The 288,358-nt window shown below is 43.6% G+C and overlaps 8 protein-coding genes across 22 annotated transcripts in view; 7 read left to right on the top strand and 1 right to left on the bottom strand.

Annotated features, from left to right (window-relative positions):
• LOC115115741 (myeloid-associated differentiation marker-like protein 2) overlaps positions 1 to 997 on the top strand; it is a 5,747-nt gene extending 4,750 nt beyond the window's left edge. The window contains exon 1 of the mRNA XM_029644224.2: positions 1 to 997. This exon is cut by the window's left edge and continues 4,750 nt beyond it. The gene's annotated coding sequence lies outside the window, so the exon portion shown is untranslated.
• A 104-nt stretch (positions 998 to 1,101) lies between these two features.
• Positions 1,102 to 13,866, top strand: pycr1a (pyrroline-5-carboxylate reductase 1a). Of its 2 annotated transcripts, none has more exons than XM_065010652.1 (8): positions 1,102 to 1,205; positions 1,431 to 1,516; positions 2,418 to 2,488; positions 2,742 to 2,921; positions 8,769 to 8,990; positions 9,582 to 9,674; positions 10,308 to 10,471; positions 11,227 to 13,866. In XM_065010652.1, the coding sequence occupies exons 2-8, from the start codon at positions 1,450 to 1,452 to the stop codon at positions 11,390 to 11,392; spliced, it is 963 nt and encodes a 320-aa protein (XP_064866724.1). In that variant the 5' UTR covers positions 1,102 to 1,205; positions 1,431 to 1,449; the 3' UTR covers positions 11,393 to 13,866. The 2 variants fall into 2 exon arrangements, with proteins under 2 accessions (XP_064866724.1, XP_064866725.1); XM_065010653.1 differs by lacking the exon at positions 1,102 to 1,205 and adding an exon at positions 1,236 to 1,317.
• A 4,237-nt stretch (positions 13,867 to 18,103) lies between these two features.
• Positions 18,104 to 53,880, top strand: LOC115117604 (transcription factor MafG-like). Of its 2 annotated transcripts, none has more exons than XM_065010651.1 (3): positions 18,104 to 18,237; positions 46,287 to 46,359; positions 46,693 to 53,880. In XM_065010651.1, the coding sequence occupies exons 2-3, from the start codon at positions 46,324 to 46,326 to the stop codon at positions 47,146 to 47,148; spliced, it is 492 nt and encodes a 163-aa protein (XP_064866723.1). In that variant the 5' UTR covers positions 18,104 to 18,237; positions 46,287 to 46,323; the 3' UTR covers positions 47,149 to 53,880. The 2 variants fall into 2 exon arrangements, with proteins under 2 accessions (XP_064866723.1, XP_064866722.1); XM_065010650.1 differs by lacking the exon at positions 18,104 to 18,237 and adding an exon at positions 18,621 to 18,885.
• Positions 53,881 to 64,792: 10,912 nt separating this feature from the next.
• Positions 64,793 to 110,941, top strand: LOC135564727 (ethanolamine-phosphate cytidylyltransferase-like). Of its 3 annotated transcripts, XM_065010647.1 has the most exons (13): positions 64,793 to 65,166; positions 79,661 to 79,749; positions 84,208 to 84,369; positions 90,213 to 90,279; positions 91,498 to 91,582; positions 92,530 to 92,571; positions 93,483 to 93,621; positions 94,969 to 95,051; positions 97,842 to 97,919; positions 98,121 to 98,186; positions 105,250 to 105,315; positions 107,496 to 107,584; positions 108,653 to 110,941. In XM_065010647.1, exons 1-13 carry the CDS (start codon positions 65,045 to 65,047, stop codon positions 108,765 to 108,767), a joined length of 1,203 nt encoding a protein of 400 aa, XP_064866719.1. In that variant the 5' UTR covers positions 64,793 to 65,044; the 3' UTR covers positions 108,768 to 110,941. The 3 variants fall into 3 exon arrangements, with proteins under 3 accessions (XP_064866719.1, XP_064866720.1, XP_064866721.1); XM_065010648.1 differs by lacking the exon at positions 79,661 to 79,749; XM_065010649.1 differs by lacking the exons at positions 64,793 to 65,166; positions 79,661 to 79,749 and adding an exon at positions 80,816 to 81,379.
• Positions 110,942 to 112,685: 1,744 nt separating this feature from the next.
• Positions 112,686 to 150,145, top strand: LOC115115147 (guanine nucleotide-binding protein G(o) subunit alpha-like). Of its 3 annotated transcripts, XM_065010644.1 has the most exons (11): positions 112,686 to 112,784; positions 112,875 to 112,943; positions 113,083 to 113,227; positions 116,704 to 116,795; positions 117,625 to 117,717; positions 120,542 to 120,702; positions 133,890 to 134,018; positions 138,638 to 138,767; positions 139,090 to 139,161; positions 143,082 to 143,169; positions 149,802 to 150,145. In XM_065010644.1, exons 2-11 carry the CDS (start codon positions 112,905 to 112,907, stop codon positions 149,990 to 149,992), a joined length of 1,140 nt encoding a protein of 379 aa, XP_064866716.1. In that variant the 5' UTR covers positions 112,686 to 112,784; positions 112,875 to 112,904; the 3' UTR covers positions 149,993 to 150,145. The 3 variants fall into 3 exon arrangements, with proteins under 3 accessions (XP_064866716.1, XP_064866718.1, XP_064866717.1); XM_065010646.1 differs by lacking the exon at positions 112,686 to 112,784 and having other exon boundaries at positions 112,792 to 112,943; XM_065010645.1 differs by lacking the exons at positions 112,686 to 112,784; positions 143,082 to 143,169 and having other exon boundaries at positions 112,810 to 112,943.
• A 259-nt stretch (positions 150,146 to 150,404) lies between these two features.
• On the bottom strand, positions 150,405 to 151,427 carry LOC115121473 (neuropeptide B-like). Its single transcript, XM_029650569.2, has 2 exons — positions 151,146 to 151,427; positions 150,405 to 150,705 (listed from the first exon to the last, which is right to left on the bottom strand). Exons 1-2 carry the CDS (start codon positions 151,407 to 151,409, stop codon positions 150,577 to 150,579), a joined length of 393 nt encoding a protein of 130 aa, XP_029506429.1. The 5' UTR covers positions 151,410 to 151,427; the 3' UTR covers positions 150,405 to 150,576.
• A 3,959-nt stretch (positions 151,428 to 155,386) lies between these two features.
• LOC115117961 (sialoadhesin-like) lies at positions 155,387 to 162,126 on the top strand. Of its 4 annotated transcripts, none has more exons than XM_065010641.1 (11): positions 155,387 to 155,698; positions 157,529 to 157,891; positions 158,094 to 158,243; positions 158,328 to 158,594; positions 158,890 to 159,001; positions 159,099 to 159,144; positions 159,991 to 160,124; positions 160,220 to 160,264; positions 160,367 to 160,408; positions 160,660 to 160,719; positions 161,045 to 162,126. In XM_065010641.1, exons 1-11 carry the CDS (start codon positions 155,635 to 155,637, stop codon positions 161,049 to 161,051), a joined length of 1,290 nt encoding a protein of 429 aa, XP_064866713.1. In that variant the 5' UTR covers positions 155,387 to 155,634; the 3' UTR covers positions 161,052 to 162,126. The 4 variants fall into 4 exon arrangements, with proteins under 4 accessions (XP_064866713.1, XP_064866712.1, XP_064866715.1 ...); XM_065010640.1 differs by having other exon boundaries at positions 155,388 to 155,698; positions 157,998 to 158,243; XM_065010642.1 differs by having other exon boundaries at positions 155,640 to 155,698; positions 157,516 to 157,891; positions 157,998 to 158,243; positions 161,045 to 161,846.
• Positions 162,127 to 168,005: 5,879 nt separating this feature from the next.
• On the top strand, positions 168,006 to 253,471 carry rnf213a (ring finger protein 213a). 6 transcript variants are annotated; one of them, XM_065010636.1, is made up of 67 exons: positions 168,006 to 168,093; positions 169,257 to 169,378; positions 172,387 to 172,547; positions 172,855 to 173,796; positions 174,982 to 175,175; positions 176,738 to 176,908; positions 177,102 to 177,304; positions 177,523 to 177,812; positions 178,241 to 178,500; positions 178,765 to 178,974; positions 180,444 to 180,636; positions 182,160 to 182,215; positions 182,473 to 182,650; positions 183,323 to 183,490; positions 183,603 to 183,701; positions 183,790 to 183,912; positions 188,953 to 189,136; positions 190,908 to 191,081; positions 191,355 to 191,507; positions 191,684 to 192,303; positions 192,790 to 192,949; positions 193,181 to 193,398; positions 193,514 to 193,651; positions 193,894 to 194,058; positions 194,230 to 195,514; positions 195,639 to 195,820; positions 195,957 to 196,112; positions 196,214 to 199,831; positions 200,088 to 200,212; positions 200,315 to 200,428; positions 200,520 to 200,644; positions 200,790 to 200,912; positions 201,032 to 201,096; positions 201,544 to 201,697; positions 202,036 to 202,177; positions 202,386 to 202,577; positions 202,876 to 203,006; positions 204,001 to 204,158; positions 204,359 to 204,571; positions 205,010 to 205,197; positions 205,499 to 205,619; positions 208,349 to 208,449; positions 208,777 to 208,959; positions 209,494 to 209,663; positions 209,749 to 209,851; positions 209,963 to 210,077; positions 217,708 to 217,915; positions 218,455 to 218,651; positions 219,212 to 219,334; positions 219,903 to 220,013; positions 221,442 to 221,684; positions 222,260 to 222,335; positions 222,444 to 222,478; positions 222,597 to 222,697; positions 222,984 to 223,140; positions 227,697 to 227,871; positions 228,123 to 228,217; positions 228,582 to 228,833; positions 229,273 to 229,405; positions 229,723 to 229,806; positions 229,972 to 230,152; positions 230,781 to 230,982; positions 232,075 to 232,152; positions 232,326 to 232,523; positions 246,964 to 247,053; positions 247,355 to 247,533; positions 251,943 to 253,471. In XM_065010636.1, the coding sequence occupies exons 2-67, from the start codon at positions 169,276 to 169,278 to the stop codon at positions 252,094 to 252,096; spliced, it is 15,999 nt and encodes a 5,332-aa protein (XP_064866708.1). In that variant the 5' UTR covers positions 168,006 to 168,093; positions 169,257 to 169,275; the 3' UTR covers positions 252,097 to 253,471. The 6 variants fall into 6 exon arrangements, 5 of the variants coding, with proteins under 5 accessions (XP_064866708.1, XP_064866707.1, XP_064866709.1 ...); XM_065010635.1 differs by lacking the exon at positions 168,006 to 168,093 and adding an exon at positions 168,718 to 168,888; XR_010461246.1 differs by lacking the exons at positions 168,006 to 168,093; positions 246,964 to 247,053; positions 247,355 to 247,533; positions 251,943 to 253,471 and adding exons at positions 246,352 to 246,468; positions 246,824 to 246,955 and having other exon boundaries at positions 168,718 to 169,378.
• The last annotated feature ends 34,887 nt before the right edge of the window (positions 253,472 to 288,358 follow it).

The following is a 288,358-nucleotide window of genomic DNA, read 5'->3' as shown; positions in this document are numbered from 1 at the left end:
ATAGTCTGTTTAATTTATTGTGTTTCAAGAAACTTTTATCTTAACTAAGATGTTTTTAAAAATAATGACAATAATATATAAAAAATGCAATGTGTAGTGTGTTGAATTGGCTTTCCATCATTGAGTACTTTTGGTGTTTATACTAACACCCAACTGCATGTTTCAACTTCAGCTCCTCTTGTTTTAGTCCATGTTCAGTCAGTGTGTAGATTCATTATGAGCTGAATGTTCAGTGTATCAACTGTCTATACGAAATTGGTAATATATAGTGTGTGTGTGTGAGTGTGTGTGTGCGTGTGTGTGTAAGGGGGGGAGGTTATGGAATTGACTGCATAGGTACAGCTACCACTATTTGATATGTGATGTCTGCACTGTAAAACATCCCTGAACACTGTATTCTAATGACAACCATGCGATGTACTCAATGATTTAAACCGATAGAAAAGTTCTGAAACTTGTGAACATTCAAAATATCATTAAAATGAACAGATTGTTTAGTCTGTGCACCTGTTCATCTCTCTCCCCTTGTCTCCACCTTCGTGAACAGTGGGCTGCAGACTAGCTGGTAATAGGCATAAACATTACTGATGCATCTAGTCAATCAGATATATTAGGTTTTGTTTCTGACACAAAATGCTGCTCTGTCAGGGGATCTGTGATCTTACATTTGTATAGCATTATAGCCTGTGATGAAAACACCATCTCAACATTATATTTCCCTAATGTATGAGTGAATTATAATAGGCCTCTCTGCCTTTTAGGATTAGTGTCCTGAAATAGAGAGGCAAATACCTTGATAGTATATCTTATCACTAACACGTCGATGTGTTAAGGCAGTAAATAAAAGGGCGGCGCTTTTATACTTAGGTAATGAATGCTCTTCCGGATTCAGCCACTAGAAGGGCATGATCTGGAACGTAACCTAGAGGTTTCTTCTCCACGCCCACTGTACTTGCAAGGCTGATGCAACTGGCTGTACACAGCTTACAGAACCCACCCATAACTGTACAAAAAATGAATGCTGCCACCGTCATTGGTTAGACGTTTAGCGACTCTCTGTCTATTGGTCACTTCGCATGTCATTATCATAGTCGGTTTTTGGTGTGGAAATCATGTTAACGCTGTTACAACTGTAACTCTGTTGAACTATATGTTTGGCCGCGACATTGGAAAAGGAAACCATTTATACATTCGTCGCAACACCCGTAAGTTTGATTCGTCTGTCAAATATGTAGGCTACTTCGTTGCAGGAAGCTGTCGCCATTGCTTCAACTGTGTCATAACGGCATGTATTGTGATTCCATTTGTTATCAGGAAGTAACTACTGTTTACTGTAAATTATACATATTCTTTGTTGTTTACACAGGGCGGGTGTAATTGCGTATACATTTATGTCTCTTGATATTACCAGTGTCCTTTTTTCTTCACAGCAACAACAGAAACTTCAGAATGAGCGTGGGGTTCATCGGAGCGGGTCAGTTGGCCCATGCCTTGGTGAAGGGATTCAGCGCTGCAGGTAACCATCTAAGCATTGTTTTTAATAGCTGGCAGATCCGACCCGATAGTTTACAGCTGCACTAGTGTCGGACAGCATTCATGTGTATATTAAGACACTGCAGAGCTGGAGCGAGATATGGCTCGGAAAACATACCTCAATCCAGAAACACGTTTTTACTCTGAATGTTCCAATTATCCCAACTCTTACACAGAGAATATTGAATGACTGCTCGTTGTTAGCAGTCATTCAATCTTCTCTTTATAACAGGACAATTTGGAGTACAGCACATTTCTCATCCCTGGATTGAGGTACTATCTCAAGCTGGCTCCACCATGTCGTAATATACACAGGAATGCTGTCTGACCCTATTGCGGCTGTAAGCAAGCAGGTCATATCTGCTGGCTATACTTTGAGGAGCATGAGCCATTTCATATTGTCAAATATGAAGGTTCTGTGTTAACCACTTCAGTGCCCTGCTGAAAAAACAGCATAGAACAGCACAAATGTTTAGCTGGTCTGATGCTGGTTAAGCTAGTCTAGCTGGTTATGCTTGTTTACCAGCATGGTCTGGAGATGGTTTTACTGGTGACCAGCCTTCGCTGTGTTTCAGACACATACCAGCTTATGCTGGTGACTAAGCTGGTCCAGCATGGTCTTGGTCAAGCTGGCCTGACCACGCCGATCCAAGCTTATTATAGTTTTTATTTTTTTTATTTCTATTAGGTACATTTTTATTTGAAGTTCAGTTTGTTCGTTTTCAGTCCTGATTTGCTAGTTTTTATTTTTGTTTTATTTGTATACAAATATTTCGTTTTTAGATTATACCAGTGTCCGAAACGCAGCCAAGGCTGGCCACCAGTGTCCGAAACACAGCAACCAGGGTTTCCCAGTTGATTTTCCCCCTCTCCCATCCCTGCAGGTATCATTGCCACACAGAGGATCACTGCCAGCTCCCCAGACACAGATCTTCCCACAGTGTCTGGACTGCGGGTGAGTAGAATGGATCAGTCATTGGGGTGCGCTGGATGTTTGTGGGAATAGGTTTCCTCAGTTACAGCATATCTATTACCATCTCGCATCGGCTGCACTCAAATGAAATCCCACACACACAAGCGAGATACAGAGAGAAAGAAAGACAGAGCGAGAAAAAGGCACATAATACATTTGTTCATTTAAATTATATTTAAGAAACGCTGTCATACTGAGGGGTAACGATCAACACTGTCTGTGCTCTTCTACACAGAAAATGGGTGTCAATCTCACGACCAGCAACAAGGAGGTGGTGAACAAGAGTGACGTTCTGTTCCTGGCTGTCAAACCACACATCATCCCCTTCGTGTTGGATGAGATCGGACCGGACATTGAGGACCGCCACCTCATTGTGTCCTGTGCAGCTGGTGTCACCATCAGCTCCATTGAGAAGGTCAGTTTGGAGTCCAGTGGAAGTTGACTTTAGCTAGAGCTTTCTCTCTCTACTGATTTACAGATCTTTAGACATGTTTTGCAACAGAAAACGGAAGAGTGACAAAAATACAAAATCAAGATAGCTTCAAACTGTGAAATCCAATTAAAGTTGACTTTAGCTAGTGCTTTGTCTCTCGCTTTCTCTCTCCTCAGTACTGAACTACGGATCTGGGTCGTGTTCATTAGAGCACAGAACAGAACGTTTTGCAACAGAACTGAAATGTATATTTCTTATTGAACTCACTGGTTTTCTTACGATTGGTGCCTATTGAACAAGCCCCTGATATGATTGGATAGGTGAAAGCATTCTGGTGGAATCCTGCTTTGAAATAACTTGTTCCATCCTGTCAGATCAATGATGCTACAGCCCTCTGTTATAGCCTAACCTGAGGCTTCCAGTAAATTGCATTTCCTTGATTCCTCGTGTTCTCTCTCATCGTCCTCAAAACCCATTGGATGAGGTCAGAAGTCCCTCTCCTCTCCCTGGGAGAATCTCAATTGAAGGAGGTGAGAGGACGCAAGAAATCAATGAAATGCCATTGAGACTACCGTGCTCTGGTCTCACATAGCCGTAGGACATAGCAACTTCCGGCTGCTACAACATGAATCGCCCTTCCATTCTGTTCCCACTGAAAATACGTCAGCCCTCTGTCCTGATACTGGGAAAGCTGCCACACACTGCAATCTGATGAACAGTCATGCGCTCTCACAAGACACTGACAAATAGAGAATCAGGATAGATTCATACTGTGATATTTGAGAGAACCAGACCATAAAACAGCAAAATCAAGCTTTTTGTAATGCCGGAAAGGTCTTGGTTCAAAACGTTGCACAATAAAACTGGGGAAGCGTTCAACTGTTTGTGGGTATCTTATCTTTCTATATTGTCTTTTACTTTTGTACGCTGCACCTGCAAGTTACTGGATGTGCCGAATACACTACTGCTAAACTCAAATCTACCTTCGATACTGTAGTTCCGTAGCTCAGTGGTGTTTGTTGTTAACTGAACCCTTGTCTTAGTGACATTTACATGACATGACGCAATCTAAGCGTGGGCCGCGCCGGAGATGCCCAACTCGGAGAGGGTGGAGAGGAGGATCTGATGGTTCACAGTATCGAAGGCAGCCGATAGGTCTAGAAGGATGAGAGCAGAGGAGAGAGAGAGTTAGCTTTAGCAGTGCGGAGCGCCTCCGTTACAGAGAAGAGCAGTCTCCAGTTGAATGACTAGTCTTGAAACCTGACTGATTTGGATCAAGAAGGTCATTCTGAGAGAGATAGCGGAGAGCTGGCCAAGAAACGTTCAAGAGTTTTGGAGAGAAAAGAAAGAAGGGATACTGGTCTGTAGTTGTTGACATCGGAGGGATCGAGTGTAGGTTTTTCAGAAGGGGTGCAACTCTCGCTGACGGAAGGGACGTAGCCAGCGGTCAGGGATGAGTTGATGAGCGAAAAGGTAAGGGAGAAGGTCTCCGGAAATGGTCTGGAGAAGAGAGGATAGGGTCAAGCGGGCAGGTTGTAGGGCGGCCGGCCGTCACAAGACAGATTTCATCTGGAGAGAGAGGAGAAAGAGGTCAGAGCACAGGGTAGGGCAGTGTGAGCAGAACCAGCGGTGTCGTTTGACTTAGCAAACTTCGGATGTCGTCGACCTTCTTTTCAAAATGGTTGACCTAATCTGCAGAGAGGGAGGAGGGGGAGGGGAGGAGGATTCAGGAGGGAGGAGAAGGTTGCAAAGAGCTTCCTAGGGTTAGAGGCAGATGCTTGGAATTTAGAGTGGTAAAGTGGCTTTAGCAGCAGAGAGAGAAGAGGAAAATGTAGAGAGGAGGGAGTGAAAGGATGTCAGGTCCGCAGGAGGCGAGTTTTCCTCCATTTCCGCTCGGCTGCCCGGAGCCCTGTTCTGTGAGCTCGCAATGAGTCGTCGAGCCACGGAGCGGGAGGGAGGACCGAGCCGGCCTGGAGGATAGGGGACATAGAGAGTCAAAGGATGCAGAAAGGGAGGAGAGGAGGGTTGAGGAGGCAGAATCAGGAGATAGGTTGGAGAAGGTTTGAGCAGAGGGAAGAGATGATAGGATGGAAGAGGAGAGAGAGTAGCGGGGGAGAGAGAGCGAAGGTTGGGACGGCGCGATACCATCCGAGTAGGGGCAGTGTGGGAAGTGTTGGATGAGAGCGAGAGGAAAAGGATACAAGGTAGTGGTCGGAGACTTGGAGGGGAGTTGCAATGAGGTTAGTGGAAGAACAGCATCTAGTAAAGATGAGGTCGAGCGTATTTCCTGCCTTGTGAGTAGGGGGGGAAGATGAGAGGTGAGGTCAAAAGAGGAGAGGAGTGGAAAGAAGGAGGCAGAGAGGAATGAGTCAAAGGTAGACGTGGGGAGGTTAAAGTCGCCCAGAACTGTGAGAGGTGAGCCGTCCTCAGGAAAGGAGCTTATCAAGGCATCAAGCTCATTGATGAACTCTCTCCGAGGAACCTGGAGGGCGATAAATGATAAGGATGTTAAGCTGAAAGGGCTGGTAACTGTGACAGCATGGAATTCAAAGGAGGCGATAGACAGATGGGTAAGGGAGAAAGAGAGAATGACCACTTGGGAGAGATGAGGATCCTTTTGCCACCACCCCGCTGACCAGAAGCTCTCGGGGTGTGCGAGAACACGTGGGCAGACGAAGAGAGAGCAGTAGGAGTAGCAGTGTTGTCTGTGGTGATCCATGTTTCCGTCAGTGCCAGAAGTCGAGGACTGGAGGGAGGCATAGGCTGAGATGAACTCTGCCTTGTTGGCCGCAGATCGGCAGTTCCAGAGGCTACCGGAGACCTGGAACTCCACGTGGGTCGTGCGCGCTGGGACCACCAGATTAGGGTGGCCGCGGCCACGCGGTGTGGAGCGTTTGTATGGTCTGTGCAGAGAGGAGAGAACAGGGATAGACAGACACATAGTTGACAGGCTACACAAGAGGCTACGCTAATGCAAAGGAGATTGGAATGACAAGTGGACTACACGTCTCGAGTGTTCAGAAAGTTAAGCTTACGTAGCAAGAATCTTATTGACTAAAATGATTAAAATGATACAGTACTGCTGAAGTAGGCTAGCTGGCAGAGGCTGCGTTGTTGACTATGTAGGCTAGCTGGCAGTGGCTGCGTTGTTGACACTACACTAATCAAGTCGTTCCGTTGAGTGTAATAGTTTCTACTGTGCTGCTATTCGGGGCTGCTGGCTAGCTAGCAGTGTTGATTACGTTATGTTGCGTTAAAAAGAACGACAATAGCTGGCTAGCTAACCTAGGAAATCGCTCTAGACTACACAATTATCTTTGATACAAAGACAGCTATGTAGCTAGCTATGTAGCTAGCTACGATCAAACAAATCAAGCCGTTGTACTGTAATGAAATGAAATGAAAAATGTGATACTACCTGTGGAGCGAAGCGAAATGCGACATTGTTGAGTGCGGAAGTTCTGTTCGGTAGATTGGCTAGCTGTTGGCTAGCTAGCAGTGTCTCCTACGTTAAGGACGACAAATAGCCTAGCTAACCTCTGTAAATTAAGATAATCACTCTAAAACTACACACTCTAAACTACACAATTATCTTGGATACGAAGACAGCAAAGACAACTATGTAGCTAGCTAACACTACACTAATCAAGTCGTTCAGTTGAGTGTAATAGTTGTGCTGCTAATCGGTAGACGGTGGACTAGCTAACGGTGGACGTTAGCTAGCTGCAGGGCAGTGTAGACTGCGTTAGGACGACGAAATACGATAATTACGCAATTATCTATGATACAAAGACGGCTATGTAGCTAGCTAAGAAATTGCTAAGATTAGACAAATCAAACCGTTGTACTATAATGAAATGTAATGAAATGTAATACTACCTGCGGACCGAGTGCAGATGCGACCGCTCGCTCCAACCCGGAAGTACTACTAAGACCCTTGTCTTAGTGACATTTACATGACATTTTAGTCAGTTAGCAGACACTCTTATCCAGAGCAGTTTCCAGTCAGTGTGTGAGTGGTATGTTAAAAACAACCGTAAGCTGTAACTCTGCAGTAGTACGTTGACATTGAAAAGGTAAAAGAGGAGACTTCTAGGATCTGGTGGAAGTAAATGTTTTAATACAGAGCTTTGTGTTACAAGTGGTCATGTGAAAAAGGCCAATAGCAAGGTGTCTGAAAAGGCATGGCTCAAAGGCAAATGATTCTTCTGAGTGTCAGCATTATCTAGTCATTCTGAATGCTGTATACATGTGCATGCATCATTACAGACTGGTTGATATGAACCTGATACAACTTTCATTTCAACATGGTAACAGTGAGACATCTGCTACTTTCGGTACATAGAGAGAGTTTCAGCAGTTTGAGACTGTTCAAGGTTGGATTGTCACGAGATGAGGCCTCTGAGAATTCTGTGTCCTGTGTAATCTGGGGCACAGAGAATGATGGAAAACACTTGCCTACTTTTAGAGCATGTTGAAGTTGTGAGTCATTAGGCAGGTTATTTCTGATATGATTGTAAGCAAAGATGAGTAAGGATATACACTACATGTCCAAATGTATGTGGACACCTGCTCGTCGAACATCTCATTCCAAAATCACCAGTATTAATATGGAGTTGATTTCCCCCACAGATTTGTCCATCGGACTGCCAGATGGTGAAGCGTGATGTATCACTCCAGAGAACGCGTCTCCACTGCTCCAGAGTCCAATGGCGGCGAGCTTTAAACCACACCAGTCGACCCTTGGCATTTGCGCATGGTGATCTTAGGCTTGTGTGCGTGCGGCTGCTCGGCCATGTAAACCCATTTCATGACGCTCCCATCGAACAGTTCTTGTGCTGACGTTTCTTCCAGAGGCAGTTTGGAACTCGTTAGTGAGTGTTGCAACCGAGGACAGAGGATTTTTACACGCTACTCGTTTCAGCACTCGGTGGTCCCGTTCTATGAGCTTGCGTGGCCTACCACTTTGAGGCTGAGCTGTTGTTGCTCCTAGACATTTCCACTTTACAATAACAGCACTTGCAGTTGACCGGGGCAACACTAGCAGGGCAGAAATGTGACGAACTGACTTGTTGGAAAGGACTGAGCTATTCGGTACGCGCCATTCTACTGCCAATGTTTCTCTGTGGTGCTTGTATGGCTGTGTGCTCGACTTTATACACCTGTCAGCAACGGGTGTGGCTGAAATGGCTGAATCCAATCATTTGAAGGGGTGTCCACATACTTGTATCTGGGTTGGCCCCCCCACAACTACATATCCAAGTCATTGCAAGTAAAAAAAAATAAAAAAAAACGTATTCAAAAAGGAAGTTTCTGGCCTCCCGTGTGGTGCAGTGGTCTAAGGCACTGCATCGTAGTGCTAGCTGTGCCACCAGAGACTCGCAGCCAGCCGCGACCGGGAGGTCCATGGGGCAACGCACAATTGGCCTAGCATCGTCCGGGTTAGGGAGGGTTTGGCCGCACTAGCGACTCCTGTGGCGGGCCGGGCGCAGTGCGCGCTGACCAGGTCGCTAGGTGTGCGGTGTTTCCTCCGACACATTGGTGCGGCTGGCTTCCGGGTTGGATGTGCGCTGTGTTAGGAAGCAGAGCGGTTGGGTGGTGTTTCGGAGGACGCATGGCTCTCGACCTTCGCCTCTCCCGAGCCCGTACGGGAGTTGTAGCGATGAGACAAGACAGTAACTACTAACAAGTGGATACCACGAAATTGGGGAGAAAAAGGGGGTTAAAAAAAAGGACGTTTCACTGCAGAGACCGTTTTCATGAAGCGTTCCCTCATGTTTCTATCAAGTAAGCTTAACTTCAGTGTTATTCTCCCCCTGCCCTTTGCAGAAGCTGCTCCAGTACCGCCCGTTCCCCAAGGTGATGCGATGCATGACCAACACCCCGGTGGTGGTTCGGGAGGGAGCCACGGTCTACGCCACGGGTACCCACGCCGAGCTAGAGGACGGGAGGCTGCTGGAGCAGCTGATGTCCAGTGTGGGCTACTGCACGGAGGTGGAGGAGGACCTGATCGATGCCGTCACCGGACTCAGTGGCAGTGGACCTGCCTATGTGAGTGGTTATGTTATTGTAGTTTCTATTTTACATTTACTATCAAAAAGCTCTGAAGGCCAAGAGGCCGACATGCTTTAATAAACTGTGATTAAAAGGGATACAGTACGAGCAGGAGTAGTGTGCAGGTTTCTCCTTTCTTTTAAGATACCACATTATACCCACGAACCTGCAACAAGATAACTCTGATGTTCTTTTTTTGAATTGTGCTTTGCATGTCTGCCACTGTAACTGAGGTGGTTCAGTAAACCCCGCTTGTGGGATGACTGACCTCTCCTGACACCAGAAGACTAGCTCCCCAAGCTAATGCCTAGGTTAGCCCAGTGGGCTACAACCATACCTTTGGGTTGTAAAGCTTTTTTAGCTCATTATTTTCATGATCGACCATGCAAGTAATTGGTTATAAGAACTGGACCTTGCCTAGCTCCTAGGAGAACGCCTACTATGCCCGCTTAAACTACTGGCTGGCTAGTCATTTCTGTTAACTCTTTTCTGTATTGTATAATCTCTAGAGCCCATTTTGAACTGTGTTTTTATACATGTGATGAGTGTGCATATGATAAGTGTGTGGTCGTCTTTGTCTCCCTATAGGCATTTACAGCTGTGGAAGCGCTTGCTGACGGGGGGGTGAAAATGGGTCTGCCCAGGAGACTGGCTATACGGCTTGGAGCACAGGCCCTGCTGGTGAGAACATCATCTACATGCATTCTCTATGAACGTCTAGTCCTGAATTAGTCTTGGTACCAGTCTCTGTAACATTACACTCCTTGTACACAGTGTCATTTGCCAAAGAGACTGGTCTTTCTTCAAATATTAACATTCTGTCATTAATGAGCTTGAGGATTTGATCCTGATTCGATAACTCCCACAGCTATCTTTGGCAAAGGACACAGAGTACAATGAGGGGAATGTAAATGCTGAACAGAGACTAGCAATCAGGCAAGCCCTGAATATAATCTCAGTCAGAAATCTCTTTTGAGGACTGCTTGTGAATGTTTTCTTTTTTTACATCAGATTTTGATCTGGAAACATCTTGAAAGAAATCTATTGCATCTGAGCAAAAATGTGGAGAGTTCTTCTCTTGAGTTTGACATCTTATAACCATGAGCCTTGCAAATGTTTGCTTGACTGTAGAGTGTACCATATTGAAGCAACCTTGGTATACCTAGCAACCTCGTCAATGGGTTTGGATCTCTTGGTGTAACAGTTCAGATGTGTTACTGTTGCTCACAGGGACCCGGGTTCCAGTTCCCCTGGTCGAGGCTATGCCCAAATTCACCACAGTATGTTCATGTCTCTATTTTGTCTTTCCCATAGGGAGCAGCCAAAATGCTGTTGGACTCGGAGCAGCACCCTGGCCAGCTGAAGGACAACGTTTGCTCCCCAGGGGGCGCCACCATTCACGCCCTGCACGTCATGGAGAGTGGGGGCTTCCGCGCCCTGCTCATCAACGCTGTGGAGGCCTCCTGCATTAGGACCAGGTAGGCTGGGCACCACTTTAGAGGGACAGTTTCCTGGAAAATCTCCATAGAAAATGCTTTTTAGTCAAGGACTAGGCTAAGTCTGTGTCCTGGAAATCAAATTGGAATGTGCAGATAGAAATCTGCGTGGTAGAGTAGACATGATCCCCTGTCGTGAAGAATAAAGAACTATGTCGAGTCTGTGTTACATTTCTATCTGCAACATTCAATATGTTGGATCTTTGTGGATAAGCCCTGGCTGGTGGTATGGTGAGGCCAGTAGGTCTCTGGACATAGCATTTAACAAAATGTGGCTTTTTGATATAACCACATAGTGCTACATTAGTCTTATGTCAGTTAGCCTATGGGTCGGGTTTCCCAAACCCAGATTCAACCAACCTACAAGCACTTATATTTTTAGATTCTCCATTGAGTGTGATTTTAGTCCAGGACTGGTCTAAATCTGGGTTCAGGAAACCAGACATATGTTTTGTGTAAAAATAATAATAATTTGAATGTTTGTGTTTAATGTCTGTATCATAGTGCTCTGTTGTATGGCTGGATGCTATTGTTTAGACAGCAGAGGGTGCTAGATGCATATGTCTGAACTTTTTTGTAACTAACAGATAGTAGACACACTCCATGAGCAAAGTCCCATCTCTTTTAAATTATGTGGCTCAAACGGGAGTGTCAGTGTGTGAATATTTGACTTGAGGTCACTCGGGATCTGTTAAGAGTAAAAGGTAGTGTACATTTATTTTGTTTCTTTCCATCAGGGAGCTCCAGTTCTTGGCTGACCAGGAGAAGATCTCTCCTGCGGCCATCAAGAAGACTACGCTGGACAAGGTTCTGCAGCAGCCAGGGGTGGGAACAGGGGTGGGCGTCCGGACAGGATCTGGGATCAGCCTGTTCAACAGCAGCAACCCCAGGCATAAGAAGTAATTGAACTGAGTGGCTCTGATCACAGAACAGGGGTGAATTCATTAGTGCATTACAGACCATATCAAAACATTTTGCAACAAAAACAAGTTTCTTAGCGGACAAGTTCAGGTAGTTCCTCCCTGTTTCGGTCTTTTTGCTTCCTAGTGATACGCCCCAGGTAGAGACCCTCAAAAGAATGAAACGCTGCTGAACATATTATTTCAACCCTAAAACATTTGTTATGGTTATAGCATGCCAGCTGAGAGGAGGGGCATAAATGACAGCTTCATAAATGTGAGGATAAACTTAAAGCAGCAATAGAGGATGTAGGGTGAAGGGACACTTCTCCTGCTCTCCTTCCATGTTCACTGACTAGAAACATCTGGACAGGTAAAAGCAAGTTCCTAATAGATATTATGGCTTTCACCTGTCCAGTGTTGTCATATCAGTGCAGATGAAGGAGAAAAGCAGTAGGAGGTGACTGGGGGAAGAAGACTAACATAGACAGTTAAGATGGACCAACATGGTGATGAACAACAGGTCACAATTCCTTTACATTTTAGCCATTTAGCAGATGCTCTTATCCAGAGCGACTTACAGGTGCAATTATGGTCAAGTGCCTTGCTCAAGGGCACGTGAACAGATTTTTCACCTAGTCGGCTCGGGACTCGAACCAGGTATCTATCGGTTACTGTTGGAACGTACTTAACCTCTAGGTTACCTGCCGCCCACTCCCTTTCAGTAGAAACACAGAGACAGATGTGGAGTTGGATGTCTTATGTGCTTAGCTATCTATAGCTTCTGTTTCATAGAATGTGTGCCTATATGTTCCGTTAGACAGATTGTTCGGTCCTACATTATGTACAGTCTTACTGGAACTATTTTGGTCTGTTGCTAAACAGCAAAGGTCCCTGTTTTCTATTGTTGTTTATCTCTTCATTTTCTGGCTATTTTCTTTGCTTGATTGAGAGATGATATTACAGATTTAGTATGTTAATCATTTTAGCCTGACTGAGGGAGTTTGTAGAAGGAGCAACACTGTTTAGACACTTGGAAACCACAACAAAATGGGAAATCTATTTAACTTTTCTTTATCCAGATTTGTCTTGTTGATGTATATCTTCTATAAAATAGACTTGTTCAGGATGGTAGGAGTCATTAATGTTACAAAAGTTACACACATATAGATATCTATCTATACTGAACAAAAATATAAACGGAACATGCAACAATTTAAAAGATTTTAGCGTTACAGTTCATATGAGGAAATCATTCAATTAAAATAGATTTATTAGGCCCTAATCTATGGACTTTAAATGACTGGGAATACAGATATGCATCTGTTTGACAAAGATGCCTTAATAAAAATGGGCCTCACAATGGGCCTCAGGATCTCATGGTATTTTTGTTTGTTCAAATTGCCATCGATAAAATGCAAATGTGTTTGTTGTTCGTAGTTTATGCCTACCCATACCATAACCAGGGTCGCCACCATGGGGCACTGTTCACAATGATGACATCAGCAAGCCACTCGCCCACATGACGCCATACACATGGTCTGCAGTTGTGAGGCAGGTTGGATGTACTGCCAAATTCTCTAAAACGACAGTAGAGAAATGAACATTAAATTCTCTGGCAACAGCTCTGGTGCAGATTCCTGCAGTCAGCATACCAATTTGCAGCTCTCTCAAACTTGAAACCTCTGGCATTGTGTTATGTGACAACTACATGGCCTTTTGTCCCCAGCACAAGGTACACCTGTATAACGATCATGCTGTTTAATCAGCTTCTTGATATGTCACACCTGTCAGGTGGAGGGATTATCTTGGCAAAGGAGAAATGCTCACTAACAGTGATGTAAACAAATTTTTGCACAACTTTTGAGAGAAATAAGCATTTTTGTGCATATGGAGCATTTCTGTGTTTTTTTTTTTCAGTTCATGGAACACTTTACATGCTGCTTTTATATTTCTGTTCAGTGTAGATGAATCTCCTTTGCAAGATATACTTGCTACACACAAACACATCTCCTTTGTGTGAGAGACTTGTTCAAGATGGTAGCAATCATTGTTACACATACACAGTAGGTAGACTACAGTATTTTACGTTCAGCCCTTTTACATATTTGACTGGCATATCACTGTTTACAAGGTGGAAGTGGTACTATTAGGCCAATACAAAGTGAAATACATGAATATGCTGAACGTGTAAGAGTTTATATATTTTGTTCACAAAATATGTAAAGTCTAGCTAGATCTGTTTTATTAAACGTTATTTCCAAAACTTTCATGATTAATTAAATTATTTAAACTATTTTTCTGTATCCTGTGTGCATATGGGTGATTTTGCAAATACTGGCCTTTTTGTGTCTCAGGGTTAGATTAAGATCAAATGTTAATTTAGAATTTTTTTTTTCACATTGAGACTATAACCTAAACTTTTTCTTTCAGCTTTCAATATTATTTTTTATTTTATAAAGCATTTCATGTCTGGAATTCATTGTTTTGCACTGTTTTTGTCCTGTCTCACACCCAGGCTTTTGACATTCTATGCATTACACTTACAAAGTCTTGATAATTAGAAAATATTTAATGCACCGGTTTAAAAAAAGAGATAAATGAATGGAAACTATATACAGTGCCTTCGGAAAGTATTCTGACCCCTTTTTCCACATTTTGTTCCACATTTTGTTACGTTACAGCCTTCTATAATGGATAAAAAAAAAAAAAAAATCTCAGCAATCTACACACAATACCCCACAATGATAAAGCGAAAAACAGTTTTTAGACATTTTTGCAAATAAATAAAATACAGAAATACCTTATTTATGTAGGTATTCAGACCCTTTGCTATGAGACTTGAAATTGAGCTCAGGTGCATCCTGTTTCCATTGATTATCCTTGAGACGGTCCTACAACACCTGTGGTCAATTCAATTGATTGGACATGATTTGGAAAGGTACACACGTGTGTCTATATCCCACAGTTGACAGTGCAAGTCAGAGCAAAAACCAAGCCGTGAGGTTGAAGGAATTGTCTGTCGAGTGCTGAGACAGATTTGTGTTGAGGCACAGATCTGGGGAAGGGTACCAAAACAATTCTGCATCATTGACGGTCTCCAATAACACAGTAGCTTCCATCATTCTTAAAAGGAAAAGGTTTGGAACCACCAAGACTCTTTCTAGAGCTGGCTGCCCGGCCAAACTGAGCAATCGGGGAAAAGGGCCTTGGTCAGGGAGGTGACCAAGAACCCGATTGGTCACTCTGACAGAGCTCTAGAGTTCCTCTGTGGAGATGGTAGAACCTTCCAGAAGGACAACCATCTCTGCAGCCACTCTTCAGTAAAAGGCACATGACAACCTGCTTGGAGTTTGCCAAAAGGCACCCAAAGACTCTCAGACCATGAGAAACAAGATTCTCTGGTCTGATGAAACCAAGATTTAACTCTTTGGCCTGAAGGCCAAGCGTCACATCTGGAGGAAACCTGGCACCACCCCTATGGCGAAGCATGGTGGTGACAGCTTCATGCTGCGGGGATTCGGGAATTTCAGCAACACCCATTGCTAAAAGGTGTATAAAATTGAACACACAGCCATGCAATCTCCATAGACAAACATTGGCAGTAGAATGGCCCGTACTGAGGAGCTCAGTGACCTTCAACTTAGCACTGTCATAGGGTGCCACATTTTCAACAAGTCAGTTTGTCAAATTTCTACCCTGCTAGAGCTGCCCCGGTCAACTGTACGTGCTGTTATTATTAAGTGGAAATGTCTAGGAGCAACAATGGCTCAGCCGCGAAGAGGTAGGCCACACACACACACAGAATGGGATCTCTGAGTGCTGAAGCATGTAGCAAGCATAAAATCACCATTTGAAATGCCAAGTGTTGACTGGAGAGGTGTACAGCTCACTGCCATTGGACTCTGGAGCAGTGTGGAGCAGTGGAAATGCGTTATCTGGAGAGATAAATCATGCTTCACTATTTGACAGTCCGATGAAAGAAATCTGCCCCAATGTAGAGTGCCAACTGTGAAGTTTGGTGGAGGAGGAATAATGGTTGGGGGCTGTTTTTCATGATTTGGGCTAGGCCCCTTAGTTTCAGTGAAGGGAAATCTTAACGCCACAGCGTACAATGACATTCTAGACAAATCTGTGCTTCCAACTTTGTGGCAACATTTTTGGTGAAGGCCCTTTCCTGTAGCAGCATGACAATGCCCCCGTTCACAAAGCGAGGTCCATACAGAAATGGTTTGTTGAGATCGGTGTGTAAGAACTTGACTGGTCTGCACAGAGCCCTGACCTCAACCCCATCGAACACCTTTGGGATGATTTGGAACGAGTGGTCTGTTCTATATCTTCAATAAAATGAAACATGTACAACTGTGACATTCAAATGTTTAATGGTATTTTAAATCAGTTTTATATGAAATGTAATTTCCACCACACTGTCATTTAAAAATATATATATTTAGCCTTTATTTATTACCACAACGCTAAGTCATTACCATCACGGTACATATTTTTGAGGTAAAGGTGTATTAAATTACAATTAATATTGTTGACTTTCCCATATGTGAACCTTATATGATTATTTGAGGAATTCTCTTAAGAACAATGTGAAGATTGATGTGGTAGATACATGTTTCTGAGTATCATCAAGACATACATGGACATTGACATAAATGATGCATACATATAATTAAGAACTTCCAAATAGTAAAAAAGAAAAGAAAATGTAATTAATGTGAAAGGTTATATATACAGTTGAAGTCTGAAGTTTACATACACTAAGGTTCATTAAAACTTGTTTTTCAACCACTCCACAAATTTCTTAAAAAACTATAGTTTTGGCAAGTTGGTTAGGACATCTACTTTGTGACACAAGTAATTTTTCCAACAATTGTTTACAGACAGATTATTTCACTTATAATTCACTGTTTCACAATTCCAATGGGTCAGAGGTTAACATACACTAAGTTGACTGTGCCTTTAAACAGCTTGGAAAATTACAGAAAACGATGTCATGGCTTTAGAAGCGACTTGACATCATTTGAGTCAATTGGAGGTGTACCTGTGGATGTATTTCAAGGCCTACCTTCAAACTCAGTGCCTCTTTACTTGACATCAAGGGAAAATCAAAAAAAGTCAGCCAAGACCTCAGAAAAAAATTGAGACCTCCACAAGTCTGGTTCATCCTTGGGAGCAATTTCCAAACACTTGAAGGTACCACATTCATTTGTACAAACAATAGTACGCAAGTATAAACACCATAGGACCACGCAGCCGTCATACCACTCAGGAAGGAGACACGTTCTGTCTCCTAGAGATGAACGTTCTTTGGTGCGAAAAGTGCAAATAAATCCCAGAACAACAGCAAAAGACCTTGTGAAGATGCTGGAGGAAACAGGTACAAAAGTATCTATATCCACAGTAAAATGAGCCCTATAACCTGAAAGGCCGCTCAGCAAGAAAGAAGCCACGGCTCCAAAACCGCCATAAAAAAGCCAGACTACGGTTTGCAACTGCACATGGGGACAAAGATTGTACTTTTTGGAGAAATGTCCTCTGGTCTGATGAAACAAAAATAGAACTGTTTGGCCATAATGGCCATCGTTATGTTTGGAGGATAAAGGGGGAGGCTTGCAAGCTGAAGAACCCCATCCCAACCGTGAAGCACGGGGATGGCAGCATCATGTTGTGGGGGTGCTTTGCTGCAGGAGGGACTGATGCACTTCACAAAATAGATGGCATCTTGACGAAGGAAAATTATGTGGATATATTGAAGCAAGACATTCAGGAAGTTAAAGCTTGGTTGCAAATATACAGTTACCCCAAGCATACTTCCAAAGTTGTGACAAAATGGCTTAAGGACAGCAAAGTCAAGGTATTGGAGTGGCCATCACAAAGCCCTGAACTCAAGCCTATAGAATATTTGTGGGCAGAACTGAAAAAGTGTGTGCGAGCAAGGAGGCCTATAAACCTGACTCAGTTACACCAGCTCTGTCAGGAGGATTGGGCCAACATTCGCCCAACTTATTATGGGAAGCTTGTGGAAGGCTACCCGAAATATTTGACCCAAGTTAAACAATTTAAAGGCAATGCCAACAAATACTAATTGAGTGAATGTAAACTTCTGACCCACTGGGAATGTGATGAAAGAAATAAAAGCTGAGATAAAGCTTTTATTCTGACATGTCACATTCTTAAAATAAAGTGGTGATTCTAACTGACCTAAGACAGGGAAATTTTACTATGATTAAATGTCAGGAATTGTGAAAAACTGAGTTTAAATGTATTTGGCTAAGGTGTATGTAAACTTCCGACTTCAACTGTATTATGGCACAATTTTGGTAATTTCCTTTACAACTAAAATAGCACATTTTATGACGTTGTAACTCAGGTATTTGGGGAAACCGATACAAATCTTTATATTCTTAAATAGTATGGTCTCAGCCACTATTAGATCTTGTTTGCGGACATAGTAAAGAAAACAATTCAGATAGATTAAAAGCAGTTTCAATAAGTTTTATTTTCAAAAACATTTAACATCCAAAAGTGTCCATATTTGCAAAATCAACCATATTGCGTTACAACAAGCTCTTTTTTATTTTTATTGTTTTACAGATGCGTTGCAACATCATGCAAGAGATTGCACACATGAAAATATGATTTTTAGTGTCCTTCTGTTGATACTTCATGAATGAACCCACGTGACCAAACATGACGTCTGGCTCCGCGATACAAGGGAATGTAGAGAAAGGAATCAACAAGGAGAGACGAGCGGGATTTAAAACGCATGCTTGTCTGGCAGTCACAATTGTAGTAGCTACGTTCAAGTTGACCTTTTTATGAAAAACATCAAGTTTGGTGAGTTGAAAAGCGAAACGTGTTGTTATGCTGAGTGTGGGTGCATGCCATTACCTCCGATATGCTGAGCTTTGCTTGCTCAATGCGTGTCTTCTATGCTGTAGCTAGCCAGCCAGCCTGTAAAGTAATTTCTCAGGTTTCCAGCAGCTGGCTGAGCTCAGCGCACTATCAAGTAATTTATTCTAGTATTACGTCTCAACTCTTGTTAGGCTCTGTGTATGAATGAAGACATGGTTTGTAATTAGATGAACATGTTACATTATAATATTTTTTTAAAATAAAAAAAAGCGTATCTTGTAATTCCTAACTAGCTGAGTATGGGGATTCCCTTGCTTGTTCAGCAGGCGGGAGTCTGTAGGCTACTACACAGATACTGGTATTTAGTCACGCGCAAGCAGTGGTGTAGTGTAGTAGTGACAGCTTGAGGGTTGTCGAGAGAAAAAAAGTGTAACCAGATATAGGTGGCTTCTGCTAAATGGATATCCTGCAATCCAACTGCTTATTTAGCTTCTTGTAGTTTGCCTAGTCATGCACATACTGTAACTAGGTCTGGAGCTGTTCAAACCTGCTGCTTCATATCTGTGCGAGCGTGGCTTGCAGAGCTGAGGGAAGCGCGAGCCGAAGCAACGGTTGTCGGAGCGCGATCAGGTTGGTGGCTTCATTTGTGACATAAATCAGCACGATAAAACAAGGGCTCGACAGTATTTTGTGATACAATGTATATATGTGCACAGCTTGGTGATTTGATAGATGCAAGTTTGCATTGCTCAACAGTCGATTGCTTGGCATTTCCAATCGTGTTCGATGGCGGTAGAGGTTAGCAAACTGGTTCACCTGCCGAAGTCATTTAGCCAGTGGTTACGTTGTCACCACCCGCGATGTCTTATCAAGCCTCCGCTGTCAATGTTCAGTGTTTACACACCAGGATAGCTAACCTTACACATTGTACGTTTCGTTTGATGTTCGTAGATAAATGCCATCTAGGAATTTTTATCACGTTGCTGAATCATCACAATTATGTATTTGGACGTCTGAGAAGGAAACCACCCGAAACATGGCCCACCAGCGGACAAAGGTCTGGGCGGATAAGGATGGATGATATTTATCAGCGAGCCGTCTGTCGTTATCCTAGAGATTATGTGTAGTGAAATGGTCAAGTGTTGATTTGCAGTCCTCTTGTTGCTCGTGGAATGATGGGGATGAGCATAAATCATTCAATTTGCCTTGTTCTCTGGCTGCAATGCATTCTGATGAGGAGAAATGGATCAGCTTTCTGTATTGCAAGGTTGTCTTTAGGATCCATCAGCAAGCAGTCAAGTGTGCTATCATACCATTCTAAAATCGAGTATTTTAAGAATACTATTTTAAAAAGTAATTTAATAGGATTTCTTTGTGCTATATCCTGTGTCTATTATATTGACCAAAATGTATTTCATACATAAAGAAACCACACTGTTTTCAACCCGTTTTGCCATTCGCCATGTCAAGTAATGTTAAACTGGGTCACATTTCGATTAAACCCGCCGTTCTGTAGTGAATGCCTTTTGTTTCAGAAAATATAATCCAGCATTGTCAATCACTGCTGTATTGGTTTTTATGTTGCTTGAATAATGTTAGCCAATATGCTTTGGACATGGGATGTACATGGGATGATTTGGTGGCATATAGGCTAATCTAATACTGATGTCCTTATTTTAGGTAATGGTGGTTAATTTGTGTTACATGTAGCTGTTTTCTGATTGGTTGCCAGCAACTCTTAATGGTGCACTTTGAATAGCTTTTACTATAAGTGCCATGGTACTATTTTAGTGGTGGGCAGTGACAATATGCTTTTGCCTTTTTTGTTGCTCAGAGGCTGAGTTACTTACTTACTTCTCAGTAGGGCTGGGCGGTTTGGCCTAAAAATCATCTCTTTTTTATTATTTTTTCAAACTTGTGGACAAATCACATCCATATCGATAAAATTCTCTAAGCTTTGTTTTACAATTTAAAGGCCAAATACACAGCATTTTAAAGCAGTCAGAAATAATCAAATAAACGTAGGGCGTGTGAAATTATACCTAGGCAAAGTATAAGCCTTCCACCACCATAAGACCCACTACTAATTGTATTATTTTATCAAAGTAGTTTAACCTGCTTTTTTGCAATAATCACTTGTCTGGATTTCAAGTCCGTCTATGAAAATGCCATTTTTGTTACATCTTTTTTTTACCAGAACTATGCATAATGCATATTCACTAATAATGACTAACTAGTAGCAGGCATTATAGAACATTAACACAGGTCTCATAAACAAGCCCAAGTGCTAGTGGAGTAGCCAGCTAATCTTTATATTTCAAGTTTAGCCAACTTGGATCTTTTTGCTAGCTAACAAGGCAGAACAGTTATGAACACCCCTTCTGTCCGTCTCCAACTGTTTGAACAGCATGCTAGCCTGGCCACTTTGTTTAGATGTTGAATCATGTGACCTACCTTGTTTCTCAGAATGAGAACGAGTTGCCAATTCCTTATATAATTGTGTTTTTAAGCTTATTGCACATTTTATAAAACAAGACTAGACAGCGAGTATAACGGTCTGGCTAAGATGCTGTGTTTTATTATAAAACAGACTTATAACGGTCTGGCTAAGATGCTGCTATTTTATAAAACAGACTAGACAGCGAGTATAACGGTCTGGCTAAGATGCTGCTAGTGGTACGTGGTATTATAAAACAGACTAGACAGCGAGTATAACGGTCTGGCTAAAATGCTGCTAGGGGTACGTGGTATTATAAAACAGACTAGACAACGAGTATAACGGTCTGGCTAAGATGCTGCAGCTAGTATAACGGTCTGGCTAAGATGCTGCTGGTATTATAAAACAGACTAGACAGCTAGTATAACGGTCTGGCTAAGATGCTGCTATAACGACTAGACAGCGAGTATAACGGTCTGGCTAAGATGCTGCTAGGGGTACGTGGTATTATAAAACAGACTAGACAGCGAGTATAACGGTCTGGCTAAGATGCTGCTAGGGGTATGTGGTATTATAAAACAGACTAGACAGCGAGTATAACGGTCTGGCTAAGATGCTGCTAGGGGTATGTGGTATTATAAAACAGACTAGACAGCTAGTATAACGGTCTGGCTAAGATGCTGCTAGGGGTACGTGGTATTATAAAACAGACTAGACAGCTAGTATAACGGTCTGGCTAAGATGCTGCTAGGGGTATGTGGTATTCTAAACAGACTAGACAGCTAGTATAACGGTCTGGCTAAGATGCTGCTAGGTATTATTATAAAACAGACTAGACAGCTAGTATAACGGTCTGGCTAAGATGCTGCTAGGGGTACGTGGTATTATAAAACAGACTAGACAGCTAGTATAACGGTCTGGCTAAGATGCTGCTAGTGGTACGTGGTATTATAAAAGAGACTAGACAGCTAGTATAACGGTCTGGCTAAGATGCTGCTAGGGGTACGTGGTATTATAAAACAGACTAGACAGCGAGTATAACGGTCTGGCTAAGATGCTGCTAGTGGTACGTGGTATTATAAAACAGACTATTATAAGATGCTGCTAGTGGTACGTGGTATTATAAACAGACTAGACAGCGAGTATAACGGTCTGGCTAAGATGCTGCTAGCGGTTCCACGTGACAAACTGACCATTAGTTTTCCAGAATCAATGTTCATTCATTCCTGTTTTACTGGTGTCTGCCTTGTGTGCAATTTGAGCAGTTGAGATGTAAAAAGGGCATCATTAGAAAGGTCAACTTCTCCTCTATTACAGTAAAATAATGTCTCAATTTGTTTCGGTAACCCTATGACACATTTTGTTGGACCAAATGGCAAGTTGAAACCTCTTGTCAGAGAGGAATAAGTGATCTCTCATATTTGTTGTTGTGAGTGTAGGGGGAGCGGTTTTGTGTGTGTGTGTGTATAAACAGAGAGGCAGAGGTGACGCAATAAGTTTCACTCGCAAAAATCTGTCAAATAAGGCCAATACGTTTCTATGGGCTTATTTTGGACCTGAGCTTGTCACCTGCTTTCGTGTCTTTGGGACAACGACTCCCATTGTTATGGACGGAGACATGAGCATCTCATCATTATATACAGATCTCTGGTGTAAATGGTTAGGTGCACAGCACAGAAGGCACGAAGGAGACGAGACCAAAAAGACAACATGCTGACATAAACGCTCATACATTTTTATTTTTTTAAATGATTAGTGCGATGCGGGCATTTGTAATATCTCACAAAAACATTCATTCAATATATCGTCCAGCTCTACTTCCCAGTCACCTTGGAAACTGTTGAGTAGCCTAAATGGGCGAGGAGGGGTACACAGATAGGATCTGCGTAGAGTCTCTGAAGTTTCTCTCTTGCTCCGATTTCCAAGTTATTTCATCATCCTCGTTGGTGCAGGCAAGCAAAGCGTGTTTGGGTCGACATACTGCGCAGATAGCTTCAGCCCCATGTCAGAGACCCAGATTTGCAATAAAGCTCAATTCCTGTCTCCCATCCCGCCACAGCAGGTAACGAGAACAGATGAGGGGGCCTTGTATAGTGCCACAGCAGGTGGCAGGCAGGATGAGATTGGGGTGGTGTGGTGAGATCAGCTCAGAGATTTATGGCCCTTCTAGAGGTGGCCAAGATAAAACAAGGCTGGACACTGTTAGAGGTGAACGTGGCTGGATGGTGCACAGCTACTGGACTGTAAAGCCCATTTCACTCTACTGAGCCGAGTGGAGCTGGCCTGGTTATGGCTACATCCATCGTAGTTGCTGGCACTGTGCTGGAAAGGACCACCTTTGATACTCCATCCGAGTCGGTACGGTTTGGGTCGGCACCATCGTCTGAGGGCTATTACTGACAGCAACACCGATTGACAATGTTTGGGACAGGCCGCCCAGCCCAGCTCACGTGATGAACCACTGGGCAAGAATCCACTGCTGCACATCGTCACAGACAATGAACCAACACCTCTGCAAATGCCTATGTATTGTATGGCTGACGCAACACAGTAGTTAGTTAGTTAGTTATACCTAATCAGGAGAAATTAATTTCCCTTCGGAAATACACAGCATGTGTTTTGGGGTTTCTTGTCTGCAGAAGTAATGCTTTCACTACATGGGGAAATGGAAGTGCTGCTTTCACTACATGGGGAAATGGAAGTGCTGCTTTCACTACATGGGGAAACGGAAGTGCTGCTGTATCTACATGGGGAAACGGAAGTGCTGCTGTATCTACATGGGGAAACGGAAGTGCTGCTGTATCTACATGGGGAAACGGAAGTGCTACTGTATCTACATGGGGAAACGGAAGTGCTGCTGTATCTACATGGGGAAACGGAAAACAGAAGTGCTGCTGTATCTACATGGGGAAACGGAAGTGCTGCTGTATCTACATGGGGAAACAGAAGTGCTGCTGTATCTACATGGGGAAACAGAAAACAAGTGCTGCTGTATCTACATGGGGAAACGGAAGTGCTGCTGTATCTACATGGGGAAATGGAAGTGCTGCTGTATCTACATGGGGAAACAGAAAACAAGTGCTGCTGTATCTACATGGGGAAACGGAGAACGGAAGTGCTGCTGTATCTACATGGGGAAACGGAGAACAGAAGTGCTGCTGTATCTACATGGGGAAACGGAAAACAGAAGTGCTGCTGTATCTACATGGGGAAACAGAAATGCTGCTGTATCTACATGGGGAAAAGGAAGTGCTGCTGTATCTACATGGGGAAACGGAAGTGCTGCTGTATCTACATGGGGAAACGGAAGTGCTGCTGTAGCTACATGGGGAAACGGAAGTGCTGCTGTAGCTACATGGGGAAACAGAAATCAGAAGTGCTGCTGTAGCTACATGGGGAAACAGAAATCAGAAGTGCTGCTGTAGCTACATGGGAAAACAGAAGTGCTGCTGTAGCTACATGGGAAAACAGAAATCAGAAGTGCTGCTGTAGCTACATGGGAAAACAGAAATCAGAAGTGCTGCTGTAGCTACATGGGGAGAGAATATAGGGTTTTCTGTTTAATGGAAGGAGGGGCTGTTGGTGATGAAACTCTTTGCAAGGCATCGTCGGAAGGGGATTATGATGATTGCTGAGTGTTGCGATATAGGCTACCTCTCTGGACTTGTGAAAAAGTAGCACTTTGTTCTTTCATCCTCCAGGCACAGCAGGCAAAGCGTTGTCATTTTTACTTTCATGTGCTTTACTTGGTTGACCTGTTTTAAGTAGGCAACATCTGTGACATCAAATGAGGTTTTGTCAATGTTACTTTTCCAATATTTTACTTGTCAATGTTACTTGTACCATATGAAAAACCTGTGCTTCATTTACATGAACATCAACCACTCTGAACCAGAGTTTGTACACTTATGAATGCTGATGTTTAGCCTTGTGTGTGTGTGTGTGTGTACAGTGGTGTAAAAATACTTTAAAGTACTACTTAAGTAGTTTTTTGGGGTGTCTGTACTTTACTATTTATATTTTTGATATACTTTTACATCACTACATTCCTAAAGAAAATAATGTACTTTTTACTCCATACATTTTCCCTGACACCAAAAAGTACTCGTTACATTTAGAATGCTCAGACAGGACAGAATTATTGTTCAATTCATGCACCAATCAAAATAATGCATTGTCATTCCCACTGCCTATGATCTGTCGGACTCAATAAACACAAAAACCGTGTTTCTAAATGATGCTGGAGTGTGCCCCAGTCTGTCTGCAAATAAAATATATATGTAAGAATTATGCTGTCTTGTTTGCAAAATAAAAGGAATTTGATGTAATGCATTTAAAAAAAAAAATGTTTACTCAAGTATGACAATTGTGTACTTTTCCCACCACTGTACTTAAGTACATTTAAAACCAGATACTTTTTTACTGAAGTAGTATTTTTCTGGGTTACTTTTACTTGAGTCATTTTCTATGAAGGTATCTTTACTTTTCCTCAAGTATAACAATTGAGTACTTTTTCCACCTGTGTATGCGCGTAGTACATAGGCTACTACCTACATGATGAGACAATTGTTTTCAATTCAGTCAGTTGTCTGATGGTCCACTAAATCACTGAAAACCCTACAAATAGAGTTGATTTTTGTAGCATAACATTACAGTGGTAGCCGAACGACATTGTCTTCTTCTTGTTTAACGAGTCTACCAAAGCAGCAGTGGATTGGACAGACAGAGTAGGTCTAGCTTTCTGTTTGCTTACTGTGACGACACTGATGAGCTGTTAACCATACAGAGACAATTAACTACAAATGACTGACCTGTTCCTGGTCCAGAGAAGCCTACTCTCATGTAGAGAAACTGGACACATTTCCCTTGTTCAATATGAACTATACAGTTGTATTCTATTGTAGTCCTAAGGTCAGTAATACATATAGGATCCAGTAATGGTAGTTCATGGATTGAAACATTTCACCAGTGAGTGTGTGTGGGCTGCCTGCAATTCTCCCTGCCTCCCTCTGCCAGCGTTAGGCTATGGCTGCTGATGTATCAAGAGCGATTCCCTTTTAATCAAGTCCTCCGGGCAGATAGAGCGTTGAAGGCCAATGAAGTCCTCGCTCTCCTCCGAGTCCCACTGCAGCTCTCGACACAATATCGATTCAATAGACCACAACGGCACTGTATTCAACTTGGAAACAAGCCTAGCCAAGTTTGGCTTATTTTAGAAAACACCAAATCACAGGTACTAAGAGTGTGCTGAAATTGCTTTCCAGTTTTCTTTCAACATATATGCTGAACAACTGACAGAACTTCCTCACACAAAAATGTTGTCTAGGCCTAATCTGTGGTGTAGCTTGGGTGTAGGCCTAAAGTACAACACTGAATGATGCACAGCAGATTGCAACCAAGTGCCTCTGACAAGAATATCGGCTGACGTTTTGTTACTTTTCCAACTGTTCTACATGTTGATTCTGCTAAAACAGCAGATCCTATGTTTTAAACAAGCTTTACAACTTAATAACATGTGGAGTATTTCTTCATCTATGGCAACAACCAGCACACAGGAAGTCTTTTTACTCTAGATAAGGTTTGTTCTGTATGTCAAGACTCAGTCCTTCCTCTTTCAGGTGGAGAAACGTTTCTTATTCCTCAATTTGAAGTGTGATGACGTGTTCTCAGTTTCTAGTAATCATGGGGTTCATCCCTAATGGAACCCCATTCCCTGCATAGGGTTCTGGTCAAAAATAGTGCACTATATAGGGAATAGAGTGCCATTTGGGACACATTAGTCTACACCACAGGCCCCAACTCTGACAGACTTTTGAGAGCTATCCAAATAAATCTTATATTAAACAGTCTTCTTGGGAATCAGATTAGATCTCGGCTATGATTCTGAAATGTCTATCCTCGCCCACTCACGTGAGCCTCATGCCTGATGGACTCCAGAGACTGTATTCATAAAGTCGCTCAGACTGATAGGCTGACTGCCCGTGTGCATCAACGAGCGTCTGCGTTGCCAAGGGCTAAAATAGAAGTAATTCCTATTTCTGATGCAGATCGCGCTGCATGTCCTGCCTCATTGGTTTATAGAAGCAGGTGCCCACGTGCCATCTCCTGATTGATTGAAAGACGAACCGTTGCCGGGTGTTCTGGTGATACTATGAAAGTTTAGATGCCAATTACCATATAAGTTAAAAGATGAAAAAGCCTGGAAGGAGGAGAGATGACTAGAAACGATTCGGTTGACTGTTTTTATGTGTGGATTAATTGTCGGAGTAGAGGACCTTGTGCATTTCAGGTAAAATAACAACCTAATGTTTATATCCCAGGACAAATTAGCTAGCAACAGCAAGCTAGCTAAATAGGGCAAATTAACTAGCAACCGCAAGCTAGATAAACAGGGCAAATTAGCTAGCAACAGCAAGCTAGCTAAATAGGACAAATTAGCTAGCAAGTGCAAGCTAAATTGCCCTAAATGTTTAATGCTTTTCGACCTGTCCCCAAATTAATGTAATTGGTTCAGAGTTTGTTTTGGTATTTTAACCTGCGTGTCGTTATCGTGTTTGGTGTAGGGGGACAAAATAAATGTATGCACGATGGCACACGCACAGCCGGTTTGGGTTCCATGTAAGAGTGCTGTTCTCGGATCAGTTTTGCCTTGTACATCATGATGAATAAGATTAGCCTACATTGGTCAAGGACTGGGATGGACCTGATCTTAGATCAGCAGAACTTACTCTGAGACGCTTTATAAACCACTACGAGCTCAGGTTCTAGAACTCATTTAGATCTTCAGAGGCAGTAGGAAGAATGTCCCCTTGAATTCTCTGCAATCAACCACTCATCTATCCCATGGGAAAGCAGGGCAGCATAGGTGACATATCATCATTATACAAGGGCCCACTACTACAGGGACAGTCCTTGTAAAAGGTGCCATCCTCATTTCGGCAAACAATTTCTGGTTATGTTAGGAAATGTCTCTTCATCACTCCAACCTCTTAATGGGAAAAGGTGTTGGCTTAATGTTTTCCCACCATTGATAGCGCCTCACACATTTTCCCTTTGAAAGCCGCTGAACGATTTACCCTCTCTCTTTTGTCACTCTTATTTCACGCTCTGAATAACAGCTCTCTCTCTCCCTCCCTCCCCCTCTTTCTCTTTATTTCCTATATGCATAAATTGAGCCAGACTCCTGGTAACTCTTCCTGAGCTACCAGCAGAGTCAGATTTTTCATTTGCAGTTAAATGGCGCTCGACACATGCAGCTTGGTTGATAATTGACTTCACTCAGCTGAAGGGAGGGATGATTAGGTCAGAATATCTTCTAATTTTCTTCAATGGAGGGAGGGGAACTGGTGGCACTCCTATCAGGCATGTAGTGTTGACTATACTTAAAGGAGAAGTCAGTGACTCTCAGTGACAGTAGTACCGGACAGACTCCTGCAGCAACTAAGAGCGTGAAGCGAGAGGCTAAACTCCTCTGCTGCTGTTGTCTGGCAGCTATCACCTTGTTGCAGCATAGTGTCAACTACCCGTTACATTGTGTGAGTGCATCTTCTTGCATCGCGCTGCAATAGTCTCTGTTCTTCCTGCTGCTTGTGGTAACCTGCAGATGCACTGTGTGAGGGCTTTAGCGGACGTACGGGAGGAACAAAACCAGTAATGTGGTGGCGCAGACCACATGGTCTAGGCCTAGTGTACACATGCTGGAGAAGCAGGGGTTTTAAACGGGTGAGATCATTTCATCTTGTCTTAATGCATGATTTTGTCCAGGTGAGATTTATTTTAAGTTTGATGTGGTGAAGCATGATTTTTAAGCTGCCAGGTGCAATATAATTTTATCTTCAGTGTGGAGCATGAATTTAAGCAGGTTAGATAATTATATCTTAAAGGTAGACTCACCGAAATGACGTTGCCACAAGCAGCACCATAGATATTGTGAGATGCAAGACTTCGCTCTCACACAGTGTGGAAGCATCTGGACCAAAAGAGGTCAAATTTAGCGTTGCGCTTCAACGTTCTTACTTGTTTCTGAAATTGACCCACTGTTTACTTTGTGCATCTACGTCATATGAGTCTACCTTTTAAAGTATCTACAAGCATGAATTCAAGCAGGGGATCTTATTACCTAGGTGTGGAGAATCATTATTTAACCTATCATTTAAGATAGCTGTTCATTTCTCAGACCTTTACTGCCTCTGTAGTTGTGGCGCTGGCTGTTTGGTCTGTTGTGGCGCTGGCTGTTGGTCTGTTGTGGCGCTGGCTGTTGGTCTGTTGTGGCGCTGGCTGTTGGTCTGTTGTGGCGCTGGCTGTTGGTCTGTTGTGGCGCTGGCTGTTGGTCTGTTGTGGCGCTGGCTGTTGGTCTGTTGTGGCGCTGGCTGTTGGTCTGTTGTGGCGCTGGCTGTTGGTCTGTTGTGGTGCTGGCTGTTGGTCTGTTGTGGCGCTGGCTGTTGGTCTTTCATCAGCATGCACCTCCACTGCCTAGTTTATCCACTTCATTAGGGAGCTGCCGATGCCTAGCGCCGCCACGCTTCCTTTCAGGAATCAGCAGTGACAGGCTAAATCATTGGGTGGGTGGGTGTGCATGTTTGTGTGCAGAGGCATTGTGTGTTTTTACTGAGTCATCTGTTTGTTTTAATACAATTTGTCTGTGTGTATGTTTCTGTAGTGAATATTTTTGTGTGTGTGTTGGTGAGTCTGTCGGCTGAGTCTCTATAGGCCTATTACGAATAACGTCTTCTCTCAGCATCTGAACAAAGCACGCGCCCCCATTACGATAGTCCCCCTCAGTGTCGCTTAGTATTCAGAGAGGGAGGTGCTGCTGTAATCTGGATTCCAAAGCGGGTTGCCGCAGGTTTTTGTTTGCTCTTACAGCCCTGATAATCTTGTTACACTGCTGTCAAGTGGAAGACGTGGCTTTCCCCCAACCTCTCAACCGTATCCCCACCTCCCTCCCTAACCCTCAACCCCACCTCCCTAACACCCCATCCCAAGCACCACCATTTTGAGCCAGCAGTCCAGATGATGGAGGTATCCTTGAAGAATGACCCTCCTGCATGTCTCTTGGTGTGTCTCTGCTCAATGGACACACAACTAGGGCTGATCACATTTAGTCTAATGTTTGGTCTATATGCTGTTGGTCGAGCAGAATTCTTTAGTCGAGCAGAAGCAAAAAAATAAATAATTTCATGGTGTACAAGACACCTGTCTGATTCACGCCTGTCAGAGTGGACTACTCCATTGTGGAGGAAGTGGAGATGGCACAGTCCATCACTAAGACATTTGCTACTGAAATTGTAAATGGTTAGATGAGAACAATGGTGCAAGACAAAAATGTAAAAGAACATAACGACATCTGCTTTGTCCCTCGTTGGATAGTGGTCACTGTCAGCGGTTCTGAAACTTCAGTGCGCTGTTGAATTGGCGCCTTTTCCTAGACCATGTTGCTATGTGTATGATAGCGAAGTTAACCAGTATATTGGTGTTGAGGAAAACAGTTAAGGCATGTGCTGTTAAGTGAGGAGCGGGGAAACACAAACAGCGTTATTCTAAAATTGATGACTTTGATTAAAAAAACAATCTACATACACTACCCATAATGACAAAGAAAAAAACAGTTTTTTTTAGACATTTTTGCAAATGTATTAAACATTTTATACTGAAATATCAAATTTTTACATAAGTATTCAGACCCTTTACCCAGAACTTTGTTGAAGCACCTTTGGCAGTGAATACAGCCTTGATTATTCTTGGGTACAAGCTTGGCACAAATTCACAACGACTACCTTATACACACAAATGTAAAGGGATGAATAAGAATATGTACATATACATTTACATTTAAGTCATTTAGCAGACGCTCTTATCCAGAGCGACTTACAAATTGGTGCATTCACCTTATGACATCCAGTGGAACAGTAGTGGGAGGGATTACTTTATCCTATCCTAGGTATTCCTTAAAGAGGTGGGGTTTCAGGTGTCTCCGGAAGGTGGTGATTGACTCCGCTGTCCTGGCGTCGTGAGGGAGTTTGTTCCACCATTGGGGGGCCAGAGCAGCGAACAGTTTTGACTGGGCTGAGCGGGAACATATAAATATATGGATGAGCGATGGCCGTGCGACATAGGCCAGATGCATTAGATGGTGTAGAATACAGTATATACAGATAAGAGTAATGTAGGATACGTAGAAATTAAAGTGGTGTTTATTTAAAGTAACTAGTGATAGCTTTATTAAATCCATTTATTTAAGTGGCCAGAGATTTGAGTCTGTATGTTGGGAGCAGCCACTCTGTTAGTGATGGCTGTTTAACAATCTGATGGCCTTGAGATAGAAGATGTTTTTCAGTCTCTCGATCCCCGCTTTGATGCACCTGTACTGACCTCGCCTTCTAGATGATAGCGGGGTGAACAGGCAGTGGCTCGGGTGGTTGTTGTCCTTGATGATCTTTTTGGCCTTCCTGTGACATCGGGTGCTGTAGGTGTCCTGGAGGGCAGGTAGTTTGTCCCCGGTGATACGTTGTACAGACTGCACTACCCTCTGGAGAGCCTTGCGGTTGAGGGCGGTGCAGTTGCCGTACCAGGCAGTGGTACAGCCCGACAGGGTGCTCTCGATTGCATCTGTAAAAGTTTGTGTTTTTAAGTGACAAGCCAAATTTCTTCAGCCTCCTGAGGTTGAAGAGGCGCTGTTGCGCCTTCTTCACCACACTATCTGTATAGATGGACCATTTCAGTTTCAGTGATGTGTACGCCGAGGAACTTAACCTTTTGTGACGGACTCCCTCTAGTCATTTGTGTCTTAATGATTTTAATCAAACAGTGCGCTTAAAGCGTCAGACAAGCTCTGTGCATATTCTGTTGTTGATCTGACTAAAACACAGAATGTGCCTATATTTGGAACAAAACACGTTTAACAATTTCTACCAATCGATTTGGTTAATAGAACAGACAACTCTCGGTCGACCAATATATATATATATATATATTTTTTTTTTTCCATGGACAGTTATACACACAACATACTGTATATACATACAGCTGACTCACTATAACACACGTGCGCACACATGTGTTGAGCGACGCGTGCGTATATATATACACACACACACACACAGGGAATGACAGTGATACATTTTCATCAAGGGCGCCATGGTGTAGGCTAGATACTGTGTAGGGTAACCAATAGCTCCTTGAACAAAGCCCCTCGCCCAGCTGATGGCGCTCCGCCTCGGCACACCCCTGGAGAGTCCCTGGAACCAGGCCCCACCTACAAAGGGATGACATCGTTAAAGGCATGGGGCTAAATGCCAGATGGACAGGGGACCAATCATGTCTCATCGACATTTATTTATGGCTGTGTCCCGATTCTCCACCCTTCTCCCAAAGTGTACACTTGTTTTAGGAAACTCACTCCTGCCAATGCTTACACCAATCATATGCTTTTAAATACATGACGGGGAGTGTGCAAGTGCACACATCTAGAAAAAGGACAGAGAATTGGGACTCTTTCTCATCAGGTTTATCAAAATGGCCGACCCCCTCACACCACTCTCTGTCCTCCGTATGTTTATCAACATGGCCGACCCCCTCACACGACTCTCTGTCCTCTGTATGTTTATCAACATGGCCGACCCCCTCACACCACTCTCTGTCCTCTGTAGGTTTATCAAAATGGCCGACCACCTCACACCACTCAATTCAATTCAAGGGCTTTATCTCTGTCCTCTGTATGTTTATCGACATGGCCGACCCCCTCACACCACTCTCTGTCCTCTGTATGTTTATCAACATGGCCGACCCCTCACACCACTCTCTGTCCTCTGTAGGTTTATCAACATGGCCGACCCCCTCACACCACTCTCTGTCCTCTGTATCTTTATCAACATGGCCGACCCCCTCACACCACTCGCTGTCCTCTGTAGGTTTATCAACATGGCCGACCCCCTCACACCACTCTCTGTCCTCTGTATGTTTATCAACATGGCCGACCCCCTCACACCACTCTCTGTCCTCTGTAGGTTTATCAACATGGCCGACCCCCTACACCACTCGGTTTATCAACATGGCCGACCCCCTTACACCACTCGCTGTCCTCTGTAGGTTTATCAACATGGCCGACCCCCTTACACCACTCGCTGTCCTCTGTAAGTTTATCAACATGGCCGACCCCCTTACACCACTCGCTGTCCTCTGTAGGTTTATCAACATGGCCGACCCCCTTACACCACTCGCTGTCCTCTGTAGGTTTATCAACATGGCCGACCCCCTTACACCACTCGCTGTCCTCTGTAGGTTTATCAACATGGCCGACCCCCTCACACCACTCTCTGTCCTCTGTAGGTTTATCAACATGGCCGACCCCCTCACACCACTCGCTGTCCTCTGTAGGTTTATCAACATGGCCGACCCCCTTACACCACTCGCTGTCCTCTGTAAGTTTATCAACATGGCCCTAATACATTATCAACATGGCCCTAATCTAATACATTTTAGAAAATATTTGTATTACTTTTTATATAAAATATATATAATATACCCATTAGCAGTAGTGTAAATTAGACGTCGACCGATTGATTTTTCAACGCCGATTATTGGAGGACCAAAAAAGCTGATACCGATTAATCGGACAATTTTTATTTAATTTATTTGTAATAATGACAATTACAACAATACTTAATGAACACTTATTTTAACTTATATAATACATCAATAAAATCAATTTAGCCTCAAATAAATAATGAAACATGTTCAATTTGGTTTAAATAATGCAAAAACAAAGTGTTGGAGAAGAAAGTAAAAGTATAATATGTGCTATGTAAGGAAGCTAACGTTTAAGTTCCTTGCTCAGAACATGAGAACATTTGAAAGCTGGTGGTTCCTTTTAACCTGAGTCTTCAATATTCCCAGGTAAGAAGTTTTAGGTTGTAGTTATTATAAGAATTATAGGACTATTTTCCTCGATACCATTTGTATTTCATTAACCTTTGACTATTGGATGTTCTTATAGGCACTTTAGTATTGCCAGTGTACTAGTATAGCTTCTGTCCCTCTCCTCGCTCCTCCCTGGGCTCGAACCAGGAACACATCGACAACAGCCACCCTCGAAGCAGCGTTACCCATGCAGAGCAAGGGATACAACCACTCCAAGTCTCAGAGTGAGTGATGTTTGAAACGCTATTAGCGCGCGCTAACTAGCCAGCCATTTCACTTTGGTCACACCAGCCTCATCTCAGGAGTTGTTGTTAGGCTTGAAGTCATAAACAGCGCAATGCTTGATGCACAATGAAGAGCTGCTGGCAAAACGCCCGAAAGTGCTGTTTGAATGAATGTTTACGCACCTGCTTCTGCCTACCACCGCTCAGTCAGATACTTAGATACTTAGATACTTGTATGCTTGTATGCTCAGTCAGATTATATGCAACGAAGGACACGCTAGATAATATCTAGTAATATCATCAACCATGTGTAGTTAACTAGTGATTATGATTGTTTTTTACGAGATAAGTTTAATGCTAGCTAGCAACTTACCTTGGCTTACTGCATTCGCTTAACAGGCAGTCTCCTTGTGGAATACAATGAGAGAGAGGCATGTCGTTATTGCGTTGGACAAGTTAAGGTTGCAAGTTTGGATCCCCCGAGCTGGCAAGGTGAAAATCTGTCATTCTGCCCCTTGAACGAGGCAGTTAACCCACCGTTCCTAGGCCGTCAATGAAAATAAGAATGTGTTCTTAACTGATTTGCTTAGTTAAATAAAAAAAAAAAAAAACGGCAAAATCAGTGTCCAAAAATACCGATTTCCGATTGTTATGAAAACTTGAAATCGGCCCTAATTAATCGGCTATTCCGATTAATCGGCCGATCTCTAGTGTAAATGGACTATTATGAACAAATGTTTTTCTACCTTAATCTGTGACTCCATCTCCTTCCTCCTTCAACATGCTCCCTTTGCTGCTGTAAAGTTAGCAGGATCTGTAGCTTAGGAAACACAGTGCTCTGGCTATACATTTTTTAAAATCTGCTTTACAGTGATGCTAAAACAATGCGAAAAGCCTGCTGTAATGAACTACCAAATGTCATTCTTGGTGAGTGTGGACATCTAAAGTGAATCCGAGACCCAGTGATGAGTCGTGACTTTGAGATCCATGCTAGGTTAGAGAATGTCAAGTATGTGAGGATGCATTGCAACTGCAGGACCACTGCTTGATAGTTGTTTACTGCGGTAGCAAGGCAAAGGAACACAACATGCTTTCATTTTTGACAAAATGTCACTTTATGCCATTAGATTCACAGATTTATGTAACAAAATATGTAGCTTACGTGATGACGAACATGCAAGGAATTAATGTTTGACTTATGGCAATCATCTCATATTAATAATTTGATCAAAAAAGTCAAGAATGGTCTTACATTAGAATCGATTGGACAATATATTGGGAAAAAATTTAAGAAGTAAATTCTAGAGCTTGTTGTGTTTTTACTCGGGGGGCGAATTGCGACACAGCAAACTAGCGACTAATATGCTTGATACCACTGAAGTCCCAGACATCAGAGCGCAAAATAGAGAAGTTGCAATCTGAACTTCAAGCTAAAAAAAATTGGTCATTTCTACATGACTAGCATATGGATAGCATGACGGACACACAGTCAGTCCTACCCAAGAGTGTGCAGTGTTTGTCCATGCTGCTCTCTGGTGTGAGAGCGGCCCAAGCTACCAAAATAGCTCCTATTGCAGCTAAAGGGACAGGTACAGGTGCTATTCCCAAACAACCCACAAAGCGTGGTTGTGATTCCTGTAGGCGCTGTTGGAACGTGTGCAGGCAGAGGAAATCCTCCTGCACATCTCAGGCAGCCTGCCCGCTCGTGGAGTAGAACCAGCTATTCAGTTAGTTATTGGAACTCCTGTCACAGAAGTGATCATACGATGCAGAGATGATGAGATTTAGGGAGGAGCAGACAGTCTTGATGGGTGTTTTGAAGGTTGGACTGGTGGTGTTCCAAATAGTACCCTATTCCCTATATAGTGCACTCCTTTTGAACTGAGCCCTATGGGACCTAGTCAAAAGTAGTGCACTACATGGGGAATAGGGTGCCATTTGGGATATATGCGATGGCTGGTCGTGCTAGTTCAACTTCTTTAACTGTCCTAATTGGCTCCTTGGTCGGTCCTTGCTGAGATCAGGGTTTTTATCTTCTTTTCAGTTCCTCCAAATGTGTTGAGAGTGCATTTTTCACAAGGCTGTTTATTCCTCAGTCTCTCTCTCGCTCCTCTGCTCAGTGTCTCTGTCTCTCCTCCCCCAATCTCTTTTTCTCCTCCTTTCACTGGGGTTGAGCGGCCACACTCAGCGCTTTTCATTTCCTGTGGGTGTGATGTCTCTCCTCTACGAGCAACAAGCAATCAGCTCTGGTTTTGTCAGCATTCTTCCAGGGCGATTCATAAAAATGCAGCGTGCGCCTACATAAGACGCTCCGTGTCCCCCATCCGTCCCTCCCCTACCCCGCCACCCCCGTGGCTCTGCCTCCGTTCTCTTGGCCTACACACCAGGTGAAATCCTTTATGGGAGGTAATACATTTGTGTGTGAGGAGGACGTTGGTGCCCGCTGCTCCGTCCTCTGCTGTGAATGTTAGAGGGTGAACCTGTCAGATGCAAGGTTGCCGCCTAGTCCCGGTCCAATCACTTGCTGTCTTTTGTGTGCACCTGCTAGTGGAATTGTGTGTGTGTGTGTGTGCGTGTGCATGCACATGCGCGCACACTTTTTGTTGTGCTACCATGTTAGGTCATTTGGACCAATGGAATTAGAATACTAGATTGGACATGAACCTTTTTATGACGGGGTATAAAGGTCAGCCATTTTGGTCAAGGAGTTGGTCAACCATGGTTTGCCAGTGCTGTGATAAGATATTGTGTCAAATTAATTTGAATAATATTTCTGCGCTGTATGCTAGCTGGCCAGTTTTAGTGGAATTATTCTATACATTTTTCAAATTCGCTGCCAACTTGCAGCTGTGTGGCTGAACGAGGTGCTGGCCTGTCACCCTGCAGCTGTGTGGCTGAACGAGGTGCTGGCCTGTCACCCTGCAGCTGTGTGGCAGGCTGTCACCCTGCAGCTGTGTGGCTGAATGAGGTGCTGGCCTGTCACCCTGCAGCTGTGTGGCTGAACGAGGTGCTGGCCTGTCACCCTGCAGCTGTGTGGCTGAACGATGTGCTGGCCTGTCACCCTGCAGCTGTGTGGCTGAACGATGTGCTGGCCTGTCACCCTGCAGCTGTGTGGCTGAACGATGTGCTGGCCTGTCACCCTGCAGCTGTGTGGCTGAACGATGTGCTGGCCTGTCACCCTGCAGCTGTGTGGCTGAATGAGGTGCTGGCCTGTCACCCTGCAGCTGTGTGGCTGAACGATGTGCTGGCCTGTCACCCTGCAGCTGTGTGGCTGAACGATGTGCTGGCCTGTCACCCTGCAGCTGTGTGGCTGAACGATGTGCTGGCCTGTCACCCTGCAGCTGTGTGGCTGAACGATGTGCTGGCCTGTCACCCTGCAGCTGTGTGGCCTGTCACCCTGAGCTGTGTGGCTGAACGATGTGCTGGCCTGTCTGTGTGGCTGACCCTGCACCCTGCTGTGTGGCTGAACTGGCCTGTCACCCTGCAGCTGTGTGGCTGAACGATGTGCTGGCCTGTCACCCTGCAGCTGTGTGGCTGAACGATGTGCTGGCCTGTCACCCTGCAGCTGTGTGGCTGAATGAGGTGCTGGCCTGTCACCCTGCAGCTGTGTGGCTGAACGATGTGCTGGCCTGTCACCCTGCAGCTGTGTGGCTGAACGATGTGCTGGCCTGTCACCCTGCAGCTGTGTGGCTGAACGATGTGCTGGCCTGTCACCCTGCAGCTGTGTGGCTGAACGAGGTGCTGGCCTGTCACCCTGCAGCTGTGTGGCTGAACGATGTGCTGGCCTGTCACCCTGCAGCTGTGTGGCTGAACGATGTGCTGGCCTGTCACCCTGCAGCTGTGTGGCTGAACGATGTGCTGGCCTGTCACCCTGCAGCTGTGTGGCTGAACGATGTGCTGGCCTGTCACCCTGCAGCTGTGTGGCTGAACGATGTGCTGGCCTGTCACCCTGCAGCTGTGTGGCTGAACGATGTGCTGGCCTGTCACCCTGCAGCTGTGTGGCTGAACCCTGAGCTGTGTGGCTGGCCTGTCACCCTGCAGCTGTGTGGCTGAATGATGTGCTGGCCTGTCACCCTGCAGCTGTGTGACTGAACGATGTGCTGGCCTGTAACCCTGCACAGCTGTGTCACGAAATTCTCCTCAACTTGGAAACCTGGCCGACTTTAGTTGTCCACTTGTGTTGCCATCAAGGCAATTCTGCTCTGTTCTCTGCTTTTGAACAATGTTACCTGTGCAAAAGGACACAGCTTGTAGATGTGGCAGCCTTTCACTTTAAGTCTCATCACTAACCCTACTAGTATAGCCAAGCTACACCAGCTGTAAAGAGAAAGTACTCTGGGCCAGTGAGACTAGGACTGTAGGCTACTTAACTGTCTCTCATAATCCATTAGTCCAGGGGTGTCAAACTCAAATACCCAGTGGGCCAAAATGTAAAACCTGAACAAAGTCATGGGCCAACATTGAACAAATTAACCTTTTAATATGGACCCAAACAAGTTTTGCTTTAACATTGAATATGGAACAAGCATCGCTTATTACCATACAATATATAATTTAATAGTGGAGACATGCAAAATCGAATTTCAAATGAAAAAACACATCAATGGCATTCATTTATTAAATAAATAAAATTTAAATAAAAATTGTATGCCTCTTTTCTATTTGCAGCCTTCTGATTTAAATACCAAAATAAACTTTTTCCACTGGCTAATAATTTTACAAATAAAATGATAATAAATCAATCAACCATTCAAGCCCATGCCTTGTAGCAAGAAAAAGTGCATAAAGAAAACGTTAATTATTGCACACTGGTCTAATCTGATGTGCCCAAGCCAGATACCTGGCATCTCTTCTTGGATGCTAGTTCATCAATGTCTGGGCTCAAGCTCTGAGCTGAAGAAATCCTCAGTATCGAGCGAAGATGTTCATCAGTCAGACGTCCCCTGTGAGTTGTTTTGGTCATCTTCATCGAGGAGAAAAGTTGCTTGCATAGATAAGTGCTGCCGAACATGGAGAGCATCTGAGCAGCTTGGGTGCGGAGCTGAGGCATTGTGTCAGGGATGAACCGTGGAAACTGTGCGGCACCCACAGCATCATACTTTGACTTCAGCGTGTCGTTGCACTGGAGTTCAATCAGCTCCATTTGGATGTTGGTTGGTGCATTTTCCACATCAACTGCGAAGGGATTACTAAGCAGTTCAAACTTGCATTTCTGGGCATCGAAGTCGGCAAATCGCCGGCTAAACTCAGCGGCGAGAACACTGAGTTTTTCAGCAAACTGTGCGCATGGGAACACGGCGGTAGAGATCTGCGCTTTTATGGATTGGCAGCAGGGAAAATGGCAAGGGTTTCCTTGCAGCATCTGATTCTCCCACAGGCACAGTTTAGTTTTGAAGGCCCTCACTGCAGCGTACATGTCTGTGATGATGCGCCCCCGCCCCTGAAGCTGCAGGTTCAGCGCATCGAGATTGCTCGAGATGTCACAGAGAAAGGCCAGCTCACACAGGAACTTTTGCTCCCGGAGCTCTGCTGTATCCTTCTCTTTGGTTTCCAGGAATTGACATATTTCCTCACGCAGCTCGAAACATCTGTTCAGTACTTTTCCTCTGCTTAGCCATCTCACCTCTGTGTGATACGGCACGTCTGCGTATTCCGAACCACACACCTCCAGAAAAGATTTAAACTGGCGGTGATTTAGACCTTTGGCTCTTATAAAGTTAACTACCTGTGTTACTGTGGTCATAACATGTTCCATCTTTAGGGCTTTGGCACACAGTGCTTCCTGATGTATGATGCAGTGGTAAACAGTTAGCTCACCTGCACAGTTCTCTTCCCGCATCTTCTCCCGAACCATGCCCACCAGTCCACTCTTTTTACCGCACATCGCTGGCGCACCATCTGTCGTTAATCCAACGAGTTTATCCCACGGCAGCTTTATTTCAGTTACACATTTGGAAACCTCCTCAAAGATTTCCTTTCCTGTGGTTGTGCCATGCATTGATTTGAATCCTAATAGCTCCTCCGTAACACACAGATTTGAGTCCACTCCACGGATGAAGACTGACAGCTGAGCAGTATCAGATGCGTCGCAGCTCTCATCCACAGCGAGGGAGAACGCAACAAAATCTTTTCCCTTTTCCATCAGCTGGTCATACAGATTGGTGGCAAGATCACATGTGCGATCAGCTACTGTGTTCCTGCTCAGGCTCACGTTTGAAAATGCTTGTTTTTTCTCTGGGCATACGAGGTCACAAACCTTCATCATGCACTTTTTCATGAACTCTCCCTCATTAAAGGGCCGGGCTGATTTTGCGATCTCTGCTGCCACTATATAACTAGCCTTTACAGCAGCCTCGCTTTGTGATGTGGCTTTTTTAAACATATTCTGTTGTGAAACCAAACTTCTTTTCATCTCCTCTACTTTCTGGCTCCTTTGAGTCATGTCCAGGTCCTTGTATTTGCCATGGTGTTTCGTTTCATAGTGTCGTCTAATGTTGTACTCCTTACTTACAGCCACGTTGACTCCACAAACAAGACAAACAGGTTTGTCTTTTACATATGTAAACAGATATTCTGCCTCCCACTTGTCCAGAAAGCTCCTGTTTTCTGCCTTTCTTTTCGCCATTTTTGGGAAGGGTTAGCTCGCTGACAGTTGTAGCGTCTATGTTGCTATGACTACTGTCACAGAGGAGAGAGCGTTTCTGGGTCCTGTCCTGATTGGCGCGCGAAAACAGCAGAGCATTATGGGATTCGTAGTATTAGTGGTGAATGCGCTGTATAATACCGGCGGGCCAGCTCTAGTAGTAATTTGGTATTGTCTCGCGGGCCAAATATAATTACCCCGCGGGCCAAATTTGGCCCACGGGCCAGAGTTTGACACCCATGCATTAGTCTATCTGTGCATCATATTTAGGGTTGCACATTTTGGGGAATATTCAGAGGTGGAAACTTTCAGTAGAATTGACTTATGTGTATCCCACAAAAAAGGTTCACCATTATAAGCTAACTTTTTTTGTTGTTGATGAATTTAAGCAAAATTCCAGGGCTTATCTTCCCATGGAAAATTTCGGGAAAGTTTCCGACCCTTTGCAACCCTAATCATATTTCTATATCCCATTATCTCTGTAGTATTTTGAAAGGCTTCCTGGTAGGGACTCAGTAGAGGAACTACTGGTGTGTGTCTTTGTTACTGTCTATTATATATAGATGGAAATACGCCTTATCTATTTCTACTGATTGTAGAATGGAATGTTAGGGGTTAGCCTACTAGCTAGTGGAGAGAGAGAACACACTGTTAGGGGGTAGCCTACTAGCTAGCGGAGAGAGAGAACACTGTTAGAGGTTACCCTACTAGCTAGCGGAGAGGGAGAACACTGTTAGGGGTTAGCCTACTAGCTAGCGGAGAGAGAGAACACTGTTAGGGGGTAGCCTACTAGCTAGCGGAGAGAGAGAACACTGTTAGGGGTTAGCCTACTAGCTAGCGGAGAGAGAGCGAACACTGTTAGGGGTTAGCCTACTAGCTAGCGGAGAGAGAGAACACTGTTAGGGGTTAGCCTACTAGCTAGCGGAGAGAGAGAACACTGTTAGGGGTTAGCCTACTAGCTAGTGGAGAGAGAACACTGTTAGGGGTTAGCCTACTAGCTAGCGGAGAGAGAGAACAATGTTGGGGGTTAGCCTACTAGCTAGCGGAGAGAGAACACTGTTAGGGGTTAGCCTACTAGCTAGCGGAGAGAGAACACTGTTGGGGGTTAGCCTACTAGCTAGCGGAGAGAGAGAACACGGTTGGGGGTTAGCCTACTAGCTAGCGGAGAGAGAACACTGTTAGGGGTTAGCCTACTAGCTAGCGGAGAGAGAACACTGTTAGGCTATTCTATGCGGGTATTTGAAAGGGAAGCATCAAGAATGCGAGCCACAATGTGACCCTGTGTTCCATTCCTCCACTGCCTGTGTGGTGGTGTCGTATCCAGGTCATTTTTAACAAGTGGCCCGTCTCATCCCGTTTGGCTCAGGTGAGCTGTCGTTTCCACCTGTAGCCCCCCACCCCGTTGTTGCCATGGCAACGTCTTGGCCGCACTTCAGAACGACTACTCATCTCTCTTTCTGGCTTTTTCTGTTTCTCCATCGTCTCTGCTGTGTGTAGTCTACACATCCTCTCACGCTTCGTCTCACATATTTACAGCTATTTGCAAAACTGAGGTGTTTAGCCATCACGATTACACGTACACACACACAGCCAAGCGCTACTCTCACACACCCTGTGTAAATGAGCTTATTGTGTGTGTGTGTGTGTGTGTGTGTGTGTGTGTGTGTGTGTCGGCATGCCGTGGTGCTGACACAGCCTTTTCTCTGTGTTGAGTAAAGCAGTTCGTCAAGGGCCACTGCTCTACTCAGTCACAAGTGTGTGTTCTGCTACCCTCTGACACTGTGACAAGGCTCACACTAACTGTGGACCAGCTCAGCTGGAAGGGGTTCCGGAATACTACAGATTAGGGTTGCACATTGTGGGGAAAATTCACAGGTGGAAACTTTCCATGGGAAATATCGGGAATGTATGGGAATTAACAGAAATATATGCAAATTAATATTAATAGCATTTAAATGATGTTTTTTGCATTGGATATATTTACCATATCATGTAGAAACAGAAACATTTGACCTTATCATAAGTAGACAATTGCAAATGATTCAAATCCGTTCAACAGAAAAAAACAAAAAAAACAATTCAGTTACGAATTGAACTTTAATTAAATGAGTTGACTTTTCACATGGGATGATTTCACTGAAAAACAAAAGAAAGGGAATATTGAATGATCCCCAATGATGCATCGCATCTCCCAGAAACGTTTTCAACAATCATCTGAAAAATGATAGTTTATAGACTAAAGCTTTGGGTTGTCTTCCTCTCAGGCTTCCATGTCTTCTCCTTGGACCTCCTCAATGTCCACCTCTTGAAAATCAGACTGAGGCCTCATCTTCACTGTCACTTTCCAACCTTGTTGAGGATGGCTCGTTGTCATGCTCAAAAAGCCCAAAATGTTCCCAGATGGCCACCAATTTCTCAACCCTTGTATTGGTCAGACTGTTGTGTGCTCTGGTGTGTGTGTTCCCAGACAAGGACCAGTTGCGCTCTGAGGTGGCTGATGTTGGTGGGATTTGGAGGATGGTGGAGGCAAGAGGGGAAAGAGCCTCAGATCCACAGTCTCTTCCACCAGGTGGCTGATGAGATATGTTGGCACGACTGCCATATTGCATCTCTGTCCCAAAGCCCTTGCTTGGAAGTATACTTCGCCAGACTGCCAAGATCCTTGCCCTCATCCAGGCCAAGGTGGCGAGACAGTGTAGTGATGACACTAGATCTCGACCGATTAATCGGAATGACCGATTAATTAGGGCCGATTTCAAGTTTTCATAACAATCGGAAATCGGTATTTTTGGACACCATTTTTTTCACCTTTATTTAACTAGGCAAGTCAGTTAAGAACACATTCTTATTTTCAATGACGGCCTAGGAACGGTGGGTTAACTGGAGCAGAACGACAGATTTTTACCATGTCAGCTCGGGGATTCAATCTTGCAACCTTACAGTTAACTAGTCCAAAGCTTTTAACCATCTGCCTCTCATTGCACTCCACGAGGAGCCTGCCTGTTACGCGAATGCAGTGAGAAGCCAAGGTATGTTGCTAGCTAGCATTAAACTTATCTTATAAAAAACAATCAATCAATCATAATCACTAGTTAACTACACATGGTTGATGATATCACTAGTTTATCTAGTGCATATAATCGATGCGGTGCGCATTCGCGAAAAAGGACTGTCGATGCTCCAACGTGTACCTAACCATAAACATCAATGCCTTTCTTAACCTCTCTAGGAAAAGCCAGGGAAAATGCAGTGCGGCAAATTCAAATAAAATTATTATAAAAATCAAACTTTCATTAAATCACACATGTAAGATACTAAATTAAAGCTACACTCGTTGTGAATCCAGCCAACATGTCAGATTTTAAAAAGGCTTTTCGGCAGAAAGCATAAGAAGCTATTATCTGATGATAGCACAACAGTAAACAAACACCACCAGTAGGCTAGCACTTTGGCAGCAATTACTGCCTTGAGTCTTCTTGGATATGACGCTTGGCACACTTGTATTTGGAGAGTTTCTCCCATTTCTTCTCTTTACCTCGATCCTGACTAGTCTCCCAGTCCCTGCCGCTGAAAAACATCCGCACGGCACGATGCTACCACCGCCATGCTTCACCGTAGGGATTGTGCCAGGTTTCTTCCAGACGTGAAGCTTGGCATTCAGGCCAAAGAGTGTAATCTTAGCTTCATCAGACCAGATAATTTTGTTTCTCATGGTCTTGAGTCCTTTAGGTGCCTTTTGGCAAACCAAGCTGGCTGTCCATATGCCTTTTACTGAGTGGTGGCTTCCGTCTGGCCACTCTACCATAAAGGCCTGATTTGGTGGAGTGCTGCAGAGATGGTTGTCCTTTTTGGAAGGCTCTCCCATCTCCACAGAGGAACTCTGGAGCTCTGTCAGTGACCATTGGGTTCTTGGTCATCTCCCTGACAAAGGCCCATTTAAGAATGGTGGCCACGTTGTTCTTAGGGACCTTCAATGCTGCAGAAATGTTTCGGTACCCTTCTCCAGATCTGTGCCTTAACACAATCCTGTCTCGGAACTCTACGGACAATTTCTTCGACCTCATTGCTTGGTTTTGGATCTGACATGCACTGTTAACATGGGACCTTATATAGACAGGTGTGTGCCTTTCCAAATCCTGTCCGATCATTTAATCATTTAAATTGACCACAGATGGACTCCAATCAAGTTGTAGAAACATCAATGATGATAAATGGATACAGGATGCACCTGGCCTCAATTTCGAGTATCATAGCAAAGGGTCTGAATACTTACGTAAATAAGGTATTTCTGTTTTTTAATTTAGAAAAAAGTTGCAAACAATTCTAAAAAAAACTGTTTTCGCTTTGGCATTATGGGGTATTTTGTGTAGATTGAGGATTTTTTAATATTTTTAATCCAGTTTAGAATAAGGCTGTAATGTAACAAAATGTTGAAAAAGTCAAGGAGCCTGAATACTTTCAGAATGCACTGTATGTGTGTGTGATGGGATGTATAGACACTGTGGATAGAATATATATTTTATTTGAAGAATACGTAGGTTAGAATAGTATATGTACAGTAATAGTTGAATAGGATGGACTTGACTAGAATACAGTTTCCCTCCCCAGTCATCTTTTATTCATCAGTCACTAAATGGGGATGGACTACCTGAACTTGTCGAATAATAAACGCTTGTCTTTTACATGTGTTTTAAACATTTTCCCCAGACTGAGTTCTTTCTAAAGTGTGTGTGTGTTAGAGCTGTTAGTCTGAGGTGTCAGGACTGGTACATACAGTAGGTTCTGTGTGTGTAAGTGTGTGTGTGTTAGAGCTGTTTGTCTGAGGTACATACAGTAAGATGGGGACTTCTCCAGTTGAGGTGTTTCCTGCCTGGTGGCTGCTCGTTGAGGAAGTTCCCCGCTGATGGTTTTGTTTTCTAATAAATCAAAGTGACAGTCGCTACTGCTGTAGTTGTGCCAAACCGTCAAATGCCAACTGTCCTTTAGTTCACAGTTGCACAAATGATTGGCCTGCCTGTTACTGATTGGCCTGCCTGTTACTTTTAGAGGAAGAGCTGAAGTCTCTGCTCCATCTCTGAAAACGAATGGCTCCGTCACAATTAGCCTTTCCTCTATTCTGCACAATCTCCTCCATTCCTTCTCAACCGTATTCGAGAATACCCAAGGTCCCTCCTCAATGACCTTTTCCTCCATTGGATTCTGAGTTTGAGGAACAGATCTTTTTGATCACCTTTCCTGTTCTTCTCTATTTGACGTGAAACCTCACTGTTCTTCTCATGTTCTTCTCTATTTGACGTGAAACCTCACTGTTCTTCTCATGTTCTTCTCTATTTGACGTGAAACCTCACTGTTCTTCTCATGTTCTTCTCTATTTGACGTGAAACCTCACTGTTCTTCTCATGTTCTTCTCTATTTGACGTGAAACCTCACTGTTCTTCTCATGTTCTTCTCTATTTGACGTGAAACCTCACTGTTCTTCTCATGTTCTTCTCTATTTGACGTGAAACCTCACTGTTCTTCTCATGTTCTTCTCTATTTGACGTGAAACCTCACTGTTCTTCTCATGTTCTTCTCTATTTGACGTGAAACCTCACTGTTCTTCTCATGTTCTTCTCTATTTGACGTGAAACCTCACTGTTCTTCTCATGTTCTTCTCTATTTGACGTGAAACCTCAGTTCTTCTCATGTTCTTCTCTATTTGATGTGAAACCTCACTGTTCTTCTCATGTTCTTCTCTATTTGACGTGAAACCTCACTGTTCTTCTCCTCTGGCTATATGGATTCTTATTGAAGTTCTTCTCTTCCACAGAGCAACAAGTGGTGTCGTTGGAAGCGGCTCTCGTGGCATGACTACTACAAACAAGGGAAACAAAGCCTTGAAGGTAAACTAACCAAAGAAGGACATAGACCCCTACCTTAACCTTTGTCTCTCTTACACTGTCAGTGTGGGGAGAAAAGGTATGTTCTTCTTACCATCTGTACTCTAGTCATACTTGTTTGTTTGTCATCACCCCTCTTCCTCCTTCTCCCTCTTTGTCCCCCCTTCCTCCTCCTCCTGACCACATCCCCTCCCTTTCCCCTGCTCTTTGGACCACATTGAAAATAACTGCTGTATAATGCTTTCATGAGTTATCCTCTGGGCTTTGTACTTTTTACTGAAAAATGTTTTACCTTCAAAATGAATCAAATCATCCCCCCCTTCACTTCCCTCTCAGGTGAAGAAGGAGCCAGGGGAGAATGGGACCAGCCTCACGGACGACGAACTGGTGACCATGTCTGTCCGGGAGCTCAACGCTCACCTCCGCGGCCTCACCAAGGACGAAATCCTGCAGCTCAAGCAGCGGCGGCGCACCCTGAAGAACCGTGGCTACGCCGCCAGCTGCCGCGTCAAGCGGGTCACCCAGAAGGAGGAGCTAGAGAAGCAGAAGACGGCGCTGCAGCTGGAGGTGGACAAGCTGGCCACAGAGAACGCCACCATGAAGGTGGAGCTGGACTCGCTGCGCTCCAAGTACGAGGCCCTGCAGAGCTTCGCCAGGACTGTGGCGCGCAGCCCGGCCGTAGCCTTAACCCCAGGGGGTCGGGGGGTCATGGGGCCCCTGGTCCCTGGGAAGGTGGCCACGGCCACCAGCGTCATCACCATCATCAAGTCCAAGACGGGAGCCAGGTCGTAGTATCGGGGCTGGGCGGCGTGGAGAGTTATCAGACTAATGAAACGAGTACTATAGTCAGTGTATCATCATGGAGCACAGGATTAGTTCCCTTGTCTGTCTTTTGGGCCAGAACACACAACACAACCCCCCCCCAGACCTTTGTACCAGCTAGTAACACTCTTTCAATTGGCCAGCAGCAGAGGCCACACCAACCCTTATCAGACAGCCTTTAGTAGTATAAACCATACTTCCATTCTGCCTTGGCACCAACCCTTATCAGACAGCCTTTAGTAGTATAAACCATACTTCCATTCTGCCTTGGCACTGTACAAGCAGAAATACATACACCAGAGGAGGCTGGTGGGAGGAGCTATAGGAGGACGGGCTCATTGTAATGGCTGGAATGGAATAAATAGAACGGTATCAAACAAATGGAAAGCACATGTTTGACTCTGTTCCATGAATTCCATTCCAGCCATTACAATGAGCCTCCGCTGGACTATACACATCCTTCCTCTATAGTGTATTTTCACATACTGATTCCAAAAGGTTAAAGGTCACGTGAGTCCAGGAAGGTCGTACGACGCAGCCCAATCCATAATTGATGTCACTCCATCTGGTGTTGGAAGTCGAGCTCTCGATGGAGTTGTGTGTTTCTGTACATGGTACTAAGTGTTTGAGTGTTTGTTTGTTTCCTACAGGCCCCTCTGAGTCTTTTCCGTCCCGACACAGGGTTGTGATGTGGAAATGCACTCTTTCATAACTACTAGCCACCAACAGTCTAGCCACACCCGGTTGGCATTATGCTTCACGTTCTTAGCCCTCTCTCCGTATCACAAGTGGAGAAAGAGTGATTGCAGTTAGCAACAAGCCTGGGCCTGTTAGAATGCACTGACTATGAGAAGAGGGAAATGCACTGTATGGTATTGATGTCTTGTGAGCAACCTTCAGTAAGGACTAGTAACTCACCCATCAGACCAGTTCATGTGATTTTAGTTGGTCAAAAAAACTAAACAGGAAATTCTGTTAAGTTGAGCATTTATTTAGGTTCAGGTCAGCCTGTCACAGAATTTTACCAACAGGAGATGCAATAATACACACATGCACTGAAAAGTAGGAAGTTACATAGTTTAATGTAAGGGGAATGAGTCAATCTGATCTGCAAAATAATACGATAGCCTACTTGGTATGGGATGATAAGTATTATAATAATAATAGGTGTGATGTTGGAGTTGACAATGCCATTCCACGATTACAAGATGGTTTCTTTCTCCAGTATCTGAGAAGCAGAATGTTTTTACAAGATCTTGTGATCATTATGCTTTGGGGGGACAATTTTTGATCCTCAAAACATTTAAAACTCAATTTGTGCTCCATCGAGTAAATAAGTTGGAACTGTTTTGTAAATAAGTCGTTTTTTTGTGCGTATGTAATAACATGTGAACTGGCTGGTCACATATTCCAAAATAATATTCACACAACAAGCTTTACTGTTTAATTGTCAACGTGTGTGTATTCTAGAAGTCGTTGACTTCGAGTTCTTGATTTGTATTGATGCATAGACGAGCATCTGGCGTTTATAGAAACACTGGAAAAGAAAACTTCAAACAAAAAAACCTGTGATATCCTTTTTGCAATTGTACCAAAAGTGGCTTACTATTGAAGGCTGGTATCTTTTTCTAGTGACTAGGCGCGTACTGTGTGGGGTAGCGCGTGACGTGATGTGTATAAGTGACAGTTGGCAGTGTTGTTCACTGTATAGATGTCATGCTGTGGTATTTTCTATAGGAATCTGTAATAGAGATAATATAGCTGGTGTAAACATCATCTATTGTCTTCATCCATATTGGCATCTGTGATATCTCTTCCACTAGCTGTGATTCACAAATGTTTTTGTCATTGCGACGTTATTACTGTCGACCGAGCAGGCATAGGGGTAAGATAAGGCCCTTGGTTCATTTTGAATCCCAGTTAAGTGGCCCTCCTCCCCTCTCTTTGGTTTCAATTCCAGGGGAACATCACCTCTGATTTAGATGCAACTGTTATTGTCTTATCCATTTACCAAAGGGGACAACTTGCAATTTGCGAAGGGATAATAGCCTCACAATTTACTTTTTCAAAGACTAAGCAAAATCAAAATCTTTGACACTGTCTTACCGTATAGCCAAGCATTGTAAAAGTTCTCCTTGAATAAATAACTTCTTCTCATTCTAACTGTGAGAAGGGAGGCTCAGCATGCAGCTTTATACAGATGACTAATAACAGGTCATCTCCTGACTGTCAGGTTGTGTTCATGGTTTTTGTGAGGGTAAAAATGCACTGATCTCCAGCTTGTTCTGCTCAGGAGAAAACAAGTTTGCCCTAAAAATAAACCATTGCAACTCTGAGACGAAGCTGTTAAGGATGGCACTTGTGTTGATAGTCGCTCATTTACAATTTTTCTAAAAGGACTTTTTGTTCAGACACCAAATGAAGATCTGGAAGATCAACCTGCTGCCAGTAATGCTGCTTACGTGCCAAGTGTCACCCCTGTCTTCTGACCCTGTAAGAGGGATTTATCAGTAAGCAGTTTTACCTTTAAAAGGTGATAGTATCTATGTAATGACATGGGATATGTTCGGTATTTTACAACTTCATGTCAGATGGTTCCTTGCCCTGAATATATCTATATGAGCCTGGAGAAACTGTATTCCATGGTTCTAATTTCTTTAAACAGCCAATATAAACTTCACCTAACTTTATCCTCTGCCAGCTAAAAATCATTGGGAGTGATGGGGGCAAATGTTCAAAAAGTGTTGCCAGAACACCTTTAAGTAATGTAAAAACCAATCATCCCAGTTTCTCCTGGCTCATAGACTTCTATCAGGGTAAGGAACCACCAGCATTAAGTTGTGAATTACTGAACGTATCCTTTTAGAACAGAGCAGCTGAGAGGAAAAGGTTAGGAAGCAGAGATCTGAATATGTCCAAATGAACCAGGACCCAGACTGTTAGCCTATAGCTAGAATAGTCCAGGAAGGCAGAAGGAACCCACGGCACTTGAAGTTGTATGGTAGGTAGACCTGAACAGGAGGAACCCACAGCACTTGAAGTTGTATGGTAGGTAGACCTGAACAGGAGGAACCCACAGCACTTGAAGTTGTATGGTAGGTAGACCTGAACAGGAGGAACCCACAGCACTTGAAGTTGTATGGTAGGTAGACCTGAACAGGAGGAACCCACGGCACTTGAAGTTGCATGGTAGGTAGACCTGAACAGGAGAGAATAGGTCTGCACTCCAGTGTGTAATATGCTATTCCCCACACCTCTGAGCTCACATCAGATCAGGGGGCATCTGAAATGGACACTTCCCTGCATTACCAAAAGCAGTGCACTAAATATTGGAATAGGGTGCCATCAGACACAGCCCTAGTATATAGTGTATGTACGCTAAAACATCCTCACTATGTCTTCTGAACACACTTAGATATTTCCATTGACTAGAAGATAATCCATGGATATATATGACTCTTGACATTCCCCAGTTTGGGTGTTGTCGTTCTTGTTGCTGTGGCAGTCTTGTGGAGTGAACCTTAATGTGTCTTCACAATGTTAAAAAGGCATCCTGGCCTATGACCTTTCTCGCATACGTACAGTGAGCACCATAATTCATTGGACAGTGACATTTTTGTTGTTGTTATTTTGGTTCTGTACTCTAGAACTTTGAGTTTGAAAGGATACGATGACAATGAGGGTGAAGTGCAGACTGTCAGCTTTAATTTGTGGGTATTTTCATACATATCGGATGAACCGTTTAGAAATTATAGAAGCTTTTGTACATGGTCCCCCCCCATTTTCAGGCATCAAAAAACATTGGACAGTTGAACATGATTTAGAATAAAGTAATCATTGTTCATATTTGTCTCCATATCCTTTGCAATGACTGCTTGAAGTCTGCCATGCATCGACATCCCCAGACGCTGGGTATCTTCCCTGGTGATGCTCTGCCAGGCCTGTACTGTAGCCATCTTCAGCTCCTGCTTGTTTCAGGGACTTATTGCCTTCAGTCTCCTCTTCTCCATGTTCAATGTGATTCAGATCCGGTGATTGACTCGGCCAGTCAAGGATTTTACACTTTTTGGCCATAAAAAAACCCTTCTTTGCTCTAGCAATATGTTTAGGGTCATTGTCTTGTTGCATGATGAAGTGACTTCCAATGAGTTTGGAGGCATTTGGTTTTATCTGAGGAGATAAAATATTTCTGCAGACTTCAGAATTCATTGTTCTAATTCTGTCTGCAGTCACATTGTCGATGAAGACAAGTGAGCCTGTTCCACTGGCAGCCATACAGGCCCAAGCCATAACACCCCCTCCACCATGTTTCACGGATGAGGTGGTATGCTTTGGATCATGGGCCTGTCTTTTTCTTCCCTTTCCACTTTCCATCACTCTGGTACATGTTCATCTTTGTCTCATCTGTCCACAATACTTTTTTCCCAGAACTCTTGGGGCTCTTTTAGGTGCTTTTTAGCAAACTGTAATCTGGCCTTTCTGTTCTTCAGGCTTATCAGTGGTTTGCATCTTGTAGTCTCTCTGTAGTCCTGCTGGTGTAGTCTTCTACGTATGGTAGACTTTGACTCACCTACACCTGCATCCAGGAGAGTGTTTTTGATCTGTTGGGCTGTTGTCTGGGGGGTTTTCTTCACCATAGAGAGTATTATCCGGTCATCCACTACAGTGGTCTTCCTCAGACAACCGGGTCTTTTGACATAATTGAGTTCACCGGTTTATTTTTTCTTGTTAATGATGAACCAAACTGCAATGTTCCTGATTGATTGATTTTAATTTCTGAGCCTTATGATGGCCAGCTTCATTTGCATGGACACTGCCGTCTTCCTCCTGTTGTCACACCCCAACAACAACCTCCAAAGGCAATAGCAAAGTCTAGAATCAATACATTCATCAACAGCTCTCATGCATTCACTAACGACACCAATGAATACACCTGCCTAACGACACATCTGTGAAGCCAATTCAACAAACACTTGTAGTACCTTGAAATGGGGGGACCATGTACAAAAGGTGCTGTCATTTCTAAACGGTTCATCCGATATGTATGAAAATACCCTCAAATTAAAGCTGACAGTCTGCACTTCACCCTCATTGTCATTGTATCCTTTCAAACTCAAAGTGCAGAGTACAGAACCAAAATAACAAAAAAATGGTCACTGTCCAATGTGGTGCTCACTGTACATGTATCTCTTCTGGAGAGGGAGTAACACACACACACACACAGACAGATGTATAGTAGGTAGCTACTGTAGGTAGTGTTGACCGTCGTGAAAAAGTGACCCTTATACATATGCAAACTCAGTGGACAGGCGTGAGAGTAAAGCTAGAAGAGTAGTCTATATTGTTGTAATAGTGACTGTGGTCTAATGATTTTTATACCAACAGCTCCTGTGTTTTGGATTGGAATTCTTGTGGCATTGTTCTTTTACCCCCCACACACACCAAACTGCAGTTGGCCCTTAGTTTATGTTGGTTAAGGAGAATGAAAACCATGGGAACTGCTAGAGGGTACAACTGTTCAGATATAAATACATTGTGTAGAACAGATATGATTACCTGTCATGATAGAATTGGGAATTGTGTCAGATCCATTCGCTTATATTTTTATCTGCAACGTTGTTGAGTGTTCCACCCTCACTGGACACGCCCCAGATGTTCACTCACTGTGATGCCCGTCTAAAGGGATTCTAGTCTAGGGGAAGTAGCCCAATGCCTGACTAACCCTTCTCTAACAGTAGACTTCCCCTGACAGAAACCCCTAAACCCGAAGACTATGGAGTGATGTTAAAACCAGCAGAAACTGAAGATGTATTCACAAATTGAATTTCTGTTGTCACATATATCACTCCATAGATTAGAAGACTGGTATTACCTGTTCTAAAGACTAAACCTACAGATATTCTACAGTCTATAGATGTGTGATTATACAATCTGTAAAACAGGGCTGAAGTTATGTCCTGAAGAAGTGACCAGGAACACAATCCTGAGTAACATAAGGGCCACTTGCAATTTCTGTTGTCATTTGTGGTTTGATTAGTTTGGTTCCTACCATGCTGCTAATTCAATCATTACTGCTCATTGTCTCCTGAAACTCTATTTGTTTTGTCTTTGTTCGTTGAATGTGTATCTGATATTGATCTTAAAAACACTGGAATTAATTTGTTCTGCAGCGGATCTCGTTTTTACTTAGTTATGTCTTTTTGTTTAAAAGCGAGTTGTATTGGAGAGGATGAATAACTTATCAGCACTTGTGTGATGATTTGCTAGCTGTAGTAGAGATATGTAGGCTTTTTTGAATCAAATTATGCTTGGTGAACATTTGACTGTGCAGGTATTTCTCACTCGAGTATAGGTCTATGTTTCAAAGGTATTAAGTCTGAAAATAAAGCTGTTGGAAGTGTCTGAATGGTATATCAAGTTATTATTAAACTGTTTTTGTTATTTTTCTGTATGGGTTGTAATAAGATATTGCAGTACTTTGTATGGAAAACAGAGAATAGTTCATTGTAACTATTTGTAAATTATTGTACTTTTTTGCAATCTGTAGATAAGTAATATGATGTATTCATATATAATGACTGTGGTTTTAACCGTGGTTCTCTGAAATGTCTAAGTTATTGATGTGTGTGTGTATATATAGTATGTTTGTTGATACAGCTTACTTTATTTTCTATATGACCAATAAAAAGGTTTTGAAAAGGACTATTAGATGTGACCCTCTCTTCCTGTGGTGGCCCATTCAGACACTGTTGAAATGAGGTTTCGTCATATTTTTCTGTGGCGTCATTGACCCACTTTGATGCTAGTAAAAATAAACTGACGGGGAAGGCTTTTTGCTGTCCAGGGTGGCTTTTCAGGAGGCGGAGATCATTTAGACGGCACAATTTACTTCTTTTTTTGTGATCCAAAAAAAGCCGTCGGGCGGGCGACCCAGTTTGACTAACCTCGGCGGACATATTTTTGGCCCAACACGACTAAAACATGAGAGTCATGAAGGATGTGCGGTGTGCCTAGCTGTCCTAGATTAGGAAGAGTAGTGAGTTAGTCATCCCCTGTCCCTCGGGGCCTCCTGGGCCCCTCAGTGTTAACACATGGTTCATCACATCAGACATCACCCATCACATGAATGTCTATACCTTGACTCACATTCAGAACATATTTTATGTGGGGAACCTGGTTAGCAAAGAACTAATGGTTCTGTCTAGAGTCTAGACTAATACCTTTTCCCCACTAGGCTACTGAGCTGAACCAAACTGAGCAGAGCTGTTGGTACTGCGCTGGCCTGGTTACACATCCATCCACTGTAGTTGTGGGAACTGTGATGTAAAGCACAGTGAAAGGTACATATCCACAACAGCACCGTGTGGTTGGGGTCAGGAAGATGGTGCCAACAGGGTGTAACTGTCATGTGTAACCCAGCATTGCTTCTTTGTACAACCATTCCCTCCTATCAGCTCATACAGGTCTCTCTGTCCTCATCAGATGCTTCACCCCCCACCCTTCCCCCTCCCCTGATGGCTGCCCCAGACGGTCTCTCTGTCCTCATCAGATGCTTCACCCCCCCCCCACCCTTCTGTCCCATCCCCCCCCACCCTTCCCCCTCCCCTGATGGCTGCTGATGGCTACCCCCCCCCTCCCCTGAGACGGTCTCTCTGTCCTCATCAGATGCTTCACCCCCCACCCTTCCCCCTCCCCTGATGGCTGCCCCAGACGGTCTCTCTGTCCTCATCAGATGCTTCACCCCCCCACCCTTCCCCCTCCCCTGATGGCTGCCCCAGACGGTCTCTCTGTCCTCATCAGATGCTTCACCCCCCCCTACCCTTCCCCCTCCCCTGATGGCTGCCCCAGACGGTCTCTCTGTCCTCATCAGATGCTTCACCCCCCACCCTTCCCCCTCCCCTGATGGCTGCCCCAGACGGTCTCTCTGTCCTCATCAGATGCTTCACCCCCACCCTTCCCCCTCCCCTGATGGCTGCCCCAGACGGTCTCTCTGTCCTCATCAGATGCTTCACCCCCCCACCCTTCCCCCTCCCCTGATGGCTCTCTCTGCCCATCAGACTTCACCCCCCCCCTACCCTTCTCTGTCCTCATCAGATGCTTCACCCCCCCCTCCCCTGACCCTTCCCCCTCCCCTGATGGCTGCCCCAAACAGGCTCTATGGCCTCTGAAGACTTGATTAATTTGACGGGTTGGGTTAAAGTGATCTGGTGGGCAATCTAGGACACTTGTGTAGCAGGTGCACTGTCCTAGATCCTAAACCCGCCTGATGCCCGCTGCCACCGACCGCACAATTAATGTTACCTCCATGCCCATGAGCCGCGGTGTTAATTTACCACCATGCCCGACTCTGCCAAAGCTTAGCATGCCGCTTCCTCCAAATGTCATCGTTTTAGAGGACAAATCTATTCAAAATAGTTATTATTAGGGTTGTCCATAAACGGCAAACTACACTGAACAAAAATATAAACGTGTTGGTCCCATGTTTCATGAGCTGAAATAAAAGATCCCAGAAATGTTCCATGCACACAAAAAAAAGCTTATTTCTCTGAAAGGTTGTGCACACATTTGTTTATATCCCTGTTAGTGAGCATTTCTCCTTTGCCAAGATAATTCATCCACTTGATAGGTGTGGCATATCAAGAAGCTGATTAAACAGCATGATCATTACACAGGTGCACCTTGTGCTGGGGACAATAAAAAATACAGATGTCTCCAGTCTTGAGGAAGCGTGCAATTGGCACCACAGCTTTTTAACCAGAGAATTTAAAGTTTTTTTGTTGTTGTTTTTTCACCTTTATTTAACCAGGTAGGTTAGTTAAGAACACCTTTATTTAACCAAGTAGGTTAGTTAAGAACACCTTTATTTAACCAGGTAGGCTAGTTGAGAACACCTTTATTTAACCAGGTAGGCTAGTTGAGAACACCTTTATTTAACCAGGTAGGTTAGTTGAGAACACCTTTATTTAACCAGGTAGGCTAGTTGAGAACACCTTTATTTAACCAGGTTGAGAACACCTTTATTTAACCAGGTAGGCTAGTTGAGAACACCTTTATTTAACCAGGTAGGCTAGTTGAGAACACCTTTATTTAACCAGGTAACACCTTTATTTAACCAGGTAGGTTAGTTGAGAACACCTTTATTTAACCAGGTAGGTTAGTTGAGAACACCTTTATTTAACCAGGTAGGTTAGTTGAGAACACCTTTATTTAACCAGGTAAGCTAGTTGAGAACACCTTTATTTAACCAGGTAGGTTAGTTGAGAACACCTTTATTTAACCAGGTAGGCTAGTTGAGAACACCTTTATTTAACCAGGTAGGCTAGTTGAGAACAAGTTCTCATTTACAACTGCGACCTGGCCAAGATAAAGCATAGCAGTGTGAACAGACAACACAGAGTTACACATGGAGTAAACAATAAACAAGTCAATAACACAGTAGAAAAAACAAGAGTCTATATACATTGTGTGCAAAAGGCATGAGGAGGTAGGCGAATAATTACAATTTAGCAGATTAACACTGTAGTGATAAATGATGAGATGGTCATGTACAGGTAGAGATACTGGTGTACAAAAGAGCAGAAAAGTAAATAAATAAAAACAGTATGGGGATGAGGTAGGTAAATTGGGTGGGCTATTTACCGATGGACTATGTACAGCTGCAGCGATCGGTTAGCTGCTCAGATAGCAGATGTTTAAAGTTGGTGAGGGAGATAAAAGTCTCCAACGATTTTTGCAATTCGTTCCAGTCACAGGCAGCAGAGAACTGGAAGGAAAGGCGGCCAAATGAGGTGTTGGCTTTAGGGATGATCAGTGAGATACACCTGCTGGAGCGCGTGCTACGGGTGGGTGTTGCCATTGTGACCAGTGAACTGAGATAAGGCGGAGCTTTACCTAGCATGGACTTTTAGATGACCTGGAGCCAGTGAGTCTGGCGACGAATATGTAGCGAGGGCCAGCCGACTAGAGCATACAGGTCGCAGTGGTGGGTGGTATAAGGTGCTTTAGTAGCAAAGCGGATGGCACTGTGATAAACTGCATCCAGTTTGCTGAGTAGAGTATTGGAAGCCATTTTGTAGATGACATCGCCGAAGTCGAGGATCGGTCGGATAGTCAGTTTTACTTGTGTAAGTTTGGCGGCGTGAGTGAAGGAGGCTTTGTTGCTAAATAGAAAGCCGATTCTAGATTTGATTTTGGATTGGAGATGTTTGATATGAGTCTGGAAGGAGAGTTTACAGTCTAGCCAGACACCTAGGTACTTATAGATGTCCACATATTCTAGGTCGGAACCATCCAGGGTGGTGATGCTAGTCGGGCATGCGGGTGCAGGCAGCAAACGGTTGAAAAGCATGCATTTGGTTTTACTAGCGTTTAAGAGCAGTTGGAGGCCACGGAAGGAGTGTTGTATGGCATTGAAGCTCGTTTGGAGGTTAGATAGCACAGTGTCCAAGGAAGGGCCAGAAGTATACAGAATGGTGTCATCTGCGTAGAGGTGGATCAGGGAATCGTCCGCAGCAAGAGCAACATCATTGATATATACAGAGAAAAGAGTCGGCCCGAGAATTGTACCCTGTGGCACCCCCATAGAGACTGCCAGAGGACCGGACAACATTCTCTACCATAAACTGCCTCCAACGTCATTTTAGAGAATTTGGCAGTATGTCCAACCGGCCTCACAACCTCAGATCACGTGTAACCACGCTAGTCCAGGACCTCCACATCCAGCTGCTTCACCTGTGGCATCGTCCGAGGGGGGTGGGGGGTAATAAAGCCCTTTTGTGTGGGGAAAAACTCATTCGGATTGGCTGGGCCTGGCTCCCCAATGGGTGAGCCTATGCCCTGCCAGGCCCACCCATGGCTGCACCTCTGCCCAGTCATATGAAATGCATAGATTAGGGCCTAACGCATTTATTTAAATTGACTGATTTCCTTATGTGAACTGTTACTCAGTAAAATGTTTGAAATTGTTGCATGTTGCGTTTATATTTTAGGTATACATTGAATAATATAAGCTCTTTGAATGTTCTCTCACTGGTATTCACTCACTTATTTTGGTAATGTGCTGCATGACAGATAGCTGCACAAAACATCAGCAGTCCAGGCAGTAGACAGTACTTCAAGCCCCATGGTGTCTGGTTCTGCTCTTGGGGGTGGTGGTAGCCTTGAGGTTGGAGTGGGTTTCCGGTGCAAACCGGAAACAGTTTTTAGGGAGGGCTGTGGCTGAAGCTGTGCTACTCCCTAGCTTGTCGTGTTGGGTGTGTAATGTGTTGGGTATTGTGTCAGCAATACCTATATCATTGCAAATGGATATCATGGAAAATATATATTCTATTCTAATGCAGCAGTCAAAAACTATGGACCATTTAGGTTTTCATAATGTGTTGTGTTAATAAAGGCAAGGACAAATCTATGTATTATTTAATGTGCTTACTGAACACAATATGTTTAAGTAATCTACATTCTACTCTGAGTACCTACATAGTGTGTGTACAATATATGGTGGAGCTTTGCTCCCTCTGCTGGACATGGATAGGTAGTGCAGAGAGGGAGAGGGAAATTATTGCATGTTGAAGCAGTACCCACTGAGTGGACAACATACTGGGCACTCTTTCCATGACATAGACTGACCAGGTTAAAGCTATGATCCCTTATTGATGTCACTTGTTAAATCCACTTCAACCAGTGTAGATGAAGGGGATGAGACAGGTTAAAGGAGTATTTTTAAGCCTTGAGACAATTGAGACATGGATTGTGTATGTGTGCCATTTAGAGGGTGAATGAGCAAGACAACATATTTAAGTGCCTTTGAACTGGCTATGGTAGTGCCAGGCACACCAGTTTGTGTCAAGAACTGCAATGCTGCTGCTGTTTTTCACGCTCAACAGTTTCCCATGCGTACCAAGAATTGTTAACCACCCAAAGGACATCCAGTCAACTTGACACAACTGTGGGAGACAGTGGAGTCAACATGGGCCCTGTAGAACGCTTTTAACACCTTGTAGAGTGCTCCGATGAATTGAGGCTGTTCTGAGGGCAAAAGGAGGGGGTTGCAACTCAACATTAGGAAGGTGTTCACCATGGATTTACAGGCAACATTCGCACTGAGCTTCCAGCTATGCCCTGCGACGAACCATCAAACAGGCAAAGCGTCAATACAGGGCTAAGATTGAACCATACTACACTGGCTCCGATGCTCGTCTTATGTGGCAGGGCTTGCAAACTATTACAGACTACAAAGGGAAGCACAGCCTCGAGCTGCCCAGTGACACGAGCCTACCAGACGAGCTAAATCACTTCTATGCTCGCTTCGAGGCATGCAACACTGAGGCATGCATGAGAGCATCAGCTGTTCCGGACAACTGTGTGATCACGCTCTCCGTAGCCGACGTGAGTAAGACCTTTAACAGGTCAACATAGGCTGCGGGGCCAGATGGATTACCAGGACATGTGCTCTGGGCCCTGGGGTGTATTAACTAGAAACACGGTGGGCTGGGCCCTGGGGTGTATTAACTAGAAACACAGTGGGCTGGGCCCTGGGGTGTATTAACTAGAAACACAGTGGGCTGGGCCCTGGGGTGTATTAACACCTGGGCCCTATCCCAGAAACGGTGGGCTGGGCCCTGGGGTGTATTAACTAGAAACACGGTGGGCTGGGCCTGGGGTGTGCACTAGAAACACGGTGGGCTGGGCCCTTGTATTACTAGAAACACGGTGGGCTGGGCCCTGGGGTGTATTCACTAGAAACATTGGGCTGGGCCCTGGGGTGTATTAACTAGAAACACGGTGGGCTGGGCCCTGGGGTGTATTCACTAGAAACTGGGCTCCTGGTGGGCTAAAACACGGGCCCCCAGGGGTGTTTTAACTAGAAACACGGTGGGCTGGGCCCTCAACACTGGGGCTAGAAACACGGTGGGCTGGGCCCCTCCTGTGTTTTAACTAGAAACATGGGGGCTGGGCCCTGGGGTGTATTAACTAGAAACACGGTGGGCTGGGCCATGGGGTGTATTAACTTTGCAGAAACACGGTGGGCTGGGCCCTGGAAGTATTAACTTTAAACACATGGGCTGGGCCATGGGGTGTAAAACAAAATCTCATTTTTGACACTGATCACCGAACACGGAGGGCTATTTTTACTTTGTCAAAACCTTTTGCTACACACTGTAGCAAAATTACACGGTGGGCTGGGCCCTGGGGTGTATTAACTAGAAACACGGTGGGCTGGGCCCTGGGGTGTATTAACTAGAAACACATGGGCTGGGCCATAGGGATTAACTAGAAAAACAGGCTATTGAATCATCTATTGGGTGTATTAACTTTGAGCAAGGCACTCACCACTAAACTGCTCTCAGCCAGGGGCTCTGCTCATTGGCTGACCCTGTGAAACACGGTGGGCTCAAGGTTGTGGGGGGACATTTAAGTATTAACTATTGAAACACTTGTCTATTCCCTATGCCTATATTCTATTGGGTGTATTAACTAGAAACACGGTGGGCTTGGCCCTATCCATTCTAGAAACACGGTATATTGTTTTCTATTCTTATGCCCTTCTATTCTATTCTAAACACGGTATATGTGCCAGGGGGTCTATTAACTATATGTGTATATTCTATTCTATGGGGTGTATTTCTATAACACGGTGGGCTATTATATTCTATTCTACAGTGTATATTGTATTCTATTCTATTGTGTATTTTTATTCTACAGGTATATGTGTATATTCTATATGTGTATTGTATTCTATTCTATATATGTATATTCTATAGGTGTATATTCTATTCTATTCACTATATGTAAGTTTATAGGCTATTCTATATGTGTATATTCTATTCTATATGTGTATATTCTATATGGTGTATTATATTCTATAACACGTGGGCTACTATTTTTATGTGTATATTTTATTCTATGTCTAAAGGTATATGTGTATTATTCTATGAAACACGGTATATTATATTCTATATTGGCTGTATATTCTGTATATTTAATTCTATTTACAAATGTGTATTTTATTCTATTCTACACGGTATATGTGTATATTTTGTATTCTATTCTACAGGTGTATGTGTATATTTGAATTAATTATTCTACATGTGTGGGCTGGGCCCTGGGGTGTATTCTAAATGTGTATATTCTACACTGTATGTGTATATTCTATTCTAAATGTGTATATTCTATGGGCCCTCTGTATTTGAATTCTATTCTAAATGTGTATATTTTATTCTAAATGTGTATATTCTATTCTGTATGTGTATATTCTATTCTAAATGTGTATATTCTATTCTGTATGTGTATATTCTATTCTGTATGTGTATATTCTATTCTAAATGTGTATATTCTATTCTGTATGTGTATATTCTATTCTAAATGTGTATATTCTATTCTGTATGTGTATATTCTATTCTGTATGTGTATATTCTATTCTAAATGTGTATATTCTATTCTACATCGGTATATTCTGGGCTATGTGTGTATATTCTATTCTGTATGTGTATTCTATTCTAGAAATATTCTATTCTGTATGTGTATATTAATTCTAAATGTGGGCTATTCTATTCTGTATGTGTATATTCTATTCCCTGTATGTGTATATTCTATTCTAAATGTGTATATTCTATTCTGTATGTGTATATTCTATTCTGTGTATATTCTATTCTGATGTTGGGCTATTCTAAATGTGTATATTCTATTCTAAATGGTGGGCTTTTATTTTATATGTGTATATTCTATTTTATTCTATACGTGTATATTCTTTCTATACGTGCATATTCTATTTTATTGTATATGTGTAAATTCTATTCTATACGTGTACAGTTGAAGTTGGAAGTTTACATACACCTTAGCCAAATACATTTAAACTCAGTTTTTCACCATTCCTGACATTTAATCCTAGTAAAAATTCCATGTTTTAGGTCAGTTAGGATCACTACTTTATTTTAAGAATGTGAAATGTCAGAATAATAGTGGAGTGATTTATTTCAGCTTTATTTCTTTCATCATATTCTCAGTGGGTCAGTTTTAACATACACTTATTTGGTAGCATTGCCTTATAAAAGAACACTTAACTTGGGTCAAATGTTTCGGGACCTTATACAAAAGCTTCCCAATAAATTGGGTGGATTTTGGCCCATTCCTCCTGACAGAGCTGGTGTAACTGAGTCAGGTTTGTAGGCCTCCTTGCTCGCACACACTTTTTCAATTCTACCCACAAATGTTCTATAGGATTGAGTTCAGGGCTTTGTGATGGCCACTCCAATACCTTGACATTGTTGTCCTTCAGCCATTTTGCTTCAACTTTGGAAGTGTGCTTGGGGTCATTGTCCATTTCCGGCCAAGCTTTAACTTCCTGACTGATGTTTTGAGATGTTCCTTTAATATATCCACATAATTTTCCTACCTCATGATGCCATCTATTTTGTGAAGTGCACCAGTCCCTCCTGCAGCAAATCAACCCCACAACATGATGCTGCCACTCCCGTGCTTCACGGTTGGGATGATGTTCTTCGGCTTGCAAGCGTCCACCTTTTTCCTCCAATGTTTGGTCATTATGACCAAACAGTTCTAGAGGACATTTCTCCAAAAAGTACGATCTTTGTCCCCATGTGCAGTTGCGAACCGTAGTCTGGCTTTTTTATGGAGGTTTTGGAGCATTGGCCTCTTCCTTGCTGAGCGGCCTTTCAGGTTATGTCGATATAGGACTTGTTTTACTGTGGACATACATTCACCCGTTTCCTCCAGCATCTTCACAAGGTCCTTTGCTGTTGTTCTGGGATTGATTTGCACTTTTCGCACCAAAGTACGTTCATCTCTAGGAGACAGAACACGTCTTCTTCCTGAGCGGTATGATGGCTGTGTGGTCCCATGGTGTTTATACTTGCGTACTATTGTTTGTACAGATGAACATGGTACCTTCAGGCGTTTGACTTGTGGAGGTCTACAATTTTTTTCTGAGGTCTTGGCTGAATTCTTTTGATTTTCCCATGATGTCAAGCAAAGAGGCACTGAGTTTGAAGGTAGGCCTTGAAATACATCCACAGGTACACCTCCAATTGACTCAAATGATGTCAATTAGCCTATCAGAAGCTTCTAAAGCCATGACATCATTTTCTGAAATTTTCCAAGCTGTTTAAAGGCACAGTCAACTTAGTGTATGTTAACTTCTGACCCACTGGAATTGTTATACAGTGAACTACAGCTATATATGTATATTCTATTTTTATTCTAGGTGTGTATATTTTATTCTAAATGTGTATATTCTATTCTGAACGTGTATATTCTATTCTATATGTGTATATTCTATTCTATACGTGTATATTCTATTCTATATGTGTATATTCTATTCTACACGTGTATATTCTATTTTATTCTACATATGTATATTCTATTCTATATGTGTATATTCTATTCTATACGTGTATATTCTATTCTATATGTGTATTTTCTATTCTATACGTGTATATTCTATTCTATAAGAAAAGAATAAACATATAGAATAGAATGTACATATGTAGAATAAAATAGAATATACACTATATGTGAATATTCTAATTTACAGCTATATATGTATATTCTATTTTATTCTAGATGTGTATATTTTATTCTATAAACGTGTATATTCTATTCTGTATGTGTATATTCTATTTGATTCTATATCTGTATATTCCATTCTATATGTGTATATTCTATTCTATACGTGTATATTCTATTCTATATGTGTATATTCTATTCTATACATGTATATTCTATTTTGTTATTTACGTATATATTTTATTCTATTCTACAGGTATATGTGTAGATTCTAGTCTATTCTATATGTGTATATTCTATTCAATATATGTATATTCTATAGGTGTATATTATATTCTATTCTACAGGTATATGTGTATGTTCTATTCTGTACCTATATATTCTATACGTTTATATTCAATTTTATTCTATATGTGTATATTCTATTCTATTCTATATGTATATATTCTATTCTGTGTGTATTTTCAATTTTATTCCATATGTTTATATATTATTATATAGGTTTATATTCTCTACTATATTCTACGGGTATATGTGTATTTTCTATTCTATATGTGTATATTTGATTCTATACCAAACATGTATATTCTATTCTATTCTACAGGCATATGTGTATATTGTATTCTATTCTATAGGTGTATATTCTATTCTGTATGTGTATATTCTATTCTACAGGAATATGTGTATATTCTATTCTATAGGTGTATATTGTATTGTATTCTATACATGTATATTCTGTTCTATTTTATAAGTGTTTATTATATTCTATTCGTGTATATTCTATTCTATACGTGACTTTTCTATTCTACATGTGTCTATTCTGTTGTATATATGTAGGTTATATTCTATTCTAAGGGACTTGCAGGCTCTGGGACCTGCTATTTGATGGATTATGGATGTAGCCTATATGTTAAACAGTGAATGTGAAGAACAGGGACCAGATGTCCTCTTCTATTTCATGTTAATTTCACACTGTAACTATATTCTTAATGTGGTTAGCCTTACACGTAAATCCAGATCTAATCACATGACAGTGGAGCATGCCTCTATTATGTAACAATATGTCGGCTATCCACTAGCAGTCATCGTACGATCCAATGCCATGTGACGCCACTTCCCCGGGATAGGAGGCGTTGTCCCACGGTTCTGCTGCTCAGCGGTCACTTCTATGCAGAAACCGGCTATCCTGCAAAGGGACATACACTAGACAAAGCCTATACATACAATCGAACGGTGCAGGTATATTTGTGTCTTCGTTCGTGCTATTATTAGGGGTTGCTTGTCCAGGATATAGGCTACGTTGAAATATCATATATAATATAATCGTAGTCTTTTCGTGCACAAAATGATCAAGAACGGACATCACCCAATGAACACAACAGGGAAAGATGCAGGGACGAACGTCGGCGCTACAGCTTGTAGTCCGGAGAAGAGAAGACGAACCATCCGGGTGTGGTGTGACGGGTGGTGAGTGATACAGAATAACATTACAGTGACAGCTAGATATAAGGCCTGTGTGGCTACATTGTTGTCCTGTGCATGCATACAATTAAATGAGGCATGCCCACTTCTATGTTACTTACACAAATATAGTATATTTCAAAGATTGTATATTTGAATGTGGGGAAAACGTAGCATCATTTCACCATGTATCTGATGTCCAGTGAACTGTCCATAGCCAATATGCACTTAGAAATACTGCCATAAACATGCTTGTTCCATTCCGTCGGCATCCCGCCTGTCAAAACAGAAAGGTGTTTCAATAGGCTGCCGCATCACATGCCAGGTATGTTTACCTACCAGTCTTACTCTCAGTAATGGCGACATGCCACCAGGGTATTCACTTTGCATCTTATTCGAGCGATAGGGTAGGCTATGCACGGCGACCGTAGCCTAGGCGAACTGCATTCACGCATAGTGTGCATACAAGTGGAGAAGGGTGCAATTGTGCCCGGCAATTCGGGGTGTTCCTGCATGTGGACGTTCCTGCATCTGCAGGAACTTCTCTTTATACTTATATTGGTAAATGTTTACGTTTGGGAGAAGCAGGATGTAGGGGGCTCCAGTACAGTTGGTGGCGTTAATGCACAATAACGTTCGATGCCAGCCACCGATAAACGCCACAGAAGAAGGGGTGGGGTGACAACGGTAGCTCGTGTCCTTCTCCCCTTGCCTGACAGGCACTGTTTTCCCGCAGTTCAGGTAACGACGGCGAGGCCCAGGTGTTCAGCAGGTGGGAGAGAAGTACACCGTGTGCTAGCTTAGCCAGCTAGTCCTAAGGAGGACTCCCTTACACAGCAGGAGGACTCTGTTACACAATCAGAATGAGTTTTTCCCCACAAAAGGGCTTTATTACAGACATAAATACTCCTCAGTTTCATCAGCTGTCTGGGTGGCTGGTCTCAGATGATCAGGTGAAGAAGCCGGATGTGGAGGTCCTGGGCTGGCGTGGTTACACGTGGTCTGTGGTGGTGGAGGTCCTGGGCTGGCGTGGTTACACGTGGTCTGTGGTGGTGGAGGTCCTGGGCTGGCGTGGTTACACGTGGTCTGTGGTGGTGGAGGTCCTGGGCTGGCGTGGTTACACGTGGTCTGTGGTGGTGAGGCCAGTTGGACATACTTCCAAATTCTCTAAAACCCCATTGGAGGCGGCTTATGGTAGAGAAATTGACATTAATTTCTCTGGCAACAACTCTGGTGGACATTCCTGCAATCAGCATGCCAATTGCACGCTCCCTCAAACTTGATACATCTGTGGCATTGTGTTGTGTGACAAAGCTGCACATTTTAGAGTGGCCTTTTATTGTCCCCAGCATAAGGGGACTGTGTAATGATCATGCTGTTTGATAAGCTTCTTGATATGCCACACCTGTCAAGTGGGTAGATTATCTTGGTAAAGGAGAAATGTTCTCTAACAGGGATGTAAACAAACTTGTGCACAAAATTTGAGAGAAATATGTTTTTTGAAATAAATCTGGGATCTTTTATTTTAGCTCATGAAACATGGGACCAACACTACATGTTGTGTTTATATTTTTGTTCAGAATATCAAGCTAGCTAGTACATGGTGTTGCCCTAGTTTCCAATCTGCTGTGCTAGTGGGGAGGCTTGGACGACAGGTAGATCGTGTCCTTCAAACCCCTCCTGCCAAGCACGTTTTTTAAAATCCGGTACACAGCAGGCAGGGCGACACCATGTACTAGCTAACTAGCAATCTAGCACACAGTGTCGCTAACTAGTTATTTAACTAGCACACAGTGTTGCCCTAGCCTCCCGGCATTCATGCAGGAACCAATAGGGTGCTCGAAGGGGGGCGTTCATGCAGGAACCAATAGGGTGCTCGAAGGGGGGCGTTCATGCAGGAACCAATAGGGTGCTCGAAGGGGGGCGTTCATGCAGGAACCAATAGGGTGCTCGAAGGGGGGCGTTCATGCAGGAACCAATAGGGTGCTCGAAGGGGGGCGTTCATGCAGGAACCAATAGGGTGCTCGAAGGGGGGCGTTCATGCAGGAATGAATGGGATGTTCGATGGGGGGATGTTCATGAAGGAACCAATGGGATGCTTGGGGGGGGGGGGCGTTCCTGCAGTTACAGGATTGCCCACATGCAGGAATGCCCCGAATTGCGGTTTGCAGTAGAACACTATTGTACGAGTGTTCAACTTGACTCTACTTCTTTTGCTGTGGATTTTGGATATTTGATCTAGAATTACCTGTAGATTCATGTACACAGTGCAGGTAATACCACCTAAATAGCACCAAAAGTCAGGTAATTCAAGACAGGAAGAGGGACCTCTGAGATAATACCCAGTGTCAACAGTCCACATTCCTTCCAACACACTTCAGAGTCCAGTGTCAGTCTTCTACATCTGTCCCTCTTCCCAGGAACAAGGGCGTTTGTTGCATGCTACATTTCTTTACATGTTTGTATTTTGTTGCACAGAATTAATAGTTTTCCCAAAATACAGCACCCCATAGACCTGCACTATAACTCACTCCACCTCCCTGACACCCACTGTGTCGTGCTGTAGGCGTGTAAACCACAGCACCCCATAGACCTGCACTATAACTCACTCCACCTCCCTGACACCCACTGTGTCGTGCTGTAGGCGTGTAAAACCACAGCACCCTCTTCCTCAGTGTTGTAACCTGCTTATGAAGCAGCCGAGCGCACGGGCAGCGGAAACAGTAACAAGCCTGCCATTGTTCCGTGGTCAGAGTTTCTTTCAAAACGGAGTGGTAGTGTGTGGAAACTAAACACTGACATTGTCGACTGTTTCTGCCATGAGAAACACCGCCACACACAATCTCCCCCTGGGGCAGAGTCAGAAGCTACAGGACATGAACCTGACCCACGTCAGGAAAGTAGGAAAGAAAACACGCTTTGAATTCATGCGTGTGAAGATCAGCATTACGGTGGCTTTCTCTGGGAGAATTCCAGTCATTTTGGGTGCAGCCACCTAGCCGTGGTTAGATGGAATGTTGCAGAATGTTTCGGATGCCAGAATATTAATCGGTGGGGTGAGTTCCCAAAGCGTGCCTGTGTCAACAGAGCTCATTTCACTAACCCTTCTAACCCCTCGGCCCACACCTGCCATGTCCATGAAAGTTCATGCCCTGCGGACTCACTCGTCTGTCCTCACTAAATGCAGTACATTGTTTGGCCATACATTGCAGCAGCATCACCATATTCTTGTTGACATCTAGCACCATCAGCATCAGCTGTAGCAGGCCCTAGGAGCGGCACTGGGCAGATTGACTCAGGAAAGGAAATATATATTTGTTTGTCAGTGAGACTTCAGGCTAGATTCTGTCAGATCTGCGCTAGCCAAGACCCATATGGCGGTTGTTTTGGCAGTGTTGGAAGTGAGAGCTGTCAAATCCACAAGCGGACATTGCCATTGGCTGCATGGATTGGCATTAAGAGAAATCCTAACTGGTTTAGAAGTTTGAGCACTGGATTGTGAGCTGTAATCTGCCCCTCTATTCGGCTGATAGAAATCCTCAATTTTGTTTTGTGATTTTCAATTTGAGTGTAATTTTTTCCCAAAATTGCCTACATTTACTCATTCTGAACTTGTAACGCGAGTGGGAGGGGTGTGGCTGTGTGACAATGACCACACGAGAAGACATTCTGCTTTGACGGCTCTAATGCAGTTACACTTCCGACACCACCAAAACATCAGCTATGCCGTTAACTAGTTAACTAACTTGATCTGATTGAATCTAGCCTTAAATCTGCTAAACTATCAATTGTTGGAGTGTCACTTGTCAGTGTAAGTGAGACCTTGTCTGTTTGACTATCTATCCGGACTAGATATTGTAGGGTTGCAAAATTCTGTGAACTTTCAATAAATTCTCTGGTTTTCCCGGAATCCCTGTTGGAGGATTCATGGAATCAGGAGGGAATAAACAGGAAATCCAGAATTCAAACAGGGTTTCTGGAAAACCAGGGAATTTATTTTGCAACCCTAATCTAGACCCTGTCCTGCCTTTAGGGTTGAAGTTTGAGACATTCTGTTCTTAATTGGTTTCCAGTGACAGAAGGTAGCCAGGGTCCAAGTTAGCAACATCGTCAACTGAGCTCTAAAGTCCACTGACACTCCTCACTCAGGCTTTCACATAGCTGCTGCCAGGCTGTGTTGTGTTCATTAGGCAACAATCAGAAGGAAAAAACATACTGAAACAGGAAGGGACTACCTGAATGCTCATTTTCATTTACCGTTGCAAAATGTTTGAAAACGTGTGTGCCCTAATGAAGACGACCCAGAACACAGCCTATAAACATTCAGTTTACAATCTCAGTCAGGTGAGGAGTCATTCTGAGGTGATGTCTGTCAGCATATCCTCAGTAGTAATAATCTCAGTCAGGGGAGGAGTCATTCTGAGATGATGTCTGTCAGCATATCCCCAGTAGTAATAATCTGTCAGAGGAAGAGTCATTCTGAGGTGATGTCTGTCAGTAAATCCCCAGTAGTTATAATCTGTCAGAGGAAGAGTCATTCTGAGGTGATTTCTGTCAGTAGTAATAATCTCAGTCAGGGAAGAGTCATTCTGAGGTGATGTCTGTCAGTAAATCCCCAGTAGTTATAATCTGTCAGAGGAAGAGTCATTCTGAGGTGATGTCTGTCAGTAGTAATAATCTCAGTCAGAGAAGAGTCATTCTGAGATGATGTCTGTCAGTAAATCCCCAGTAGTTATAATCTGTCAGAGGAAGAGTCATTCTGAGGTGATGTCTGTCAGTAGTAATAATCTGTCAGAGGAAGAGTCATTCTGAGGTGATGTCTGTCAGTAGTAATAATCTCAGTCAGGGAAGAGTCATTCTGAGGTGATGTCTGTCAGTAGTTATAATCTGTCAGAGGAAGAGTCATTCTGAGGTGATTTCTGTCAGTAGTTATAATCTGTCAGAGGAAGAGTCATTCTGAGGTGATTTCTGTCAGTAAATCCCCAGTAGTTATAATCTGTCAGAGGAAGAGTCATTCTGAGATGATGTCTGTTAGCATATCCCCAGTAGTAATTCAGCATATCCCCAGGAGTCATTCTGAGGTGATGTCTGTCAGCATATCCCCAGTAGTAATTCAGCATATCCCCAGGAGTCATTCTGAGATGATGTCTGTCAGTAGTAATAATCGCAGTCAGGGAAGAGTCATTCTGAGATGATGTCGGTCAGTAAATCCCCAGTAGTAATTCAGCATATCCCCAGGAGTCATTCTGAGGTGATGTCTGTCAGCATATCCCCAGTAGTAATTCAGCATATCCCCAGGAGTCATTCTGAGATGATGTCTGTCAGTAGTAATAATCGCAGTCAGGGAAGAGTCATTCTGAGGTGATTTCTGTCAGCATATCCCCAGTAGTAATTCAGCATATCCCCAGGAGTCATTCTGAGATGATGTCTGTCAGTAGTAATAATCGCAGTCAGGGAAGAGTCATTCTGAGGTGATTTCTGTCAGTAGTAATAATCTCAGTCAGGGAAGAGTCATTCTGAGATGATGTCTGTCAGTAAATCCCCAGTAGTTATAATCTGTCAGAGGAAGAGTCATTCTGAGATGATGTCTGTCAGTAAATCCCCAGTAGTTATAATCTGTCAGAGGAAGAGTCATTCTGAGGTGATGTCTGTCAGTAAATCCCCAGTAGTTATAATCTGTCAGAGGAAGGGTCATTCTGAGATGATGTCTGTCAGCATATCCCCAGTAGTAATTCAGCATATCCACAGGAGTCATTCTGAGGTGATGTCTGTCAGCATATCCCCAGTAGTAATTCAGCATATCCCCAGCAGTCATTCTGAGGTGATGTCTGTCAGCATATCCCCAGTAGTAATAATCGCAGTCAGGGAAGAGTCATTCTGAGGTGATGTCTGTCAGTATATCCCCAGTAGTAATTCAGCATATCCCCAGGAGTCATTCTGAGGTGATGTCTGTCAGCATATCCCCAGTAGTAATAATCTCAGTCAGGGAAGAGTCATTCTGAGATGATGTCTGTCAGTAAATCCCCAGTAGTTATAATCTGTCAGAGGAAGGGTCATTCTGAGATGATGTCTGTCAGCATATCCCCAGTAGTAATTCAGCATATCCACAGGAGTCATTCTGAGATGATGTCTGTCAGTAGTAATAATCTCAGTCAGGGAAGAGTCATTCTGAGATTATGTCTGTCAGTAAATTCCCAGTAGTTATAATCTGTCAGAGGAAGAGTCATTCTGAGATGATGTCTGTCAGCATATCCCCAGTAGTAATTCAGCATATCCACAGGAGTCATTCTGAGGTGATGTCTGTCAGTATATCCCCAGTAGTAATTCAGCATATCCCCAGGAGTCATTCTGAGATGATGTCTGTCAGTAGTAATAATCGCAGTCAGGGAAGAGTCATTCTGAGGTGATTTCTGTCAGTAGTAATAATCTCAGTCAGGGAAGAGTCATTCTGAGATGATGTCTGTCAGTAAATCCCCAGTAGTTATAATCTGTCAGAGGAAGAGTCATTCTGAGATGATGTCTGTCAGTAAATCCCCAGTAGTTATAATCTGTCAGAGGAAGAGTCATTCTGAGGTGATGTCTGTCAGTAAATCCCCAGTAGTTATAATCTGTCAGAGGAAGAGTCATTCTGAGGTGATGTCTGTCAGTAAATCCCCAGTAGTTATAATCTGTCAGAGGAAGAGTCATTCTGAGGTGATGTCTGTCAGTATATCCCCAGTAGTAATTCAGCATATCCCCAGGAGTCATTCCGAGGGGATGTCTGTCAGTATATCCCCAATAGTAATAATCCTAACAGATGTAATGACACCATAGATTATCTTTATGAGAGAGATAGCACAAGAAGCCTTTATTGGCCTGTGTCATGTATCTATGGTACATGGTATATCATGTATAGATAGTATATCCAAGCACATTTTAATAACAGCATAGATTATCTTTATGAGAGAGATAGCACAAGAAGCCTTTATTGGCTTGTGTCATGTATCTATGGTACATGGTATATCATGTATAGTTAGTATATCAAGCACATTTTAATAACAGCATAGATTATCTTTCTGAGAGCGATATCATATGAAGTATTTGTGGTAAATTTTAACAACAAGAAAAACGAGAACAAATGTTTGGGCCGTCTTGCTGGAGGGTTGCTAGCCTGGCTGACGTGTAGATCCACGTTGAACAGATCCACGTTGTGCAGACCCACGTTGTACAGACCCACGTTGTACAGACCTACATTGTACAGACCTACATTGTGCAAACCCACATTGTACAGACCCACGTTGTACAGACCCACGTTGTACAGACCTACATTGTGCAGACCCACGTTGTACAGACCTACATTGTGCAGACCTATATTGTCCAGACCCACGTTGTACAGACCCACGTTGTACAGACCCACATTGTGCAGACCTACATTGTGCAGACCCACGTTCTACAGACCCACGTTGTGCAGACCTACATTGTGCAGACCCACGTTGTACAGACCCACATTGTACACAGTGCGCTGTGCCCCAATGGTTTGGAAAGCCAGTAGTTATAGTTGTATATTTGATCCGTCTCAGAGTAGGCATATTGATTGGTTCTTTCAAAAAATATATATATTTGGGGTTGAGAGCTCTGGTTGTTTGGATTTGAAAACCCAAAGGTTGTTAAACAAGGGGAAGACACTTGGAGGACAGGAGAATTGGTATCAGCCAGACTCTGAAGTCAGGAGGATTGGTATCAGCCAGACTCTGAAGTCAGGAGGATTGGTATCAGCCAGACTCTGAAGTCAGGAGGATTGGTATCAGCCATACTCTGAAGTCAGGAGGACTGGTATCAGCCAGACTCTGAAGTCAGGAGGACTGGTATCAGCCAGACTCTGAAGTCAGGAGGACTGGTATCAGCCAGACTCTGAAGTCAGGAGGACTGGTATCAGCCAGACTCTGAAGTCAGGAGGATTGGTATCAGCCAGACTCTGATATCAGGAGGACTGGTATCAGCCAGACTCTGAAGTCAGGAGGACTGTTATCAGCCAGACTCTGAAGTCAGGAGGACTGGTATCAGCCATACTCTGAAGTCAGGAGGACTGGTATCAGCCAGACTCTGAAGTAAGGAGGACTGGTATCAGCCAGACTCTGAAGTCAGGAGGATTGGTATCAGCCAGACTCTGAAGACAGGAGGACTGGTATCAGCCAGACTCTGAAGTCAGGACGACTGGTATCGGCCAGACTCTGAAGTCAGGAGGACTGGTATCAGCCAGACTCTGAAGTCAGGAGGACTGGTATCAGCCAGACTCTGAAGTCAGGAGGACTGGTATCAGCCAGACTCTGAAGTCAGGAGGACTGGTATCAGCCAGACTCTGAAGTCAGGAGGACTTGTATCGGCCAGACTCTGAAGTCAGGAGGACTGGTATCAGCCAGACTCTGAAGTCAGGAGGATTGGTATCAGCCAGACTCTGAAGTCAGGAGGACTGGTATCAGCCAGACTCTGAAGTCAGGAGGACTGTTATCAGCCAGACTCTGAAGTCAGGAGGACTGGTATCAGCCAGACTCTGAAGTCAGGAGGACTGGTATCAGCCAGACTCTGAAGTCAGGAGGACTGGTATCAGCCAGACTCTGAAGTCAGGAGGATTGGTATCAGCCAGACTCTGATTGGTATCAGCCAGACTCTGATAGTCAGGAGGACTGGTATCAGCCAGACTCTGAAGTCAGGAGGACTGTTATCAGCCAGACTCTGAAGTCAGGAGGACTGGTATCAGCCAGACTCTGAAGTCAGGAGGACTGGAATCAGGAGCCAGACTCTGAAGTCAGGAGGACTGGTATCAGCCAGACTCTGAAGTCAGGAGGACTGGTATCAGCCAGACTCTGAAGTCAGGAGGACTGGTATCAGCCAGACTCTGAAGTCAGGAGGACTGGTATCAGCCAGACTCTGAAGTCAGGAGGACTGGTATCAGCCAGACTAGGGGTCTCAGCCAGTAATGGAAATTAGATGGTCTTGGGACTTTTTTAGGGGGGGCTTGTGCTCTTCTGGTGTCTGTCTACTTCCTCTGATAGTGCTCTCTGTTGTCTGTCTACTTCCTCTGATAGTGCTCTTCTGTTGTCTGTCTACTTCCTCTGATAGTGCTCTCTGTTGTCTGTCTACTTCCTCTGATAGTGCTCTCTGTTGTCTGTCTACTTCCTCTGATAGTGCTCTCTGCTGTCTGTCTACTTCCTCTGATAGTGCTCTCTGTTGTCTGTCTACTTCCTCTGATAGTGCTCTCTGTTGTCTGTCTACTTCCTCTGATAGTGCTCTCTGTTGTCTGTCTACTTCCTCTGATAGTGCTCTCTGTTGTCTGTCTACTTCCTCTGATAGTGCTCTCTGTTGTCTGTCTACTTCCTCTGATAGTGCTCTCTGTTGTCTGTCTACTTCCTCTGATAGTGCTCTCTGTTGTCTGTCTACTTCCTCTGATAGTGCTCTCTGTTGTCTGTCTACTTCCTCTGATAGTGCTCTCTGTCAAAAAACAGTTAAAGGATCCCCTTAACGACATGATTGATTTTAGACATTGATGCTCAATCTATCAATTTAAATGTACAGTAAGTGCACAAACACTTAGAGATTGTATATTTGAAAATATGTCATTTAAAAAACACACAGTAAGGTTACTTTGTAAACACATGTGACATGGTGTAGACTTAAAGATATCTTTACATTATTATAGTTATTCTATTTGACTATTTTTACCACAGATTTGTTCCATTTTATCCTGTTTACCTTATTATAGTGATTCTGTATATCTATCGTTTATCTCTTTAGTTGTGCACTCCTTGCTGTGCTATCTCAATGCCACTGTGTCATTCTCTACTAGGACCTAGATGGTGTTATTGTACCACTCTACCATTCTCTACTAGGACCTAGCTGGTGTTATTGTACCACTCTACCATTCTCTACTAGGACCTAGCTGGTGTTATTGTACCACTCTACCATTCTCTACTAGGACCTAGCTGGTGTTATTGTACCACTCTACCATTCTCTACTAGGACCTAGCTGGTGTTATTGTACCACTCTACCATTCTCTACTGGGACCTAGCTGGTGTTATTGTACCACTCTACCATTCTCTACTAGGACCTAGCTGGTGTTATTGTACCACTCTACCATTCTCTACTAGGACCTAGCTGGTGTTATTGTACCACTCTACCATTCTCTACTAGGACCTAGCTGGCGTTATTGTACCACTCTACCATTCTCTACTAGGACCTAGCTGGTGTTATTGTACCACTCTACCATTCTCTACTAGAACCTAGCTGGTGATATTGTACCACTCTACCATTCTCTACTATAACCTAGCTGGTGTTATTGTACCACTCTACCATTCTCTACTAGGACCTAGCTGGTGTTATTGTACCACTCTACCATTCTCTACTAGGACCTAGCTGGTGTTATTGTACCACTCTACCATTCTCTACTAGGACCTAGCTGGCGTTATTGTACCACTCTACCATTCTCTACTAGGACCTAGCTGGTGTTATTGTACCACTCTACCATTCTCTACTAGAACCTAGCTGGTGATATTGTACCACTCTACCATTCTCTACTATAACCTAGCTGGTGTTATTGTACCACTCTACCATTCTCTACTAGGACCTAGCTGGTGTTATTGTACCACTCTACCATTCTCTACTAGGACCTAGCTGGTGTTATTGTACCACTCTACCATTCTCTACTAGAACCTAGCTGGTGTTATTGTACCACTCTACCATTCTCTACTAGAACCTAGCTGGTGTTATTGTACCACTCTACCATTCTCTACTAGGACCTAGCTGGTGTTATTGTACCACTCTACCATTCTCTACTAGAACCTAGCTGGTGTTATTGTACCACTCTACCATTCTCTACTAGAACCTAGCTGGTGTTATTGTACCACTCTACCATTCTCTACTAGGACCTAGCTGGCGTTATTGTCAAACAGCTCTGGTGCTATTTGGGTGTCTGTCTGCTAGCTGACCTTGCCACACTACTTAATATTTCATCACGTCCTGTGATCCTCTGGTGATTCCTACCCTGCTAAAAAACAACAACAGGAGCAGCATCACCCCAGGCCAGGCCACCTTTCAAGCCACCTAGCGTTCCTGGGTTACACTGTCCAAGGACAGGCAAGCAGACAGGCAGATATACAGGCAGGCAGAGAGACTTGGACACCAAGCCTAGGACTGCAGGGCCTCTCTCACAAGCATAGTCTCTTATGTAACCCTTAGTCCTTTGTCTCAGTCTCCACACACACACACACACACACACACACACACACACACACACACACACACACACACACACACACACACACACACACACACACACACACTTCACTTCTGGCCTGACCAGCCACACTCAGTAGTCACATTAAGCCCCCTATTTAGAACAAGCATGTGGATTCCATTCCTCTAACAGACAGTGTGAACAAAACGTCTGAACGGTCAGGGACTCTGCTTATGCTGTTCAGTCATCACACACAAAACAATGTCCTTTTGGTCGCGCCATACAACGTGTTCATTTAACATTCAATACCGTTGATAACTGACTTGCCTAGTTAAATAAAGGTTAAATAAATAAACAATAAAAAAGGCTTTTAAGAACAGCCACGTGGGAAAGAAAGCTGATAAAAAAGTGATAACATTAAGTGGTCCATCTTGAAAGTTCACTTAAGGGCAGTAGGAAGTAGGAACAAGAGCCGTCTGCAGTGTATAGTGATACGACCACATCACACCATGGTTCAGGGGTTCACTGTGTCATCACTGCCCTACCCCTTAGACAGGCAGGCTACTTAGCAACATGAGATTCTCTTACTGCTCTGGGCTGGACATCTCTAAATCGTGACAGCTCTATTTCCATGACATTTTATAGCAGCGATAGCAATCAGGTCATGTACAGTAGTTGTAAATGGTTTATGACTGATTTTATCCATTTTTATGATCAGTCAAATTACTACAGTTGATGTACCATTAACACACATTTTATTGACACAATACACTGGCGATAAGAAATCTCCAGGTTTCAACTTTCTCTCTAATACTTCACTGTAGGAAATGTGTCTTTATGTCAAGTGCCTCTATAACACAGGTTACATGACTACAAATGTGCTATTCCAGTTTCGCTATAACAAGCTACTGAAGAGACTATGATGTCATTTGCCACATAATGGAAGTTATACCCCTCAAATTCAACTCAACTTGGAAGCCACTTCCACTGCTTTTTTCCATTTCCCCCCTCTAGCTAGGGACTGATTTAGACCTGGGATACCAGGTGGGTGGAATAAGGATCAGGTAGAACAGAACCAGCAGGCTCCGGACCTCGTAGGGTCAGATGTAACCCTGGTGGGCCTGGGGAATGGAATGGGGAAAGTGATAAATCCAAAAGAGGTCACAGGACTAGAGGTCGACCGATTAGTCGGCATGTGCGATTAATTAGGGCCGATTTCAACAACAATTTCATAACAATCGGTAATCAACCTTTTTGGACGCCGATTATGGCCGATTACATTGCACTCCATGAGGAAACGGCTTGGCAGGTTGACCACCTGTTACGCGAGTGCAGCTTCAAAAGGACCTTGTGGCTGCAATGAGCCAAGGTAAGTTGCTAGCTAGCATTAAACTTATCTTGTAAAAAAACAATCAATCTTCACATAATCACTAGTTAACTACACATGGTTGATGATATTACTAGGTTAACTAGCTTGTCGTGCGTTGCATATAATCAATGCGGTGCCTGTTCATTTATCATCAAATCACAGCCTACTTTAACCTCGCCAAACGGCTGATGATTTAACAAAAGTGCATTGCCAAAAAAAGCACAATCTTTGCACAAATGTACCTAAACATAAACATCAACGCCTTTCTTAAAATCAATACACAGAAGTATATTTTTTTAAACCTGCATATTTAGTTAAAAGACATTCATGTTAGCAGGCAATATTAACTAGGGAAATTATGTTACTAATTGTGTCACTTCTCTTGCGTTCATTGCACGCAGAGTCAGGGTATATGCAAAAGTTTGGGCCGCCTGGCTTGTTGTGAACTAATTTGCCAGAATTTACATAATTATTACATAACATTGAAGGTTGTGCAATGTAACAGCAACATTTAGACTTAGGGTTGCCACCCGTTCGATAACATACAGAACGGTTCCATATTTCACTGAAAGAATAAACGTTTTGTTTTCGAAAGGATAGTTTCCAGATTTGACCATATTAATGACCAAAGGCTCGTATTTCTGTGTTTATTATATTATAATTAAGTCTATGATTTGATATTTGATAGGGCAGTCTGACTGAGCCGTGGTAGGCAGCAGCAGGCTCGTAAGCATTCATTCAAACAGCACTTTACTGCGTTTGCCAGCAGCTCTGAAACACAGCGCTGTTTATAACTTTAAGCCTATCTACTCCTGAGATTTAGGCTGGCAATACTAAAGTGCCTATAAGAACATCCAATAGTCAAAGGAATATGAAATACAAATGGTATAGAGAGAAATAGTCGATGCTTCATAATTCCTAAAATAACTACAACCTAAAACTTCTTAACTGGGAATATTGAAGAAGTAGGAATATTGAACCACCAGCTTTCATATGTTCTGAGCAAGGAACTGAAACGTTAGCTTTTTTACATGGCACATATTGTACTTTTACTTTCTTCTCCAACACTGTGTTTCTGCATTATTTAAACCAACTTGAACGTGTCATTATTTATTTGAGACTAAATAGATTTTATTTATGTATTATTTTAAGTTAAAAAAGAAGTGTTCAGTGTTAATTGTCATTATTACAAATATATATATATATATATAAAAATTGGACGATTAATCGGTATCAGCTTTTTTTTTGGTCCTCCAACAATCGGTATTGGTATCGGCGTTAAAAAAGTCATAATTGGTCGACCTCTACACGGGACAACAGCGTCCTGTCATCTATAGTACCCATTATGACAAGCTTCATTGTATCTAATACCATGGTTCATCATGTTTATGACTGACTATGACAGATGGTATGTCTTATGTAGCTGTTATAAAGGCTTTATAAATCCATACATCAGGGGGCCTACAATATAACATTACCACTTGCTGTGCTAATTCTCACTGTACCTGTACCTCAACCACCACTGAGTGAGGAGCTGGAACAGACACCAAACCACTGCATGGCCTGTCATGTCAGCAGTTTGAGTGATAGCAGGCTAATGCTAATGTCCACCTGTTAGTCATCACCGTGCTAGATTACTCTGTACCAACCTGAGTCCCAATATGGGCTATAATCTAATCAGCTACAGATGGAGTGCTCAGTGCTCGTCTCCATGGCTACTGTGGATGGAGTGACTCTGTTTCTCTGACTCTTAGTTTGGTGGTACTAGATGTACATTATAGACAGGTTTCCCAGAACCAGATTAAGCCTACTCCTATTTTACAAAACATTCTCAGTCCAGGAATAGGCTTAATCTGTGTCTTGGAAACTGACCCTATGAATGCTCCCTAGTATTAACTGTGGCTTTGTTATCCTTCCTCTAGCTATGACATGGTCCATTATGGTCACTCCAACCAGCTGCGGCAGGCCAAGGCCATGGGAGATTACCTCATCGTTGGAGTACACACAGACGGTAAGAGCTTCAGGGTTGGGGTTCCAGTCCCAGCATGCAACAGGGGAGCCTCCATCACACCAGGGCTGGGGTTCAAGTCCCAGCATGCAACAGAGGAGCCTACATCACACCAGGGCTGGGGTTCAAGTCCCAGCATGCAACAGGAGAGCCTCCATCACACCAGGGTTGGGGTTCCAGTTCCAGCATGCAACAGGAGAGCCTCCATCACACCAGGGTTGGGGTTCAAGTTCCAGCATGCATCAGGAAAGCCTCCATCACACCAGGGTTGGGTTCCAGTCCCAACATGCAACAGGAGAGTCTCCATCATACCAGGGGTTGTATTCATTAAGCACAACGTAAGAAAATGGATGGAAACAGGGAGGAGTTACCTGGACCAATACCAGGCGTTACCTTGTCCAATAAGATTAGTTAATTTCCGTTGTGGGCCCTAATGAAGGTGGCCCTGACCTCCATGGAATAACCACCACCTCCCAATCCCCTCAGATGCCCAGACCCAGCATAGTGACCTCATCCTTTCAGCCCTCAACTGCCAATACCAGTCCCCATTACATCTCCTACCCCAACCAAGACCCCAACCAGACCTGACCTGCATCACCTCAACGCAGAGCCAACACCCCCTAAACACACACACACACCAAAGCATCTCCCACCAGACCCCATCTCTCTCCTCCTTCTCTCCCAAACCCTTCAGCCTGACATGGGGAGGTGTCGGGTGGCCAGCCTCCCACTGCTTTAATAACTCATCACCATCAGACACCAGAGTTGTGTTCATTAGGCACTAAATGAAATAAAAACAGACTGAAACAAGGATGGACTACCTGGATGGACTACCTGGATGGACTACCTGGATGGACTACCTGGATGGACGACCTGGATGGACTACCTGGATGGACTACCTGGATGGACGACCTGGATGGACTACCTGGATGGACGACCTGGATGGACTACCTGGATGGACTACCTGGATGGACGACCTGGATGGACTACCTGGATGGACGACCTGGATGGACTACCTGGATGGACTACCTGGATGGACGACCTGGATGGACTACCTGGATGGACGACCTGGATGGACGACCTGGATGGACGACCTGGATGGACTACCTGGATGGACTACCTGGATGGACTACCTGGATGGACGACCTGGATGGACGACCTGGATGGACTACCTGGATGGACGACCTGGATGGACTACCTGGATGGACTACCTGGATGGACTACCTGGACGGACTACCTGGACGGACTACCTGGACGGACTACCTGGATGGACTACCTGGACGGACTACCTGGATGGACTACCTGGATGGACTACCTGTTTTTCATTGTGTTTCCTAATGAACACGAGCCACTTGTGTGCTGTAAGATCTTGTGACTGTTGTGACAGTAGTAACACAGGGGCCCAAACAGTGGCTGGGACACAACAACACATCACAGCCTCCCATGGCACACTAGGGCACTCTGACACTGGGACCGACAGACACACTGTGCGACGGGCGCCATGTCAGTGTTTACCATAACCCAGAACTACATGGCTTAACTCAAACAATAGAGCCTCACACACTGTGGTCTGTCAGGGACAAAGGAGCACATATATAGTAGGCTATAAACTCTCTATCACAGAGAGAGAGAGGTGAGAGAGAGGCGAGAGGCGAGAGGCGTGATAATGGATTATCTCTGCTACAGTGTGGATAATGTACTGTACAGTCAGTGTAAAACTATTATACAGCTGGTCATGTATTTCTCTCTACCCTCCCCTTAGGTTTATAACAGACAAGGTCATTGTCACATCCAGTTTTGATGACTTTGCTAAAAGATATACACAGACTGTAAAGCCTTTGTCATACCCACGTTGATCATTTCTAGCCTGGACCCAGATCTATTTGTGCTGTCTTGCCAACTTCTATGGCAAGGCATGCCGATGAGCACAGGGGTTAATTTGGCAGACAACACAAACAGTTCTGGGACCTGGCTGGATTATTTCACTTTATTGAAATAAGTTCACAGTCAACCAAGTGTTGGCGGTCATACAGTATATCCATCCCTATGTTGTTGTACACACTTTGTTATCGTTTGAGTCCATCACACTATCTACTGTAGCAGCCTGGTGGTCCAGTCTTTTGATGCTCTAGCCTACTACTTTCTTTCTTCGTTGTCATGCCAATGGTTGACAACAACATGACAGTTGGCTACAGCGCATGCAGTAAAGCAGGGTTTCCTAAACTCGGTCCTGGGTCCCCCCTGGGTGCACTTTTTTGCCCTAGCACTACACAGATAATAATGTGTGTGTGGGGGGGGGGCAGGACCGTTGTGAAGCACACAGAGACTGTGTGAGAGCAAAGTCTAGCGTTGCGTTTATCTTAATATCTGTGGTGCTGTTGGTTGCAACGTCTTGCTGAGTGTACCTTATCCTGTCAAGACGTTCAGGACACTATCTGTTTATGACTCGTCTATAGTAAACATGGTCATTATGACTCATCTACAGTAAACATGGTCATCATGACTCATCTATAGTAAACATGGTCATCATGACTCATCTATAGTAAACATGGTCATTATGACTCATCTATAGTAAACATGGTCATTATGACTCATCTATAGTAAACATGGTCATTATGACTCATCTATAGTAAACATGGTCATTATGACTCATCTATAGTAAACATGGTCATTATGACTCATCTATAGTAAACATGGTCATTATGACTGACTCATCTATCTATAGTAAACATGGTCATTATGACATGTAAACATGGTCATCATGACTCATCTATAGTAAACATGGTCATTATGACTCATCTATAGTAAACATGGTCATTATGACTCATCTATAGTAAACATGGTCATTATGACTCATCTATAGTAAACATGTAAACATGGTCATTATGACTCATCTATAGTAAACATGGTCATTATGACTCATCTATAGTAAACATGGTCATTATGACTCATCTATAGTAAACATGGTCATTATGACTCATCTATAGTAAACATGGTCATTATGACTCATCTATAGTAAACATGGTCATTATGACTCATCTATAGTAAACATGGTCATTATGACTATAGTAAACATGGTCATTATGACTCATCTATAGTAAACATGGTCATTATGACTCATCTATAGTAAACATGGTCATTAGTCTAAACATGGTCATTATGACTCGTCTATAGTAAACATGGTCATTATGACTCATCTATAGTAAACATGGTCATTATGACTCTATAGTAAACATGGTCATTATGACTCGTCTATAGTAAACTCGTCATAGGTCATTACATAGTAAATGACTCGTCTATAGTAAACATGGTCATTATGGTCAAGTAAATATGGTCAACATGACTCATCGATAGTAAACATGGCCATAAAATGTGTCTCTTACCGTCAGCTGTGAATGTGCAGACATGGATCTAAATGTGGACCGGAACTGATCACAGGACACTTGTTAAAGGGATAGTTCACTCAACTCATTTCATCATCATCACAGCTTTTTCTCTGTACTGAAAGTGCTCTATCTTGAAAACTTAACTGCTGATATGGACACTTTTTGGGGGATCATGTTAACAGTGTTCTAATGAACAAAATACTAAAAGATGAAGTCTCCCTTTAATGCCAGGTGAAAACACTCTCTACAGCTATTAGCTTCTGGTGGTCGGTGTGTTGTGATGGATATCAGTGACTTTAATGCCAGGTGAAAACACTCTCTACAGCTATTAGCAGCGGTGTGTTGTGATGGATATCAGTGACTTTAATGCCAGGTGAAAACACTCTCTACAGCTATTAGCTTCTGGTGGTCGTATCAGTGCCAGGTGAAAACACTCTCTACAGTGATGGATATCAGTGACTTTAATGCCAGGTGAAAACACTCTCTACAGCTATTAGCTTCTGGTGGTCGGTGTGTTGTGATGGATATCAGTGACTTTAATGCCAGGTGAAAACACTCTCTACAGCTATTAGCTTTAATGCTGAAAACACTCTCTACAGCTGGCTTCGGTGTGTGTTGTGATGGATATCAGTGACTTTAATGCCAGGTGAAAACACTCTCTACAGCTATTAGCTTCTGGTGGTCTGGTTGTGATGGATATCAGTGACTTTAATGCCAGGTGTTGCTTCTGATGGATATCAGTGACTTTAATGCCAGGTGAAAACACTCTCTACAGCTATTAGCTTCTGGTGGTCGGTGTGTTGTGATGGATATCAGTGACTTTAATGCCAGGTGAAAACACTCTCTACAGCTATTAGCTTCTGGTGGTCGGTGTGTTGTGATGGATATCAGTGACTTTAATGCCAGGTGAAAACACTCTCTACAGCTATTAGCTTCTGGTGGTCGGTGTGTTGTGATGGATATCAGTGACTTTAATGCCAGGTGAAAACACTCTCTACAGCTATTAGCTTCTGGTGGTCGGTGTGTTGTGATGGATATCAGTGACCATTAGTAATAATACCTCCTCACCCTGTAGGTGAGATCTCACAACACAAGGGTCCCCCGGTCTTCACCCAGGATGAACGATACAAGATGGTGAGAGCCATCAAGTGGGTGGATGAGATAGTGGAGGGAGCGCCCTACGTCACCACGCTGGAGACCCTGGACAAGTACACCAGTGACTTCTGTGTGCACGGAGGTGAGTTTGCTGAGATACTTGAATGGGTGGGCCGGTTCTGAATATTCAGTTCATCTTTATTTAACCAGGATAGGCCACTCAGCAACTGTTTGTGTAGAGAGAGAGAGGAACATCCCCCCCCCCATGTCTTTGATAGGTTTGCTGAAGCTCTGAAAGAGAACATTTTAATTGACTGTAACACCACGTAGTGTAGACTCAAAAATAGTAGAGTAGAACTTCACTCATTTTCATTGTATTGTTTTAATGTGAAGTGTAACATAGTAACACAAAAACATAGTAACAGTAGTAACACAGTAACATAGTAACAGAGTAACATAGTAACACAGTAACATAGTAACATAGTAACAGTAGTAACATAGTAACAGTAGTAACATAGTGGCATAGTGACACAGTAACAACAACACAGTAACATAGTAACATAGTAGCAGTAGTAACATAGTAACATAGTGGCATAGTGACATAGTAACACAGTAACACAGTAACATAGTAACATAGTGGCATAGTGACATAGTAACACAGTAACATAGTAACAGTAGTAACATAGTAACAGTAGTAACACAGTACCATAGTAACATAGTAACACAGTAACATAGTAACATAGTAACACAGTAACAGTAGTAACACAGTAACATAGTAACAGTAGTAACACAGTAACATAGTAACATAGTGGCATAGTGACATAGTAACATAGTAACACAGTAACATAGTAACACAGTAACATAGTAACACAGTAACATAGTAACACAGTAACACAGTAACAGTAGTAACATAGTGACATAGTGACACAGTAACAGTAGTAACAGTAGTAACATAGTAACAGTAAGTAACAGTAGTAACACAGTAACATAGTAACATAGTAACACAGTAACATAGTAACATAGTAACACAGTAACATAGTAAACATAGTAACATAGTAACATAGTAACACAGTAACATAGTAACACAGTAACATAGTAGTAAACACAGTAACAGTAGTAACACAGTAACACAGTAACATAGTAACATAGTAACACAGTAACATAGTAACACAGTAACATAGTAACACAGTAACACAGTAACATAGTAACACAGTAACATAGTAACAGTAACATAGTAACACAGTAACATAGTAACATAGTAACACAGTAACACAGTAACATAGTAACACAGTAACACAGTAACAGTAGTAACATAAACATAACATAGTAACACAGTAACATAGTAACAGTAGTAACATAGTAACACAGTAACACAGTAACATAGTAACATAGTAACATAGTAACATAGTAACACAGTAACACAGTAACATAGTAACACAGTAACATAGTAACACAGTAACATAGTAACACAGTAACATAGTAACATAGTAACACAGTAACACAGTAACATAGTAACAGTAACATAGTAACACAGTAACATAGTAACATAGTAACACAGTAACACAGTAACATAGTAACATAGTAACATAGTGACACAGTAACAGTAGTAACACAGTAACACAGTAACATAGTAACACAGTAACATAGTAACACAGTAACATAGTAACACAGTAAACATAGTAACAGTAGTAACACAGTAACATAGTAACATAGTAACACAGTAACAGTAGTAACACAGTAACATAGTAACATAGTAACACAGTAACACAGTAACACAGTAACAAGTAACATAGTAACATAGTAACACAGTAACATAACATAGTAACACAGTAACATAGTAACATAGTAACACAGTAACATAGTAACATAGTAACATAACATAGTAACATAGTAACACAGTAACACAGTAACACAGTAACATAGTAACACAGTAACATAGTAACAGTAACATAGTAACACAGTAACATAGTAACAGTAGTAACACAGTAACACAGTAACATAGTAACACAGTAACAGTAGTAACACAGTAACACAGTAACATAGTAACATAGTAGTAACACAGTAACATAGTAACATAGTAACACAGTAAACATAGTAACATAGTAACATAGTAACACAACACAGTAACATAGTAACATAGTAACACAGTAACATAGTAACACAGTAACACAGTAACATAGTAACACAGTAACATAGTAACACAGTAACATAGTAACACAGTAACATAGTAACACAGTAACATAACATAGTAACACAGTAGTAACATAGTAACATAGTAACACAGTAACATAGTAACAGTAACATAGTAACATAGTAACACAGTAACACAGTAACATAGTAACACAGTAACATAGTAACATAGTAACATAGTAACATAGTAACATAGTAACACAGTAACATAGTAACACAGTAACATAGTAACACAGTAACATAGTAACAGTAGTAACATAGTAACACAGTAACATAGTAACATTAGTAACATAGTAACATAGTAACATAGTAACACAGTAACATAGTAACACAGTAACATAGTAACATAGTAACACAGTAACAGTATTAACACAGTAACATAGTGGCATAGTGACACAGTAACATAGTAACACAGTAACATAGTAACAGTAGTAACATAGTGACACAGTAACATAGTAACAGTAGTAACATAGTGGCATAGTGACACAGTAACAGTAGTAACACAGTAACAGTAGTAACACAGTAACATAGTAACACAGTAACATAGTAACAGTAGTAACACAGTAACATAGTAACATAGTAACACAGTAACATAGTAACATAGTGGCATAGTGACATAGTAACATAGTAACACAGTAACATAGTAACACAGTAACATAGTAGCGTATTAACACAATAACACAGTAACAGTAGAAACATAGTAACACAGTAACATAGTAACAGTAGTAACACAGTAACATCGTAACACAGTAACATAGTAACATAGTAACACAGTAACACAGTAACATAGTAACATAGTAACACAGTAACATAGTAACATTAGTAACATAGTAACACAGGAACATAGTAACATAGTAACACAGTAACATAGTAACATAGTAACACAGTAACATAGTAACACAGTAACATAGTAGCATAGTAACATAGTAACACAGTAACATAGTAACAGTAGTAACACAGTAACATAGTAACACAGTAACATATTAACATAGTAACACAGTAACAGTAGTAACACAGTAACATAGTAACAGTAGTAACACAGTAACCTAGTGGCATAGTGGCATAGTGACACAGTAACATAGTAACACAGTAACATAGTAGCGTATTAACACAATAACACAGTAACAGTAGTAACACAGTAACATAGTAACAGTAGTAACACAATAACACAGTAACAGTAGTAACATAGTGACATAGTAACACAGTAACAGTAGTAACACAGTAACATAGTAACATAGTGGCATAGTGACATAGTAACATAGTAACACAGTAACATAGTAACACAGTAACATAGTGACATAGTAAATTAGTAACACAGTAACACAGTAACATAGTAGCGTATTAACACAATTACCAAGTAACAGTAGAAACATAGTAACACAGTAACATAGTAACGTAGTAACACAGTAACATAGTAACATAGTAACACAGTAACAGTAGTAACACAGTAACATAGTGGCATAGTGACACAGTAACATAGTAACACAGTAACATAGTAACAGTAGTAACATAGTGACACAGTAACATAGTAACAGTAGTAACATAGTGGCATAGTGACACAGTAACAGTAGTAACACAGTAACATAGTAACACAGTAACATAGTAACACAGTAACATAGTAACAGTAGTAACATAGTGACATAGTGACACAGTAACAGTAGTAACACAGTAACATAGTAACACAGTAACATAGTAACAGTAGTAACACAGTAACATAGTAACACAGTAACATAGTAACACAGTAACAGTAGTAACACAGTAACATATTAACAGTAGTAACATAGTAACATAGTGGCATAGTGACATAGTAACACAGTAACATAGTAACACAGTAACATAGTAGTGTATTAACACAATAACACTGTAACAGTAGAAACATAGTAACACAGTAACATACTAACATTAGTAACACAGTAACATAGTAACACAGTAACATAGTAACACAGTAACATAGTAACACAGTAACACAGTAACACAGTAACATAGTAACAGTAGTAACATAGTAACACAGTAACATAGTAACACAGTAACACAGTAACATAGTAACATAGTACCACAGTAACATAGTAACATAGTAACATTAGTAACATAGTAACACAGTAACATAGTAACACAGTAACATAGTAACACAGTAACAGTAGTAACATAGTGACATAGTGACACAGTAACAGTAGTAACACAGTAACATAGTAACACAGTAACATAGTAACAGTAGTAACACAGTAACAGTAGTAACATAGTAACACAGTAACATAGTAACATAGTAACAGTAGTAACACAATAACACAGTAACAGTATACACATAGTAACACAGTAACATAGTAACACAGTAACAGTGGTAACATAGTAACACAGTAACATAGTAGTGTATTAATAAAATAACATTAGTAACATAGTATCACAGTTACACAGTAACAGTAGTAACATAATAACATAGTGGCATTGTGACACAATAACAGTGGTAACATAGTAAAACAGTAACATAGTAGCGTATTAACACAATAACACAGTAACAATAGTAACAGTAGTAACACAGTAACATAGTAACATAGTAACACAGTAACACAATAACACAGTAACATAGTAACAGTAGTAACACAGTAACATAGTAACATAGTAACATAGTACCACAGTAACATAGTAACATAGTAACAGTAGTAACATAGTAACACAGCAACATAGTAACACAGTAACACAGTAACATAGTAACACAGTAACATAGTAACACAGTAACATAGTAACATAGTAACACAGTAACACAGTAACATAGTAACACAGTAACACAGTAACACAGTAACACAGTAACATAGTAACATAGTAACACAGTAACACAGTAACACAGTAACATTAGTAACATAGTAACACAGTAACATAGTAACATAGTAACACAGTAACATAGTAACATAGTAACACAGTAACATAGTAACATAGTAACACAGTAACACAGTAACATAGTAACACAGTAACATAGTAACACAGTAACACAGTAACATAGTAACACAGTAACATAGTAACACAGTAACAGTAGTAACACAGTAACATAGTCACAGTAGTAACACAGTAACATAGTAACACAGTAACATAGAAACATATTAACACTCTAACAGTGTTAACATAGTAACACAGTAACATGGTAACAGTAGTAACACAGTAACATACTAACACAGTGACATATTAACATAGTAACCCAGTAACATACTAACACAGTAACATAGTAACACAGTAACATATTAGCACAGTGACATAGTAACATACTAACACAGTAACATACTAACACAGTAACACAGTAACATAGTAACACAGTAACATATTAGCACAGTGACATAGTAACATACTAACACAGTAACACAGTAACATAGTAACACAGTAACATAGTAAAACAGTAACATATTAGCACAGTGACATAGTAACATACTAACACAGTAACACAGTAACATAGTAACACAGTAACATAGTAACACAGTAACATATTAGCACAGTGACATAGTAACATAGCAACTTATTAATCCATTAACATATTATATTAACATAGTGTCATTATTAACCCATTAACATATTATATTAACATAGTAACACTGTGAGGAACTAGTAACACAAGCATTTCACTGCATCCGCTATAACATCTGCTAAACTGTTTACGCGACCAATACACTTATTTGATTTAGTTTTAATATTTTTGGGGGTAATATCCTGTTTTGTGTTTTCCCAGTATCTTGCCCCTTGACCTCCTGTAAAGTATCTCATGTCTGTCAACTTGATCAGAATATAGCAGACATGTTGAATGTGTCATTTCAGATGACATCACACTAACAGTGGATGGGAAGGACACATATGAAGAGGTGAAGAGGTCAGGGAGGTACAGGTGAGAGTTACTCAAGCTGGAATGAACCTTGAACTAAAGCTGTCGTTAATAATATACACTGAACAAAAATATAAAGGCAACATGTAAAGTGTTGGTCCCATGTTTCATATGCACAAAAAGCTTATTTCTCTCAAATCTTGAGCTCCAATTTGTTTATATCCTGTTAGTGAGCATTTCTCCTTTGCCAAGATAATCCATCCACCTGACAGGTATGGCATATGAAGAAGCTGATTACACAGCATGATCATTACACAGGTGCACCTTGTGCACCACTCTAAAATGTGCAGTTTTGTCACACAACACAATGCCACAGATGCCTCAAGTTTTGAGGGAGTGTGCAATTGGCATGGTAACGGCAGGAATGTCCACCAGAGCTGTTGCCAGAGAATTTAATGTTAATTTCTATACCATAAGCCACGTCGTTTTAGAGAATTTGGCAGTGCGTCTGTGAACGGAGTGCCCCATGGTGGGGTTATGGTATGGGCAGGCATAAGCTGCAGACAATTAACACAATTGCATTTTATCGATGGCAATTTGAATGAACACATATACCGTGACGAGATCCTGAGGCCCATTGTCGTGCCATTCATCCGACGCCATCACCTCATGTGTCAGCATGATAGTGCACAGCGCCATGTTGCAAGGATCTGTTACACAATTCCTGGATGCTGAAAATGTCCCATTTCTTCCATGGCCTGGATACTCACCAGACATGTCACCCATTGAGCATGTTTGGGATGCTCTGGATCGACATATACAACGTGTTCTAGTTCCAGACAATCTCCAGCAACTTCACACAGCCATTGAAGAGGAGTGGGACAACATTCCACAGGCCACATTCAACAGCCTAATAAACTATGTGAAGGAGATGTGTCGTGCTGCATGAGGCAAATGGTAGATACTGACTGACACACCAGATACTGAATGGTTTTCTGATTCACGACCCTACTTTTTTTTAAAGGTATCTGTGACCAACAGATGCATATCTGTATTCCCAGTCATGTCATATGCATAGATTAGGGCCTATTGAAATGTATTTCAATTGACTGATTTCCTTATATGAATTGTAGCTGCAAAATCTTAGAAATTGTTGCATTTTGCGTTTATATTTTCTATAGTATATTTTATATTATTTTATATATTATCATATTATTATTGCTGTTGTTATGCTCTGTTTACAATTGTACAATTTTATCTCATGGCCTGGTGTGGTTCCAGGGAGTGCAAGCGAACCCAGGGAGTTTCTACCACAGACCTGGTCGGTCGCATGCTACTGATGACCAAAGCCCACCACAGCAACATAGTGAGTATAGAAACCCCTCATAGGTTACCATGGTGAGTATAGAAACCCCTCATAGGTTACCATAGTGAGTATAGAAACCCCTCATAGGTTACCATAGTGAGTATAGAAACCCCTCATAGGTTACCATGGTGAGTATAGAAACCCCTCATAGGTTACCATAGTGAGTATAGAAACCCCTCATAGGTTACCATAGTGAGTATAGAAACCCCTCATAGGTTACCATGGTGAGTATAGAAACCCCTCATAGGTTACCATAGTGAGTATAGAAACCCCTCATAGGTTACCATAGTGAGTATAGAAACCCCTCATAGGTTACCATAGTGAGTATAGAAACCCCTCATAGGTTACCATGGTGAGTATAGAAACCCTCAAACCCCCCCTCATAGGTTACCATAGTGAGTATAGAAACCCCTCATAGGTTACCATGGTGAGTATAGAAACCCCTCATAGGTTACCATAGTGAGTATAAAAACCCCTCATAGGTTACCATAGTGAGTATAGAAACCCCTCATAGGTTACCATAGTGAGTATAGAAACCCCTCATAGGTTACCATAGTGAGTATAGAAACCCCTCATAGGTTACCATAGTGAGTATAGAAACCCCTCATAGGTTACCATAGTGAGTATAGAAACCCCTCATAGGTTACCATGGTGAAACCCCTCATAGTTATAGAAACCCCCCTCATAGGTTACCATAGTGAGTATAGAAACCCCTCATAGGTTACCATAGTGAGTATAGAAACCCCTCATAGGTTACCATAGTGAGTATAGAAACCCCTCATAGGTTAGGAGTTCTTCCACTTCAGTTGAATTTCCACTTAGTCTCCTGTTGACATCAAAAATGTAGAAGTCATGATATGCTCCTATCTGTCATGTCTCCGAGCTCCTATTGTTACAGTTGAATAATAGATCAACTGAAGCCTGTTTCCTCTCCTATGTCCCCTCAGGGCCATTCAGACTATCAACAGCACACAGACAACTTTGGCAAGGTAGGTCCCATGTCTACTCTCATACAAGTACCACTTTAAGAAAAGTTATTTTTTTAAATCCCACAAAGGCTCACTCTGTGAAATGCACAGCCGTCTGTTTTTGATCATTTAAATAAAGAAGTGCCCTTTAAAAAAAGAGTGCACTTGACCGTAGCAACTGCTTTGTCATGGTCTACTATTTGTGTCCAAATCCTGGGTAGACTTTCTCTGCTACAGCTTTAGTACCCCCCAACTCTCACCAACTCTCTCTCTGAAACAAAGGGTGTTATTGTGGTGCCCAGTTGATAATCAAAACTGTGGGCCTGGCCAGGTGGTAATGAATACTACCTCTGTTCCCTCTGAATGCAGAAACTGACCAGAGGATCTACAATTGAACAACGTTTAGATCCCAAATGGGGGAAAGAGAACGGAATGATCACCGTTACGTAACAAATGTTCTCTTTTTCAAACGTTGAAAGAGAGAGAAAAAATATATTTGGCCAGTGTTGAATAAATGTGTTGGGGGCTCTGACGGACATTGAGATATACCTCACAGTGCTGACTGACTGGCTACTGGATGTTCAAGAAGAGGGATCTCAGATGGTGTTTTACTCATTTGGCCACTGGGTGGCGCAGTGTGATCATTTTCTCCTATGAGAAAAGACCATTGTGAATATTGAATACGAACTTTGAATACCAAATGCTATAGGATTTATGGACAATACTTCATTCCATTTAGGGGACTTTAAATCTTTTGGCACAATAACTCCCTCAGAGGTTCCACCTGTATAGCCTCTGTAAGGAATATCATACAGCATCATCTATTACTCAGTGTAATGATATCATTCCTTTGCTGGCTTGGAATGAACATTTAATCGTGGTTTGTCAAGTGCTACACTGTATTTATACTTTGTGCATTATGGGTGTTGCAGGGTCCTAAGGGCCACAGTCCGTGGACGGGGGTGTCCCAGTTCCTCCAGACGTCCCAGAAGATTATCCAGTTTGCCTCAGGACAGGAGCCTCAGCCTGGGGACACCATCATCTATGTGGCTGGAGCCTTCGACCTCTTCCGTATCCTCTGTCTGGTGGCTCCATGAACGCACTACTTTCAATTGCATGTGTTTGATACCATTCCATTCGTTGCATTCCAGCCAATACAATGGCTGGAATCCTGCATGGTGAAGTCTCCCTCCACCAGCCTCCTCATATTTGCCATGGCTGGTGCCAGGAGATTTTCCTGACCATGTCTATAATATGAAGTGTGTTGATACAGGTAACTGCCAAAATAAAGGAAACACTAACATAAAGTGTCTTAATAGGGTGTTGGGCCACCACGAGAACAGCTTCATTCCCCCTTGGCATACATTCTACAAGTGTCTGGAACTCTATTTGAGGGATGAGACACAATTTTTCCACCAAAAATCCATCATTTGGTGTTTTGTTGATAGTGGTGGAAAACGCTGTCTCAGACGTCGCTCCAGAATGTCCCATAAGTGTTCAATTGGGTTGAGATCTGGTGACTGAGACAGCCATGGCATATGGTTTACATTGTTTCCCTGCTCATTCAGCGACCACTTGTGCCCTGTAGATGGGGACATTGTCATCCTATGGTGGCATTGCCATGGTAGCCAAAAATAATGGCTTACCCAGCATTTTTTTCATCACCCTAGGCATGATGGGATGTTAATTGCTGAATGAACTCAGGAACCAAACCTTTGAGGAAGCACTTGCTTTCAATATACTTTGTATCCCTCATTTAGTCAAGTGTTTCCTTTATTTTGGCAGTTACATGCACATAAGAACGGTTTGACTTGTGACTAAGGCCTTCTTTGACAGCTTTGAAGGCCCTGATGGTAGGATACATCAATGTCAAGTGACTCTATACACTCATACCTACCATGTTAGAGCAAAGAGTTGTTATTTTCTGACCATGTGACCTGACCAAGAAAAACTGGCCCATAGAAAGACAAACACCCCTCATGCTAGTGTAACCGATGTGAAATGGCTAGCTAGTTAGCGGGGTGCGCTCTAATAGCGTTTCAATCGTTGACGTCACTCGCTCTGAGACCTTGAAGTAGTTGTTCCCCTTGCTTTGCAAGGGCCGCAGCTTTTGTGGAGCGATGGGTAACGATGCTTTGTGAGAGGCAGTTGTTGATGTGTGCAGAGGGTCCCTGGTTCAAGCCCAGGTAGGGGTGAGGAGAGGGACGGAAGCTATACTGTTACACTACCTAGCTGCACTACACTTATGTGACGTAGATGTTCTATATTTCTATAACTGGCTAGTCCTGTGGTCAGCCAAAACACCTGGGCCCAGTCATCTGCAGTGTGTGGAGAGGTTTTAGATTATAGACTGGACTCAGAGGCCTAGTTTGTAGATACTATAGTTGTTGTTGTCGGCCTTGACCAATGTCTTCTCAGATATTGGCCATGTGGACTTCCTGGAGGCGGTTTCCAGGCTTTCAGACAAGCCATATGTTATAGTGGGGTTACACTTTGACCAGGTGAGTCTGACAAGCCATATGTTATAGTGGGGTTACACTTTGACCAGGTGAGTCTGACAAGCCATATGTTATAGTGGGGTTACACTTTGACCAGGTGAGTCTGACAAGCCATATGTTATAGTGGGGTTACACTTTGACCAGGTGAGTCTGACAAGCCATATGTTATAGTGGGGTTACACTTTGACCAGGTGAGTCTGACAAGCCATATGTTATAGTGGGGTTACACTTTGACCAGGTGAGTCTGACAAGCCATATGTTATAGTGGGTTACACTTTGACCAGGTGAGTCTGACAAGCCATATGTTATAGTGGGGTTACACTTTGACGAGGTGAGTCTGACAAGTCATATGTTATAGTGGGGTTACACTTTGACCAGGTGAGTCTGACAAGCCATATGTTATAGTGGGGTTACACTTTGACCAGGTGAGTCTGACAAGCCATATGTTATAGTGGGGTTACACTTTGACCAGATGAGTATGACAAGCCATATGTTATAGTGGGGTTACACTTTGACGAGGTGAGTCTGACAAGTCATATGTTATAGTGGGGTTACACTTTGACCAGGTGAGTCTGACAAGCCATATGTTATAGTGGGGTTACACTTTGACCAGGTGAGTCTGACAAGCCATATGTTATAGTGGGGTTACACTTTGACCAGGTGAGTCTGACAAGCCATATGTTATAGTGGGGTTACACTTTGACCAGGTGAGTCTGACAAGTCATATGTTATAGTGGGGTTACACTTTGACCAGGTGAGTCTGACAAGCCATATGTTATAGTGGGGTTACACTTTGACCAGATGAGTCTGACAAGCCATATGTTATAGTGGGGTTACACTTTGACCAGGTGAGTCTGACAAGCCATATGTTATAGTGGGGTTACACTTTGACCAGATGAGTCTGACAAGCCATATGTTATAGTGGGGTTACACTTTGACCAGGTGAGTCTGACAAGCCATATGTTATAGTGGGATTACACTTTGACCAGGTGAGTCTGACAAGTCATATGTTATAGTGGGGTTACACTTTGACCAGGTGAGTCTGACAAGCCATATGTTATAGTGGGATTACACTTTGACGAGGTGAGTCTGACAAGCCATATGTTATAGTGGGGTTACACTTTGACCAGATGAGTCTGACAAGCCATATGTTATAGTGGGGTTACACTTTGACCAGATGAGTCTGACAAGCCATATGTTATAGTGGGGTTACACTTTGACCAGGTGAGTCTGACAAGCCATATGTTATAGTGGGGTTACACTTTGACCAGATGAGTCTGACAAGCCATATGTTATAGTGGGGTTACACTTTGACCAGGTGAGTCTGACAAGCCATATGTTATAGTGGGGTTACACTTTGACCAGGTGAGTCTGACAAGCCATATGTTATAGTGGGGTTACACTTTGACCAGGTGAGTCTGACAAGTCATATGTTATAGTGGGGTTACACATTAACCAGGTGAGTCTGACAAGCCATATGTTATAGTGGGGTTACACTTTGACCAGGTGAGTCTGACAAGCCATATGTTATAGTGGGGTTACACTTTGACCAGGTGAGTCTGACAAGCCATATGTTATAGTGGGGTTACACTTTGACCAGGTGAGTCTGACAAGCCATATGTTATAGTGGGGTTACACTTTGACCAGGTGAGTCTGACAAGCCATATGTTATAGTGGGGTTACACTTTGACCAGGTGAGTCTGACAAGCCATATGTTATAGTGGGGTTACACTTTGACCAGGTGAGTCTGACAAGCCATATGTTATAGTGGGGTTACACTTTGACCAGGTGAGTCTGACAAGCCATATGTTATAGTGGGGTTACACTTTGACCAGGTGAGTCTGACAAGCCATATGTTATAGTGGGGTTACACTTTGACCAGGTGAGTCTGACAAGCCATATGTTATAGTGGGGTTACACTTTGACCAGGTGAGTCTGACAAGCCATATGTTATAGTGGGGTTACACTTTGACCAGGTGAGTCTGACAAGCCATATGTTATAGTGGGGTTACACTTTGACCAGGTGAGTCTGACAAGCCATATGTTATAGTTATAGGGGTTACACTTTGACCAGGTGAGTCTGACAAGCCATATGTTATAGTGGGGTTACACTTTGACCAGGTGAGTCTGACAAGCCATATGTTATAGTGGGGTTACACTTTGACCAGGTGAGTCTGACAAGCCATATGTTATAGTGGGGTTACACTTTGACCAGGTGAGTCTGACAAACCATATGTTATAGTGGGGTTACACTTTGACCAGGTGAGTCTGACAAGCCATATGTTATAGTGGGGTTACACTTTGACACAATCTGGTCTATTGTCTCCTCAGTTGAGCTGTAAACTAGATAATTTAGGCTGGGATTTGTAGGTCTAATACAGCCATTTATATATCAATAAGTATCAATTCTGGGTAACAATTACTGTAATAATTGTGCATTAAAATTGACAAAAATGGCTTTTTAGCAAAAAACTATTTCTCAAGCAAGAATTTTGCAAGGACTGTCTAGGAGTGGTCTCAGTGGGGAGAGGAACATGTAAAAGTAGCTGTTATTGACAGAGAGGTTTGGAACTCTTTGTTATTGGTCTATTGACCAATTTACCACCTGATGTGGCTTTCAAAGGCAATGTTCCCTCAATGTTCTCGGTGATCCCATTCACGGTAAACGCTGCATATTTCAACTCAATCAGAAATGGCATTTTAAAACCCACAATGCCTATAACCAACCCACTGTCAAATTACATCCTGACACTGATAGTGGACATTTGCATCATCTTGTTCTTACTTTTTCAGGAGGTGAATCGCTACAAAGGGAAGAATTACCCCATTATGAACGTCCATGAGAGAACACTCAGTGTGCTGGCCTGTCGGGTAAGTTCTCTCTCCTTCTCTTCCATAAGAGATACTGTACATCTCTTTTCTAAGAGTTCTTTTGTAAATTGTGTGCATGCAGGGCTCCCTTGTGAAAGAGACCTTGGTCTCAATGGGACTGTTAAAATAAAGGTCAAGTAAAATAATGAGCAGTGATGAGTATATTAATCTAATGTGCTTCTGTTCTGTTTCTGTCTGCAGTATGTCTCTGAGGTGGTGATTGGTGCGCCTTATGCAGTCACGAGAGAGTTACTAGACCACTTCAAGGTAAGGGCTCAAGACACTACACTTGTTCTGCAGAGCCATTTGAACAGGCTAACATTTGTGGAAACTCCCAAGGTTAGTTTTGGGTCTCATCCTGCATGGTATCTACAGTGGGTTAGTGTTGGGTCTCATCCTGCATGGTATCTACAGTGGGTTAGTGTTGGGTCTCATCCTGCATGGTATCTACAGTGGGTTAGTGTTGGGTCTCATCCTGCATGGTATCTACAGTGGGTTAGTTTTGGGTCTCATCATGCATGGTATCTACAGTGGGTTAGTGTTGGGTCTCATCCTGCATGGTATCTACAGTGGGTTAGTGTTGGGTCTCATCCTGCATGGTATCTACAGTGGGTTAGTGTTGGGTCTCATCCTGCATGGTATCTACAGTGGGTTAGTGTTGGGTCTCACCCTTCATGGTATCTACAGTGGGTTAGTTTTGGGTCTCATCCTGCATGGTATCTACAGTGGGTTAGTGTTGGGTCTCATCCTGCATGGTATCTACAGTGGGTTAGTGTTGGGTCTCATCCTGCATGGTATCTACAGTGGGTTAGTGTTGGGTCTCATCCTGCATGGTATCTACAGTGGGTTAGTGTTGGGTCTCATCCTGCATGGTATCTACAGTGGGTTAGTGTTGGGTCTCATCCTGCATGGTATCTACAGTGGGTTAGTTTTGGGTCTCATCCTGCATGGTATCTACAGTGGGTTAGTGTTGGGTCTCATCATGCATGGTATCTACAGTGGGTTAGTGTTGGGTCTCATCATGCATGGTATCTACAGTGGGTTAGTTTTGGGTCTCATCCTGCATGGTATCTACAGTGGGTTAGTGTTGGGTCTCACTCTTCATGGTATCTACAGTGGGTTAGTTTTGGGTCTCATCATGCATGGTATCTACAGTGGGTTAGTTTTGGGTCTCATCCTGCATGGTATCTACAGTGGGTTAGTGTTGGGTCTCATCATGCATGGTATCTACAGTGGGTTAGTGTTGGGTCTCACCTTCATGCATGGGGTTATCTACAGTGGGTTAGTGTTGGGTCTCATCCTGCATGGTATCTACAGTGGGTTAGTGTTGGGTCTCATCATGCATGGTATCTACAGTGGGTTAGTGTTGGGTCTCATCCCATGGTATCATGGTATCTACATGTATCTACAGGGTTAGTGTTGGGTCTCATCCTGCATGGTATCTACAGTGGGTTAGTGTTGGGTCTCATCCATGGGTATCTACAGTGGGTTAGTGTTGGGTCTCATCCTGCATGGTATCTACAGTGGGTTAGTGTTGGGTCTCATCCTGCATGGTATCTACAGTGGGTTAGTGTTGGGTCTCACCCTGCATGGTATCTACAGTGGGTTAGTGTTGGGTCTCATCCTGCATGGTATCTACAGTGGGTTAGTGTTGGGTCTCATCCTGCATGGTATCTACAGTGGGTTAGTGTTGGGTCTCATCCTGGGTCTCATCCTGCATGGTATCTACAGTGGGTTAGTGTTGGGTCTCATCCTGCATGGTATCTACAGTGGGTTAGTGTTGGGTCTCATCCTGCATGGTATCTACAGTGGGTTAGTGTTGGGTCTCATCCTGCATGGTATCTACAGTGGGTTAGTGTTGGGTCTCACCCTGCATGGTATCTACAGTGGGTTAGTGTTGGGTCTCATCCTGCATGGTATCTACAGTGGGTTAGTGTTGGGTCTCATCCTGCATGGTATCTACAGTGGGTTAGTGTTGGGTCTCATCCTGCATGGTATCTACAGTGGGTTAGTGTTGGGTCTCACCCTTCATGGTATCTACAGTGGGTTAGTGTTGGGTCTCATCCTGCATGGTATCTACAGTGGGTTAGTGTTGGGTCTCATCCTGCATGGTATCTACAGTGGGTTAGTGTTGGGTCTCACCCTGCATGGTATCATGGGTTATCTCACAGTGGGTTATCTACAGTGTTGGGTCTCACCCTGCATGGTATCTACTATCTACAGTGGGTTAGTGTTGGGTCTCATCCTGCATGGTATCTACAGTGGGTTAGTGTTGGGTCTCACCCTGCATGGTATCTACTATCTACAGTGGGTTAGTGTTGGGTCTCATCCTGCATGGTATCTACAGTGGGTTAGTGTTGGGTCTCATCCTGCATGGTATCTACTATCTACAGTGGGTTAGTGTTGGGTCTCACCCTGCATGGTATTTACAGTGGGTTAGTTTTGGGTCTCACCCTGCATGGTATCTACAGTGGGTTAGTGTTGGGTCTCACCCTGCATGGTATCTACAGTGGGTTAGTGTTGGGTCTCACCCTGCATGGTATCTACAGTGGGTTAGTGTTGGGTCTCACCCTGCATGGTATCTACAGTGGGTTAGTGTTGGGTCTCACCCTGCATGGTATCTACAGTGGGTTAGTGTTGGGTCTCATCCTGCATGGTATCTACATGGTGTTGGGTCTCATCTACTATCTACAGTGGGTTAGTGTTGGGTCTCACCCTGCATGGTATTTACAGTGGGTTAGTTTTGGGTCTCACCCTGCATGGTGTCTACAGTGGGTTAGTGTTGGGTCTCACCCTGCATGGTATCTACAGTGGGTTAGTGTTGGGTCTCACCCTGCATGGTATCTACAGTGGGTTAGTTTTGGGTCTCATCCTGCATGGTGTCTACAGTGGGTTAGTGTTGGGTCTCATCATGCATGGTATCTACAGTGGGTTAGTGTTGGGTCTCATCCTGCATGGTATCTACAGTGGGTTAGTGTTGGGTCTCATCCTGCATGGTATCTACAGTGGGTTAGTGTTGGGTCTCATCCTGCATGGTATCTACAGTGGGTTAGTGTTGGGTCTCACCCTGCATGGTATCTACAGTGGGTTAGTGTTGGGTCTCACCCTGCATGGTATCTACAGTGGGTTAGTGTTGGGTCTCATCCTGCATGGTATCTACAGTGGGTTAGTGTTGGGTCTCATCCTGCATGGTATCTACAGTGGGTTAGTGTTGGGTCTCATCCTGCATGGTATCTACAGTGGGTTAGTGTTGGGTCTCATCCTGCATGGTATCTACAGTGGGTTAGTGTTGGTCTCATCCTGCATGGTATCTACAGTGGGTTAGTGTTGGGTCTCCTCCTGCATGGTATCTACAGTGGGTTAGTGTTGGGTCTCATCCTGCATGGTATCTACAGTGGGTTAGTGTTGGGTCTCATCCTGCATGGTATCTACAGTGGGTTAGTTTTGGGTCTCATCCTGCATGGTATTTACAGTGGGTTAGTTTTGGGTCTCACCCTGCATGGTGTCTACAGTGGGTTAGTGTTGGGTCTCATCCTGCATGGTATCTACAGTGGGTTAGTGTTGGGTCTCACCCTGCATGGTATCTACAGTGGGTTAGTGTTGGGTCTCATCCTGCATGGTATCTACTATCTACAGTGGGTTAGTGTTGGGTCTCACCCTGCATGGTATCTACAGTGGGTTAGTGTTGGGTCTACAGTGGGTTAGTGTTGGGTCTCATCCTGCATGGTATCTACTATCTACAGTGGGTTAGTGTTGGGTCTCACCCTGCATGGTATCTACAGTGGGTTAGTGTTGGGTCTCATCCTGCATGGTATCTACAGTGGGTTAGTGTTGGGTCTCACCCTGCATGGTATCTACAGTGGGTTAGTGTTGGGTCTCATCCTGCATGGTATCTACAGTGGGTTAGTGTTGGGTCTCATCCTGCATGGTATCTACAGTGGGTTAGTGTTGGGTCGCATCATGCATGGTATCTACAGTGGGTTAGTGTTGGGTCTCATCCTGCATGGTATCTACAGTGGGTTAGTGTTGGGTCTCACCCTCCATGGCATCTACAGTGGGTTAGTGTTGGGTCTCATCCTCCATGGCATCTACAGTGGGTTGGTGTTGGGTCTCAATCTGCATGGTCTCTACTATCTACAGTGGGTTAGTTTTGGGTCTCATCCTGCATGGTGTCTACAGTGGGTTGGTGTTGGGTCTCACCCTGCATGGTATCTACTATCTACAGTGGGTTAGTTTTGGGTCTCATCCTGCATGGTATTTATTTGTTATTTTACCAGGTAAGTTGACTGAGAACACGTTCTCATTTGCAGCAATGACCTGGGGAATAGTTATAGGGGAGAGGAGGGGGATTAATGAGCCAATTGTAAACTGGGGTTTATTAGGTGACCGTGATGGTTTGAGGGCCAGATTGGGAATTTAGCCAGGACACCGGGGTTAACACCCCTACTCTTACGATAAGTGCCATGAGATCTTTAATGACCTCAGAGAGTCAGGACACCCGTTTAACGTCCCATCCGAAAGACGGCACCCTACACAGGACAGTGTCCCCAATCACTACCCTGGGGCATTGAGATATTTTTCTTTAGACCAGAGGAAAGAGTGCCTCCTACGGGCCCTCCAACACCACTTCCAGCAGCATCTGGTCTCCCATCCAGGAACTGACCAGGACCAACCCTGCTTAGCTTCAGAAGCAAGCCAGCAGTGGTATGCAGGGTGGTATGCTGCTGGCTACAGTGGGTTAGTGTTGGGTCTCACCCGCATGATATCTACAGTGGGTTAGTGTTGGGTCTCACCCGCATGATATCTACAGTGGGTTAGTGTTGGGTCTCATCCTGCGTGGTATCTACATAGTGGGGTAGTGTTGGGTCACCCTGAATGGTATCTACAGTGGGTTAGTATTGGGTCTCACCTTGCATGGTATCTACAGTGGGTTAGTGTTGGGTCTCACCCTGCATGGTATTTACAGTGGGTTAGTGTTGGGTCTCACCCTGCATGGTATTTACAGTGGGTTAGTGTTGGGTCACCCTGCATGGTATCTACAGTGGGTTAGTGTTGGGTCTCACTCTGCATAGTATCTACAGTGGGTTAGTATTGGGTCTCACCCTGCATGGTATCTACAGTGGGTTAGTGTTGGGTCTCACCCTGCATGGTATTTACAGTGGGTTAGTATTGGGTCTCACTCTGCATAGTATCTACAGTGGGTTAGTATTGGGTCTCACCCTGCATGGTATCTACAGTGGGTTAGTGTTGGGTCCCATCATGCATGGTATTTACAGTGGGTTAGTGTTGGGTCTCATCATGCATGGTATCTACAGTGGGTTAGTGTTGGGTCTCATCATGCATAGTATCTACAGTGGGTTAGTGTTGGGTCTCCTCCTGCATGGTATTTACAGTGGGTTAGTGTTGGGTCTCATCCTGCATGGTATCTACAGTGGGTTAGTGTTGGGTCTCATCATGCATAGTATCTACAGTGGGTTAGTGTTGGGTCTCCTCCTGCATGGTATTTACAGTGGGTTAGTGTTGGGTCTCCTCCTGCATAGTATCTATAGTGGGTTAGTGTTGGGTCCCATCATGCATGGTATTTACAGCACCCTACGTGGTATCTACAGTGGGTTAGTGTTGGGTCTCACTCTGCATAGTATCTACAGTGGGTTAGTATTGGGTCTCACCCTGCATGGTATTTACAGTGGGTTAGTATTGGGTCTCACTCTGCATAGTATCTACAGTGGGTTAGTGTTGGGTCCCATCATGCATGGTATCTACAATGGGTTAGTGTTGGGTCTCATCATGCATGGTATCTACAGTGGGTTAGTATTGGGTCTCACCCTGCATGGTATCTACAGTGGGTTAGTGTTGGGTCTCACCCTGCATGGTATCTACAGTGGGTTAGTGTTGGGTCTCATCATGCATGGTATCTACAGTGGGTTAGTGTTGGGTCTCATCATGCATGGTATCTACAGTGGGTTAGTGTTGGGTCTCATCATGCATGGTATCTACAGTGGGTTAGTGTTGGGTCTCATCATGCATGGTATCTACAGTGGGTTAGTGTTGGGTCTCATCATGCATGGTATCTACAGTGGGTTAGTGTTGAGTCTCATCATGCATGGTATCTACAGTGGGTTAGTGTTGGGTCTCATCATGCATGGCATCTACAGTGGGTTAGTGTTGGGTCTCACCCTGCATAGTATCTATAGTGGGTTAGTGTTGGGTCTCATCCTGCATGGTATCTACAGTGGGTTAGTGTTGGGTCTCCTCCTGCATGGTATTTACAGTGGGTTAGTGTTGGGTCTCATCCTGCATGGTATCTACAGTGGGTTAGTGTTGGGTCTCATCATGCATAGTATCTACAGTGGGTTAGTGTTGGGTCTCATCCTGCATGGTATCTACAGTGGGTTAGTGTTGGGTCTCATCATGCATGGTATCTACAGTGGGTTAGTGTTGGGTCTCATCATGCATAGTATCTACAGTGGGTTAGTGTTGGGTCTCATCATGCATAGTATCTACAGTGGGTTAGTGTTGGGTCTCATCAGTGCATGGTATCTACAGTGGGTTAGTGTTGGGTCTCATCATGCATGGTATCTACAGTGGGTTAGTGTTGGGTCTCATCCTGCATGGTATCTACAGTGGGTTAGTGTTGGGTCTCATCCTGCATGGTATCTACAGTGGGTTAGTGTTGGGTCTCACCCTGCATGGTATCTACAGTGGGTTAGTGTTGGGTCTCATCATGCATGGTATCTACAGTGGGTTAGTGTTGGGTCTCATCCTGCATGGTATCTACAGTGGGTTAGTGTTGGGTCTCATCATGCATGGTATCTACAGTGGGTTAGTGTTGGGTCTCATCATGCATGGTATCTACAGTGGGTTAGTGTTGGGTCTCATCATGCATGGTATCTACAGTGGGTTAGTGTTGGGTCTCATCCTGCATGGTATCTACAGTGGGTTAGTGTTGGGTCTCATCATGCATGGTATCTACAGTGGGTTAGTGTTGGGTCTCATCCTGCATGGTATCTACAGTGGGTTAGTGTTGGGTCTCATCATGCATGGTATCTACAGTGGGTTAGTGTTGGGTCTCATCATGCATGGTATCTACAGTGGGTTAGTGTTGGGTCTCACCCTGCATGGTATCTACAGTGGGTTAGTGTTGGGTCTCATCATGCATGGTATCTACAGTGGGTTAGTGTTGGGTCTCATCGTGCATGGTATCTACAGTGGGTTAGTGTTGGGTCTCATCATGCATGGTATCTACAGTGGGTTAGTGTTGGGTCTCATCATGCATGGTATCTACAGTGGGTTAGTGTTGGGTCTCATCATGCATGGTCTACTTCTGCAGGTGGACCTTGTGTGTCATGGGAAGACAGAGGTGCATCCTGACAAAGACGGGTCGGACCCCTATGCTGTGAGTACCCTGTGCCTTTTTCTGACACACTACTACTAAAAAACAATGTGCTGGTGCACTCCAATTGATACAAACTATAAAGCCATGGGAACTTGGTATAAGGTGCTCTTTGAAAGGGTAGTCTATGACTGGCAGAAAACTACAAGGCCATGGGGACTTGGTATGTTTTACTTTCACGTACAGTGGGGGGGAAAGTATTTAGTCAGCCACCAATTGTGCAAGTTCTCCCACTTAAAAAGATGAGGCCTGTAATTGTCATCATAGGTACACTTCAACTATGACAGACAAAATGAGAAAAAATATACAGAAAATCACATTGTAGGATTTCTAATGAATTTATTTGCAAATTATGGTGGAAAATAAGTATTTGGTCAATAACAAACATTTATCTCAATACTTTGTTATATACCCTTTGTTGGCAATGACAGAGGTCAAACGTTTTCTGTAAGTCTTCACAAGGTTTTCACACACTGTTGATGGTATTTTGGCCCATTCTTCCATGCAGATCTTCTCTAGAGCAGTGATGTTTTGGGACTGTTGCTGGGCAACACAGACTTTCAACTCCCTCCAAAGATTTTCTATGGGGTTGAGATCTGGAGACTGGCTAGGCCACTCCAGGACCTTGAAATGCTTCTTACGAAGCCACTCCTTCGTTGCCCGGGCAGTGTGTTTGAGATCATTGTCATGCTGAAAGACCCAGCCACGTTTTATCTTCAATGCCCTTGCTGATGGAAGGAGGTTTTCACTCGAAATCTCACGATACATGGCCCCATTCATTCTTTCCTTTACACGGATCAGTCGTCCTGGTCCCTTTGCAGAAAAACAGCCCCAAAGCATGATGTTTCCACCCCCATGCTTCACAGTAGGTATGGTGTTCTTTGGATGCAACTCAGCATTCTTTGTCCTCCAAACACAAGTTGAGTTTTTACCAAAAAGTTATATTTTGGTTTCATCTGACCATATGACATTCTCCCAATCTTCTTCTGGATCACCCAAATGCTCTCTAGCAAACGGGCCTGGACATGTAGTGTGTTACTGATGGTTGGCTTTGTTACTTTGGTCCCAGCTCTCTGCAGGTCATTCACTAGGTCCCCCCGTGTGGTTCTGGGATTTTTGCTCACCGTTCTTGTGATCATTTTGACCCCGCGGGGTGCGATCTTGCGTGGAGCCCCAGATCGAGGGAGATTATCAGTGGTCTTGTATGTCTTCCATTTCCTAATAATTGCTCCCACAGTTGATTTCTTCAAACCAAGCTGCTTACCTATTGCAGATTCAGTCTTCCCAGCCTGGTGCAGGTCTACAATTTTGTGTCTGGTGTCCTTTGACAGCTCTTTGGTCTTGGCCATAGTGGAGTTTGGAGTGTGACTGTTTGAGGTTGTGGACAGGTGTATTTTATACTGATAACAAGTTCAAACAGGTGCCATTAATACAGGTAACGAGTGGAGGACAGAGGAGCCTCTTAAAGAAGAAGTTACAGGTCTGTGAGAGCCAGAAATCTTGCTTGTTAGTAGGTGACCAAATACTTATTTTCCACCATAATTTGCAAATAAATTCATAAAAACTCTTTTTTCCCTCATTTTGTCTGTCATAGTTGAAGTGTACCTATGATGAAAATTACAGGCCTCTCTCATCTTTTTAAGTGGGAGAACTTGCACAATCGGTGGCTGACTAAATACTTTTTTTGCCCCACTGTAATTTAGCAGACACTCTTATCCAGAGCAATTAGGGTGAAGTGACTTGCTCAAAGGCACATCAACAGATTTTTCACCTAGTCAGCTCAGAGATTTGAACCAGCAACCTTTCGATTACTGGCCCATACACTTCACCGCTAGACTTCCTGCCACCGTATAAGATGCTCTTTGAAAGGGTAGTGTATGACTTGCAGAAAACCAAAGGGGATAATAGCCACCACTTTAGTAAACGAGAAATGTTGAACAATTTATCATGGGGCTTACAGTACTTTTCCCATCAAGGCAATCGCACAGAAAAATGTAGGGATGAACTTCTTCATTTAAAAAGCCTTTGTTACTTGGTTATTAAGTGGTTACAATGTATTTGGAAGACTAATATAATATACAGTATTGTATACAATAACATATTCCGTTTTTTGCAAACTTTTATCCTAAGCGTGCAATGTCTAAGTGAATGTTTAAGTGGGGACTGTGTTTCTCTGAATGCAGGAGCCCAGGAAGAAAGGAATACTGCACACTGTGGACAGTATGAACAGCCTCACCACTGATAGTATTGTTCAGAGGATCATCAAAAACAGGTGAGGGCAGGAAGAAGTGAGATAACCTGGTATGTCACATCATCATGATAATATCTCTAGTTTAAATGATGCTAAGGTCACGTCATCATGATAATATCTCTGTAGTTTCAATGATGCTAAGGTCACGTCATCATGATAATATCTCTGTAGTTGTAAGGTCACGTCATCATGATAATATCTCTGTAGTTGTAAGGTCACGTCATCATGATAATATCTCTGTAGTTGTAAGGTCACATCATCATGATAATATCTCTGTAGTTGTAAGGTCACGTCATCATGATAATATCTCTGTAGTTTAAATGATGCCAAGGTCACGTCATCATGATAATATCTCTGTAGTTGTAAGGTCACGTCATTATGATAATATCTCTGTAGTTTCAATGATGCCAAGGTCACGTCATCATGATAATATCTCTGTAGTTGTAAGGTCACGTCATCATGATAATATCTCTGTAGTTTCAATGATGCTAAGGTCACGTCATCATGATAATATCTCTGTAGTTTCAATGATGCTAAGGTCACGTCATCATGATAATATCTCTGTAGTTTCAATGATGCTAAGGTCACGTCATCATGATAATATCTCTGTAGTTTCAATGATGCTAAGGTCACGTCATCATGATAATATCTCTGTAGTTTCAATGATGCTAAGGTCACGTCATCATGATAATATTGGGGAAAAGTAAAGAAAGTCACACACTATATTACTCCCAGTAACCGTTCTCTACTTTGTAAGTGTTTGAACCGTTTGTCTGAACCTGCACAGCATTATGGGTATGCGTTTTCAGCTCCCACTATAAAATGATATAATAACACTCTCTGCCATTTAGCAGATTGTTTTATCCAAAGCGACTTACAGTCATGCACGCATACATTTTACGTACAGGTAGTCCCGGGAATCGAACCTACTATCCTAGCGTTGCAAGCATCATGCGCTACCAAGACATTCCAATGATACTATACTCTAAATCACAGAAGGGTAAATATTCCATGCGTTACCATGATGGTTTTAACCAATAGCCCTCTGCACACTATTGAAACCTCCCCTCTGTGTCCCCTGCGATGTAGGCTGCTGTTCGAGGCCAGGAACCAGAAGAAAGAGGCCAAAGAGATGGCTCTGATCCAGGCCATGAAGAGAAGAGAGGAGGAGAAGGGCAAGGAGAGGGCCCAGGCTGTGCTCTAGGACGACAGGCCCGAAGGAGCACTCCCACCACGAGGAACCATTGACCACCCTTAGGGTCAATCTGAGACGGACTAAACCTAATACATCTAACCCCCACCACCAATGCAGCGCAGTCAATCCACCTCATCTGGGTTCCAACTCCCAACCAACACCCTCCAGGTCACACAGTCTCCTTACCGACAGCCAGACAGCGAGCCTTTGTTTTCAACATGCAGTATTCTTACAATGGGAGTTCTGTTGTAGGTTCCACATGGTAACATGTTAGGTGAGGCTGTTTCTTTGTCTTAATATCTTAATACAGGCTGTATGCATTTACATGTTCTTTATTTCTTATGGTTTGACAAACCACCTTAACAGTATAGACCTCTCACTGTCTCCCTTCCTCACTGAGTTAGAACCAGACAGGGAACCAGAAGGCCCAACATAGTCACTGAGTTATAACCAGTCAGAGAACCAGAAGGCCCAACATAGTCACTGAGTTATAACCAGTCAGGGAACCAGAAGTCACTGGGTTATAGCCAGCCAGACAGGGAACCAGAAGTCCCAGCCTAGTCTTGTGGAACCAGACAGGTGTGTCTCTAAATAAATCTGTCTGTGCAAGTTAACGCCAGACTAATATTTGTTTTCTAAATAATTATCATAACGTAAGTTATTTTTCTTGGGATTGATTGAGCTTTATTTAAACAGGAGAATTATGAATGATTCATTTCTGTGAGAAATAGTGTGGTTAGGTTGAAGTCTGTCAGGCGAGGCTTGGGCTTGTTGCTTTGGAGATCCATCAAACCACCTCTGCTGCTCCTCGCACAGCGATTGTTGAACAACCAACACATTGGATGCATCCAAAATGGCACCGTTTTTCCTAAATAGTGTTTAACATGGACCTGATGGTCAACAGTAATGCATTAAATAGGGAATAGGGCTTCATTTCAGATGCAGCCGTTGTCATTCTCCAAGGGACTGTTGCTGCTGTCATCGTGGCAATAGGCTGATCCCCTCACAACTTACAGTCCTATCTTATCTATCTCTGTATATATGTACTGTATGTATGTATTATACATTAATATTAACCAGAAGAACTCTCTGGAAGATGTTGAAACCACTAGAGGTGTTCAGGGGTGGGTTTGAAAATGTACCATCTCTGTGAGAGCCTATTGGTCGATTTTACCTTGGGAAAAGCTGAGGTCATTAATGATTCAAGCTTTCTATCAGAGACTACCCTCAGCTTTCGGACAGTTTTAATCAGTTTCTAGAAGAGAAACGGAATTGAATATTACACTCTTAGAAAAAAGGGTTCCAAAAGGCTTATTTGGCTGTGCCCATAGGAGAACCCTTTTGGGTTCCAAGTAGAACCCTTTTTGGTTCCATTTTGAATCCAGGTAGAACCGTTTTGGCAACCCAAAAAGTTTCTACCTGGAACCAAAAAGGGTACTTCAAAGGGTTATCCTATGGGGACAGCTGAAGAACCCTTTTCGGTTCTATATAGCACCTTTTGTGTAGATGGGCCAACCTATGGGACCTCATGTAGATAATATTACCAGAACGTACTGACTGGAAAGCCTTGGAACTGTTCTATGTTATAGAATGAATCTATAATATAGATAGAATGGTTCTCCACTACAACAAATGCAAACTATTATTCCAGGACCCATTGTCCAACCTTTGAGCGCAGTTCTTGTTTTAACCACAGCAGGTCCCTCTTCCTCTGTAAAAGACACGACTTATCCTTGTACATTCTGGTAGAGCACTGAACTGAGTTTTAACCAGATGCTTTTAATGGCAAATTATTTTAAACGATAGGAGATTATGAAATATGTACGGTGCTGTTAACTTAGATAAACTAATGACCTTTTACTGTCATACGATCAAAAGTCTTAATCAAACCTCTGGAGAAGAAATCACCATTTCAAAACGTTAATCGGATGAAATACTATATTTTTCATAAATGTATATTTTTCAGTCAGACCACCTCGACATAAACTCTGGTTGGTTTCATATGTTTTAAAAGCATATAAAATATTGTCTGTCTATAAAGTTGGAATGTATTCAATGTACTGTATAGGCTACAGTGATCTCCTATGTATGTTATTGACAACTCTGATCTCCTAAATGACAAACGCTGTGGAATTTGGTACAGTATATTATCATTGTCAATAATAACAACTCCATCTAACAAACTGTGTTGGTCATCTTGACCTTGTCTCCTTATTTTAAAAACCATTTGACTAATAGAAGGTGTGTTAGGGCAATCATTTTCGCTGCCTAGTTGTTCTTAAAGGATCAATTTATCCATTTTTTTTTGTTGTATTTTGTTAATTAGACCATGCATATCAGCAGTTAAGGTCTCTATTCAATCAGTATCACTGAAATTCAGTGTTACAGCGTCGTTGCAATTTAAAGGCAAAGTTCACCCGTTAGCAGAGACTGCATTCACGGTAAAAGCTGCATATGTTGGCTCAATCGGAAATGACCTGTGAATTTCGATCCGGCAATCTGTAACGCTTCTGCAATACAGATTGAATAGAGCCATACGTTTTCAAGATAGAGAACTTTAGATAAAAATAAAAGTGTGATGATGGTGTGATTTGCATCATCACACTTTTAGCATTTTACTAAAGGTGCTCTATCTTGACAACTTAGGGTCTTGCACCATATCTACAGTGGACTAATTAGCAAAATACTTGAAGATAGTTTGAGTAAAGCGATCTTTATAGGCAAAGGCATTATAAAGGTAATCATCATCATTCATTAAAGAGTATGAGGTCATGTGTTGGACAGATAAGTGAACCTTTGATCAGCCTAAATTAGGGTCAAATTGCATCTATCAATCAACACTACAAAGTCAGGAAATGTCAGTTCATTACTTTGACCATTTTTTATTAGCCAGAGCCCAATTAGTGTGCAGTATATCCTCATTCCTCATACAGCAAAGTGATATGTTGAATATACAGTGGAGAATGAACACTTTCTATGAAGTAGGTCAACATTTGTACAATGCTTTATATTATAATATCCTTTATAATGTGTCATGACACTGACTATACACTGAGTGTACAAAACATTACCCTCCTAATATCTTGTTGCAACCCCTTTTGCCCTCAGAACAGCCTCAATTCATCAGGGAATGGACTCTAGGTGTTGAACGTGTTCCACAGGGATGCTGGCCCATGTTGACTCCAATGCTTCCCACAGTTGTGTCAAGTTGGCTGGATGTCCTTTGGGTGGTGGACCATTCTTGATGCACACGGAAAACTTTAGTGTGAAAAACCCAGCAGCATTGCAGTTCTTGACCCACTCAAACCGGTGTGCCTGGCACCTACTACCATACCCCGTTCCAAGTCACTTAAATATTTTGTCTTGCCCATTCACCCTCTGAACGGCACATATACACCATCCATTGTCTCAAGGCCTACAAATCATTCTTTAACCCGTCTCCTCAACTTCATCTACACTTACTGAAGTGGATTTAACAAGTGACATCAATAAGGGATCATAGCTTTCACCTGGTTAGTGTGTGTCATGGAAAGAGCAGGTGTTCCTAATGTTTTGTACACTCAGTGTAAGCATCTATAATAAGGGAACCGAAAGGGAATAACTCAAAAGTGGTGATAAACAGTGGCAATCAGCAGTTAAAACAATAACAAAACACATCCCCACCCCTGTTTTCGTAAAAAGCTGAGGAATGGGCCTGGAGAAATGTTACCACTCAAATTCGTAGACAGCTATGGATGCAAGGAATGACCATCTATGATGTAAACATTCTAGTTTTAACCATGTTGAGGCTATATAGTGTTTGTTTACAAGAGCACGCAATGTATTATAAAGCACTATGCATGTGTTTGTTTAAATAAAGCGATCAACTTAGTTATAGAACACTGTAATATGTATTTGTAGGCTTTAATTAAATTCTGCTTCAGTCTCGCGCTCGTGATTGGTATCTTCATGATATGAGCACGGGTCTTCTCCACTAATAATCCACAGGTGTTATCTGTTAGGTCAGTTAGCGGCAAGATTTGACCAGTGAGTAGTATAATCTATAGAAATGAATTGGACATATTCAATGTTCTTGAGGTTTACCTAATTTATCTTTATCGCGTGTTGAATTTTCAGCCCCAGTTTGTAGCAAACGTTACCGCAAAGATGTTCCGCTTTTTCAATATTCTGCCAGCCCCTCTGCAGGTATATCAAAATGTTGTTTTTGTTTGTGTTAACGTGTACCCCTCATTTGTTTTTCAAGCAAACATCTCCGGACAGTCGTTATGCGACATTCTAATAGAACATACTGTATCTTCGACTAAAGTTTACTTTTCAAACCTAGATGTGCGTGAGATCAATTTGCATTCACCCCGTACCCGACGTTACTGAGGATGAGAAAAGGGCGAAAATTCAAAGCTCTAATATAGAACGAGATTTGTTTGAACAAGCCAAGCTTGAGGTGAACGTGATCAAAATATTGCTACTTGGTAAGTTTGTGTGCGTGCGAGGTGTATGTGTTGCAACAACTGTGTCTCACACAATTTCGTATTATTATGTATGGAAATCCGAGACCCCTAAGTATGATATGTTATCTTTGGTATGGTTACTTGAGACCGATGGTTACTTAATGCCAAATTGAAAGGAGTTTGGCTGGGTATAACACACATTTCTAGAAACACAGTGGAGACTTATAATTTAGGCTACTTTTGAACTACTTTTATCTACTTTGCAACTACTTAGCGTGTTAGCTAACCCTTCCAAATTATGTAAAGTACTTAAGAAAATATACTTTCAAGTAGGCCCTACTGCTGTAGTTTGTGGTATCTGTACTTCACTATTTATATTTTTGACTACTTTTACTCCACTACATTCCTAAAGGAAATAATGCACTTTTTACCCCGTACATGTTCCCTGACACCCAAAAGTACTCGTTACATTTCGAATGTTTTAGCAGGACAAGAAAAGTGTCCAATTCACACAATTATCAAGAGAACATCCCTGGTCATCTCCTGCCTCTAATCTGGTGGACTCACTAAACACAAATGCTTTATTTGTAAATGTATAAGTGTTAGTGCTGTGTTTGCTTAATATGAGGAATTTAAAATGATTTATACTTTTGATACTTAGTTACACTGCAGAAATCACCCTGCCATTGGTTGCTAAATACTCTAATACACTGAACTAAAATATGAATGCGATATGCAACCATTTCAAAGATTTTACTGAGTTACAGTTCATATAAGGAAATCAATTTAAATAAATTCATTAGGCCCTAATCTATGGATTACACATGACTGGGAATACAGATATGCTGCCATTGGTCACGGATACCTTAAAGAAAGGTAGGGGCGTGGATCAGAAGCAGTCAGTATCTGGTGTGATCATCATTTGCCTCATACAGTGCGGTGAGACATAATCATGCAGTGCTTAGAGTTGATCAGGCTGTTGATTGTGGAATGTTGTCCCACTCCCCTTCAATGGCTGTGCGAAGTTGCTGAATATTGGTGGGAACATGAACATGCTGGGTGACATTTCTGGTGAGTAAGGTCTGGTGAGTGAGTATGCAGGCCATGGAAGAACTGGGGCATTTTCAGCTTCCAGAAATTGTGTAAAGATCCTTGCCGTGCAGTATCATGTTGAAACATGGGGTGATGGCGGCAGATGAATGGTATAACAATGGGCCTCCGGATTTCTTCATATTCAAATTGACATTGATAAATTGCAATCGTGTTTGTTGTCCATAGCTTATGACTGCCCATACCATAACCCCACCACTGGGGCACTCTGTTCCCAACGTTGACAACCGCAAACCGCTCACCCACACAACGCCATACACACTGTCTACCATCTGCCCGGTACAGTTGAAACTGGGATTCATCTGTGAAGAGCACACAATTCCATCGTGCCAGTGGCCATCGAAGGTGAGCATTTGCCCACTGAAGTAGGTTACGGTGCTGAACTGCAGTCAGGTCAAGACCCCGGTGAGGACGATGAGCATGCTGATGAGCTTCCCTGAGACAGTTTCTGGCAGTTAGTGCAGAAATTCATAGATTGTGCAAACCTACAAATTAATCAGTTGTCCGGGTGGCTGGTCTCAGACGATCCCGCAGGTGAAGAAGCTGGATGTGGAAGTCCTGGCCTGGCGTGGTTACATGTGGTCTGCAGTTGTGAGGCCAGGTGGACATACTGCCAAATTCTCTTAAAACATTGTAGGAGGTGGCTTATGGTAGAGAAATTACCATTACATTCTCTGGCAACATCTCTGGTGGACATTCCTGCAGTCAGCATGCCAATTTCACGCTCCCTCCCAATTGGATGACTTGTGGTTAGAGCGTTGGGCCAGTAACCGGAAGGTTGCTGGATCTAGTCCACAAGTGGTCAAGGTAAAAATATGTCGTTCTGCCCCTGAGCAAGGCAGTTAACCCACTGTTCCCTGGGTGCCAAAGATGTTGACGATTATGGCAGCCACCCACACCTCTCTGATTCAGAGTGGTTGAGTTAATTGTGGAAGACATATTTCAGTTGAATACATTGTTGGACAACTGACTAAATATCCCCCCTTTCCCCTCAACTTGCGACATCTGTGGCATTGTTGTGTGTCAAAACTGCACATTTATTTAGTGGCATTGTATTGCCCCCAGCACAAGGGGAACCTGTGTAATGATGCTGTTTAATCAGCTTCTTGATATGCCACATCTGTCAGGTGGATGGATTATCTTGGCAAAGGAGACATGCTCATTAACAGGGATGTACTAAATTCGATAGTAATAAGTTTTTTGTGTGTGTGGGACATTTCTGGGATCTTTTACTTCAGCTCATGAAACATCGCACCAACACTTTATGTGTTGTGTTTTTTTTGTATTTGTGTAGTTTGCCTAATTTCAGTTTGTACAAAATAAGCTGCTCTAGTGTAGAGAATCATTCAACCATCTAAACCCTTGTGAAATATATTTTCCATAATCAAAAAGTTATTTTAGCCGTTTGAAGACTCAAAAGAAATTGCGCACATAGAACAGATCTACCGCTTCTTAGACTTGCGTTCAAGTAGAGTAATAGAACTATAACTCCTATTTCTACAGTGCGAATTTGGCCAGGCCACCCAAATAGTTAAAGCAATTACATTTATTTTTTGATAATTAAGCCTATCTAAAACCAAATACTCTTGACGTTTTTCCTCAGCTACTATTTTACTGGGTTACTCACTTTTACTTGAGTCATTTTCTAGTAAGGTATCTTTACTTTTACTCAAGTATGAAAGTTGGGTATTTTTCCACCACTGACCCTGACCTTAACCATTTTAGCTACCCATTTGCCTAACCTTAACCCTTTAACCGAACTCCTAAACTTAACCCTAACCTTATAATGCAAACGGTTGATAGATCATTTAGAATCTCAGCATGTACAACTTTAGCATTTTAGATAATTGTCAACTTTTGAACTACTTGATACTTTGCAACTACTAGCATGTTAGCTAACCCTTCCCCTAACATTTCCTCTAACCCTTTAACCTAATTCCTAAACTTACCTCTAACGTTAGCGAGCTAGCTAACCTTCGCCACCTACCTGGAATTCATAACATATCAAATGTTTTGCAGATTCCTAACATATTGCATGCTTTTTATGAATTCATAACATGTAATCATGTAATCATGTAATCATTCTTAACATATCATACGAAATGGGTGATAGGCATCCACAAATGAATATATACCATACGAAACGCAACATATCATACTAAATGGGTGATAGGCATCCACAAATGAATATATACCATACGAAACGCAACATATCATACTAAATGCGGTGTCTCGGATGTATGTACAGAAAAATACGAAATGCTCTGAGACCAGGTTGGTTGCAAATCACAAATATGGCCAACCATGTCACTGCAGAATATATTTAATGTGTTTGTGATTTTAAGTTTCCATTAGATTGCACAGATGTGATGACTACTTTGTTCCAGGTGCTACAGAGAGTGGTAAGAGTACCATGGTCAAGCAGATGAAGATCATCCACAGTCATGGCTTCTCCAAGCCAGAGCTTATTAGCTTCAAGGTGCTGTACACGTTACCCTCCTTGTCACAACACATTCGAGAATCTCTGCCATGTTTTTTTCTTTAAAGGGGATTCTTGTCTTTGTTAGACTACATTCTCACTATTCTAAAGAACCCAGACAGGTCCATAGCCTGTTATGTTGTTGGCTTAAAAAGGCTGTATTCAACAGTCACAATACCATGATCAATGCATACTGCCCTCCATTAATACTGTATGTTTCCATTCTGTAAGAAAATGCTCTTACTGATGCTTAATCGAATAGTGTTTTGGCTGGACAGGGCACTGATGTAGCTGATAGTGACTCCACTTGGGAGATTAGGGAGGGAGTTGTTGTGTCTGGATGTATGGGAGCTGGGGTTTGGGAAAGGTGATTCTACCTCCTCCCAATCAGACCATGGAGGTAGAAGAGCTTAGGTGTGGTTAATGGTAGCTGTATACTGTTCAAACCATGTTTTTTTTACTGTGTACAGTCCTTGGCTAGGGGTCTGTAAAGGTGGGTGTTACGTTATTGAACATTTTACATTCACATAGAACAGGCATGAATATCTGTCTGGTAGAACAAAAAAAAATAATGATTCCCTATTCTATCTGCAGTGTTGTGAAGAATAGCCCAGCCCAGTGCTCAATAGTCACCCCTCTCTCTCCCTCCCTCTCTGGCTCACCATCCAAAGTATTTAAACTGAGCCCTCCATGAGTGATTCCATCAGACTACTGAACTTTCTCGATTAGCGAACATTTATTGATTTACTTGTCTGTCTTGATGTATTCACACTTCATATTTTAGCTGCCATGTATACTGAAATAAAACTCAAACTCCCTCCTTTCACAGGCTGCAGTGCTGGATAACCTCCTGACCTCCATGAAGTTTGTGCTGCGCGGCATGGGACTGCTGAGGATTCATCTGGCCAACAAGAAGAACAAGGTGAGGGAGAAGAGCTAGTAGCTAGTCTTGGAGCATCATGTCATACTGACTGACCACCTTGTTAGTGCCTTTTGATTTGACAATTTAAAATTCGTAGTTACTCCAGGCAACAGATACATAAACCACAACTAGCAGAGGGTACTAGCCAGAAGACCATTTGTGGTATTCTATCAAACAGATACATAAACCACAACTTACTCCAGGACCATTTGTGGTATTCTATCAACAGATACATAAACCACAACTAGCAGAGGGTACTAGCCAGAAGACCATTTGTGGTCTTCTATCAAACAGATACATAAAACACAACTAGCAGAGGGTACTAGCCAGAAGACCATTTGTGGTCTTCTATCAAACAGATACATAAACCACAACTAGCAGAGGGTACTAGCCAGAAGACCATTTGTGGTCTTCTATCAAACAGATACATAAAACACAACTAGCAGAGGGTACTAGCCAGAAGACCATTTGTGGTCTTCTATCAAACAGATACAGCACACATGATGAAATATGGTCTCTATTCACACCCTCTGGTAATGATGCAACACATTCTGTACCCCCATTTAACACATGTTGACCTAACAGGATCATACAGTGTAACTAGTCAGCCCAGTTTTAGACCTACATCTCTGCCCATGGTCATAGTTTCTTCTCTTTGAAACTGTAGAGCTTAGATGTCAGCCTTGCTCTGGTATTCTCCTAGCTACGTCCCTAACACGATCACAAGCCATATATTGACATTTAAAGGCCTCTTTGCCTCACATCTTTCTTGACCTCACTAATAACTACAAGTGGACACAGGGACTGGCATTTATCATCTACATCTGTCATTATGATTTAGTTGGGTTGTTCATTAGGACCAAATGGAAGAAAAGACTGAAACCGAGAGGGACTACCTGGACTAGTCCAATAAGAAACACTCATTTTACATTGCAAAACTCAAATTAAAAAAGCATATGTCTTTCATTTCCTAATGAACAAGACCCAAGACAGCACATATTCATCATATAACTAGAGCAATGCCATCGGGGGTATGCCAAATAAAAATGTGATTGACATTTTATTTTTATTCACATTTTCAAACAGTCATTTATATTTTCCAATGGGGTCTATACATTTGGATGAGTTTTCTTTTTTTGTCTCGCCTGATTAGCCTCGTTTCACTGCTAAAAATAAAATTAAACCATCTATTGTTCAGCGAAATAACAACACAATGTCAAATACAGGTAGCCTAGTCAAATAATTAACATCCAATCACATTAACCGTTATTCTCTTGCAGGAATTCCACGGTCGTATGTAGCTAAATGTAGCTGCTGCTCATGTTGGCATCTGTACTGATGGTGCAAAAGCCATGACAGTGAGACATAGTGGAGTGGTAACGCTCGTGCAAGCAGTTGCTCCCGACGCCACTTGGGTGCACTGCACCATCAACCGAGAGGCTCTTGCTGCCAAGGGAATGCCTGACAGCTTAAAATGTGTTTTGGACACTACAGTGAAAATGGTTAATTTTGTTAAAGCAAGGCCCCTGAACTCTCGTATTTTCTGCACTATTCAAAGATATGGGCGACGACCATGTAACACTTTTACAACATACAGAAGTGCGCTGGTTATCAAGAGGCAAAGTATTGACACGCTTGTTTTTTAAATTGAGAGACAAGCTTAAAGTTTTCTTTACTGACCATAATTTTCACTTACATTTAACATTACATTACATTTAAGTCATTTAGCAGACACTCTTATCCAGAGCGACTTACAAATTGGTGCGTTCACACTTGTCTGACCGCTTGCATGAAGAAGAGTTTCTCACACGACTGGCCTATCTGGGTGATGTTTTTTCTCGCCTGAATGATCTGAATCTAGGATTAAAGAGACACTCCGCAACTATATTCAAGGTGCGGGACAAAATTGAGGCTATGATTAACTAGTTGGAGCTCTTCTCTGTCTGCATTAACAAGGACAACACACAGGTCTTTTCCATTATTGTGTGATTTTTTTTGTGTGCAAATGAACTCAAGCTTACGGACATTATCAAATGTTATATAGCGAAGCACCTGAGTGAGTTGGGTGAATAATTACGCAGGTACTTTCACGATACGGATGATACAAACAACTTTCATGCCCTGCCTCCAGTCCACTTACTGATAAACTGAACAAGAGAGCCTCATTGAAATTACAACAAGCAGTTCTGTGAAAATGGATTTTAATCACATGCCACTGCCAGATGTTTGGATAGGGCTGCGCTCAGAGTATCCTGCCTTGGCAAATCGCACTGTTAAGTCACTGATGCCCTTTTCAACCACGTACCTATGTGAGAGTGGCTTCTCGGCCCTCACTAGCATGAGAACTAAATACAGGCACAGACTGTGTGTGGAAAATTATTTATGACTGAGACTCTCTCTAATACAACCCAACATTGCAGAGTTATGTGCATCCTTTCAAGCACACCCTTCTCATTAACCTGTTATTCACAATTTTTGATGAACAAATAAGGTTTTATATGTAAGCTGGTTAAATAAAGAGCAAAATTATTGATTATTATTTGTTCCCTGGTCCTATAAGAGCTGTTTGTCACTTCCCACGAGCCGGGTTGTGACACAAACTCACACTCATTCTTATGTTTTAATGTATCATTTTGTGTGTGTGTGGGGGGCAGGCTTACAATGATGGCAAAAAAACATTTTGAGGGTGCGCTGTCCCTGGTGCTAGAGGGGGTACGCAGCTGGAGATGGATGTTTGAAGGGGTACGGGACTATAAAAAGTTTGGGAACCACTGCCCTGGAGTATCGGTGATCATGAAGCCCTCTTCCTGTTGTCCCCATGCAGGCCCATGCCCGCTCTGTGCTGTCCTGTGGCCAGTGTCTCGGGGAGGACGGGGAGCTGCTGCCGTTTGTGGCCCTGTCTTTCTGTGCTCTCTGGGCCGACCAGGGTGTGAAAGCTGCAGCTGCCAGGGGCTACGAGTTCCAACTCAACGACTCAGCGCTCTAGTGAGTACCTTACATGTAGTGTTGTCACTTTACATTACATTTAAGTCATTTAGCAGACGCTCTTATCCAGAGCGACTTACAAATTGGTGCATTCACCTTATGACATCCAGTGGAACAGTAGTGCATCTAAATCTTTTAAGGGGGGTGAGAGGGATTACTTTATCCTATCCTAGGTATTCCTTAAAGAGGTGGGGTTTCAGGTGTCTCCGGAAGGTGGTGATTGACTCCGCTGTCCTGGCGTCGTGAGGGAGTTTGTTCCACCATTGGGGGGCCAGAGCAGCGAACAGTTTTGACTGGGCTGAGCGGGAACTGTACTTCCTCAGTGGTAGGGAGGCGAGCAGGCCAGAGGTGGATGAACGCAGTGCCCTTGTTTGGGTGTAGGGCCTGATCAGAGCCTGGAGGTACTGAGGTGCCGTTCCCCTCACAGCTCCGTAGGCAAGCACCATGGTCTTGTAGCGGATGCGAGCTTCAACTGGAAGCCAGTGGAGAGAGCGGAGGAGCGGGGTGACGTGAGAGAACTTGGGAAGGTTGAACACCAGACGGGCTGCGGCGTTCTGGATGAGTTGTAGGGGTTTAATGGCACAGGCAGGGAGCCCAGCCAACAGCGAGTTGCAGTAATCCAGACGGGAGATGACAAGTGCCTGGATTAGGACCTGCGCCGCTTCCTGTGTGAGGTAGGGCCGTACTCTGCGGATGTTGTAGAGCATGAACCTACAGGAACGGGCCACCGCCTTGATGTTAGTTGGGAACGACAGGGTGTTGTCCAGGATCACGCCAAGGTTCTTAGCGCTCTGGGAGGAGGACACAATGGAGTTGTCAACCGTGATGGCGAGATCATGGAACGGGCAGTCCTTCCCCGGGAGGAAGAGCAGCTCCGTCTTGCCGAGGTTCAGCTTGAGGTGGTGATCCGTCATCCACACTGATATGTCTGCCAGACATGCAGAGATGCGATTCGCCACCTGGTCATCAGAAGGGGGAAAGGAGAAGATTAATTGTGTGTCGTCTGCATAGCAATGATAGGAGAGACCATGTGAGGTTATGACAGAGCCAAGTGACTTGGTGTATAGCGAGAATAGGAGAGGGCCTAGAACAGAGCCCTGGGGGACACCAGTGGTGAGAGCACGTGGTGTGGAGACGGATTCTCGCCACGCCACCTGGTAGGAGGTACCTGTCAGGTAGGACGCAATCCAAGCGTGGGCCGCGCCGGAGATGCCCAACTCTGAGAGGGTGGAGAGGAGGATCTGATGGTTCACAGTATCGAAGGCAGCCGATAGGTCTAGAAGGATGAGAGCAGAGGAGAGAGAGTTAGCTTTAGCAGTGCGGAGCGCCTCCGTGATACAGAGAAGAGCAGTCTCAGTTGAATGACTAGTCTTGAAACCTGACTGATTTGGATCAAGAAGGTCATTCTGAGAGAGATAGCGGGAGAGCTGGCCAAGGACGGCACGTTCAAGAGTTTGAGAGAAAAGAAAGAAGGGATACTGGTCTGTAGTTGTTGACATCGGAGGGATCGAGTGTAGGTTTTTTCAGAAGGGGTGCAACTCTCGCTCTCTTGAAGACGGAAGGGACGTAGCCAGCGGTCAGGGATGAGTTGATGAGCGAGGTGAGGTAAGGGAGAAGGTCTCCGGAAATGGTCTGGAGAAGAGAGGAGGGGATAGGGTCAAGCGGGCAGGTTGTTGGGCGGCCGGCCGTCACAAGACGCGAGATTTCATCTGGAGAGAGAGGGGAGAAAGAGGTCAGAGCACAGGGTAGGGCAGTGTGAGCAGAACCAGCGGTGTCGTTTGACTTAGCAAACGAGGATCGGATGTCGTCGACCTTTTCAAAATGGTTGACGAAGTCATCTGCAGAGAGGGAGGAGGGGGGAGGGGAGGAGGATTCAGGAGGGAGGAGAAGGTTGCAAAGAGCTTCCTAGGGTTAGAGGCAGATGCTTGGAATTTAGAGTGGTAGAAAGTGGCTTTAGCAGCAGAGAGAGAAGAGGAAAATGTAGAGATGAGGGAGTGAAAGGATGTCAGGTCCGCAGGGAGGCGAGTTTTCCTCCATTTCCGCTCGGCTGCCCGGAGCCCTGTTCTGTGAGCTCGCAATGAGTCGTCGAGCCATGGAGCGGGAGGGGAGGACCGAGCCGGCCTGAAGGATAGGGGACATAGAGAGTCAAAGGATGCAGAAAGGGAGGAGAGGAGGGTTGAGGAGGCAGAATCAGGAGATAGGTTGGAGAAGGTTTGAGCAGAGGGAAGAGATGATAGGATGGAAGAGGAGAGAGTAGCGGGGGAGAGAGAGCGAAGGTTGGGACGGCGCGATACCATCCGAGTAGGGGCAGTGTGTATAGTGTTGGATGAGAGCGAGAGGGAAAAGGATACAAGGTAGTGGTCGGAGACTTGGAGGGGAGTTGCAATGAGGTTAGTGGAAGAACAGCGATAAATGATAAGGATGTTAAGCTTGAAAGGGCTGGTAACTGTGACAGCATGGAATTCAAAGGAGGCGATAGACAGATGGGTAACGGGAGAAAGAGAGAATGACCACTTGGGAGAGATGAGGATCCCGGTGCCACCACCCCGCTGACCAGAAGCTCTCTGGGTGTGCGAGAACACGTGGGCAGACGAAGAGAGAGCAGTAGGAGTAGCAGTGTTGTCTGTTGTGATCCATGTTTCCGTCAGTGCCAAGAAGTCGAGGGACTGGAGGGAGGCATAGGCTGAGATGAACTCTGCCTTGTTGGCCGCAGATCAGCAGTTCCGGAGACCTGGAACTCCACGTGGGTCGTGCGCGCTGGGACCACCAGATTAGGGTGGCCGCGGCCACTCGGTGTGGAGCGTTTGTATGGTCTGTGCAGAGAGGAGAGAACAGGGATAGACAGACACATAGTTGACAGGCTACACAAGAGGCTACGCTAATGCAAAGGAGATTGGAATGACAAGTGGACTACACGTCTCGAGTGTTCAGAAAGTTAAGCTTACGTAGCAAGAATCTTATTGACTAAAATGATTAAAATGATACAGTACTGCTTGAAGTAGGCTAGCTGGCAGAGGCTGCGTTGTTGACTATGTAGGCTAGCTGGCAGTGTCTGCGTTGTTGACACTACACTAATCAAGTCGTTCCGTTGAGTGTAATAGTTTCTACTGTGCTACTGTGCTGCTATTCGGGGCTAGCTGACTAGCTAGCAGTGTTGATTACATTACGTTGCGTTAAAAGAACGACAATAGCTGGCTAGCTAACCTAGGAAATCGCTCAAGACTACACAATTATCTTTGATACAAAGACGGCTATGTAGCTAGCTATGTAGCTAGCTACGATCAAACAAATCAAGCCGTTGTACTGTAATGAAATGAAATGAAAAATGTGATACTACCTGTGGAGCGAAGCGAAATGCGACCGGATTGTTGAGTGCGGAAGTTCTGTTCGGTAGACGTTGGCTAGCTGTTGGCTAGCTAGCAGTGTCTCCTACGTTAAGGACGACAAATGGCTGGCTAGCTAACCTCGGTAAATTAAGATAATCACTCTAAAACTACACACTCTAAACTACACAATTATCTTGGATACGAAGACAGCAAAGACAACTATGTAGCTAGCTAACACTACACTAATCAAGTCGTTCAGTTGAGTGTAATAGTTGTGCTGCTAATCGGTAGACGGTGGACTAGCTAACGGTGGACGTTAGCTAGCTGGCTAGCTGCAGGGCAGTGTAGACTGCGTTAGGACGACGAAATACGATAATTACGCAATTATCTATGATACAAAGACGGCTATGTAGCTAGCTAAGAAGAAATTGCTAAGATTAGACAAATCAAACCGTTGTACTATAATGAAATGTAATGAAATGTAATACTACCTGCGGACCGAGTGCAGATGTGACCGCTCGCTCCAACCCGGAAGTAAGAACTCACTGTACTCAGTATCACAGTTCTCTGAAGTATGAGCATGGCAAGGAAACAACATACGGAGCGCCCTGAATTTCATGATGAAACAGTGGAAGTTGATAGAAATGCTGCGTTTTGATATCAATTTATATTTGAATCAACCTCTGTTGGAGAGCGAGGTAGGGGCAGTGTTGTCTTTTTCACTGTCGTCACTCGCATCCTATAATTGAAGGTATAGCAGAAAGCATATGACATAAAGCAGGTTCTTAAAGCAGGTCTCGTGGCTGCTTTTCTTCTTTGCCATGGAAAATCAAGAACCGTGCTACTGGTGTCGTGACGTGTGTTCTATCTGCGCCGTCCCACCTCATTCAGACTGACTGGACCGTGTGGATCCTCCCAGGTCTTACAAGGGAAGCCTTTGCTTACTTCCTTGTCGATTATACACATAATGGGATTGTAGCAAAAAATACATCCGTCACAGGAAATGATTCTCCTGACATTTTGCTGAATTGACATTTTTAATTGGTCCTTCATTATAATGTCATGCCTGCGGAATATCTTTGTAAACGTGGTTGGTTAAAAAAAGGACATGGGGAAAAAAAGACATGAGAATTAAGTTTGAAATGCTTGTGTGTCTAGTGAGCAAGTGAGGAGATGATAACTGGCGTGTTGTGATTGGGATAATTGGTTAAAAGACTCCTGACTGTCTGCGTTATGAACTAAGCAGCGGCCAAGTGTTCTGCTTCACAGCAATTCAGCTTTACTTTACCCACCACCTGGGGGGCAGTTGTCAGTAAGGTGGCATTAGAGGACTATGTATGGGTAAGGTGGCATTAGAGGGCTATGTATGGGTAAGGTGGCATCAGAGGGCTATGTATGGGTAAGGAGGCATTAGAGGGCTATGTATGGGTAAGGAGGCATTAGAGGACTATGTATGGGTAAGGTGGCATTAGAGGGCTATGTATGGGTAAGGAGGCATTAGAGGACTATGTATGGGTAAGGAGGCATTAGAGGGCTATGTATGGGTATGGAGGCATTAGAGGACTATGTATGGGTAAGGTGGCATCAGAGGGCTATGTATGGGTAAGGAGGCATTAGAGGGCTATGGTGGCATTAGGGGGCTATGTATGGGTAAGGTGGCATTAGGGGGCTATGTATGGGTAAGGTTGCATTAGAGGACTATGTATGGGTAAGGTGGCATCAGGGGGCTATGTATGGGTAAGGTGGCATTAGAGGGCTATGTATGGGTAAGGTTGCATTAGAGGACTATGTATGGGTAAGGTGGCATTAGGGGGCTATGTATGGGTAAGGTGGCATCAGGGGGCTATGTATGGGTAAGGTGGCATCAGGGGGCTATGTATGGGTAAGGTGGCATTAGAGGGCTATGTATGGGTAAGGTGGCATTAGGGGGCTATGTATGGGTAAGGTGGCATCAGGGGCTATGTATGGGTGAGGTGGCATTAGGGGGCTATGTATGGGTAAGGTGGCATTAGAGGGCTATGTATGGGTAAGGTGGCATTAGAGGGCTATGTATGGGTAAGGTGGCATTAGAGGGCTATGTATGGGTAAGGTGGCATTAGAGGGCTATGTATGGGTAAGGTGGCATTAGAGGGCTATGTATGGGTAAGGTGGCATTAGAGGACTATGTATGGGTAAGGTGGCATTAGAGGACTATGTATGGGTAAGGTGGCATTAGAGGGCTATGTATGGGTGGCATTAGAGGGCTATGTATGGGTAAGGTTGCATTAGAGGACTATGTATGGGTAAGGTGGCATCAGGGGGCTATGTATGGGTGAGGTGGCATTAGAGGGCTATGTATGGGTAAGGTTGCATTAGAGGACTATGTATGGGTAAGGAGGCATTAGAGGGCTATGTATGGGTAAGGTGGCATTAGAGGGCTATGTATGGGTAAGGTGGCATTAGAGGGCTATGTATGGGTAAGGTGGCATCAGAGGGCTATGTATGGGTAAGGAGGCATTAGAGGGCTATGTATGGGTAAGGTGGCATTAGAGGACTATGTATGGGTAAGGTGGCATTAGAGGGCTATGGTGGCATTAGGGGACTATGTATGGGTAAGGTGGCATCAGGGGGCTATGTATGGGTAAGGTGGCATTAGGGGGCTATGTATGGGTAAGGTGGCATTAGGGGTCTATGTATGGGTAAGGAGGCATTAGAGGGCTATGGTGGCATTAGGGGGCTATGTATGGGTAAGGTGGCATTAGGGGGCTATGTATGGGTAAGGTTGCATTAGAGGACTATGTATGGGTAAGGTGGCATTAGGGGGCTATGTATGGGTAAGGTGGTATCAGGGGGGGGCTATGTATGGGTAAGGTGGCATTAGGGGCTATGTATGGGTAAGGTGGTATCAGGGGCTATGTATGGGTAAGGTGGCATTAGGGGGGGCTATGTATGGGTAAGGTGGTATTTGGGGCTATGTATGGGTAAGGTGGCATTAGAGGGCTATGTATGGGTAAGGTGGTATCAGGGGCTATGTATGGGTAAGGTGGCATTAGGGGCTATGTTATGGGTAAGGTGGCATTAGGGGCTATGTATGGGTAAGGTGGCATTAGAGGGCTATGTATGGGTAAGGTGGTATCAGGGGGCTATGTATGGGTAAGGTGGCATTAGGGGGCTATGTATGGGTAAGGTGGCATTAGGGGGCTATGTATGGGTAAGGTGGCATTAGAGGGCTATGTATGGGTAAGGTGGTATCAGGGGGCTATGTATGGGTAAGGTGGCATTAGGGGGCTATGTATGGGTAAGGTGGCATTAGAGGGCTATGTATGGGTAAGGTGGTATCAGGGGGCTATGTATGGGTAAGGTGGCATTAGAGGGCTATGTATGGGTAAGGTGGTATCAGGGGGCTATGTATGGGTAAGGTGGCATTAGGGGGCTATGTATGGGTAAGGTGGCATTAGGGGGCTATGTATGGGTAAGGTGGCATTAGAGGGCTATGTATGGGTTTGCCAGCCAGAGGGGTTGGCGGTGGATCCACGTGTATTGCGGCGTTACCCAGCTCCAATATAATCTGCACCAGTTTATTCTCGATTTGTCCTCTTTTTGAATATACTCCTGTATATTAGACTGCTTATGTAGATGGCTACTTAAACACCATGGCGTCATTCTCTGTAGTTGGAGGTATGTGTGCGTTTTACATGTTCCTAAAACAGGCCCCTGCCCTGAACTGAGGTCATGCTCAGAATAGTTATTTTATTGTTGTTCTGGTGTCATAGACACACATCCTCTCTTGTGGGGGTTGATCAGCGGTGTTTCTAAGCATGTGATATGATGGGACATGGCACCACGTCCTTGGGGAGGACGCAATTTGGCGCTTCATGTGAAGCGCGGCGGGTTTTTACGACATTTTGTTTCAAGTGTCATCAAATCTCAATTTAGTGCCTCTTTATGCCTTGTTTTCAGGGACATTACCTTTGCTGAATGGGGTGTTGTTCAAGTGAAGTGTGGATTATGATGATGTGGGTTTGGGTTAACGGCAGTAGCATTCTGCTCTCTTTAGTTATGTTTCATACTGATGTTGTGAGTTTTATTTGATAATAAATCTATTTAATATAATGTGCCCTTATTTTACCAGGTAAGTTGACTGAACATTCTCATTTACAGCAATGATCTGGGGAATAGTTACATGGGAGAGAAGGGGGGAAATGAATCATCCCAATTGGAAGCTTGGGATGATTAGGTGGCCATGATAGAATGAGGGCCAGATTGTAAATTTAGCCAGGACACCGGGGTTCACTCATTTTTTTTTCTTATTTTGTCTGTCATAGTTGAAGTGTACCTATGATGAAAATTACAGGCCTCTCATCTTTTTAAGTGGAAGAACTTGCACAATTGGTGGCTGACTAAATACTTTTTTGCCCCACTGTAACTAATTAACTAGGAAGTCGGGGCACCAAGGAAAAATATTCAGATTACAAAGTTATAATTTCCTAAAATAACTTTTCAGATATTTTATCTGATCAATTAGTCTTCGAATTAATGAATTATTTACTTTACCTCACGTTAGTCTCATTCCAAATGTCGTAAATTGTTGGTTATCTGCACAAACCCAGTCTTCACCATAAGTCATCCATACATCAATTGTCTTAAATCATTTATTTATTACTAAGTACTTCACAGAAATGCATAAACAAACAAAGAAGGTAAATAGGAAAATGCGCCCTAATGGGCTAAACCGGCAGGGTGGCTTGTTAGACACAAAGGGGAAGTGGGGTAAAAAAGGGGAAGTGAGGGTCGACTAAGAAGTCACTACAAAGTGATAACTATAACAATTGAAATGCTAATCCTTTACACCTGAACGCTCACTCATTCGGGAACAATTGCAATGAATATTTATATTTACGATCAGTGTGTCATCTGGATCGCTGGTGAAAAGTTTGTCTTTCGTTGAATTGTCCGTCTCTCTCCCTCTCTCTGTCTTGTTTAGAGGGGATAGTTCAAAGTGACATTCGTTATAGAATGGATGTTTCGGCAGTTGTCGTTCTTCGCGTTCAATGATACTGAATTCCTAGCTGCAGACTAGTAATTACTATCAAAGACTTGTTCTCATTCTGTCGGTATCAATAGTCTAAGAGTTTAACCACGTATGGTTAAAAGATTCAGCAATGATCTACAACCTTTGTACTCCTGTGATTGAGAGAAACATGATCTGCTGATAATTTCTCAAATGTGGGTTTTATCCGGAAAGGCAGAAAAGGGGCTGTCCCAGGATGTCTGACCCTAACTGGGCTCAGGGGCGGTCCTCTGATTTGAGTTCAAATCAAAAGGCAATTGTATTTTTCTTCATTAAACAGTCCACAATTATACAAACAGTATCATACTCACTCATTCATCTTATACAACAATTAGATGTAAACCTCATATATGAGGCTATTATATAAACAGCGTTATGGTAATGTAGCCACACCGTCTCCCATGAGCTTCCCCAAGTTGTGACAAACGGACCAGTTCGTAGCTGGATTCTTCACCGATCTTTTACACTTTCTCCGGTACATGAAATTGGTTCGTACCTCAAGTTCTGTGAGGTGGAAGGATTTCCTTTGTCTCCATGAAAACGACTCTATAACTGTGTCCATGAGGTCTTCTCAGGAATGTACGACCTCTGACCACAGCAGCCTAGTTGAAGGAGGCAGGTAGAGGGGGATGGAGTTGCTATACCCAAAGAGGCCAACGTCATGACAGTACCCTATTCCCTTTAGAGTGCACCACTTTTAGATCAGAACCCTGTAGTCACTAGGGTTTAGGGTTCCATTTCAGACACCCTTGATATGACTAAGGAGAGGATTACCTCTGTCCCAGCTCTCTCCCCTGTCTGTCCCCTGTCTCTGTTAGACCACCTGTTCTAATTGATCTCTTCCACATGAATTGGCAGATCAGACGGTCGTGACACACTTTGACTTCCTCTGGATGTGAAGGGAGGAAATTATGATTGACTGAACTGATGGACTCAAAGGCTCAAAGTTTTTTTTCTGGTCTTCTCTCCTCTGCCGATCACTGATCTCACAGGTCATTTCAGGTGAAAGCAATATAATGGAAACCTTTCCTGTCCTTTCACTCACTGGTAGTCATGAAGGGAAGGTGATGAGGAGAGGAAGCCATTCTAGAGTATTGTGACAGGAAAGGTATTGAGGAGAGGAAACCGTTTTAAGGATTGAGACTGTCCAAGAGGTTATACCTGACAGCTTACATGTAGAAAAGACAACTTTTTTTTTCATACAGACCTGTTTCTTTTGTTACAGAAATGAGCAGGTCTGAATCAACTGTCCTGACCTGTAGTTCTTTACTGTTCCACTGGGTTTTTAGAGGAGGCTGAGGAACTGGAACTGTTGGCTTCTGTAAACACTGCCAACCCAAGCTGAAAAGATCTCTGCTTGTACAGTCCATCCCCATCACTTTGAAGCTCTGCTTCCAAACTCCTGATCCTTCAAGACAGCAGCCCAGCAGAGGATAGCAGGGGGGTGTGGGTGTCATGACCGTACCCAGGCTTGGTGTCCTGTTTGACAGCCGCCCCCCCACTGCAGCTGAGCCTGCCTGGAGCTCCCGTCCCTGTAGTGTGGGCCTCCGTGGCCCACTGACATGCCACTATGGCATGCCGGACAGTTTGACGTGGACTTCATGGCCGCCAGACCTGGGTTGAAATGGTATTTATTTTCTTTTGAATACTTTAGCTGCACTCAATTGAACTTGTCCTGGGCAATAGAACCAATGGAATAGCCCCTGCACAACCCAGGGCCTGTTGGCCACAACTCAAAATCACCAGTGCCATGTAGGGAGTGCTGCATTCGGGGAGGGTGTGAGGGCAGGAGGGAGGGGACTGGGTGTGAGGGCAGAAGGAATGGATGGGGTGGGTGTGAGGGCAGAAGGAATGGAGGGTCCTCTGGGGTGGAGGGCAGAAGGAATGGAGGGAGGGGGTGGTGGAGGGCAGAAGGAATGGAGGGAGGGGGTGGATGTGACCTAGCAGAAGGAATGGAGGGAGGGGGAACCCACCTGGGTGTGAGGGCAGAAGGAATGGAGGGAGGGGGTGGGTGTGAGGGCAGAAGGAATGGAGGGAGGGGGTGGGTGTGAGGGGCAGAAGGAATGGAGGGAGGGGTGGGTGTGAGGGCAGAAGGAATGGATGGAGGGAGGGGGTGGGTGTGAGGGCAGAAGGAATGGATGGAGGGAGGGGTGGGTGTGAGGGCAGAAGGGAGGGAGGGAGGGGGTGGTGTGAGGGCAGAAGGAATGGAGGGAGGGGGTGGGTGTGCATCCTTGGTGGGTGACACAATGAGACTGGACCGGAATGCCTGGCTCGTGGAGGTGTAGTACAGCGTGGGTGGGTAGGAAGGTGGTTGGCGGGAACCTCTCCGTCTCACCCTGGAGGTATCACTTTACAGCGCTTCGTGACATTCTCTACTGCGCTAGCTTGTGTGTGTTGCTTTGTGAAAAGTGCTAATTGCTGTGTGATCAAAAGGTCAGCTCCAATATGTCATGTTATTCCTCCCCCTTAGATCAACACTACTCATTTGGCCTTTCTCTTCTAATGGTTGTCTGTACCTGTTTATTGTGGCATGAGAAGTGACTTGTTGTTTGGACGTGTTCTAATGATGAGTTTTCTCTCTTATGGAAAGGACTTTGCTTTTAGAGCTCTGCTGAAACAGTCAGACTATGGTAACACAGCTATGACGTTATACCTTCAAAGTATTCCAGTAAGAAGCTTGCGTTGATATGATGGCTCATGAACCTGATTTGCATACAATGAGTGAAGGTGTGTTGACACGGAACATGCTTTATAATTGTAAAGACTGGTCATTTCCTTAAGGCTTGGTGTGTTTTAACACCATCACAGTTTTGGATGTTTTTGACGATCCCTTATCACTATGGACATCTTCTGACTCAAGTCCCTGTGGATCCTACAGATGAAGTAAGTTTTCCATGAACACGTTCAACACAAAGCATCTCTCACAGAATTATTTTTGTGTGGACGTTTGTCTGATCACCTAGATTAGAATGCTGGTCCTCTGGTGGTGGATCCCACCTAGCTAGCCACTTGGTGGACTGTCCTCTGGTGGTGGATCCCACCTAGCTAGCCACTTGGTGGACTGTCCTCTGGTGGTGGATCCCACCTTGCTAGCCACTTGGTGGACTGTCCTCTGGTGGTGGATCCCACCTAGCTAGCCACTTGGTGGACTGTCTTCTGGTGGTGGATCCCACCTAGCTAGCCACTTGGTGGACTGTCCTCTGGTGGTGGATCCCACCTAGCTAGCCACTTGGTGGACTGTCCTCTGGTGGTGGATCCCACCTAGCTAGCCACTTGGTGGACTGTCCTCTGGTGGTGGATCCCACCTAGCTAGCCACTTGGACTGTCCTCTGGTGGTGGATCCCACCTAGCTAGCCACTTGGTGGACTGGCCTCTGGTGGTGGATCCCACCTAGCTAGCCACTTGGTGGACTGGCCTCTGGTGGTGGATCCCACCTAGCTAGCCACTTGGTGGACTGTCCTCTGGTGGTGGATCCCACCTAGCTAGCCACTTGGTGGACTGTCCTCTGGTGGTGGATCCCACCTAGCTAGCCACTTGGTGGACTGTCCTCTGGTGGTGGATCCCACCTAGCTAACCACTTGGACTGTCCTCTGGTGGTGGATCCCACCTAGCTAGCCACTTGGTGGACTGTCCTCTGGTGGTGGATCCCACCTAGCTAGCCACTTGGTGGACTGGCCTCTGGTGGTGGATCCCACCTAGCTAACCACTTGGACTGTCCTCTGATCTCCCACACTCCCAAATGACTGCTTAATTTAGTTATTTCTTTCCCATCTCTGTCTCTGTCGCTCAGTACAAGTTACTCATTAAACTGCCTCGGAGACCATATACTCATACAACTCAACATTTTTACATACACTACCTTTCAAAGGTTTGGGGTCACTTAGAAATGTCCTTGTTTTTGAAAGAAAAGTACTTTTTTTTGGTCAATTTAAAACATCAAATTGATCAAAATACAGTGTAAACATTTTTAATGTTGTAAATGACTATTGTAGCTGGAAACAGCAGATTTTTTAAATGGAATATCTACATAGGCGTAGAGAGGCCCATTATCAGAAACCATCACTGTGTTCCAATGGCACGTTGTGTTAATTAATCAGAGTTTCTAATTTTAAAAGGCTAATTGATCATTAAACCCTTTTGCAATTATGTTAGCACAGGTGAAAACTGTTCTGATTTTAAAGAAGCAATTAAACTGGCCTTCTTTAGACTAGAGTATCTGGAGCATCAGCATTTGTGGGTTTGAGTACAGGCTCAAAATGGCCAGAAACAAAGACTGACTTACTTGGGAACTCGTCAGTCTATTCTTGTTCTGAGAAATGAAGGCTATTCCATGCGAGAAACTGAAGATATTGTACAACGCTGCGTACTACTCCCTTCACAGAACAGCAAAAGAGGATTGGGAGGCACCGGTGCACAACTGAGCAAGAGGACAAGTACATTAGTGTCTTGTTTGAGAAGGAACTTTGCCTAGAAGGCCAGCATCCTGGAGTCGCCTCTTCACTGTTGATGTTGAGACTGGTGTTTTGAGGGTACTATTTAATGAAGCTGCCAGTTGAGCTTTTCTATCATAAACAAGGACATTTCTAAGTGACTGCAAACATTTGGAGTGTAATCTCAATGTAGTAATTTTATTTTTACTCCGTTATGCACTGATTAATGCATCAATAAAATACAATTTTGAACATAATTCATCATGTTGGTTTTTTTTTTAAATCAACATTGTCTGATTTATGTTCTTCAGTTAAACCATTTACAGTCTTAAAGCTGTTTTTGTTTCTTTGACTGTCGTTTCCTCCATCTGACTTTCCCAGTTTCTTTGAGAACATAAGTCGGATCATCTCTCCCAGATACATTCCCACTGAGACGGACGTCCTGCGGGTGAGAGTGCGAACCTCCGGAATCATCGAGACTCAGTTTCCAGTCAATCACATGGTTTTCAGGTAAGGAATGGTTTTCACTGGCTCATGTGAGAATTGCCTTGTCTAAACCAGTCCATAATTAATCTACCCATGAATCTTGTTCAATACATTCATCGTGCTTTCTAAATGTTATTTTGCATATGTTCTTTATAACAAATGTACACCTTTGTCTTACTTCAGAGTATAACTAACAACTCTGTTATAATGATGCCATATGTCATAAGACAATGACACCCATTGATACCTTGAGAAAATATTCTGTGTGATCATACATTCTCAGTTCAGTGTCATAGTGTTATATCTGTGGGTGGTGTTGTGAATGGGTTTGTGGTATGGCTGTTTAGAGCGGGTCTGTGTCATACTGACAACACTACATGATTACAGGCGACGGGGTGATATTTAAAAAATAATTCTGCTTGCCAACTTCCTCTGGTGATCGTCATCTTATGGTTCCTTGAGTATGACCATTTTCAAATTAGCATTATTATGAATGTCCATAGTGCTTCATCTCAAACCAATAGAATATTCTGTATTGACTCATTCTAGTAAACTGTTGTAGTATCAAGACGATGTCCCCTCTTCGCCTCATGTATGTGTATAAAAAGCCTCTGTAAGTCTGGTGTTTCAGCTGTGTGTGATTGTAAAAATGGCTTCAGACAAGTCAGTTTTTCTGGCTTCTTGGTCTCCTGATGCGCAGAGAGGAGAACTGTGCAGGAAGATTGTCGGTGAATCACTATCACGTCATAAGAGAATGTCATGTATTCTAGTTCTAACCGATGGGAACCACTTTCCCAACATGCAGTCCTGTTTTCCAGAGGCTTGAATTCATAACTGCAAGCGTACCCAGACGTGCTCCACCACAGTGTGACTACAAAAATGACCGTTGGGCATGACGTGACTATTCCTAGAAAAATAAAAGGATCACTCGGATGTCTACCGTGATTTTAATATGTACTACAGGGGCAAACAGAAATTAAGACATTTGGCTTGTCAGACACCTTCCTCAGAGCCATGAATTAATCTTTGTTCTTTTTTGGCTTGGCTTGGCTTGCTGTGACATGGAGGGGTGGGTGAAACTTTGTGAATCATACCGCAGCCATATAACTTTGTTCCCACAATGTGATGCCATGGACAAAGGGCACAAAATTGCATAAATGGATGAAGGCAGTTAAGAAAATTAAGGAATTGTTGTACTCTATTGGTAATATTCTAGTTTATATGATGCTAATAGAGTTTTAGTTTTGTGTTTCTATGGAACCATGTATTTCTTTTTACTTTTCCAAACCCCCCTCGGTTTAATTTCTTCCATAATGAAATGTATGCGTTTAAATCAACCCCTAATTTCTTCCATAATGAAATGTATGCGTTTTAAATCAACCCCCTAATTTCCAAACCCCCCTCGGTTTAATTTCTTCAATAATGAAATGTATGCGTTTTAAATCAACCCCCTAATTTCCAAACCCCCCTCGGTTTAATTTCTTCCATAATGAAATGTATGCGTTTAAATCAAATCTCCTTACATCTGCATGACTTTTCTTGAAATCTCCATGCAATATCAATGCCTCTAACTTCCCAGTCAAATGTTTTTATTCAATTGGTCTTATTGAATGATGAATGTGGCCAAATGTTTCACATGTGAATAATAGCCAGGGGAACCAAACTACGTGGGCAGTGAAGGTGGAGTTTGCCATTGTACTGAGTACTGTAGAGCCGGGGTGAAATATTATTCCCCGATTGCAAAATGACTGTGCCCATTGTAAAACTATTTCACAAAAACGTGGGGATGCATTTGTGCAGCTTAAGTTCCATCGATGAACTTGAGTGGTTACATTTCACCACCTCTATCCTTCAGCTTTATAGCAAACCAAGAGCGGGGCTTCTGTTTGACTGAAAAACAAATGTATGTTTCAGTGTAGTAAACAGTTGAGTATGCCTTCTGATTATCAGAATCATTTGTTGGACTGCACTTTTCCCAAAGTGTCTTGGTACACAAAAGGAGCATGCTGATCTCCAGGGTGGGAAGGGGTTGGGTTATAAACCAGCCCTGCTGATTTCCCTACTCTCTGGGCTCTAATGTCCCATGGTGGCCCCATCTGGCCCTTCTCACGACTTAGCGAGGGTCCCTGAGGAGTGCTAGCAGACACCCCCTCACAGCTGCAAGGGAGGCGGCATACTGAGGAATTAATCAGACCTGTGAGATATTGATGTCCCTCGCTCATGCGCTCGCTCTCTCTGCGCTTCTGAGAGAAGGAATAGCAAGAGGTTTCCTCCTAATCTCCTTGTGCTGATTCTCCTTGTGCAGATTCTCCTTGTGCTGATTCTCCTTGTGCTGACCCCTTGCTGATTCTCCTTGTGCTGATTCTCCTTGTGCTGATTCTCCTTGTGCTGATTCTCCTTGTGCTGATTCTCCTTGTGCTGTGCTCCAGCCTTCTGAACACGTCATGTCCTCATGCTTCAGCTCCACTCTTGTGTATTCCACGTAGAACCATGATCAATGACACTACCAGGTATTAGACGTGGATACAGTTGGTTGTGAAACAGAACTTCAGCAACATTAAATGTCAACTTTTATTTTTTTCTCATCACGACAAGCAAAACTTTTATGAATGTGTATCAGAGACCCAGTCATGTAGCAGTCTTGTAATGGTTCCAAAAATACTCTACCTCAATGACTTATCTCAGGGATTGCTGCTGTAGCCTGGTAGTCCAGTAATTAGCTAACTCCTCTCTGTGTTGTGTGTTTGTTCATTGTATGACATGACACCTATGGAAGAGTTGTATGCCGTATGGGACCAGGCTGTATGCCGTATGGGACCAGGCTGTATGCCGTATGGGACCAGGCTGTATGCCGTATGGGACCAGGCTGTATGCCGTATGGGACCAGGCTGTCTTTGCGCTGCCCGGTTTTAAAACAAAATGTGACCCCAGAGACACGACGTAAGTTTATCTGACAAGGGTAGTGTAATCACACTCCTGGCGACCGTCAGATGCAGGTTGGTCACTATCACAATGACCTGTGCCACCAAGACCCTGAGCTTCACAGGGATTCAACATGGAATACTACTTTTCCAGTTCGAGAGTTTAAATGTTTTACCCAGAATGCTCTACTCCTACTCTGTGCTTTAGACAATCCTCAGTTGTTGGTTACAGCACGTACAATAAGGGACCAGACTGCTACTATCTTGTTGTTCATCCCTAGAGACTGGAGTACAGTAGGCCTATTCCTGTGCTCCAGTGTTTGCTGGTGTCACTGGGTGTAATATACTCTGAACAAAAATAGATTACAGAAATGTTCCATATGCACAAAAAGCTTCTTTCTCATTGAGTGCACATATTTGTTTACATCCCTGTTAGTGAGCGTTTCTCCTTTGCCAAAATAATCCATCCACCTGACAGGTGTGGCATATCAAGAAGCTGATTAAAGAGAATAATCATTACACAGGTCCACCTTGTGCTGGGGACAATAAAAGGCCACTTTAAAATGTACGGTTTTGTCTCAATTCAATTCCACAGATGTCTCAACGTTTGAGGAAGGGTGCAATTGGCATGCTCACTGCAGGAATGTCCACCCAGAGCTGTTGTCAGAGAATTCAATGTTCATTTCTCTTCCATAAGCTGCCTCCAACATCATTTTAGATAATTTGGCAGTACGTCCAGCCAGCCTCACAACCGCAGACCAAATATATGGCGTCATGTGGGCGAGCGGTTTGCTGATGTCATCGTTGTGAATAGTGCCCTATGGTGGTGGTGGGTTTATGGTATGGACAGACGTAAGCTACGGATAACGAACACACAATTGCATTTTATTGATGGCATTTGAATGTACAGAGATACTGTGACGAGATCCTGATATTGTCTTGCCATAAACTCCACCTCATGTTTCAGCATGATAATGCACAGCCCCATGTCACAAGCATCTGTACACAATTCCTGGAAGATGAGAAATGTCCCACTTCTTCCGTGGCCTGCATACTCACCAGACATGTCATCCATTGAGCATGTTTGGGATGCTTTGGATTGACGTGTACGACAGCGTCTTCCAGAATCCCATTGATTTTGGAACTCATTTCCCTTGTGCCTGACACCTTGTGTGGACAGAAGGACAAATCAATGAAATGTGGAAGCTGGAAACATTTGTGATGGGCGGGTGTGAAGTTGTTTATTTTTCCAGTCAATTATGTTCAACATTCTGAACTATTTTCATGCATTTGAATGGATCTCTAAGTTATTTTGCTTCATTGATGTTGATCACATTTCAAGATGACACAGGATATAATTAGTGAAATTGAAGTTCTGTTAACAACGACATTAAATAAATATTGTTTTTCTTACCACATGTTGCATCTGGCCACTGCTGCCAATAACTCTCTCCCCAAGTGACTGTACCAATCTGTCAAATCTTTCTTCAGCTTTACATCAGTTACATGAAGTCTGTCCACAGATACACTATTTATGGTGTTTTGCTTCAGTGCTTTCAACCTTTTCAACCTCCAAACTTACAATATCCCCCGTGGAGGGTGATGTACATATTTTACAAGTCTTTGGAAATTAAATGATTGACACCAGAAGCTGTAGCCTGTTAATTTGCTTTGTCACCTCATGTCTCTAAGTTGTGAATAAAGTTGTCTGTCTGCCTACAGGATGTATGATGTGGGCGGCCAGCGGACCAAGAGGAGGAAGTGGCTCAGCTACTTTGACTGTGTCCGGGCCGTGCTGTTTGTTGTGGCGCTCAGTGACTACGACATGACCCTGACGGAGGACCGCTCTATGGTAATAGATAGTAGATACCATATAGCAGAAGGTAAGGGAGTTGGAGCTGTTCAGTCTCAGCTTTGATTAAAAAGTAGAGGGGGTTGTTGTGTACCCTACAGTACCTTCTCTACGTCAGAACAATGTAACACACCAGTAGAATGGCCTAAAGCTGTGTATGGTATCATCTAATATTTGAAGTAGTATCTGACAGATTGAGTGAAACTTTGTTTAGATCTTTTATGTCCAGTATCATTGATTTTCTTAATCCCCCCCACCCCTTTTATCTGTCTCGCTCGCTCTGTTCAAATCTCTCTCTCTGTTCTCTTTTTCTCCCTCTTAGAACCGGCTACAAGAGAGCCTTGAACTCTTTACCTCCATCTGCACCAATATAGTTTTCAGAAGTTCCTCATTGGTAGGTTTTCACATGGAGCTTGTCTGACAACACCTACTTAACAAATATCTGCCATAACACAGTCCTCCGAACTGATTGCCTTTCCCAAACATTGTCACTCTTAAGTAAAACCATTACACACTCAATCAAGGTTACAAATGACTTTGTCCACCTTAGTGATGGTTTCTTCTCTGGCCACTTCCAGTTACCCACATTCAGCTGCAGGTAGAAGTTGCCCTTGTTGACAGATCTAGCATCAGATTAGCCTACCACCCAATTCTTACCTTATTTCAATTATGGGGAGAAAATATGTGGTTTTAGAGGGAACATCTTCCTGTACTCCCAATGTCATGTGCTTGATGTTGGGTCTGTCTATGCAGTGTGGCAGAGCCCAGGGCCACGTTCAGGCATATCACATATGGAGCTGACGTGATTCCTTATTCTACACGTCCGAGAGACCTTTCTGTTCCACATGACACGGCTCCTTCTGAACTTTCCACAGCGTTCAAACATGTCGCCATCGCATCATGGTGTTTAATTGACTGAGCTGTATAAATAAAGGTTAAATAAAAGCACAACGCTGTGACCTGCTGAGGGCAACCCAGTGGATGTAATTAAAGCCCATGGAGTCCCCAGAGTGCCTCCTGCTAACCACCTCTGCCCAGCCAGCCGCAGGCGGCACAACTGCCTCTAATTGCCTCAGACACAGGCAATTACCACACAAGGGTCATAATTGAGGTGATCTCAGTTCAGCTCTGAGGCCGGGAGGACTGTTTATAAAAAGCGTGTAACGAGCTTGTTTTAATTTGTCTCGTTTAGACTGTAAAAGGTTTTAAAAGACGTTTGGACTGTGGATGTGTGAGTCATAATCAGTTTTCAGTCATCGAGTGTTTTCTGTCGTTAATTACACTCAAAAATATAAACGCAACATGTAAAGTGTTGGTCCCAAGTTTCATGAACTGAAATAGAAAATCCCAGAAATGTTCCATGTGCATTTCTCTCATACGTTGTGTACAAATGTATTTACAGTGAGTATTTCTCCTTTACCAAGATAATCCATCTACAGGTGTGGCACATCCAAGAAGCTGATTAAACAGCATGATCATTATACACGTGCATCTTGTGCTGTGGACAATAAAAGGCCACTCTAACATGTGCAGTTTTGTCACAACGCGATGCCACAGATGTCTCAAGTTTTGATCGAGTGTGCAATTGGCATGCTGACTGCAGGAATGTCCACCAGAGCTGTTGCCAGAGAATTGAATGTTCATTTTTCTACCATAAGCCAACTCCAACGTTATAGAATTTGGCAGTGCGTCCAACCAGCCTCAACTGCAAACCACGTGTATGGCATTGTGTGGGCGACCGTTTGCTGATATCAATGTTGTGAACAGTGCCCTATGGTGGTGGTGGGTTTATGGTATGAGCAGGCAAAAGCTATAGACAACAAAGACAATTGCATTTTATCGATGGCAATTTGAATTCACAGATCCCATGACGAGATCCTGAGGCCCATTGTCGTGCCATTCATCTGCCGCCATCACCTCATGTTTCAGCATGATGATGCGCGGCCCCATGTTGCAAGGATCTGTACACAATTCCTTGAAGCTGAATGTCCCAGTTCTTCCATGGTCTGCATACTCAAACATGTCACCCATTAAGCCTGTTTGAGATGCTGTGGATTGTGTACAACAGCGTGTTCCAGTTCCTGCCAATATCCAGCAACTTTTTACACAGCCATTGAAGAGGAGTGGGACAACATTCCACAAGCTGCAATCAACAGCCTGATCCACTCTATGTAAAGGAGATTTGTCACTCTGCATGAGGCAAATGGTGCTCACACCAGATACTAACTGGTTTTCTGATCCACGCCCACATTTGTTTATGGTATCTGTGACCAACAGATGCACATGTGAAATCCATAGATTTGTGCCTAATGAAGGCATTTCAATTGACTGATTTCCTTATGAACTGTAACTCAGTGAAGTCTTATTTTTGGTGTCTGTCTGTCGTAGGGCATGGCCAACCTCCCAACTCATTTCTCTTTCACATTTTTAGGTTATGTTACTGGTATCTCTTTCTCTCTTACATCCTAATGATGTGCATTTGGAAAGTATTCAGTCCCCTTGACTTTTTCCACATTTTGTTACATTACAGCCTTACTCTAAAAATGATTAAATTGTCCCCCCCCCACATCACTCAACACACACTACCCCATAATGAAAAAGCAAAAACTGTTTTATACATTTTTGCAATTGTATTAAAAATAAACTGAAATCACATTTACATAAGTATTCAGACCCTTTACTCAGGACTTTGTTTAAGCTCCTTTGGCAGTGATCACAGCCTCCAATCTTCTTGTGTATGACTCTGCAAGCTTTGCACACCTGTATTTGGAGAGTTTCTCCCATTTATTCTCTGCAGATCCTCTCAAGCTCTGTCACAGCTATTTCCAGGTCTCTCCAGAGATGTTCGATCGGGTTCAAGTCCAGGCTCTGGCTGGGCCACTCAAGAACATTCAGACTTGTCCTGAAGCCACTCCTGCGTTGTCTTGGCTGTGTGCTTAGGCTCGTTGTCCTGTTGAAAGGTGAACCTTGGCCCCAGTCTGAGAACCTGCTCCAGAGCGCTCAGGATTTCATCAAGGATCTCTACTTTGATCTGTTCATCTTTTCCTCGATCCTGACTAGTCTCCCAGTCCCTGCCACTGAAAAACATCCTCACAGCATGATTCTGCCACAACCATGCTTCACGTAGGGATGGTGCTAGGTTTTCTCCAGACGTGATGCTTGGTATTCAGGCCAAATAGTTCAATCTTGGTTCATCAGACCAGAGGATCTTGGTCTGATAGTCCTTTAGGAGCCTTTTGGCAAACTCCTAGCGGGCTGTCATGTGCCTTTCACTGAGGAGTGGCTTCCGGCTGGCCACTCTACCATAAAGGCCTGATTGCGGAGTGGTGCAGAGATAGTTGCTCTTCTGGAAGGTTCTCCCATCTCCACAAAGGAACTCTGGAGCTCTGTCAGAATGACCAACGGGTTCTCGGTCACTTCCCTGACCAAGGCCCTCCTCGCCTGATTGCTCAGTTTGGCCGTGCGGCCAGCTCTAGGAACAGTCTTTGTGGTTCCTAACTTCTTCCATTTAAGAATGATGGAGGCCACTGTTCTTGGGGACCTTCAATGTTTTGGTACCCTTCCCTAGATCTGTACCTCAACACAATTCTGTCTTCGACCTCATGGCTTGGCTTTTGCTCTGACTTGAACTGTCAACTGTGGGACCTTTTTATAAAGACAGATGTGTGCCTTTTCCAAATCATGTCCAATCAATTGCATTTACAACAGGTGGACTCCAATCAAGTTGTAGAAACACCTCAAGGATGATCAATGGAAACAGGATGCACCTGAGCTCAATTTCGAGTCTCATAGCAAAGGCTCTGAATACTTTGATATATCTGGTTTTTATTTTTATAAATATGTGAACATTTCCAAACCTGTTCAGTTTGTCATTATGGGGTAGTGTGTAGATGGAGGATAAAACCTTTTTAAAATCCTTTTAGAATAAGGCTTTAACGTAACGGTGGAAAAGGGAAGAGGTCTGAATACTTTCTGAATGCACTGTTTATTTGTTATTGTGCTTTTCACAAGTTTGACACCAGCTGTGGACCCTGAATTGAAAAACTATATCAGTGTTTTTGGTTCTCTTCTAGGAAGATATTGTGTGTCATGTGAGTTGTTATAGGTCAGGAGCGATACAGTAGAAGGAATGTATGGGATAGTGTTTAAGGGTTTACTTTCAGAACTTTTAGAAATGCAGCTTTATTGATTTTATTATCTTTGTCCTCAGAAATGGTTCAAATGTTGACATTGATTTAGCTATTTATGCTTGTGCAATGAAGCTCTAGTCTATCAGAATGATATATTTTAGTATTGTCATCAAATCTTTTTCAGATTCTGTTAATGAACAAAAGTGACCTCTTCCAGGAGAAGATCTTAAACTCAGGAAGGCATTTGCGACTCTACTTCCCTGGTTACAAAGGTAAAATAATAATATTGGTATCAATTCTAGTGAGTTTTTGCTGTTGTCCAAGTCAGTCAATCCAAAAACGTGGAATTGTACTTGTCAAAGGAATTATGCCTTCTGTATTATTCCTAAACTAATCAATCTGTTTTATTCCTATGCTGATTTAGCGAACACCATTGCTTTTAGATAAAGCTGTGAAGAGAATAAAATGACCTTTTCACGTGTGTATTCTTCTGGTACAGTTGAAGTTTACATACACCTTAGCCAAATACATTTAAACTCAGTTTTTCCTGACATTTAATCCTGGTAAAAATGCCCTGTCTTAGGTCAGTTAGGATCACCACTTTATTTTAAGAATGTGAAATGTCAGAATAACAATAGAGAATTATTTCTTTCTTTTATTTCTTTCATCACATTCCCAGTGGGTCAGAAGTTTACATTCACTCAATTAGTATTTGGTAGCATTGCCTTTAAATTGTTTAACTTGGGTCAAATGTTTTGGGTAGCCTTCCACAAGCTTCCCACAATAAGTTGGGTGAATTTTGGCCCATTCCTCCTGACAGAGCTGGTGTAACTGAGTCAGGTTTGTAGGCCTCCTTGCTCGCACACACTTTTTCTATGGGTTTGAGGTCAGGGCTTTGTGATGGCCACTCCAATACTTTGACTTTGTTGTCCTTAAGCCATTTTGCCACAACTTTGGAAGTATGTTTGGGGTCATTGTCCATTTGGAAGACCCATTTGCAACCAAGCTTTAACTTCCTGACTGATGTCTTAAGATGTTGCTTCAATATATCCACATATTTTTTTCTTCGTCATGATGCCATCTATTTTGTGAATTGCACCAGTCCCTCCTGCAGCAAAGCACCCCCACAACATGATGCTGCCACCCCCGGTGCTTCACGGTTGGGATGGTGTTTTTCGGCTTGCAAGCCTCCCCCTTTTTCCTCCAAACATAACGCGGGTCATTATGGCCAAACAGTTCTATTTTTGTTTCATCAGACCAGAGGACATTTCTCCAAAAAGTACGATCTCTGTTCTCGTGTGCAGTTGCAAACCGTAGTCTGGCTTTTTTTTATGGCGGTTTTGGAGCAGTGGCTTCTTCCTTGCTGAGTGGCCTTCTAGGTTATGTCGATATAGGACTCATTTTACTGTGGATATAGATGCTTTTGTACCCGTTTCCTCCAGCATCCTCACAAGGTCCTTTGCTGTTCTAGGATTAATTTGTACTTTTCGTGCGAAAGTCTCTCTAGGAGACAGAACGCGTCGCCTTCCTGAGCGTTATGACGGCTGCGTGGTCCCATGGTGATTATACTTGCATACTATTGTTTGTACAAATGAACGTGGTACCTTCAGGTGTTTTTGAGGTCTTGGCTGATTTCTTTTGATTTTCCCATGATGTCAAGCAAAGAGGCACTGAGTTTGAAGGTAGGCCTTGAAATACATCCACAGGTACACCTCCAATTGACTCAAATGATGTCAATTAGCCTGTCTGAAACTTCTAAAGCCATGACATCATTTCGGGGAATTTTCCAAGCTGTTTAAAGGCACAGTCAACCTAGTGTGACCCACATAATCTGTCTGTATACAATTGTTGGAAAAATTACTTGTCATGCACGAAGTAGATGTCCTAACCGACTTGCCAAAACTATAGTTTGTTAATTAACAAGAAATTTGTGGAGTGGTTGAAAAATTAGTTTTAATGACTCCAACCTAAGTGTATGTAAACTTCCGACTTCAACTGTATGGTCAATATGGATCCTGGTGGCTATTCAGTGCATTTGAAAGTAGACTTATTCCACATTTTATGTTACAGCCTTATTCTAAACTGGATTAAATAAATATATTCCTCATCAATCCACACACAATACCCCATAATGACAAGGCAAAACAGGTTTTTAGAAATGTTTGCACATTCTTTTAAAAATGAATATAACTATTTACACAAATGTTCAGATCCTTTTACTATGAGACTTGAAATTGAGCTCAGGTCCATCCTGTTTCCATTGATCATCCTTGATGTTTCTACAACTTGATTGTAGTCCACCTGTGGTAAATTAAATTAATTGGACATTAATTAAAGGCACACACCTGTCTATATAAGGTCCCACAGTTGACAGTTCATGTCAGAGCAAATCCTAGCCATGAGGTTGAAGGACTTGTTCGTAGAGCTCTGAGACAGGATTGTGTCGCGACACAGATCTGGGGAAGGGAACCAAAACATTCCTGCACCATTTAAAGTTCCCCAAGAGCACAGTGGTCTCCATTTTTTTTAAATGGACATTTTTTGAACCACCAAGACTATTTCTAAAACTGACTGCCCGGCCAGACTGAGCAATCGGGGAAGGGCCTTGGCCAGGGAGGTGACCAAGAACCTGATGGTCACACTGACAGAGCTCCAGAGTTGCTCCAGAGTTACTCTGTGGAGATGGGAGAAGATTCCAGAAGGACAACCACCTCTGCAGAACTCCACCAATTAGGCCTTTATGGTAGTGGCCAGACGGCAGCCACTCCTCAGTAAAAATCACTTGGGAGTTAGCCAAAAGGCATGAGAAACAAGATTCTCTGGTCTGATGAAACAAATATTGAACTCTTTGGCCTGAATGCCAAGTGTCACGTCTGAAGGAAACCTGGCACTATCCCTACGGTGAAGCATGGTGGTGGCAGCGTCATACTGTGGGATTGTTTATCAGCGGCAGGGACTGGGAAACTAGTCAGGATCGAGGCATGGATGAACGGAGCAAAGTACAGAGCTCCTTAATGAAATCCTGCTCCAGAGCGCTCAGGACCTCAGATTTGGGCCAAGGTTCACCTTCCAACAGGACAACGAGCCTAAGCACACAGCCAAGACAACGCAGTAGTGGCTTTGAGACAAGTCTCAATGTCCTTGAGTTGCACAGCCAGAGCCCAGACTTGAATCCCATCGAACATCTCTGGAGAGATCTGAAAATAGCTGTGTAAGCAAAGCTCCCCATCCAACCCGACAGAGCTTAAGAGGGTCTGCAGAGAAGAGTGGGAGAAACATCCCAAATACAGGTGTGCCAAGCTTGTCGCGTCACACCTGTTACGAACTGGCTCGTACCCTGTAACAGAGGGAGACATTGGGGAGATAAAAAAATGTTGTGTCCTTGGCTATGCCCGATTTAAGTGATATGACATGCTATTCTATAAAATCCTTTCTCTGTAATTAATATTACCTGATTAGGCTAATCAGGTAAATGTAATTAACTAGAATGTCGGGGCTCCACAATCATGTTTTATAGAGCTGTTATCTTCCGATAAACTCTTAAGACCTGGTAATCTTTTACCTCAATAGCAGTCAATTTAATCGTCACTTTATTTAGTCTAATCTGAAAGTTGTAAATTATTGGTTATCTTCACAAACCCTGGCTAACAAGTTGAATCAGCAATACAAAATTTGGTTTAATTATTTATTTACTAAATACCAAAATAATCACACAGAATTACATCTATTATGTCATCAAGGAAAACGTCCCTAGCGGAAGGAACTGATACGACGGCTGGTTACACAAAGAAAGGGGGTTGGGTTTGAGTGAAAGAGCGGGAAGACTAAAGAACAAAGGGAGAAGCTGTGTCTCTATCGGGCTGTAGGCAGCTATGCTATCGTAAATACAGTGTCTTATGCATTCTAAATAACCACCTATTTGAAAAAGGAAAATGCAATAAATATTTACTCTGAGCTGTGCCTCGGTAGATTAGTCGTAGATAGAATGCGGGGTGGTCCAGCATGGTTCTCTGAACCTCTGAAGAATGTCTAGTGGTGAATGGATACTCTGTCTGTCCTCTCCTAGCCCACGTTTAGCGGACGGAGAGGGTATCACTTCTTCAGTGAATAAGAGTTCAAAGTTCATACCAAGTTGCCATACTTTTAAGCTCATGCTATATTCTGGCTGGTATAGTCGAATTTCATCCTTTCGGCGTGTTGACCGCCATCTTCACGTTGAAATTCGATGCTAATTTCGTTATGTTCTTGTTGTTCAACCAGAGCTCACGCTGAGGTTGGCTTAGTTCTGTAGGTGACCTTGTTATTTTTAACGCGGGGACCACAAGTCCTCACGTCCTTGGAACAGGAAGTTAGATTTTTGTATAGGGGCTTATATAGGGTTGGGAGAGAGGGCCGTGTTTCATAGTTTACAACCGGTGTCTGTTCACATGGGCGGGGCCACTGAGTTGCGCATAGTTCACTCATGAAAACCATTTATTTCACTTAGGAGCTAAAATTACATTTCATATTTAAACATTTAAATTGCACAACAATTCCATGTGAATCTGATTAGACTAGAATGTGTAGACTTTCCAAGATAGGACGACATACTATCATCAGTAATAATATCTGACGCCAACTGATCTGACATCATATTCATTAAGTACCCATGCATATTTTCAACTGGTTAGATTACCCAAATAGGGTTCCGTTTCCCACCATTTGATGTTCCCAGACTCTCTGTTAACAAAGGGATTTTCAATAGTCACATCGGTAGAGAGGGGAAAAAGGGGAAAGTTATTTATTGGGGTCATAAATCTCCCCCAACAGGCCAACGTCATGACAGAAATAACGAACATATATTTATTAAATAAAGTAATTTATATCCAAGTAACAATGGGATGTGTGTAAGTGGATGCGTGCATAGATGGTGATAATGAGGGGTGTTGAGGTGCCCCCCCCAGAACTCCGCCCACCAACATCCTATTAAATAACACAAGAGAAAAGAAGTCGGCAGACGGGAGTGTTGGCAAACATTTCTAAAATCCTGTTTTGGTTCATCTGTGTGTATTGATCAGGGGGAAAAGACACTTGAATACATTTTTGAATAAAGATGTAACCTAGCAAAATGTGGAAAGTCAAGGGGTCTGAATACTTTCCGAAGGCACTGTATATGTCTGGTTTTGTGATATTTTAGAGCTCAATTTTTCCCCTGATTCGGTTTAAGCATTGTTTTAAACAGTTCAGTGTTTTTTTTTCTCTCACACTTTAATACAAGGGGAAAACCAGGAAAAAATTGCAGAATTTGGAAAGACAAAAAAAATCAGAATTGGGCAAATTTGAAATGGTTTTAAAAGGCTTTACTAACATTTTCTGTGCATGACAGGACTTTAGAGCCTGTGTCATTTTGCGGAATGTCGAGGTCAATATCGGCTATGCACCCAAGAGGGAAAACGGTTGGGCCGTCCTAGAAATGTTTTAGTGAAATATAATAATTTTGCCATTGAGACGTTTTTATCCAAAGGGACTTAGTCATGCGTGCATACATTTTACCATATGGCTGGTACCCAAACCCACTATCCTGACATTGCAATGCTCTACCAAGATGCATGACAAGGTTCTAAATGCTTTGTGAAGCCTCAATTTAATAATTTATTAAGCTGTGCTTCTGCCACCCTTTTATAAAGCACAGGTTTGTAATATTTAACAGTGGGTCATGGTATATTTGACATTGGTGGTTGTCACACAGTTATGCCACTTGTATGAACCCTTTATAGACTATGACATACGTTATACATTTATATAGTGTTTAGAAAGGCTATAAACTGCATGTCATTTTAAAGCTGGGACTGGTTTCTCCATATGGAGAATCCCTTCTTTGCAGGCATTCCTGTGTTACTGTGTTTTCTATGGGAATCCCCCTCCAACATACATCCAGTGTCCACATTCTTTAGACTGGAACTACTGCACTTTCCCCTGCAGCATGAGGGGAATCCTACTCATAGCATTCCCAATGGGAGTATCAAGGTACAAGACAATGGCTGGGGTTTAAAGTGCACCCTATTCTCTACATGGTGCACTACTTCTGACCAGAGGTCTATACGGCACCATTTCAGACACAGCCACTCAGGAGCCAGAATGTCTTGCCAGGGGGGTTATCATGGCAGACCGATAACACCTCACTTATACACAGCCTCTCTGGTCCTCAGGGCTCAGTAACAGTCTTATATATTCCACTCTCATCCCTCAGAACTGGAGGTGTGGTAATTAAAATGGAGGTGATTCAGTTGAGCTGCAGGGGTTGTTCTCTCTCTGTTTTTCCACTCTATAAGAACCAAGTTGTTTTGCGTGAACTTGCCACGGAACATAATTTCACTTGTTCACTGAGTTTCAGTTCATCATGCCTAAATGAGACATTTATCTCCAGACACTGGATTTTTTCAAACCTTTAAATTTGTCCATGATTTTGAAACATGCACACACCTAACTAATACTGTGAGTCCTTTACATTTTAACACAAAAATCTAGGAGCAAGGCTCAGCAGACACTCACCGTTTTTTCATTTTTAGGACAGCAAACCCCATTGACGCATGATTGCTACTAAACATGTTTCCTTACAGCACTCTTGTACCAGAGTCAGTCTTTGTAATCGTGTGATGGAGTTGATGATGATGATGATATGGAATAAGCTACAAGCCTATAGAGATGGACAGGGGTGGACTGAGAAAATATATTTGCCAGAGATTTTGTAACACCAGCTTTTTATTTTTTTGAGGTCCCTTCATTAGCCAAATGATCACAGCACAAAAAAACTAAATTCACTTAAACATGGGCCAGCCCATCAGGCAGTGAACTTGTATACTTAACTCAATTGGGTATATGTCACTCAACTGAGGGGACTTCTCTGCTACGTCCCCTTATACAGGAGCCGACTGGGACGTGGATGCTGCCTCGCGTCACATCACTGCCATGTTTGTGGCCTGCAAAAGGACCCCCAACAACCTTGTCTTCCACCACTACACCACCGCCACGGACACCCACAACGTACGGGTGGTCTTCCACGTCATCATGGACACCATCGTCAAGGAGAACTTGGAGGCGGTCTCGTTGCTATAAGACTTTCTAGATTTTATTGATGGATATTTGTTTTTATATAATTTAACATAGGTAATATTTACTAATATGGATGGACATTCCTCATTTGGAATTTTTTTCAATAATCATGTTGGTGTTGACATGTGTTTTAATTCAATAAAATAATGTACAGCCCTACTGATCTTTGAGAATTATTTTAAGATAGCGGCAGATGTATGCCAAGGTTGAGTGGTTTGCATTATGACCTATTTGAGTTGACTAAAATGTGTCTTAAAACATTTACATACAAATAGGTGTCTGGGTGAGAATTGTACAAATGTGTGAAGCAGGATGAATTTTGACCTATAGGGCAAAATCATTTGAGTGCAATATAAGATGTATTTATTCATTAAACAAAGAAATGAATACATATGTACATTGCTATGCATTACATAATATGATTTAACAGACAAATTGGCTATTACCCGTTAGGGGAAGTGGTAGTCAGACTGCGCATGGCAGTATGCTAAAACAGACATTCACACAACATTTGTGCCATATTTGTGAAAATAAGAAACATTCGGTTCCATCGAACATTATCAGTCCATCCACGTTCGTGGTGCTGATCATGCTTCCACACAGTCCAATGAGTCGAGCGATACGAACACGTCTGCTTTACATTGAAATAACCTTGAGCCATCCTGAACAAGTTCGCAGCTCTGCAGATTCGGTGTGATATCTTTGATACAAATAGCCTGGAAAAAAACAATACATTTTAATCAACATAATGCAACATTAACGAGAAAGTTCGTTGATGTTCAAGACTTGTGGCTGTTTGAGATTCATTGCCCCAAAATGTGGATTTTGAAAATAACAATTTGACTTTAAATAATATATGTCCTTTTCTAATCTAGTCCAAATGTGACTGTATAATGAGGCTGTAGGCTACTTGGTGGTGCGCTGGTGCTGAATGGACAGCTCCTTCATGATGACCCAGTTTCAGGGTGTCAAAACTGTTTGAAATATAGTCTACCAACAAAAAAACAATTGCACTACTTTTGATTATTCTTGTATCCTGAGCAATGTTGAACTTTTACGCACCTTTAAGCACTTTTACGCACCACAGGAAGTGCCTGTTTCCAACCAATGCGCATTGCTCAATTGGACATAAGTAATGTAAAATATAGCCTCTTACCATAGATTTAAGGACCGAATTCAGTCGACTGCTCGGTTCCGAGAGGATGCTGTTCACCGTAGACTCTCCGCTGTCCGCCACCGAATCGGTCTCGGACCTCCTAACATATGGTGATCTCCGGATCCCCGACAGCAAACCCGATGCTCTGCCCACCGAGTAGTAGCTTGGGCCGGAAACTTGCTTGTACCATGCTTCGGTTGGGTTGCAAGAAACCAGCATGGAAATAGCTACAATTACTAAAGCCAGTTTAACGGACCTCTCCATGTCGAACACTGTGTGAAGTTCTTGTTCTTGCGCTCCTTTCTCCCTATAACTTCACCCCAATGACAACTTGGTATATGTTTTTTTCTTACTGTCCTCTCTTATATAGTGACCTCGTGATCGTATTTAAATGTCGTCAACTAGGCTACGATAGAGTGGGTGATTCATATTCCGCTTGATAGAATCTTGTGTGGATTGATCCGTTTTACGCGTTGGAGAGCCAGGGACGTAGGCTTGTATGGTGTCAGACATGATCTGACGTTTAATTTAGATTAAGTGAATCTATTTGTTTATAAAACTGCTGAAGAGTATAAACGTTCTGCACACATCAAAACACTTCAACCACTTTCATTTTCTGACGATTTACAAGGTTTACAATTCACAATGCTGCTCAAGTTTCCTATATACACTGCTCAAAAAAATAAAGGGAACACTAAAATAACACATCCTAGATCTGAATGAATGAAATATTCTTATTAAATACTTTTTTCTTTACAAAGTTGAATGTGCTGACAACAAAATCACACAAAAAGTATCAATGGAAATCAAATTTATCAACCCATGGAGGTCTGGATTTGGAGTCACACTCAAAATTAAAGTGGAAAACCACACTACAGGCTGATCCAACTTTGATGTAATGTCCTTAAAACAAGTCAAAATGAGGCTCAGTAGTGTGTGTGGCCTCCACGTGCCTGTATGACCTCCCTACAACGCCTGGGCATGCTCCTGATGAGGTGGCGTATAGTCTCCTGAGGGATCTCCTCCCAGATCTGGACTAAAGCATCCGCCAACTCCTGGACAGTCTGTGGTGCAACGTGGCATTGGTGGATGGAGCGAGACATGATGTCCCAGATGTGCTCAATTGGATTCAGGTCTGGGGAACGGGCGGGCCAGTCCATAGCATCAATGCCTTCCTCTTGCAGGAACTGCTGACACACTCCAGCCACATGAGGTCTAGCATTGTCTTGCATTAGCAGGAACCCAGGGCCAACCGCACCAGCATATGGTCTCACAAGGGGTCTGAGGATCTCATCTCGGTACCTAATGCAGTCAGGCTACCTCTGGCGAGCACATGGAGGGCTGTGCGGCCCCCCAAAGAAATGCCACCCCACACCATGACTGACCCACCGCCAAACCGGTCATGCTGGAGGATGTTGCAGGCAGCAGAACGTTCTCCACGGCGTCTCCAAACTGTTAGGTCTGTCACATGTGCTCAGTGTGAACCTGCTTTCATCTGTGAAGAGCACAGGGCGCCAGTGGCGAATTTGCCAATCTTGGTGTTCTCTGGCAAATGCCAAACGTCCTGCACGGTGTTGGGCTGTAAGCACAACCCCCACCTGTGGACGTCGGGCCCTCATACCACCCCCATGGAGTCTGTTTCTGACCGTTTGAGCAGACACATGCACATTTGTGGCCTGCTGGGGGTCATTTTGCAGGGCTCTGGCAGTGCTCCTCCTTGCACAAAGGCGGAGGTAGCGGTCCTGCTGCTGGGTTGTTACCCTCCTACGGCCGCCTCCACGTCTCCTGATGTACTGGCCTGTCTCCTGGTAGAGCCTCCATGCTCTGGACACTACGCTGACAGACACAGCAAACCTTCTTGCCACATCTCGCATTGATGTGCCATCCTGGATGAGCTGCACTACCTGAGCCACTTGTGTGGGTTGTAGACTCCGTCTCATGCTACCACTAGAGTGAAAGCACCGCCAGCATTCAAAAGTGACCAAAACATCAGCCAGGAAGCATAGGAACTGAGAAGTGGTCTGTGGTCCCCACCCGCAGAACCACTCCTTTATTGGGGGTGTCTTGCTAAATGCCTATAATTTCCACCTGTTGTCTATTCCATTTGCACAACAGCATGTGACATTTATTGTCAATCAGTGTTGCTTCCTAAGAGCACAGTTTGATTTCACAGAAGGGTGATTGACCTAGAGTATCATTGTGTTGTTTAAGTGTTCCCTTTATTTTTTTGAGCAGTGTTTTTATTAATGTTATGTTTTTATCTTATTGGAAACCCACTGTGAAGTGTAGCATATAGCTACCTAGCCTACAGTAAACCTTTAAAAAGAAAATAGATTTCTCAGTTTGAGTTTTTTCAATTGTAGTATAAACTATTATCTGTTTTGTCTAATATTAATTTTAGGTTTCACAAATGTATGGTGCATGTTCATATAGTTGGTTTATTCTATACATCTTCTGTGTGGAATAACGCATACATTTGGGAAATGTGAGTCATACACAGTAGTCTGCCACCATGTGGACAATGTACAACATCACACACACAATCACTTCAGTGTAACAATATTCTCCTTATTTGGTCTGGACCCCAGCAGAAGTTGTGATTGGCAGGCCTACTTTTTTTGCACTGAGCTGAGGGTATAATCTGGGTCAACACCCTCAACCTCCACAGGTCTCTGTTCATGGCTAACATATAGTATCAGTGGAAATGACTTACAGTGCCTTCAGAAAGTATTCACACCACTTGACTTTTTCCACATTTTGTTGTGTTAAATTGACTGAGGTTTTGTGTCACTAGCCTACACACAATACCTCATCATGTCAAAGTTAATTACAAATGAATTACAAATGAAAAGCTCAAATGTCTTGTTTCAATAAGGATTCAACTCCTTTGGTATGGCAAGCCTAAATAAATTCAGGAGTAAAAAAATGTCTTCTGTTGCATGGACTCACTCTGCAATAATAATGTTTAACGTTATTTATTTTATGACTGTACCCCACACTATACCCCACACATACAGATAATTGTAAGGTCCCTTAGTTGAGCAGTGAATTTCAAACAGATTCAACCACAAAGACCAGCAAGGTTTTCCAATGCCCCCCAGAGAAGGGCACATAAGGGCACAAAAAATAAGTAGACATTGAATATCCCTTTGAGCATGGTGAAGTTATTAATTACACTTTGGATGGTGTATCAATACACCCAGTCACTACAAAGATACAGGCATCCTTCCTAAATAAAAGTTACAGAGTTCAATGGCTGTGATCGGTGAAAACTGAGGATGGATCAACAACATTGTACTTCCTCCACAATACTAACATAAATGACATAGTGAAAAGAAGGAAGTCTGTACATAATACAAATATTCCAAATCATGCATCCCGTTTGCAATAAGGCAGTAAAGTACAACTGCAACAAATGTGCCGAAGAAATTAACTTTATGTCCTGCATACAAAATGTTATGTTTGGGACAAATACAATACAATACAACACATCACTGAGTACCAGTCTTCATATTCAAGCATGGTGGTAGCTGCATCATGTTATGGATATGTTTGTCATCGGCAAGGACTAGGGATTTTGTTAGGATAAAAATATCCAGAATAGGCAAAATCCTAGAGGAAAACCTGGTTCAGTCTGCTTTCCAACAGACTCTGGGAGACAAATTCACCTTTCAGCAGGACAACAACCTAAACACAAGGCCAAAGATACACCATTATTGCTTACCAAGACAACATTGAATGTTCCTGAGTGGCCTAGCTACAGTTTTGACTTAACTCGGCTTGAAAATCTGTGACAAGACTTGAAAACTGTTGTCTAGCAATGATCAACAACCAACTTGACAGAGCTTGAAGAATTTTTAAAATAATAATGTGCAAATATTGTGCAATTCAGGTGAGCAAAACTCTTAGAGACTCACCAGAAAGACTCACTGCTGTAGGTGATTCTAACATGTATTGACTATGGGGTGTGAATACTTATGTTAATTAGACATTTCTGTATTTAATTTACAATAAATTAGCAACAATTTCTAAATATTTTTTTTCACTTTGTCATTATAGGTTATTGTGTGTAGATGGGTGACTAAACAATCTAATTTAATCCATTTTGAATTCAAGCTGTAACAAAACTAAATGTGTAAGAAGTCAAGGGGTATGAATACTTTCCGAAGGCACTGTAGGTGCTACGTTGTGCCTGTGGTAAAATGACCTGATTTGGTTGCGGAGTGTCTCTGATGTCAACAGGACTCTCACTCAGCTCATTAGCTTGCTGATACACGCAGACGTTTTGTCTTTTGATGACACTTGCAAAGACAGTTTACCTTTTTGCAGCGCAGCTTCTGATGAGTAACTCCAAGCCCCAAAATGAATTGACACAAAACGTCTGTGTTTTAAACTAGATGACTGAGGTTCACTCTGCATTTCTGACTGCTATATTAAGAACTCCGACTCAAGTGAAGGACCTTAGAGAGATTGCTGTTTGGCTACAGAGATGAGTGTTGGGCTGACACAACCCATCTGTATGGAAATAGCTCTGGCTCTACTCATTTTGCCAGGTAAGAACGACAAAGGAAATAAAAAAATAACACTAGGAAGTAATTTATAATTAGTGGTATACAATGTATTGTGTCATGTTGGAGTCACTTTTATTGTAAATAAGAATAGAATATGTTTCTAAACACGTCTACATTAATGTGGATGCTACCAGGATTACGGATAGTCCTGAAATAATCGTGAATAATGATGAGTGAGACAGTTACAGACACATAAATATCATACCACTCCAAAAATACTAACCTTCCCGGTTATTGTAAGGGTTAGTTAGCATGTCTTGGGGGTATGATATTTGTGCACTTGTAACTTCCTCACTCATCATTATTCACAATTCATTCAGGACTATCAGTAATCATGGTAGTATCCACATTTATGTAGAAGTGTTCAGAAACATAGTCTATTTACAATTCAAGTGTAGATAAGAAAAAGTGACTACAAAATAATACAATATTGCACTATAAGTTCATTTGTCCAAATACTTGACACCTTAAAATGGGGGGACTAGATACATGAAGTGCATTCATTTCTAAATGGTAAAATATATATATGAAAATACCTTCAAATAAAAGGCGACATTCTGTATTGTCACCTCACATAAAACATTTGATCTCAAACCCAAATGCTGGTATAGAGCTTCACTGTCTAAATACAGTGCCTTGAAAAAGTATTCATACCCCTTGGATTGGTGTTACAAAGCAGGATCAACATTTATTTTATTCAACCTTTTTTTGTCAACAATCTAAACAAAATAACATGTAATGTCAAAGTGGAATGTATTTTATTCATATAAATTAAATAACTAAAATATAGTTGTTGCATAAGTGTTAATCTCCTTGAGTCAATACATGTTATAAACACGTTTGACAGCAATTACAACTATGTGTCTTCTTGGGTAAGTCTCTCAGAGCTTTAGCCACCTGGATTGTGAAATATTAGCCAATTATTATTTTCCTAATTCTGCAAGTTCTGTAACTGTCACCAATGGGGCGGCAGGGTAGCCTAGTGGTTAGAGCGTTGGACTAGTAACCGGAAGTTCAAATCCCCGAGCTGTTGTTCTGTCGTTCTGCCCTAAACAGGCAGTTAACCCACTGTTCCTAGGCCGCCATTGAAAATAAGAACTTGTTCTTAACTGACTTGCCTAGTTAAATAAAGGTAAAATAAAAAATAAATAAAAAATGGCCTCGTGGTAACATCCCTGAAAAGTTTCCTTCCTGTCCTGCCACTCGGTTCAGAAGAACGACTCTATCTTTGTTGTGTCTGGGTGGTTTATTACATCATCCACAGCATAATGATTAACTTGACCATGCTTAAATATATATTCAATGTCTGATTTATTGTTACCAATCACTGCCATTCTTTATGAGGCTTTCCAAAAGCTCCCTGGTCTTTGTAGTTGAATCTGTGCTTGCAATTCAATACTTGACTGAGGGACCTTACAGATGTTGTATGCATTGGGACAGAGGAAGGGTTAGTCATTCAAAAATCATGTCAACCCCTATTTTTCACTCAGAGTGAGTCCATGTAACTTATTACGTGATTTGTTTAGCCACATTTTACTCAATCTGAACTTTAACAAAGGGGCGGAATACTTATGCAACAATTATATTTTAATTATGACATTTTTTTAGTTATGACAATCATTAAAAAATGATTGAATTTTTCTTCAATTTCTTTGAATATATTGTTGCCCAAAAAGTGACAATTAAATCAATTTTCATCCCACTTTGTAGCACAAAAAAATGTGAAGCAATTCAAGGAGTATGAATAATTTGGCAAGATGCCATAAATACATAGGGGAGTGTAAATCAATAAAACATAGATCTTTGTTTCAGGGGTTTTGTGCACCGACTGGCTTGTGGCATATCAACCGAAAGAGATCTGTGCAGTAAGAGGCTCTTCTGTTGTCATTTCATGCACATTTCACTATCCTGAGAAGCTTGATAACAAGAACCTAACAGTGGAAAAAGTCATGTGGAGTCAAGGGAGGAAACAGTTTTTTGATGGCCCTTTCATCACTGAGAGTAATAATAGAACTCATACCAGCACCAAATTTGAGTACGTTGGTAACAAAGTTCATAATTGTTCTTTGCAAATCCACCAAGTAGAGCAGAGAGACAGTGGAGAATATGCATTCAGATTTGAAACTAACAACGGCAACTGGACGGGAAAGAACGCTACAAACGTGAATGTTTCTGGTAAGTCTGTTTTCCATCCTTTGCTTCAAAAGTGAAATGTTCTTAGGTCACCATTGCATTGTCAATAGATTAGGACATTTACAGTTGTTTTTTTCTCCACTTTTAGAGTTGTTCATTTCGATGACAACACCCAAAGTACACGAACCAATAAAAGAAGGGGATTGTGTGAATCTGACCTGTATGTACAACTGTTCATCTGCAGTTATGTGGTTCAAGAACAGAAAACCCCTGCAAGAGGAGTCCTCAACTCTTTACCTCCGTGACATATCCTTTCAAGACTCTGGAAACTACTCATGTTCGCCAAAGCATTACAATAGACCACTTTCTGAGGTTATCAGGGTCAATGTTGAATGTGAGTAAAGGAAGGTTTTATTAACAAGTAACACTGTTTTCTAAAAAGTCACTGATGGCGGAATACCTGTCGGATCTCTTTCAGATGGCCCTAGGAATACCTCAGTCTCAGTCTGGCCGTCGTCTGAAGTTTTGGAGGGTAGTGATGTTACTTTGACCTGCAGCAGCAATGCTAACCCAACATTGAACTACACTTGGTATAAAATAGATGGAGACAGTTGTCTGGAAATGGTATATCAGGCTGAGCTACAGTTTAATGTTACTCTCACTGGTAATAGTGGGAAATACTTCTGTGTCGTCAGCAATAAGCATGGAAGACAGAATTCCACTATTCTATCTCTGAAAGTCAAAGGTAAGTACAATAACATTTTGTAACCACAACGGGTTACAAAGAGTAACAATTCCAACAATCAGAAATCTGAACAACTTAAATGCAAAAACAAATGCACTTGTCTTTTCCTAATAGAACTGACTTTTCTTATAACTTCTTTATTGAGGAAAAATGTGTTTACTATGACTGTGATATGTGGTTGTCTCACCTAGATATCTTAAGATGAATGCACTGATTGTAAGTCACTTTGGACAAGAGCGTCTGCTAAATTATTTAAATGTATTTTAAATTATAATGCTTTTGTGTTCATATGCAGATCATGCAAAGGGGATGGTAGCTGTGACACTCACAATACTTATTGCAGTTCTTGCTGTTGTGCCAATGATTGTCATTGTGCCTATGGTTGCTTGGCATCTTGTTGCTCACAGGTACGTTTTATCCACTATTTCCTCAAACTAATATTTTTAGCTGATTTACTATGCATTCTAAATGAGTCAAAATCATGCTGCCTATGTGTGTCCTCAGGAAAAAGACTACAGCACCAAAACCACACACAGAAGAGAACAGACAGGTGACAATATGTTTTAAACCATTTGTTACCAACTATTTGTTACCAGCTATGTGTTCCCAACTATTTGTTCCCAGCTATGTGTTCCCAACTATTTGTTCCCAGCTATTTGTTCCCAACTATTTGTTCCCAGCTATTTGTTCCCAGCTATTTGTTCCAGCTATTTGTTCCCAGCTATTTGTTCCAGCTATTTGTTCCCAGCTATTTGTTCCAGCTATTTGTTCCCAGCTATTTGTTCCCAGCTATTTGTTCCCAACTATTTGTTCCCAACTATTTGTTCCCAGCTATTTGTTCCCAGCTATTTGTTCCAGCTATTTGTTCCCAGCTATTTGTTCCCAGCTATTTGTTCCCAGCTATTTGTTTTGGGCTATGCACGTATGTCATATTTGTGCTTTTGTGTTGCAACCAAACAATAATTCTTACATCCTTATCCTCAAACTAATTGTGATGATAGTCATGCAGGGTCAATGTTTGAACCCAATGCAGTTGCAGCACAGGGTGCCACAGCTATCACATGTACAGAACAAAATGCAGGCAGTCACTATTTATGCTACAGCCATCAGCATGCCTAGAGTCTTCACCACAAAAACACCCACAATGTTCGTGGTGAGAGAGAAACAAGCAGAAAATCCTGCAACCAGTATAGACTGTAATTGTATATGTCTGTGTGTGGGTAGGAGCAAGTGTACTGGCATATTCACAGAGGAAATTGATGTGAAAGTGTGATCATTTACAATAAGGGAGTGGAAATATCGTAGCTGAACTTTGTTTTGCCCAGATATTTTTAAACTATTGTGCAGAAAGTTCTGCTGTTCACTGCCAGTATTTTCTCTATCTCACTGTGTCTAGACCACAGAAGTGCATGTAACCAGTCTCACATCAGACTGTAGTCTGACAGAAGAGTGGAGAGAGGAGGAACCATCGCAACAGGAAGATGTCAGCTATACAACAGTGCACATCAACACCAAGCAAAGGGCAAACATGTAAGTAAAGTGATAATTGATTAAACAATACACAAATCAATGGGTGATGTTACCTTAACCAACTGCAATGTGTTTGTGTTCACGTCCTCTGTTAGAGAACAGCAGAACGAGGAAACTACGGCCATCTACAGCTCTATATGGTAAGAAAGCTACTTTAAAGAAATACACTTAATATGAACATTTTATTTCGATTTTTTTGTGATAACCAATAACAATGTGTGTTTCTGTTTCCACATGTTCAGGGAGCAACAAGCCAAGGAGGACCTCTACAGTGTAGTATCCAGGTACCAACCTGTTATATCCTCTCTGCAACAAGGACAATGACCGTCGCAATGACAGTCCTGCGTATAAAGGGAATGTAGTTTTTGCCAACGACACTTCTTCATATTCTAATGGTCTACAGCCATGTTTTTAGACCTAGTATACACCAGTCTTTATCAACAATGATTTGAATAACAACAATTAGAATGTAAAAGATAATGAAAACAATAATAGAATTCCACAACCATGATAATGACTGTGTTCCTGTTTGTAGACCCACTCCTAGGGGGAAACAGGCCCAGGATGACCCAGTCATCTACAGCACTGTGTTCAGGTAACACATCTCAACTAAGACTTTGTGTCACTTTGGCTGCGTTTAGACAGGCAGCCCAAATTCTGATGTTTTTTGTCCTTCACTAATTGTTTTTTTTACCAATCAGCTCTGAAAAAGATCTGATGTGAAAAGATCAGAATTGGGCTGCCTGTCTAAGCATAGTCTTTGCCTTGGTGTTTTAAAATAAAACAAACATTATGATCACACAGTTCCATTACCATAAACTTAAGGCAGATATTTTCAGAAGTAAATCTGTGTTTTACAGTGTACATTGACCCATTCATACTATCTTTGAGCTTTCTTTAAGACTTTATTTTGGTTTCAGGCAGTAGTTGAGATGTTGCCTGGCTAACCAAACTCCTTGATCCGGCCAAACGCTATGCCTCGCCCACAGATGTTAGTGTCTTCTGAGTCTGGATCGGAGTACCTTCCTGACAATTTCTAGAATGCAAACACATTCTAACCACTCTGATTGGTCCCAGAAACTGATGGGTTGGGCCAGAGCCAATACACACGTGGGTAAAGCGCATTGATAGAGGACTCATCTTTTTATCTGTGACATAGCGTCTGTGACAGCATGTGCAGCACCATTTAGGCTATCTTCATTTTGAAGTAGTTAATTTTCTTCTTCAGGTTGGCTGATCCCTCCTGATGACCCGGTTGGACATGACTCCAACATGGCCACCAGGAGGGATCAGCCAATAAATGTTGGAAGTCCCATCCAGTTGATTACATTAAAATGTTGGAAGCCGTCAAAGGCGCTTTTAAAATTCTTCATTGGCTTTGATACTCTGATTGGTTAGAGATTATCCAATTGCTGATGACCTAATTTTGACTTCAACTGTGTCCGTCTGACTGAAGTACGTAGCAAACAGAACAGCTGAAGATTTCAGTTACCTTGTGTCGTCAGGCAAGTTGAGATGGTGAACCTCACACAATGGACCCTGAGAATCTATTAGACTCCACTAGAGGTCAGAACAGAGCCTTTGCATGATGAATGAACTCACAGCTGTGAACAGAGGAAGAGAGTATGCTATCTGCAGTACACCTGAGACAATGCCACCTTGGATATCTGCAGTCGAATCATTTAAATATTCCATAAGAATAAAGACTCCAATATTTTGAGACATTGTTTCTTTTGTTTTACTTTTTCAATGTATTTCACCTAGTCATATGCATCTGGCAATGCATTTGACATTTATTTTTAAAACCCTTTCCTGCAGTCAAACAACCAAAAGCACCCTCATTGGTAGAATGTAAATATTTTTTCTAATTTCATAATTTTAAACATTATATCCGGTGTTCTATTTAAAGATGATTTGGTTATATTTCAGTCTTCTATGATGTATATAAAGTGTAAACTTGGGATGCAAAATTGAATACATTTAAACTCTATATGTGACATGGTACAGGTGTCTTCTTTTGTTAAGCCCATAACCATGTGTGTGATGTATATACTTCTGTTTCAAAGTAGATTTGTTTAAGACTACCAAGAAACACTGTGGCCCTGTATTAAAGGAATTGAATTCCTCTGTTTTAATTCCCAATTAAAAATTATGACCCTTATTTTATAGAAATAGACAGAGCCCGGTCTTAAAGTCAAATAGCAGCCTTTATTCACGAGAGTACTGAATACGATACAGTTTACCACAGGTTATAAACTGAAAATGACGTCCTTAGTTTCAGCCCCAACCCGTGCCATCTCCGTTCCAGTACAAAGGAAACAGCAGAGGGAACACCCCCCTATCCACATTGATGGAACAGTAGTGGAGAGGGTAGCAAGTTTTAAGTTCCTCGGCATACACATCACAGACAAACTGAATTGGTCCACTCACACAGACAGCATCGTGAAGAAGGCGCAGCAGCGCCTCTTCAACCTCATTTACATTTACATTTAAGTCATTTAGCAGACGCTCTCCTGTCCTGGCGTCGTGAGGGAGTTTGTTCCACCATTGGGGGGCCAGAGCAGCGAACAGTTTTGACTGGGCTGCGCGGGAACTGTACTTCCTCAGTGGTAGGGAGGCGAGCAGGCCAGAGGTGGATGAACGCAGTGCCCTTGTTTGGGTGTAGGGCCTGATCAGAGCCTGGAGGTACTGAGGTGCCGTTCCCCTCACAGCTCCGTAGGCAAGCACCATGGTCTTGTAGCGGATGCGAGCTTCAACTGGAAGCCAGTGGAGAGAGCGGAGGAGCGGGGTGACGTGAGAGAACTTGGGAAGGTTGAACACCAGACGGGCTGCGGCGTTCTGGATGAGTTGTAGGGGTTTAATGGCACAGGCAGGGAGCCCAGCCAACAGCGAGTTGCAGTAATCCAGACGGGAGATGACAAGTGCCTGGATTAGGACCTGCACTGCTTCCTGTGTGAGGCAGGGTCGTACTCTGCGGATGTTGTAGAGCATGAACCTACAGAACGGGCCACCGCCTTGATGTTAGTTGAGAACGACAGGGTGTTGTCCAGGATCACGCCAAGGTTCTTAGCGCTCTGGGAGGAGGACACAATGGAGTTGTCAACCGTGATGGCGAGATCATGGAATGGGCAGTCCTTCCCGGGAGGAAGAGCAGCTCCGTCTTGCCGAGGTTCAGCTTGAGGTGGTGATCCGTCATCCACACTGATATGTCTGCCAGACATGCAGAGATGCGATTCGCCACCTGGTCATCAGAAGGGGAAAGGAGAAGATTAATTGTGTGTCGTCTGCATAGCAATGATAGGAGAGACCATGTGAGGTTATGACAGAGCCAAGTGACTTGGTGTATAGCGAGAATAGGAGAGGGCCTAGAACAGAGCCCTGGGGACGCCAGTGGTGAGAGCGCGTGGTGAGGAGACAGATTCTCGCCACGCCACCTGGTAGGAGCGACCTGTCAGGTAGGACGCAATCCAAGCGTGGGCCGCGCCGGAGATGCCCAACTCGGAGAGGGTGGAGAGGAGGATCTGATGGTTCACAGTATCGAAGGCAGCCGATAGGTCTAGAAGGATGAGAGCAGAGGAGAGTTAGCTTTAGCAGTGCGGAGGGCCTCCGTGATACAGAGAAGAGCAGTCTCAGTTGAATGACTAGTCTTGAAACCTGACTGATTTGGATCAAGAAGGTCATTCTGAGAGAGATAGCGGGAGAGCTGGCCAAGGACGGCACGTTCAAGAGTTTTGGAGAGAAAAGAAAGAAGGGATACTGGTCTGTAGTTGTTGACATCGGAGGGATCGAGTGTAGGTTTTTTCAGAAGGGGTGCAACTCTCGCTCTCTTGAAGACAGCGGTCAGGGATGAGTTGATGACCTCAGGAGGCTGAAGAAATTCGGCTTGTCACCAAAAGCACTCACAAACTTCTACAGATGCACAATCGAGAGCATCCTGGCGGGCTGTATCACCGCCTGGTACGGCAACTGCTCTGCCCTCAACCGTAAGGCTCTCCAGAGGGTAGTGAGGTCTGCACAACGCATCACCGGGGCAAACTACCTGCCCTCCAGGACACCTACACCACCCGATGTTACAGGAAGGCCATAAAGATCATCAAGGACATCAACCACCTGAGCCACTGCCTGTTCACCCCGCTATCATCCAGAAGGCGAGGTCAGTACAGGTGCATCAAAGCTGGGACCGAGAGACTGAAAAACAGCTTCTATCTCAAGGCCATCAGACTGTTAAACAGCCACCACTAACATTGAGTGGCTGCTGCCAACACACTGACATTGACACTGACTCAACTCCAGCCACTTTAATAATGGGAATTGATGGGAAATTATGTAAATATATCACTAGCCACTTTAAACAATGCTACCTTATATAATGTTACTTACCCTACATTATTCATCTCATATGCATACGTATATACTGTACTCTATATCATCGACTGCATCCTTATGTAATACATGTATCACTAGCCACTTTAACTATGCCACCTTGTTTACTTTGTTTACATACTCATCTCATATGTATATACTGTACTCGATACCATCTACTGTATGCTGCCCTGTACCATCACTCATTCATATATCCTTATGTACATATTCTTTATCCCCTTACACTGTGTATAAGACAGTAGTTTTGGAATTGTTAGTTAGATTACTTGTTGGTTATTACTGCATTGTCGGAACTAGAAGCACAAGCATTTCGCTACACTCGCATTAACATCTGCTAACCATGTGTATGTGACAAATAAAATTAGATTTGATTTGATTTGAAAGGCTGTATCTCAAGCCTTCCCACATCCGTCTCCCTACCAATTTAATATAATTTACGAGTCAAGGTTTTCTCGTGTAGATAAGCATTCTAGCCAGTCTGATTCATTTGTACCAAGGAACAGACAGTCATTGTTCTAACTCTTGACCACATTCACACACATTATATTCAGTACTGGGATCAAGAAAGAAAATTCATACATATACAGTAACATAATAGTATTCTGATTAGTACATCCTGATTGAAATGTATACATAATTAGTCATTATAGATAAAAATTCCCTTAACACCCTGATTTAGCCCACTGCAGAAAAAAGTACTTTAATTTCATTGTATGTACTTTATAGCTATCCTTGGCCATTATACTTTACAGTCTTAAGTAAAAATGTAAATAAATACAAGAAGCGTATCAATCTAATTTATTTAGGTTGTATTTGTTTATGCAAATCCAAACATTAATCCATCACCTCTCCATGTGCACTCCTTCTGTGACCTACAGGGGATGACATAGAAACTCTCCTCTGAAACCCTCTTAAATGACAGTTTCCTCATAGAAATAGATCTAGATCCATCACAGAACATACAACTTGAATGGAATGTTCTTTCTAATAATTCCACTTCCAGGACTACTCTCCATTTTCTGAGCTGAAGCATCACCATGGCATAGCCCCTTGACCCATGACCTCATCATCTGAAGGTCATCCTGCTCTCCGGCTCCCTGAGCGAGACGGCCGGGTGCAGGGGATAGGAAGGCACCTTCTCGAAACCGCGGAAGACCCTGGCTCTGGACACAGAGAAGAAGGAGAGGTGACCCTGGTCACAGTCCATTTACAGCCCAATCTTACCAGGGTGCTACTGAGAGAGGTAGGGCTGAATGTTCCCATTGTGGCAGAGTCCTGAGTTCCCTTTCCTCAGCCTTGCAGTAGTGTTCTCCTGAGTGTCTGGCTCATCCCCCTTTTCTTGTTCTACCTCCCTCTTTACTTTTTGATACCTCTTTTCTTTCTCTAGGTCTCTCTTTTCTGGACCTACTCTTATCTTTGTCAACTCTTTTCTTGAACCACCTTGCTCTCTTCCTTCTTGCGTCCATAGAGACCATTCCCCACTTCCTGCTGTTCCATCTCTTCCTTCTGAGGGCCTCAAATATACCTCCTGCCTCTTACAGTCCACCTACTTCCTCTTGGCGAACACTGCTGCAAAAGCCTTTCCAATCCCCAACTTTCCAATCCCTAACTTAGCAATGTAAAGAATGTTAGCTGACATGGGCTAATCGACTATCTGCGACTGACATAAGAGTAGAACTGCTGATGCACAAACACATTTCGTAATTGAGTCTTGTGTAGTCTACTAGTCCAACTCACAGGAAGTTGCCAGTCTCACATTCTGAAAAAATATATAAAATGCAAAAGTTTGGGAGGGACTTGACTTAACATTATGACTCATGACATCGTGCTGAACCAAGGACAGAGGATATTTTCAATTTGGTACAAGACACTACCGTCTGTCACGTTCTGAATGTTGTGCCCGTTTTCCCTTGAATACATGAGTAATGGAGGTGGTTTGGTGAACTACACTTGGTGAACTCGTGATGACCTTGCCTAAGACCAGGACCTGTATTCATAAAGCGCCTCAGAGGAGTGCTGATCTAGAATCAGATCCTTCCCTGTCCATATATTCTTACTCATTATGATCCAAGACCAGCACTAGCACTCTGACATGCTTTATAAATACCAGCCCTGAAGATGAATGCCTAGGATTTAGTTCGAACCCCAGTCAATAACACATGCTTACCTGTGTCCTCGTGACACTGCAGGATGGCATCTAGCTGGACCACCAAGCCTCCATTCAAGACGAGCAGATTGGACGCCATCTTCTCTGTCCAGCTGAATGTCAGGGCAAAGAACATGGTCAACCTCTTCTTTCGATAACTCATCATGTGGTTATAAGAGGAACACAAAGCTAGATTAGTTCCCCCTTGTCCCCCACCCTCATCATTCTGGTACTCGAATGACAGTAAAAGAATGACAGCACAAACATCAATTATGTTACCAAACTTTGCATCTCCACTGTTCTTAAAGTAAATGTATTTTTGTCAAATATTCAGTGGAAATGGTTAAAAGTCGTCCTTGTGCATAGAGTTGTACGGGTTGTTTAACTTTTCAATCATTGGTTTCTGTTTGACAAACATTTTAAGGTGAAAAATCTGAGTCTCAGCATCACTCTGTTATCATGGAATTGCCCACAATTAAGTTGCAATGTTCAGTGACCGTTCAGATTTCCATACTAGTAATAGGTACATTAATAAATCAATGCCTATTCGTTGCAAAAACTCCTCTTCACTTCCCATCATTGCCAACCCTCAGTCGACGAGCAGCCAAGCTGTATTCTAGACTTACTGTAATGTGATGCCAGCATTGTGTAACGTTCTCACTTTAGAGCCTGCTCTGGCCACTTGGCTGGAGGTACAGCAGTAGTAGTAGCCTATTAGGGTGGTGTAGAGACAGCTGAGTCACAGTGATTGTAGAGAAAACGTCTGGGGGAGCTGCACACAGAGTACCCCCATCCACGCAGGGTGTAGGGGGAAATCCCTGGGCTAGAAACCTGATCTGTGAGATCCACTGTCATAAGTGGATGCTGCTCAGTGTTCACCCTCACCATTACAGTAGAGGAGGACTTGTGCCTCAAAAATACATTGTTATTATAATGTTCATGCAATTAAGTCAGATATCATATTACCTTGAATCTCATTCAAATTCTATGATTAAATAATTGCACAAAAAAGCAAATGTCAAAGGTGGTTAAAGCATTGCACATTTAACTTGGCATGCAAGTTGATGACAAATAACCCAAAAAGTTTGCTTTAATTAATGGGCACGGGGCCCAAACATACAGCAACTGCTATCAGTTCTTGATTAATCAATGAACCTTTATTAATTCACTTGGGGGAAAGAAGAATGGCAAACCATTATATGACCTTTACAGTTGGACAGTTTAAGGGCAAGAACATACCATGTCATTCGGAAAACCCCCACCATGTAGCTGCCCTCGCTTGCCATGCATGTGATACATTGGGAACTCACTGAATAAAATAGTTGGACAGTGGACACGGATGAGCTTGTTAACGCCCATTTCTCACAAAACGAAAGTGTAATTCTACTTCACCCATTTCGTGGAATGGTAAAACAACAGATCCTCGTGTGATTAACACAGGTAAATGTATACAGTAGCAAAGCTTTTTTCAATGACCTACCGTTAGCCAACTTTAGCACTGAGGTAGGCTTTTCGCTCCGAGAGACCTGTCCACATTCCCGGAGCCAAGAGACTAGCACTGAGGTCAGATGTTGTGGACGGCTTTGCCGGGCAACTCAATATGGCTAGCTAGCTCACGGTGTACTACGTAGCTAACAACTGTGTAGGCTATTTACCAAACTAGTTAGATGGCAACTGCTTGAATCGAGGCAGTGAAGGGTTGGTGGCATGTCATAATAATTATCTAAATGTCAGATAGCAATACAGAACAAACTGCTGTACGTTGTCATGTCGGTGACGGGGTTTTGGCATTAATTTGCAATCGTTTAACGGCATATGGGAGATAGCTAGCTATGTGTTAATATTGATCTGTGGCCGGGCTTTTGTCTAGCTAGTTAGCCGCTATCTGGGTACCAGTCGATTCAGCTAACATTCCACTCTTTGTCGAGTGGATTGTAGCAATAGCTGAACAGAGCCTCGCCAGGCTAGCTTAGAAAGCTTGTTATTGATAATGTCAGTGCATTTCATCGTCATTTCCGAGGAGCTCTTGCATTCGTCAATTGTAATACAGTTGACTAGTTAATTATCCAGGCACTAGGCTGTTGTGTAGTTCTCTAGAAACGAAAGAGGAAGTGGCTATCTGCTGGGTAAGCAGAGGATTCGTTTCGGACTGGATAATGTATCAATCGCTGGGTGGGCAGAGTTGCGCATTCAGGAACACCAACACTATACTGACAACTTTCGGCTTTTCCCAAGGTAAACAGGAGCTAGCTCGGTTGCAATGTTATATATTATTACTACTTTGAAAAAATATTTAGGAAGGAAAAGCAATTTCTAGTTCACTTAGCTACATGAAAAATATGTTTGGGGGTAGAGCCATAACGTTAACAGAAGATATAGCCTGGACTGAATATAACGTACTGTATGTATGTATGTATGGGGCAGTTATTATAGTCTGCCACAAAACAGATCCTAGAATGTATTTGACTGGCTTTAGTTTAAGGAAGTGGCTATACCTTTAGCTGGCTAGTTGTTTCTCATATTTAATTGAAATTCAAGAACGTTTAAGTGAAATATATATTTTGTCCCGAGCTCTGTCATACAGTGTTCCCTCTGAAATACAGACGCCATTGAAACTTCAAGATGAAGTGCACAGGTTGTGGCCATGTTGCGTTTGAGAAAACGGCTAGATTCTGCAGCCAGTGTGGCCATCAACTAGCTGCATCACCAGTCACCAAGGAGCCTGGTCAGTACTGCCCTGTAATGTTATATAAATGCAATGGGGTTTTGTAAAAATGTCTGTGGAAATGGTTAAAAGTAATCCTTGTGCATAGAGTTGTATGGTTTGTTTTACTTTGCAATCATTGTTTTTTGTTTGACATACATTTTAAAATGAAAAATCTGTCATTGTCACTCGGTTACCGTGGAATTGCCTGTATACAGTCGTCATTAAAAATAAATAAAAATCTGACTCCGACCCTCCTGTCATGTAATCAAACTTGTCTGTACGTGAGTAAAATAACTACCAACTCTGTATCTTTATGAAGGCACATTTATTGCTAACTTGCAAGCCACATGAGAGAGAGATGCTTTCCTCATGAACCCTACATTCCCACAGGCCCTCATTAACATATGGCCAATCAGGATGCAGTATACAAATAATACACACCTCCATCAAAATATGATTTATTTTACAACTGTAATGGTGAATGAAGAAAGAGGGGGATATATTTTAAATTGAACCTTTTATTTAACTAGGCTAGTCAGTTAAGGTCTCCCAAGTGGCGCAGTGGTCTATGGAACTGCATCTCGGTGCAAGAGATGTCACTACAGTCCCTGGTTCGACTCCAAGCCGTATCACATCCGGCTGTGATTGGGAGTCCCATAGGGTGTCGCACAATTGACCCAGCATCATTTGGGTTTGGCCGGGGTAGGCTGTCATTGTTAATAAGAATTTATATTGATTTTGTCCCCCTACACCAAACTTGACAAAATTGATTTTGTCCCCCTACACCAAACGCGATCATGACACGCAGGTTAAAATATCAAAACAAACTCTGAACCAACTATATTAATTTGGGGACAGGTTGAAAAGCATTAAACATTTATGGCAATTTAGCTAGCCAGCTTGCACTTGCTAGCTAATTTGTCCTGGGATATAAACATTGGGTTGTTATTTTACCTGAAATGCACAAGGTCCTCTACTTCGCCAATTAATCCACACACAAAACGGTCAACTGAATCGTTTCTAGTCATCCCTCCTCCTTCCATGGTTTTTCTTCACTTGACTTTATATTGCGATTGGCAACTTTCATAAATGAGGTGCGTTACCGCCACTGACCTCATTCATCTTTCAGTCACCCACGTGGGTATAACCAATGAGGAGATGGCACATGGGTACCTGCTTCTATAAACCAATGAGGAGATGGGAGAGGCAGGACTTGCAGTGCAATCTGCGTCAGAAATAGAACTAACTTCTATTTTAGCCCTTGGCAATGCAGATACTCGTTGGCGTGCGCGAGTGGTGTGGGTGCAATAACTGAATAATATAGATTTCTACATTTATTTTGCAACGCTTGCGGACGCGACACGAGCGGTGTAGTCCGCCTGTTAGCCCTTGGCAACGCAGACGCTTGTTAGCGCGCGCACAGTCATTTAATAATATAGATTTCTACATTTATTTTGCAACGCTTGCGGACGCGACACGAGCGGTGTAGTCCGCCTGTTAGCCCTTGGCAACGCAGACGCTTGTTAGCGCGCGCACAATAATTTAATAATCTAGATTTCTACATTTATTTTGCAACAAGCGGTGTAGTCAGCCTGTTATTAACTGACTTGCTTAGTTAAATAAATACAATTACACATTGTAAATAACAATGACGGCCTACACTGGCCAAACCCGGACGAAGCTGGTCCAATTGTGCGCCGCCCTATGGGATTCCCAATCACGGCCGGATGTGATACAGCCTGCATTCGAACCAGGGTGTCTGTAGTGACGCCTCTAGCACTGAGATGCAGTGCCTTAGACCTCTGCGCCACTCGGGAGCCCCAATAGCCTACACCAATGTTCCTTCTAAGCTGTGTGCAACTGCCCTCTTACTGCCATGCAGATGAAATACCAGTGCGCACAGAGAAGCACGAGATTGAACTTCACTCAACTTTCTAAAGAGTTTCCCTCTTTAGTTAACACTATCAACGTGTCTCTCTGCTGTGGGACTTGTGCTCAAATCAACACTATATTTAGACACTTTCAATGTAACATACCGAAACAAAATGAACTGTGCAAGAGTTCGTACGAGAGATGTTCTTTTAGGCAGTGCACATTGGAGAAGAATTTGATTGCACTGACATGCAGAACTTATGCCCTTACTCTACACAGACCAGTGTGTCATAACCAATCAGCACTGTAGTTGGCCTAAATGCAAATAGCCATTGACATATATGGATCTGTGCAATTCACCTAGAACTGGACAACATCCGCTATCTTGAGTAGATATGCTTGTTTTGAAATCAAAGCGAGAGCTGCATGTAGCCACCTGTGCACATTTGTTCATATTCTTTTCTAGTTAGTGAGTTATTAGCCCAGTTGTAGCTAATTTCTAGTCAACAATGAGGAGTGGTTGCTTCCTACAAGAGCACAAAATGTGTGCATTTCTAGCCATCTTTGAAAATCAAGTCATGTAAAGATCATTTTTTTATGTCTTAAAGGGGCAGTGTTGTATTTTGAAATGGTCTTGAATAAGCTAAGTAGGCAGAGTAGCATATTTTGTCTGATTCTCTGTAAAAAATGGCATGGGAATAATAATGAGTTGTATTTTGTAAAGTGGTTTCTTGCATCAAACAACACAACATTTTCAGGCACCTCCTTGTCTGAAGGACAAGTGGATAAACAGGTTCATGTCAAGCCCTGCATGTTTTTTTTCAGTCTCATGGAATGTAGGCCTACATTGAACACCACACATTTGCTGCTTCTGTAGTCTGAATGATAGAACAGCTATTTCCATGTTAAAATGTTATGGGATGCATTTTTCTCAATTGTTAACTGTAACTTAAAGCAGTAAAGCCTCAGTGTTCACAGTAAACGCGCACCAATGTTCAAGTTTGTGCTCACTAGACCTGAAATTTGCTCAGTGCCGAAAATGTTTTGAGTGAACATTGGCCTACACCAGACAACTGAGGGAATTCTGATCAAGTTGACAATGTAATTCACAAGCACTAATGCAACTGATGATTTTTTTTGTTTTTGAAATGCAGACAACACTTCTGGAAGTTCACCTAAGTCATTAGATCCATCACTGGAGAGTGTGAATGAGAAGACGGAAATGGAGAGTGATGTGTCAACCCTGAATAACCGGGAAACTAACACTTCTCCGAAGCGGCCCAATGAAGAGCCCAACAGCAACCCTAAGAAAAAGGTGGATATTAAAACCAACATGTTTTTGAGAACTTCCTCGTTCTAATTTCTGATTTTTAAAATTGATTCTGTGTTTGAAAATATTTTTATCTGAAGATGTTGTTTTATCAGTCACTAAACTGTGTCAATAATACTGTCCAGGTATAGAAACTGACCACCTAGCTTGTAGGCCCCCAGGAAGAGTAGCTGCTGCTCCTGCAACAGCTAATAGGAATCCTAATAAGACACAAAAATGTAAGTAATGTTGATTGACGGAAGAGTGTATATACTAAGGTTTGTTCTCTTTTTTCAACCTTTGGCTCAATCAGAGAAAAAAGAGGAAGAGGACCAAGAAGAAGAAGGACTCTGACCAGCTGACCTCTGACCTGTCTGACATCTCCCTTATGGACAGCCATGGGAATAGCAGGAAACAGGACGTTGCAGAGTCCTCTGACAGTGATGCCAGCGCCATGGACGAGACACCCAACTCACTTCATGACACGTCTGCCTTAGTGGAGAAACCAGCCAGTGGATCATCAGCAGCACCCAGTACAATCAGTCCATCTGAGAACACGTCTGACAATAAACATCCTCCAAGCACTACCTCGTCACAGCCTGAGGCCAGCGCAGAGAGCCATTCTGCCGAAGGGAAAGATCAACAGCGCAGTGAAGAGAAAGACCGATCTCAGTCACCTGCAAAACAGACCTCCAAGTCGGCTCCGAATGACACTCCTGACTCTCTCACCGACTCGGCTGGCAAATCCACCACCATCCCCCCTCTTCAGTCAGCCTCAGTGGTATCGGCGAAGACCACTGACCAGAAAGCTCCAAAGGATGCTGACTCAAAGACCGCTGACCAGAAAGCTCCAAAGGCTGCTGACGCAAAGACCGCTGACCAGAAAGCTCCAAAGGCTGCTGACGCAAAGACCGCTGACCAGAAAGCTCCAAAGGATGCTGACGCAAAGACCGCTGACCAGAAAGCTCCAAAGGCTGCTGACGCAAAGACCGCTGACCAGAAAGCTCCAAAGGATGCTGACGCAAAGACCGCTGACCAGAAAGCTCCAAAGGCTGCTGATGTAAAGAGCACTAAGAACAAGAAAGACGTGGCCAACTCAAAGCAGACGAACCTGAACCAGAATGCAAACGTGAACCAGAATGCTAAGCAGAACCAGACCAGACAAGACAAACAGAAAGGGACAGATGATCAGCAGAACCAGGATTTGAAGCAAACCACCGATAAGATGGTGTTTGGCACTCAGAAGAAATCAGAGGTAATGTAACTGCTTGACACTACAAAATACACTGAGGGTACAAAACATGCTCTTTCCATGACATAGACTGACCAGGTGAATCCATGTGAAAGCTATGATCCCTTATTGACTTCACTTGTTAAATCCACTTCAAGCCTTGAGACAATTGAGACATGGAGTGTGTATGTGTGCCGTTCAGAGGGTGAATGGGCAAGACAAAATATTGAAGTGCCTTTGAACTGGGTATAGTAGTAGGTGCCAGGCGCATCGGTTTTGACTGTGTCAAGAACTGCAAGGCTGCTGGACATTTTAACACCTTGTAGAGTCCATGCCCCGACAAATTGAGGCTGTTCTAAGGGCACAATATAAGGTATTCCTAATGTTTTGTACACTGGGCCAATTGTGCGCCGTCCTATGGGACTCCAGGCCACGGCTGGTTGTGGCGCAGCCCGGAATATGAACCCGGGTCTGCGATGCAGTGCCTTAGACCGCTGCGCCACTCAGGAGAAGCAGGTTTTCTTTTTCAATCAAATATATTTGTGTTGCTATGATACGGGCTAGTATTTATTTCCATAAGGTAACCCTAACTTAATATAGCCCGTATTATAAACCTGTATTATGGCAACATTTGCCACCATGTGTGCTAATGAACTAGATTTGTCAAAAATACTGCTTAGACTAGGTTATTATGGCTGATGGAGTTTGTTTTGCCTAAGGGTGTGGGGGGAGCTTGTTTCCTTCCCTGAAGTGGTGTGTGTTTGAGATCAACTACATTGTCGTCAGACTGCGCAAAACCACTGATCTAAAAATCACCTCATTTTAGTCTTGAGCAATTATATTCTGTGCTTCACCCTGCTGAAACTCATCCCCTCAAACACACTATTTACATTTTAACATTTGACTTACAATCAGCACATTCAATTAAGATTGGTATAACAAGCACATATCAGAGTCATTTCAAGTGAAACCTTCCTCATTAAAGCAGGTATCAGTGAAATCCGTGCTAGTAAGAAAATATAAGTTCCAGTATTCACACGAGAAAGATGAGTAAGGTAGTAAGGTGTTCTGTTTTTTCCCCCTAGGTGTAGGGTGAAGGGAGGTCAACCAAGGGACTGAGAGACCGTCTCTTCAAAGAGTACCTTGGTTGACCTCTGGCCAGGTGGAGAGCAGACTGATCCTCAAACTGTCTGTTTCCCCTCATGCCAGGTGGAGAGCAGAGGCTCCAGTGTGGACCCACAGGTGAAGGTGGAGAACATGGAGGTCCAGCAGCAGCCTTCCCGTGGGGGGGGAGATGCCTCCTCCTCTACACCACAGAGCCCAGGCGTCAAGAAAGAGAAACAGAAAGACAACAAAAGCGACGACTCTGAAACCAAGGGTCAGGATGTTCCACCGCCAAAAAGGTATTTACAAGTCTTGTGTTGTTCATAACAGAAATCACACAATTATAACATGAAGAACCTAAAAGGCACACTTTTCTTGCATTGATCAACATCTATAGGTGCACAAAAGCACTTTCAAAAACACCCACAGACTCGCACAGCGCTACTATCCACTGTTGTCTGTGTACACAATGTTGTGTTTATTTCCAAACACGTTTCTGAGAGAGGAAATCCACTCTAACTACAGGTACAGAAGCAAAGTAAGTATTCATACTCCTTGACTTAATCTACATGTTGTTGTCTTCCAGCCTGAATTCAAAATGGTTTAAATACATGTATTTGTCTCAACAATCTACAAACAATACCCCATAATGATGTAATAATGTTTTTAGAATTTTTGCAAATTGATTGAAAAGTAAATACAGAAATATTTCATTTACATAATTATTCACACCCCTAAGATAATACTTTGTAGAAGCGCTGTTGGTGGCGATTTCAGCTGTGAATCTTTTTGGGTAAGTCTCTAAGAGCATTTCACTTGTCAAGCTCTGTCGAGTTGATCGTTACTTGCTAGACAGCCATTTTCAAGGCTTGCCATATATTTTAAAGATGATTTAAGCGAACTGTAACAAGGTCAATCAGGAACATTCAATGGTGTCTTGGTATAATGTTATTCCCCTTTTTTCCACCCCAATTTCATGGTATCCAATTGGTAGTAGTTACAGTCTTGTCTCATCGCTGCAACTCCCGTACGGACTTGGGAGAGGCGAAGGTCGAGAGCCATGTCCTCCGAAACACAACCCAAGGACCCATGGACCTCCCGGTCGCGGTTGGCTGCGACAGAGCCTGGGCTCGAACGCAGAGTCTCTGGTGTCACAGCTAGCACTGCGATGCAGTGCCTTGGACCACTGCGCCACCCGGGAGGCCTTCTGTTTCTTTTTATCCCAAAAAACTCCCTAGTACTTGCCGATGACAAGCATACCCATAACATGATGCTTCCACCACTGTGCATTGAAAAACCTCCCAAGTATTTGTGGTTGAATCTGTGTTTGAAATTCAGTACTCAATTGTGTGGTACAGAAATCATGATCACCACTATTATTGAACATGGAATGAGTACATGCAATTTAAGCATATTTTTTTACTCCTGAATTTAATTAGGCTTTCCATAACAAAAGGTTTGAATACTTACTGACTCAAGACATTTCAGCTTTACATTTTATTTGTATTTTCTACAAACAAAATTGTGTGTTTGTGTGTTGTGTGTGTGTGTGTGTGTGTGTGTGGGATCAGTGACATAATCTCAATTGAATCCATTTTAAATTTGTGCTGTAACACAACCAAATGTGGAAAAGGTAAAGGGGTGTGAATACTTTCTGAAGGCACTGTATGAGGAAGGGTGGAGATGGGGATTGAACCCCAGTCTCCGGTGGCGGAGGTGCTTGTGCCCGGGAGTATTACACATTCGACCATGGATCAGCACATTTGAAATCCCTTTTATCAGTACCGATCACGCATACCGCCACTTGGCTAATACAATACTCATGATTATACTCTGATTCGTTTTGTTTGTCCAATTGCAGGATTCCTCCAGGGAAAAAACAGCTCTCTGCAAGTGAGAGACTCACAATCTATTTCCACGCTGTCCTCTCGAAGGATTTCAAGCTGAACCCGGACGAGGATCGCATCTTCATCAGGGCTGGGGGGAACATTGGGAACTGGAAAACCGATTCCGTTGAGCTCACTGTGTCTAAGTAGGTTTTTATATACATGTATCAGCCGTCAAGACAGTTTAGCCAAATATGTTGAATATTTATTCAATAGGAACCTGCTTATAATGTCCAACGTTGTTCCCATCTATCTCACATAGAAAACAACCGACTCGTGGTGGGGGTTAAATGTATATAATGTGTAACAGAGGATAAACCAATGCATTACCTCCTACAGGGATCTTGGAGAGCATGGGTTCCTAGTCGAAGGGAGCTTGATCACAAGCAAATCTAATGCAACTGTGTCCATACCATACAAGTACCTCGTCTACAAGCTTAAAAAGCAAAAGTACGAGTATGAGTACATATACAAACTGGATTCTAACTACCCCACCACCAACAGATGTCTTTTTGTCAAATCCCATCTGCTTAATGAAGAAGGTGGGTGCAGTTGCTATAATAACTTCTATAGCAGTTCTTTATTGTAAGTCACTGATTTTAAAATGTTCCATTTTCTTCATGTAAGTTCAAAACAATGTTGATTTTTATCATACATCTATTTGGTATTGCTCGTCTATTTTGCTCACACTGTCTTACATGTGAGGAAATTGTTTAAAATGTACGCAAATATATTAAGCAATGATTTTGTTTGGTTTCAGGGGACTGGCATCAGTATGATGACATCATCTGTGTGGAGCCATCCAAGAATGTGCTCAAGCGGCTAAAAGACGCTTTTTGGCCGGAACAAAGGAAAAGTGTCATCGAAGGTCGAGAAATTGCAGGGAAAGTTATGCTGGAGAGTATATTTGACCTCCTCAGGAGCTGGACTGACATTAACTTCAAGAGTTTCCTCAATCAGCTGAATCAGTTTTACCAGATCTACGGGAACCCGTTTGTCTATGAGGAGACACACAAGAAATGGTACTCCTTAGACTACGACGAAAAAGATGTAAGTGAAATTCTTAATGTCTGTTTGGCCTTTGCTTGTTTTGCTGTCTGCTGGCCTGCCTCCCCTCTTCTGATTTATCCCAGTTATTTTGTTGCTGTTAGAAGTGAAATGAGAGCAACCATTTCACTGTGTCTATTTGCTTGACTTGTAGAAAAGATGACACCCACTCATATGATTTTAACTCTGCCCAATAAACGTGCGGACGCTGCACAATGCTGTAAATGTATAGAGGTAATATTGTGTGTGGGAATGATCATTTCTATAATGATTGATGTTGTTTTTTCACATGTATTTTTCATTTGGTTGTCTTATTGTACGTTCCTTTTGTATGTGGAAGGGAAAAGCAAATGGATGAGTGTTGAGTTGCAGTGTGCAACCGTCCCCAAAACCAATCTGTTAACATTCACTGTTTGTTCTGCCTCCCCAAGGTCAGGAAGCTGCTGAAGCAGTTCATGCTGGATAACGTTGTTCCTCAGCTGCAGAAGGAGGGTGAGGGGAAGAGCTGCTTCATCCAGGACCCCATGAGGGCAGCTGTGGTCATGCTGTACGTGTGGAACAAGTTCGGCCTCAAGCTGGACCACGGAGAGTCCACCCGGCTCTGCAGCGCCCTGTGCTTGCCCAAGCTGCCCAAAGACTCCTTTCTGCAGTACTGGACCGACTTCGCCCAAGCCGTCTCCGGTCTCAAAAAGTGGGTTTTGGCGTCAGGATTTCTGCTTATTTTTTGCCTATTGCAGACATTATGATTATTGTTTATTTTTATACAAGATGTAATCATTTGTATTAGTCAAACTGAGTAATATATTTTATACACATCTTCTCAAAACAGTTTCTAACAAAGTGCTTGTTAGTGGATGAGTTGATGCTGATTTAGTGGATGAGTTGACGGATGAGTTAATGCTGATGTATTTCTTTTTGTGTGAAAATCAACCTGTTGTATTTTTCTCTGCACTAGCTTGCCAGACATGTTGGTGGCTCTGATCAACAGTGTGAAGACTGAAGGGCCCCGGTGGATTTTGGTGCTCCCCCTGCTCCACCTCCTCAAGGGATCCTCCAAACCATTCACACCCATATCTACCACAGTCACCCCCAAGTATGAGCAGTCCTGGGCGGGCCTCCAAGGCCTCAAAGCAGACTACATGACGCACAACAGCCAGGACAGGAGGTACAGTACTTCCATTCTCCCTGTGGTATTAGAAAATCATTCTTATTGTCTCACTAGATTACGATAAAGGTTTGGCCTTTCGTAATTATGTCCTGTTCCTTTTTTGGTAAACAAACAAAGAAATGAAATACCCTGTAGAAATTCCTAAAAATTATATATATATATATTATACATATTGCCGTCGGGTAAGTATTCAGACCCCTTCACTTTTTCCACATTTTGTTACGTTACATTGATAAAATGTTTTTAAAAATCCTCAGAAATCTACACACAATACCCCATAATGGCAAAGTGAAAACAGGTTTTTAGAATTTTTGCGAATGTACAAATGCATATTGATATATTTGGTAGCACTTATTTGTTTTTCCTTTGCCTCCAACCCCATTCGATGTGTGGAACGGATGTGGGTGGGGCCAGGTCTACATAAGGGTGCAAATGTTATTTTTTTTACAAAAGCTCTGACGAAGGCTGTGAGGCCGATACGTAAGCTTATTATATATCAGTGATACTATCAAGAGCAGTGTGTTTCCTTTTTCCTTCATCTTGTTCAATTGTTGCCATGCAACTGCAAATTAGATTGCTCAGATGTGCGAGTGCCTTTTTGAATTTTGCAAATGTACAAAAAAAAAAAAAAAACTACTGTTCAAAAGTTTGGGGTCACTTAGACATTTCCTTGTTTTTGAAAGAAAAACACTTTTTTTGTCAGGTACTATTTAATTTTCATCTGTGCTAACATAATTGCAAAATGGTTTCCTAATGATCAATTAGCCTTTTAAAATGATAAACTTGGATTAGAACACAGGAGTGATGGTTGCTGATAATGTCCGTCTGTATGTAGATATTCTATTAAAAATCTGCGGTTTCCAGCTACAATAGTCATTTACAACATTAACAATGTCTACACTGTATTTCTGATCAATTTGATGTTATTTTAATGGACAAAAAATGTGCTTTTCTTTCAAAAACAAGGACATTTCTAAGTGACCCCAAACCTTTGAACAATAGTGTGTTTTTTAGTTGTACATTTGCAAAAATTCTAAAAACATGTTTTCGCTTTGCCATTATGGGGTATTGTGTGTAGATTGCAGGTGTGTGCCTTTCCAAATCATGTCCAATCAATTTAATTTACCACATGTGGACTCCAATCAAGTTGTAGAAACATCTCAAGGATGATCAACAGAAACAGGATGCACCTGAGCTCAATTTTCTGGTCTCATAGCAAAGGGTCTGAATACTTATATAAATAAGGTATTTATGTTTTTTATTTTTAATACATTTCTAAAAAGAATCTAAACCTGTTTTCGCTTTGTCATTATGGGTTATTGTGTGTTGATTGCTGAGTAGTTTTAATTTTTGAATAAAGCTGTAATGTAACAAAATGTGGAACTAGGGAAGGGGTCTGAATACTTTCTGAAAGCACTGTATATCATTTAGATTTTTTATTGATGATATCCCATTTTTTTTTTTAGAGCGATGTTGAATCTCATGAAAAACAATGGTCATCTGGTTGAGATGGACAGACTAGTGTCTCGGTCCTGGATGTGTCTGCTGACCATAGAGGACTTGGTGGAATGCAGCATACTCATCAACGTGGAACTGCTGGACCTGCTCCAAGTCTTCACTCTGAGGGCCCCTCAAGATGTCACCTACAGCAACAAGCAGGTGAGCTAGACACTAGTTTACCCCCTGACTACATTGCCTACAGAAAGTATTCACACCCCTTGATTTACTCCACATTTTGTTGTGTTGCAAAGTGGGATTAAAATGGATTTACTTTACTTGTTAACGATCTACACAAAATATTCTAACATTTTGTAAAAAAAAATATACAAATATATTAAAGTATTAAACCCCAAGAGTCAATACATGTTAGAATCACATTTGGCAGCAATTACAACTGTGAGTCTTTCTGGGAGTTTTTCACACCTGGATTGTGCAACATTTGCCCATTTATTCTTTTCAAATCTCTTCAAGCTCTGTCAAATGTGTTGTTGATCATTGCTAGACGACCATTTTCTGGTCTTGCCATTGATTTTAAAGTAGATTTAAGTCAAAACTGTAACTTGGCCACTCCGGAACATTCACTGTCTTCTTGGTAAGCAACTCCTGTGTAGATTTGGCCTTGTGTTTAGGTTGTTGTCCTGCTGAAAGGTGAATTCATCTCCCAGTGTCTGATGGAAAGTAGACTGAACAAGTTTTTAATCTAGGATGCTTACCTCCATTCCATTTTAGCTGATTATTTCAACTGATTGGTTATGTGTCTTGTTAAGCAAATTATTACTCTAATTTATTTAGGCTTGCCATAACACAAATGTTGTACTTATTGACTCAAGATATTTCAGCTTTGTATTTTTAATTAATTAGTGAAACATTTGAAAAACATCATTCCACTTTGATATTATGGGGTATTCTGTTTAGACCAGTGACAATCTGAATGTAATCATAATTTAAATTCAGGCTGTAACACAACAAAACGTGGAAAAAGTCAAGTCAGGTGTGAATACTTTCTTAAGGCACAGTATGTAAAGCCCATTGAGCTACTGGTAAGTGTGCTATATAGCTAAATCAGTTGTTTTTATAACTAGTTGAAGAAGTAATACCCTGTAGGAGTGGGCTATGGTAGTTTATGGGTCTTAGCCGCTGCCTCCAGAACAGAGGAGTGTATATATAGGAGTACATATCATATACTCCTGCAGCATGGGTTTGAATCCGGCCCACAGCTTTTTCAGCATACTCTCTCCTCTATCTCTATCCAATAAACCCAGAATGTGTTTAAAAGTATTATAGAGCATTGAAAGTTTCAAATCAACGTGTTTTTTAACAATGTGTTTTTTTCTGCCCTGCAGTATGTGGGGGACACTCTCTCACATATTCAAATCAAGGTGTTTTTTAACCATGTGTTTTGTTCTGCCCTGCAGTATGTGGGGGACACTCTGGTGTTTTTTAACAATGTGTTTTGTTCTGCCCTGCAGTATGTCGGACACTCTCTCACATATTCAAATCAAGGTGTTTTTTAACAATGTGTTTTTTTCTGCCCTGCAGTATGTGGGGACACTCTCTCACATATTCAAATCAAGGTGTTTTTTAACCATGTGTTTTGTTCTGCCCTGCAGTATGTGTCGGACACTCTCTCACATATTCAAATCAAGGTGTTTTTTAACAATGTGTTTTTTTCTGCCCTGCAGTATGTGTCGGACACTCTCTCACATATTCAAAGCAATCTCATCGAGGACAAATACAGGTGATTAACTTACTGTAACTCATCTGGTTCCCTCGTTTTCTTTTGATCTTTGATGATAGTTATTGTACAACATCCACTGTTTTTTGTGGTTGCAGTTGTTTTAGTGAGGCGTATGATTGTACAACATCCACTGTTTTGTGTGTTTGCAGTTGTTTTAGTGAGGCGTATGATTGTACAACATCCACTGTTTTGTGTGGTTGCAGTTGTTTTAGTGAGGCGTATGATTGTACAACATCCACTGTTTTGTGTGGTTGCAGTTGTTTTAGTGAGGCGTATGGCAGAGAGTGCTTGGCAACTGCAGTGAAGCTTTTTGAGAAGATCTGCAAAGGAGTCCGATCCACTTCAACCTACACGCAGAACTTCACAGACATCCCTGTGGCATGCATGAACATGGTTGTCTCAATATCTGAGTTTGCCCGGGCCTTTGAGTCACAGGTATGTGGAGTTCAAGTAGAACATGTCTGATGACTCATTTAGACTTTGCCCAAGATAAGCGGTTGGCCAACAGTATGTATGTACTGACTCTCCTGATAACAAGGTTATTTATTAAACAGAAATACATTAAGAAAGACGTCTTTGAATCTGACCACTATCTTGTATTTCAGGGAATTTTCAGGGATGTCACAATACTATATTATCATAATACATAGGTGCCGATACGATATGTATCGGGATTCTATATGTATCATGATTCTTTATTGCGATTCTATGTTACAAACATATTGCTCACTATATGTCTGCTGCAGAGCGATAAGAGAGAGCATGAGAAAAACGAGTTTTGATCAAGTCGGGGAAATAATAGTTTCAAAACATGTTGGTTCACTATTTAAAAAGAAGATGGAGAACAAGCTCTAAAAGGAGAAATACCAGAGTTTTGGTGCAGGTACAGCTGACTAGTTCAGACCATAGAAAAATATTTACTAGAACGGACATTCCTATTTAAGTCAATTTTCTGTCATGGGTGGACAGGTGGCCATATTGAGTGTACCCATGAGTGTTCCAGTCAAATTGCTCTGGTTTGAGGGTCTTTGTCCATTCTAGTAGTTGTATTTCTATGGTTGAGACATTTCCGAAAAAGGATGGAAATAACTTATCATTCCTTTCTAGGCAACTAAGGATGTGGAAAGAGAGCATATGCATGCCAAGGAGCTGGATCTGCTATCCGAGGCGATGGTGATCGTCAGATCCTGGATCGGCACAACCTTCAGAGACCGGTTGCTGGCCAGGAGTGTGACCACCTTGTACCTCAGTGTAAATGTCACCACAGAGATAGAGGTGAGAAAAGGATTCATTTTTGTTGTGCAAATCGTGACCTTGATTTTTATTTTTTCATGTGTAGTTCCGTATTGTTTGTTTTTTTACTGACTGCTCTTTTTTTATTTGCCAGATGTGGAACAACATAATCTCTCTCAAGTTCGCCAATGACGATTTCACAAAAGAATGGAGACAAACGTTCACTAGGGACTTGGAGGGAAAACTGAAACAGGTATGAAACTGCCCACATACAGTAGAATTGAGACCAGACTGAAATATCCATTGGTGAAATGACTGAAATACCTTTTCTGCACTTCTAGGAGTCTCCTCTGGATCAGATAGAGATATACTGTTCCAAGATTGAGGTCCTGAATGAATCTCACCCTCACGTAGCCAAGACTATCGAGAAATGTGCCCTAGAAGCTGTCACCTCACTGTGCCAGGTAAGTAGACTCATGGTTACACTTGACTTAAATACAGATTCAATATATAGTACCAGTCAAGTTTGGACAAAACTACTCATTCCAGGGTCTTTCTTTATTTGCACTATTTTCTACATTGTAGAATAATACTGAAGACATCAAAACTATGAAATAACACATGGAATCATGTAGTAACCAAAAAAGTGTCAAACAAATCAAAATATTTTGGGGATTCTTCAATGTAGCAACCCTTTGCCTTGATGACAGCTTTGCACACTATTGGCATTCTCTCAACCAGCTTCATGAGGTAGTCACCTGGAATGCATTTCAATTTACAGGTGTGCCTTGATAAAAGTTCATTTGTGGAATTTCTTTCCTTAATGCGTTTGAGCCAAACAGTTGTGTTGTGACAAGGTAGGGGGGTATATAGAAGATAGCCCTATTTGGTCAAATACCAAGTCCATATTTGACAAGAACTGCTCAAATAAGCAAAGAGAAATGACAGTCCATCCATCAGTCAATCCGGAAAACCATCAAGCGCTATGATGAAACTGGCTCTCATGAGGACCGCCACAGGAAAGGAAGACCCAGAGTTACCTCTGCTGCAGAGGATAAGTTCATTACAGTTAACTGCACCTCCGATTGCAGCCCAAATAAATGCTTCACAGAGTTCAAGTAACAGACATCTCAACATCAACTGTTCAGAGGAGACTGTGTGAATCAGGCCTTCATGGTCGATTTGCTGCAAAGAAACCCCTACTAAAGGACACCAGTAAGAAGAAGAGACTTGCTTGGTCCAAGAAACACGAGTAATGGACATTATTAGACTGGTGCAAATCTGTCCTTCGGTCTGATGAGTCCAAATGTGAGATTTTTGGTTCCAACCGCCGTGTCTTTTTGAGACACAGAGTAGGTGAATGGATGATCTCTGCATGTGTGGTTACCATCATGAGCATGGAGGCGGAGGTGTGGGGGTGCTTTGCTGGTGACACTGTCTGTGATTTATTTAGAATTCAAGGCACACTTAACCAGCATGGCTACCACAGCATTCTGCAGCGATCATTTGTTTTTCAACAGGACAATGACCCAAAACACACCCCCAGGTTGTGTAAGGGCTATTTGACCAAGGAGAGTGATGGAGTGCTGTATCAGATGACCTGGCCTCCACGATCACCCAATCTCAACCCTATTGAGATGGTTTAGGATGAGTTGGACCGCAGAGTGAAGGAAAAGAAGCCAACAAGTGCTCAGCATATGTGGGAACTCCTTCAAGACTGTTGGAAAAGCATTCCAGGAGAAGCTGGTTGAGAGAATGTCAAGAGTGTGCAAAGCTGTCATCAAGGCAAAGGGTGGCTACTTTGAAGAATCTCTACTTTAAAATATATTTTGCTTTGTTTAACACTTTTTTGGTTACTACATGATTCCATATCCAGTTTTGATGTCTTCACTATTATTTTACAATGTAAGAAAGATTTATGAGTAGGTGTGTCCAAACCTTTTATCTTTTATAAGCAGGTATGAGCCCATATTAATCAAATCAAATCAAATCAAATTTTATTTGTCACATACACATGGTTAGCAGATGTTAATGCGAGTGTAGCGAAATGCTTGTGCTTCTAGTTCCGACAATGCAGTGATAACCAACAAGTAATCTAACTAACAATTCTAAAACTACTGTCTTATACACAGTGTAAGGGGATAAAGAATATGTACATAAGGATATATGAGTGAGTGATGGTACAGAGCAGCATACAGTAGATGGTATCGAGTACAGTATATACATATGAGATGAGTATGTAGACAAAGTAAACAAAGTGGCATAGTTAAAGTGGCTAGTGATACATGTATTACATAAGGATGCAGTCGATGATGTAGAGTACAGTATATACGTATGCATATGAGATGAATAATGTAGGGTAAGTAACATTATATAAGGTAGCATTGTTTAAAGTGGCTAGTGATATATTTACATCATTTCCCATCAATTCCCATTATTAAAGTGGCTGGAGTTGGGTCAGTGTCAATGACAGTGTGTTGGCAGCAGCCACTCAATGGTGGCTGTTTAACAGTCTGATAGCCTTGAGATAGAAGCTGTTTTTCAGTCTCTCAGTCCCAGCTTTGATGCACCTGTACTGACCTCGCCTTCTGGATGATAGCGGGGTGAACAGGCAGTGGTTCGGGTGGTTGATGTCCTTGATGATCTTTATGGCCTTCCTGTAACATCGGGTGGTGTAGGTGTCCTGGAGGGCAGGTAGTTTGCCCCCGGTGATGCGTTGTGCAGACCTCACTACCCTCTGGAGAGCCTTACGGTTGAGGGCGGAGCAGTTGCCGTACCAGGCGGTGATACAGCCCGCCAGGATGCTCTCGATTGTGCATCTGTAGAAGTTTGTGAGTGCTTTTGGTGACAAGCCAACTTTCTTCAGCCTCCTGAGGTTGAAGAGGCGCTGCTGAGCCTTCTTCACGACGCTGTCAGTGTGAGTGGACCAATTCAGTTTGTCTGTGATGTGTATGCCGAGGAACTTAAAACTTGCTACCCTCTCCACTACTGTTCCTTCGATGTGGATAGGGGGGTGTTCCCTCACCTCCTCCCTGTAGGCCGTCTCGTCGTTGTTGGTAATCAAGCCTACCACTGTTGTGTCGTCCGCAAACTTGATGATTGAGTTGGAGGCGTGCGTGGCCACGCAGTCGTGGGTGAACAGGGAGTACAGGAGAGGGCTCAGAACGCACCCTTGTGGGGCCCCCGTGTTGAGGATCAGCGGGGAGGAGATGTTGTTGCCTACCCTCACCACCTGGGGGCGGCCCGTCAGGAAGTCCAGTACCCAGTTGCACAGGGCGGGGTCGAGACCCAGGGTCTCGAGCTTGATGACGAGCTTGGAGGGTACTATGGTGTTGAATGCCGAGCTGTAGTCGATGAACAGCATTCTCACATAGGTATTCCTCTTGTCCAGGTGGGTTAGGGCAGTGTGCAGTGTGGTTGAGATTGCATCGTCTGTGGACCTATTTGGGCGGTAAGCAAATTGGAGTGGGTCTAGGGTGTCAGGTAGGGTGGAGGTGATATGGTCCTTGACTAGTCTCTCAAAGCACTTCATGATGACGGAAGTGAGTGCTACGGGCGGTAGTCGTTTAACTCAGTTACCTTAGCTTTCTTGGGAACAGGAACAATGGTGGCCCTCTTGAAGCATGTGGGAACAGCAGACTGGTATAGGGATTGATTGAATATGTCCGTAAACACACCGGCCAGCTGGTCTGCGCATGCTCTGAGGGCGCGGCTGGGGATGCCGTCTGGGCCTGCAGCCTTGCGAGGGTTAACACGTTTAAATGTCTTACTCACCTCGGCTGCAGTGAAGGAGAGACCGCATGTTTTCGTTGCAGGCCGTGTCAGTGGCACTGTATTGTCCTCAAAGCGGGCAAAAAGTGATTTAGTCTGCCTGGGAGCAAGACATCCTGGTCCGTGACTGGGCTGGGTTTCTTCTTGTAGTCCGTGATTGACTGTAGACCCTGCCACATGCCTCTTGTGTCTGAGCCGTTGAATTGAGATTCTACTTTGTCTCTGTACTGACGCTTAGCTTGTTTAATAGCCTTGCGGAGGGAATAGCTGCACTGTTTGTATTCGGTCATGTTGCCAGACACCTTGCCCTGATTAAAAGCAGTGGTTCGCGCTTTCAGTTTCACGCGAATGCTGCCATCAATCCACGGTTTCTGGTTAGGGAATGTTTTTATCGTTGCTATGGGAACGACATCTTCAACGCACGTTCTAATGAACTCGCACACCGAATCAGCGTATTCGTCAATATTTTTATCTGACGCAATACGAAACATGTCCCAGTCCACGTGATGGAAGCAGTCTTGGAGTGTGGAGTCAGCTTGGTCTGACCAGCGTTGGACAGACCTCAGCGTGGGAGCCTCTTGTTTAAGTTTCTGCCTGTAGGCAGGGATCAACAAAATGGAGTCGTGGTCAGCTTTTCCGAAAGGGGGGCGGGGCAGGGCCTTATATGCGTCGCAGAAGTTAGAGTAACAATGATCCAAGGTTTTACCACCCCTGGTTGCGCAATCGATATGCTGATAAAATTTAGGGAGTCTTGTTTTCAGATTAGCTTTGTTAAAATCCCCAGCTACAATGAATGCAGCCTCCGGATAAATGGTTTCCAGTTTGCAAAGAGTTAAATAAAGTTAGTTCAGAGCCATCGATGTGTCTGCTTGGGGGGGATATATACGGCTGTGATTATAATCGAAGAGAATTCTCTTGGAAGATAATGCGGTCTACATTTGATTGTGAGGAATTCTAAATCAGGTGAACAGAAGGATTTGAGTTCCTGTATGTTTCCTTCATCACACCATGTCTCGTTAGTCATGAGGCATACGCCCCCGCTGCTCTTCTTACCAGAAAGATGTTTGTTTCTGTCGGCGCGATGCGTGGAGAAACCCGTTGGCTGCACCGCATCGGATAGCGTCTTCCCAGTAAGCCATGTTTCCGTGAAGCAGAGAACATTGCAGTCTCTGATGTCCCTCTGGAATGCTACCCTTGCTCGGATTTCATCAACCTTGTTGTCAAGAGACTGGACATTGGCAAGAAGAATGCTGGGGAGTGGTGCGCGATGTGCCCTTGTCCGGAGTCTGACCAGAAGACCGCTACGTTTCCCTCTTTTTCGGAGTCGTTTTCTTGGGTCGCTGCATGCGATCCATTCCGTTGTCCTGTTTGTAAGGCAGAACACAGGATCCGCTGATCGTACTGTCGTACTGGTCGTACTGATGGTGAGTTGACGCTGATCTTATATTCAGTAGTTCTTCTCGACTGTATGTAATGAAACCTAAGATGACCTGGGGTACTAATGTAAGAAATAACACGTAAAAAAACAAAAAACTGCATAGTTTCCTAGGAACGCGAAGCGAGGCGGCCATCTCTGTCGGTCAAAGAGTCGGTTAAACTCAACCGCTTCTGAATGAAATGGAAAATAAACCTTGATGAATAAGTTGGCTAAGACATAAACCTAATCTCTTATTTTAGTCATTCATATCCTGTACAAATCTCAATCTCTTCAATGTTTTTTTCTTCTCACACAGAGCAAGTCCGAGGGTAAACTCTTTGACCGGTTGAAGATCAACTATAAGTTTGGCAAACTCATCTCAACCATCATCCAGAAGTCCTGGCCGAGAGATGAGCGTGGTGATTACCACGAAGACGACGACGTGGTCTTTCAACACCTGCTCTCCTGGACAGCCGCCAAGAACATCTTCCAGCTACACGGTACTTCCATCAGTCTATTTACTGTTCTTCCATCGGTCTATTTACTGTTCTTCCATCAGTCTATTTACTGTTCTTCCATCAGTCTATTTACTGTTCTTCCATCAGTCTATTTACTGTTCTTCCATCGGTCTATTTACTGTTCTTCCATCGGTCTATTTACTGTTCTTCCATCAGTCTATTTACTGTTCTTCCATCAGTCTATTTACTGTTCTTCCATCAGTCTATTTACTGTTCTTCCATCAGTCTATTTACTGTTCTTCCATCGGTCTATTTACTGTTCTTCCATCAGTCTATTTACTGTTCTTCCATCAGTCTATTTACTGTTCTTCCATCAGTCTATTTACTGTTCTTCAATCAGTCTATTTACTGTTCTTCCATCAGTCTATTTACTGTTCTTCAATCAGTCTATTTACTGTTCTTCCATCAGTCTATTTACTGTTCTTCCATCAGTCTATTTACTGTTCTTCCATCAGTCTATTTACTGTTCTTCCATCAGTCTATTTACTGTTCTTCCATCAGTCTATTTACTGTTCTTTAATCAGTCTATTTACTGTTCTTCCATCAGTCTATTTACTGTTCTTTAATCAGTCTATTTACTGTTCTTCCATCAGTCTATTTACTGTTCTTTAATCAGTCTATTTACTGTTCTTCCATCAGTCTATTTACTGTTCTTCCATCAGTCTATTTACTGTTCTTCCATCAGTCTATTTACTGTTCTTCCATCGGTCTATTTACTGTTCTTCCATCAGTCTATTTACTGTTCTTCCATCAGTCTATTTACTGTTCTTCCATCAGTCTATTTACTGTTCTTTAATCAGTCTATTTACTGTTCTTCCATCAGTCTATTTACTGTTCTTCCATCAGTCTATTTACTGTTCTTCCATCAGTCTATTTACTGTTCTTCCATCAGTCTATTTACTGTTCTTTAATCAGTTTATTTACTGTTCTTCCATCAGTCTATTTGCTGTACTTCCATCAGTCTATTTACTGTTCTTCCATCAGTCTATTTACTGTTCTTTAATCAGTCTATTTACTGTTCTTCCATCAGTCTATTTACTGTTCTTCCATCAGTCTATTTACTGTTCTTCCATCAGTCTATTTACTGTTCTTCCATCGGTCTATTTACTGTTCTTCCATCAGTCTATTTACTGTTCTTCCATCAGTCTATTTACTGTTCTTTAATCAGTCTATTTACTGTTCTTTAATCAGTCTATTTACTGTTCTTCAATCAGTCTATTTACTGTTCTTCAATCAGTCTATTTACTGTTCTTCCATCAGTCTATTTACTGTTCTTCCATCAGTCTATTTACTGTTCTTCCATCAGTCTATTTACTGTTCTTCCATCAGTCTATTTACTGTTCTTCCATCAGTCTATTTACTGTTCTTCAATCAGTCTATTTACTGTTCTTCCATCAGTCTATTTACTGTTCTTCCATCAGTCTATTTACTGTTCTTCAATCAGTCTATTTACTGTTCTTTAATCAGTCTATTTACCTGTTTTAGTGTATGGTCTGATTTCTTGATGATTTTGGCTGCTGTATGGTCCCGAAAGACTCTCTTCTGGCCGTCTTTGGCCATCACTGTGTCCCAGCCCTGGTGATGTTTTTTTGAGTTCAATTGTATGTGGTGTTTAATAGTTTTTGTGATCTCAATGAGACTTTTCTGGTTTCAAATTGAGAGTCCTGTAACTGTCTCAAGCATTTAACCCATCTTGTTTCAGTATCCAGCTGCTTTTACCCCATATTGTAATGTAAATCATATGTGGTTTTAGGTGCAGATGAAAAGCTGATTGAGCAGCTCTCTGATGAAGCCAGGGACAGGATGGCCATAGCTATCTCGACCTTCACTGCCATCTCCAACCAGCTGGTCCACGGAAACATCCGGATCAAACTGCTCAACTCCGTCTTGGAGAAGAGGGATACTTTCACAGAGCTGCTGAAAATAGGTAATAAAAGGTTGTGTTTTTTAGGGTGGAAAACATCCATTACATGTCCATCTTTTTCAGAAATCCTGGTTGGAAGATTCTTTCCTCTGAGAATTCCTCAACCGGGATAAAACATTTTTTTTTAAGAATACAACTTTTGGAACATTTCCATAATTTTGCAACCCAAGTTCTTTGTTCATATGAAAGGATTTCATAATATTGATAAAGGCTGTAATCTTTTATTAGTCTTAGTGCTGTTTGCTTATGTAATGTGTGTTTTTGATCTAAATGCAGACTGTCTTTCGGAGAATGAGCGCTATAAGGACAGCGCCTCCATGAAAAGGCTGCTAATGTGTAGGCAGGAGGAGGTGAAAGCTGTCTACCATGAGAAGGAGCTGGTGGAAGTCCTGCTTACCATGAGCCGCAAACTACAGGAACATGTCGTAGGTAGGTGTGTTTGTGTGTGTGTATTCAGTCAAAGGTCCACACAAAGCTGCTAAGCAGGTCTGTGTTTGTGAGAAGTCAAATGGGTGAATGAAAGTAAAATCTTTCCAGGGAAGATTGCGTTTGGCCAGTCTGATCAGTGGTCCTAATTGTTTTCATGCTTTATCCCTCTGTTGCAGTTCAATTTGAAGGCTTGGAAGCAAGACTACAGACCAACATCGAAGCAATGACCCTTGATCAATTCATGGAGGTCCATCCATTTGACCAACTCTCTTCACCAACGGCCGGTGTAGTCACCTTCTTCGAACTTGAGGACGACGTGAGAGAGATGGCAGAGGTTCTGCACATATTTAAAGACAGCTACATCTTCAAGTTGTGCTGGGAGAAACAGGCCCGAGACCTTGCCAGAAGAGATGCATATGATGAAGACTATGACCCTGAGGAATCGGTTGACTACTTTGTAGGACCAGTCGAGATACACAGCGATATTTTTCTTCCTTGCTACGCGAAGTACGATAAGATCTACAAATGCCTGAAGAACGGCAGCCTTCGGCTCGAAGAGGTCGATACTCTCTTCAAGGCCTACAGGGGCAAGTACGAAGAGCTGGCGCAGGACTTGGATATCATGTGCAGAAACGACAAGTCGGATAACAAACAGTGGATCCAGAGAAGAGTGCACCAGATTGAGCAGTACCACGAGCTTCACCTGGCTGTGGAGTCTGCTCAGGTCATCATGTTGGTCAAGCAGACACTCAACCTTCAAGGCAACTTCCAAGTCCTGCAGACACTGCTAGAAGTTGTGAGTTGGTGTGAATTGCCGTTTCATTTATTTATCACAGGTTTAAAACAAATGTCATCTTATTTTGTGCACATTCACTGACGTTACTAGCTAGCTAGTTACCTTGGTAATAAACTTATTCTAACCAGCCTGTCCTAAGCTACCGCTCAAACATAGAAAATGTTAGCAAGTTTGCTTTTGCCACTAGGCAACATTGTATCAGCTTTCTAGCCACCACTGTCCTGGCCACCACTGCTGAAAATGACAGTGCTCGTTAAAAGTTGGTTTTACAAATTAATGCTAGCTAGCTAACAAACTGCATCGCGCGGATGTCGCGCTACACTTGAATTTTAAAAGGTAATTTCCGTTTGAGCTGACACCCGTGGCGTTTTTCTGCATGGAACTAAACAGTGTATTAAACCTTTCAGCCAATCAGAACCAAGTATTCAGCCAAGTACTGGTAGAACAAACAATACTCAAACAAATTCTGTATTTCTCTGTTGTCAGACGCATGAGGACTTTAAGAGGGAGCACCTGGATCGTATTGACAATGACCTGATGCAGACAAAGCTGGTTCTGGTGGACATCACAGAGCCCCGCAGACTGTGTCTCCAGGAGCTCGGCCTCAGGAAAAACTTTGTCATCTGGGTTAAAGAGGCTCTTGAAGGTACACGGGGTGATCATCTTTACCTTCAAGAGAGTAACCTGTCAGTAATCAGTCACTAACTGTATCTATTGAAAATAGACAGTCATGTTTTGTGTAGTTATATTTCATGTGATTATCATGAGGTCTCATGTTATTTGTTATACTGTATCTGAACTGCTTGTCTGCACAATTACCCATTGTGGGATAAATGTAGTGCTATTGGATTAATCAGTCTGTTGTGCTCCATTCCAGATATCAACGAGCTTAAAGTGTTTGTTGACCTGGCTTCCATCTCTGCTGGGGAGAATGACCTCGACGTGGACCGCGTGGCCTGCTTCCATGATGCTGTCCTGGGTTACTCTCCGATGCTGTACGAATTGAAGCCAGACTCCGGTTTCCAGGCCTTCAAGGAGGTGCTGAAGAAGCTGTGGAGGGCATTGGACAATGACAACAACCTCCCAAAGAAGCTGGTGAGGACGTTTTATGATATTTAATTTACTTTCAACCTACCTTAAATAAGCCAAAACTTCAAAAAGATCCCTTTAAAAGTGGAAAACTACCTGACTGTGAATGTCCTTATTGCAGCGTGACACAGCACGCCACCTGGAGTGGTTGAAGACTGTGAAGGACAGCCATGGATCTGTGGAACTATCCTCTCTCTCCTTAGCATCAGCCATCAACAGTAAAGGAATCTACATCATCAGTGCCCAGAACCAAAAGAAGGTAGGCCTGAACAACAATCCATAGAATATACAGTTGTTAGTTTCAACCATCTTTACAATTATCATCTGTTACTCATGTTCATTTTAGCCAGAACTTTGTTCCAACTGCTTACCGACACTTTGAAGTTTGGTTAAAACGTTTACCACTCCAGTGTTTAGAATGATACTTCAGTGGAGTAGAATATTTTTCATAGTTCTACAGTGCCATGCTTCAGCATCGTTTTTGTCTTTTTGTCCTTCCAGTTGAGCCTGGACACGGCCCTGAAACTGCAGATCCCAGAGGAGCACGACGAGGGCCATGAGATGCGCCGTTACTCCCTGGAGGACCTGAGGGAACTGCAGAACAAACTCATGCTCATGTCTGGGAAAGGGGACCAGGGCCAGTGTGAGGTGGACCAGTTTGCAGAGGTACTGTACTATTTTTCTTTCTTTAATTTAACCTTTTATTTAACCATGCATGTCAGTTAAGGTTGAAGCCTCTTCTTCAGGGTGAGCTTGGTAGTCATATAGTTATAGAAGAGAGGAGCATTTGGTATGGGATGTTATAAACAAGGATTCACTTGGTGTTCTTTTCCTCAGGTTTTCGCCAGTGTCCAGAGGCTAGCTGTGGCATTCATTGCCCTGTTCACGGCAGGGAACCCCCTGTTCAGACACTGGGAGGCCAACATCAACTGTAGTTCCCTCAGCCAAGACGCCGGCATCATCATGGACTTCAACCTTGGCAGCGTTGTCAGTGTGATTATGGTGGAGGGCAGCATCGTGGAGCAGCTTCCTGAGCTGTGCAGGAAGATGGAGAAGTGTCTGAAGTACTGGAACGACTTCATGGACAAACAGAGATCCAACAATTACTATCTGAATTACTACACCGCCGAGCAGATTGTGTACCTGTGCAGTAAGCTGACTCAGCAGAATGTGTCGAATTTGGAGGACCAAGTTCTCATGATGCTCTCCTTTGTCAAACCCAACTGCACAGCTTCCGATCTTAGGCAAACCTGGCACACACTGCAATACGAGATCCTCACTAACCCACCTGTGCAAAATGAGGACATTGACTTCCAGACTTTTGTTGAGGTACCGAGCGGTGTACAGGGAGGTCTGGATTTCATTGGAGAGTTGAATCTCTCTTCAGACAATCTTCCAAGTCTTGTGGAGCACATTAGCGGCTCAGGAAAGTTGGACTTGATGTGGAACGCCTACATGAGAGACATGAATTCTTTCCTCCAAGACACTCTCGACGTCCGAAGCTTAGGAAAACTGCTAGAAATTCTGGCCAACATAGGTGATGAGAATGAAGGAGACATGACTGATGAGAAGAAATACAAAAGCATTGAAAGATTGATGCCCAAGGGCCTGGCTATCGGAAGTCCAAACCTCATAGTTTCCCCACACGACGAGATCCTGACGTCTTGCATCTCCATTTACATGAGCAGCAAACACGAGCCACTGCCCACATATGATGAGGTCCTACTGTGCAACTCCTCCACGCCTTACGAGCAGGTGGAGCTGTTCCTCAGACGCTGCCTCACTGCCGGCTACAGAGGAGAGAAGATTTACACCATGCTCTACGGCGATCAGCTTAGCTACGAAGTCAGCTCCAAGGTGGAGAGCTTTTTCCAGCGAATTAAAATGCAGAGCAGGAAGGACTACAGGCTCGTGATCATCTGCAGCTCGGACAGAGAGCATGCCTACCTTCCCTCAGCCTTCAGCCAGTACAGGTTACACATGGTGCCCCAGGAACCCCTGAGCAGCATCCAGAGGTACCTCAACAAACACTACACGGTCCCGTCAGATCAGAGCAGTGCTGCTGCTGTGTTCAAGGACAGGATGTTTGTTGGAGTTGTGTCGTCCAGTAGAGCTGGAGTTGGTGAGTATATTTGGCCTTCAGTTTATGTAAACTCCTGTGTTGATCATTGAATTGGTGGTTTGATATATCCTACTTATCCGCTGGATTTATGCTTAAAATAATGACATGTTCTTCACACTTTCAGGTAAGTCCCTTTACATCAAGAGGCTGTATGAAAAACTGAAACACTCCACCAAGAAGCCGTCACTGCTGAAATGCATCCGCTTGATCGAGCCAAGGGTTGATGAGAATGTTATTCTTCAGTCTCTGCTGAATACCCCGAAGTCGAAAGAGCTCATCATCTTCCACTTCGATGTCACATCTTCGGTAAATATACTGTAGCCTATTGGTCATTATAATTTGTTTAGTGATAGTTTAACTATTTTTTGATAGAATGTTTACCAATTAGATTCATTTAGTGATATTTGGATTAAATTATTTTTTAAACATGTTTTATCAACAGGTGCGGAAAGGCCTCTATGAGTTTCTCTTTAAACTGTTGGTCTTGGGATATTTGATGGATTCTGAGGGAAGGATGTGGAAATGCAGCAACAAACAGCTTTATGTCATTGAGATCCTACAGTCAACAGTAAACTTGCCCAGAAATGGCCCAAGAACGGTAAATATTTAGTCTCTTGGTGTTAAATCCCATACATTTTCATTGTGATAAGAGAAAAAGAACACTCACACTTTCGTTCCTCACACTTTATTTATATACAGAATGCACGTGCCAACTCCACATTCCTGGATGTGTTCCCAAATGTCTTCTGCCGCCCACCAAAAGAGGTTCTAGATCTGGAAATGAGGATGCGGGAGGACCCCTCCTTTGTAAAGCTTGAAGACCCATTCATGGATGACAAAGAGTTCAGGAGTGAAGCATACCAACGACCCTACCAGTATCTGACCCGTTTCCATAATCAAATCGACCTGGACACCTTCATGTACAATGGGGTGGAAGGCACCTATGTAGAATGTCTGCAGATGCTCTTTATGTTCTGTGGCATAATGGACCCATCGTGGGCCGAGTTAAGGAATTTCGCATGGTTCCTAAACCTTCAACTACGAGACTGTGAGACGTCAGTCTTTTGTGATGCCTCTTTCACCGGGGACACCCTCCAGGGATTCAAGAACTTTGTGGTGGACTTCATGATTCTGATGGCCAAGGACTTTGCCACACCGTCCCTCAGCATCTCTGACCAGAGCCCCGGGAGGCAGCAAATGGACCTGACTGGGGTCAGCGATGAAGACTTGGCACCCTTCCGGATCAGGAAGAGATGGGAGTCAGAACCACATCCGTACATATTCTTCAACGATGACCATGTGTCCATGACCTTCATTGGCTTCCATCTTCAGCCCAACGAACAGAACTCTGTTGATGCCATCGATCCAGCCACAAGAAGGGTGATCAAAAGAGACATCATGACCAGAGAGCTGTATGAGGGTCTAAAGCTACAGAGAGTCCCTTTCAATATCGACTTTGACCAACTGCCCAGAGGGGAGAAGATTGAACGCCTTTGCAATGTCTTGGGAATCCAGTGGCCTCTTGATCCTGATGAAACGTATGAGCTCACCACTGACAATATACTGAAGATGCTGGCCATCCACATGCGTTTCAGGTGTGGCATCCCAGTCATCATCATGGGGGAGACAGGCTGTGGGAAGACAAGGCTCATTAAATTCCTATGTGAGCTTAGGAGGAGCGGAGTGGCCACGGAAAACATGAAGCTAGTCAAAGTTCATGGTGGAACCAGCTCAGACATGATCTACGCCAAAATCCGGGAAGCAGAAGCCATTGCGTTCACCAACAAACAAGACTACAACTTTGACTCTGTCCTCTTCTTTGACGAAGCCAACACCACGGAAGCCATCAGCAGTATCAAGGAAGTCCTCTGTGATAATACAGTGGAGGGAGAGTGTTTGGTGCCCCATTGCGGCTTGCAGATCATCGCCGCATGCAACCCTTACAGAAAACACACTGACGAGATGATTCAGAGGTTGGAATCTGCTGGACTTGGATATCGAGTCCGAGCTGAAGAGACTGATGAGAAGCTGGGCTCCATCCCTCTCCGCCAGTTGGTGTACAGAGTCCAGGCCTTGCCCCCCAGCATGATACCTCTGGTGTGGGACTTTGGCCAGCTCAATGATCACACTGAAAAAATGTACATCCAGCAGATTGTCCAGAGGGTGGTTGAGACCAACACAATTGATATAGTATACACCAGGTTGATCGCGGATGTCCTGTCTGCTTCGCAGAGGTACATGCGGACAAGGAAAGACGAATGTAGCTTCGTAAGTCTGAGGGATGTAGAACGTTGCATGCAAGCCTTTGTGTGGTTCTACAAAAACCATGCAATGCTGCTTGCTGAGCTAAATCAGTATCAGAGAAATCAAAACGCAGAGAGGAGTGAGAGGAACCAGAGGGAGCCAGAAGCAAGAGACCCAGTCTTGTGGTCTGTAGTGATGGCTCTGGGAATATGCTACCATGCCTGTTTGGAAAACAAGGACAAGTACAGACAGAGAATCTGCAAATACCTCACTGAAACCTACACCCCATTCAAAGTGATGCAGGAGATCTCCCTCATGCAGGATCTCCTTCTGAGCGGAGTGCCCTTGGGCGAAACTATTGCACGAAACAACGCTCTGAAAGAGAATGTCTTCATGATGGTGGTCTGTATAGAGCTGAGAATCCCCCTCTTCTTGGTGGGGAAACCTGGGAGTTCAAAATCTCTGTCTAAAACCTTGGTGGCAGACGCCATGCAGGGCCAAGCCGCACACTCTGACCTCTACAAAAGGCTTAAGCAGATACACCTGGTGTCCTTCCAGTGCAGCCCTCACTCCACACCGGAGGGCATCATCAACACATTCAAGCAATGTGGTCGCTTCCAGGAGGGGAAGAACCTGAAGGAGTATATATCTGTGGTGGTGCTGGATGAGATTGGCTTGGCTGAGGATTCTCCCAAAATGCCCCTGAAAACCCTCCATCCTCTGCTAGAAGAGGGATGCATCGATGATGAGCCGCTACCGCACAAAAAGGTTGGATTCATCGGCATCTCCAACTGGGCTTTGGATCCTGCGAAGATGAATAGAGGCATTTTCGTCTCACGTTGCGACCCCGACGAGAAAGAGCTGATTGAGAGCGCTAAAGGCATATGCTCGTCTGACACTATGATTTTGGAGAAGGTCAGGGATTTCTTCCAACCCTTTGCCAGGGCCTACCTAAACATCTGCCGTAAACAAGGGAAAGGTTTCTTTGGTTTGCGTGACTACTACAGCTTGATCAAGATGGTTTTCGCAGTGACCAAGGCTTCCGAACAGAGGCCTAGTGCAGAGAAGATTGTGGAGGCGGTCCTCAGGAACTTCAGTGGCAGGGACGACGTGGATGCAGTCACAGTCTTCACCCAAAGGCTCCAGAAGATACAGATCAACCTGAATCTGGAGAGCATCAGCACCATCGATCTTGTCAGACAAAACATTTCTGCGATTGGCCAGGAGGATGAGTGCCGCTACTTGCTAGTTCTGACCAAGAACTATGCAGCACTACAGATCCTGCAGCAGACTTTCTTCTCCGAGAGCTGCCAGCCAGAGATTATCTTCGGGTCTAGCTTCCCCAAAGACCAAGAGTACACCCAGATCTGCCGCAACATCAACCGAGTCAAGATCTGCATGGAAACCGGTCGAACCGTCGTGCTCCTGAACTTGCAGAACCTCTACGAAAGTCTCTACGATGCTCTGAACCAGTACTACGTCTGCTTGGGAGGACAGAAGTACGTGGACCTGGGACTGGGGACACATCGTGTCAAATGCAGAGTACACAAAGACTTCAGGCTCATTGTCATTGAGGAGAAAGAGGTGGTCTACAAACAGTTTCCAATCCCTCTCATCAACAGGCTTGAGAAGCACTATCTGGACATCCATACAGTTCTCAAGGAGGAACAAAGAGCAGTTGTTGTGGAGTTGGAGAAATGGGTTGGGCAGTTTGTGGCCCTCAATAACCAACACACCATGGCCCCCCAGACATACAAGTACCTACCTCCTGACGTTTTCATTGGCTACCATTCCGACACGTGTGCTTCGGTGGTCCTCCAAATGACAGAGAAGCAAAGGGGAGAGACGGACATTTCCGACCCCCAAAGAAGAGTCCTGGACGAGGCCAAACTGATCCTTCTGAACTGTGCCACTCCAGACTCGGTGGTTCGGCTGGACTGCACTGTTCTCCCCAGGGTGGAGAGTGAACATCTGGCCAGGATCTACTTTGAGGACCAGAAGCACAGCTCTTTGGCCGACTTCATCTTCTCTCACACTCAACAGGACGAGCAGTGCCATTCCTCCTTCACAGAGGTAACAATTTGTTATATATATATATATATATATATATATATATATTTTAATTACCACAATCAAATGTAGGCTTTCAATATTCCAATAATTCTTAGTTTTTTCAGAAATCTTGATTGGGGGATTCCCGTAATCAGGAGGGAATTCTCCAACCAGCATTTCTGAAAACTCTGGCAACTTTGGGACATGACATTATATAACTCTTATTAAACGTTTGTTTATATAGTCCTATTTTTATTTTATTTTTTTACTTTCCAAGGTGACTACCTTTTCCAGACTTTTAACAGCATCAGATGTTGGACCACTGGAAGAGGTCGTGAACAATGTCGAGCTTCTCTCTCTTCAGCAGTTTGACACTGAGCACTCCTTCCTCAAGAAGATCAGGTTTGACACCTCTTAGTTCATCCTCATCATGCTTTATTGATTGTCCATTAGCCGTTGAGTTGAAACCTTTTGGTCAGGTTGAAAACATTGCTCTCTTCTTAGTCATTTCCTCACATCTGGAAATGGGAGAGAGAATACATCTGGCAACAAAATACTGATCATTCAGTCAGATTTTGATGAAGCGTCGCACAGTGCAAATCTCATTGCCTCCGCCAAGTAAGTGAAGTCTGGAATACATGTCATTAAATAAATACATTTAAAAAAACAACATCTGATTATATCTAATCATTTATCTAATTCATTTCAGATATTCTGCCATCAATGAAATCAACAAATCAAGACAAGTGGAGATGGGAGGCAAGGTCTTCGTCTACTTCATCACTAAATTGCCAAGAATGGAAGGAGGGACATCCTATGTTGGATTTCATGGAGGTGAAGTTATCGTTGGTTCAAACATTTTACAACTTTAGATCATGTTGAAATGGGATACGTGCTCAAAAGATCATCTGAGATTGAAAACTTTTGTAAAAAAAAAAAAACCTTTATGAAGTTATTCTTTTTTCGAAATCCAATATAGATCCCTGGAGGTCGGTTCATATTGATGACCTCAGAAGATCGAAAGATATTGTGTCAGATATCAAAGCCTTGAGAAACCTTACCATCAGTCAACTGTTTGAGGAGAAAAAGGATGAGCCTGAAGGTGAATGACCTTTAAGACTCGTATTGATGATCATGACAAAATGTCTTCGTACTGATACACTTCTTCAGAAAAAATGACCTGTTGACATAGTTAAAAGAGCCTTGTATGTTTATGCACAGCGATGGAGGTAGATGATATGTACACTGAGACAGAGCAACAGGAATTGGAACATGAAGACCAAACAGTGAGTTTTACACCATTACTTACCCGCCAGTGTTGTGATTGGCTGTGATATTTGTCTATTGATTTCTCTTCGCCAGAGGGGCATCCGTTGTCAAAATGGGATTGCCGTTCTGACTTCGTGGCTGTGTTATTTAGTGCAAATCGCAAATGTAATTTCCTGGTTGCTAAAATTCCACACTCAATTTCAGTTTGTGACAAAACAAAGCACTGAAATTGCACAAACAGTAGAAATCATCATAGTTTTGGTTGAAAGGTATTTGGCATTCTGTATGATGGACTTCCTCTTGTAAAAATTACAGTAATACTGCAAAAATGCAAAACAATCCTGTTTGTAGCACCATTTAAATATCATGTGTACATAACCCGTGTTGTTTAACTGTAAACAAACCATGTTGTTTTGGAACACCTTCCTCGTGTTTCATGTGTCTTGACCATGTTCCTACTGCAGAGCTGGGGGAGTGTTGTGGACACCACGGCGCTGGTACGTAGCTGTGTGCAGAGCGCAGTGGGCATGCTCAGAGACCAGCTGGAGGGCGGAGTCCGTAGTACCAGGAGAGTGGAGATCCTGCTCACACTCCTGACTGACAACCAACAAATAAGAGGTAGGATAACTACTATAGTACTAATTGTTTATTTTTAGATTTTTAAAGCGACTTGGAGATTCTTCTTGTAGTAATAAGTGCTATATAAAATAAATCTGTTATTATTGCTGTTTTAGGCCAATTCTTAATAACTGTTTACCCATTGGCGTGCTAAATCTAAGCAGTAGTACGTGCCAGTGCCGGAGAAGTTTGAAAATTGAGAGACTCTACAAGCGATCTCCATACTTCTCTGGCATTACCATATCCAAGCTTGCATGGATACAGCACAACAATGGGTCATCATTGACATGCATTCCATTCTCAATGATAATACTCAGACTATGAATGTTCTTGAACAGCTGAATTTCTGAGGACCGTGAAGAGACGTCTTCACTCGTTGCTGTCGACCCATGATGACAACACGCTCAAACTGTCCTCAAATAACTGGGTCATCAAGGAGGCGTCCAACATTGACGCACTGCAGGAAGGAGGGACATTCAGGTGAGTGACCACTATGATTTCAAAACCTCTTATGCCAGTACAAATCCTCATTGTAAATTCAAAGGGACTTTAAAGATAACTTTTTTTAACTAACTCTTTAAAAGGGACATAAGATATTTTTGATTGGCCAAATAACCATACATTTAGCCTTGTACCATATTGCCCATAAACGGCTCTACTAAACTGATTTTCTACTTTTTTGTACCAGACACACCCTATGGAAAAGGGTGCAGGCTGTGGTTATTCCCTTCTTGGCCCAGCTGGTCTCTGTCATCGACCGCGACCGCAACCTGGACATTCTGCAGGACTCCAACTCTGGAGAGGCGGTTAAGAAACTCTGGTTGGACATCTTTGGGAACGACAAACTACTCGAGGTTCCCTACACAAAACTGGACCGCAAGTAAGTACTGTACTGTCACAGCAATGGTTATGTTGTTGGACTAGAGAGCATAGAAATAAAATGACAAGAACAGCCATTTCTAATCAAGTTGTTGTTCTACAATGGGTGGACCGGCGGCCATATTGAGTATTCCAGTCAAATTACCATGGTCTGAGGGGCTTTGTCCCTTCTAGTAATTATATTTCTGTGTTCAAGACTAGAGATGCTGTCTTCTGTCAGCTCTGATTCTAGAATGTCAGTGAATCAACAACTCCCTCTCTCTTGCCACTCTATATTAACCCCTCCCTTCCTGTCCCAGTTCAGAGTCAAAGACCATCCTGGTCCAGAACTACATTGGGCTGGACAAGAACATCGGCTGTATCATGCCCTTCAGCTGGAGGATCAGGGACTACCTGGATGAACTCTGGGTCCATGCTCTCCAGCATGAAGGTAGTGGGTTATGACAATACCTCATACATCTAATTTATATGTCAGGGATTATCAAATCAAATCACATTTTATTTGTCACATACACATGGTTAGCAGATGTTAGTGCGAGTGTAGCGAAATGCTTGTGCTTCTAGTTCCGACAATGCAGTAATAACCAACAAGTAATCTAGCTAACAATTCCAAAACTACTACCTAATAGACACAAGTGTAAGGGGATAAAGAATATGTACATAAAGATATATGAATGAGTGATGGTACAGAGCGGCATAGGCAAGATACAGTAGATGGTATTGAGTGCAGTATATACATATGAGATGAGTATGTAAACAAAGTGGCATAGTTAAAGTGGCTAGTGATACATGTATTACATAAGGATGCAGTAGATGATATAGAGTACAGTATATACGTATACATATGAGATGAATAATGTAGGGTATGTAAACATTATATTAGGTAGCATTGTTTAAAGTGGATCATCAACTAGATTCAGCCGAGGGCCCATTTTCTTTTTTTGTTGGGGGGCCGGAACATAATTACAAATAATTTGTAGACTGCAAGAAGTCCAAACAGATATTTTTGACAAAAACATAATCATTTCAAACCTTGCTTACATTTGTATACAATCACGTCTCTCTCTGTTATGCGTGGGAAGGCTTTGGAACAGATTTCTTCCATTTAAATCACTTGGAGCTGATTTCCTGGTGTTTTTACAGTCTTATGTCCAACAACGAAAATAAAAAAGTATTCTATTTTTTTATCAGAAAACCTTAATGCCTCCAGTTTGGGAACCCTGTTATGTTGTAGCCAGGGGTTGTATTGGAGGATCGTTAATTTATTTAGTGAATAGGGCATTACGTTTTGACCAACGTTCAGCTACATCCCTGGTTGTAGTCTATGTGTTGTGTTCAATAATTCTTCAGTACTAGGTCTCTATCTAGGAATGATGTTATTTTCTCTTCATTTAACCTAGTCATGGTGTTTCTTGGATGTTCAGGTCACACTCAAGGCCAGTTTGAGGAGTTCTTTAGGAAGACCCCACTGGGCCGCTACATCTCAGAGGCAGACCCAGAGATGCAGGCTGAGTTCTTCCACAGGTACCTGCAGGATTTCATCTCCATGACCATGAATGTGACCTGTCAGGAGGATCTGCAGGTAATGAGTTTCATTGTTTTACTTTCAACATTTATAAAAAGATGTCATTAGTCTGTTTTTATGGATCCCAGCAATCATTGGAAAACATGGATGTCTGTTTCTGACTGGCCTAAATAAAGATGAATTGAATTGTTATTTCAAGGTGTTAATTATTAGTTTGTGTGTGTGTACACATCCATACATCCTAACCAATCTTCCAGCTCCTTTGCGGTGCCTTGACCTGTTGTGTGAACGAGCTGCGGCTGCGTCACGATGACGTCATGGGGAAGGAAGTGACCTCGCTGCCCTGGGTCCACGCTGCCTACCATGAGTTTAAGAACCGCCTGCAGAACCTGTCCAGGATGATCAGCATGGAGCCCCAGTTGGCCCAGGTCCTCCGGGGGAACACGCATGCCAGAGAGGGGGATGAACTGGTCAGTATTACTGGGAAGCTCCACTGGGGCGTTGGGAAAACACTATGTTCTATACCAGCTGCACTGGAGTCCGAACTGTGGGCCAGCGCAAGCAGAGCGCGAGGCTTCTAGGTGTGAAGATCTTGAAATTAAAACGAGGAGCAGCACACAATATTTGTGTTTTCGCTCCAGCGTAGGGGAGATGCTTGCTGTAATATCACTCCTTTATGCTGTGTGGCTTGTGTTGTATTGGCACGAATACTTGTGTTCATATAAAACATTTTCAGGAACAAGGACATCTTAAGTATATTCCTCTGCATTGTGTCATTTTGCATTGACCATAGCCTTGTGTGCCTGGCATCTATGTTCTCCTCTGCCAGGATGCAGAGCCAATGTGATAATGCAATGTCTAGCTACATGAGACTGCGTTACCCCTCAAAGCATGCGTTAACTCCCCAGGTGCTGGACGTGTATGCGGCCGTGGCCTGTGTAGAGTACCTGGAGCCCCAGGCTCTGGACACAGACGGCCAGCGGCTGGTCTGGCTCAGACAGGTCAAGAGGCTCCAGGTTCCCATCGAGCTGGTCTGCTCCGAGGAGAATCTGAGACACTATAAGGACAGGAGCGTGGCCATGGTCCACAGAGTTCAGTGAGTTAACAGGGATTCTATTCAATCTCAATGACAGGAACTTGAATGTCAAGGTTGACACAGTGACATTGACATGGCCAGTATATAAACTGACTCTATTTATCAACTGTTATTTTTTGTTTGTTGCATTGTCCCTTCAAAAGTACCTTTATTTAATTTTGATTAAAAAAAATTTAAAAGTGTAAAGCTGTCCAGTCATCTGAAGGGCAGTTTTGTATTATTTGGTAGCTGCTAAAACTTTAGAACAACAGAATGCCAGTTGTATTTTTTTTGTGACTTGTTTTTTCCATGGTTTCTGTAGGAATGGGTGGAACCGCGTCGTCACCCTGTCTCTGTTTGTGGAGCACATGTTACTGGGCATTGAGGCGGTGGAGAAGAAGCTGAAGCCTCTGGTCTTGGAGCACACCAGAGGGTTGTGCCAGGTCAGTGTGGTCTGGGGTCATATCTATAGGAATGCTGATGTCAATTGAGAATCTCCATCAAAAATGATTTAAATCCAGGATTGGGTTTAATCTGTGTCTGGGAAACCTCCTTTTAGTGTATGTATAGTACTGTATAGTGGCGCAGCGGTCAAAGGCACTGCATCTCCGTGCTAGAGGCTTCACTACAGACATCCTGGTTCGAATCCAGGCTGTATCACAACCGGCAGTGATTGGGAGTCCCATAGGGCGGCGCACAATTGGCCCAGGTTTGACCAGTGTAGGCCGTCATTATAAATAAGAATTTGTTCTTAACTGACTTGCCTAGTTAAATAAAATGGTGCCCTTCAGTGGTCTATTTTAGTCAGTGTAACAGGTAACCACACCACTCCTCTGATTTGCCTGGGCTAATATCAGAATAATATACTGAACTAAAATATAAATGCAATATGCAACAATTTCAAAGATTTTACTGAGTTTCAGTTCACATAAGGAAATCTCTCTATTGAAATAAATTCATTTCATCTATGGATTTCACATGACTGGGAATACAGATATGAATCTCTTGATCACAGACACCGTAAAAAAATGTGGGGATCAGAAAACCAGTCAGTATCTGGTGTGACCACCATTTGCCTCATGCAGTGAGACATCTTCTTTGCATAGAGTTGATCAGGCTGTTGATTGTGGAATGTTGTCCCACTCCTCTTCAATGACTGTGTGAAATTGCTGGATATTGGCCAGAACTTGAACACGCTGTTGTACCCGTTGATCCAGAGCATCTCAAACATGCTCAATGGGTGACGCTGTTGTACCCATTGATCCAGAGCATCTCAAACATGCTCAATGGGTGACGCTGTTGTACCCGTTGATCCAGAGCATCTCAAACATGCTCAATGGGTGACGCTGTTGTACCCGTTGATCCAGAGCATCTCAAACATGCTCAATGGGTGACGCTGTTGTACCCGTTGATCCAGAGCATCTCAAACATGCTCAATGGGTGACGCTGTTGTACCCGTTGATCCAGAGCATCTCAAACATGCTCAATGGGTGACATGTCTGGTGATTATGCAGGCCATGGAATAAATGGGACATTTTCAGCTTCCAGGAATTGTGTGCAGATCCTTATGACATGGGGCTGTGCACTATCATGCTGAAACATGAGGTGATGGCGGCGGATGAATGGCATGACAATGGGCCTCAGGATCTCGTCACGGTATCTCTGTACATTGAAATTGCCATTGATAAAATGCAATTGTGTACATTGTCCGTAGCTTATGCCTTTTTAAAGGGGTGGATCTGCTTAATATTGAGGAAAGAATATTGGTTCCATCAATGTAATTGTCTGCATCATTTCCAATCCCCCATATATTTTGGGGTAAATATATACAGTGGGGAGAACAAGTATTTGATACACTGCTGATTTTGCAGGTTTTCCTACTTACAAAGCATGTAGAGGTCTGTCATTTTTATCATAGGTACACTGCAACTGTGAGAGACGCAATCTAAAACAAAAATCCAGAAAATCACATTGTATGATTTTTAAGTAAAGCCAACACCTCATTTGGCAGCCTTTCCTTCCAGTTCTCTGCTGCCTGTGACTGGAACGAATTGCAAAAATCGCTGAAGTTGGAGACTTTTATCTCCCTCACCAACTTTAAACATCTGCTATCTGAGCAGCTAACCGATCGCATGCAGCTGTACATAGTCCATCGGTAAATAGCCCACCCAATTTACCTACCTCAGCCCCATACTGTTTTTATTTATTTACTTTTCGGCTCTTTTGCACACCAGTATCTCTACCTGTACATGACCATCTGATCATTTATCACTCCAGTGTTAATCTGCTAAATTGTAATTATTCGCCTACCTCCTCATGCCTTTTGCACACAATGTATATAGACTATTTTTTTCTTTTTCTACTGTGTTATTGACTTGTTTATTGTTTACTCCATGTGTAACTTTGTGTCTGTTCACACTGCTATGCTTTATCTTGGCCAGGTCGCAGTTGTAAATGAGAACTTGTTCTCAACTAGCCTACCTGGTTAAATAAAGGTGAAATATATATATATATTTTTAAATTCAACCTGAACATTCAACCTCTCCCATCTATCTCTCAACATCATCCTTTTTGGATTTCTATTTGCCATATATTTTTCAACTGTACTGTGATGCTTCACAAACGAATTGGGCACTATTCACAACGTTGACATCAGTAAACCGCTCACCCACACGATACCATACATGTGGTCTGCAGTTGTGAGGCTGACTTTGAAGGTACTGCCAAATTCTCTAAAACAAGTTTGGAGGAGGCTTGTGGTAGAGAAATTAACATGACATTTTCTGGCAACAGCTCTGGTGGACATTCCTGCAATCAGCATGCCAATTGCACGCACCCTCAAAATTGTAGACATATGTGCCATTGTGTTGTATGACAAAAGGCCGCTCTAAAATGTGCAGGTTTATTGACCCCAGCACAAGGTGTACCTGTGTAATGATCATGCTGTTTAATCAGCTTCTTGATATGCCACATCTGTCAGGTGGATGGATTGTCTTGGTAAAGGATAAATGCTCACTAACAGGGAGACATACGCTTTTTGTGCAAATGGGAAATGTCTGCAATCTTTTATTTGCGCTCATGAAACATAGGGCCAACACTTTACATGTTGAGTTTATCTTTTTGTTCAGTGTCATTTTTCCTTTCCTTTCAAAATGGCATTTGTTCTATCAAGATCCTGGAGAAGGACTCTGACCTGAAAATGAAGAAGCCGTTTGAGGCGGTGATCGGTATACTGAAAGCCTGCAAAGACGGAGCAATGGAGCGCATTTTCAGGTACGGATTCCCTTTCCTTCCTCATCTGTCTGGAAGTATATTTCTATTAGAATCCTGATCCAGCAAAGCAGAGATTGGCTGGTATTATACCACAAAGGAAGCATATGGCTGGATCATGATTAGACTCTGACCACTCAAACCTCAGGGCCTTACTTATAGTGGGTATATACAAGGACCTGGAGTTTTTCCTGGTCACATTCACATAACAAAGAAAAACTCAGGGCCTTAATTATAGTGTATAGTGTCTAGCTCTATAATTTTAACATGCTCAACTCCCTGCATGCTGTATGCTTAACTTGCATAACTCGCTATCTTGTCCGTGTCCAGGTTTGGCCTCCAGCCGTGCCCTGTGTGTATGAGCGACCCCCATGACCCCCTGAGCCTGCCGTGTGACCACATCTACTGCCTGGCCTGCATCAGACAGTGGCTGGTCCCAGGTCAGATGTTCTGTCCTCTCTGCATGCAGGCTGTGCCAGACGACTTCGCTCTCAGGCCCTCTGAAGACATAAGGTGAGGGCGGACCCTCTCACGTTGATTAGTACATGACTAAGGTTATTAGACATACTGATGTCTCTGTTTGTTATGTGAAGAAGATAACCCCATGGAAATAACTCTCACTTTATTGTGATTTAATCTTATTTGAATGTTTTATTGTTGATTAAGCTTCAATTCATTCATTCATTTCCCTGCCATTCATTAGTTTCACTGCCATTCATTAATTACCTAATACTGTTTTTGTGTATGGATTTTAGGCTCACCAGTTTTAAGTGCTTTCATACTGTTAGGTTCTAAATGAACCTTGTAAAAACTCATGGACGATTAACTGACTTGCCTAGTTAAATTAAGGCAAAATAAATCAAAACTTCTCGTGTAGAAACCAGAATATTGCACTCAATATTTCAATAGGATACCTGATAATTAACACGATTTCAAGTTTAGAGTCAGAACCCATCAATATTGTAACGGAATTGAATTATTAACATACAGTATGTGTGGGTTCATTGCATTGTTGGTCACGGTTGTGTCAATCATATTATTATACAGAGTTCTCATCAACCAGAACGCCCGCTTCAGGAAGCAGTGCAACGCCTTCTTCATAGACCTGGTCTCAACAGTGTGCTTCAAGGACAACTCTCCCCCCTGCAGGGCCATCATCCTCCACCTGCTCTCCTTCCTCATGGTGGAGGTCCACTCTGTGCCCATCATCAGAGGTGGTGAGTGGGTGGAGATGGGGGTGTGGGCCACTGTGTTTGTCTTGTTGTGTGTTGTTGTCCTCATAATCCTCTTCCTCTTTGCCAGCTCATCGTCAGATTCTGACCAAGGCCCTCTCTCCCTTTGACGACTCTGTTGACAAAAACCCAGTAGTTCGGTCGGTTGTTCTCAAACTCCTGCTCAAATACAGGTGATTATGTGACTAGTACTGCTAGACTACTCTTTCATTCATGATTTTAAATATATCAAAATTTTTCAAATGCCCCTCACTGTTTGATTAAATTCATGTTTGTTTTTGAAGCTTTGATGACGTGAAAGACTACCTGCAGCAGCACCTGACAGCAGTTGAACAGAGCAACATCTTGGAGGAATCAGACAAGAATGAACTGTATTCTCTGTATATCAACTGTCTGGAGGTAGGTGTACATATGGCCCATTGAATCATCTGTCTGGAGGTAGGTGTACATATGGCCCATTGAATCATCTGTCTGGAGGTAGGTGTACATATGGCCCATTGAATCATCTGTCTGGAGGTAGGTGTACATATGGCCCATTGAATCATCTGTCTGGTGGTAGGTGTACATATGGCCCATTGAATGGAGGTAGGTGTACATATGGCCCATTGAATCATCTGTCTGGTGGTAGGTGTACATATGGCCCATTGAATGGAGGTAGGTGTACATATGGCCCATTGAATCATCTGTCTGGATGTAGGTGTACATATGGCCCATTGAATCATCTGTCTGGAGGTAGGTGTATATATGGCCCATTGAATCATCTGTCTGGATGTAGGTGTACATATGGCCCATTGAATGGAGGTAGGTGTACATATGGCCCATTGAATGGAGGTAGGTGTACATATGGCCCATTGAATCATCTGTCTGGATGTAGGTGTACATATGGCCCATTGAATCATCTGTCTGGAGGTAGGTGTATATATGTCACATTGAATCATCTGTCTGGAGGTAGGTGTATATATGGCCCATTGAATGGACGTAGGTGTACATATGGCCCATTGAATCATCTGTCTGGAGGTAGGTGTACATATGGCCCATTGAATCATCTGTCTGAAGATAGGTGTACATATGGCCCATTGAATCATCTGTCTGGAGATAGGTGTACATATGGCCCATTGAATGGAGGTAGGTGTACATATGGCCCATTGAATGGAGGTAGGTGTACATATGGCCCATTGAATGGAGTTAGGTATACATATGGCCCATTGAATGGAGGTAGGTATACATATGGCCCATTGAATGGAGGTAGGTGTACATATGGCCCATTGAATGGAGGTAGGTGTACATATGGCCCATTGAATGGAGGTAGGTGTACATATGGCCCATTGAATGGAGGTAGGTGTACATATGGCCCATTGAATGGAGGTAGGTGTACATATGGCCCATTGAATGGAGGTAGGTAGGTGTACATATGGCCCATTGAATGGAGGTAGGTGTACATATGGCCCATTGAATGGAGGTAGGTGTACATATGGCCCATTGAATGGAGGTAGGTGTACATATGGCCCATTGAATGGAGGTAGGTGTACATATGGCCCATTGAATGGAGGTAGGTGTACATATGGCCCATTGAATCATCTGTCTGGTGGTAGGTGTACATATGGCCCATTGAATGGAGGTAGGTGTATATATGGCCCATTGAATGGAGGTAGGTGTATATATGGCCCATTGAATCAACTGTCTGGAGGTAGGTGTACATATGGCCCATTGAATCATCTGTCTGGAGGTAGGTGTACATATGGCCCATTGAATGGAGGTAGGTGTATATATGGCCCATTGAATCATCTGTCTGGAGGTAGGTGTACATATGGCCCATTGAATCATCTGGAGGTAGGTGTACATATGGCCCATTGAATGGAGGTAGGTGTACATATGGCCCATTGAATGGAGGTAGGTGTACATATGGCCCATTGAATGGAGGTAGGGGTACATATGGTCCATTGAATCATCTGTCTGGAGGTAGGTGTACATATGGCCCATTGAATCATCTGTCTGGATGTAGGTGTACATATGGCCCATTGAATCATCTGTCTGGAGGTAGGTGTATATATGGCCCATTGAATCATCTGTCTGGAGGTAGGTGTACATATGGCCCATTGAATCATCTGTCTGAAGATAGGTGTACATATGGCCCATTGAATCATCTGTCTGGAGATAGGTGTACATATGGCCCATTGAATGGAGGTAGGTGTACATATGGCCCATTGAATGGAGGTAGGTGTACATATGGCCCATTGAATGGAGGTAGGTGTACATATGGCCCATTGAATGGAGGTAGGTGTACATATGGCCCATTGAATGGAGGTAGGTGTACATATGGCCCATTGAATGGAGGTAGGTGTACATATGGCCCATTGAATGGAGGTAGGTGTACTATGGCCCATTGAATGGAGGTAGGTATACATATGGCCCATTGAATGGAGGTAGGTGTACATATGGCCCATTGAATGGGCCCATTGAATGGAGGTAGGCCCATTGAATGGAGGTAGGTGTACATATGGCCCATTGAATGGAGGTAGGTGTACATATGGCCCATTGAATGGAGGTAGGTGTACATATGGCCCATTGAATGGAGGTAGGTGTATATATGGCCCATTGAATGGAGGTAGGTGTATATATGGCCCATTGAATCAACTGTCTGGAGGTAGGTGTACATATGGCCCATTGAATCATCTGTCTGGAGGTAGGTGTACATATGGCCCATTGAATGGAGGTAGGTGTATATATGGCCCATTGAATCATCTGTCTGGAGGTAGGTGTACATATGGCCCATTGAATCATCTGTCTGGATGTAGGTGTACATATGGCCCATTGAATGGAGGTAGGTGTACATATGGCCAATTGAATGGAGGTAGGTGTATATATGGCCCATTGAATGGAGGTAGGTGTACATATGGCCCATTGAATGGAGGTAGGTGTACATATGGCCCATTGAATGGAGGTAGGTGTACATATGGCCCATTGAATGGAGGTAGGTGTACATATGGCCCATTGAATGGAGGTAGGTGTACATATGGCCCATTGAATCATCTGTCTGGAGAGGTGTACATATGGCCCATTGAATCATCTGTCTGGAGGTAGGTGTATATATGGCCCATTGAATGGAGGTAGGTGTACATATGGCCCATTGAATCATCTGTCTGGAGGTAGGTGTATATATGGCCCATTGAATGGAGGTAGGTGTACATATGGCCCATTGAATCATCTGTCTGGAGGTAGGTGTACATATGGCCCATTGAATGGAGGTAGGTGTACATATGGCCCATTGAATGGAGGTAGGTGTACATATGGCCCATTGAATCATCTGTCTGGTGGTAGGTGTATATATGGTCCATTGAATCATCTGTCTGGAGGTAGGTGTACATATGGCCCATTGAATGGAGGTAGGTGTACATATGGTCCATTGAATCATCTGTCTGGAGGTAGGTGTATATATGGCCCATTGAATGGAGGTAGGTGTACATATGGTCCATTGAATCATCTGTCTGGAGGTAGGTGTATATATGGTCCATTGAATCATCTGTCTGGAGGTAGGTGTATGTATGGCCCATTGAATGGAGGTAGGTGTACATATGGTCCATTGAATCATCTGTCTGGAGGTAGGTGTATGTATGGCCCATTGAATGGAGGTAGGTGTACATATGGTCCATTGAATCATCTGTCTGGAGGTTGGTGTATGTATGGCCCATTGAATGGAGGTAGGTGTACATATGGTCCATTAAATCATCTGTCTGGAGGTAGGTGTACATATGGCCCATTGAATCATCTGTCTGGAGGTAGGTGTATATATGGTCCATTGAATCTACAGTAGCATGTATGTGGTTGGTGTATATAAAGAGTTATGCATCAGTAATTGTAGGTGTACAGAGATATCGGCTAGGTACATTGATTTGACTGTTTGGAGTTGATGCAAAATCCTAGCCTTAAAAGTAATACATAGTGTCATGCTTGAAACTCAGTCTTTACTGCTGTGGATTTAGTTATGTCAATGGCTGCATATGCTATTTCAGTGAATAATGCCATTTCAGTGAATAGTGCTATTTCAGTGAAGTGTGCTATTTCAGTGAAGTGTGCTATTTCAGTGAAGTGTGCTATTTCAGTGAAGTGTGCTATTTCTGTGACGTGTGCTATTTCAGTGAAGTGTGCTATTTCTGTGACGTGTGCTATTTCAGTGACGCGTGCTATTTCTGTGACGCGTGCTATTTCTGTGACGCGTGCTATTTCAATGAATAATGCTATTTCAATGAAGTGTGCTATTTCAGTGACGCGTGCTATTTCAATGAATAATGCTATTTCAGTGACGCGTGCTATTTCAGTGAATAATGCTATTTCAGTGACACATGCGATTTCAGTGAATAATGCTATTTCAAGCAACTGGATGTAGAGTTTTTGCATTGTAATTTCAGAAAATGTCCATAATAATCTATCTGCAGTAATAGTGGAATGATACATTTTGGGCCAATACAAAATAGCATTCTAAAATACAGACTTGCTATTTGACAATGAAAGCCAGATGGGAAACTGCACCCTCCCTCTTACATCGACGTCACTAAAAGGCGTGGTCATCTCCTCATCGAGCACAACGAACAATGGCAGACTGGGACAAGCGGACAATGTAGAAATCGCTTTGTCATTTCCTGGTTACTGAAATTCCATGCTCAATTTCAGTGTGTGTGAGAAAACAAGCACTGAATAGTGTAGGGAATCATTGTACCATCTAAATCACTGTGAAATAGGTTTTTAATTACCAAAAATATTGTTTCACGGCTGTTTTGAAGTTGATGGACGTAACTGAAAGTAAAATAGTCTTGCTATCAAGGATCCTTGGGAAGTCAGATGGCACTAACCTCTCCACCGTGTTGCGGGGAAATGGCATCTATCAAGGATCCTTGGGAAGTCAGATGGCACTAACCTCTCCACCGTGTTGTGGGGAAATGGCATCTATCAAGGATCCTTGGGAAGTCAGATGGCACTAACCTCTCCACCGTGTTGTGGGGAAATGGCATCTATCAAGGATCCTTGGGAAGTCAGATGGCACTAACCTCTCCACCGTGTTGTGGGGAAATGGCATCTATCAAGGATCCTTGGGAAGTCAGATGGCACTAACCTCTCCACCGTGTTGTGGGGAATGGCATCTATCAAGGATCCTTGGGAAGTCAGATGGCACTAACCTCTCCACCGTGTTGTGGGGAAATGGCATCTATCAAGGATCCTTGGGAAGTCAGATGGCACTAACCTCTCCACCGTGTTGTGGGGAATGGCATCTATCAAGGATCCTTGGGAAGTCAGATGGCACTAACCTCTCCACCGTGTTGTGGGGAAATGGCATCTATCAAGGATCCTTGGGAAGTCAGATGGCACTAACCTCTCCACCGTGTTGTGGGGAAATGGCATCTATCAAGGATCCTTGGGAAGTCAGATGGCACTAACCTCTCCACCGTGTTGTGGGGAAATGGCATCTATCAAGGATCCTTGGGAAGTCAGATGGCACTAACCTCTCCACCGTGTTGTGGGGAAATGGCATCTATCAAGGATCCTTGGGAAGTCAGATGGCACTAACCTCTCCACCGTGTTGTGGGGAAATGGCATCTATCAAGGATCCTTGGGAAGTCAGATGGCACTAACCTCTCCACCGTGTTGTGGGGAAATGGCATCTATCAAGGATCCTTGGGAAGTCAGATGGCATTGTCTCCACCGTGTTGTGGGGAAATGGCATCTATCAGATCCTTGGGAAGTCAGATGGCACTAACCTCTCCACCGTGTTGTGGGGAATGGCATCTATCAAGGATCCTTGGGAAGTCAGATGGCACTAACCTCTCCACCGTGTTGTGGGGAAATGGCATCTATCAAGGATCCTTGGGAAGTCAGATGGCACTAACCTCTCCACCGTGTTGTGGGGAAATGGCATCTATCAAGGATCCTTGGGAAGTCAGATGGCACTAACCTCTCCACCGTGTTGTGGGGGAAATGGCATCTATCAAGGATCCTTGGGAAGTCAGATGGCACTAACCTCTCCACCGTGTTGTGGGGAAATGGCATCTATCAAGGATCCTTGGGAAGTCAGATGGCACTAACCTCTCCACCGTGTTGTGGGGAAATGGCATCTATCAAGGATCCTTGGGAAGTCAGATGGCACTAACCTCTCCACCGTGTTGTGGGGAAATGGCATCTATCAAGGATCCTTGGGAAGTCAGATGGCACTAACCTCTCCACCGTGTTGTGGGGAATGGCATCTATCAAGGATCCTTGGGAAGTCAGATGGCACTAACCTCTCCACCGTGTTGTGGGGAAATGGCATCTATCAAGGATCCTTGGGAAGTCAGATGGCACTAACCTCTCCACCGTGTTGTGGGGAAATGGCATCTATCAAGGATCCTTGGGAAGTCAGATGGCACTAACCTCTCCACCGTGTTGTGGGGAAATGGCATCTATCAAGGTTGTGGGGAAATGGCCTATCAAGGATCCTTGAAGTCAGATGGCACTAACCTCTCCACCGTGTTGTGGGGAAATGGCATCTATCAAGGATCCTTGGGAAGTCAGATGGCACTAACCTCTCCACCGTGTTGTGGGGAAATGGCATCTATCAAGGATCCTTGGGAAGTCAGATGGCACTAACCTCTCCACCGTGTTGTGGGGAAATGGCATCTATCAAGGATCCTTGGGAAGTCAGATGGCACTAACCTCTCCACCGTGTTGTGGGGAAATGGCATCTATCAAGGATCCTTGGGAAGTCAGATGGCACTAACCTCTCCACCGTGTTGTGGGGAAATGGCATCTATCAAGGATCCTTGGGAAGTCAGATGGCACTAACCTCTCCACCGTGTTGTGGGAAATGGCATCTATCAAGGATCCTTGGGAAGTCAGATGGCACTAACCTCTCCACCGTGTTGTGGGGAAATGGCATCTATCAAGGATCCTTGGGAAGTCAGATGGCACTAACCTCTCCACCGTGTTGTGGGGAAATGGCATCTATCAAGGATCCTTGGGAAGTCAGATGGCACTAACCTCTCCACCGTGTTGTGGGGAAATGGCATCTATCAAGGATCCTTGGGAAGTCAGATGGCACTAACCTCTCCACCGTGTTGTGGGGAAATGGCATCTATCAAGGATCCTTGGGAAGTCAGATGGCACTAACCTCTCCACCGTGTTGTGGGGAAATGGCATCTATCAAGGATCCTTGGGAAGTCAGATGGCACTAACCTCTCCACCGTGTTGTGGGAAATGGCATCTATCAAGGATCCTTGGGAAGTCAGATGGCACTAACCTCTCCACCGTGTTGTGGGGAAATGGCATCTATCAAGGATCCTTGGGAAGTCAGATGGCACTAACCTCTCACAACCGTGTTGTGGGGAAATGGCATCTATCAAGGATCCTTGGGAAGTCAGATGGCACTAACCTCTCCACCGTGTTGTGGGGAAATGGCATCTATCAAGGATCCTTGGGAAGTCAGATGGCACTAACCTCTCCACCGTGTTGTGGGGAAATGGCATCTATCAAGGATCCTTGGGAAGTCAGATGGCACTAACCTCTCCACCGTGTTGTGGGGAAATGGCATCTATCAAGGATCCTTGGGAAGTCAGATGGCACTAACCTCTCCACCGTGTTGTGGGGAAATGGCATCTATCAAGGATCCTTGGGAAGTCAGATGGCACTAACCTCTCCACCGTGTTGTGGGGAAATGGCATCTATCAAGGATCCTTGGGAAGTCAGATGGCACTAACCTCTCCACCGTGTTGTGGGGAAATGGCATCTATCAAGGATCCTTGGGAAGTCAGATGGCACTAACCTCTCCACCGTGTTGTGGGGAAATGGCATCTATCAAGGATCCTTGGGAAGTCAGATGGCACTAACCTCTCCACCGTGTTGTGGGGAAATGGCATGCGGGGGAGGGGAGGGAATTGTTTATATTGAGCCTAAGTGTAGTTGCAGTTCACCAAGCTTCTATATGGGTGACACATTCTACATGTAGCATCTTTCAGTGACATGCTTTTTCAGTGACATCATTGTCACACCCTCCTCTCCATCCCAGGATTCCATGTTTGAGCGGATGCAGTGCCACACGGTGGCGGAGCAGCAGGCCTGCATGCAGGATGAGAGGGTCTTCCTGGGGGACTTCCTGCAGTTGGATGCCGGCCACGCAGCCACCGTAGAGTACCTGCAGCAGGTGGCCAGGGTGCGCATGGGGCTGGACAGGGCTGCAGACCTGCTGGTCCACATGCTGTCTGCTGCTGCCACAGGTCCGTACGTCATCCTGGATCCTGTTCAGTAGGGTACAACGAGCATTGGGTCATTTCAAGTAGTCTGCCAGTATCACTCCATTTAATAACGTTTTTTTCTTCTGTTTTGTTCCTGTTGAACACGACCCTTGTGTTTCAAAATGATACTTGTGGGTGTAGGTCAACTGTCGTATAATATATATGATTGATTTGATAGACTATTCAATGATTTAATTAATACAGTAGGACGGCAGGTAGCCTAGCGGTTAGATTATTGGGTCAGTAACTGAAAGTTTGCTGGTTTGAATACCCGAGCTGACAAGGTGGAAAATCTGTCGATGTGCTCTTGAGCAAGGCACTTAACCTTAATTTGCTCAAGGGGCACCATACTACTATGGCTAACTCTGTAAAACAACACATCTAACTTCACCTATGTGACTATAAAACCTATCTATTTAAAAAAAAAAAAATGGTATACGTTTGCTTAATTATCCTAGTCCTCCTCTCAATCAATCGTATGTGTTCATGTGACGCTTCCCTCTCCCATTATGGTCCAATAGGATCGCAGGAGGAGTCTCCTAACGGCGTTGCGGCCTTCCTGACCAGCGTGGTAGAACTGTGTAGACGCAGCGGGAACGACTGGTACCGGGTCTACCTCATCCGTAAGATCTGCAGCCAGCGCGGCGTGGAGTTTGTTCAGAAACTCCTGAAGGTGGCTGACATCCGGTGGTTGTTCCCTGCTGAAGTTCTGCAGCAGGTATTGTGGCCATTTTGTCTTTCTTTATGGGAGAGTAATGTAGGGAGCAATACGATGTCCGTACCAAGCTGGAAGTGGTACAGGGATAGTCAACCTTTTAGCTTCGAGTGTTCTTATTTCATCCAAAATGTTTTTAAGTTTGTATTTGTTAAATGGGTATTTAATATCTAGAATCTCATGGCTAGCATTTTTGGAGTATGTAGAGATTATGTATGTAGCGATTATGTATGTAGCGATTATGTATGTAGCGATTATGTATGTAGCGATTATGTATGTAGCGATTATGTATGTAGCGATTATGATTATGTATGTAGCGATTATGTATGTAGCGATTATGTATGTAGCGATTATGTATGTAGCGATTATGTATGTAGCGATTATGTATGTAGCGATTATGTATGTAGCGATTATGTATGTAGCGATTATGTATGTAGCGATTATGTATGTAGCGATTATGTATGTAGCGATTTTTTTTACTAAGTATTTGTGTATTGATGTGATGATATAAACCATATTTCATACCATTTTAACCACTCTTTCTCTCTTCTGTTGTCCTTCAGAATGAAGATGGCAGCCAGATAGACCAATATCTTGTGTGTGGAGAGGATTACAAGACAATCCGAGATGCCGTTGCCAAGGCAATGATGGAAGGCAAAATCGAGGGATTGGACAACGCTTGTGAGGTATTGTTGTAGTTCTACTTTACTTCATAACTGAAACACCTGCAGAACATTTTGCATAAGCTTGTGATTTGATTTTGCTTATTCATTTGTATGTTCTTTCTATCAGATATTCTGTTTTTAAAGTGTTAAAGGCCCAGTGCAGTCAAAACATGATTTTTCCTGTGTTGTATGTATATTTCCACCCTGAGGTTGGAATAATACTGTGAAAGTGATGATAAGGCCCTATTACTGTGAGAGCTGTTTTTCAGCCTGTTTTGGTGGGATGGAGTTTTGGCCTCCCATAGACCAATAAGAAAGAGTTCCAAATCTCTGCCAATAACAGCACGTTTTCAGTTTTTCCATCCCCACACAGTCCACTCCCAGACAGTCCCAGCAAAACTCTTACTTGAGAAATTGCTCTTTGTTAAGAAGCTATTGTTTCTTTTTGACAATTTTCATTTAAAACAGTCATAGTAAGGTACTTAATTATTACCAATCAATTATTTCGATATTGGGGGAAAAACACTGCTGTGTGTGTGTGTGTGTGTGTGTGTGTGTGTGTGGTGTGTGTGTGTGTGTGTTTGTGCAGGGCTGTAAATGTCCTCCACAGAAGAAAGCCATCTACCTGCTCCTGGCCCTGTTCAGAGAAGTCACCTCTCTCTACAGATCAGCCAATGACAGCTTCCATCCTAAACCTGTGGTAAGAGTCCTTATACTGTGATGTAGTCCCAATTCACTCCTTCCTACCCTTCACTGATTTGAAAGAAAATGACTGACATAAGACATATGGTGGAAACTCCTACTGCCCATGTCACCACCAATCAAATGCTTTTAGATTTGCAGGAAGTAACACTGAAACTGTCTCCTCAGCTTCCATACATGTCAAGACCTAAAGGCTAACACTTATTATCAACTGTCTCTTCAGCTTCCATACTTCGCCTGTCTTTACACCTAAAGCTAACACTGTGTATCAACTGTCTCCTCAGCTTCCATACTTCACCTGTCTTTACACCTAAAGCTAACACTGTATCAACTGTCTCCTCAGCTTCCATACTTCACCTGTCTTTACACCTAAAGCTAACACTGTGTATCAACTGTCTCCTCAGCTTCCATACTTCACCTGTCTTTACACCTAAAGCTAACACTGTGTATCAACTGTCTCCTCAGCTTCCATACTTCACCTGTCTTTACACCTAAAGCTAACACTGTGTATCAACTGTCTCCTCAGCTTCCATACTTCACCTGTCTTTACACCTAAAGCTAACACTGTGTATCAACTGTCTCCTCAGCTTCCATACTTCACCTGTCTTTACACCTAAAGCTAACACTGTATCAACTGTCTCCTCAGCTTCCATACTTCACCTGTCTTTACACCTAAAGCTAACACTGTATCAACTGTCTCCTCAGCTTCCATACTTCACCTGTCTTTACACCTAAAGCTAACACTGTGTATCAACTGTCTCCTCAGCTTCCATACTTCACCTGTCTTTACACCTAAAGCTAACACTGTGTATCAACTGTCTCTTCAGCTTCCATACTTCACCTGTCTTTACACCTAAAGCTAACACTGTGTATCAACTGTCTCCTCAGCTTCCATACTTCACCTGTCTTTACACCTAAAGCTAACACTGTGTATCAACTGTCTCCTCAGCTTCCATACTTCACCTGTCTCTTTAACAGTGTCTTTACACCTAAAGCTAACACTGTGTATCAACTGTCTCCTCAGCTTCCATACTTCACCTGTCTCTTTAACAGTGTCTTTACACCTAAAGCTAACACTGTGTATCAACTGTCTCCTCAGCTTCCATACTTCACCTGTCTCTTTAACAGTGTCTTTACACCTAAAGCTAACACTGTGTATCAACTGTATTCAACTGTCTCACCTAAAGCTCACTGTATCAACTTCTCCTCAGCTTCCATACTTCACCTGTCTCTTTAACAGTGTCTTTACACCTAAAGCTAACACTGTGTATCAGCTGTCTCCTCAGCTTCCATACTTCTCCTGTCTCTTTAACAGTGTCTTTACACCTAAAGCTAACACTGTATCAACTGTCTCCTCAGCTTCCATACTTCACCTGTCTCTTTAACAGTGACTTTACACCTAAAGCTAACACTGTATCCCCTCCAGCAATGCCAGGCCCTGTTGGCGTTCATCCAGGCCTCCAAGGTGTTGGTCAGCCCAGAGGTGAGGGCCTTCGCCCAGGCCCTGGTGGCCAACCGGCTGGGGCCCCTGGAAGTCCGTCCCGGGGCCTCTGGGGCCCAGTGTGTGGTAGTGGAGCTGAGCATCCACCTGGCTGCAGTGCTGCTCTGTGGGAACCAGGGTCTACTGACGCCCCTCCAGCAGCTGGCCCTACTGCCTGCCAACATGCAGGTGGGAACACTGTAGCTGCGTGCCCAATGGCACACTGTTTCCTATGTAGTGCACTACTTTAGTTTTGACCATGGCCCATAGGGTAAGGACTAGTTCATTAAGAACTCCCCTCACCTGGTTGCCTAGGTCTTCATTTGACATGAATAGAAAGGAAATAACAAAAACCATCTTACACATGGCCCTCCAGGAATTTAGTTTGACACCCCTGGTCTGGAAGGAATCCAGGCTAAACCCTTTTCACACTACAGAGCCGAGCCAAGCTGTACTGGGCTGGCCTGGTATGCATTCAACATTTAATAGAATGCTGAAAAGGTAACCTGTGAAAATAAATATCAATGCCAGTGCAGTATGGTTTGGCTTTGCCCTGTAGTCTGAAAATGGTTGGTTGATTCATTATTGAGATACTTTAAAAGGCATATCCACCACATCAGTGAAGTATCAGTCAGTACAGTCCATGGAAAACAACAGTGTTCAACACATTAAAGCCAGTGACTTATCTCCAGGGTGGTCCTAGTATCCCGTTCTGTTCATGTATAGTCCAGCTAACGTTGATGTTTGTTCCTGTGTGTCTATAGAGAGCCTTCCTCCCCACCATGCCAGAGGACATGCTAGCAGTGGCTCACAAAGCTATGGGGCAGCTGCAGTGGTACTGTAAGTATAGTAACAGCCACAACAAAGGGATGTGTGAATTTTGACAGATTTAGCAGATTCAACTGTCTAAAATGTGATGTCATCCAAGCTTTTCTTCTGCTCTTACAGTTTGTCCCAACAATCACCCGTGCACCATCGGTGAGGTACGTAACATTTGACTTTATTCTGAATAATCTTATCTTTGGCCCTAACTTTCAGTTATGTACTGTTTCTCAGAATCTCTCTCTCTCCTACCCCTCTGTCTGCCCCCTCTAACCACAGTGTGGCCAGCCCATGGAGAGGAGTCGCTGCCTGGACTGTGGCCTTGAGATTGGAGGGGACAACCACATAGCTGTCCCTGGCTTCCAAGCCGTTCAGATTCAGTGAGTGGGATTTTTATGGAATTTCTAAGACAGTTGATAATGACTTGAGCAGGTGCTGCACTGTGCAGACTTCGGTTCAAACAGTGTTTTATTTGATTTCAAATTGTTTAGCTGTGCTTGATTGAGCTGACCTGGCACAATGGAACCAATGGAATAGCCCCCAAAGTACAAACCCTGCCCATCTGGCCATCCAAGCAGGCTCATACTATTTGAACCCAGGTCTGGTATCATGACGGCACCGGAGAATGGAGAAAAAAACAAATGTTGTTTTTCCCCTTCTTCACAGGGATGACCGCACCCAGACCGGCCACATCCTGGGAGAGCCCAGACGGAGAGACAACCTGGACATGCAGGACACCAAGAACATGTCCCCAGTGCCCTTTAACCTGCTGCGCCTGATCACACACATGGCCATGCTGCTAGGGGCCAGCAGTAACCCCCAGGTAAGTACACTAGAGCAGGGGTTCTCAAACGTCTCCTCGTGATCACACACATGGCCATGCTGCTAGGGGCCAGCAGTTACCCCCAGGTAAGTACACTAGAGCAGGGGTTTTCAAACGTCTCCTCGTGATCACACACATGGCCATGCTGCTAGGGGCCAGCAGTCACCCCCAGGTAAGTACACTAGAGCAGGGGTTTTCAAACGTCTCCTCGTGATCACACACATGGCCATGCTGCTAGGGGCCAGCAGTCACCCCCAGGTAAGTACACTAGAGCAGGGGTTTTCAAACGTCTCCTCGTGATCACACACATGGCCATGCTGCTAGGGGCCAGCAGTCACCCCCAGGTAAGTACACTAGAGCAGGGGTTTTCAAACGTCTCCTCGTGATCACACACATGGCCATGCTGCTAGGGGCCAGCAGTCACCCCCAGGTAAGTACACTAGAGCAGGGGTTTTCAAACGTCTCCTCGTGATCACACACATGGCCATGCTGCTAGGGGCCAGCAGTCACCCCCAGGTAAGTACACTAGAGCAGGGGTTTTCAAACGTCTCCTTGTGATCTTTTAACGCAACGTAACGTAATCAACACTGCTAGCTAGCCAGCTAGCCCCGAATAGCAGCACAGTAGCACAGTAGAAACTATTACACTCAACGGAACGACTTGATTAGTGTAGTGTCAACAACGCAGACACTGCCAGCTAGCCTACATAGTCAACAACGCAGCCTCTGCCAGCTAGCCTACTGCAGCAGTACTGTATCATTTTAATCATTTTAGTCAATAAGATTCTTGCTACGTAAGCTTAACTTTCTGAACACTCGAGACGTGTAGTCCACTTGTCATTCCAATCTCCTTTGCATTAGCGTAGCCTCTTGTGTAGCCTGTCAACTATGTGTCTGTCTATCCCTGTTCTCTCCTCTCTGCACAGACCATACAAACGCTCCACACCGCGTGGCCGCGGCCACCCTAATCTGGTGGTCCCAGCGCGCACGACCCACGTGGAGTTCCAGGTCTCCGGTAGCCTCTGGAACTGCCGATCTGCGGCCAACAAGGCAGAGTTCATCTCAGCCTATGCCTCCCTCCAGTCCCTCGACTTCTTGGCACTGACGGACACATGGATCACCACAGACAACACTGCTACTCCTACTGCTCTCTCTTCGTCTGCCCACGTGTTCTCGCACACCCCGAGAGCTTCTGGTCAGCGGGGTGGTGGCACCGGGATCCTCATCTCTCCCAAGTGGTCATTCTCTCTTTCTCCCCTTACCCATCTGTCTATCGCCTCCTTTGAATTCCATGCTGTCACAGTTACCAGCCCTTTCAAGCTTAACATCCTTATCATTTATCGCCCTCCAGGTTCCCTCGGAGAGTTCATCAATGAGCTTGATGCCTTGATAAGCTCCTTTCCTGAGGACGGCTCACCTCTCACAGTTCTGGGCGACTTTAACCTCCCCACGTCTACCTTTGACTCATTCCTCTCTGCCTCCTTCTTTCCACTCCTCTCCTCTTTTGACCTCACCCTCTCACCTTCCCCCCTACTCACAAGGCAGGAAATACGCTCGACCTCATCTTTACTAGATGCTGTTCTTCCACTAACCTCATTGCAACTCCCCTCCAAGTCTCCGACCACTACCTTGTATCCTTTTCCCTCTTGCTCTCATCCAACACTTCCCACACTGCCCCTACTCGGATGGTATCGCGCCGTCCCAACCTTCGCTCTCTCTCCCCCGCTACTCTCTCCTCTTCCATCCTATCATCTCTTCCCTCTGCTCAAACCTTCTCCAACCTATCTCCTGATTCTGCCTCCTCAACCCTCCTCTCCTCCCTTTCTGCATCCTTTGACTCTCTATGTCCCCTATCCTCCAGGCCGGCTCGGTCCTCCCCTCCCGCTCCGTGGCTCGACGACTCATTGCGAGCTCACAGAACAGGGCTCCGGGCAGCCGAGCGGAAATGGAGGAAAACTCGCCTCCCTGCGGACCTGACATCCTTTCACTCCCTCCTCTCTACATTTTCCTCTTCTCTCTCTGCTGCTAAAGCCACTTTCTACCACTCTAAATTCCAAGCATCTGCCTCTAACCCTAGGAAGCTCTTTGCAACCTTCTCCTCCCTCCTGAATCCTCCTCCCCCTCCCCCCCTCCCCCTCTCTGCAGATGACTTCGTCAACCATTTTGAAAAGAAGGTCGACGACATCCGATCCTCGTTTGCTAAGTCAAACGACACCGCTGGTTCTGCTCACACTGCCCTACCCTGTGCTCTGACCTCTTTCTCCCTCTCTCTCCAGATGAAATCTCGCGTCTTGTGACGGCCGGCCGCCCAACAACCTGCCCGCTTGACCCTATCCCCTCCTCTCTTCTCCAGACCATTTCCGGAGACCTTCTCCCTTACCTCACCTCGCTCATCAACTCATCCCTGACCGCTGGCTATGTCCCTTCCGTCTTCAAGAGAGCGAGAGTTGCACCCCTTCTGAAAAAACCTACACTCAATCCCTCCGATGTCAACAACTACAGACCAGTATCCCTTCTTTCTTTTCTCTCCAAAACTCTTGAACGTGCCGTCCTTGGCCAGCTCTCCCGCTATCTCTCTCAGAATGACCTTCTTGATCCAAATCAGTCAGGTTTCAAGACTAGTCATTCAACTGAGACTGCTCTTCTCTGTATCACGGAGGCGCTCCGCACTGCTAAAGCTAACTCTCTCTCCTCTGCTCTCATCCTTCTAGACCTATCGGCTGCCTTCGATACTGTGAACCATCAGATCCTCCTCTCCACCCTCTCCGAGTTGGGCATCTCCGGCGCGGCCCACGCTTGGATTGCGTCCTACCTGACAGGTCGCTCCTACCAGGTGGCGTGGCGAGAATCCGTCTCCACACCACGTGCTCTCACCACTGGTGTCCCCAGGGCTCTGTTCTAGGCCCTCTCCTATTCTCGCTATACACCAAGTCACTTGGCTCTGTCATAACCTCACATGGTCTCTCCTATCATTGCTATGCAGACGACACACAATTAATCTTCTCCTTTCCCCCTTCTGATGACCAGGTGGCGAATCGCATCTCTGCATGTCTGGCAGACATATCAGTGTGGATGACGGATCACCACCTCAAGCTGAACCTCGGCAAGACGGAGCTGCTCTTCCTCCCGGGGAAGGACTGCCCGTTCCATGATCTCGCCATCACGGTTGACAACTCCATTGTGTCCTCCTCCCAGAGCGCTAAGAACCTTGGCGTGATCCTGGACAACACCCTATCGTTCTCAACTAACATCAAGGCGGTGGCCCGTTCCTGTAGGTTCATGCTCTACAACATCCGCAGAGTACGACCCTACCTCACACAGGAAGCGGCGCAGGTCCTAATCCAGGCACTTGTCATCTCCCGTCTGGATTACTGCAACTCGCTGTTGGCTGGGCTCCCTGCCTGTGCCATTAAACCGCTACAACTCATCCAGAACGCCGCAGCCCGTCTGGTGTTCAACCTTCCCAAGTTCTCTCACGTCACCCGCTCCTCCGCTCTCTCCACTGGCTTCCAGTTGAATCTCGCATCCGCTACAAGACCATGGTGCTTGCCTACGGAGCTGTGAGGGGAACGGCACCTCAGTACCTCCAGGCTCTGATCAGGCCCTTACACCCAAACAAGGGCACTGCGTTCATCCACCTCTGGCCTGCTCGCCTCCCTACCACTGAGGAAGTACAGTTCCCGCTCAGCCCAGTCAAAACTGTTCGCTGCTCTGGCCCCCCAATGGTGGAACAAACTCCCTCACGACGCCAGGACAGCGGAGTCAATCACCACCTTCCGGAGACACCTGAAACCCCACCTCTTTAAGGAATACCTAGGATAGGATGAAGTAATCCCCCCCTTAAAAGATTTAGATGCACTACTGTTCCACTGGATGTCATAAGGTGAATGCACCAATTTGTAAGTCGCTCTGGATAAGAGCGTCTGCTAAATGACTTAAATGTAAATGTAAATGATCACACAGCTGTTCCATGTGTTGGAACTATTCCAGAGTTAACACACCTGATTCAACTGATCAACGAATCATCAAGCATTTAGGGCTCTCGAGTGGCGCAGCGCTCCAAGGCACTGCATCTCAGTGCAAGAGGCGTCACTACCGTCCCTGGTTCGAATCCAGGCTGTATCACATCTGACCTTGCGCACAATTGGCCCAGCGGCGTGGGTTTGGCCGGGGTAGGCCGTCATTGTAAATAACAATTTGTTCTTAACTTACTTGCCTAGTTAAATAAAGGTTAAATGTTTAACTTTTTTTTTGATAAGGTGAATTAGAATTAGTTCAGGGCCACAACAACTAAAGTGTGAAATGTCTGAGGAGGTTGAAAACCACTGCACTAGAGAGGTACCTGCTGTTAATGGATGGATGGGGTTATTGGTTTGACTGTTGTCCAGTGGTGACCGTTACATCTCTTGAAGGACACTTTCCTCAACGGAGTCTCTTGATCTCCCTCTTTTTCTCTCTGCTCACTCTCGCTCTCTCTCTGCTCACTCTCGCTCTCTTTCACCCCCACTCACTCCCTTTCTCACTCCCTCTACCCTCCCCCTCTTTCTCTCTCTGTAGGTCATCGGTGCCATCATCAAGCCCCCAGTGCCCGACCCCGGTGCGTTCCTGTGGGCCCACCTGTTGAAGGACATGGAGCAGGTGACCAGGTCGCTGGGGAAGGGGTCTGACGACACGGTCAACACCGTCCATCTGGTCATCAGCAGCCTTCTGGGGCCCCACCAGCCTGGCCAGTGTAAGGGACCAGAAACACCTCCATGTCCTCAATAGGTTTACAATCACTAAAAACAAGCATCACCTTAGGCCACTAATGCTGTCTGAATACAAGCCAACTAAGCATGCTAATGGTGCTATTAAATGAGCCATTCCTTATTGAAGTTTTAGAATCATATGTACATTCTTTACCATTATTGTTATTGAATCATTGTCTGTGAATGATATCAGACACTGAAAGTTTCCTTTACTCTTTTCTGCTTCTCTCTCCAGGGCCTGTTCCCTATGACAACCTGCTCTCCACCAAGGAGGCCCGAAACGGCTGGGAGACCACCGTCAGCAATGACATCATCACACCTCAGCTGAAGGTGCCACCTGATTACATCAGTCACCATTTGACTCACTTGAGTTCATCATCTCTAGATGAATAAATTACTTTAGTACCTTTTTTAATACAGTCAACAACATTTGTATTTGTTCGGTGGTCCATCTATAACTGTCGTGTTCATTAGAGCACGCAATGGAAAACGTTTTAAAATGTTTGCAATGGAAAAGAAAAACATTTTGCGTTTTCTTATTGGACAAGTCTAGGTAGTGCCTCTCTCTTTTGAATTAGTTTTCTTCTGTTTAGTGTTTAATGAACACCGCCCTGAATAACAGAAACATGATCTAAATGATACCCTTTCTTCCCCCTCTGTCTCTGTCTCTCCCCTCGTCCCATCCCGTCTCCAGCACCTGGACAGGCGGCTGAAGGAAGTAAACGCCTTTGTCCGGGCCGACTTGCGGGTCTCCTCCAACCCTGTGATGAGGCTGGTGTTCGGGGACCCGCGCCTCTTCCTTGCCTCTCTGCCCCGGGAGTCTCTGATCCACAGTTCGGCTGTGTGGAGCTGCAGGGAGAGGGTGTCTCTACTCAGCCTCACCCACATCGTGGAGCAGCACAACGGCAGGGACACCCTGCCCATGCTCTGGCGGTTCCTGCAGAGGGTATGAGCTGAGGCATCGCTGAACGGAAACCTTGGTCTTATTCATTAGTGCACAGCGTAGCAAAATGTCTTGCGATAGAAGCGAGCGTTTCTTATTGGACAGGTTCTTGTAGTCTCTCCTTGTTCCGGTAATCATGGTAGCATCCACATTAATGTAGACGTGTTTAGAAACATATTCTATTCTTATTTACAATAAAAGTGACTCCAAAATGACACAATACATTATTTACCATTTAATTTATTTTGTGCACAGAATTATTTGAAACACAACCAAAAGATTCATTATAATGTTAATAATAAACGTGTTTACAGTCTCATTGACAGTCACAATGTTGGTCAGACCGTCGTTCTATGCGGTGTGATTGGCAGTTTGTTTGTTTTACCGTACCCTGTGATTGGTCGCGGTAACATCACCCCCCCTCTGATTGGTCTGGTGACAGGAGGCAGAGCTGCGGTTGGTGAAGTTCCTTCCTGACATCCTGGCACTGCAGAGAGATTTGGTGAAGAGGTTCCAGAACGTGACTGACCTCACCTGCCATACCATCGCTGACTTCCTTCACAGCCAGAAAGCAGGTACTAGTTTAAACTATACTTCTGGGTTAGTCACAGTACTGTATGTCCAACTGAAAACAATCAGTGGTATTGTTTGTGTTATTGGCATGGTACAGCGAGCAGATAAATCATTAGTTTCACTCTACTGAGGCCAGCCGAGCTAAGCTGTAGTGTACTGTACTGTAGTGTAGTGGCCTGGTGATGTTTCCACCATACAGGCTGGAAAATAAAATAGAAGAGTCGGCTCAGTACAGTTCAGGCCAGAATAGTGTCAAAAGGATATTCCAGTTGGTTTACAATATAGGCTTCCATGTGGATTATTATGTTTGTTGTCACAGCCTCCCTCACAGCCTGGTACGAGAAACGGGTCAAAATCTTCCTGACAACTTGGAATCAGCTCCGGGTCTCCCTGGCAACCAACGGTATGAGCACAGATGATCGTAGCACAACTCTAGGGCTCTATTAATAAAGGAATAATAGAAATATATACAATATTTTTTAAATATGCGCTTTGGAGGGGCACTCATGCATGATTTCTTAATCTGCTCTTTTGTGATTATAATCTGTGTGTTTTGGCTCTGCTCCAGGTGAGATTCAAATCCCTGGCGAGTTCTGCCGGGAGGACCTGGACCTGACCAGTGACTTCCTGGTTCTGTTGCCACGGCGACAGGGTCCCGGCCTGTGTTCCACGGCGCTGGTCAGCTACCTCATCGCCCTGCACAACGAACTGGTCTACTGCGTGGACAAGCACACTGGAGAGGAGACCAGGTGAGGGTGCTGTTGTCCTATCTCAGAGTAGGAGTGCTGATTCAGGATCATTTTTCCTCACAATAAGATCACTTGGATGGGGGGGACCTGATCCGGGACCAGTGCTCCTACTCTGATACATATGGCCCCTGGTCTCATTAGGCTTGTTAGAAAAAATGCTGTATGCATGGTCGGTCTGAGAGGGGATACCTAAGTCAGTTGTACAACTTAATGCATTCAACTGAAACGTGTCTTCTGCATTTAACCGAGAGAGGTGTGGGGGGCTGCCTTAATCAACGTCCAAGTCATCGGCGCCCGGGGAGCAGTTGTTGTTAGGGGTTAACTGCCTTGCTCAAGGGCAAAACGGCAGATTTTTCCACCTTGCCGGCTCGGGGATTCAAACCAGCCACATTTTGGTTGTTGGTCCAACATTTTTAACTGCAAGGCCAGTGGTTCCCAACCTTTTTCGGTTACTATACCACCAACTGAATTTTACTCTGCCCAGAGTACCCCTTCGTGCATTTTCTCTTGAGTCCTCCCAAGTACCCCTGGTTGGGAACCCCTGAACCCCTGCTGAACTGATAGAAAGCAGAAGCAGACATGGTTGATATCACCAGATTAGTTCACTCTTCCCCTTTCTCTCCCCCAGCTACACGGTGAGCCCGGCGGACCTGAGCGACCTGCACGTGATCCGCTATGAGCCAGAGAGGGATCTGCTGCCCTTGGTTCTGTCCAACTGCCAGTACAGTGTGGAGCGTGGCCAGGAGGCCCTGCACGAGTACGACCTGCCCAAGATCCAGCAGCAGATCCTGGCCCGCTTCCTGCAGGGAAAGCCTCTCATCACTCTCAACGTGAGTCTGTCTGTCAGCACTCGGTCAGTCAAATGTACAGTTCTCGGCATCGACAAAGTCACTAAATGCCTGTGCTGCAGCAAGGTCAATCAATCATTCAAATGTATTTATAAAGCACTTTTTACATCAGCCGATGTCAAAGTGCTATACAGAAACCCAGCCTAAAACCCCAAACAGCAAGCAATGCAGATGTAGAAGCACTGTGGCTAATAAAAACTCTCTAGAAAGGCCGGAACCTAGGAAGAAATCTAGAGAGGAATCAGGCTATGAGGGGTGGCCAGTCCTCTTCTGGCTGTGCCGGGTGGAGATTATAACAGAACATGGCCAAAATGTTCAAACGTTCATAAATGACCAGCATGGTCGAATAATAATAATCACAGGTCAGCACCTCTGAGTAAATGTCTGTTGGCTTTTCATAGCCGATCATTCAGTTAGAGACAACAGGTGCGGTAGAGAGAGAGAGAGTCCAAACAGCAGGTCCAGGACAAGGTAACACATCTTGTGAACAGGTCAGGGTTCCATAGCCGCAGGCAGAACAGTTAAAACTGGAGCAGCAGCATGACCAGGTGGACTAGGGACACGCAAGGAGTCATCAGGCCAGGTAGTCCTGAGGCATGGTCCTAGGGCCCCAGTCCTCCTCCGAGAGAGAGAATTGGAAGGAGCATACTTAAATTCACACAGGGTACATTGTTAATGTGACAAACTCTCTCGTGGGGTAACGCCAAGTTCATTAGCAATCGTCTAACAATAACAAATGCAATGAAATACATTTTTGAAATGTGCTCTTAAATGGTGCAACTACGTCTGCGGTAGAGGTTAGACCAGAACTGTCTAGATTTCCCTTTTTATAGAAACACTTAGCTGTCACAAGCTGCGTTTTCACATTCTGATCTTTTTTTCACTAATTGTTCTTTTGACCAGTCATATCAGCTCTGAAAAAGATCTAATGTGATTGGTCAAAAGACCAATTAGAGTAAAAAAGATCTGAATGTGTCTGCCTGTGTAAACGCAGCCAAATTGAGGTAAAGACAAGAGTTACTATATGACCGTGTATTAGGCAGGTTTTGATGTGTTGCTTACCGCCTCATACAGGGAATCCCAACCCTGGTGAACAGACACGACCGCAATTATGAAAACATCCTCAAGGATGTGAAAGGAAAGGTTCAACAGGTAAGTCACAATAACTCTGCTGACATGTCGTCACATGGTACAGTATGATATGAACGGGGAAATCTGCTATTGATACACTACATCCAATTTTGGAACACAACCCTGGCATGAGGTTGAGTTGACCCTGTTCTATGCCTTGTCCACGTCTCTGTCATTTGCCTTTGTGTCCCCAGGAGCCCCTGCCCATCCTGACCCTGTCGGCACTGGCCGGGGAGCTGCAGTCATACAGCGAGGTGTGTGAGGCGCTCTCCACCGTGGAGGTGGCTCTGGGCTTCCTGGCCATGACGGGAGGCGAGCCCCAGCTGCAGTTGGAGCGCTACCTGGAGGAGGTTCTGCAGATGGGAGACCAGACTGGCCCACACATCCTAAAGGTCAGTCCCCTTCCTCCGTCCGGAGCCCACAGACTGTCCGGGTGCAGCAGTAACATACCTCTGTGCCCTACACTCTGGCCCACACATCCTAAAGGTCAGTCCCCTTCCTCCGTCCGGAGCCCACAGACTGTCCGGGTGCAGCAGTAACATACCTCTGTGCCCTACACTCTGGCCCACACATCCTAAAGGTCAGTCCCCTTCCTCCGTCCGGAGCCCACAGACTGTCTGGGTGCAGCAGTAACACACCTCTGTGCCCTACACTCTGGCCCACACATCCTAAAGGTCAGTCCCCTTCCTCCGTCCGGAGCCCACAGACTGTCCGGGTGCAGCAGTAACATACCTCTGTGCCCTACACTCTGGCCCACACATCCTAAAGGTCAGTCCCCTTCCTCCGTCCGGAGCTCACAGACTGTCCGGGTGCAGCAGTAACATACCTCTGTGCCCTACACTCTGGCCCACACATCCTAAAGGTCAGCCCCCTTCCTCCGTCCGGAGCCCACAGACTGTCTGGGTGCAGCAGTAACACACCTCTGTGCCCTACACTCTGGCCCACACATCCTAAAGGTCAGCCCCCTTCCTCCGTCCGGAGCCCACAGACTGTCCGGGTGCAGCAGTAACATACCTCTGTGCCCTACACTCTGGCCCACACATCCTAAAGGTCAGTCCCCTTCCTCCGTCCGGAGCCCACAGACTGTCCGGGTGCAGCAGTAACATACCTCTGTGCCCTACACTCTGGCCCACACATCCTAAAGGTCAGTCCCCTTCCTCCGTCCGGAGCCCACAGACTGTCCGGGTGCAGCAGTAACACACCTCTGTGCCCTACACTCTGGCCCACACATCCTAAAGGTCAGTCCCCTTCCTCCGTCCGGAGCCCACAGACTGTCCGGGTTCAGCAGTAACATACCTCTGTGCCCTACACTCTGGCCCACACATCCTAAAGGTCAGCCCCCTTCCTCCGTCCGGAGCCCACAGACTGTCCGGGTGCAGCAGTAACATACCTCTGTGCCCTACACTCTGGCCCACACATCCTAAAGGTCAGCCCCCTTCCTCCGTCCGGAGCCCACAGACTGTCCGGGTGCAGCAGTAACATACCTCTGTGCCCTACACTCTGGCCCACACATCCTAAAGGTCAGTCCCCTTCCTCCGTCCGGAGCCCACAGACTGTCCGGGTGCAGCGGTAACACACCTCTGTGCCCTACACTCTGGCCCACACATCCTAAAGGTCAGTCCCCTTCCTCTGTCCGGAGCCCACAGACTGTCTGGGTGCAGCAGTAACATACCTCTGTGCCCTACACTCTGGCCCACACATCCTAAAGGTCAGCCCCCTTCCTCCGTCCGGAGCCCACAGACTGTCCGGGTTCAGCAGTAACATACCTCTGTGCCCTACACTCTGGCCCACACATCCTAAAGGTCAGTCCCCTTCCTCCGTCCGGAGCTCACAGACTGTCCGGGTTCAGCAGTAACATACCTCTGTGCCCTACACTCTGGCCCACACATCCTAAAGGTCAGCCCCCTTCCTCCGTCCGGAGCCCACAGACTGTCCGGGTGCAGCAGTAACATACCTCTGTGCCCTACACTCTGGCCCACACATCCTAAAGGTCAGCCCCCTTCCTCCGTCCGGAGCCCACAGACTGTCCGGGTGCAGCGGTAACACACCTCTGTGCCCTACACTCTGTTTCTTCCTCTGGTTAAGCAGCTAGCTGAGAGCCTAAAGCCTGATTTGTTTCACTGCTCTCTCCATCTAGCTGGCTCCTCATTGGCTTCCTTACAGGAACCAGTAAACAGATGGATACCCTTAAGAGAAACATAGTGACTTAATTTGATGTCTTGTTGTCGTCAGCATTGTGTTGTATAGTTGAAGTCGGAAGTTTACATACACCTTAGCCAAATACATTTAAACTCAGTTTTTCACAATTCCTGTCATTTAATCCCAGTAAAAATTCCCTGTTTTAGGTCAGTTAGGATCATCACTTCATTTTAAAGATGTGAAATGTCAGAATAATAGTAGAGAATTATTTATTTCAGCTTTTATTTAAATCATCACATTGCCAGTGTGTCAGAAGTTTACATACACTCAATTAGTATTTCGTAGCATTGCCTTTAAATAGTTTAACTTGGGTGAAACGTTTCGAGTAGCCTTCCACAAGCTTCCCACAGTAAGTTGGGTGCATTTTTGCCCATTCCTCCTGACAGAGCTGGTGTTACGAAGTTAGGTTTGTAGGCCTCCCTGCTCGCACACGCTTTTTTCAGTTCTGCCCACAAATTTTCTATAGGATTGAGGTCAGGGTTTTGTGATGGCCACTCCAATACACTGACTTTGTTGTCCTTAAGCCATTTTGCCACAACTAAACCACTTGAACAAGTAGCCATTAAGCCATGTATGAAGCACTTTGCTGTAGATTTATCCTTTAGTCATGATGGCTGTGTTGGGGAGTATTTACATGAAAACCACCAGCCATAGCTATAGTAGGTGGCCACATGCATGGTAGCCACAGTGTAAAGAGGTTCCGTTTTTTGCTGTTAAAGTACAAAAGAAATATCCGACTTTACCTAGGGTTTTGTCGAAAAACTTAAATACAGTTTGGACACCGTAGATAAGTCACCACTTGAAAAAAGTTCACTATCCCTTCAAATAAAAGGTGAATGCTCCTTCAGAGCAAGTCTCTGTCTAAGAGCCTCACGTTTCTGTTAACCCAATAGCAGTGGGGTGGCAGGTCATTGGCCATTTGGAAGACCCATTTGCGACCAAGCTTTAACTTCTTGACTGATGTCTTGAGATGTTGCTTCAATATATCCATATAATTTTCCTATCTCATCATGCCATTTATTTTGTGAAGTGCACAAAACCCGTGCTACACGGTTGGGATGGTGTTCTTTGGCTTGCATGCCTCCCCCTTTTTCCTCCAAACATAAAGTTGGTCATTATGGCCAAACAGTACTATTTTTGTTTCATCAGACCAGAGGACATTTCTCCAAAATGTAAGATATTTGTTTCCATGTGCGGTTTCAAACCGTAGTCGGGCTTTTTTATGGCGGTTTTGGAGCAGTGGCTTCTTCCTTGCTGAGCAGCCCTTCCGGTTATGTCGATATAGGTCTCGTTTTTACTGTGGATATAGATACTTTTGTACCTGTTTCCTCCAGCATCTTCACAAGGTCCTTTGCTGCTGTTCTGGGATTGATTTGCACTTTTCGCACCAAAGTACGCTCATCTCTAGCAGACCGAATGAGTCTCCTTCCTGAGCGGTATGACGGCTGCGTGGTTCCATGGTGTTTACACTTGCGTACTATTGTTTGTACAGATGAACGTGGTACCTTCAGGCATTTTGAAATTACTCCCAAGGATGAACCAGACTTGGCTGATTTTCTTTTGATTTTCCCATGATGTCAAGCAAAGAGGCACTGAGTTTGAAGGTAGGCCTTGAAATACATCCACAGGTACACCTCCAATTGACTCAAATGATGTCAAGTCGGCTATCAGAAGCTTCTAAAGCCATGACATAATTTTCTGGAATTTTCCAAGCTGTTTAAAGGCACAGTAAACTTAGTGTATGTAAACTTCTGACCCACTGGAATTGTAATACAGTGAATGATAAGTGAAATAATCTGTCAGGAAACAATTGTTGGTAAGATGACTTGTGTCACAAAGTAGATGTCCTAACAGACTTGACAAAACTATAGTTTGTTAACAAGAAATTTGTGGAGTGGTTGAAAAACGAGATTTAATGACTCTAACCTATGTGTATGTAACCTTCCGACTTCAACTGTAGCTAGCATATTATCAGTCAGTCATGCCTAATTTGGTATTAATTGTAGCTGAAAGTTAATACAACACATCCCTCGGAAAGGTGAGCTCTTTCAAGAGAATCCATTAGCAGTGATTTCATGTTTTCTGATGTGATTAGAGGTTATTTACATTTACATTTAAGTCATTTAGCAGACGCTCTTATCCAGAGCGACTTACAAATTGGTGCATTCACCTTATGACATCCAGTGGAGCAGCCACTTTACAATAGTGCATCTAAATCTTTTAAGGGGGGGGGGGGATGAGAAGGATTACTTTATCCTATCCTAGGTATTCCTTAAAGAGGTGGGGTTTCAGGTGTCTCCGGAAGGTGGTGATTGACTCCGCTGTCCTGGCGTCGTGAGGGAGTTTGTTCCACCATTGGGGGGCCAGAGCAGCGAACAGTTTTGACTTGGCTGAGCGGGAACTGTACTTCCTCAGTGGTAGGGAGGCGAGCAGGCCAGAGGTGGATGAACGCAGTGCCCTTGTTTGGGTGTAGGGCCTGATCAGAGCCTGGAGGTACTGAGGTGCCGTTCCCCTCACAGCTCCGTAGGCAAGCACCATGGTCTTGTAGCGGATGCGAGCTTCAACTGGAAGCCAGTGGAGAGAGCGGAGGAGCGGGGTGACGTGAGAGAACTTGGGAAGGTTGAACACCAGACGGGCTGCGGCGTTCTGGATGAGTTGTAGGGGTTTAATGGCACAGGCAGGGAGCCCAGCCAACAGCGAGTTGCAGTAATCCAGACGGGAGATGACAAGTGCCTGGATTAGGACCTGCGCCGCTTCCTGTGTGAGGCAGGGTCGTACTCTGCGGATGTTGTAGAGCATGAACCTACAGGAACGGGCCACCGCCTTGATGTTAGTTGAGAACGACAGGGTGTTGTCCAGGATCACGCCAAGGTTCTTAGCGCTCTGGGAGGAGGACACAGTGGAGTTGTCAACCGTGATGGCGAGATCATGGAACGGGCAGTCCTTCCCGGGAGGAAGAGCAGCTCCGTCTTGCCGAGGTTCAGCTTGAGGTGGTGATCCGTCATCCACACTGATATGTCTGCCAGACATGCAGAGATGCGATTCGCCACCTGGTCATCAGAAGGGGGAAAGGAGAAGATTAATTGTGTGTCGTCTGCATAGCAATGATAGGAGAGACCATGTGAGGTTATGACAGAGCCAAGTGACTTGGTGTATAGCGAGAATAGGAGAGGGCCTAGAACAGAGCCCTGGGGGACACCAGTGGTGAGAGCACGTGGTGAGGAGACGGATTCTCGCCACGCCACCTGGTAGGAGCGACCTGTCAGGTAGGACGCAATCCAAGCGTGGGCCGCGCCGGAGATGCCCAACTCGGAGAGGGTGGAGAGGAGGATCTGATGGTTCACAGTATCGAAGGCAGCCGATAGGTCTAGAAGGATGAGAGCAGAGGAGAGAGAGTTAGCTTTAGCAGTGCGGAGCGCCTCCGTGATACAGAGAAGAGCAGAGAAGAGCAGTCTCAGTTGAATGACTAGTCTTGAAACCTTGAAACCTGACTGATTTGGATCAAGAAGATCAAGAAGGTCATTCTGAGAGAGATAGCGGGAGAGCTGGCCAAGGACGGCACGTTCAAGGGTTTTGGAGAGAAAAGAAAGAAGGGATACTGGTCTGTAGTTGTTGACATCGGAGGGATCGAGTGTAGGTTTTTTCAGAAGGGGAAAATGCATTAAACTAAGGGATAGTTCACCCAAATTACAAAAGGACATATTGGTTTCCTGACCCTGTCTATTAACGCAGTCTATTGACAAGGTAAGACAGGAATGCATTTTTTGGTTTTGTTTACCTGGCCACTGTTTCAAATGCTAACCTTTTTAGCACAAATCCATTGCAATGTTGCCATGAGCAGGTGTAGTCTGAGTCACTGTGTTGTCCTGTTGTCCTCATGCAGGCCCTGAGCAGGTGTAGTCTGAGTCACTGTGTTGTCCTCATGCAGGCCCTGAGCAGGTGTAGTCTGAGTCACTGTGTTGTCCTGTTGTCCTCATGCAGGCCCTGAGCAGGTGTAGTCTGAGTCACTGTGTTGTCCTGTTGTCCTCATGCAGGCCCTGAGCAGGTGTAGTCTGAGTCACTGTGTTGTCCTGTTGTCCTCATGCAGGCCCTGAGCAGGTGTAGTCTGAGTCACTGTGTTGTCCTGTTGTCCTCATGCAGGCCCTGAGCAGGTGTAGTCTGAAACACTGTGTTGTCCTGTTGTCCTCATGCAGGCCCTGAGCAGGTGTAGTCTGAGTCACTGTGTTGTCCTGTTGTCCTCATGCAGGCCCTGAGCAGGTGTAGTCTGAGTCACTGTGTTGTCCTGTTGTCCTCATGCAGGCCCTGAGCAGGTGTAGTCTGAGTCACTGTGTTGTCCTGTTGTCCTCATGCAGGCCCTGAGCAGGTGTAGTCTGAGTCACTGTGTTGTCCTCATGCAGGCCCTGAGCAGTTGTAGTCTGAGTCACTGTGTTGTCCTGTTGTCCTCATGCAGGCCCTGAGCAGGTGTAGTCTGAGTCACTGTGTTGTCCACATGCAGGCCCTGAGCAGTTGTAGTCTGAGTCACTGTGTTGTCCTCATGCAGGCCCTGAGCAGGTGTAGTCTGAGTCACTGTGTTGTCCTGTTGTCCTCATGCAGGCCCTGAGCAGGTGTAGTCTGAGTCACTGTGTTGTCCTGTTGTCCTCATGCAGGCCCTGAGCAGGTGTAGTCTGAGTCACTGTGTTGTCCTGTTGTCCTCATGCAGGCCCTGAGCAGGTGTAGTCTGAAACACTGTGTTGTCCTGTTGTCCTCATGCAGGCCCTGAGCAGGTGTATTCTGAGTCACTGTGTTGTCCTCATGCAGGCCCTGAGCAGGTGTAGTCTGAGTCACTGTGTTGTCCTGTTGTCCTCATGCAGGCCCTGAGCAGGTGTAGTCTGAGTCACTGTGTTGTCCTGTTGTCCTCATGCAGGCCCTGAGCAGGTGTAGTCTGAGTCACTGTGTTGTCCTAGGCCCTGAGCAGGTGTAGTCTGAGTCACTGTGTTGTCCTGTTGTCCTCATGCAGGCCCTGAGCAGGTGTAGTCTGAAACACTGTGTTGTCCTGTTGTCCTCATGCAGGCCCTGAGCAGGTGTAGTCTGAGTCACTGTGTTGTCCTCATGCAGGCCCTGAGCAGGTGTAGTCTGAGTCACTGTGTTGTCCTGTTGTCCTCATGCAGGCCCTGAGCAGGTGTAGTCTGAGTCACTGTGTTGTCCTGTTGTCCTCATGCAGGCCCTGAGCAGGTGTAGTCTGAGTCACTGTGTTGTCCTGTTGTCCTCATGCAGGCCCTGAGCAGGTGTAGTCTGAGTCACTGTGTTGTCCTGTTGTCCTCATGCAGGCCCTGAGCAGGTGTAGTCTGAAACACTGTGTTGTCCTGTTGTCCTCATGCAGGCCCTGAGCAGGTGTAGTCTGAGTCACTGTGATGTCCTGTTGTCCTCATGCAGGCCCTGAGCAGGTGTAGTCTGAGTCACTGTGTTGTCCTGTTGTCCTGATGCAGGCCCTGAGCAGGTGTAGTCTGAGTCACTGTGTTGTCCTGTTGTCCTCATGCAGGCCCTGAGCAGGTGTAGTCTGAGTCACTGTGTTGTCCTCATGCAGGCCCTGAGCAGTTGTAGTCTGAGTCACTGTGTTGTCCTCATGCAGGCCCTGAGCAGGTGTAGTCTGAGTCACTGTGTTGTCCTGTTGTCCTCATGCAGGCCCTGAGCAGGTGTAGTCTGAGTCACTGTGTTGTCCTGTTGTCCTCATGCAGGCCCTGAGCAGGTGTAGTCTGAGTCACTGTGTTGTCCACATGCAGGCCCTGAGCAGTTGTAGTCTGAGTCACTGTGTTGTCCTCATGCAGGCCCTGAGCAGGTGTAGTCTGAGTCACTGTGTTGTCCTGTTGTCCTCATGCAGGCCCTGAGCAGGTGTAGTCTGAGTCACTGTGTTGTCCTGTTGTCCTCATGCAGGCCCTGAGCAGGTGTAGTCTGAGTCACTGTGTTGTCCTGTTGTCCTCATGCAGGCCCTGAGCAGGTGTAGTCTGAGTCACTGTGTTGTCCTGTTGTCCTCATGCAGGCCCTGAGCAGGTGTAGTCTGAGTCACTGTGTTGTCCTCATGCAGGCCCTGAGCAGGTGTAGTCTGAGTCACTGTGTTGTCCTGTTGTCCTCATGCAGGCCCTGAGCAGGTGTAGTCTGAGTCACTGTGTTGTCCTGTTGTCCTCATGCAGGCCCTGAGCAGGTGTAGTCTGAGTCACTGTGTTGTCCTCATGCAGGCCCTGAGCAGCTGAGTCACTGTGTTGTCCTCATGCAGGCCCTGAGCAGGTGTAGTCTGAGTCACTGTGTTGTCCTGTTGTCCTCATGCAGGCCCTGAGCAGGTGTAGTCTGAGTCACTGTGTTGTCCTGTTGTCCTCATGCAGGCCCTGAGCAGGTGTAGTCTGAGTCACTGTGTTGTCCTGTTGTCCTCATGCAGGCCCTGAGCAGGTGTAGTCTGAAACACTGTGTTGTCCTGTTGTCCTCATGCAGGCCCTGAGCAGGTGTAGTCTGAGTCACTGTGTTGTCCTCATGCAGGCCCTGAGCAGGTGTAGTCTGAGTCACTGTGTTGTCCTGTTGTCCTCATGCAGGCCCTGAGCAGGTGTAGTCTGAGTCACTGTGTTGTCCTGTTGTCCTCATGCAGGCCCTGAGCAGGTGTAGTCTGAGTCACTGTGTTGTCCTCATGCAGGCCCTGAGCAGGTGTAGTCTGAGTCACTGTGTTGTCCTGTTGTCCTCATGCAGGCCCTGAGCAGGTGTAGTCTGAGTCACTGTGTTGTCCTGTTGTCCTCATGCAGGCCCTGAGCAGGTGTAGTCTGAGTCACTGTGTTGTCCTCATGCAGGCCCTGAGCAGGTGTAGTCTGAGTCACTGTGTTGTCCTGTTGTCCTCATGCAGGCCCTGAGCAGGTGTAGTCTGAGTCACTGTGTTGTCCTGTTGTCCTCATGCAGGCCCTGAGCAGGTATAGTCTGAGTCACTGTGTTGTCCTGTTGTCCTCATGCAGGCCCTGAGCAGGTGTAGTCTGAGTCACTGTGTTGTCCTGTTGTCCTCATGCAGGCCCTGAGCAGGTGTAGTCTGAAACACTGTGTTGTCCTGTTGTCCTCATGCAGGCCCTGAGCAGGTGTAGTCTGAGTCACTGTGTTGTCCTGTTGTCCTCATGCAGGCCCTGAGCAGGTGTAGTCTGAGTCACTGTGTTGTCCTGTTGTCCTGATGCAGGCCCTGAGCAGGTGTAGTCTGAGTCACTGTGTTGTCCTGTTGTCCTCATGCAGGCCCTGAGCAGGTGTAGTCTGAGTCACTGTGTTGTCCTCATGCAGGCCCTGAGCAGTTGTAGTCTGAGTCACTGTGTTGTCCTCATGCAGGCCCTGAGCAGGTGTAGTCTGAGTCACTGTGTTGTCCTGTTGTCCTCATGCAGGCCCTGAGCAGGTGTAGTCTGAGTCACTGTGTTGTCCTGTTGTCCTCATGCAGGCCCTGAGCAGGTGTAGTCTGAGTCACTGTGTTGTCCTGTTGCAGGCCCTGAGCAGTTGTAGTCTGAGTCACTGTGTTGTCCTCATGCAGGCCCTGAGCAGGTGTAGTCTGAGTCACTGTGTTGTCCTGTTGTCCTCATGCAGGCCCTGAGCAGGTGTAGTCTGAGTCACTGTGTTGTCCTGTTGTCCTCATGCAGGCCCTGAGCAGGTGTAGTCTGAGTCACTGTGTTGTCCTGTTGTCCTCATGCAGGCCCTGAGCAGGTGTAGTCTGAAACACTGTGTTGTCCTGTTGTCCTCATGCAGGCCCTGAGCAGGTGTAGTCTGAGTCACTGTGTTGTCCTCATGCAGGCCCTGAGCAGGTGTAGTCTGAGTCACTGTGTTGTCCTGTTGTCCTCATGCAGGCCCTGAGCAGGTGTAGTCTGAGTCACTGTGTTGTCCTGTTGTCCTCATGCAGGCCCTGAGCAGGTGTAGTCTGAGTCACTGTGTTGTCCTCATGCAGGCCCTGAGCAGGTGTAGTCTGAGTCACTGTGTTGTCCTGTTGTCCTCATGCAGGCCCTGAGCAGGTGTAGTCTGAGTCACTGTGTTGTCCTGTTGTCCTCATGCAGGCCCTGAGCAGGTGTAGTCTGAGTCACTGTGTTGTCCTCATGCAGGCCCTGAGCAGGTGTAGTCTGAGTCACTGTGTTGTCCTGTTGTCCTCATGCAGGCCCTGAGCAGGTGTAGTCTGAGTCACTGTGTTGTCCTGTTGTCCTCATGCAGGCCCTGAGCAGTTGTAGTCTGAGTCACTGTGTTGTCCTCATGCAGGCCCTGAGCAGGTGTAGTCTGAGTCACTGTGTTGTCCTGTTGTCCTCATGCAGGCCCTGAGCAGGTGTACTCTGAGTCACTGTGTTGTCCTGTTGTCCTCATGTAGGCCCTGAGCAGGTGTAGTCTGAGTCACTGTGTTGTCCTGTTGTCCTCATGCAGGCCCTGAGCAGGTGTAGTCTGAGTCACTGTGTTGTCCTCATGCAGGCCCTGAGCAGGTGTAGTCTGAGTCACTGTGTTGTCCTGTTGTCCTCATGCAGGCCCTGAGCAGGTGTAGTCTGAGTCACTGTGTTGTCCTCATGTAGGCCCTGAGCAGGTGTAGTCTGAGTCACTGTGTTGTCCTCATGTAGGCCCTGAGCAGGTGTAGTCTGAGTCACTGTGTTGTCCTGTTGTCCTCATGCAGGCCCTGAGCAGGTGTAGTCTGAAACACTGTGTTGTCCTGTTGTCCTCATGCAGGCCCTGAGCAGGTATAGTCTGAGTCACTGTGTTGTCCTGTTGTCCTCATGCAGGCCCTGAGCAGGTGTAGTCTGAGTCACTGTGTTGTCCTGTTGTCCTCATGCAGGCCCTGAGCAGGTGTAGTCTGAGTCACTGTGTTGTCCTGTTGTCCTCATGCAGGCCCTGAGCAGGTGTAGTCTGAGTCACTGTGTTGTCCTGTTGTCCTCATGCAGGCCCTGAGCAGGTGTAGTCTGAGTCACTGTGTTGTCCTGTTGTCCTCATGCAGGCCCTGAGCAGGTGTAGTCTGAGTCACTGTGTTGTCCTCATGCAGGCCCTGAGCAGTTGTAGTCTGAGTCACTGTGTTGTCCTCATGCAGGCCCTGAGCAGGTGTAGTCTGAGTCACTGTGTTGTCCTGTTGTCCTCATGCAGGCCCTGAGCAGGTGTAGTCTGAGTCACTGTGTTGTCCTGTTGTCCTCATGCAGGCCCTGAGCAGGTGTAGTCTGAGTCACTGTGTTGTCCTGTTGTCCTCATGCAGGCCCTGAGCAGGTGTAGTCTGAGTCACTGTGTTGTCCTGTTGTCCTCATGCAGGCCCTGAGCAGGTGTAGTCTGAGTCACTGTGTTGTCCTCATGTGAGCAGGTGTAGTCTGAGTCACTGTGTTGTCCTGTTGTCCTCATGCAGGCCCTGAGCAGGTGTAGTCTGAGTCACTGTGTTGTCCTGTTGTCCTCATGCAGGCCCTGAGCAGGTGTAGTCTGAGTCACTGTGTTGTCCTGTTGTCCTCATGCAGGCCCTGAGCAGGTGTAGTCTGAGTCACTGTGTTGTCCTGTTGTCCTCATGCAGGCCCTGAGCAGGTGTAGTCCACTGTGTTGTCCTGTTGTCCTCATGCAGGCCCTGAGCAGGTGTAGTCTGAGTCACTGTGTTGTCCTCATGCAGGCCCTGAGCAGGTGTAGTCTGAGTCACTGTGTTGTCCTGTTGTCCTCATGCAGGCCCTGAGCAGGTGTAGTCTGAGTCACTGTGTTGTCCTGTTGTCCTCATGCAGGCCCTGAGCAGTTGTAGTCTGAGTCACTGTGTTGTCCTCATGCAGGCCCTGAGCAGGTGTAGTCTGAGTCACTGTGTTGTCCTGTTGTCCTCATGCAGGCCCTGAGCAGGTGTAGTCTGAGTCACTGTGTTGTCCTGTTGTCCTCATGCAGGCCCTGAGCAGGTGTAGTCTGAGTCACTGTGTTGTCCTGTTGTCCTCATGCAGGCCCTGAGCAGGTGTAGTCTGAGTCACTGTGTTGTCCTGTTGTCCTCATGCAGGCCCTGAGCAGGTGTAGTCTGAGTCACTGTGTTGTCCTGTTGTCCTCATGCAGGCCCTGAGCAGGTGTAGTCTGAGTCACTGTGTTGTCCTGTTGTCCTCATGCAGGCCCTGAGCAGGTGTAGTCTGAGTCACTGTGTTGTCCTGTTGTCCTCATGCAGGCCCTGAGCAGGTGTAGTCTGAGTCACTGTGTTGTCCTCATGTAGGCCCTGAGCAGGTGTAGTCTGAGTCACTGTGTTGTCCTGTTGTCCTCATGCAGGCCCTGAGCAGGTGTAGTCTGAAACACTGTGTTGTCCTGTTGTCCTCATGCAGGCCCTGAGCAGGTGTAGTCTGAGTCACTGTGTTGTCCTGTTGTCCTCATGCAGGCCCTGAGCAGGTGTAGTCTGAGTCACTGTGTTGTCCTGTTGTCCTCATGCAGGCCCTGAGCAGGTGTAGTCTGAGTCACTGTGTTGTCCTGTTGTCCTCATGCAGGCCCTGAGCAGGTGTAGTCTGAGTCACTGTGTTGTCCTGTTGTCCTCATGCAGGCCCTGAGCAGGTGTAGTCTGAGTCACTGTGTTGTCCTGTTGTCCTCATGCAGGCCCTGAGCAGGTGTAGTCTGAGTCACTGTGTTGTCCTGTTGTCCTCATGCAGGCCCTGAGCAGGTGTAGTCTGAGTCACTGTGTTGTCCTCATGCAGGCCCTGAGCAGGTGTAGTCTGAGTCACTGTGTTGTCCTGTTGTCCTCATGCAGGCCCTGAGCAGGTGTAGTCTGAGTCACTGTGTTGTCCTCATGTAGGCCCTGAGCAGGTGTGTCTGAGTCACTGTTGTTGTCCTGTTGTCCTCATGCAGGCCCTGAGCAGGTGTAGTCTGAGTCACTGTGTTGTCCTGTTGTCCTCATGCAGGCCCTGAGCAGGTGTAGTCTGAGTCACTGTGTTGTCCTCATGCAGGCCCTGAGCAGGTGTAGTCTGAGTCACTGTGTTGTCCTGTTGTCCTCATGCAGGCCCTGAGCAGGTGTAGTCTGAGTCACCCTGTGTAGTTGTCACTGTGTGTCCTGTTGTCCTCATGCAGGCCCTGAGCAGGTGTAGTCTGAGTCACTGTGTTGTCCTGTTGTCCTCATGCAGGCCCTGAGCAGGTGTAGTCTGAGTCACTGTGTTGTCCTGTTGTCCTCATGCAGGCCCTGAGCAGGTGTAGTCTGAGTCACTGTGTTGTCCTGTTGTCCTCATGCAGGCCCTGAGCAGGTGTAGTCTGAGTCACTGTGTTGTCCTGTTGTCCTCATGCAGGCCCTGAGCAGGTGTAGTCTGAGTCACTGTGTTGTCCTGTTGTCCTCATGCAGGCCCTGAGCTGTTGTCTGAGTCACTGTGTTGTCCTCAGGCCCTGAGCAGGTGTAGTCTGAGTCACTGTGTTGTCCTGTTGTCCTCATGCAGGCCCTGAGCAGGTGTAGTCTGAGTCACTGTGTTGTCCTGTTGTCCTCATGCAGGCCCTGAGCAGGTGTAGTCTGAGTCACTGTGTTGTCCTGTTGTCCTCATGCAGGCCCTGAGCAGGTGTAGTCTGAAACACTGTGTTGTCCTGTTGTCCTCATGCAGGCCCTGAGCAGGTGTAGTCTGAGTCACTGTGTTGTCCTGTTGTCCTCATGCAGGCCCTGAGCAGGTGTAGTCTGAGTCACTGTGTTGTCCTCATGCAGGCCCTGAACAGGTGTAGTCTGAGTCACTGTGTTGTCCTCATGCAGGCCCTGAGCAGGTGTAGTCTGAGTCACACTGTGTTGTCCTCATGCAGGCCCTGAGCAGGTGTAGTCTGAGTCACTGTGTTGTCCTGTTGTCCTCATGTAGGCCCTGAGCAGGTGTAGTCTGAGTCACTGTGTTGTCCTGTTGTCCTCATGCAGGCCCTGAGCAGGTGTAGTCTGAAACACTGTGTTGTCCTGTTGTCCTCATGCAGGCCCTGAGCAGGTGTAGTCTGAGTCACTGTGTTGTCCTGTTGTCCTCATGCAGGCCCTGAGCAGGTGTAGTCTGAGTCACTGTGTTGTCCTGTTGTCCTCATGCAGGCCCTGAGCAGGTGTAGTCTGAGTCACTGTGTTGTCCTGTTGTCCTCATGCAGGCCCTGAGCAGGTGTAGTCTGAAACACTGTGTGGCCCTGTTGTCCTCATGCAGGCCCTGAGCAGGTGTAGTCTGAAACACTGTGTTGTCCTGTTGTCCTCATGCAGGCCCTGAGCAGGTGTAGTCTGAGTCACTGTGTTGTCCTGTTGTCCTCATGCAGGCCCTGAGCAGGTGTAGTCTGAGTCACTGTGTTGTCCTCATGCAGGCCCTGAGCAGGTGTAGTCTGAGTCACTGTGTTGTCCTGTTGTCCTCATGTAGGCCCTGAGCAGGTGTAGTCTGAGTCACTGTGTTGTCCTCATGTAGGCCCTGAGCAGGTGTAGTCTGAGTCACTTTGTTATCCTGTTGTCCTCATGCAGGCCCTGAGCAGGTGTAGTCTGAGTCACTGTATTGTCCTGTTGTCCTCATGCAGGCCCTGAGCAGGTGTAGTCTGAGTCACTGTATTGTCCTGTTGTCCTCATGCAGGCCCTGAGCAGGTGTAGTCTGAGTCACTGTGTTGTCCTCATGCAGGCCCTGAGCAGGTGTAGTCTGAGTCACTGTGTTGTCCTGTTGTCCTCATGCAGGCCCTGAGCAGGTGTAGTCTGAGTCACTGTGTTGTCCTGTTGTTCTCATGCAGGCCCTGAGCAGGTGTAGTCTGAAACACTGTGTGGCCCTGTGGCAGCTCCTCACCTCACTCAAGTCTGAGAACATGCTGCGCCTCAAGAGGGTAAGACGACGAGACACCACACATTCACCCAGACAAGTCTTCACATGATTTTGTTTGGGTCATGTTTTTTTACACTGGTTATGAAGTTGTTTGTCTGGATTACTGTTTGTGTGGGTGAGATGTGCTTGTATTACTTACAACATAAGTTGTAACATTGTGACTTAAGTTGTACTAACTTACAACATTAATGTAAACTAACCTTAGTTACAGTAACTAACATAATGTGATAAATAGAACATGATCATAATGTCATGTTACACCCTAGTGTATATTAAAGCTTCTCTAACCTCCCCATCCTCAGGACCCGTTTGTGGGGGTCTCAGAGGAATACAGGAATCCCCTAGGAGATGAAGACCGGAGGCTACTCACTACGTTCTTCACCAAGAGCAGCGCTGACTCGTTCCTGCTGGAGATGCACGAGTTTCTGCTGCTGGTCCTGAAGAGCCCCCGTGCCCCCGACACATACAAGCCTGACTGGGGGTAAGCCAAGGGGATAACAGCTAGCTGGCATGGTGTAGTCTCTCTTGACACTCTTAGCGGTTCCATTTTTGATATTGTAGTATTGTTTACGTCACAGGAACATCATGTCTTAAGTACTAGTCTAAAGTTTGGACACCTACTCATTCAAGGTTTTTTTTTTCTTCTCCATTCTACATCACACCTATGAAATAACACATATGGAATCATGTAGTAACCAAAAAAAGTGTCAAACTAATTAAAATATTTTTTTGATTTTTCAAAGTATCCACCCTTTGCCTTGATGACTGGTTTGCACACTCTTGGTGTTCTCTCAACCAGCTTCATCTGGAATGCTTTTCCAACTGTTCCCACATATGTTCCCACATATGCTGAGCACTTGTTGGCTGCTTTTCCTTCAGTCAAATCTAATTTTGTTGGTCACATACACATGGTCAGCAGATGTTAATGCGAGTGTAGCGAAATGCCTGTGCTTCTAGTTCCGGCTGTGCAGTAATATCTAACAAGTAATCTAACAATTTCACATCAACTACCTTATACACACAAGTGTAAAGGAATGAATAAGAGTATGTACATATACATATATGGATGAGCGATGGCCTCAACAGCATAGGCAAGATGCAGTAGATGGTATAGAGTACAGTATACATATGAGATGAGTAATGTAGGGTATGTAAACATTATATAAAGTAGCATTGTTTAAAGTGACTAGTGATACATTTCTTACATCCTATTTTTAATTACTAAAGTGGCTAGAGATTTGAGTCAGTATGTTGGCAGCAGCCACTCAATGTTAGTGATGGCTGTTTAACTGTCTGATGGCCTTGAGATAGAAGCTGTTTTTCAGTCTCTCGGTCCCAGCTTTGATGCACCTGTACTGACCTCCCCTTCTGGGTGATAGCGGGGTGAACAGGCAGTGGCTCGGGTGGTTGTTGTCCTTGATGATCTTTTTGGCCTTCCTGTGGTGTAGGTGTCCTGGAGGGCAGGTAGTTTGCCCCCGGTGATGCGTTGTGCAGACCTCACTACCCTCTGGAGAGCCTTATGGTTGTGGGCAGAGCAGTTGCCGTACCAGGCGGTGATACAGCCCGACAGGATGCTCTCGATTGTGCATCTGTAAAAGTTTGTGAGTGTTTTTGATGACAAGCTGAATTTCTTCAGCCTCCTGAGGTTGAAGAGGCACTGTTGGGCCTTCTTCACTACGCTGTCTGTGTGAGTGGACCATTTGAGACACAGCGATTGGAACCAAAAATCTCAAATTTGGAGTCATCAGACCAAAGGACAGATTTCCACCAGTGTAATGTCCATTGCTTGTGTTTCTTGGCCCAAGCACGTCTCTTCTTATTATTGGAATCCTTTAGTAGTGGTTTCTTTGCAGGAATTCGACCATGAAAGCCAGATTCACACAGTCTCCTCTGAACAGTTGATTTTGAGCTGTGTCTGTTACTTGAACTCTGAAGCATTAATTTGGGCTCCATTCTGAGGTGCAGTTAACTGTAATGAACTTATCCTCTGCAGCAGAGGTAACTCTGGGTCTTCCTTGAGAGACAGTTTCATAGCGCTTGATGTTTTTTTGTGACTCCACTTGAAGAAATGTTCCAGATTGACTGGCCTTCATGTCTTAGTAATACTTCTATACTCCTAATTCCTGCTTACAAGCAGGAAGCACCAGTGACTAGATCAATAAAAAAAGTGAGGTGAGATGAAGCAGATGCTAAGCTACAGGACTGTTTTGCTAGCACAGACTGGAATATGTTCTGGGATTCCTTCAATGGCACTGATGAGTACACCACATCAGTCATTGGCGTCATCAATAAGTTATTAAATTACTTCGTCCCCACAGTGACCGTATGTACATACCTCAACCAGAAGCCATGGATTATGGGCAACATCCGCACTGAGCTAAAGGCTAGATCTGCCTCTTTCAAGGAGCGGGACTCTAACCCGGAAGCATATAAGAAATCCTGCTATGCACTCCAACGAACCATCAAACAGGCAAAGCGTAGATACAGGACTAAGATCTAAAAGTACTACACTGGTTATGATGCTCGTCAGATGTGGCAGGGCTTGCAAACCATTACAAACTACAAAGGGAAGCACAGCTGAGAGCTGCCCAGTGACACGAACCTACCAGACGAGCTAAACAACTTCTATGCTTGCTTCGGTGCAAATAACACTGAAACATTCATGAGGGCACCAGCTGTTCCAGAAGACTGCGTGATCACGATCTCCGCAGCCGATGTGAGTAAGACCTTTTAAACAGGTCAACATTCACAAGGCCGCAGGGCCAGATGGATTACCAGGACGTGTACTGCAAGCATCTGGCATGTGTCTTCACTGACATGTTCAACCTCTCCCTGTCCAATTCTGTAATACCACCATGTTTTAAGCAGACCACCATGGTCCCTGTGCCCAAGAACACTAAGGTAACCTGCCTAAATGACTACAGACCCGTAGCACTCACGTCTGTAGCCATGAAGTGCTTTGAAAGGCTGGTCATGACTCACATCAACACCATTACCCAAGAAACCCTAGACCCACTAAATTTGCATACCGCCCCAACAGATCCACAGATGATGCAATCTCTATTGCACTCCACACTGCCCTTTCCCACCTGGACAAAAGGAACACCTATGTGAGAATGCTATTCATTGACTACAGCTCAGCATTCAACATCATGGTGCCCTCAAGCTCAATAAGCCAGACGCCCCCCAGATAGTAAGGGTAGGTAACAACACATCCGCCACGCTGATCCTCAACACAGGCCCCTCAGGTATGCTTGCTCAGTCCCCTCCTGTACTCCCTGTTCACTCATGACTGCGCGACTCCAACACCATCTTTAAGTTTTCCGGGGACAGAACCGTGGTAGGCCTGATCACCGACAACGACGAGACAGCCTTTAGGGAGGAGGTCAGAGACCTGGCTGTGTGGTGCCAGGACAACAACCTCTCCCTCAATGTGATCAAGACAAAGGAGTTGATTGTGGACTACAGGAAAAAGAGGACCGAGCACACCCCCATTCTCATTGACGGGGCTGTTGTGGAGCAGGTTGGGTGGTGTCCACATCACCAGCAAACTAACATGGTCCAAGCACACCAAGACAGTTGCGAAGAGGGCACGACATAACCTATTCCCCCTCAGGAGACTGAAAAGATTTTGCATGGGTCCTCAGATCCTCAAAAGGTTCTACAGCTGCACCATCGAGAGCATCCTGACTGGTTGCATCAGTGGTTGGTATGGCAACTGCTCGGTCTCCGACCGCAAGACAGTACAGGGGGTAGTGCAAATGGCCCAGTACATCACTGGGGCCAAGCTTCCTGCCATCCAGGACCTCTATACTAGCCGGTGTCAGAGGAAGGCCCTACAAATTGTCAAAGACACCAGCCACCCTAGTCATAGACTGTTCTCTCTTCTTCCCCACGGCAAGCGGTACCGGAGTGCCAAGTCTAGGTCCAAGAGGCTTCTAAACATCTTCTACCCCCAAGCCATAAGACTCCTAAACATCTAATGAAGTGGCTACCCAGACTATCTGCATTACCCCCCTGTCCCCTCTTCTACACCACTGCTACTCTCTGTTGTTGTCATCTATACGTAATCACTTTAATAACTCTACCTACATGTACATATTACCTCAACTAACCTGTGGCCCAACATATTGACTCTGTACCGGTACCCACCTGTATATCCCTGTAAAAACATAGTCTCGCTATTGTTATTTTACTGCTGCTCTTTAATTACTTTTATTTCTTATTCTTATTCTTATCCCTATTTTTTTAAACTGCATTGTTGGTCAGGGGCTCATAAGTAAGCATTTCACTGTAATAAAATCTTTATTTGAATGATGTTTCTCGTTGCTTATAGGGCTATCTTCTGTATACCACCCCTATCTTGTCACAACTGATTGGCTCAAATGCATTAAGAAGGAATTTAATTCCGTGCCAATCAGTTGTGACAATTCCACAAATTAACTTTTAACAAGGCACACCTGTTAATTGGAATTAATTCCAGTTGACTACCTCGTGAAGCTGGTTGAGAGAATGCCAAGAGTGTGCAAAGTTGTCATTGCAAAGGGTGGCTGCTATAAAATATATTTTGATTAGTTTAACACCTTTTTTTGTTTACTGAATGATTCCATATGTGTTATTTCATAGTTTTGACATCTACACTATTATTAAACAATGTAGAAATAGTAAAAATAAAGAAAACCCTTGAAATGAGTAGGTGTACTAACACTTTGACTGGTATTGTATGTGTTTCATAAGGGCCACAAACATCTCTTTTTGAGGCATGTTTGATGAAAGTAAAAATCACAAACACTGTCTGGAAAACTTACACACACACACACACACACACACACACACACACACAGGAAAGTGGAACGTGTGTCCATTATCCTCTCCTCCATTGTCCTGCAGCCTGAAAGACACCCTGGTGTCCTACATGGAGCGGAAAGACCTTGACGTTCCCCACGACGTGGACGAGTTGTTCCCCGGAGAGATCAGTCTGGCTCAGTACATAGAAGCCTGGAAGTTCACCGTGGCCTTCAAACAGGAGCGCAGCCAGAGATAGTTCAACCACCGACAACTGATTCTACTCTGCCTTCGTTTGCATCCCACATGGCTCCCTATTCCCTACTTTTTCTTCCTGAAGAGTCGAACATCATTTCATACTTGTATTGGTTTTTAGACAGGACAGTATGAAGTCAGGGGGACAGACTATGTTGGAGGAATGACAAGTCGGAATGGAGCATAGCCAAAGCTCCAACCCCCAGACTCCGCCAATGTAGTGCACTACTTTTGACCGACCAGGTTGGGGTGCCATTTCAGATGTAGACTTTGTACAGACTTTATAGTCCCTGTATACTGTATGTAAGGGCCACAGATATGTTTACAAACATGTTTAAGAATACACTTATGTGATATAGATGCATATGTTTCACACAGGAGAACATGAAATGAGTGCCTTTTTGGAAATGCACTTTCAAGGTGCCAGCAGACAGGTTCTACTCATGTACAATACCTATAAACGGTTTCATTCTGGTATCTAAAAAGTCAACTGTGATTTGTACTAAGAGTACAATGAGTGAAGGGGAGGAAGTTACGAAAGTTGTAGTTAGCAAATATTTGTCCATTGGTTTTATTAGTTGATAAATATGCAAATCCAGTGGAGGCTGCTGAGGGGAGGAAGGCTCATAATGTCTGTAACGGAGCGAATGGAATGGCATCAAACACATGGAAACTATGTGTTTGATGTATTTGGTACCATTCCACCTATTCCTCTCTGGCCATTATCACAAGCCCTTCCTCCCCAATTCAGGTGCCACCAACCTCCTGTGATGTACAAAATGTTTGATTGCTGATGGTCTTTTGTGCACTTTTCCAATGTGAATTTCTCTGTCACGTAGTGGTGGTAGTGGAGGGAAAGACTGAAGTCTAAATACCTAGACTTTTGGTCTTAGACTCAGGGATGCAACTAGGTGAGATGTTGGGCTATAACTCTGGGGTCTGACATTTTTATCTCAACCAAACAGCAATCAAGAAAATAATCAAGATTTATCATAGGTGGTGTTTTCTAATGAGGGAAATGAGTTTGCACATTTCTGAAGCTACCTTGTTATTAATATCTACGGTGTCCCCAATGGAAAATTAGGTTTTAAAATTCACTTTGTCCGTAGATATCTATTTACATGGCTTTGCCTCAAGTGATATGTTTTGTTATTTCATAACGGACTCATCTTCAATCATCTAGTCAGAAATGGCATGACAGTTTCCCCTTACAGAATCACTGCCTTACAGAATATGCTCATTGTATTTTGCACTTTAAGTTCCTCTTGTTGAACTTAAAGTTGGACCAAACGTTGTTTCTGTGTTTCATTTCATTGCTGAAGAGTGTGACATGCAGTGATTATTATGTTGAAACAAAATAAATTGTTTGCTTCTCAGCATTTCTTTTTTTGTTGACATTTTATTGGTCTTTCTTGCCGCCACTGAAGACTGTTAAAAATGACAGTCATTTGATCAAAGAACAGCGTTCGGTTCAGGACTGTGGATGTAGCAAATTAACATTTAAAGTGACTGTCCATATGAGAGTCATAATCAAATGTATCTGTTTGTGACGTGTAACACATAAGTGAAAAGAAGATAAAACAAGCATCATTATTTTACTGACCAGGTGGTCTCCATCAGCCCAAAGTCCAAATGCAGGCAACAAACTCTGTTATATTTCTTTATTTAGCACACAGAGCAGTCACACATTTGGACAAATATAAATTATATTTATTAGATTATGATAGTTGAAGTCAAATCTAAAATCAAAGATGATTTGTTATATGCACAGGATACATGGTGGTACACAGTACAATGAAATGCTTACTTGCAGGTTGACCTCAACATTACAACAGAAATTAAAAAATAAGTAGAATATAATGGAAAAGAAAGAAATGGGAAACACAAAAAGGAAATTAGAACTAAATCCATAAGCCTCATTATGAACAGGAGAAGGCAGTTGACCTCTGGTTATACGTACATTAGATCAGTGTTATTCAAACTTGTTAAGTAGGAACCCCACAAAAATCTGTAAACGTTCAATTTTACATCAACCAATATTAAATTCATTCCATTTAATTTCTTATAAAAAATTAAGAGAACCAATAAATATTAGAACTTTTACGATTAACCCCCCCCTCCCCAAAAAACAACAATGTAAATAACACAAAATACACTGTCAATTTAATCAACTAAATAAACTGACAAATGTTCCTGTCAGGTCTGGCAATGTTGGGCCTCTGGTTTAGAAGCTGTGCTGCTACTGTACTAGAATTGGGATTGTTTGCTTAAATGTCCTGAGAACTACAACAAAAAGAGTACATGGAATGGAAGTCCTTTTCCGATTAAAGTCATTGTGGGAAATGAGTGTGTTGAAACTCTGCATTCAGCTATGGCATGCTAACTAAACATTCTCATTTGGCTAGCTACCGATTTCAAAAGTTAACTGTAACAAAAAACATCTTGCAGTACTTTGAGTAGGCTATTTTGGGATTGGTTATACAAGATTTTATTTTTCAAATGATTTTCATATTGTCCCATACAATAATCTAAATTCTTGTTTTTTATTTTATTTGTAGGTGGTACCCCACTCTATTTCCCTCGCAAACCTGACTCCACTAGGCGTTGCGACCTTTATTTTGAATACCAACAAATTAGATGAAACATTATGGGCTGGTTTCACAAGGCCACATTAAATCAATATCCAGTTCTAAAACGGCATTACAAAAATTCACATTCCTGCCGGAGAACCTGAGATGGTTAAACTGGTCCTTTATCTCACAATTGAGTTTAGCATGAAATGTCAAATGTTAATAAAATGACAAACATTAATTTCGTATTACTAAAGCACTTATATTTACTTATTGTAGCATCATCTCAGGTCACAGCTTCAGTGCCTGTTTGGCTTTGAGACAAATATCAGCTGCCCTCTGTCTGAAAACAGCCTGACCGATGCCCAGGTTTAAAGTGGTGCCGAACTTGTAGAGAGAGATTACTGTGTACAAGATATTATCGTCAAAGGATGTAGAGGAAAAAACCTTGCTTGAGTAATGAATGAAAATCCACAGTGCGGTAAAGAGAAATAGAATTCCCTGCAGGATACCGGCGATGGTGACCCTCATCTGACTGTGCAGTCGGGGAGAGGAGAAGGGGCTGCCGATCTCTTTCATGCTCTTCATGTGTCTGTGCAGGTAGCACACTGTGGCACAGCTTGACCCCACCATCACACAGAGGCCAAAAAGCACATAGATAATTTTCAAACACTCACTTGCTATCAGTGTGTGAAGCAGGACTGTTAGAGAGGCAGCATCAGTGGCGTTGGCTAATGTGGTTGTGTTATTTATCGGCACCTTTTTGGGAGAGACATTAGCAGTGCCATTCGTTGATGTGAACCCTGTGGTATTAGTAGGCCCCTCTCCTGAGGAATAGAATTCTCCTGTAGCCCTCACAGCAAATTGAAGCATAAAGAACATCCTGTCTCCAAATAGGCCCCAGTAGATGATACTTTTGATGTTCCTCTTCACCCAGGTGTAGAGAGCTCGCTGGGCAGGGACGATCTGGGTGTAGTAGAAGAAATTCAGCCATACAGATGTTGACATGCTGGTTGCTGCCATGTACACCATTATTAGATAAGAAGCAGAGTAAATCTCAGAACTGGCAGAGACCATCCACAAGCATTGTGCTGCAATGAGAGAGACCAGGTAGACAGTGGTACAGAATACCATAGATCCCAGCAGTAACTTCATGGGCTGTTTGAGTCCCTCTCTGCCACGTGGTGGACAGAGCATGCAGAAGATGAAAAATATGTTTGCAAAGATGTTGAGAAAGGTGAGCGGTCCGTTGACTACTGTGAATGACAAGTTGTCCATCATGATACGTGTCATTTTTGAAGAGGATTTTGTTTGCAGGGGTAGCCTATCTTCTCTTTCAGTGTCTGGTGTTCAAATGCTGGACACCCAATCCCAGTCTGGTGTCTGAGACATCAGGAAAACAAACTCAAATGTAGCGTAACCTATTTACATTGCAGATACATGCAAATGATTGAGGTGTAACGTCAACACAAAAAGTGACTATTGCATAAGTCACCTGCATCATTAGCATAATTTATCCTCCCATTAGTGGTAGAGATGGATTCAACTTAACCTGAACTATAACAACAATTCGTAAATGCTTTGTCACGTACACGTATTTTGTAGATGTTATTGGAAGCGCAGCAAAAATATTATGTTTCTAGCTCCAACCGTGCAGTAAACCTAACAATACACACAAATTCCCCAAAAATGTAAAGAAAGAAATGAAGGAATATCAGAACGAGTCAGTCGGGAATATAAATATATACAGATTGGACAAAACATTAAGAACACCTGCTGACCAGGTGAATCCAGGTGAAAGCTATGATCCCTTATTGATGTCACTTGTTAAATCCACTTCAATCAGTATAGATGAAGGGGAGGAGACAAGTTAAAGAAGGATTTTTAAGCCTTGAGAGAATTGAGACATAGATTATGTATGTGTGCCATTCAGAAGGTGAATGGGCAAGACTAAATATTTAAGTGCCTATGGTAGTAGGTGCCAGGCACGCTGTTTTTTGTCAAGAACTGCAATGCTGTTTTTCACGCAACAGTTTCCAGTGTGAATTATCAAGAATTATACAACGGATGGGTCTAATCCTGGATGCTGATTGGTTAAAACCTCATTACCACCGTTGTCGATTCAACAAGTTACCACCGACTAAATCTATGACACCTATTTACTCTGTTCCATCTGACTGTGCAATCCACTGTCTCATCAGCCCAGCCAAGCAATTTATCAACTTGATCTCCACTATAAAAAACATCTAGACGTTATCTCACATTTCTTGTAGACTAACATTTAGTTTTCAACAGTGGAGATTTGTATAAACCTTGTCTGTCTCTCTGACATTTGCAACGTTGTTTCAATATTAAAAGTTGATCTCCAGTTGTCACATAGATTTCGTCTTGGGCCTAACAACACCTAACAATGCAGCTGTGGGAAGCCTTGGAGTCAACTTGGGCCAGCATCCCTGTGGAACGCTTTCGACACCTTGTAGATTCCATGCCCCAAAGAATTGAGGCTGTTCTGAGGGACAATATTTAAACTCAACATTATGAAGGTGTACTTAATTTGTTATATATACATTATATGTATATGATGGTGTGTATAGACAGTATGGACAGTATATACGAACAGAAAAGGTGTGTACAGCAGTAATTATGTAGGATGAGCCTGTCACGAATCCCGCTTCCTGAGTCTGTGTTTGCCTGTGTTTCTGTCCTGGAGTGTGTTTCCGGTGTCCTGGAACGCACCCTGTCTGGTAAATTAGCTTGTTGGGAGATCGATGTTCACCCGCACCTGTATCCCATCAGTAATCTGCACACCTGTCCTGAATCACCTCTCCCCTTCAAAAGCTCTGACCTGACATCCATTCCCTGTCGTTAATGAACAGTATGTTGTGCCATAGTATCAGCCTAAACATTTTTATTTTTTATTTTATGTATTGCTTGCCTTACACTTACCTGTTTGTTCTGTCTTCAGTTACTCACCCGTATTTACCCCATTCCCGCCTGGTCGTGAGGATTCCGCTTTGTTGGATCCACCTATTTACTCCCATCAACTCACCACCACTGCCCGCTACGCCACCTGGATATATCTAACCATTCACATTCACTTGTAAATAAATACTCACCTTCTTCCTACTCTCCTTGTCCTGGTCTGCTTCTGGGTTCGATTTTGAAAGAACGTGACAGAGCCTTGGTTAGAATACAGTGTATACATATGAAGTGGGTAAAACTGTATGTAAACACTATTAAAGTGACTAGTGTTCAATGACTATCTACATAGGGAAGCAGTCGTTAATGTGCAGGTAGAGTACCGAGTGGTAGTCGGCTAGTAATAGTGAGTAAGTTCAGGGCAGGGTACTGGGTGGAGGCTGTCTAGTGTTGACTATTTAACATTCTGATGGCCTGGAGATAGAAGATGTTTCTCAGTCTCTCGGTCCCAACTTTGATGCACCTGTACTGTTTCCGCCCTCTAGATGGTAGTGGGGTGAACAGGCCATGGCTCAGGTGGATGAGGTCCTTGACACTGGGTGCTGTAGATGTCCTGGAGGGCAGACAGTGTGCCCCTGTTGATACGTTGGGCTGATCGCACAACCCTCTGGAGAGCCCTGCGATTGCGGATGGTGCAATTCCCGTACCAGGTGGTGATACAGCCCGGCAGGATGCTCTCAATGGTGCATTTATAGAAGTTTGTATGGTGCATTTGTAGAGGTTTGTGACGGTTTTAGGGGCTAAGCCAAATTTATTCAGCTTCATGAGGTTGAGGAGGCAGCACACTGTCTGTGTGGATGGATAATTTCAGGTTGTCAGTGATATACATGCCAAGGAACTTGTAGCTTTTCACCCTCTCCACTGCGCCCCCCCTGTTACTGCTTTTTTGTTGATGTTGAGGGAGAGGTTATTTTCCTGGCACCACACCACTAGGGCCCTCACCACCTCCATGTGGGCTCTCGCTGTTCTTGGTAATCAGGCCTACCACTAATGTGTCATCTGCAAACTTCATGATTGAGTTGGAGATGTGCATGGCCACAAAGTCATGGGTGAACAGGGAGTACAGGAGGGGGCTGAGCACACCTTGTGGAGCCTCCGTGTTGAGGATCAGTGTAGCGTCGGTGTTGTTGCCTACCTTCACCACCTGGAGTCGGCCCGGAAGGAGGTACAGGATCCAGTTGCACAGGACAGGGCTCAGACCCAGGGCCCCGAGCTTTAGTGATGAGTTTGGAGGGCACTATGGGGTTGAAGGCTGAGCTGTAGTCGATGAACAGCATTCTTACATAGGTATTCCTCTTGTCCAGATGAGATAGGGCAGTGTACAGTGCGATGGTGATTGGGTCATCTGTGGATCTGTTCGGGCGGAATGCAAATTGTAGTGGGTCTAGGGTGTCGGGTAAGGTGGAGGTGATCCTTAACTAGCCTCTCAAAGCACTTCATGATGACAGAAGTAATTTAGTTCTGTTACCTTTGCTTTCTTGGGTACAGAATCAATGGTGGACATCTTGAAGCAAGTGGGATAGGGAGAGATTGAGTATGTCATTAAACACTCTAGCCAGCTGGTCTGCTCATGCTCTGAGCTGTCAGCCGTGCGAGGGTTAACACGCTTGCATGTCTTATTCACGTCGGCCACGGAGAACGAGAGCTCACAGTCATCGTGAGTGGCGGTGGCCTGCATTGGCGGCATTGTTTTTTCCTTGAAGCTAGCGAAGAAGGTGTTTAGCTTGTCCGGGAGCAAGGCATCGGTGGCATGGCCAGCTTTCCCTTTATAATCCAAGATTGTCGCTGCCACATATGCCTCATGTCTGAGCTGTTGAATTGCGACTCCACTTTGTCCCTGTTCTGTTGTTTTGCTTGTTTGATTGCCTTACGGAGGTCATAGCTGGTCTGTTTTTACACGTCCATGTTCCCAGTCACCTTGCCATGGCTAAAAGTATTTCAGTTTTAAATGAATGCTGCGCTATATCCAAAGTTTTAATTGTCACAGTGGGAATAACATCTTCTATGAAGGTGATGTTATTCCCACAAGGGTAAATTCATCGTTAGCACCATAGGATCCTATGGTTCTAAGATGAACTTAGCCTTAAAACCTCTTAAGGATCTTACCATTGGGGCCTAAAATGACATATCCAAATCTAACTGCCTGAGGCTCAGGACCTGAAGCAAGGATATGCATATTCTTGATACCATTTGAAAGGAAACACTTTGACGTTTGTGGAAATATGAAATTAATGTTGGAGAATATAACACATTAGATCTGGTAAAACATAATGCAAACCAAAAAAATCAGAGAAATGCCATATAAACAGATAGGAATTTAGACGCAATTTAGATTTTGTTAACCAGATGGCAGCAGTGTGTATGCAACATTTCAAACTGATTCAGTGAAGCATTACTTTACTACACTATAGTCTGCCAGGAGTTTTTCCAAATGAGACGTTTTTCCAAATGAACTTTTGATTTCACCAAAAGTGCATTACAGTGGCTAATGATGGCAAAGTTGTTTTCTACAAATGATTTGCCTACTTTAGCACTGTGTAATTTAGATGAAATAGTCATTAGCAACCGTTCAGAATGACATCAGTCATCATTTGGACACAAATATGGCTGCAGCCTCTGAAGAAAGTTCATAACAATGTCAATGATGCAACCCATGCATACCTATTATAGTGTTTTATAATTAACTGAATCCCTTTATTTAAAGTAAAGAAAACACATTAAGTGTTTCATAGAGCTTCATAATTAATTATGAAAGTATGCTATAAGACACTTTATAATGTCGTCATGGCATAGTGCTTTTTAAGCATTATTACGTTCAGAATGACATCAGACCATTTTCTGATTAGTAGGGCTGTAATGCATTATATGTTTTACAATGTCTTAAGGATGCTATATAAGCAATTATGTTGTATAGTGAATATTATAAGGCACTATAAGGCATTATATGTGTATGCATCAAAGTGTTACCGAACATTGCATAACATTCCTGCATGTGCTAATATGCTGTGCTAATATGCTGTGGTTGGTGGCAGAGAGGGACTACATCAACATTTCTGAAAGGCTCTTCAGGTTGATTGCTTTTACGGAGGCATCTATCTTCTAAAACGGAAATAGTCTGTATGCCAGTATGAAAATGGGTTCAAATGTTCCATAACCTGTTTGCATATCAAAAACAGATGGAAATACCAACCAGCTTCCAATTGCTGGCGTGCCTCTGAAGCTAAGCAGGGTTGGGCCAGGTCAATCCAGGGGTGTATTCATTCTGTAGTAGGTTTCTTAAACAGAAGCAAACGTAATGAAATAGAGTGGGACCTACCTGAATTTAACCAATAGAAACTTTGGTTTTGTTCGGTTTGCTTCCAGTTGGTTCTTAAGTGATAAACTGTTTCCGTAATGAATATACCCCTGGTAAATTGCTTATGGAAGTGGTGTTGGAGGGCCAGTAGGGGGCACTATTTGAAATTCCCAATGCCCCAGGGTGGTGCTGCCAACTTTCGAAGAAAGCTTGGAGTGAGATTTGCTATGTGAATTTCATTGCCACCTGGCACACCCCCTAGACAAGGGGTCTGGGTGTCATCCCCCATGAATCTTTTACTGTTTTAAAGCTATTTTTCTGCAGTTCTACATATTTTGACATTAACCACAGGTCAGGCATATTCAGGATGCTTTGAATATTAAATTAACACTCAAAATGTAACTTTGTTACTTTTTGGGGGGGATGAAATTTGAAGATTGCAAATATTTTTGTTTACATATTTATTTTTAGGTGGTTTGACACTTTATTCAGACAGTAATGAAATGGGGAGACAGGCAAATGGGAGAAAGGTTAGAATCAGGGCTTGAACTCTGGTCTCAGGTAGAAAGCTGTATGCAACATGTGCCAGGGAATGTTTGAACTACATCAAGGCTCTGCATAGGAAATACTAACCTCAGCAACAACAAAAAAATCGTCCTGTCAGTATTTGTATGACCATAACAAGATTCAACAACTGAGACATAAACTGAACAAGTTCCACAAACATGAGAACAAGTTCCACAAACATGAGAACAAGTTCCACATAAATGGAATAATGTGTCGTTGGACAAAGGGGGGGATCAAAATCAAAAGTAACAGTCAGTATCTGGTGTGGCCACAGGTCCCAGACGTGCTCAATGGGATTGAGATCCGGGCTCTTTGCTGGCTATGGCAGAACACTGACAGTCCTGTCTTGCAAGAAATCACACACAGAACGAGCAGTATGGCTGGTGGCATTGTCATGCTGGAGGATCATGTCAGGATGAGCCTGCAGGAAGGGTACCACATGAGGGAGGAGGATGTCATCCCTGTAACGCACAGCGCTGAGATTGCCTGCAATGACAACAAGCTCCGTCCGATGATGCTGTGACACACCATGACGGACCCTCCACCTCCAAATCGATCCCGCTCCAGAGTACAGGCCTCGGTGTAACGCTCATTCCTTCGACGATAAACGCGAATCCGACCATCATTCCTGGTGAGACAAAACCGCGATTCGTCAGTGAAGAGCACTTTTTGCCAGTCCTGTCTGGTCCAGCGACGGTGGGTTTGTGACCGTAGGCAACGTTGTTGCCGGTGACGTCTGGTGAGGACCTGCCTTACAACGGGCCTACAAGCCCTCAGTCCAGCCTCTCTCAGCTTATTGCCGACAGTCTGAGCACTGATGGAGGGATTGTGCGTTCCTGGTGTAACTCGGGCAGTTGTTGTTGCCATCCTTTACCTGTCCCGCAGGTGTGATGTTCGGATGTACCGATCCTGTGCAGGTGTTGTTACACGTGGTCTGCCACTGCGAGGATGATCAGCTGTCCGTCCTGTCTCCCTGTATCGCTGTCTTAGGCGTCTCACATTACAGACATTGCCATTTATTTCCCTGGCCACATCTGCAGTCCTCATGCCTCCTTGCAGCATGCCTAAGGCATGTTCACGCTGATGAGCAGGGACACTGGGCATCTTTCTTTTGGTGTTTTTCAGAGTCTGTAGAAAGGCCTCTTTAGTGTCCTACGTTTTCAGAACTGTGACCTTAATTGCCTACCGTCTTTCAGCTGTTAGTGTCTTAACGACCATTCCACAGGTGCATGTTCATTAATTGTTTAAGGTTCATTGAACAAGCATGGGAAACAGTGTTTAAAGCCTTTACAATGAAGATCTGTGAAGTTATTTGGATTTTTACAAAATATCTTTGAAAGACAGGGTCCTGAAAAAGGGAGTTTAATATTAATGGAAGATGGGAGCGGTCTCCTTGCCCACAGACTGCTTTCAAGGTAAGGACAAACATGTTGTTTTTGTAATTTAGGTGAACAATCTCTTTTTAAAATAGGGCTGGAAGAAAAACCTAAAGAATATCAATATTCAGGTGCTGTATGCCTACCAGTTGAAGATCTTTGCAATCATCTTACTCTACATAGACAGAATATGCATTTATGAGTTTTGAGTCCCTCTACCATCTCTGCCTAGAATGTAAACAATACTAAAATGTCAAATATTATATTTGAGGCCTGTGTCAGATCATTTTCTGATCAGGAAGGTTATAAAGCATTATGTTCTCCGGGAATATAATGCATTAGAGCAATGAGAATTCTGTAACTACTTATGAGCATTTATTTTATTATAAGGCACTGTATATAAGGAATAATTGTATTATATGTATTTTAAGGAATAGTAAATGCACTTATAAGGCATCTACTGTATATCATTGCGTCATAGAAAGTGTCATCCAATGTTTTCCTTTTGGGTTGATGTATACCTCAATCATTTACATATGGGTATGTGCAATGTAATTTGGTTATGCTATGTTTGAAATTGTTTTCCTGGTGTCTCCGACAACTGGCTGGGTTTGGGTGTCCAGAATTTAAACACCAGACGCTGAGAGAGAAGATAGGCTATCCTTACACGTAAACTCTTCAAAAATGACACAGATAACCATGGACAACTTGTCTGTGATATTAGTCAATGGACCACTCACCTTTCTCAACATCTTTGCAAAGACATTTTTTGCTTTCTGCATGCTCTGTCCACTGCACGGCAGAGAGGGACTCAAACAGCCTGTGAAGTTACTGCTGGGATCTATGGTATTCTGTACCACTGTCTACCTGGTTTCTTTCATTGCAGCACAATGCTTGTGGATGGTCTTATCTAATAATGGTGTACATGGCAGCAACCAGCATGTCAACATCTGTATGGCTGAATTTCTTCTACTACACCCAGATCGTCCCTGCCCAGCGAGCTCTCTACACCTGGGTGAAGAGGAACATCAAAAGCATCATCTACTGGGGCCTATTTGGAGACAGGATGTTCTTTATGTTTCAATTTGCTGTGAGGGCTACAGGAGAATTTTATTCCTCAGGAGAGGGGCCTTCTAATAGCACAGGTTTCACATCAACGAATGGCACTGCTAATGTCTCTCCCAAAAAGGTGCTGCTTAATAACACAACCACATTAGCCAACGCCACTGGTGCTGCCTCTCCAAAATATTTCCATCTTGACTCATCGACAGCAAGTCTGTTTTTGGAAATGATCTACGTCTTTTTTTGCCTCTGTGTGATGGTGGGGTCAAGCTGTGCCACGGTGTGCTACCTGCACAGACACATGAAGAGCATGAAAGAGATCGGCAGCCCCTTCTCCTCTCCCCGACTGCACAGTCAGATGAGGGTCACCATCGCCGGTATCCTGCAGGGAATTCTATTTCTCTTTACCGCACTGTGGATTTTCATTCATTACTTTAGCAAGGTTCTTTCCTCTACATCCTTTGACGATAAAACCTTGTACACAGTAATCTCTCTCTACATGTTCGGCACCACTTTAAACCTGGGCATCTGTCAGGTTGTTTTCCGACAGAGGGCAGCTGATATTTGGCTCAAAGCCCAACAGGCTGTAAAATCATTGAAGCTATGAGGATGATACTAAGTTAACAAAATATGAAACATAGTCATTAAAATACATTAAAGGGATAGTTCACCCAAAATACACAATTGCACAATGGTTTCTCTACCCTGTAAGCAGTCTATGGTTAAGGTAAGACAGTAATCGATTCTTGTATTTGTTTGTTTTTACCTGGTCATCAGTCCAACAACCAATACAAGTTATTCCTTCAGCGTTTATATTTTCGTGACCTTTGGCATGTCATGCTAAACTGGATTTTATATTTTCGTGACCTTTGGCATGTCATGCTAAACTGGATTTTATATTTTCGTGACCTTTGGCATGTCATGCTAAACTGGATTTTATATTTTCGTGACCTTTGGCATGTCATGCTAAACTGGACTTTATATTTTCGTGACCTTTGGCATGTCATGCTAAACTGGACTTTATATTTTCGTGACCTTTGGCATGTCATGCTAAACTGGATTTTATATTTTCGTGACCTTTGGCATGTCATGCTAAACTGGACTTTATATTTTCGTGACCTTTGGCATGTCATGCTAAACTGGACTTTATATTTTCGTGACCTTTGGCATGTCATGCTAAACTGGACTTTATATTTTCGTGACCTTTGGCATGTCATGCTAAACTGGACTTTATATTTTCGTGACCTTTGGCATGTCATGCTAAACTGGACTTTATATTTTCGTGACCTTTGGCATGTCATGCTAAACTGGACTTTATATTTTCGTGACCTTTGGCATGTCATGCTAAACTGGACTTTATATTTTCGTGACCTTTGGCATGTCATGCTAAACTGGACTTTATATTTTCGTGACCTTTGGCATGTCATGCTAAACTGGATTTTATATTTTCGTGACCTTTGGCATGTCATGCTAAACTGGACTTTATATTTTCGTGACCTTTGGCATGTCATGCTAAACTGGACTTTATATTTTCGTGACCTTTGGCATGTCATGCTAAACTGGACTTTATATTTTCGTGACCTTTGGCATGTCATGCTAAACTGGACTTTATATTTTCGTGACCTTTGGCATGTCATGCTAAACTGGACTTTGAGGCAAAGGGCCGGTTCCACCATCACAGGATTATTGTAACACCATAACAGGTATATGAGTAAATTAAATTCCATTTTAAAACACTTGGATTTTGATTCAACCGGGCTCTATGAAACCAGCCCATGATGTATAATTTAAAGGCCTAGTGAAGTCAAAAACTAGATGTATCAGTGTTTTATAAATATTTCCACACTTTGAGGTTGGAATAATATTGTAAAAATAATGATAATGGCCTTTTAGCATAAAAACTGTTTGAAAAGACCGCCTTAAATTTCAGACTTTTTTGGTGCGATGGAGTTTTGGCCTGCCTGGAGTTTTGGCCTGCCTGTATTAAGTAAATGACTTAATACTCCAATAAGAATAAGAGTTTTTGTCACGCCCTGGTCTAAGTATTTTGTGTTTTTCTTCATGTATTGGGTCAGGCCAGGGTGTGGCATGGAGTTTTTGTATTGTGGTGTGTTTTGTCTGGGGGTTTTGGTGTGTATGTTAGTGGGATTGTAGCTTAGTAGGGTGTTCTAGGAAAGTCTATGGCTGTCTGGAGTGGTTCTCAATCAGAGGCAGGTGGTTATCGTTGTCTCTGATTGGGAACCATATTTAGGCAGCCATATTCTTTGGTTGTATTGTGGGTGATTGTCCTTAGTGTCTTGATGTCCTTGTTCCTGTCTAGGTTAGGTTACATCAGTATAGGCTGTTTCGGTTTTCATTACGTTTATTGTTTTTGTAGTAATTGTATTTAGATTCGTGTTACGTTTGTTTATTAAAACATGGATCGTAATATACACGCTGCATTTTGGTCTGACTCTCCTTCACCATTAGAAAACCGTTACAGTTTTGTCACGACTCTGACCGAAGGTGGCTCCCCTTCACGTTCGGGTGGCGCTCGGCGGTTGTCGCCGGCCTACTAGCTGCCACTGATTATTTCCTCCCCCTCCTTGTGTGTTTATTGATTACACCTGTTATGAGTTTGTGGTAATTAGTTGGGCTTTATTAGTCAGCCGGCCCGCCTGTTTCTTTGTGCGGGATTAATTATTGTAACATTTGTGTATGTTGGAGACGAACGTGTTTGTTTATGTTCGTGGATTTTGCTGGACTGTTTTTGTCCCCGCGTTTGGGGCTTTTGTTTTGAGCACCCAGTGTTTTGTGGGGTGGCCGTTGTTCACCGTGTGTGCATTAAAAGAGCACTATATTGAACTCTCTGTTTCCTGCGCCTGACTTCACACCCACGACACCCAGATCGTTACGAGTTCCATGCCTCTCTGCCAATAACAGCTAGTTTTAAGATCCCCCTCTCCACTCAGACCTGTCCCAGATAGTCCAAGTGAAAATGTCAGAGTGAAAATGACTTTTTAGTAAGAATCTATTTTTGCTTCTTTTGTACCATTTTCATTGTAAACCATCACAGTAAGGTACTTAATGATTACCCAGAAATGATTTGATATTGAAATAAAAAAAATGGCTGAATTGGACCTTTAATGAATAGTATTTTTATTTTATTTAACCTTTTATTTAGGCAGGGGAGTCCTGCATGACAAAACAAAGTAATTACACAGTGAAGGCAGGAACATAGGAAACACCAATGAAAAATACAAAACTCATACTCTTAGATAAACTGCCTTCTCTTGCACTCAAGATGAGTCATACGGTATGAGTTTCTTTCTTCCATTTTGTGGTTTCTGTTTGTTCCCTTTGTTTACCATCTGTCTGAGATGCAAACAGGTTGTGGTACATTTGACCATGTCTACCTGCCCATTTCTGTTCCATTATTAAAGTTCTTCAGTTCGACCTATGAGCACAGATATTTTACTTCAAAAGTTAAATAAATAATAATAATAAATAAATAAATAAATAAATTAATTAAATTATATCTTTTAAATCTTCATCATATTGTTTTGAACTTTTTCTTGTGTGCAATTTTTTATAAATATGACTAGACAATGCATTTACTTGTGAAAATGTGTGACTGTGTGCAAATTAAATAAATATCTAGTATGTTGCCCGTATTTTGACTTTAGGCTGATGGAGACTTCCTTATAAGCACATTTATACTTAAGAGGAGCAATTAGAATTGTTTACATTTACATTTAAGTCATTTAGCAGACACTCTTATCCAGAGCGACTTACAGTTAGTGCATTCATCTTCAGATAGCTAGGTGGGACAACCACATATCACAGTCAGTACATTCATCTTCAGATAGCTAGGTGGGACAACCACATATCACAGTTAGTGCATTCATCTTCAGATAGCTAGGTGGGACAACCACATATCACAGCTAGTGCATTCATCTTCAGATAGCTAGGTGGGACAACCACATATCACAGTTAGTGCATTCATCTTCAGATAGCTAGGTGGGACAACCACATATCACAGTTAGTGCATTCATCTTAAGATAGCTAGGTGGGACAACCACATATCACAGTTAGTGCATTCATCTTCAGATAGCTAGGTGGGACAACCACATATCACAGTTAGTGTATTCATCTTAAGATAGCTAGGTGGGACAACCACATATCACAGTTAGTGCATTCATCTTCAGATAGCTAGGTGGGACAACCACATATCACAGTTAGTGCATTCATCTTCAGATAGCTAGGTGGGACAACCACATATCACAGTTAGTGCATTCATCTTCAGATAGCTAGGTGGGACAACCACATATCACAGTTAGTGCATTCCTCTTCAGATAGAGTTAAACGTTATTAAAGAGGTTTGGTTGTGTATATCATGGTAACAGTGGGAGTTAAACGTCATTAAAGAGGTTTGGTTGTGTATATCATGGTAACAGTGAGAATGACTGACACTTTTAAAGTGGAGAGTTAAGTGTTCATTCAAAACTTTTTCAGATGGGTCCATGTATACACTTTAAAGTGTTGAATTTAACACAGTGGGAGTTAAACGTCATTAAAGAGGATTGGTTGTGTATATCATGGTAACAGTGGGAGTTAAACATCACTAAAGAGGATTGGTTGTGTATATCATGGTAACAGTGGGAGTTAAACATCACATAAAGAGGTTTGGTTGTGTATATCATGGTAACAGTGGGAGTTAAACATCACTAAAGAGGTTTGGTTGTGTATATCATGGTAACAGTGGGAGTTAAACATCACTAAAGAGGATTGGTTGTGTATATCATGGTAACAGTGGGAGTTAAACATCATCACTAAAGAGGATTGGTTGTGTATATCATGGTAACAGTGGGAGTTAAACACCACTAAAGAGGATTGGTTGTGTATATCATGGTAACAGTGGGAGTTAAACATCACTAAAGAGGATTGGTTGTGTATATCATGGTAACAGTGGGAGTTAAACATCACTAAAGAGGTTTGGTTGTGTATATCATGGTAACAGTGGGAGTTAAACATCACTAAAGAGGATTGGTTGTGTATATCATGGTAACAGTGGGAGTTAAACATCACTAAAGAGGATTGGTTGTGTATATCAACAGTGGTTAAAGTGGGGTTAATCACAGTGGGAGTTAAACTAAAAGAGGATTGGTTGTGTATATCATGGTAACAGTGGGAGTTAAACATCACTAAAGAGGTTTGGTTGTGTATATCATGGTAACAGTGGGAGTTAAACACCACTAAAGAGGATTGGTTGTGTATATCATGGTAACAGTGGGAGTTAAACATCACTAAAGAGGTTTGGTTGTGTATATCATGGTAACAGTGGGAGTTAAACATCACTAAAGAGGTTTGGTTGTGTATATCATGGTAACAGTGGGAGTTAAACATTACTAAAGAGGATTGGTTGTGTATATCATGGTAACAGTGGGAGTTAAACATCACTAAAGAGGATTGGTTGTGTATATCATGGTAACAGTGGGAGTTAAACACCACTAAAGAGGTTTGGTTGTGTATATCATGGTAACAGTGGGAGTTAAACATCACTAAAGAGGTTTGGTTGTGTATATCATGGTAACAGTGGGAGTTAAACACCACTAAAGAGGTTTGGTTGTGTATATCATGGTAACAGTGGGAGTTAAACATTACTAAAGAGGTTTGGTTGTGTATATCATGGTAACAGTGGGAGTTAAACATCACTAAAGAGGTTTGGTTGTGTATATCATGGTAACAGTGGGAGTTAAACATTACTAAAGAGGATTGGTTGTGTATATCATGGTAACAGTGGGAGTTAAACACCACTAAAGAGGTTTGGTTGTGTATATCATGGTAACAGTGGGAGTTAAACATCACTAAAGAGGTTTGGTTGTGTAAGAGGTTTGGTTGTGTATATCATGGTAACAGTGGGAGTTAAACATCACTAAAGAGGATTGGTTGTGTATATCATGGTAACAGTGGGAGTTAAACGTCACTAAAGAGGTTTGGTTGTGTATATCATGGTAACAGTGGGAGTTAAACATCACTAAAGAGGTTTGGTTGTGTATATCATGGTAACAGTGGGAGTTAAACATCACTAAAGAGGTTTGGTTGTGTATATCATGGTAACAGTGGGAGTTAAACATCACTAAAGAGGTTTGGTTGTGTATATCATGGTAACAGTGGGAGTTAAACATCACTAAAGAGGATTGGTTGTGTATATCATGGTAACAGTGGGAGTTAAACATCACTAAAGAGGATTGGTTGTGTATATCATGGTAACAGTGGGAGTTAAACATCACTAAAGAGGATTGGTTGTGTATATCATGGTAACAGTGGGAGTTAAACATCACTAAAGAGGTTTGGTTGTGTATATCATGGTAACAGTGGGAGTTAAACATCACTAAAGAGGATTGGTTGTGTATATCATGGTAACAGTGGGAGTTAAACACCACTAAAGAGGATTGGTTGTGTATATCATGGTAACAGTGGGAGTTAAACATCACTAAGGTTGTCTATATCATGGTAACAGTGGGAGTTAAACATCACTAAAGAGGATTGGTTGTGTATATCATGGTAACAGTGGGAGTTAAACGTCATTAAAGAGGATTGGTTGTGTATATCATGGTAACAGTGGGAGTTAAACATCATTAAAGAGAATTGGTTGTGTATATCATGGTAACAGTGGGAGTTAAACATTACTAAAGAGGATTGGTTGTGTATATCATGGTAACAGTGGGAGTTAAACGTCATTAAAGAGGATTGGTTGTGTATATCATGGTAACAGTGGGAGTTAAACGTCATTAAAGAGGATTGGTTGTGTATATCATGGTAACAGTGGGAGTTAAACATCACTAAAGAGGATTGGTTGTGTATATCATGGTAACAGTGGGAGTTAAACATCACTAAAGAGGATTGGTTGTGTATATCATGGTAACAGTGGGAGTTAAACATCACTAAAGAGGATTGGTTGTGTATATCATGGTAACAGTGGGAGTTAAACATCACTAAAGAGGATTGGTTGTGTATATCATGGTAACAGTGGGAGTTAAACACCACTAAAGAGGATTGGTTGTGTATATCATGGTAACAGTGGGAGTTAAACATCACTAAAGAGGATTGGTTGTGTATATCATGGTAACAGTGGGAGTTAAACATCACTAAAGAGGTTTGGTTGTGTATATCATGGTAACAGTGGGAGTTAAACATCACTAAAGAGGATTGGTTGTGTATATCATGGTAACAGTGGGAGTTAAACATCACTAAAGAGGTTTGGTTGTGTATATCATGGTAACAGTGGGAGTTAAACATCACTAAAGAGGATTGGTTGTGTATATCATGGTAACAGTGGGAGTTAAACATCACTAAAGAGGATTGGTTGTGTGGGATATATCATGGTAACAGTGGGAGTTAAACATCACTAAAGAGGTTTGGTTGTGTATATCATGGTAACAGTGGGAGTTAAACATCACTAAAGAGGATTGGTTGTGTATATCATGGTAACAGTGGGAGTTAAACATCACTAAAGAGGTTTGGTTGTGTATATCATGGTAACAGTGGGAGTTAAACATCACTAAAGAGGTTTGGTTGTGTATATCATGGTAACAGTGGGAGTTAAACACCACTAAAGAGGATTGGTTGTGTATATCATGGTAACAGTGAGAGTTAAACATCACTAAAGGTGTTTGGTTGTGTATATCATGGTAACAGTGGGAGTTAAACATCACTAAAGAGGATTGGTTGTGTATATCATGGTAACAGTGGGAGTTAAACATCACTAAAGAGGATTGGTTGTGTATATCATGGTAACAGTGGGAGTTAAACATCACTAAAGAGGTTTGGTTGTGTATATCATGGTAACAGTGGGAGTTAAACATTACTAAAGAGGATTGGTTGTGTATATCATGGTAACAGTGGGAGTTAAACATCACTAAAGAGGATTGGTTGTGTATATCATGGTAACAGTGGGAGTTAAACATCACTAAAGAGGTTTGGTTGTGTATATCATGGTAACAGTGGGAGTTAAACATCACTAAAGAGGATTGGTTGTGTATATCATGGTAACAGTGGGAGTTAAACATCACTAAAGAGGATTGGTTGTGTATATCATGGTAACAGTGGGAGTTAAACATCACTAAAGAGGATTGGTTGTGTATATCATGGTAACAGTGGGAGTTAAACATCACTAAAGAGGATTGGTTGTGTATATCATGGTAACAGTGGGAGTTAAACATCACTAAAGAGGATTGGTTGTGTATATCATGGTAACAGTGGGAGTTAAACATCACTAAAGAGGTATTGGTTGTGTATATCATGGTAACAGTGGGAGTTAAACATCACTAAAGAGGTTTGGTTGTGTATATCATGGTAACAGTGGGAGTTAAACATCACTAAAGAGGATTGGTTGTGTATATCATGGTAACAGTGGGAGTTAAACATCACTAAAGAGGATTGGTTGTGTATATCATGGTAACAGTGGGAGTTAAACATCACTAAAGAGGATTGGTTGTGTATATCATGGTAACAGTGGGAGTTAAACATCACTAAAGAGGATTGGTTGTGTATATCATGGTAACAGTGGGAGTTAAACATCACTAAAGAGGTTTGGTTGTGTATATCATGGTAACAGTGGGAGTTAAACATCACTAAAGAGGATTGGTTGTGTATATCATGGTAACAGTGGGAGTTAAACATTACTAAAGAGGTTTGGTTGTGTATATCATGGTAACAGTGGGAGTTAAACATCACTAAAGAGGTTTGGTTGTGTATATCATGGTAACAGTGGGAGTTAAACATTACTAAAGAGGATTGGTTGTGTATATCATGGTAACAGTGGGAGTTAAACGTCATTAAAGAGGTTTGGTTGTGTATATCATGGTAACAGTGAGAGTTAAACATCACTAAAGAGGATTGGTTGTGTATATCATGGTAACAGTGGGAGTTAAACACCACTAAAGAGGTTTGGTTGTGTATATCATGGTAACAGTGGGAGTTAAACACCACTAAAGAGGTTTGGTTGTGTATATCATGGTAACAGTGGGAGTTAAACATCACTAAAGAGGTTTGGTTGTGTATATCATGGTAACAGTGGGAGTTAAACACCACTAAAGAGGTTTGGTTGTGTATATCATGGTAACAGTGGGAGTTAAATGTTATTAAAGAGGTTTGGTTGTGTATATCATGGTAACAGTGGGAGTTAAACATCACTAAAGAGGATTGATTGTGTATATCATGGTAACAGTGGGAGTTAAACACCACTAAAGAGGTTTGGTTGTGTATATCATGGTAACAGTGGGAGTTAAACATCACTAAAGAGGTTTGGTTGTGTATATCATGGTAACAGTGGGAGTTAAACATCACTAAAGAGGTTTCACTAAAGGTTGTGTATATCATGGTAACAGTGGGAGTTAAACATCACTAAAGAGGATTGGTATATCATGGTAACAGTGGGAGTTAAACGTCATTAAAGAGGTTTGGTTGTGTATATCATGGTAACAGTGGGAGTTAAACATCACTAAAGAGGTTTGGTTGTGTATATCATGGTAACAGTGGGAGTTAAACATCACTAAAGAGGATTGGTTGTGTATATCATGGTAACAGTGGGAGTTAAACATCACTAAAGAGGTTTGGTTGTGTATATCATGGTAACAGTGGGAGTTAAACATCACTAAAGAGGATTGGTTGTGTATATCATGGTAACAGTGGGAGTTAAACACCACTAAAGAGGATTGGTTGTGTATATCATGGTAACAGTGGGAGTTAAACATCACTAAAGAGGATTGGTTGTGTATATCATGGTAACAGTGGGAGTTAAACATCACTAAAGAGGTTTGGTTGTGTATATCATGGTAACAGTGGGAGTTAAACATCACTAAAGAGGATTGGTTGTGTATATCATGGTAACAGTGGGAGTTAAACATCACTAAAGAGGATTGGTTGTGTATATCATGGTAACAGTGGGAGTTAAACATCACTAAGGTTGTGTATATCATGGTAACAGTGGGAGTTATACACAACCAATCCTCTTTAGTAACAGTGTTTAACTCCCTAAAGAGGATTGGTTGTGTATATCATGGTAACACAGTGGGATGTTAACCCCACTGTTTGGTTGTGTACTGAAAGAAACATCACAATTGGTTGTGTATATCCTCTTTAAACATCACTAAAGTGATGTTTATATCATGGTAACAGTGGGAGTTAAACATCACTAAAGAGGATTGGTTGTGTATATCATGGTAACAGTGGGAGTTAAACACCACTAAAGTTGGTGTTATGTCTTGTCCGTGTGCTTTCATGGTAACAGTTTAAACATCACTAAAGAGGTTTGGTTGTGTATATCATGGTAACAGTGGGAGTTAAACACCACTAAAGAGGATTGGTTACTATATCATTAACAGTGGGAGTTAAACATTACTAAAGAGGATTGGTTGTGTATATCATGCTAACAGTGGGAGTTAAACATTCTCTAAAGAGGTTTGGTTGTGTATATCATGGTCACAGTGTCATCCTAAAGAGGATTGGTTGCCCATGGTAACAGTGAGTTAAACATCACTAAAGAGGTTTCTCTTAAACTCTGTTTCTGCTTCTGTAACAGTGGGAGTTAAACACCACTAAAGAGGTTGTTTATCTTTGCCACTAAAGAGGTTTGTTGTGTATATCATGGTAACTGCCTTAAACATTCTAAAGAGGATTAGATATCATGGTAACAGTGGGAGCAGGTGTCTCTGTCCTATAAACGCGCCTTACCACTAAAGGGACCTTGTGTATATCATGTAACAGTGGGAGTTAAACATCACTAAAGAGGATTGGTTGTGTATATCATGGTAACAGTGGGAGTTAAACTCCTCTAAAGAGGATTACTAGTATATCATGGAACAAAGATAGAGGATTTATGTTAAACATCACTGTAAAGAGAGGATTGTTTTCCCTGTATATCATGGTAACAGTTGGGTCCTTAACCTGGGATAAACACCACTAAAGAGGATTGGTTGTGTATATCATGGTAACAGTGGGAGTTAAACATCACTAAAGAGGATTGGTTGTGTATATCATGGTAACAGTGGGAGTTAAACCTCACTAAAGAGGATTGGTTGTGTATATCATGGTAACAGTGGGAGTTAAACCTCACTAAAGAGGATTGGTTGTGTATATCATGGTAACAGTGGGAGTTAAACATTAAACTAAAGAGGATTGGTTGTGTATATCATCACTAAAGAGGATTGGTTGTGTATATCATGGTAACAGTGGGAGTTAAACATCACTAAAGAGGATTGGTTGTGTATATCATGGTAACAGTGGGAGTTAAACATCACTAAAGAGGATTGGTTGTGTATATCATGGTAACAGTGGGAGTTAAACATCACTAAAGAGGATTGGTTGTGTATATCATGGTAACAGTGGGAGTTAAACATCACTAAAGAGGATTGGTTGTGTATATCATGGTAACAGTGGGAGTTAAACACCACTAAAGAGGATTGGTTGTGTATATCATGGTAACAGTGGGAGTTAAACATTACTAAAGAGGTTTGGTTGTGTATATCATGGTAACAGTGGGAGTTAAACATCACTAAAGAGGTTTGGTTGTGTATATCATGGTAACAGTGGGAGTTAAACATTACTAAAGAGGATTGGTTGTGTATATCATGGTAACAGTGGGAGTTAAACACCACTAAAGAGGATTGGTTGTGTATATCATGGTAACAGTGGGAGTTAAACATTACTAAAGAGGTTTGGTTGTGTATATCATGGTAACAGTGGGAGTTAAACATCACTAAAGAGGTTTGGTTGTGTATATCATGGTAACAGTGGGAGTTAAACACCACTAAAGAGGATTGGTTGTGTATATCATGGTAACAGTGGGAGTTAAACATCACCATGGTAACAGTAAAGAAAGGGTTTGGTTGTGTATATCATGGTAACAGTGGGAGTTAAACACCACTAAAGAGGTTTGGTTGTGTATATCATGGTAACAGTGGGAGTTAAACATCACTAAAGAGGTTTGGTTGTGTATATCATGGTAACAGTGGGAGTTAAACACCACTAAAGAGGTTTGGTTGTGTATATCATGGTAACAGTGGGAGTTAAACATCACTAAAGAGGATTGGTTGTGTATATCATGGTAACAGTGGGAGTTAAACATCACTAAAGAGGTTTGGTTGTGTATATCATGGTAACAGTGGGAGTTAAACATCACTAAAGAGGATTGGTTGTGTATATCATGGTAACAGTGGGAGTTAAACATCACTAAAGAGGATTGGTTGTGTATATCATGGTAACAGTGGGAGTTAAACATTACTAAAGAGGTTTGGTTGTGTATATCATGGTAACAGTGGGAGTTAAACATCACTAAAGAGGATTGGTTGTGTATATCATGGTAACAGTGGGAGTTAAACATCACTAAAGAGGATTGGTTGTGTATATCATGGTAACAGTGGGAGTTAAACATCACTAAAGAGGATTGGTTGTGTATATCATGGTAACAGTGGGAGTTAAACACACTAAAGAGGATTGGTTGTGTATATCATGGTAACAGTGGGAGTTAAACATCACTAAAGAGGATTGGTTGTGTATATCATGGTAACAGTGGGAGTTAAACACCACTAAAGAGGATTGGTTGTGTATATCATGGTAACAGTGGGAGTTAAACACCACTAAAGAGGATTGGTTGTGTATATCATGGTAACAGTGGGAGTTAAACATCACTAAAGAGGATTGGTTGTGTATATCATGGTAACAGTGGGAGTTAAACACCACTAAAGAGGATTGGTTGTGTATATCATGGTAACAGTGGGAGTTAAACATCACTAAAGAGGATTGGTTGTGTATATCATGGTAACAGTGGGAGTTAAACACCACTAAAGAGGATTGGTTGTGTATATCATGGTAACAGTGGGAGTTAAACACCACTAAAGAGGATTGGTTGTGTATATCATGGTAACAGTGGGAGTTAAACACCACTAAAGAGGATTGGTTGTGTATATCATGGTAACAGTGGGAGTTAAACATCACTAAAGAGGATTGGTTGTGTATATCATGGTAACAGTGGGAGTTAAACATCACTAAAGAGGATTGGTTGTGTATATCATGGTAACAGTGGGAGTTAAACACCACTAAAGAGGATTGGTTGTGTATATCATGGTAACAGTGGGAGTTAAACATCACTAAAGAGGTTTGGTTGTGTATATCATGGTAACAGTGGGAGTTAAACATCACTAAAGAGGATTGGTTGTGTATATCATGGTAACAGTGGGAGTTAAACATCACTAAAGAGGTTTGGTTGTGTATATCATGGTAACAGTGGGAGTTAAACATCACTAAAGAGGATTGGTTGTGTATATCATGGTAACAGTGGGAGTTAAACATCACTAAAGAGGATTGGTTGTGTATATCATGGTAACAGTGGGAGTTAAACATCACTAAAGAGGTTTGGTTGTGTATATCATGGTAACAGTGGGAGTTAAACACCACTAAAGAGGTTTGGTTGTGTATATCATGGTAACAGTGGGAGTTAAACATCACTAAAGAGGTTTGGTTGTGTATATCATGGTAACAGTGGGAGTTAAACACCACTAAAGAGGTTTGGTTGTGTATATCATGGTAACAGTGAGAGTTAAACATCACTAAAGAGGATTGGTTGTGTATATCATGGTAACAGTGGGAGTTAAACATCACTAAAGAGGTTTGGTTGTGTATATCATGGTAACAGTGGGAGTTAAACATCACTAAAGAGGATTGGTTGTGTATATCATGGTAACAGTGGGAGTTAAACATCACTAAAGAGGATTGGTTGTGTATATCATGGTAACAGTGGGAGTTAAACATTACTAAAGAGGTTTGGTTGTGTATATCATGGTAACAGTGGGAGTTAAACATCACTAAAGAGGATTGGTTGTGTATATCATGGTAACAGTGGGAGTTAAACATTACTAAAGAGGATTGGTTGTGTATATCATGGTAACAGTGGGAGTTAAACATCACTAAAGAGGATTGGTTGTGTATATCATGGTAACAGTGGGAGTTAAACATCACTAAAGAGGATTGGTTGTGTATATCATGGTAACAGTGGGAGTTAAACACCACTAAAGAGGATTGGTTGTGTATATCATGGTAACAGTGGGAGTTAAACATCACTAAAGAGGATTGGTTGTGTATATCATGGTAACAGTGGGAGTTAAACACCACTAAAGAGGATTGGTTGTGTATATCATGGTAACAGTGGGAGTTAAACATCACTAAAGAGGATTGGTTGTGTATATCATGGTAACAGTGGGAGTTAAACATCACTAAAGAGGATTGGTTGTGTATATCATGGTAACAGTGGGAGTTAAACATCACTAAAGAGGATTGGTTGTGTATATCATGGTAACAGTGGGAGTTAAACACCACTAAAGAGGATTGGTTGTGTATATCATGGTAACAGTGGGAGTTAAACACCACTAAAGAGGATTGGTTGTGTATATCATGGTAACAGTGGGAGTTAAACACCACTAAAGAGGATTGGTTGTGTATATCATGGTAACAGTGGGAGTTAAACATCACTAAAGAGGATTGGTTGTGTATATCATGGTAACAGTGGGAGTTAAACATCACTAAAGAGGATTGGTTGTGTATATCATGGTAACAGTGGGAGTTAAACACCACTAAAGAGGATTGGTTGTGTATATCATGGTAACAGTGGGAGTTAAACATCACTAAAGAGGTTTGGTTGTGTATATCATGGTAACAGTGGAGTTAAACATCACTAAAGAGGATTGGTTGTGTATATCATGGTAACAGTGGGAGTTAAACATCACTAAAGAGGTTTGGTTGTGTATATCATGGTAACAGTGGGAGTTAAACATCACTAAAGAGGTTTGGTTGTGTATATCATGGTAACAGTGGGAGTTAAACATCACTAAAGAGGATTGGTTGTGTATATCATGGTAACAGTGGGAGTTAAACATCACTAAAGAGGTTTGGTTGTGTATATCATGGTAACAGTGGGAGTTAAACATCACTAAAGAGGATTGGTTGTGTATATCATGGTAACAGTGGGAGTTAAACACCACTAAAGAGGATTGGTTGTGTATATCATGGTAACAGTGGGAGTTAAACATCACTAAAGAGGATTGGTTGTGTATATCATGGTAACAGTGGGAGTTAAACACCACTAAAGAGGATTGGTTGTGTATATCATGGTAACAGTGGGAGTTAAACACCACTAAAGAGGATTGGTTGTGTATATCATGGTAACAGTGGGAGTTAAACATCACTAAAGAGGATTGGTTGTGTATATCATGGTAACAGTGGGAGTTAAACACCACTAAAGAGGATTGGTTGTGTATATCATGGTAACAGTGGGAGTTAAACATCACTAAAGAGGATTGGTTGTGTATATCATGGTAACAGTGGGAGTTAAACACCACTAAAGAGGATTGGTTGTGTATATCATGGTAACAGTGGGAGTTAAACACCACTAAAGAGGATTGGTTGTGTATATCATGGTAACAGTGGGAGTTAAACACCACTAAAGAGGTTTGGTTGTGTATATCATGGTAACAGTGGGAGTTAAACATCACTAAAGAGGATTGGTTGTGTATATCATGGTAACAGTGGGAGTTAAACATCACTAAAGAGGATTGGTTGTGTATATCATGGTAACAGTGGGAGTTAAACACCACTAAAGAGGATTGGTTGTGTATATCATGGTAACAGTGGGAGTTAAACATCACTAAAGAGGTTTGGTTGTGTATATCATGGTAACAGTGGGAGTTAAACACCACTAAAGAGGATTGACTGTCTGTATTTGTATTTATTTTGGATCCCCATTAGCTGCTGCCAGCAAACATTAAGACAGTAATATACATTATAATACAATTTCTAAACATTAAAATACATTTTACAACAGATTTCACAATACATTAAGTGTGTGCCCTCAGGCCACTACTCTGGTACTACACACAATCCAGGTGTGTATGTTATGCTTGTGTTTGTACCCGGGTGTGACTCTTCACGGTCCTCACTGTTCCATAAGGTGCATTTTTTAATCTGTTTTTTAAAATCTGATTTTACTGCTCGCGTGAGTTACTTATTGTAGAATAGAGTTCCATGTAGCCATGGCTCTACGTAGTATTGTGCACCTCCCATAAACGGTTCTGGACTTGGGGACTGTGAAGAGACCTCTGGTGGCATGTCTTGTGGGGTATGCATAGTGTCCGAGTTGTCTGCTAGTAGTTTAAATAGACAGCTAGGTGCATTCAACATGTCAATACTTCTTACAACAACAAGTAGTGATGAAGTCAATCTGTCCTCTACTTTTAGCCATGAGAGATTGACATACATATTATTAATGTTAGTTCTACATGTACATTTAAGGGCCAGCTGCTGCCCTGTTCTGGGCCAGTCTTTGTGGCAACTGACCACACGACTGGGGAGTTGTCCAGGTGTGACAAAACTAGGGCCTGTAGGACCTGGCTTGTTGATATTGTTGTTAAGAAAGCAGATCAGCGCTTTATTATTAGACTTCCGGCGCCGACAGAGATGGCCGCCTCGCTTCTCGTTCCTAGGAAACTATGCAGTCTTTTGTTTTTTTAGGTGTTATTTCTTACATTGGTACCCCAGGTCATCTTAGGTTTCATTATATACAGTCGAGAAGAACTACTGAACATAAGAGCAGCGTCAACTCACCATCAGTACGACCAAGAATATGACTTTCGCGAAGCGGATCCTGTGTTCTGCCTTTCACCCAGGACAACGGAATGGATCCCAGCCGGCGACCCAAAAAAACGACTTCGTAAAAGGGGGAAATGGAGCGGTCTTCTGGTCAGACTCCGGAGACGGGCACATCGTGCACCACTCCCTAGCATTCTTCTCGCCAATGTCCAGTCTCTTGACAACAAGGTTGATGAAATCCGAGCAAGGGTAGCATTCCAGAGGGACATCAGAGACTGTAACGTTCTTTGCTTCACGGAAACATGGCTCACTGGAGAGACGCTATCGGAGTCGGTGCAGCCAGCTGGTTTCTCCACGCATCGCGCAGACAGAAACAAACATCTTTTTGGTAAGAAGAGGGGCGGGGGCGTATGCTTCATGGTTAACGTGACGTGGTGTGATCATAACAACATACAGGTAATCAAGTCCTTCTGTTCACCTGATTTAGAATTCCTCACAATCAAATGTCGACCGCATTATCTTCCAAGGGAATTCTCTTCGATTATAATCACAGCCATATATATTCCCCCCCAAGCAGACACATTGATGGCTCTGAACGAACTTTATTTGACTCTTTGCAAACTGGAATCCATTTATCCGGAGGCTGCATTCATTGTAGCTGGGGATTAATTAGGCTAATCTGAAAACAAGACTCTCTAAATTTTATCAGCATATCGATTGCGCAACCAGGGCTGGAAAAACCTTGGATCACTGCTATTCTAACTTTTGCAACGCATATAAGGCCCTGCCCCGCCCTCCTTTCGGAAAAGATGACCACGACTCCATTTTGTTGATCCCTGCCTACAGACAGAAACTAAAACAAGAAGCTCCCGCGCTGAGGTCTGTTCAACGCTGGTCCGACCAATCTGATTCCACACTCCAAGACTGCTTCCATCACGTGGACTGGGATATGTTTCGTATTGCGTCAGACAACAACATTGACGAATACGCTGATTCGGTGAGCAAGTTCATTAGAACGTGCGTTGAAGATGTCGTTCCCATAGCAACGATTAAAACATTCCCAAACCAGAAACCGTGGATTGATGGCAGCATTCGCGTGAAACTGAAAGCCCGAACCACTGCTTTGAATCAGAGCAAGGTGACCGGGAACATGACCGAATACAAACAGTGTAACTATTCCCTCCGCAAGGCAATCAAACAAGCTAAGCGTCAGTATAGAGACAAAGTAGAATCTCAATTCAACGGCTCAGACACAAGAGGTATGTGGCAGGGTCTACAGTCAATCACGGATTACAAAAAGAAAACCAGCCCTGTCACGGACCAGGATGTCTTGCTCCTAGGCAGACTAAATAACTTTTTGCCCACTTTGAGGACAATACAGTGCCACTGACACGGCCCGCTACTAAAACATGCGGACTCTCCTTCACTGCAGCCGACGTGAGGAAAACATTTAAACGTGTCAACCCTTGCAAGGCTGCAGGCCCAGACGGCATCCCCAGCCGCGCCCTCAGAGCATGCGCAGACCAGCTGGCTGGTGTGTTTACGGACATATTCAATCAATCCCTATCCCAGTCTGTTGTTCCCACATGCTTCAAGAGGGCCACCATTGTTCCTGTTCCCAAGAAAGCTAAGGTAACTGAGCTAAACGACTACCGCCCCGTAGCACTCACTTCCGTCATCATGAAGTGCTTTGAGAGACTAGTCAAGGACCATATCCCCTCCACCCTACCTGACACCCTAGACCCACTCCAATTTGCTTACCGCCCAAATAGGTCCACAGACGATGCAATCTCAACCACACTGCACACTGCCCTAACCCATCTGGACAAGAGGAATACCTATGTGAGAATGTTGTTCATCGACTACAGCTCGGCATTTAACACCATACTGCCCTCGAAGCTCGTCATCAAGCTCGAGACCCTGGGTCTCGACCCCGCCCTGTGCAACTGGGTACTGGACTTCCTGACGGGCCGCCCCCAGGTGGTGAGGGTAGGCAACAACATTTCCACCCCGCTGATCCTCAACACTGGGGCCCCACAAGGGTGCGTTCTCAGCCCTCTCCTGTACTCCCTGTTCACCCACGACTGCGTGGCCACGCACGCCTCCAACTCAATCATCAAGTTTGCGGACGACACAACAGTGGTAGGCTTGATTACCAACAACGACGAGACGGCCTACAGGGAGGAGGTGAGGGCCCTCGGAGTGTGGTGTCAGGAAAATAACCTCACACTCAACGTCAACAAAACTAAGGAGATGATTGTGGACTTCAGGAAACAGCAGAGGGAACACCCCCATATCCACATCGATGGAACAGTAGTGGAGAGGGTAGTAAGTTTTAAGTTCCTCGGCGTACACATCACAGACAAACTGAATTGGTCCACCCACACAGACAGCATCGTGAAGAAGGCGCAGCAGCGCCTCTTCAACCTCAGGAGGCTGAAGAAATTCGGCTTGTCACCAAAAGCACTCACAAACTTCTACAGATGCACAATCGAGAGCATCCTGTCGGGCTGTATCACCGCCTGGTACGGCAACAGCTCCGCCCACAACCGTAAGGCTCTCCAGAGGGTAGTGAGGTCTGCACAACGCATCACCGGGGGCAAACTACCTGCCTTCCAGGACACCTACACCACCCGATGTCACAGGAAGGCCATAAAGATCATCAAGGACAACAACCACCCGAGCCACTGCCTGTTCACCCCACTATCATCCAGAAGGCGAGGTCAGTACAGGTGCATCAAAGCTGGGACCGAGAGACTGAAAAACAGCTTCTATCTCAAGGCCATCAGACAGTTAAACAGCCACCACTAACATTGAGTGGCTGCTGCCAACACACTGACTCAACTCCAGCCACTTTAATAATGGGAATTGATGGGAAATGATGTAAAATATATCACTAGCCACTTTAAACAATGCTACCTAATATAATGTTTACATACCCTACATTATTCATCTCATATGTATATGTGTATACTGTACTCTATATCATCTACTGCATCTTTATGTAATACATGTATCACTAGCCACTTTAACTATGCCACTTTGTTTACATACTCATCTCATATGTATATACTGCACTCAATACCATCTACTGTATCTTGCCTATGCCGCTCTGTACCATCACTCATTCATATATCTTTATGTACATATTCTTTATCCCCTTACACTTGTGTCTATAAGGTAGTAGTTTTGGAATTGTTAGCTAGATTACTTGTTGGTTATTACTGCATTGTCGGAACTAGAAGCACAAGCATTTCGCTACACTCGCACATCTGCTAACCATGTGTATGTGACAAATAAAATTTGATTTGATTTTGATTTGATTTGATTTATCGACAGACCTCTGCCCATCTTAGCTACTGATGCATCAGTACTGTATGTTTTGACCACAACAGTTTACAATCCAGGATTATTCCAAGCAGTTTAGTATCCTCAACTTGCTCAATTTCCACATTATTCATTACATGATTTAGTTGAAGTATAGGGTTTAGTGTTAGTGAATGATTTGTCCCAGATGCTTTTGGTAAGATGGCGCCAGAGAAGAAGGTCGAAGTTTTACGTTCCCCCAGCCGATTGTTTTTTTTTGTTTGTTTATTTGTGTTGTTTGTAACTTATTTTTTTACTTATTTTGTACATAATGTTGCCGCTACCGTCTCTTATGACCGAAAATAACTTCTAGATATCAGGACTGTGATTACTCACCATGGACTAGCAGAATCCTTTTTTTTCTTTCACGACTCTGACGAGCCCGATGCGAAGGATTTACTGCTTCTCGGGAACAGGCCCTGATCCCTGTGATCTGGGTGAAGAGGAGGTGGAGAAAGAGGGGCCGAAGGTAACTGAGCCGGCTGCCTTCTGAGAATTTGTAGGCAAATGAATAAACACCCACTTCCCTCTATTCTGCTAGAAAACGTGCAATCCGTGGAGAATAAAATCGACTAATTACGCGGAAGATTAAACTACCAACAGGACATTAAAAACTGTAACATCTTATGCTTCATGGACTTGTGGCTGAACGATGACAATATCAACATACAGCTGGCTGGTTATACAATATACCGGCAGTATAGAACAGCGACGTCTGGTAAGACAAGGGGCGGCAGATAATGTATTTTGGTAAATATCATTCACTGTTTTCAACCTCTCCCTGTCTGAGTCTGTAATACCAAACATGTTTTAAGCAGACCACCATAGTGCCTGTGCCCAAGAAAACTAAGGTAACCTGCCTAAATGACTACCGACCCGTCGCACTCACGTCTGTAGCCATGAAGTGCTTTGAAAGGCTGGTCATGGCTCACATCAACAACATTATCCCAGCAACCCTAGACCCACTTCAATGTTCATACCGCACCAACAGATCATAGACTGCTCTCTCTTCTTCCACACGGAAAGCGGTACCGGAGCGCCAAGTCTAGGTCCAAGAGACTTCTAAACATCTTCTACCCCCAAGCCATAAGACTCCTAAACATCTAATGAAGTGGCTACCCAGACTATCTGCATTACCCCCCTGTCCCCTCTTCTACACCACTGCTACTCTCCGTTGTTGTCATCTATACGTAATCACTTTAATAACTCTACCTACATGTACATTTGACCTGGAACGTGTGTCCATTATCCTCTCCTCCATTGTCCTGCAGCCTGAAAGACACCCTGGTGTCCTACATGGAGCGGAAAGACCTTGACGTTCCCCACGACGTGGACGAGTTGTTCCCCGGAGAGATCAGTCTGGCTCAGTACATAGAAGCCTGGAAGTTCACCGTGGCCTTCAAACAGGAGCGCAGCCAGAGATAGTTCAACCACCGACAACTGATTCTACTCTGCCTTCGTTTGCATCCCACATGGCTCCCTATTCCCTACTTTTTCTTCCTGAAGAGTCGAACATCATTTCATACTTTTATTGGTTTTTAGACAGGACAGTATGAAGTCAGGGGGACAGACTATGTTGGAGGAATGACAAGTCGGAATGGAGCATAGCCAAAGCTCCAACCCCCAGACTCCGCCAATGTAGTGCACTACTTTTGACCGACCAGGTTGGGGTGCCATTTCAGATGCAGACTTTGTACAGACTTTATAGTCCCTGTATACTGTATGTAAGGGCCACAGATATGTTTACAATCATGTTTATAGAATACACTTACACCTCCAGTGGAGGCTGCTGAGGGGAGAAAGGCTCATAATGTCTGGAATGGAACGAATGGAATGGCATCAAACACATTGGAAACTATGTGTTTGATGTATTTGGTACCATTCCACCTATTCATCTCCAGCCATTATCACAAGCCCTTCCTCCCCAATTGAGGTGCCACCAACCTCCAGCACAAAATGTTTGATTGCTGATGGTCTTGTGTGCACTTTTCCAATGTGTATTTCTGTATCACGTAGTGGAGGGAAAGACTGAATTCTTTATCACTAGACTTTTGGTCTTAGACTCAGGGATGCAACTAGGTGAGATGTTGGGCTAACTCTGGGGTCTGACATTTTTATCTCAACCAAACAGCAATCAAGAAAATAATCAAGATTTATCGTAGGTGATGTTTTCTAATGAGGGAAGTGAGTTTGCACATTTCTGAAGCTACCTTGTTATTAATATCTACTGTGTCCCCAATGGAAAAGTAGGTTTTAAAATTAACTTTGTCCGTAGATATCTATTTACATGGATTTGCCTCAAGTGATATGTTTTGTTCTTTCATAACGGACTCATCTTCAATCATCTAGTCAGAAATGGCATGACAGTTTCCCCTTACAGAATCACTGCCTTACAGAATAAACCATGCTCATTGTATTTTGCACTTTAAGTGTCATGTATTGTCATATTATGTCTTGTTCCTGTTCTTTCTCTTCACTCCGTCTCCCTCTGCTGGTCGTATTAGGTTACCTTCTCTTCCTCTCCTTCCCCCAGCTGTTCCTCATCTTCTCTAACTACCTCGTTCACCCTTTTCCCACCTGTTCCCTTTTTCCCTCTGATTAGGTCTCTATTTCTCTCTCTGTTCCTGCTTCTGTCTTTGTCAGATTCTCGTTTGAGTTTCTCATGCCAGAACCAAACTATCGTCTCGTTTGCTTCACCCTTGTCCCGTCCTGTCGGAATCTGCCTGTTCATCTGATGCTACGTGTGATCAGGTACCTCTGTCCTCTACGACCCGCGCCTACCCAGAGAGACCAGCAGTCTGTCGCCGCTAACCCTGCTATTCTCCTCTGCTGCTAAGAAGGGGACTCTTCTGTATATATCAGAAGGACTTTATGATTCATTTGTCGCCCTCTCTGCGGGTTGTCTATTTTGCCATTATATACATCTGAAAAGGATCTATGTCTTCCCTGTGTTTTGACATTAAAGGACTCTGTTTTTGTTAAACCGCTTTTGGGTCCTCACTCACCTGCATAACAGAAGAATCTGACCAAGAATGGACCCAGCGACTTCGGATCCTCTCCACTCAGCCGTCGAGAGATCCAGGGAGCGTGCTAGGCAGACACGAGCAGGAATTGTCTGCTGCTCGACATGCCGTTGAGACCCTGGCCGCCCAAGTCTCCGACCTCACAAAACAGATTCACCATCTCCGCCTCGATCCACCGGCCACTTCCAGGGCTTCCGAATCTCCGGAGCCCAGAATCAATAACCCGCCGTGTTACTCTGGGGAGCCCACTGAATGCCTGCTCGTTCCTCACCCAGTGTGATATTGTGTTTTCTCTCCAGCCCAACACTTACTCCAGGAGCACAGCTCGTATCGCCTACGTCATATCTCTCCTTACTGGACGGACTCGTGAGTGGGGCACGGCAATCTGGGAGGCGAGGGCTGAGTGTACTAACCAGTATCAGGACTTTAAGGAGGAGATGATACGGGTTTTTGATCGTTCTGTTTTTGGGGAGGAAGCTTCTAGGGTTCTGTCTTCCCTATGTCAAGGTAATCGATCCATAACAGATTACTCTATTGAGTTTCGCACTCTTGCTGCCTCCAGTGACTGGAACGAGCCGGCTTTGCTCGCTCGTTTTCTGGAGGGTCTCCGCGCAGAGGTAAAGGATGAGATTCTCTCCCGGGAGGTTCCTTCCAGCGTGGATTCCTTGATTGAACTCGCTATTCGCATAGAGCGACGGTTTGATCTTCGTCGCCGAGCTCGTGGAGAGGAGCTCGCGTTCTCCGTTGCCCCCCTCTCCGCATCACTACCATCTTCCTCCGCCGGCTCGGGTGCTGAGCCTATGCAGCTGGGGGGTATCCACATCTCGACTAAGGAGAGGGAACGGAGAATCACCAACCGCCTCTGTCTCTATTGCGGTTCCGCTGGTCATTTTGTCACTTCATGTCCAGTAAAAGCCAGAGCTCATCAGTAAGCGGAGGGCTACTGGTGAGCGCTACTACTCTGGTCTCTCCTTCAAGATCCTGAACTACCTTGTCGGTCCATCTACGCTGGACCGGTTCGTCAGCTTCCTGCAGTGCCTTGATAGACTCTGGGGCGGAGGGCTGTTTTATGGACGAAACCTGGGCTCGGGAACATGACATTCCTCTCAGACAGTTAAGGGAGCCCACGGCCTTGTTCGCTTTGGATGGTAGTTCTCTCCCCAGGATTCAGCGTGAAACGCTACCTTTAACCCTCACTGTCTCTGGTAATCATAGCGAAACCCTTTCTTTTTTAATTTTTCGTTCACCTTTTACACCTGTTGTTTTGGGCCATCCCTGGCTAGTTTGTCATAATCCTTCTATTAATTGGTCTAGTAATTCTATCCTCTCCTGGAACGTCTCTTGTCATGTGAAATGTTTAATGTCTGCTATCCCTCCTGTTTCCTCTGTCTCCTCCGCACCGGTCGTA

Source organism: Oncorhynchus nerka, linkage group LG26, assembly GCF_034236695.1.
Source record: "Oncorhynchus nerka isolate Pitt River linkage group LG26, Oner_Uvic_2.0, whole genome shotgun sequence".
In the NCBI taxonomy this organism is placed as follows: domain Eukaryota; kingdom Metazoa; phylum Chordata; class Actinopteri; order Salmoniformes; family Salmonidae; genus Oncorhynchus; species Oncorhynchus nerka.
Note: the sequence above shows the minus strand (reverse complement) of the source record. Positions and strands in the feature narration are given on the sequence as shown.

Coding starts and splice junctions, on each gene's coding strand:
- pycr1a (XM_065010652.1), top strand. CDS start 1,450: ATGAGCGTGGGGTTCATCGGAGCGGGTCAGTTGGCCCATGCCTTGGTG. Junction 2,922..8,768: donor CCATCAGCTCCATTGAGAAG/GTCAGTTTGGAG, acceptor TGCCCTTTGCAG/AAGCTGCTCCAGTACCGCCC. Junction 8,991..9,581: donor GTGGCAGTGGACCTGCCTAT/GTGAGTGGTTAT, acceptor GTCTCCCTATAG/GCATTTACAGCTGTGGAAGC.
- LOC115117604 (XM_065010651.1), top strand. CDS start 46,324: ATGACTACTACAAACAAGGGAAACAAAGCCTTGAAG. Junction 46,360..46,692: donor AGGGAAACAAAGCCTTGAAG/GTAAACTAACCA, acceptor CTTCCCTCTCAG/GTGAAGAAGGAGCCAGGGGA.
- LOC135564727 (XM_065010647.1), top strand. CDS start 65,045: ATGATCAAGAACGGACATCACCCAATGAACACAACAGGGAAAGATGCA. Junction 65,167..79,660: donor CGGGTGTGGTGTGACGGGTG/GTGAGTGATACA, acceptor TCCTTCCTCTAG/CTATGACATGGTCCATTATG. Junction 79,750..84,207: donor CGTTGGAGTACACACAGACG/GTAAGAGCTTCA, acceptor CTCACCCTGTAG/GTGAGATCTCACAACACAAG.
- LOC115115147 (XM_065010644.1), top strand. CDS start 112,905: ATGTTCCGCTTTTTCAATATTCTGCCAGCCCCTCTGCAG. Junction 113,228..116,703: donor GATCAAAATATTGCTACTTG/GTAAGTTTGTGT, acceptor ACTTTGTTCCAG/GTGCTACAGAGAGTGGTAAG. Junction 120,703..133,889: donor CTCAACGACTCAGCGCTCTA/GTGAGTACCTTA, acceptor TGACTTTCCCAG/TTTCTTTGAGAACATAAGTC.
- LOC115121473 (XM_029650569.2), bottom strand. CDS start 151,409: ATGGAGAGGTCCGTTAAACTGGCTTTAGTAATTGTAGCTATTTCCATG. Junction 150,706..151,145: donor ATTCGGTCCTTAAATCTATG/GTAAGAGGCTAT, acceptor GTTTTTTTCCAG/GCTATTTGTATCAAAGATAT.
- LOC115117961 (XM_065010640.1), top strand. CDS start 155,635: ATGAGTGTTGGGCTGACACAACCCATCTGTATGGAAATAGCTCTGGCT. Junction 159,002..159,098: donor TGGCATCTTGTTGCTCACAG/GTACGTTTTATC, acceptor GTGTGTCCTCAG/GAAAAAGACTACAGCACCAA. Junction 160,125..160,219: donor ACCAAGCAAAGGGCAAACAT/GTAAGTAAAGTG, acceptor GTCCTCTGTTAG/AGAACAGCAGAACGAGGAAA.
- rnf213a (XM_065010636.1), top strand. CDS start 169,276: ATGAAGTGCACAGGTTGTGGCCATGTTGCGTTTGAGAAAACGGCTAGA. Junction 200,213..200,314: donor TCCTTCCTCAAGAAGATCAG/GTTTGACACCTC, acceptor CTCTCTTCTTAG/TCATTTCCTCACATCTGGAA. Junction 217,916..218,454: donor GCTGTCTGCTGCTGCCACAG/GTCCGTACGTCA, acceptor ATGGTCCAATAG/GATCGCAGGAGGAGTCTCCT.